Raw genomic sequence first — 272741 nt, 5'->3', positions numbered from 1 at the left:
ACGGTACCGCCTGACAGACTCCACTCACCCCCCCCCCGCCCCCTCTGAGTCAGCCTGGAGTTCCCCTGAGGAGCAGAGCTTGTGACCGGGGATTCCCACCCAGCCTGGCTGCCCAGAAGTGAGGTGTGGTGAGGAGAGCTCTCCTCGGAGAGATGCCCTAGCGTGTGTGCAGCTCAGACCCCAAGAAATGGCAGGTAATGCAGGCTCCCCGCTGCTGTGTGCACAGAGACTTCCCCTGCACCAGCACCAGCCCCAGCCCGTGGCAGCCACCTGCATCCTCCACTTTTGTTTGCCACCGCGAGGGAGGGCTGCAGGCATAAAAGTTTTTTCTAGGAACTGTTGGGGGGCAGGTCTCTGGGCTGTGCTATGCGGGGGACCCTTCTGGCCTGGGAAGTTATGAACTTATGAGGGCCGGCCCTGCCTCCAAAACCCGCCCCCAGCAGCTGCTCCCGGGCCAGGCAGTCATGGGATACTCACCCCCACCAGGGTGAGTCCTACATGACTTGTAACCTGACAAACCATCGGCACTGCGGGGAAGGTGTTAAATGAACTGTGCCTAAAATCTACAATTTGCCTGCTTCATAGAAAGCGGAGTGCCAGGATCTCCATTGCAACGTGACAGCCCCTGTCTGCATGCACCGTGCACTCTCATGTTACCAGGGATACCCCAGGCACCGCACAGACAAACCAACACCACCGCGGAGCATTGACCGCCTGAGCTGCTTGGTGCATTGAAATGAGACCAAGAGACTGGTGGAAAACTGAAGCAGCAGCGGCAGCACCAGCCCAACCTGCCATTAACTAGGGTGGTTCAGCTCCATGCGGGAGCCAGAGGCTTCTCCCTGTCCCCGGAACAGGCGTGGCAGGATGGCACGCCTCCCTTTGCTGCCCTACCCCATGCCTCTACACAGCTGCCATAGGAAAACTCTGCTGCTGCCCTCAGTCCCGAGAGCCCCCTGCTAGCCCGTCCCTGGGTTCTTCTGTCTTCCCCCAGGTCTTTGCCAAGCCCCTCACTCCCAACCCCTCTGGCAAGTTTGGGATTTTTTGTAACCAAAATACTCGTCTGTTCTCCGTTCTACTTAAAGAGAACAGTAGCTTTGCAGTTTGCTGCTCAGTTCTGTTTGGTAAAGCTCCGAGCCCCTGAGACAAGCCCTTTGATGGCCAGTGTTTAGAGGAGGCAGGCTGAGTGCTGTTAGACCGACACTCCAGTCTCAACCCCCATCCCCATCCCCCTGGAAAAAGAATAGAGGCTTTGTGTGTAGCTGGAGAGCACAAGCGATTGCTGCCCTCGCCACAGCGTCATCCCTGGGCCCAAAGTGCTAAAGCTCCTAAAACAACATTCAGAGATTGCGTCACCCCCCACCCCCATTTAGTTTGCTAGCAAAGCGGGGCCCAGCGAGGTCCCTGCAGCACCACAGCTGCTGGCCTGACCTGACAGAGGTCAGGAGTGGAGATGCTCAGGCTGCGGCCCGCTCAGTCTGCCTGCCCCTGCCTTGCACAGAATCACCCTACTGCCCAGGCCTAATCAGAAGCACTGCAGTGTTGACAGACAGACCCAGTTTGTCTCAGACTGTTCTTCTCCTCTGAGGTGGCACAGGCCCCACCCCAAAGATCTTGGAGGAGATCACCCTGTTACAGCCACGGGCAGCTTCCTGATACAGGGGCCCCTTACCCTTTGGCTGGTATCTGCACTACAGTGTTAAGTTGTCATCAGCATGTCACTGTGCTCAGTGTTGCATAAGACATGCACTACAGGGGGATCGCCTGCCTAAAGGAGCTTACAAGTAAGCCAGACGGACATGGAGTAGGTGGGAGGAAATGGGAAGCCCACGGGAGGAATGAGCAGGGTCATTTAGCATTAATATTGTTGCCCTAATTCCCTGGGGTTACTACAGAAAGAGGGAGATTGTGGGATTTGGCTTTTCCAGCTGGAAACATAGTCGCAAATTTCTAAATGCCTCTGCTGTGTTTTGTGCTCCAGAATGTTTCTGCAGAGTTTGGTTTTAAACCCTGTTCTGGCTGTTACGGTCAGTCTCGGGGTGCAGAGAGAGCTCCCAAGGCACGGGTAACCGAGGCTCTGAACACAGGCCCCACTCAGTCTGTTGGCAGAGGTCTAAAGCAGTTTAAAGTCTGGTGCAATGCTGTGTGTAGACAAGCCCTGAATCCCCACAGCCAGAAGAGCCTGGTTGCAGGATCAGGGTCAAAATGTGGGGAGCGAAAGGTACAGTGCAGATGATCCCTCCACCAAAAAGCTTCAGTTCCTTCTATCAGGCCCCTAGCAGCATAACCATGTCCCGAGCCGTGCCTGCTGTACACGGACTGGGAATAAACATTTGCAACCTCTGACTCGCTGCCCGCCCCCTGTGTGGGCAGAGCCAATGTTATTTCCAAGCTGGGAAGAATTAAAGGACTGGAAGGGACCTCGAGAGGTTGTCTAGTCCAGTCCCCTGCCCTCAGGGCAGGACTAAGTGTTGCTAGACCAGGGGTGGGCAAACCATGGCTTGCAAAGTGCAGCTCACAGAACCCCCCACGTTCCCCCTCTCCAGACTTGGGGGAAGTGGTAGCTCGGGACCTGTATCTTGCAGCGGGGGGTGGGGTGGGGGCTTCTTCCCCATAGGAGGTGGGATAGGGGTTTCAGCACCAACTTTTGGCCTTCAGAAGATTGTCAGTTGCGGCTCAGAGGGTCAGTAAGCTTGGCCACCCCCTGATCTAAACCATCCCTGGCTAGGGTTTATCTAACCTGCTCTTAAAAATCTCCAGTGATGGCAACTCTTGGGCAATTTATGCTAGTGCTTTACCAGCCTGGCAGGAAGTTTTTCCTAATGTCCAACCTAAACTGCCCTTGCTGCAATTTAAGCCCATTGCTTCTTGTCCTGAACTCAGGGATTAAGAAGAACAATTCTTCTCCTTCCTCCTTGTAACAACCTTTTTATGTACTTGAAAACTGTTCTCATGTCCCCTCTCAGGCTTCTCTTCTCCAGACTGAGACCCCATTTTTTCAGTCGTCCCTCATAGCTCATGTTTTCTAGACCTTTCATCATTTTTGTTTCTCTTCTCTGGATTCTGTCCAATTTGTCCACATTCTTCCTGAAGTGTGGCACTCAGAACTTGCCACAATACTCGAGTTCAGGCTGTATCAGCGCAGAGTAGAGTAGAAGAATTACTTCTCATGTCTTGCTTACAACACTCCTGCTAATACATCCCACTCTGACCAGGGCCAGCTCCAGGATTTTTGCGGCCCCAAGCAGCAAAAAGGGAAAAATAAAAGAAGCTGCGATCGTGATCTGCGGCACTACCGCCACTGGTTCAGTCTTCGGCAGCAATTTGGCAGCTGGTCCTTCACTCCCAGAAGGAGTGAGGGACCTGGCACCGAAGAGCCAGAGGTGCCACCCTTCTCCGTTGGCCGCCCCAAGCACCTGTTTGCTGGGCTGGTGCCTGGAGCCGGCCCAGACTCTTGACCCCCAGAGTGAATTCACCTTGATTATAAATGCATGCCTTGACTGTCAGGATTGATTCTGAATCTGGCACCACATTCCCCATGGAAAAACATTTGTGGGGTTCCAACTCTGAGCACCTGTGACTGCTTGTGGCTTTCAGTGTCTGAACAGGGGGTGTCACCAGACCCACCTAAGATGTCACAGCACAAGCCAAGGGAGTTTATAGAACAGGAGGGAGAGATGCAGATACCCAACTAGATGGAGTTTGTGTATCATGGCCACGAATCCCCAAGCTGCTTTTGGCTGTGTTCCCCAGGCAGCGCCGGGAGTGAAATAAGATGCAGATTCCTGCATGCTGTAAACAAATAGTGACAGGTTACACAACAAGCAATGCAGGTCACAGCCCTGTAAGGGGCAGCCAGCCCAGTGCTGAGCGATTGTGCTACGCTGCCCAGGGCTTGGTACAGCGCTGGCATGGAGTCGAAGTGAGAGCCCTGCCTTACAAAGGCAAAACTGCATATGACAGCAGCTGTGACACGTGAAAAGTCCGAAGCAATTCCCCGCGTCACCTGGCAGACTGCTGCCCAGTATGAACAGCTGTTGGAACGTGAACAAAGCCACCCCCCAGAAGCGTCACGGTAAAGCAGTTCTTTCAGCTGCCAACCGGGAATCAGTCTGCACAGGGCTTGGACAGCATGTGCTCCTGCACTGCACTTCTATTGCCACTTCCAGAGCTTGTCTACACTGGCAAACTACATCCTGCTAGAACTTATGTGAACCGGGCCATGACCCCATCTTCACCAGGAAATCAGCCGTGGTTTTCTTAACCTGTGTTAGCTGACACGTCTTTAACAGGTTGAAAAACTCTCCTGTGCAAGGGCAGTTTGTGTTGACACGTCAGCTGGCAGAAGTTAACCCCAAGGCTGTTAGCTAACAGGTAACCCCACTACTTCTCTCCCAGTGTAAACAGGGCCAGGGTGGAAATGTTCCAGGGCAGCGGGGCTGGCTATAGTTCCCCTGTCTGCACTTAGGGCTTCATCCTATTTAACATAGGTCCTAAGGCTGTGTCTTGTTCAGGGCACACACACACCCCGCCCCCCCGTGTGCCTGGCATGGACAGAGCCGGGGCAGCCGACAGGGCCCTGCCAAAGAGCCGCCTCCACCTGATCCTGAACCAGCCCCAGCTTCTGCTGCCCCAGCTCCTCTCAGGGCCCTGTTGTTGGGTCACTGTGATGCAGTAGGGACTGTCTGTGTGGGGAGTGGGAGAGCAGGGGAGGACTTTAGGAGATGGACGATGCCAGAGCCTGTAACCTGAGCTAGGTAAGGGAGGGGAAAGGTCAACACCTTTGCCCGGGAAGGGGACAAAGGAAGGGAGTGGCAGGAGGGAAGCAGTTTGAGTTTGGGCTTGGGGCTGGGTGGGCGGAATTCAGGGTATCCTAGCTAGGATCCAAGCACCCTGAAAGCCCAGAAGGACTCGGTGGAGGGGTCCTGACTGTGCCTGCAAGCTCTGCTGTAACCTGTGTTCCTGTTGTCCAATAAACCTTCTGTTTTACTGGCTGGCCGAGAGTCACTGTGGGTCCCAGGAAGAGGGGTGCAGGGCCGGACTCCCCCACACTCCGTGACAACTGGTGGCAGCGGTGGGATATACTGCACCCCGAAAACGGGGAAGGTACTCGACCTGAGGTGCAGGACCCTAACTCAGGGAGCGGGGAATGCCCAGGGGCACGGTGCAGAGAGGCTGCGGCCTCAGACCCAGCCAGCAAGAGAGAGCCGGTCCCCATTCCTGTCCCAGCTGCTGAGTTCCAGGCCGAGTTGCAGAAAGATCCCTCCTTGCGGAAGCACAGGGACCGGGCTGACCTTAGTGCGGTACAGACCATGAGGAGAGGTTGCAAGGAGAGGTTCCTGTGGGAGAAGGGGTTCCTGTACCGAGAATGGGCTCCCCCAGGGGAAGTAGAGTCATGGGGGATCAGGAGGCAGCTGGTGGTTCCCCAGAAGTTCCGTCACAAGCTGTTGTACCTGGCCCATGACATCCCTCTCGCAGGGCACCAGGGAATCCGGCGCACCAGGCAGAGGCTGCTACAGAACTTTTACTGGCCTGGGGTCTTTACCCATGTCCGACAGTACTGCCAATCCTGTGACCCCTGCCAGAGGGTGGGGAAGGCCCGGGACAAGGGGAAAGCGGCTTTGAGGCCTTTACCCATCATAGAAGAACCTTTCCAGAAGGTGGCCCTGGACATAGTGGGACCTCTCAGCAAGATGACCCGGTCAGGGAAGAAATACATCCTGGTGGTGGTGGATTTTGCCACTCGCTACCCCGAGGCGGTGGCCTTGTCCTCTATCGAAGCAGACACAGTGGCAGATGCGCTGCTGACAATTTTCAGCCGGGTGGGGTTCCCCAAGGAGGTCTTAACGGACCAGGGGTCCAACTTCATGTCGGCCCTGCTCCGGTCCTTATGGCAGAAATGTGGGGTCCAGCACAACTGGGCCTCAGCGTATCACCCCCAGTCCAACGGGCTGGTAGAAAGGTTCAACGGGACGCTGAAGATGATGCTAAAAACATTTATGAACCAGCATCCGCAAGATTGGGACAAGTACTTACCTCACCTGCTGTTTGCGTACAGGGAGGTACCCCAGGAATCTACCGGGTTTTCACCTTTCGAGCTGTTGTATGGAAGGCGGGTGAGGGGGCCCCTAGACCTGATGAGGGACGAATGGGAGGGGAAGGCCTCTCCCGAGGGAGAGTCAGTGGTGGAGTATGTCCTGACCTTCCGGGAAAGACTGGCCGAGCTCATGGGCCTGGCCAGGGAGAATCTGGCCCGAGCCCAGAGGAGGCAGAAGGTCTGGTATGACCGCACAGCACGAGCCCGTGCCTTCGCCACCGGGGATCAGGTGATGGTTCTTATCCCCGTGAGGAGAAACAAACTCCAGGCCGCCTGGGAAGGGCCCTTCAAGGTTATCAAGCAACTGAATGAGGTAAACTATGTGGTGGAGCTGTCAAACCGGGCACATCACCGTCGGGTGTACCATGTGAACATGATGAAACCATACTATGACAGGGGGAATGTGGTGTTGGCCGTGTGTGGACATTGGGAGGGGCAGGGAGATGACCCCTTAGTGGATCTATTCCCTGGGACAAAAGCTGGTTCCCCCCTGGAGGCGATTCCCCTCTCTGAGCAACTGACCCCGGGCCAGAACGCTGAGATCAGAGGGGTGCTGCATCTGTACCGACAGCTGTTTTCCAACCAGCCTGGACGCACTAATTTGACTGTCCACCGGGTGGAGACGGGGTCACACCCCCCTATAAGATGCTCCCCTTTTCGGGTCACTGGTAAAACTGCCCAGGATCTTGAAAGAGAGGTCAGGGACATGCTGGCTTTGGGGGTGATCCAGCCGTCTTCCAGCCCTTGGGCCTCGCCAGTAGTGCTGGTTCCCAAGAAGGATGGGTCAATCCGGTTCTGTGTGGACTATCGAAAGCTCAATGCCATCACCGTATCTGATGCCTACCCTATGCCCAGGCCTGACGAGCTCCTAGACAAGCTGGGAGGTGCTCGGTACCTCACCACTATGGATCTTACCAAAGGCTACTGGCAAGTGCCGCTGGACGCAGATGCCAGGCTGAAATCGGCCTTTATCACCCCTCTGGGGCTCTATGAGTTTTTGACCCTGCCCTTCGGCCTCAAGGGAGCGCCGGCCACCTTCCAGCGCCTGGTGGATCAGCTACTGAGGGGGATGGAGAGTTTTGCCGTGGCGTATATTGACGACATCTGCGTCTTCAGCCAGACCTGGGAGGACCACGTGTCCCAGGTTAAACAAGTCTTGGACCGACTCCGAAAGGCTGGGTTAACAGTAAAGGCTGAGAAGTGCAAGGTGGGGATGGCTGAAGTATCTTACCTGGGCCATCGGGTGGGGAGCGGCTGCCTGAAGCCAGAACCAGCCAAGGTGGAGGTGATCAGAGACTGGCCTGCTCCCCAAACCAAAAAGCAGGTCCAGGCCTTTATTGGGATGGTGGGGTACTATCGAAGGTTCGTGCCCCACTTCAGTGCCATAGCCGGCCCCATCACTGAACTGTGCAAAAAGGGGAAGCCAGACAAGGTGATCTGGACTGAGCAGTGCCAGGAGGCTTTCCGGGCGCTGAAGGAGGCTCTGGTTAGCGACCCAGTTCTGGCAAACCCAGATTTTGACAAACCCTTTATGGTGTTCACCGATGCCTCAGACACGGGACTGGGGGCGGTGTTAATGCAGGAGGATGAAAAGGGGGAGAGACACCCCATCGTGTACCTGAGTAAGAAGCTGCTACCCCGGGAACAAAGCTACGCGGCCATCGAGAAGGAATGCCTGGCCATGGTGTGGGCCCTTAAGAAGCTAGAGCCATATCTCTTTGGGCGACACTTCACCGTGTACACCGACCACTCTCCCCTGACCTGGCTGCACCAGATGAAAGGAGCCAACGCCAAGCTCCTGAGGTGGAGCCTGCTCCTGCAGGACTATGACATGGACGTGGTCCATGTGAAGGGAAGTGCCAACCTGACAGCGGATGCGTTGTCCCGGAGAGGGGACCCTGAACTTCCCCAGGTCACTGGGCAGAGTGACCCCGCTCAGTTCAGTCTCGAAGGGGGGAGAGATGTGATGCAGTAGGGACTGTCTGTGTGGGGAGTGGGAGAGCAGGGGAGGACTTTAGGAGATGGACGATGCCAGAGCCTGTAACCTGAGCTAGGTAAGGGAGGGGAAAGGTCAACACCTTTGCCCGGGAAGGGGACAAAGGAAGGGAGTGGCAGGAGGGAAGCAGTTTGAGTTTGGGCTTGGGGCTGGGTGGGCGGAATTCAGGGTATCCTAGCTAGGATCCAAGCACCCTGAAAGCCCAGAAGGACTCGGTGGAGGGGTCCTGACTGTGCCTGCAAGCTCTGCTGTAACCTGTGTTCCTGTTGTCCAATAAACCTTCTGTTTTACTGGCTGGCCGAGAGTCACTGTGGGTCCCAGGAAGAGGGGTGCAGGGCCGGACTCCCCCACACTCCGTGACAGTCACGTCCCACCCTTAGTTCACACCCAGAGGGTCCCATCCCCAGGGCTGGCAGCAGCGCCTGGCTCAGAGGCTCAGGGACGGGGGTGCAGGCAGCGCCCCGAGGGATCATGCTGCACATGTGGGCTTGGTTTGGCTCCCGGCCCTGGCCCACTCCAACCGACCCGGGCCAGCTGTGGCCTGCTGGCGCTGGGGCAGGTCCCAGCTTTTCATACTGCCCGTGGATCCCTGGCAGCAGCTGCTGGGAGATGGAGCCCAAGGGCTGGGCCCTTGTGGGGGCCCCCCGAGGGCCACTTTGTTCACCATGAGCCCTGCAGCAGGGACCCCGGCCCCCTCCTACTTCTGGCCATGGCAGCTGCTCCCGACGGCTCTGGGGCCAGCTCTGCCCCCTCCAGCCACCGCCTGCACCACCCCACAGCCCAGCGTAGCGCCCGTTGCGGGGACCCAAGCCCAGTACTGCCCTCCTCGGAGCCTCCCCAGACCCAGGGTCTGGGCAGCCCCCATTGGCTCTGCCCCGGGCCCTCATTAGCTTCGCTGACTATCTCCCTGGTTCCCCATCTCCTCCACTGCCCTTCCTCCTGCCCCTGGTGTCCCCCCAGCCACTCCCCGTGTCTCCTGCACTCTTCCTGCTCCCCTGCAGCCTCCTGTCACTTGCCCCCCCTCCCACTGCAAGCAAGGGGGCCCTTTAGGGTCAGTCGTACTGAGGGTTACAGGCCAGGAGCTCGACTGGGACCCTACCAAATTTGTTTCACCGATGGGGCATCCAAACTGCTGCCCTCAGGGCTGGGGGCATTGGGGCATAGAGGGGGGCTGGCACTACGCAGACAGCATCCCCCAAGCCTCATGCTCATGATGCCCCTAAAGCACATCCACCTGCCCCCTGAGCAGACGCACCTAAACGTGAGCTCAGGACAGGCTGGTCTCATCCCTGGGAATGTTTCATAACACACAGTGGCAACAAGGAGACAGAGGAACCTGGCCCTGAACAATCATCAGAGCCTGTAACCCCCACACCTCCCATTGCATATAAGGACCCATCTACACACGCAAGTCGCACTGGTGCAGGATTTATCAGCGGAAAAACCATTTCAGTGGAGTGTGTTAACAGTCACACTGTGCCACTTGGACCAGCACAGCCGCCATTCTATCCCTGCGGGGGCGTTGGGGTCCCTGGGTCCTCGCCCCACCTGCAGTTGGCGGCTCACTGCCTTGGGGCAAACCTTCTCCCTGCATTGTGGAACACCTGCTGGTGTCATGGGGAATTGTAGGAGCTGTGGGTGAAAGTGCCCGGAATCCTCTGCCCTATCCCAGAGTTCATTCGTTTGTGCCATGCCTGCCAGCTGCAAACATGGTTGAGGCCTGGAGGAGTGAATTCTGTCTGTTGTTTGGGCCGCAAGCTGGAGAAAAGGAGGAATCCCACTCACTGGGCTAGGTCTCATCTGCACATAAGTTGTACCAATTCATCCAACATCCATTTAATAACCAGTTTAGTGCAACTGGTGCAAACCATGTGTAGACACACTTGTATCAGCTTAGAACTAGTTATATTGGATTTAGCTTGGGCCAGTAAAGTTATTGACACAAGCCAAAATTTACTGTCACGAGATATACCTGGCTGAAGTTGAATTAGAGTGTCCACACAGGGATCTGGCACCGATATAGCCAGCTTGGTTTAAAAATCACACCTTTAGTTAAACTGGTGCAACCTGAGACTCCAAGCTGGATTGGCGACTGGAGGGGGCAGAGCCGGCCCCGGAGCCAAGTCGGGGGCAGCCACCACAGCCAGAGGTAGGAGGGGGCCGGGGTCCCTGCTGCGGGGCTCATGGCAAGCAAAGTGGCCCTCGGGGGGGCTCCCTCCAATCCCCTCCTGCAGCCTGTGGGGATTGTTTACACCAGCACAACCACTCTTGGAGTGTCGGTGGAGATCTTGGCATAATATCACACTCGTGGGGGGCGGGGTGACAACACAAAGTGCATCACTCTTAAGGAGAGAGGTGAGAGGTGTCCTGTCTCAACCAGGCTTCTGCATGCTACAAGTAGGTTCTTCATCCCAGTGGTACAAGTCCACAGCTGCAAACCCATGTGGCTTTGTTTTTAAATGTGACCCCAGAAAGAATTGCCCTCCCACAGCAAATGCATGAGGGTGGGGTGGGTTGGGTTTCCACAGGGTCTGAGCACCCATGACTGCACTGACATTAATGGGTGCACCGAGCCTTTGCAAATCAGGCCTTGCCCGTGTCTGTGGTGGGATTGGAGGAAGAGGCAGGGGAACAGACTGGTTGAGAAAGGAGAAAGATCTCTCTGTCAGCCTGACTCTAATCCCTAGCGTTATCACCTACTTCAGGTGATGCTTTGCTCAAATAACTTTTCCTACGATCACCCAGGGAAATAAGTCAGTGTGGCGATTATTTGGCAGACAGGAAAACAGAGACATACAGAGTTAAAATTACTTCTTCAGGGTCCCACAGCAGAGGAGTTGGGAATGGAACCCAAGAGTCGAGTCCCTGCTCCGCCAGCTAGCTCACTCTATGGCGAGTCTGCCATGCTCAGGCCTCACAAGAGGGGTATTGTGTATTTCTCTGTGCACACGGCCTGAGAATCAGCACAATGCGCTTGTTTGCTGTCTGTCTACTGGAGCTCCGTGCTTTGCCCTCCCTCCCTCCTTAATCCAGATACACTGGTTGTGTTGGAAAACTCAGTGCTGTTGACACAAGGTGTTTATTTTGGACAGATCCTTTTTTAAATGATCCAAGCTGATGCTGGGCTGAGGTATCACCCAGGCTAGGAAATTCATTTTCAGTTACTCCTCATACACTCGTGTTATTTTTGTTCCACTTAGTTTGATCTGAAGCTTTTTCTGTTGATCCTTCCTCTCTTACCAGTAGCAAACATCTGCTGGCTGACTACCCCCCTGCAGCATGCCGCACCTGGGGCTCACACTGCCAGCCTGATGCTGCAGAGAAATACCTCAGAAACCCTGGAACTTAAGAACTACCAGGCCCAATGAGTTCAACTTTCCATCTCTGACAATGGCCATCGCCAGATATTTCAGAGGAAGGTGGCAGATCCTGCAACAGCAGGTATGGGGTAATCTGACCTCCATATTAGGTCTAGACTTGATCTCTAATAGAGGTTGATTTAAACTTTGAAGCCTGATGTGACCTAGGGATCTCTTGGTACCACCTGGCTGAGAGAACAGGGGTACATGAAGGCGATAGGGATCCCCTGGGTCTGGTATCTGCCAGAGAGTGTCATGTAAGGTCTCTAATGAAAGCCTGTGTCAGACTGGCCATCAGGGTCACTGAGAGAGGGACATGTGGATAGTCTGTGAAGAACTATGACTATGTACTGACAATAAGTTCTCTAAGTGCTGTGTGTGTGGTGAGCAGAGTCATGATCCTGACTGAGTCCTGCACGCGGGGCTGTTCTGGTTCTTTCATGGAATCATATCAGGGTTGGAAGGGACCTCAGGAGATCATCTAGCCCAACCCCTGCTCAAAGCAGGACCAACCTCAGACAGATTTTTGCCCCAGACCCCTAAATAGCCCCCTTAAGGATTGAACTCACAAGCCTGGGTTTAGCAGGCCAATGCTCAACCCACTTGGGAGAGCTCTGTGTGCTGGGCGCTCCAGAGGGACGTTCTGAGGTTGGTGTGTGCCTACCGCTAATCTGTGCCTGGAGAGAGGCCTGCGGGGCCTGCCAGGCAGTGCTGGTGCTGCCAGGGGCTGGTGGGTTCCGGGAGCTGACCCCTGGCAGGCGCAGATGAGACTGTCTCACACTGAGGGCAGGTGATAGCCAGGTGCCTCACATCCCTGGGAATGCCTGGGGAGCATCACACATGAGGTTTAATATCCCTTCCAAAATGTTTGTTACCTTAGCTATTCTAGCCCTGGATATTCTCCTCATCCATCTAAATCAAAGGGACTGACTGCGTGTACAGTCTTGTCCACAGTCAGGTTTCAGCTATGCCAGTGTTGACATTCCCAGTGTAGACCAGGCCTAGGGCATGACTCCTCCACATGGGCACGGGTGGCAGAGCCTGGCTGTTGCTCAATTGCTCGGTGCTGAAAGGCCTTGTGACGCTGCGCACAAGCACCCTGACAGCAACTCCCTGGGTTCCTCCTGGCCTGGGATGCCGTGCCCCGTTCTCTGGTTTGTCAGGCCCCCTTTTCTACTTCCCCCCTCTTGTGTCACCTGCTGCTTTTCTGTTTTCAGTGACTGACACGGGCAGTGTGGGGAGGAGAGTTGCAAAGCCCCAGCTCCTGGAAGGGAGCGACGACCTACGTGAGTTTCTCGCCCTCGCGGGTGTAGAGGGAAAGCTGCCCGAGCGGCGAAGGCTCAGACACCAGAAAGCAAAATCAGAGACCCCCCCATTGATTCTCTCTTTTAAATCTCATGATTTTGGGGCCTGTTTCCTGGGAACCCTCAGGGCTGGCGAAGCTGTGAGTAGATGGAGCAGAATTTCTGTGGTGCTGTCTAACCTGCCTGGCTCTCTCTGAATGCCCCCCACTGAAGCCAGCCAGGCACAGATCCTGGCCCCTGGCTGCCCCTTTGACCAGCCGGGCTGGCCAGGGGGAGACTGGGCAAATGCACAGCAAGCTCCCGATGTCTGCTTTTGGCTAAGCCCCTCTGAGCCCCCAGGGAGCTTCCTGTCCCCAGCTGCTATGCTGCACCATCGCCCGTGCCAGCCGGCCCTCTGGCCCCGGGCGGGTGGGCCGCTGGCCGCTCTGGCCTGTGCCAATGAACCAGGGTGACCCGTGTTTACCAGCCCGGCTTGCGCAAGAGCCGGCCTCCCAGGGGAGAAAGGCAGCGGAGGGGTTGCCCTGGCAACCGCTGGCTCCAGTGGAAGGGGAACAGACACATCCGATGTGTTGATTGGTGGCAACACCTAGCGTTGTGCGTTCCCTGCCCAGGGTACAGGGTGACCCAGCCTGGGGAGCGGGAGCCCACGTTCATGACTTATCCCTCCTGACCTCCCCGCTATGGGGGGAGGGGGCCACATTTACCCCCAGGGCCGGCAGCTGGCACCCGACTCCAGAGAGAGGCCCCAGAGGCGCTAGGCACCTGCAGCTCCCTCTGATTTGGGTGAGACCAGAAATGAGGCCAGTTTTTTCAGGGCCAAAATATGGCTCCAGGTGGCTTCCTTTACGCATCAGCTTGTGTAGTTGCTACCTGCCATTGGTCTACGTTCTGCAGCTGTGTCAGGGAGTTTCCGTCTGGCTCCTTCCTAGAGCCGGAGGGGAAACATTTCAGTGTTTTGTTTGGGGCTGGATTTTTTGTCCTGCGAAAATGTCCAAACGTTTCCATTTTCATCGACCTCTTTTGACACAATGTTCAGGTTTTCATTGCAAAGCCAACCCCCTAGTTTTGTCTCCCGTTTTCAGCAACCAAAATTGAACACATTGTCAGCCGCCCAGCAGAACGTTTTCAGTAAAACCCAGCAGTGTTGCCCAGACAGCTGAAATGTTTCTGGTTTATTGCCTCCAAACACTTCAAATGTTCTCGTTTTCAGTTTTTCAGTAACTCCCACCCCCATCCACGCAGTGTGGCAATTCCCTTTTCAACAAATTAGCCGCTTTCCAGCTACATTTTTCTGACCAGCTCTATTCCTCACATCAGCACGTGGGCCAACTCTTTCCCTCAGCTCCGGGGTACCACTGCTGCCCATCTCCCATCCAGCTGTGCCCACTCTGCTCTGCCGTGGGGCCTGGGGCTGGTCTTGAGACTGGGGAGGGTTTGGAGCAGCCCTAGCGCAGTGGTGGGGTGAAGAATGCGCAGTGTGATGGGATTGGGGGCACCTGCCCTTGGTGAAACGGCTTTAGAATGTGATGAATCCAGCCAGACAGGTTAATTCCTGCAGGCCCAGGGCACTCCCTGTGCTCAAGGCTCTGAAGGCAATGCAAGGAGAGGGGCTCGGCACGGTGCAGGGGCTGAGGAGTTCAGGACCTAGGCTTGTGAGCCCTGGAGAGACCAGAGCCTTGAAGTACTTGCACTCCTTGTTTTCAGTCTGTGAAGGAAGCTGCCACCAGGGAAAACAAACAGGCTGTTGGAAACATCACTAATTTCTCTCTTCCTTGTCTTGAGGGGTGTATCCAACCTGTCTGTGCACAGGACCTGTAGTCTCCCAGGCTGGATGGCGTGCACAGCAATGGGGCATGGGTCTCGCTAAGGGTGTGAGCACCCAGTTGTTGGTGCGCAGTGTGCCACGCTCTCTGGAGTTTGCTCTTTTGTTTATAGATGACAGGACGCTATCACTCTGCAAACAGGAACTGTCAGGGAACACACAGCTCCTGGCACGGACCATGGGAGCCCCCTCACCCACTCAGCTGGGCCTCTGACCCGGAGGTCTAGCTAGTTCGCTTGCTGCCTGCTGCTGCCCTCGGGTTGAATTGGGACCTCCAAAGCTACAAGCGCGAGGGCTACAGCTTGTGCTAAAGATCCCTCCCTGGGGCGGTAACAGACGGAGGGGAACAATATCAGGCTGGGGATACAGCTCTGACCCCCAAACTCGCCCCAGCCTGTTCCCAGACGAAGCCTCCTCCTGGTTGGTTCAGCTCAGTGTGAGATTTATCTCCCCTCCTGAGTGAAGCATTTGAGAGGGAAATGAGAAAGGCAGCAGAAAGGGCGACAGAAACAGATCAGAGTGGCTGGAGCTCCAGCAATGCAGCAGGGCAGGTCTGACTCTCCCCCTCCCCGGGCACACAGCCCGCCAGGGAGAAGGCGCTGAGGCCTGCAGGACCAGTTTGGTTTGACCGGCTGATGAGCCTGCCCTCTCTGCATAATCCCCCCTGCTCTAGTAAAACAAGGACCTATTTTCGGTTGGAATTCACCCCTGCGCATGCCCTTTTCTCCCTCAGCTGTCAGTCTGTTTTCTATAGTCACCAGCTGCCCATGGCCTTGGTATCTTCAGCTTTCGACACGACTTTGGGAACAATCAGGCCGATTTCAGTTTCCCCTGAAGGAATATTTTGCCGCCAAATACATGGAATCTGGAAGCACCAGCTCATAGCTCCCCAACCTGACCTGGCACGTTCTTCACCCCACACGCCTGGGCATCTCCTTTCATTGGAGTGGATAGGAGCCAGGCACGCAGGCTCCCCACTGGTGCAGGCAGAGAGACTGCAAGTGCCCTAGCACCCCAGTAGTGCTCACAGAGTCGCCACTGGTGCACAGAGCACCTCTCTGCCCTTGTGCACAACAGCCTGGTAGTGCACACTGCTGAGACTGCTGTTCTGTGCCACATGGCTGTGCTATTGCAGTTTGTGCAGGGAGCCTGTCAGTGCTATGAAACTCCTACACCTGCCCCCAGTCATGCATGAGTGTTCCCCATGCTGCAGGCAGCATCTTGCTTGTGCACACAAGGCACAATCTGCACTGGGTCTTCGTGAACGTTGTTCAAAGGCGAGAAAACAACAAGGTGCAGAATCTGTTCCAATCTCAGCTAATCCATGGTATGGCAATGGGCCCAGAAAAGAGAAGAGTTCACTTCTGTGCGGCTGCTCCGAAGCCAGTCCACAGCAGGACTGAGGGCCCGTGTGAAATGAGTTTGAATTGGCCACCTCGCAAACACAGTACTACAGCCGCGGATAGTGACCCCCTGTCCCTGCCCATGGACAGCCAAGAGAACTCGGGGCACTTTGGATTCCCCAAAAAAGCAGGAGTACTTGTGGCACCTTTGAGACTAACAAATTTATTTGAGCATAATTATGCTTCTCAGAACTTTGTGAGGCTCCAGAAGAGGGAGTGCGTGACGATGGAGAAAATTGCCGACATGTTGAATGAGATGCATATGGTGCTGGGAAAAATCTTATAGCATTACTAAGTGGCTGCAGGAAATGAGGATCCATCTGTGTAGGCCTGAGACACTGAGAACAGTCCAGAGATTTGCCCTGTTGAAGCAACGGACAGACTTTGCAAAATGGAGCAAAGATCTGCAGTGCTAGGGCACAGGGAGTCAGGGCCCCAAGAGACGGTCTCTGAGTTCTGAGGACTCCTGGGGCAGGGGAGTATGGAAGAGGAGCGTGCTCGTGCCCCTGTGAAAGTGACCATGCAATTTTGCCAAGCAGGTGCTCTGAGGAGCCCCTCTGAGGATTCCAAACTGCAGCAGCAGCTCTGTGCTGTGCAGCCAATTTGCCTGCAGCTCTGGAGTGACCTGAGCACACTTGGACCCATCTCAGAAAGCAACTCGCAGTGACTGCAGAGTAGCTGAGCTAGAGCTGGGCTGGAATATTGAGTGTCTGCCCCTCGCTCTGCTGTGTTTCTGAGACAGGCTGAGTGGGAGCCTTTCTGACAACTTACAAACTGCCTGACAAGCAGCTCTGAAAGGTGAGAGATGCCGGAGGCCATGGGAAGACCTGGGTCGGGTTCTGGTTCAGTCCAAGGTTCAGATTTGCCTGTGGCATCACCTCACGAGCTGTTCTCCCAGCACTGCAGCCCATTCAGAACAGTGGGCGCTTTGTAAGGTCAATTGCTCTTGCTGGGTTTCCACTGCCTTGTCTCTTGCCAGGTTTCATTCGTATCTGGACCGAAACTGGAAGATAGACGCCTTTGGAGCTGGATCCATCCCAGTCTGCAACCCTTGTATAAAGCTGGGAATATCAAGCTGGAGTCAGGAGGCTCTCTTACCGCTGTGTTCAGCACTGGTGCCACCACTGCTGGAACCTTGTGTCCAGTTCTGGTGCCCACGATTCAAGAAGGATGTTGGTAAATAGAGGAGGGCTGAGAGGAACCTGCCTTATAGTGAGAGATTCCAGGAGCTGTCTATTTAGTTTAACAAAGTAAAGTTTAAAGGGTGACTTGATCACAATCTAAAACCCTACCTGGATGTGACCCAGGGACATTCTAGGTCAGACCAATGGTCCATCCAGCCCAGGGGCCTGTCTTCCAACAGGGGCAGGTACCAGATTCTTCAGAGGGAATGAACAGAAAAGGGCAATTTATCAGGTGATCCATCCCCTGTGGTCCAGCCCCAGCTTCTGGCAGTCAGAGGTTTAGGGACACCCGGAGCCTGGATTGCGTCCCTGACCATCTTGGTTAATAGCCATTGGATGAGCCATCAGCCATGAACTTATCTCAGTCTTTTATGAACCCAGTTATACTTTGTGCCGACTGGCAGAGGGTGCATCAGGGCTGCAGGGAGCCCCTGGGTGTGGGATCCACATACTAGTTTACCAGAGAGTGCCATGGCAGGTCTCCAATGAAAGCCTGTGTCAGACCAGTAATCAGAATCGCTGGGGGCTTGTCTACATCACAAAGTTGCAGCGCTGGTGAGGGGGTTACAGCGCTGCAACTTAGGAGGTGTACACATCTGCAGGGCATCACCAGCGCTGCAACTCCCTGTTTGCAGCGCTGGCCGTACTCCCGTTTTGTCTCGGGTGTAGAGGATCCAGCACTGGTGATCCAGCGCTGGTAATCAAGTGTAGACACTTACCAGCGCTTTTCTTGACCTCCGTGGAATAAGCAGGTATCCCAGCATACCTGAGGAAGCCTCTGGTAATCAAGCTGGTCTCCTTCCCCGGTTTGCTCTCACGTTCCCCGAACCCCGAGCAAGCAGGTCTCCTTCCCTGCGGTTTGCAGGGTGGTTCGGGGAACGCGAGAGCAAACCGCGGCGAAGCTGGTCTCCTTCTCCGGTTTGCTCTCGCGTTCCCCGAACCCCCGAGCAAGCAGGTCTCCTTCCCTGCGGTTTGCAGGGGGGTTCGGGGAACGCGATAGCAAACCGCGGCGAAGCTGGTCTCCTTCCCCAGTTTGCTCTCGCGTTCCCCGAACCCCCGAGCAAGCAGGTCTCCTTCCCTGTGGTTTGCAGGGTGGTTCGGGGAACGCGAGAGCAAACCGCGGCAAAGCTGGTCTCCTTCTCCGGTTTGCTCTCGCGTTCCCCGAACCCCCCAGCAAGCAGGTCTCCTTCCCTGCGGTTTGCAGGGGGGTTCGGGGAACGCGATAGCAAACCGCGGCGAAGCTGGTCTCCTTCCCCGGTTTGCTCTCGCGTTCCCCGAACCCCCGAGCAAGCAGGTCTCCTTCCCTGCGGTTTGCAGGGTGGTTCGGGGAACGCGAGAGCAAACCGCGGCGAAGCTGGTCTCCTTCCCCGGTTTGCTCTCGCGTTCCCCGAACCCCCCTGCAAACCGCAGGGAAGGAGACCTGCTTGCTCGGGGGTTCGGGGAACGCGAGAGCAAACCGCGGGCAAGCTGGTCTCCTTCCCCGGTTTGCTCTCGCGTTCCCTGAACCCCCCTTGAAGCCGCCCAACAGCGCTGCAGTGTGGCCACATCTAACACCACTTGCAGCGCTGGTTGCTGTAAGTGTGGCCACTCTGCAGCGCTGGCCCTATACAGCTGTACTAATACAGCTGTAACAACCAGCGCTGCAAAATTGTAGATGTAGACATACCCTAAGGCAGTACGTGTGGAGTTAGGGACAGGTGCTCAGCTCACTCTGGCTGCTATGTGCAAATTGAGTGTTGGATGGTTCACAATGGGTGGCCATTTACAGTCTGAGCAAAATGCTAATCAACAGATTGCAGGGGCTGCAGTTAACTGTGGGAACAATACCTGGGATGCAAATGAACCCTCAGGGGAGATGAGTTGTCAGCGGGCTGGGGCTCAGGAAAGGAGGGGCTCGCCAGCCTGGCTGAAAAGCACTATGATAAGGCCTTTGGGGGAGCAGGGCCTACAGTGTCAGTTAAGATGAGTCTCTAGGACGCATGCTGGGATGCTGATTGATCTGTAACGCTTGGTTTCCAGGGGTTCCGTTCACTAGTACTGAATGTCTGCCCTCTGTGAAATAATCTTATCCTCGCCTTCTCTAGGAACAAAGCTAAGCGCTGCATGCTCAGCGGGGTCCAGGCGGAACTAGCAACCTAGGGAGCAGCAGGCCTGGTCTGTCCCTCCCCCCGGCAATATGCTGTAAAAACTCCACAGCCCACCTGTGCCGCAACAACTGTTTTTCTGCCTAGAAAAGCCAGGGCCAGCGTTAGGGAGTAGCATTTTTTTTTCTATTACAAATGCAGGATTTTTTATTGCTTGTTATGATGAGTGAACCAAATAGATATAATGCTTGACTTTCAGTTTGCAGAGCTGGCATTGGTCAAAGCATCTCTGCACTTGCCAAATGAGTGAATTTGATTTGACAATCACTGAAAGACAATAGAACTCCATATTGTAATTATTTGGAGTATCACTTTTCTGACTACAGTACACTACAAAGGATCTCCTTACAGGAAATTCAACCCTGCAATTGTCAATCTTTCATGCACGGCAGTTGGCTGGGACCCCATGCCACAGGGGGCCCTGCAAAGCTTAGTTACTCAGGCTTCAGCTTCAGCCCTTGGTGGTGGCCGGGGGGCTCGGGGCCTGGGCTTCAGCCCTGCTTTGGCTTTCTGCCTTGGGCCCCAGCGAGTCTAATGCCAGCCCTGCTTGGCGGCCCCCCTGAAACCTGCTCATGGCCCCCCAGAGACCCCGGACCACTGGTTGGGAACTGCTGAATTAAAGGAAGATTTGTGGCCTGTGTTCTGCAGAAGATCAGAGCACTCTGGTCCCTTCTGGTCTAAGAGCCAAAACCAGAGATGTGGGTCTGGATTGGCAGGGTTCCAAGCAGAACCTCCCATCTCCTTCTTAAACCCAAACGGTTCTGAGCCAAAGAACCCAGCCTTGCGACAGCGACGGTGTGTGTGTTTGGTGCTGTGACCGCCGCAGATAGCCTGCCACGTCAGGAGCCACGGGCGCTCTCAGGAGAGAAGAGGCATGAGTGGTGCAGGGGATAGCAGCGGAGCTATGACTGGCTGCATGCACAGCATAGGGGGATGAGCGAGGAGGGGCAGCATTTACACCCCCTCATTTCCTCTGAAACTTCTGTCTCTCATCTCCTGTCTAAATAGGTGCTTCCAGCCCTGGAGGATAATTAAGACTCCCCAAATGCCCCATAATTAGAGGGGAAGGTTGCTGTGAAAGCCTCAAGATCGCGCGCCACATGCAGGAGCCAGAGAGACAATTTTCTAGGAAATCAATTACAAAGCCTGCGCTCCCTTCCCAGCTCAGACAAGCTGCACCATGGCAGGTCCTGGGAAGCTCAGCTGAGACAACACAGCGTGTGCCTGGGTCTGGACACTGCTCCAGCTGGCCATCGGTTACCCTCGTGGGCTCTTTTTGAGAATTCAGCAAATGCAAAGCTCCTCTATAGAGCAGCAAGGCTGCTGGCCCTGCCTTAGCCATGTCCGCGGGAGGAACCAAGCAATTTCCAGTTCTAGGCAGGATTCTGCAAAGGCTGCTTGGAAAAATCCACCTTTTCGAAGCTGCCATGCGGTGCCTTTGCTGTTTCAGAAATCTTTTCATGCCAACCTGTTCCCCAGCAATTAGCTCTCTGGGCCCCAGAACTAGAGTGTCCTGCTGCTAGGGACAAACCTGCATTCCATGAAAAATGGCATAATGCAAAGTGTAATTAAAAATTCTCAGTAGTGCGGTCCAGCAGCACTGTGATCCCAGCTGCTACTAAGAGGCATTCGTTCGCCTGGTGCTGCATTACAGGGGCTCACAGGCAGAGTGATGGGCAGTAGTAGATGAGGAAATCAGGGCAGATTCCACAGATTTCTGCTGAGTATTACCCCTCATTCTCCCTCCCCCAGAGTGAGCGTGATGCTCACACGCCGGCCAGCTGGCCGGCACCTCTCCCATCTGCAGCTGGCCTGGAGTTCTGTGGGGGCTGCTGGGGGACGCTGCAGAGCATAACAAGACGATGGATCTTCCCTAACTCAGCGTGGCAGGGCAGGGCACTCTGTAGGCACGGCACCCTGCGGCATGCCACCCACGCGCACGTGGCCCCGGTCCAGACGCTCATGCCCTTGTGGTGTTATCACAGGCGCTCCTCAGAGGAAATCGTGCTGCATGTACTGCACCTTTTACAGGGAAGGGAGTGTGTCTTGGGATGAGCCAAACTGCAATACCAGGACACAATGTACTAAGTGTAGACCAGTGACCCCCAACCTGTGGGGACTGCCCCTGTAGGGGGGCCCAGAGGAACACAGGGGGGCATGGTGAGGCCCAGGTAGCCCCCATGGGGGGCAGGGAGGGAGTGCCACCCAGCCCCACTCTGCCACCACCTCCACCCCAGCCGTGCCCCCAACCCCTGGTCCAGACCCCCAGCCTCGGCCACTGGCACCCAGCCCCGCTCTCAGTTGCAGCTCTATTCCTGCACCTGGCCCCCAACTCACAGCCCTGACCATGGGCCCATTTCTGGCCGCAGCCCTCAGCTCCTGGCCCCGACCACAGCCCCAGTTGCAGAGCCAGCTCCGCTCCCAACTGCAGCTCCTGACCTCAACCGCAACCCCACTCCCAGCCCTGGCTCCCAACCATGGCTCCCGTTTTAGTGTGGGGGTGGGGGCAGGAGGCACAGACCAGGTACCAGGGGGGTGACCTGGGGCCAGAAAAGTTCGGGGAGCACTGGTCTAGACAGAAGACATTAGTAACAAGAGTCTCCTCCAGAGAAGCTAGGAAGAATGCTGCAGTGGCATCTGATAACCTAAGTCAAGATACAGACAGGAGACACTCAAACTCCTGCTTGGGAAAATATTCAGAGAAGCTGGCAGGTGCAAAGAGACAGTGAGTGTGTGTCCCTGTGAATATACAGTTTGCTCAGCACAAATGCAAAGGGTTTAAGCCCAGCCGTACACCCTTTGACAGGCAAGACCTTTTAGGCTGGAGGATGGGAAATGCGTGTGTCGCAGCAGACCCTGAGCTGGGGAAAATCAGTGTCACTTCGCTGACTTCACCAGAGCTGTGCCAATTTTTGCCCAGTGAGGGGCTGGCCCAGGGTATAGAATCTCAGGGTATAGAAATGCTCTCCTCTCTGCTTCATCTCCTTCCACCCCAAACCCTCCACGACATGGTCATGTTTTGTTGCCAATGTTAGTAATGGAAAAATTTCGGTTTTCATTTGCATTTTCTGCATTTGGGTTTTTTCTCCCCATTTTTCCCACTAGAAACAAAGATGGAAAACCCACTCTTCACCCTTATTTACCATCTTCCAACTTTCCTCGGGGCTTGTATGTATCTGACTGCTATAAGAGAACTGGCATCCATCAACAGATTTCTCAGCCAGAGGAGTTTGGACATGTTTTGCTGCAGGGAAAGCCCCTGATTTGTAGATGTTAAAAGTGACCTTGGTTTTCTCAGCTAGATCAGTCGCTGACCAAACGGCACTGCTGACAGGTCATGTGGATTTTCTGTTGTGGAAGAGGTTTGTTTGCTTGGTGCAACTTGCTGTGTGTGTTTTCTTCAGAAATCTGGAGAGGGCGGTGAGCTGAATTCTCTTTTGAATTCCCCGTTCTAGTCCCTTTTTTTGGTGGAAACTGATGGAATTGGCATTTCTAGCAATTATTGTGAGCTGAGAATAACCCCAAAACCAAAGGAGAAGAGGTGGAAAGGCCCAAGGAATAGACTGTGGCATCCTGGACTCTTCAATGCAGCTTGCTGGGCTGCATAATCACAACTGGCCTGAGACTCCTTGGTGACTCCAGCACATGTATAAAATCTTCATTTCTCAAGGTTGTGCGTGGCTTTTCTGTGGGAGTTTATGGGCTGACCCTGCCCTTGGTGCCACCTACCATGTGATGCTCAGCAGCCCACCTTGCTGCTGCTGCTGCTTGCTCTTGGAAAAGGAAAATAAATCCAAATAAACCCTCCAAAGGGGGAGAGAATGTTTGGCACGTTGGCCGGTGCCACCACAAGCGGGGATGGAAATTGGACAGCGAAAGAGCTGGGCAGGCTTTCTGGGCCAGCCGACTGGTTCGTGCTGTAACTGGCTGACCCTGGGCTAAGGCCACTTCTGCTCTTCTCTCAGTACTGGCTGCTCTTGGCATCTTGTTAGGATGTGGAGAGTCAATAGAAAGATGTTGATGTTAATAGGGGTCGATAACACACGGGTCAAGGCGTTGTTATGGTGGGGGCAGGAATGGGTTTTGATTGCTGTTTGTCTAGATATTCCAAGTGGGGCTCCGTTCACCCCCACACTCACGTCTCAACCTGCCCCCAGTGCCTAGACACCGCAGTGAGGGGTGCTGTGGGAGGCACTTGAGAGATCCTTGCTTCTACTGAGGACTGGACAAAGATATCACCAGGCCACCAGCACCATTTCATTCCTGGCTGGGTAACAAGAAGCAGCTTTTCTCTGAAATGCCATTGCCCTGGTCTGCAAGGCATCAGGGCTGAGAATCAAAGCCAGGTCTGCCCCGTGGCACCAGCTCCGTCTGATCTCTCAGCCTGGCTGGCATTGGAGAGTCTTGTGAACGAGGGTGTGGCTGGGTGTTTACTCTGCAAAACCAGGTGTGTTCTTAACTGGGGTTAGCTAACCCAGGTTAACACAGCAGGGGAGGCACAGTACCTCGACTTCAACTCAGGTTAGCAGCTCCAGTTCCACCCCAGGGGTCCTATAGGGTTTGACTTGAGCTGTGGACCCCAGGTAAAAGCAGAGCTGCTGTGTCCTCACTGCTGTTTTAACCTGGGTTAGCTAACCCCAGTTAAGAGGACGCCTGGTTTTGCAGTGTAGATGTACTCTTAGGCATCGAAAGGCTTCTGGTGCTGGCTGGGAGCTGGAAAGGTCGTGTCACGAGTTCGCCAGACCCTGGTGTTAATTATCTGTAGGCTGCTCCAAGGATGTTACCAGGGCACCCAGAGGATTCAGGGCGTCTGGGGTCTTCGGCAGTGGGGGTCCTTCCACTCCAGGTCTTGGGGGCATTTCGGCGGCGGGTCCCAGAGCGAATGAGGGACCCGCCGCCGAACTGCCACCGAAGACCCGGAGCAGAAGGAGCACTTGCCACCGAATTGCTGGCTGATGAAGACCCAGAGCGGAAGAAGCTCCGGGTCTTCGGCAGCGGGTCTGGGTGTGTTCGGTGGCACTGAAGGACCTGCCGCCGAAGACCTGCCAAAAACTCTCATGGGGGCCCCTTTGGGGCCTGGGGCAAATTGCCCCACTTCCCCCCCCCCCGCCCCCGGGCAGCCGTGGACATAACACATGTTAGGTGGGCAGAAGGGCTGGGAGGCAAAGCAGTGGCTTGTGGCAGCACCTGGGAGCTGGTTTGCTGCACAGGGAGTGGCTCCCTCGAGGGCGCTGGCGCTGACTCTCCAGCACGGCTTTGAACCCAGGCAGCCAGTGAAAATAATTAATCAAGTCTGGTGTGTCAGTCTGGAGCTGCCGGTCTGGTTCTTAGTGCACAGGAGTCCAGGTGGCACCATGGTCCTAGAAACCAACCTCCTGGGGGCAGTGCAGCTGGGCAGCTCCATTCTCCTTCATTAGGGGCAGAGTGTGGGGCAGCACGCCCTGCTCTGTGCAGTGACAGAGCACATTGCCTGCAGGCCAGTGACTCTGCCTCTTGGTGCTAGCAGCATGGAGCGGGCCGAGAGTTCCAGTGCCGTAACTAGGGATTTTTGTGCCTGAGGCAAGGGACAGGAGTGGCACGTCCAGCTCTTTGGCGGTGGGTTCCTCTCGGAGGGAAGGACCCACCGCCGAATTTCCGCCGAAGAGCCGGATGTGCCGCCCCTCTCCCTTGCCGACAAGGCAGCAATTCGGCGACGGGTCCCTCAGTCCATCTTGGAGGGAAGGACTTGCTGCTGAATTGCCACTGAAGGAAAGACTCACCTTGCCCTCGTGACGGCACTGGAGAGTTCAGGGGGGCTGGGCGCCAGGTGCCTGATCCGTGAGCGCCCCTGGCCCAGGTTAGCCTCTTGCAGAAGGCAGGACAAAGTCCAGTGCTCAGGGGCAGGCTGGTGGCTACTGCTTCCACTCACGGAAAGGACAAAGGTGGTGAGAAAGGACAGGCTGCAGCCTCGTCTCCTGTTCCCAGAGCTTTGGGGCAGAGTGAGGGCAGCAGGCTGGGAAACTCCACTCGGCCCACCCGGCAATCATTCTCTGTTTGCGGAGGCCCCCGCAAGAGCCGGACCTGCCTGTTCACCGGCTATGGGGAGAGGGCCGGAAGGGGAGCCTGTGGCACCTCTTTGAGCCATTCCTAAAGCCGCCAGGCTGGGCCCTGTGGCATGGGAAGAGATGTTTGCAGAAGGTCAGGCTGTGGTTAAAAGCCCTGTGGGACACCAGATCCAGTGCTGGGGGGACAGGCGCTTCTGGGCTGCCATGTGTGACCCAGTCGCCCCACGTTGGCAACAGAAGGGGGTTGCTACACACACCCAGACAGGCCTGTTTCCTCAGTGGCCACCACCCTCATGTTATTTCACCAAAGGGGCTGGGGGGAGGCTCTGCTGAAAGCTGAGAACTTGGTGGTTGCCATGCCTGCTGTCGTTTAGAGGGTAATAACTGTCCTTTGTTGGGGAAAGGGAACCAACTGAGATGAGCTGCAGCTGTTACAGTTGCTGTTGGTGACGTCTGATCCTGTTTCCCAAGGAGAGGCGGGGGGTGTGTGTCATATCTTTTACTGGACCAACTTCTGTTGGTGGAAGAGACAAGCTTTCAAGCTTCACTGGGCTCTTTGAGTGTCCCAGCTCTATAGGGTGGCACAGATTGTTAAGCATAAGGGATTATTAACATGTTGCAAGAAACCACTTCAAGTGAAGTGGACAATTATCACTTCTGCAATCCTGGGACAAAGGAGGGTTAGTAGGTTACCCGTCGTTGTGCTGAGCCATAAAACCAGCATCTCAAGACGAGACCAGGGTGTGATTAGTATCTAGCAGAGTTCTGAATCTGAGTTCCCAGGCTTGTCTTTTGAAGGTGCTGTGCGGGTTTCCTTTGAGCACGGGGCCTGATAGGTCACATCTGGAGTGATCACTTCGTGAAGTGTGTTCGCCCACAGGTGATGGGGTGTTTTGTCTTGTATAATTTTCTTGGTGAGTTCATTCCAGAGCATAGCGATTGCCTGATTTCACTCACATAGTTCTTGCATTAGATACACTTACTGAGGTGCACCACATGTTGTGACAGGCACGTGTAGGACCCATGGATCTGGAAAGGTGCGTTGTGGGGCGTGTTGATCATCGTAGCTGTGGAGATATGTCTGGAGGATTTGAACCCTGGGGCTAGCTGGGGCCAGATGGCTTCCTGAGTGCAGCTTTTCTCTCTCTGTTAGGGCCAAGTGGTCTTCCTGACTTCAGTGGGGCCATTTGGGAAGGAAAGATCTGTTCCCTGTGAGCGTGGGTGTCTGCGGATGGCCCTTGGAAAGTTCTGTTCATCAGAGTTCACAGGCTGGTGCTGGTAGTGAAACTGAAAGCCCAGCAAATCCCATGTGGCCTGCGAGAGTGCTGAAGCTGAGTATTGCTTCCTGCAGCAGAACCCTGGCTACAGGAGTCCAGGAGATGCTGCCTCTGGGCCATTATCCTGTCTCCCTCAGCGACCTGCGCAGGAAGGCAAAAACCCCAGGCTCAGGATGTGCACAGGCAGCACTGGGCACAGACAGCTGCATCTAAAGCTGCCCTTGCCAGCACTGCAAGGGGACCCTGCACATTTGATGTCTCAGAGGTGCCTGTGGCCATGCGTTAGTAGCTGCTCTCCATCCCTCAGCCCCAGCTCTGTGGGGTACCTGCTACGGAGAAGCACCATACTTACATGGGAGGGAGGGGGCAGCAGTGCCCCCACCAAGCACGTTGTGACTGAGTTTGGCCCAGGGAGGAATTGGCAGCACCAGGGAGCTAGAAGAGCCAGAAATATTGCTGGCTTCTCTTTCCCTTCCGTTTTCAGGAGTGACAAACCAATTAGCCTGGGCCCCCAGTGACCCAAGGCCCACTTCACACAATAGGAAGTTCTGACCCCACTGCAGAGAAACCAAGCCACTGACAGTGACTCAGACTTACCGGAGTTACCGTGACCCGCCTTCGGGACATCCAGGCTTTATTATCGTAACTCTCTGCACTTAGGCATGAAACCACCAACCTCAGTGCTACAACTGGGTCAGAATCCAGCAGCCCATGTACTCAGAACACAGGCTGCTGCAAGGCCATCCTGCGGTACTCCATTTTGCCTTGGGTCTCGTACAGGCAGCTGTGCCCTGCAGTGGTAAGGAACAGGTACCAACAGGGGTATTAAACCTTGTGCAGCCAGGCTCACACCAATCTCTAACTACCAGAGACCAAGATGAGACTGCATGGGGCAGATTGTCCCCCAACTGTTTCCTAGGGAGCCCTCCCACCTCCCTGGGAAGTATGCGCTGTTGGAGGTGGGATACAGGACCTTTGGTCTGATCCAGTCTGGCAATTTCTACATTCCCAATCAATACCCTAACTATTGCAATTGGCGACGTGCCCCTTATTCACGTGTCTGATCTGCTGCAGGGAGCATACGATTGTGTGTTCAGCCTTGGCCTCACTGGAGCCACAAGCTAACCCCTTCTCCTGCCACCCACAGAGGGGAAGTCAAGCCAGCGAGAGCTGGAACCCCAGCTCCAGAGGGAAAGGCAGCTACCCTGTTTTGTGTGTGTGTGTGGTGGTGGGGGGATTGATCCCTGCCCCTGCCCCACAGAGGGGCAAAAGGAGGCACAAACCCCACTGCTATTCACTCTGCAAGTCACCTCTTCTGTTCTACCTGAAGGGAGGGGTAAAGAGGGCAGGGAGGAATGTGGTGCTAGGAGGGTTAATGAGGCTGTGGGGGCAGGTAATCAGGGGCGTTCACATGGGGAAGGGGACTGCAGTATGATGATCAGTGGGGTGTAGGGAAAAAAGAAAAGCGAGCTGCACAGGAGGGCAGGGATCTAGGGTGCGATAGAGTCAGTGGGATATGGGGGGAAGGGGTAGTGGGTACCTGAGGGGGAAGTACCGGGTTCTGGAGTCATGGGGGGATGGAGGGGGATGGTCCCAGGTGCTAGGCCCATGGGGGCTTGGAGGGGGGACGGTCCCGGTCCCATGCGGGGCTGGTGGGGGTGGTGCCAGGCTCGGGGGGGTGGTCCTAGGCCCATGGGGCGCTCGGGGGGGGCCAGTGCCGGATACCAGGCCCATGGGGGGGCTCGGAGGGGGGCGTGGCATGGCCCCTTGGGGGCTCAGGGGGGTTCGGAGGGGCAGTCCCGGGCCTATGGGGGCCTCGGGGGGGGCGGTTCCGGGCCATGAGAGGGCTCGGGGGGGTGGTGCCGGGCCCCTGGGAGGCTTAGGGAGGTTCGGAGGGGGGGGCAGTCCCGGTCCCATGGGGGGCTCGGGGGGGCGGTTCCAGGCCCATGGTGGGGCTTGGAGGGGGTTGGAGAGGGAAGTCCCAGGCCCATGGGGGGCTCGGAGGGGGGACGGTCCCAGTCCCATGCGGGGCTGGTGGGGGTGGTGCCAGGCTCGGGGGGGGGGTCCTAGGCCCATGGGGCACTCGGGGGGGGGCACTGCCGGATGCCGGGCCCATGCGGGGGCTCGGAGGGGGGCGTGGCAGGGCCCCTCGGGGGTTCAGGGGGGTTTGGAGGGGCAGTCCTGGACCTATGGGGGCCTCGGGGGGGGCGGTTCCAGGCCCATGGGGGGCTTGGAGGGGGGACGGTCCCAGTCCCATGCGGGGCTGGTGGGGGTGGTGCCAGGCTCGGGGGGGGGCTCCTAGGCCCATGGGGCACTCGGGGGGGGGGGCAGTGCCGGATGCCAGGCCCATGTGGGGGCTCGGAGGGGGGCGTGGCAGGGCCCCTCGGGGGTTCAGAGGGGTTTGGAGGGGCAGTCCTGGACCTATGGGGGCCTCGGGGGGGGCGGTTCCAGGCCCATGGGGGGCTCGGAGGGGGGACGGTCCCGGTCCCATGCGGGGCTGGTGGGGGTGGTGCCAGGCTCGGGGGGGTGGTCCTAGGCCCATGAGGTCCTGGGGGGGGGGGGGCAGTGCCGGATGCCGGGCCCATGGGGGGGCTCGGAGGGGGGCGTGGAAGGGCCCCTCGGGGGTTCAGGGGGGTTTGGAGGGGCAGACCCGGACCTATCGGGGCCTTGGGGGGGGCGGTTCCAGGCCCATGGGGGGCTCGGGAGGGGCGGTGGTACCGGGCCCGTGGGGGGCTCGGGGGAGGCGGTACCGGGCCCGTGGGGGGCTCAGGAGGGCTCGGAGGGGGGGCGGTGCCGGGCCCGTGGGGGGTTCGGGGCGGGCTCGGAGGGGGGGGCGGTGCCGGGCCCGTGGGGGGTTCGGGGCGGGCTCAGGGGGGGCAGTACCGGGCCCGTGGGGGGCTCGGGGGGGGGCGGTACCGGGCCCGTGGGGGGCTCGGGGGGGCCCGTGGGGGGCTCGGAGGGGGGGCGGTGCCGGGCCCGTGGGGGGGCTCGGGAGGGCTCGGAGGGGGGGCGGTCCCGGGCCCGTGGGGGGTTCGGGGCGGGCTCGGAGGGGGGGCGGTGCCGGGACCGTCGGGGGTTCGGGGGGGGCTCGGGGGGGCGGTACCGGGCCCGTGGGGGACTCGGGGGGGGCTCGGAGGGGGGGCGGTACCGGGCCCGTGGGGGGCTCGGGGCGGGCTCGGAGGGGGGGCGGTACCGGGCCCGTGGGGGGCTCGGGGGGGGCGGTACCGGGCCCGTGGGGGGCGCGGGGGGGGCGGTGCCGGGCCGCGGGGCGTTCGGGGGGGGCTCGGAGGGGGGGCGGTGCCGGGCCCGTGGGGGGTTCGGGGGGGGCTCGGAGGGGGGGGCGGTACCGGGCCCGTGGGGGGCTCGGGGCGGGCTCGGAGGGAGGGCGGTGCCGGGCCCGGGGGGGGGGTTCGGGGGGGGGCTCGGAGGGGGGGGCGGTCCCGGGCCCGTGGGGGGGCTCGGGAGGGCTCGGAGGGGGGGCGGTGCCGGGCCCGTGGGGGGCTCGGGGCGGGCTCGGAGGGGGGGCGGTGCCGGGCCGCGGGGCGTTCGGGGGGGGCTCGGAGGGGGGGCGGTGCCGGGCCCGTGGGGGGTTCGGGGGGGGGGCGGGGCCGGGCCCCTGGGGGGCTCGGGGGGGGCGGGGCCGGGCCGCGGGGCGGGGCCGGGGGGAGGGACCGGCGGGGGCAGAGCCGGCCCGGAGCCGAGTCGGGAGCAGCCGCCGCGGAGCGAAGCCGGAGCCGCCGGCGCGGCCGGAGGTAGGAGGGGGCCGGGCCGGGCCGGGCCGGGCCGGGGAGCGGGGCCTGCGGGCAGCGGGGTAAACAAGGGAAGGCGGCAGCGCGCGGCCTGGCCGGGCCCGCGGGGGCTGCGACACAGACACAGACACAGACACAGACACAGACTGACTGACACACACAGCCACTGACTGACACACAGAATGACTGACACTGACTGACACACACAGCCACTGACTGACTGACTGACACACAGACTGACTGACACACACAACCACTGACTGACCGACTGACTGACACACACAGACCGACTGACTGACTGACACACAGACTGACTGACACTGACTGACACACACAGCCACTGACTGACTGACTGACACACAGACTGACTGACACTGACTGACACACACAGCCACTGACTGACTGACTGACACACAGACTGACTGACACACACAGCCACTGACTGACACACAGAGTGACTGACACTGACTGACGCACACAGCCACTGACTGACTGACACACACAGAGACTGACTGACACACACAGCCACTGACTGACTGACACACACAGCCACTGACAGACAGACACTGACTGACACACACAGCCACTGACTGACACTGACTGACACACACAGCCACTGACTGACTGACACACAGACTGACTGACACACACAGCCACTGACTGACTGACACACAGACTGACTGACACACACAGCCACTGACTGACTGACACACAGACTGACTTGACACACACAGCCACTGACTGACACACACAGCCACTGACTGACACACACAGCCACTGACTGACTGACACACACAGCCACTGACTGACTGACACACAGCCACTGACTGACACACACAGACCGACTGACTGACTGACACACAGACTGACTGACACTGACTGACACACACAGCCACTGACTGACTGACTGACACACAGCCACTGACTGACTGACTGACACACAGACTGACTTGACACACACAGCCACTGACTGACACACACAGCCACTGACTGACTGACTGACACACACAGCCACTGACTGACACACACAACCACTGACTGACCGACTGACTGACACACACAGACCGACTGACTGACTGACACACAGACTGACTGACACTGACTGACACACACAGCCACTGACTGACTGACTGACACACACAGCCACTGACTGACTGACTGACACACAGACTGACTTGACACACACAGCCACTGACTGACACACACAGCCACTGACTGACACACAGAGTGACTGACACTGACTGACGCACACAGCCACTGACTGACTGACACACACAGCCACTGACAGACAGACACTGACTGACACACACAGACTGACTGACACACACAGCCACTGACTGACACTGACTGACTGACACACAGCCACTGACTGACTGACACACAGAGACTGACTGACACACACAGCCACTGACTGACTGACACACACAGCCACTGACTGACACTGACTGACAGACACACACAGCCACTGACAGACACTGACTGACACACACAGCCACTGACTGACTGGCACACAGACTGACTGACACTGACTGACACACACAGCCACTGACTGACTGACACACAGACTGACTGACACACACAGCCACTGACTGACTGACACACAGACTGACTTGACACACACAGACTGACTGACACACACAGCCACTGACTGACACACAGCCACTGACTGACTGACACACAGCCACTGACTGACACACACAGCCACTGACTGACTGACACACACAGCCACTGACTGACACACACAGACCGACTGACTGACTGACTGACACACAGACTGACTGACACTGACTGACACACACAGCCACTGACTGACACACAGCCACTGACTGACTGACTGACACACAGACTGACTTGACACACACAGCCACTGACTGACACACACAGCCACTGACTGACCGACTGACACACAGAGTGACTGACACTGACTGACGCACACAGCCACTGACTGACTGACACACACAGAGACTGACTGACACACACAGCCACTGACTGACTGACTGACACACACAGCCACTGACAGACAGACACTGACTGACACACACAGACTGACTGACACACACAGCCACTGACTGACACTGACTGACACACACAGCCACTGACTGACTGACACACAGACTGACTGACACTGACTGGCACACACAGCCACTGACTGACACACACAGCCACTGACTGACTGACACACACAGCCACTGACAGACAGCCACTGACTGACACACACAGACTGACTGACACACACAGCCACTGACTGACACACACACAGCCATTGACTGACTGACACACACAGCCACTGACTGACACACACACAGACTGACTGACACACACACAGCCACTGACTGACACACACACAGCCACTGACTGACACACACACAGCCACTGACTGACTGACACACACAGCCACTGACTGACTGACTGACACACAGACGGACTAACACTGACTGACACACACAGCCACTGACTGACTGACTGGCACACAGCCACTGACTGACACTGACTGACACACACACAGCCACTGACTGACTGACACACAGACGGACTGACACTGACTGACACACACAGCCACTGACTGACTGACTGACACACAGACTGACTGACACTGACTGACGCACACAGCCACTGAGTGACTGACTGACTGACACACAGCCACTGACTGACACTGACTGACACACACAGCCACTGATTGACAGACACTGACACACAGACACAGACTGACAGACGCTGACACACAGCCACTGACTGACTGACACACAGACACTGACTGACACACACAGACACTGACTGACAGACACAGACTGACTGACACTGACTGACACACACAGCCACTGACTGACTGACTGACACACAGACACTGACTGACACTGACTGACACACACAGCCACTGACTGACAGACACTGACACACAGACACAGACTGACTGACACACACAGACTGACTGACACACACAGACACAGATTGACAGACACAGACTGACTGACACTGACACACACACACAGATTGACTGACACACACTGACACTGACTGACAGCCACTGACTGACACACACTGACACTGACTGACACTGACAGCCACTGACTGACTGACACACACAGGCACTGACTGACTGACAGACACAGACTGACTGACACACACAGCCACTGACTGACAGCCACTGACTGACACACGCAGACACTGACTGACAGACACTAACACACACAGACACTGACTGACAGACACTGACTGACAGACACACACAGACACAGACTGACTGACAATGACTGACACACACAGCCACTGACTGACACACACAGCCACTGACTGACACACAGACACAGACAGACAGACTGCCGTTGACAGAGACAGACTGACAGAGAGAGACACCGACTGACACACACAGACAGACAGCTATAGACAGACTGCCATTGACAAAGACAGGCTGACACACACACACACACAGAGGCAGACAGATGCTGACAGACAGACGCAGACTGCCATAGACAGACAGACACTGACTGACACACACAGACAGACAGCCATAGACAGATTGCCATTGACAGGCTGATGCTGCCAGGCTGTCGGGTGAGACAGAGGCCCAGATAGACCATCACTGGTCTGGGTCATCCCGAGTGGCTGTGGGGAAAGCGAGGCAGGAGGAGTCCTGTGGGGCGCAGGTCCCTGTGGCAGGAGGTGGCAGGACCCCAATTCCCCCCCTCACCTGTGGCTGATGGTTCCCCACCTGCACCTTGAGCTGTGAACGCAGGAGGCAGGTTGCTTTGGCTCCCCAGTTCTTGGGGTGGGGTTGTGAACCCAGCGAGAGGAGTGGGACGTTTACTTCCCAGATGCAGGGTGAGGACATTCCCATGTGCTGCCCTCTCCCCTCCTAAGTCCTTGAAGGAACCTCACACTCCCTCCTTGCGGAAGAGACTGGTTTCACAGAGCCATCAGAAAAGCCGAAGTGGGTCACAGCAAAGGTTCACCTAGCCCAGGGTCCTGTCTTGTGACCGTGGCCAGTGCCAGGTGCCCAGAGGGAATGAACAGAACAGAGAATCAGCAAGTGATCCATCCCCTGCCGCCCATTCCCAGCTTCTGGCAAACAGAGGCTAGGGGACCATCCCTGCCCAGCCTGGCTAATAGCTATTGATCGACCTGTCCTCCAGGAATGTAAGGTTGTTGTTTTTTTTTTTTTTAACTCTGTTATAGCCTTGGCCTTCACAACATCCTCTGGCAAGGAGTTCCACAGGTTGACTGTGCATTTGTGAAAAAATACTTCCTTTTGTTTGTTTTAAACCTCCTGCCTATTAATTTCATTTGGTGACCCCTAGCTCTTGTGTTTTGACAAGGAGTAAATAACACTTCCTTATTTACTTTCTCCACAACATTCATGATTTTATAGACCTCTATCATATCCCCCTTAGTCATCTTTTTTCCAAGCCAAGAAGTCCCAATCTTATTAATTTCATCTAATACGGCAGCCGTTCCATACCCCTAATAATTTCTGTTGCTCTTTTCTGAACCTTTTCAAATTCCAATATATCTTTTTTGAGATGGGGTAACCACATCTTCACACAATATTCCAGATGTGGACATACCATGGAGTTATATAGAGGCCAGGGTTAGTGCATGATCCTTCTTGTCACTTGGGGGTGTGCCCGCTCTTAACTGGCACTGCCCTTGTTCCGCCTCTCTGTTGCCCAGTGAAGTTTTATCTCGTGCTGTAGTTCAAAGCGCTGCATGAAAGTCTGCTCGTGGTGATTGCGCTCGGGATAGTAGCTGATTTGGCTAGAGCCAGGGGTGTCTGGTGGAGGAAAGCCACTCCCACCAGCTGTGTCTCATTGAGCAGGTTGGAAACAAACCAGCTTCCAGTGTTTTGCTAGCTCCAGCAGTGGTGGTGGCGTTGCAGTGCACTGCTTTAACTACCTCAGTGCAGCTAAAGCTGTGTACCTGCCACCCTTCCTCCCCGCCCCCCGTGTGGCTGAGGTTTTGCCAGTATGACAGGGCTTTTACCAGTATAGCTTATTCCCATATGGGACGGACAATATGCTGTATTGGTACAAGGCACCTTTATGCTGGTATAACTGCATCCACAGCAGGGATTGTACTGGTACACCTATGTCAGTAACAAATCACCTGCCAGCCCACTTAGGTATGCTGGTACAAAACCTGTGGTTGGCCAGACATAAGAGAGGGCAAGAGTGTGTGTGACTGCAGTGTTGTACAACAGGGCACTGACCTTGTCAGGGCCTCTAGGCCTGACTGCAATATGCATAGTTAATAATAGTTTTGACCTGCTTGAAGCAAAGCTATGCAACATGGTAGGAAAAAGGCTTGTGCTTTCCCTGCACCAGAGCTAATGCCGTGGTAGGAGACCACCTGAAGGACCCTAGCGTAGGAAGACAAGGAGGGCAGGAGATCTTGCTGGATGGGTGAATCAGTGACAGGGCAGAGGAGATGCCAGCCACGGAGGACAATTTGAACAAGTAAAAAGAAATGGAATGTTTTGTGTTGTCAAAGCCCTGATCCTGTCATTGGACCCATACGGAGCCCTATAGGCTTCACCAGGACTACGTGCAGGTGCATGGGTCTGTCTGCTCAGGCCCAGTTGTAGGATTGGGGCCCAAGTGTTCACTTCTGAAATGCACAGTCCCCAGTTTGCATTGCCCAGAAACCAAAGTGAAACCAACATCTTGGGTTTAGAATTGTTTTGTACCTGCCCTTTGAAGAGGGGATTTCTTCAAACTCCTGCTTCACAGGAGCCAGGATGGGGTGGGGAGGAAGTGTTAAAGTCGACCAAGAGAGGTAACAGCTTTGTAAATATTTTGGTCATTGTGAAACTCAGTGTCACTAAACTCGACGTAAAAAACCCCAGCCCCTAGGTGCAGGCCGTAGGTAGTTTTTGCAGTGTCAGTACCAGGGCCTTAATGCCAGCAGTGTGTTTGTGTGGTGAGAGCAGAAACAAGATACTTAATTTAGTTCTCAAGCTGGTTGCATGGAATCTCACAGAGCCAGCATAACCTCTCTTCTTATCCTAGGCAAGGCCTATAGGGTGTGAAAGACCGGTCTCATGTGGCCCTCACGCAGTGTCCTTTCTGGAGTGACCTCCATACTGTGCTTGGGGTATAGGTCATCAGTCTGAAATGTTGGACTTCTTGCTCCTCCGCACAACGTTATCCGCTCCCCCAAGCTACTTCAGTGCAGACAAGGAATGATAGGCCAGTTAGGATTGGCTGGCATGGTAGAGTCCCTGGCCTGGAGGTTTCAGAGTAGCAGCTGTGTTAGTCTGTATCCGCAAAAAGAACAGGAGGACTTGTGGCACCTTAGAGACTAACACATTTATTGTAGCATAAGCTTTCGTGGGCTACAGCCCACTTCATCGGATGCATGGGTTGGAAAATACAGTAGGAAGATAGATAGCTAGATACACACACACAAACAGAGAAGATGAAACAATGGATGTTACCATACCTTGGAGGTGACTGTGAGGATGGAGGTGAGCGTTCAGCCTGCTGCCTCGCTCCAGCTACCGTCTGCATTCCATGTTGTACAGGTGAGAAAGTAGGTTTCGCCTCTGTAGCTTAAACCTCCAGGGCATGTTGCCGTAGTCTGTATTATTTGTATTAGCATAGCACCCAGGAGACCTATTCATGGACCGGCGCCTCACTGTGCCAAGCACTGTGCAAATGGTACAAACCAGATGGTAGCACGACACTACTTGGCACTTTCCCATATGTGTCTCTTTGTACATAGGCGTTTCGTTTCCTAGCCGTGTGTGTCATCCCAGGAACTGGGCTGAGGACAGTTGAAATGCTGAAATCCAAACAACTGAAGAAAGGGTCATTTTCATGTTTTTAATGAGGCAAAGGGACTTTTGGTAGTTTTTGTCGTCTTCTTTATTCAGTTTTTAACATTACCATTTTGTTTCAGATTCAGTAATGGGTGATAGAGTGACTCTGCAGAAAAACCTGCGGGGCTTAGGGACAGGGACTGTTTGTAAATGGCTTCTGGCTGTGGAAGGGAGATCTGATACTCAGTAGCACTTCACACCCTCCCGAGGTGGGGCAATCACAAACAAGGCCTGGTAGACACTCCCTGTTGCAGCAGTGCAGCTTACCCCCCCCCCCCGGTGCAGACAAGATTTGCACTGGTGCAATGTGACTTGCACCAGGGCAGCTTACTCCAGTTTCAGACTAGGATAGGCAGCAAGGTGCAAAGGGAGTTAGCAGTGGTGCAGATCCACCAGTGGTGGATGTCCCAGTGTAGACAAAGGCAGAGCATCACTAGCCACCTCCCAGCTCCATGATTATCCCCATGTTACTGAGGAGGAGGAGGCCTTGCCCGGGGTCACCAAGGGAATTATTGGCAGTCTGGGAGTACAATTTGGGAATTTTGGGGTGCTGGGTTTCTGCCCAGACCACTAGACATACTGCTTGGCACCCAGGGGGCGTGAGCAGCAGGGTGGATTACTTAGGTCTAGTCTGCAGGAACTAGTTGGTTGGTTGGTTGGTTCACAGTCTGGTAGCTCTCAGGATTGTGCAGGCTGAATCTAGACTCTGGCCCCTTTCGAGGCTGGGGTCTCGCTTAGCGCCAGGCCGGTGCTGTATCACGCTGTGAGTGGGACAGAGCTGTGCAGCACTGGCTGCCCCTTACCAGGCTTTGCCCCATGTTGCGTGTTGTGTAACGTGTTTAGAGCAGGCAAGGAATCTGCGGGATCTTATTTCATTCACCGCGCTGCCCTGGGAGCCGAGTTGGGGGCTGTTTGAGGGCTTGTGAGTAACAATACCCTTCAGCTCCAGCCTGTTGGGCCCATTGGCTAGACTGCACTGCCCCTACTGTATTATGAGCTCAGGTTCTGGTAATCAGCTGAAGGCCACAAAGTTAGGTTGTTGTTTCTTTGCAGTAGCACTTGCTGCACGCCAGCACCTTTCCAAACATGTAAGGATGGCCCCTGCTCCCAGGGACTCGCAGCTGAATGACAAAGGTCAGTGGAAGCGGGGCACAGACAGGCAGCTTACATACAGCTCATACACAGACCCAGGAGATTCACTATCGCAGCAGGGCAGAGGTGTCTTTAAGAGGGACTGAAATGTGGACAGGCTGGGGCCCAGCAGAGGAACTCAGGGTGGTTCAGTGTTGCCTGAGGGGGTGCACCTGGGTAGGGACTGGGAGAAGCTGGTGACGAAACTGGCTGCCTTAGCAGAGTGCATTGGCAAAGAGAAGCTGCTCTCTAGCTTAGAAGCAAAGTTTCAGAGACTTGTGGGGTTTTTTTTTGTTTTGCTGAAGCGTAGGTACAAACCCTTCCCTTTGGAAAAGGAAAACCCTGAGGAGACAGGCAGTGGTGGAGCTGCAGGTCTCAACTCCCTATGACAGCGGGAGACTGGCCTGTCTAATGTCCAGGCACTCAGATGTGAAGAGCAGGAGGCAGCTTGGCTGGGTGGGAATCAGCTCGATTCTAACATTCTTTTATGAAGCGAAGCTTTTCCCACTCGTTTGCCTCAGGGATGTTCAGTTCGTCTCTGGAAGAGTAAGAAGAATCTTGGCTTCCGGCAGCACTTTGAGCTGCTGTCCAAGCACAGGGCCGTTGAATGTGTTGGCACTCAGCATGTCTGATTGTGGGTGCTGAGCTCCTGGGAAAAGCAAACCCTGCGTGGCCTGGCGTTTCTGCCTGTGTCTGTGGGCTCGCTCCTGCGGGATCCCCCAGCGAGGCCTGGACACGTGATGAGTGTCTGGCTGGGTGGCTGCTGCTCCGATTCAGTCCCCTACTGTAACACAGCTGCAGGATATTCGCCTGGTGTGGTTTCAGTTCCCTTTTCATGGTGACATTGAGAAGAGGGCGGACCCCTTGTTCTGCCTTCCGCATCTCAATGTTGGGCTGACTCAGTGATGCAGGTCCTGTTTCAAATTTCATCACCACCTGTGAGGGACCTGACCCTGGATGGGTGTGGATGTGGATGGAGCCAGCCAGAGACACTTCTTCTCTCTGAGGCTGTTGGCACTAGGGAAGTGTGGGGCATGGGGACACTGACACGGTACCTTTCGTAGAGTTCATCGTATATACAGTTAACTCCGTGAGTGCTGGTGAGGCAGAGCACGAGTGTTCTAGGGCTTGTCTATGCATAGAAGTTGCTCCGGGATAGCTCATGCTTACTGGCTGGCCTGTGTTCATGCTGTGGCAAGCAAGCCGCATCGCTTTTGAAACTCTCTATCCACATGGTGCTGTGCTGCCCTGATTGCAGCCTGTCGCTGTGCAGGTTGGTATCCCAGGATAACTTGCGTGCCTCCAGGCCAGCAGCATCTAGGCTGTTTCTGGGGCGGCTTTGGGACGCTGTCTGGAGGCTGGAGCAATGTGCACTGGAGTCATGCTCTCAGGATGGACGAGGGAACAGCAGGGGCTGCAGGCAGAGGTGATGTGGAAGGAGGTGTCATGTGCCGGGGCGCTGAGATAGCCTGTATTGTCATAATGGACAAGTAAGACTGTCTCCTGCCGGAGCTTGTACTGCAACAGCCCTCTCCTCCAGCCCCTAGGGGCACCTCCTTAAAACCACCTTGCGTGCCACCCCTGGGTTTGGCATCAGACCTCCAGCCATGGCATGCAGGATCGGTACCTCTCTGACTCCAGTGTCAGAAATCAGCAGAAGCTCTCGAGTGTCAGCTGGGGATTACCGTGTTCCCTTTGGGAGCAGGTTTGCACCTGCAGGAGAGCAGATGCCCACAGTTTGAGCATAAAGAGTGATGGTAGAGTCTCTTGCCTTCCAATGCAAGTGACAGTCTCGTAGGAGAGGACAGGGTGGCAACAAGGCCATGGTAGTGGTGTCTGGGGCCCTGTGGGGAATGTTTGCTCTGCTGGTCTGGGGATGGAGCCCAGCAGCCACTAGGGTTCTCAGCGCTTGATTTGCTGCCATATCTCAATGGAGCTGCCTTGCCGAGAGCCGGGGAAGCTTTGACCCCAGATAAGCAGTGAAGTCTCTGCTCATGGGATTTCCCGGCTCGGTCTAGCTGATGCAAAATCCCTGCTCCCTGTGCTCACCACTGCAGAGGTGTGATGGAGCAGTTGATGGCTGTGCGCCGCAGAGTACAATGAAGAAGCCCCTTTGACTCAGGCCTTGGCTACACTCACACTTTACAGCGCTGCAACGGGGGTGTGAAAAAACACCCCCCTGAGCGCTGCAAGATACAGCGCTGTAAAGCGTCAGTGTAATCAGGGCAGCAGCTGTGGCCCCTAGCTTCCAAGAAGACTCCGGGAGGGAGCTGTGGCGCCCAGCATGCTTTAGGATCTCCAGGTGAAAAGATGGTTGTAGAAGTGCAATGTGTTACCCTCCGGTCTCTAGAAAGGCCCAGGTGGTGCTCAGAGCCCCGTGGCAGGAAATGTGAGTCAGACACTTGGGGGAATCCACTCAGCTGATTTTAAAAGCCGCTTTCTCAATGGGTTTGGCTTGAAGCCACAGGCAGCCAGGTGGGGGTGGGATCTGTTTGCAAGAGGGGGCAGGAGCAGGAAGTCCCAATCGGTGGGGCACCTGTTCCAGTTGAAGGAGGGCTCAGGCCTGTCCAGCCCCATGTCCCTGACCGGTTTCTGCTGCTTTCCCAGCACTCTGGTGTAGCAGGCTCAGAGGATGGGTGGGGGCTGGGCTGGTGGCTAGGTAGAGAGCATTGGGGGCCCCTCGGGCAGGGCTGGCTCCAGGCACCAGCCCAGCAAGCAGCTGCTTGGGGTGGCCAACGGAGAGAGGCAGCATGTCTGGGTCTTTGGCGGCAATTCGGCAGCGGGTCCCTCATTCCCTCTCGGAGCGAAGGACCAGCTGCCAAATTGCCGCCTAAGTCTGAAGCGGCGGCGGTAGAGCTGCACATCGTGATCGCGGCTTTTTCTTTTCTTTTCTTTTCTTTTTGCTTCTTGGGGTGGCAAAAACCCTGGAGCCAGCCCTGCCCTCGGGCATACAGCTCCTTGCCTTCAAAGGGCAACACTGGCCCTGCTGAACCAGAGCCGCCTGCAGTGCCCCACCCCAGCCACAGGCTGGTGTCCCCCAGCTTCAGCCTTTCCTCCCCTAAGCCAGGCCTTGGTGGTGTCATTGCTGAGACTGGGCATCATCTGGGGATCTGGGAAGGAGCCTGAGCATCAGGAGGGTTATCTGAATGGAGAAAAGTCACTGGAAGGAATCCTAAGTCGTCAGAGACCTGAGTCCCCTTCCCTGGTCCCGGCGGTTCAGACCTTTGCTCGTGCGGGATGCTCAGGGAGCCCAGCAGCTTCTATCACCTCATGGGGGTTCGGTTTATAAAACTCCTCAGGGGTGTGGAGAGAGAGAGGGGCCGTCACTGCCAGGGTGAGGAGAGGCTGCTCACTTCGAGGTGGTGCTGCTGGTTAAACGTAAGCCTGGCCCTCCCCATTCTCTTCCTGGGGGACTTCCCTGATACCTCGCTCATCACCCTCCTGCTTCCCTGATAGGGCGACCAGACAGCAAATGGGAAAAATTGGGACGGGGCTGGGGGGTAATAGGAGCCTAAGTAAAAGACCCAAAAATCGGGACTGTTCCTATAAAATCAGGAGATCTGGTCACCAGGGCCGGCTCTAGCCATTTCGCCGCCCCAAGCACGGCGGCACGCCGCGGGGGGCGCTCTGCCACTCGCTGGTCCTGTGGTCTGGTGGACCTCCCGCAGACGTGGCTGCGGAGGGTCCACTGGTCCTGCGGCTCGGGTGGACCTCCCACAGGCGTGCCTGCGGATGCTCCACCGGAGCCACGGGACCAGCGGACCCTCTGCAGGGACGCCTGCGGGAGGTCCATCGGAGCCGCGGGACCAGCGGACCCTCTGCAGGGATGCCTGCGGGAGGTCCATCGGAGCCGCGGGACCAGCGGACCCTCTGCAGGGACGCCTGCGGATGCTCCACCGGAGCCGCGGGACCAGCGGACCCTCTGCAGGGACGCCTGCGGGAGGTCCATCGGAGCCGCGGGACCAGCGGACCCTCTGCAGGGACGCCTGCGGGAGGTCCACCGGAGCCGCGGGACCAGCGGACCCTCTGCAGGGACGCCTGCGGGAGGTCCATCGGAGCCGCCTCCGGGCGACTGGCAGAGCGCCCCCCACGGCATGCCGCCCCAAGCACGCGCTGGGGCCTGGAGCCGGCCCTGCTGGTCGCTCTATTCCCTGAGCTCCGTCTCCGCTGTAAGCTGAATGCTTCCCTGAGCCAGAGGAGGTAGCTGGATCCGGGGGGACCCTTTGCTCGGCTGAGCCAGGCTCTCGGCTCGGCTCCGTGTCTAGACAAAGCAGCCTGGGCAGCTCTTTTGTTTTCTGATGTGCCTTTCTGGGGTGGGGGGGTGTTTACAAACCCAGGGGCTTTGTTCCTGCAGCCTGTTCACCCAGGGGCAGCAGGTGTGTTGGGAGGGTCTGAGCCCCTCTGCCTGCCTGATGGCACAGGGAGAGGTTTAGCCTCTGCCGCTTGAGAGAAGCTGCTTTGCCGTCAGCTGCTTCTCCCTGCGGCGTTGGGAAACGTCAGGGGGAGGCGCGTATGTGTACACAGCTTCCTGGATGATAGGGGGGAGCTGAGCGCTGATAAAGCGGAATCCGCCCATCTAGCTGCACCAGAGAGGGGACGGGAGTGCTTGCTGCTGCTTGCAAAACAAAATACGGTCGTTGGGGCACGTTTCCTCTGCTGCAGACGCTCACGGTCGGCTTAGCTGGGGATCCAGGTTTTACCTTGGAGCAGCAGGCTGGATTCCCACCCGGGCTGTACGGCTTCCTGGACGGGAATGTTATAGTCCAGCCGTAACATGCTCACGGCTTGTTCTTTATTTCAACAGTTGGTAAGTTTTGCAATCTCTGCTTTGGCCCTGGCTTCTGGCCTCCTTGCTGTTGTGACATGGAGATTTTGGTTTGCGACACGGCTGTGTGTGTGCTCGGGGGGATTGCGTGCTCCATTGTCGATGTGAAAGCTGAGCGCGGTGTGCACATTCCTGTGTGTGTCCCCAGCACAAACACTGGCTGCTCAGCTTTGCGGGGGGAAGGGGCAGGACTCTTGCCTGTTGTGTGTCATAACCCTTCCCAGGCTGAGGACGGGTGTCCGGGGCTTGCGAGTCTCCCCCATTTGTTGTTGTTTTCTGAAACGCAGCCGTGGCATTTCTGGTGTGCGACGTGTGTGCTGGGCTTGGCTTCTGCAGCCTGACGGGCCTCTCTCCGGCCTGCTGAGCCCATTAGTCACCTGGGCCCTTCAGGAGTGCTTCGAGTGGGAGTGCTGCTTTCCCAGGGCAAGGGGCTGGGTGCCACCACGTTCCCGGGTTCCCTGGAGTCCTGAGCGGAAGAGAGAGCAGGTTTCTGGGAGCTCAGATGGCAGTGGGGAGGAGGGGGAGGTTGTCACCGTATGGGAGCAGGCCCCCCTTCCCCAGGGTCTGCGCTGTGCCTGCCTCCCAAAGGGCAGTGTGGGCCCAGCTCCGCTCCCCCCAACCTCTCTGGCTCCCTTCTGTATGGAGCCAGGAATGAGATCCCACCGCGTGCCGGCCAGCTCATCACCCCACTTCTGGCTTTGAACCTCTTGTTTTTCCAGGCTCCTCTGTTAGTCCTATGTCTAATTTTAGTCAAGTCCCTTTTCCAAATCTGCTCTCCAGGGACTTTTGTTATACACCTCTGCCTTTAACTCCCGGCAGCAGCTGTTGGTTCAGCACAGTTGTTTGGTGTGCTCAGAAACGCTCCCTTTATTTCCCAGCAGGTTTCCAAGGATCCGTTGATTTTCTGTTTCCACTGAGCTTCCTTCGTTCTCGGTCCATGGTTCACACTAGCCCACTCTTCCTCCCGTTTAATGGGTCTTGTGAACCATTCCTCTCGCTTTGTTTGCCCTGTGGCTTGGTCAGGACAGACAGGGGAGGGCTATGGAGTGTCGATTTCTGGAGTTAGTCTATAAGGTGCCACAGGATTCTTTGCTGATTTCTGGAGTGCTAGCCAGAGATGTTTATGGGTGGGGGCTGCAGGCTCTAGGGTGGCCCGGGTGGGTTCAAACTATTCTTGCGGGACATTCTGGTCACTGAACCTTGGCCCAGGCAATTTCTGTTGTGCAGTTGCTGTTGGGGTGCGAGAGGCTGGGGGAGCCCAGGCTCATAGGGAAGACATGCAGAAATGAACACGTCACATTTTTGATCAGATGAGAGAAAGCTTCATCAAAGCGCAAGCTTGTGAGTGTGATGCCAAATCCCAGAAGCTTTACAGACAGAGATGCCTTCACAGCTCCTGGGCCATCCAGTGTGCCAGTTCCCAGCCCCTGCAGGGCCCCAGGGACATGCCAGAGCTGGTGTGGAGTGCAGCCAGCAGTACTGAGAGGGGTGTGTGAAACTGTTCATTGCAATGTGTGTCAGCAACGAAAGAGTGAATTGCAGCTCGCCTTTAACCTGGAGTGGGCTAGGTGCCTGCAGTCAGAGCCGGTTTCCAGGGGTTTATTGGCAAAGGAGGGTCAGCGGGGCTGTGATGGGCAGGTTCAGGCAAGGTGCAGATGTGCTGGTCATTAGTCTGGAGTTGGCACATGAGTGCCCACATGGCTTGGGGGTGCTGGTCCATTCAGTGCAAAGGGTTTGTCGCCGTTGGTGTTGGCATCCCAGAAGAGGCTGTGCCTGTCCTTACCTCTGAAGGGTTTGATTGAGAGTGGCCCCAGACTCCTTGCAGACAAGGCCTGCTTGGTTTGAGACGTAAGTGTGTCTTTGCAATGCCCTGGGCTTGGCTGAGACCTGGAAAAAAATGAGGTGGCTGCTTCCCAGGTCGGACACAGACCCTTCCCTGTTTCCCTTTGTTCCTTCCCCGGTCGGGTCCTGTCTCCCTTTATTCCTCCCCAGGTCAGACACGTACCCTTCCCCGTCTCCCTTTGTTCCTCCCTCAGCTGGGTCCCCTCTCCCTTTATTCCTCCCCAGATCAGACATGGACCCTTCCCTGTCTCCCCTTTTAGTCTCTAATTGAAGCAGAAGGCAAAGCTAGCTCTGTTTGTCAGGCTGTGCATCTGTGCCATGCAGAGCGGCCCTGCCAAGGCCCAGTTACTGGCAGTGGTATCGGGCTGCATTAGGGTTAGTTGCTGATATGCTGATATACCCGATTCCCCTCCCCAGGGTGTGGTCATTGCCACTGCAGGCGCAAGTCACGTTCTTGCGCTAAGGCAAGTGCCGGTTTTGCACTTGCTCTGAGGTGCTGGGAGTATGTCAGATACGTGGGGACGGCTTAGTGCTCCACAGACTCAAACGGCCAGTGGGTTTTTATTTCATTATTTTGGGGGCGGCTTCTCCATAATGCAACCTATAAAGCTGGGGGCAGCTTTACACAGAAGTTTTCCATTGAAAAATGCAGGTTTGTCGAAATCAAAACGTTTTGTGGGAATGTTTCAATGTCAATTAAAATGTTGATGGAAAAAGTCCAAATTAAACATTGTGATTTTTATATTAAAGTAGTAATATTAATACAATGTTTATATAATACTCAATTTTAGGAACATATTACATTGTATTTCATATTTAAATACAATGTAAAAGTCAAAATGATAAAGTGGAAACAAAACATTTCAGCGGTCCCAAATTGAAGCAATTGTTCTATTTCGTTTTGCAGGAAATTTTAAGATTTCAGCTTTTTCTTTTCAATCCAGAATGGTTTTATCCCAAAATGTCAGAATTTCCTCCAGAATAGAAATCCCAGCTCCTGAACCCCTAATCTCAGCCCAGAGGAGAGTCTGTTTTCCTTCCCTACCCTGTCTGATCTGACCAGGTTTCTAGATAGCTTCTCTCCCCAAGCAGTTGGGGGATCCCGTGGGGTGAGGTCGAAGTCTCCTGCAGTGCACTCAGGGCCCAGAAGAGCAGCCAACGTCAAAAAATCCCAGTGGAGCTGGGCTCTGCCCATTTGTATGAGGCCTTTCTCCAGGTCTCTTGATTCATTTCACTGGGCTGCTCGGTTGCTTCTCCGGAGCTTGGCACTGGCATGCCAGAGCCTGGCTTGCCCACGCCGCTGCTCAGTGCCAGAGCTCAGCTAGCCCGTGCAGCTGCACAGAGTGTAGTGCCCGGTGCTGGAGAACGGAGGCTATTGCTGTCCCAAGGCCCTGGGAGTCAGGTACCTTTCTCCTAACTGGATACACACCGACCACAAATCTGCATTCGAGAGAAGCCTTATTGGTCTGTGTTTCTCCTTCGGGAGTCTCTCTGAAAAGCCCAGCTGCTTTGCTCGTTGGCTGGAAAGGCAGAGCTGCTGTGGCCATGCCAGTGGAGGAGAGCCCAAAAGCCCTAGTTAGGGACCCACAAAGGTTCAGAGAGCAGCATGTGGGCTGGTTCACCCCCCTAGCAGGCTGATCAGCACCGTAGCAGCTGTCGCTCTTCCGAGGGCATGGAACACAGGATAGGTTCACTCCTGACCTTCAGAGTGGGGAAGGGGGCTGCCCTGCCCAGCAACTGGCTGACTGCAGCAAAAAATATTAATGGGCAAACTTAGGTGCTGATAGTCTGAGCCTCTGCATTGCTTGCCCATCTTGTGTGCCTGTAAGTGTAGCCTTGTGCAGGAGGCGTTCTGGGAAGTGGATCTGCAGCACAGACCTCTTACTTTCTGAATGCCAAGATGGCTTTGATCCTGGCTGTGTGGTCAGTACGTCTGTAACAGACGGCTTGGAAAAAGGGAATCCTGTGTAAGGATAGGCTCTGAATAGAGCATCAGATCTCAGGTGTGGCATTTACTGAAAGGATGGGTGCGGAACAGTAACTAACGTCTTAGGGACGGCAGGGCCGAGCTGGCCTGGGAGTCAGGAGGGCTGGGTTGATTACTGGCCCGTTGTGCGATGCTGGGGGAGTCTCTGCACCCCCGTTAACCCATCGGTGGAATCACTAGTCTCTGTGAGGTGCTTGGAGATCCCTGGGTGCAGAGCATGGTCAGGGTTGTGTGGCAGTGTGATCTGGAGAAATGTCGGTGCTGGAGTTATGAGCTGATGGGCTTGTGTTGCTGTGTGCTAGCCAGTGTGAGGCAGATGCACACGTGTGGAAACGTGTTGTGTAGCTGATCTCACTTCTCAGCTCCTCCCTAAAACTATTTGATCTAGGGTTGGCAAGTGATTACAAAAATTAATTGTGCTGTTAAACAATAATAGAATACCATTTATTTAAATATTTTGGATGTTTTCTACATTTTCAAATATATTGATTTCAATTACAACACAGAATACAAAGTGTACAGTGCTCACTTTATATTTATTTTTGATTACAAGTACTTGCACTGTAAAAAAACAGTAGAAATAGCATATTTCAATTCACCTGATACAAGTACTGTAGTGCAATCTCTTTATCATGAAAGTCGAACTTACAAATGTAGAATTATGTACAAAAATAACTGCATTCAAAAATAAAACAGTGTAAAACTTTAGAGCCTACAAGTCCACTCGGTCCTATTTCAGTCAATCAAGTTTGTTTACATTTGCAGGAGATAATACTGCCCCCTTCTTGTTTACAACATCACCTGAAAATGGGAACAGGCATTCACCTGGCTCTGTTGTAACTGACATCTCAAGATATTTACTTGCCAGATGTGCTAAAGATTCATATGTCCCTTCGTGCTTCAACCATCATTCCAGAGGACATGTGTCCATGCCGATGACAGGTTCTGCTCGATAACGATCCAAAACACTGTGGACTGATGCATGTTCATTTTCATCATCTCTGAGTCAGATGCCACCAGCAGAAGGTTGATTTTCTTTTTTGGTGGTTCGGATTCTGTAATTTCCTCATCAGAGTATTGCTCTTTTAAGACTTTTGAAAGCATGCTCCACACCTTGTCCCTCTCAGATTTTGGAAGGCACTTCAGATTCTTAAACCTTGGTCCAGTGCTGTAGCTATTTTTAGAACTCTCACATTGGTACCTTCTTTGTGCTTTGTTAAATCTGCAGTGACAGTGTTCATAAATCAAATAACGTGCTGGGTCATCATCTGATACTGTTTAAAACATGAAATATGGCAGAATATGGGCAAAAAGGGAGCAAGTGACATACAATTCTCCCCCAAGGAATTCAGTCACAAATGTAAGTAATGCACTAGTTCATTTAATAAGCTTCATCAGCATGGAAGCATGTCCTTTGGAATGGTGGCCAATGCATGAAGGGGAATATGAATGTTTAGCATATCTGGCACATAAATACCTTGCAATGCCAGCTACAAAAGTGCCATGTGAATGCCTGTTCTCACTTTCTGGTAACATTGTAAATGAAGCAGGCAGCATTATCTCCCGTAAATGTAAACAAACTTGTTTGTTTTAGCAATTGGCTGAACAAGAAGTAGGGCTGAGTGGACTTGTAGGCTCTGAAGTTTTTTTTTGAGTGCAGGTATGTAACAAAAAATCTACATTTGTAAATTGCACTTTCACGAAAAAGAGATTACACTACAGTACTTGTCTGAGGTGAATTGAAAAATACTGTTTCTTTTATTTATTATTTTCACAGTGCAAATATTTGTAATAGAAAGTGAACAGTGTACACTTTGTATTCTGTGTTGTAATAGAAATAAATATATTAAAAAATTTAGAAAAACATTCAAAATACTTAACAAATTTCAATTGGTATTCTGTTGTTTAACAGTGTGATTAATCATTATTAATTATTTTAATCACAGTTAATTTTTTTGAGTTAATCATGTGAGTTAACTGTGGTTAATTGACAGCCCTCATTTGATCTCTAACTTCATAAGGCCCCTAATGGAACGGGGCTGCAGTGTCCACGAGACGTATTAGCCTAGGCTTCCAGGAGCGGATTTCCTTTGGCAAAAGTCACTTAGGCTGTGTCTAGACACCCAGCTTCCACTGATTTAACTGAAATGGATTACAGCCTGTTTTAGTGAGATGGGTGCAACACCCTAATTCTGGCTCTGACTCTCATTAATTCAGCTTAAGAAAGCATCTGCTTAAGCTAACTCAGTGTCAGGCACGCTGAAATCAATGTACAAGTGTTCATAAAAGGGGGTTGGTCACACCAGTTTCCACACTGATTCAGTTAAATAGTGCAACAGGACAAGGGTTTCATCTTTATCCCATCACAAGTAGAAACTTTGCTTTAAAATGTGTCTTTACGAATTGTGTTTCCTAGAGGGTGAAGGAAAATTACAGTTTGTTCTCTGACAGAGGCTGGAGCATTGTGAAAAGATGAGAAATCTCTCCTGAGACGGAGCACTGTTTGCTTTTAGTGAGGCTAATATTGGTAAGGCTCTAGCATCACTCGGCCTTATCAATCCTGATCTGTTTCACAGCAGCAGCCAGAGGCCCGCTGTCTGGTTGCTGCACAAACAGGCTGTAAGGAGCTGGCACTTCTCAAGGGGGGTTTGGTCACAACAGACATTTTAAAACCAGTGTTTAATAGTCATTCCTCTGTGTCCCTAAAGCATGAGTAGTGACGGATTGGTGCCTGGATTGAGGGTGTCCGTCCGGCTGGCTGGCTGTGCTGCTCCCGGCTGGCAAGGATGAGCCCTGCCTTGTGTGTGTAAGTTTTTGCAGGTTAAAATGAGTGACTAATAGAACCAGCTGTCATGTAGGCAGGAATCCTGAATACTCCCTGCGCATCTGCTGGTGCCCCTCAATCCTGACCCACAGCCCCCCAATGCTCTTCTAGGCCTGGGTCGCTCCCTTCTTGCTAGCCTGGGCCCGTCGTGGGTCTGTCGATGGACCTCGGTCCTGTCCCCCCCTCACCCTCCTCAGCTGGCTCTCGAGTGGGCTTCCAGTCATGGCTGTTCCTGGATGTGGACAGTCCCTGAAATACTTCAGTTGTGCTTTCCTGCTCCCACGGTGAGCCCTTGTTTTCCCCTTCAGGCCAGGACTCCAGAAGGGAAGAGAGAGGGCGCTTGCTGTATAGCCCAGCTCCCTGCCAATCAGTGTGAATGCAGGTCCTGGCCGCTCACCCCATTTCCCGTGGCAGAGGTGTGGACTGGTTGTGAAAGGTGAAGGCAACCCTTGCTGGCTCCTTCCTCGTCTGTGACACCAGGATTCCCTGGCCTTGTGAAGGCTGGGAGTGCCTGTGACCCTGCTGCAGTGTTCCCAGGGACCAGGGGGCGCGTGCTGCTGCTGGCGAGATGAGCTGGCATTTGCTATCAGTGTCCCCAGCCCCATTGCTGTGTCCTGCGGTTACACTCCATGCTGCGGCTCTCAAACGCTCCTTAGCCAAGCCGAGGCACTGAGAATCTCTCAACTCCCGTTGGTGCCCCTGGGCATCGAGGGCGCTCGGCACCTCCCCAGATCCAGCCTCGAGTGACTCCATGTCCCTTGTGTGGGTCACAAGAAGGACAAGGATTTTGGGAGCCTGACCCTGTTGTGCCTCCTCCCTGTGGGAATAGAATGGGCTGCTGACCCTTGCCACAGCAGCGTGGACCGTCACCCAGCCTGTGCCAGCAGCCGTGGCGTTGTTTGGAGAGAGGGAGGCGGTGAGATGAATGTACAAGAGGGAGGGTGGGGGAGAAGTCGGTGGACGGTGTTTCCACGTGCGTTGGACCTAAAGGAAGGAGTTTGTAAATGTTAAGATACAGCCCCCACCCTGCCTGGATGGTGTGGATTGCAGCTTCTGAGCATAGTCTCTGAGGCCCCTGCATAGTGCCAGGGTGGCACCAGCAGGGCATTGGCGAGGAGGTGAACATGCCAGCTGCTGTGATCAGCAGCCTGGGATGTCAGAGTCCATCCTGCTCAAGGCGAGGGAGGCTGGCCAAGATACAGGGTCCTGCTGCTGCCCCTGAAAATGGCGCAAGGAGCTGACTTGAACAACTCAGCCGGAGAACGGCACCAGCTTTTTTCCCACCTTGTTCTAGGCAACCTCAGCCAGCCAGGCTCCAGGCTGGCCTGTGGCTCAGACTCGTGACTTAACCTGTTGTGACGAACTGGGAAAGTTCTTAATGTTTTCTCTGAATACTGTGTTGGTGCCTCAGTGTCCCCATGGCAGTTCTTAAGTATCTGGCAGAGCAAAGGCCCAGTGCACCTAAATGCCTGATGCTCTGTCTCCTAGCAACTGATGGCCTGGGCCCCTCCTCTGCAAAGGTGCCAGCTGAAGGTGTTGGAGACAAAGGGATCAGGTGACCTCCTGGCCTGGGAAAGGAGCTGAGCAGAGAGGAGGGGCTGGGGGGGGTTGTTAGTCTGGAGCTGGCTGGGGTCAAGGGTGGAGGGCAGACCTGGGGGTCTGGCTCGCTGCCCCCCAGAATGGACCCAGCCGAGGGGTCCGGTTCGCTGTATCTACAAGCTCTGTTTTAGACCCTGTTCCTGTCATCGAATAAACCTCTGTTTTACTGGCTGGCTGAGAGTCATGTCTGACTGCAAAGTGGGGGTGCAGAACCCGGTGGCTTCCCCAGGACCCCGCTGGGGCGGGCTCACTGTGGGAAGCGCACGGAGGGGCAGAGGATGCTGAATGCTCCAAGGAGAGACCCAGGAGGTGAAGCTGTGTGAGCTTCTTGCCCTGAACAAGTCTGCTCCAAGGGAGAGGAGGCTCCCCAAAGTCCTGCCTGGCTTGGTGGGGAGCAGTTCCAGAGCATCGCCCGGTGACTCCGTGACACCTGTGTCCAAGCCACTGGCGCCAGCCACAAGGGACCACGTTCCCAGAACCCCCTCACTCCCCATGAGTATGCACAGAAAATGGCCTGAGATGCTGAAAGCTACTGGGGCCCCCCTAGGGCCGTCTGGGCCTAGTTTGGCAGCTAATTGGATTTGTCTATTGTATGTGCTTGCCTGAGCCTAACAGATCCAATGAAATTGTGTCTCCAGGCCCATTCCCCGCTCAGTCATGCGTAATCCTTCACTCCCTTTGCCCAGCCCAGCGCGCCCATGCCCATGCTGTGGCTGGAGACAACTTAGCAGCCCTGCCTAGGCACCAGCTCATGGCTGGCCTGCCAGAGGATGTTAAAGGGCTGGCAGCCAGTTTGCTCTGGCAGGGCCTTGCCCAGCTCTGGCAGGGCACAGGCTACCAAGCCCTGACCTCCCCTAGAAATGAATCAGACGTGGTGTCATGGAGTGGGGGCAGTCAGGGCCCTGCACCCCTCTTCCTGTGATTCACCGGGACTCTCAGCCAGCCAGTAACACAGCAGGTTTATTAGACGACAGGGACACAGTCCCAAGCAGGGCTTGTAGGTACAACCAGGGCTCCTCAGTCAAGTCCTTCTGGCGGGGGTTAGGGAGCTTAGATCTCAGCTTTGGGGTTTCCTGTGTTTCACCACCCAGCCCAGAACTGAAAGCAAAGCCCCCTCTAGCCATCTCTTTCCTGCTTCCCCCAGCTCCTCCCCTGCTTTTGTCCAGTTTCCCAGGCAAAGGTGTCACCTGGCACCTCCCCACTCCTGGCTTAGGTTACAAGCTCAGGTAACTCTCCAGTAAAATCATCCCCTGCTCTCCCATCCCCAATGCAGACAGCCCCAGTAAAACTAGCCGACATTCCCAGGTCAATCCTCCCCACTCCTTACTGCGTCACACGTGGCAAAGGCAGAGTTGAGCTGGGAGTCTCTGTGGAGCGTGGGATGCTCAGCAGAGCTCGCTCTCTGCTGGATTCCCTGTCCTGGCTGTGCCTGTCCAGGGTAGAGTCCTGACCCCTTTTGGGGGATTGACTGGGGCAACGGAAGGATTAGCTGGAAGTGGCCAGAAGGTATCTCTGGAGCCATGGATGCTTTCCTTCACCGTCCAGGCCTGGCATTGTGAGCCACATCCTTCTGGCTGTGCGCAAGGTTGGGGTTCCCCTTCGGGGAGCCCTCTGGTCAGCACCGCATGCTGTGTCCACCGGAGGTTCGTGCTACTCTGATGCTGGCAGCAGGCTGGGAGTCTGTCCCCGGAGTGGCTCTGGGGCGCATCCGGCAGGAGTGGCAGTCAGCGTGTTTTGTACAACAGGGTTGGGCTTTGCAATGGGGCCCTGCCGAGCCTCTGTCTGTATCTGGGAGGGATTTGTTCAGCCAGCGATTGCATTATGTAGATTGAGGGCAGGCCTGTTCCAGATTGAGATCTCAATGACATGGCTCATCGTGTAGGGAAAATACCTTGTTTGATCCAGTGTGTCAGGTTAGGAACTCAGCTGTCCAGCAGCCTTGGCCTCTGCCATCCCTCCCGCACCCCTTTGAAATGCACCACAGCACGTCTGCAGCGCAGCCCTTGCCCTGCGCTCCCTGCCCACTCGGGAAAGGTGGGTAGAGCTAATCCCATAGCCCATGAGCCAGCAAAGGTGGGGAGACAGCTGCAGAGCGCCCAGACCCTGGCCACTGTAAACACTTGAAATAATCTCTTGTTTCTAAATGTGTCGTTTTATCTACACTCTTCTGTGCTGGGATGGGCAGCAGCCCTGCTCTGGAGTCTGCTCCTCTATTTCGGTAGGGCTGATGGTGGCGGGGTGGGGCTCCGGATTACGGCTTGTTAAGCCCTGTTTGTTTTAGCAGGAGGGCACAGCGTGCAGCGAGGGTCCAGCATGGGGCTCTAGGAATAGAATTTGAAAGGGACTGTGCTTTGGGGAGAAGGCGGGGCCTGCACATTAGGTCACGAGCTTTCCATGCTGACTGCACAGCTGAATCCTCCACCAAGCCAAGGATGTGTTATCCTAGCTGTGCTAGTCATTCTAAATGGGCCTGGGCGAAGCCTGGATGAGCGCAGACCTGCCAGGGAACCCACTGGATCTGCAGCCCGAAGCGCAGACCTGCCTGGGGTGCTGCGGAACCCACTGGATCTGCAGCCTCGGAGCGCAGACCTGCCTGGGGTGCTGGGGAACCCACTGGATCTGCAGCCCCGGAGCGCAGACCTGCCTGGGGTGCTGGGGAACCCACTGGATCTACAGCTCAAATCACCCAGGGGCTGCCACTTGTAACGACACCCAGGCTTGATCACCTGCAGGCTCAGGTCTGGTATAGACGCTGGAGCCTTTCCTGCAGGCAGAGTTTAGATGTGAGTCGGGGTGGCCCAGCCAGAGCATTGCAGCACAGAACTGGGGGCACCCAGGTGGCGATTCCGCTGCGTGTCCCAGCCAGATGAAGTGGGAAGGAGCAGCTCCCGTGGGAGGCCGGGCAGGGCTGGCTGCACTCAGGCCAGCAGACCCCGGGTTCCTGGGCCCCTTACTGCAGGGGGGACGCTTCGATTTAACCCTTGATTGTCCCAGTGTGCTAGCCGCTGCCTTGCTCTGCTGTAGTGGAGGGAAGAGGGGGAAATAGTGCAGGCCTCAGCCCTTCCCTGGCTGCAAGGAGAGGCACCAGGGCACTGGGCTTGCTGGGCCCCTCGGGAGAAGGGAAGTGGCTGGATGGGATGGAGCTGGCTGAGCCGAGGCGGCACCCGGCTCTGAGTTCCTGCCCTGGGGAGTCCCATCTGGGCAGGGAAAGCCCCTGGACTGTGGCAGGTGGTGGGTCCCTGCTTTGTGCCTCGCTGGCTCCAGCTGGTCAAGCCCCTGTCGCCCCGCCCAGAGCGAGAGGAATTGGGCCGCGTGGCCACAGGGGCTATTATTAAAATGCCACCAAGGCCTGTCTAATCCGTGTCTGGGTTTATCCACGAGGGGGGCGCTGGCGTTAATAGCAGAGATTAGGCTTCGCTGGGCTTGCTAAGCCGTCCAGTCGCGTCCTCCCAGTCAGATTACTGTCTGCAGAGCTGCTCTTGCACGGGGGCTCTAGGCACGGCCATGATAGCTCCTGCCCCCACAGCCGAGCCCCCGGCGGCTGTGCTCCCTTGGAAGGGCTGCGAGTTGTTATCCTCAGCCAGGAATGAGATTCTGCACTGCGTTCCTTCTCCTGGAAAGGCCTAGTGCTGGGGTGATGGGCAGAATCGCTTCTGGGGGGGCCGTTCCTTGGGGCCTGGCCCCCAGTGCCCAAGGGAGCTGAGTGCTGCTGCTGCACTGCTCTTGGCAGGCAGGGAAAGGGCAGGGGGAGCCTGGCTCGTCTGTAGCTGCCCCTGGGTCCCAGCCCCATGGAGCTTTCGGAGCCCAGCGCCGTCGGTTCATTGTGTTCAGAGGGGAATAATCCTGCAGCGCCTCCCGCTGCCAGGCAGTAGCTCTGCGTCTGGTCTGGGGCCTGGGCCTGGCCTTCCTGCATACAGCTGCTGGGCTGGGTGCTTGGCCTGCGGAGAGCCCAGCCTTCCCCCAGCCCCCTCCCCCAAACTGCTGTGCTGAAATGCCTGTGCCAGGGTGTGATGCAGTAGGGACTGTCTGTGTGGGGAGCGGGAGAGCAGGGGAGGACTTTAGGGGATGGACGATGCCAGGGCCTGTAACCTGAGCTAGGTAAGGGAGGGGAAAGGTCAACACCTTTGCCCGGGAAGGGGACAAAGGAAGGGAGTGGCAGGAGTGAAGCAGTTTGAGTTTGGGCTTGAGGCTGTGTGGGCGGAATTCAGGGTATCCTAGCTAGGATCCAAGCACCCTGAAAGCCCAGAAGGACTCGGTGGAGGGGTCCTGACTGTGCCTGCAAGCTCTGCTGTAACCTGTGTTCCTGTTGTCCAATAAACCTTCTGTTTTACTGGCTGGCTAAGAGTCACTGTGGGTCCCAGGAAGAGGGGTGCAGGGCCGGACTCCCCCACACTCCGTGACAACTGGTGGCAGCGGCGGGAGATACTGCACCCCGTGGACGGCGCTTCCTGCAGTAAGTGGCTGGGGAGCAGTAAAACGAAGGGGTGATTAGCCCCTGGGAGTGTGTGCCCAGTGAGAAGGACTTTGCAGTAACAGGGTCCCCCGGGGGATTGCAGCGAGCGGTCCCAGGGGCGGAGGAGTCTGCAGCTCGACCCTGGCAGAGAGGTGGTGACCTCAAGAAGGGCTGGTGCACTAGGGGTCCCCCTGGAAACCGTGGGGAGCGGCGAACACCCCTGCCTGTGAGTGCCCAGCAGGAAGATGTATGCCAAGCGGCGCAAGTGTGACCTGGTGGAACTGTGTAAGCAGAGGGGGCTGCACCCAGGGAGGCTCAGCAAGGACCAGCTGATTGCCCAGCTGGAGCGGGGAGACCGCATGAATGAACGGAGCCCTGTCTCTGAGGGAAGCAGCCGGGCAGATGCAGCGCAGGCACCAGTGTCTGTCCCCGCTGGGAGTGGTCAGGCGGCGGACGAGGGCTTCCCGAGACCCCCCCTTCCTAGGCGTAGAGGAAGGGCAGGGAGGAGCCCAGTGTATACCGAGGGCACCGTGACACCCCCGGCCAGCAGGGGATCCTCCCGGCAACGCTCGGCATCCGTGGAGCGGACGCGGCTGGAATATGAAAGGGAGAAGCTCGAGTTAAAGAGGCAAAAGCTGGAGGAGAAGGTGAAACAGCGTGAACATGAGCGGGAGGAGAAGGAGAAACAGCGTAAACATGAGCGGGAGGAGAAGGAGAAACAGCGTAAACATGAGCTGGACCTGGCCCAGCTGACGAGCAGTGGGGCCCCGGCTGCGGTGAGTGAGGGGGGACCCAAGCCTACAAAGAGCTTTGATAAGCACTTGCTGCCCCGGCGTAAGGAGGGGGAGGACATAGATACCTTCCTGACGGCCTTTGAGAATGCCTGCGAGCTGCACAGGGTTGACCCTGCAGACAGGATCGCAGTTCTCACCCCCTTACTGGACTCCACAGCCGTGGAGGTGTACAGCCGACTGAAAGGGGCGGAGGCAGGGGACTACGAACTGTTCAAACAGGCCCTGCTCCGCGAGTTTGGGCTGACTCCTGAGATGTACCGGAAAAAGTTCCGGAGCCAGCGTAAAACCCGTGAGGTCACATACCTACAACTGGTCAACCGGGCGCAGGGGTATGCCCGCAAGTGGACAGCTGGGGCCCAAACTAAAGAGGACCTGCTTGACCTATTCATACTGGAGCACCTGTACGAGCAGTGCCCGTCCGACTTGAGGCTGTGGTTGATGGACCAGAAGCCGGAGAACCCACAGCACGCTGAGATCAGAGAGGTGCTGCATCTATACCAACAGCTGTTTTCCAACCAGCCTGGACGCACTAATTTGACTGTCCACCGGGTGGAGACCGGGTCACATCCCCCTATAAGATGCTCCCCTTTTCGGGTCACTGGTAAAACTGCCCAGGATCTTGAAAGAGAGGTCAGGGACATGCTGGCTTTGGGGGTGATCCAGCCGTCTTCCAGCCCTTGGGCCTCGCCAGTAGTGCTGGTTCCCAAGAAGGATGGGTCAATCCGGTTCTGTGTGGACTATCGAAAGCTCAATGCCATCACCGTATCTGATGCCTACCCTATGCCCAGGCCTGACGAGCTCCTAGACAAGCTGGGAGGTGCTCGGTACCTCACCACTATGGATCTTACCAAAGGCTACTGGCAAGTGCCGCTGGACGCAGATGCCAGGCTGAAATCGGCCTTTATCACCCCTCTGGGGCTCTATGAGTTTTTGACCCTGCCCTTCGGCCTCAAGGGAGCGCCGGCCACCTTCCAGCGCCTGGTGGATCAGCTACTGAGGGGGATGGAGAGTTTTGCCGTGGCGTATATTGACGACATCTGCGTCTTCAGCCAGACCTGGGAGGACCACGTGTCCCAGGTTAAACAAGTCCTGGACCGACTCCGAAAGGCTGGGTTAACAGTAAAGGCTGAGAAGTGCAAGGTGGGGATGGCTGAAGTATCTTACCTGGGCCATCGGGTGGGGAGCGGCTGCCTGAAGCCGGAACCAGCCAAGGTGGAGGTGATCAGAGACTGGCCTGCTCCCCAAACCAAAAAGCAGGTCCAGGCCTTTATTGGGATGGCGGGGTACTATCGAAGGTTTGTGCCCCACTTCAGTGCCATAGCCGGCCCCATCACTGAACTGTGCAAAAAGGGGAAGCCAGACAAGGTGATCTGGACTGAGCAGTGCCAGGAGGCTTTCCGGGCGCTGAAGGAGGCTCTGGTTAGCGACCCAGTTCTGGCAAACCCAGATTTTGACAAACCCTTTATGGTGTTCACCGATGCCTCAGACACGGGACTGGGGGCGGTGTTAATGCAGGAGGATGAAAAGGGGGAGAGACACCCCATCGTGTACCTGAGTAAGAAGCTGCTACCCCGGGAACAAAGCTACGCGGCCATCGAGAAGGAATGCCTGGCCATGGTGTGGGCCCTTAAGAAGCTAGAGCCATATCTCTTTGGGCGACACTTCACCGTGTACACCGACCACTCTCCCCTGACCTGGCTGCACCAGATGAAAGGAGCCAATGCCAAGCTCCTGAGGTGGAGCCTGCTCCTGCAGGACTATGACATGGACGTGGTCCATGTGAAGGGAAGTGCCAACCTGACAGCGGATGCGTTGTCCCGGAGAGGGGACCCTGAACTTCCCCAGGTCACTGGGCAGAGTGACCCCGCTCAGTTCAGTCTCGAAGGGGGGAGAGATGTGATGCAGTAGGGACTGTCTGTGTGGGGAGCGGGAGAGCAGGGGAGGACTTTAGGGGATGGACGATGCCAGGGCCTGTAACCTGAGCTAGGTAAGGGAGGGGAAAGGTCAACACCTTTCCCCGGGAAGGGGACAAAGGAAGGGAGTGGCAGGAGTGAAGCAGTTTGAGTTTGGGCTTGAGGCTGTGTGGGCGGAATTCAGGGTATCCTAGCTAGGATCCAAGCACCCTGAAAGCCCAGAAGGACTCGGTGGAGGGGTCCTGACTGTGCCTGCAAGCTCTGCTGTAACCTGTGTTCCTGTTGTCCAATAAACCTTCTGTTTTACTGGCTGGCTAAGAGTCACTGTGGGTCCCAGGAAGAGGGGTGCAGGGCCGGACTCCCCCACACTCCGTGACACAGGGTTTGGGGCAGCCCCCTAGGGCACTGCTCAGCGCCACCCAAAGGGGTGAACCCAGTGCCCGCCCGTGTGGGTGTGCAGGCTCCCTGGCAGTGCAGCCAGTGCGGCACCTCTACACTCAGGTGGGGTGTGGGCTGTGCAGGGCGGACTGGCATGGGTGGCCTGGGACTTTGCTGTTCTGTGGACTCCCCCCTCCCCGTGGCTCTGCAAAGCACCAGTGAAAGTGACTCTGCAGAGCGGCTCTCAGCCTGGGACTGAGAATCCTGCTGCCCAAGGACCCTGGCTGCTTGGGCCCGATCCCTGCCTCTCTGGTGTACGTCCAAGTGGGGCAATTCTGGAGAGTGGCGCCAGAGTAAACTCAACAAGGGAGGGAAATCGGGCCCTGGCTGTACAGCACTCGTGTCTGCTCCGGCTCCAGCTAGGCCCTCCTTTCCCATCCCATCTGCAATTCCTAAACACGCCCTGCTCCAGAGTGAGGGCTGGCTGTTCTTTCAGGCACATCTGGCTCCCCATAGGATCTGGCAAGTTCAACTCCATCTCCTGCATTTCCTGTCTCCTGGTAGCCAAGTTTCAGTGCCCCTGAGGTTAGGTCTGGCTTGGGGTCTCTAGCTGCTTAGTGCCAGCGTACCAGCAGGCAGTGTGCGGTGCCTGGGGAGGTGAAGGGGACAGCTCCTGGCTCCGACCTGCAAAGGGGGCTCTGGGTGCTGCAGTGGAGCAGCGATGGAGCCACGCAGCGCCCAGCTCTGGGGGAAAGCTGGTGTGGCCAGCGTGTTGAGCTGCGTGTGTTGTTCCCGTGGGGCCGGAACGATGGTGCATGTGGAGCCTCCTTCCTTGAGCCCAGGTTGCCAAGAGAATTGGTGCAGAGGGCTGGGAAGAGCCGCGGATCCCAGGCACTCCCTGGGTTGGGCTCTGCAGTGTTCACTCTGAAACACTCACTGGTCTTCTCTCTGCGAAAGCGTAACTGCCGTCCACTTGGGGCAGCCTCCCTGGGCTTTGCGGCGAGTTTCTGCAGCTCTGCATTCCACATGCTCTGGGATAACTTCCAAACTCTGAGCCAGCCAGGGAGCAAACAGGCAGAAAAGCTGCGCTGTGAGTGTGTATGTACTGCGACACCTCGGCAGGCTCAGCCTCTGCTGAGTGGGGGTGCTGCCTGCTGGGGAGTGGGCGCCTGGATGGATTGGCAAAGCTTAGGGGTATTTCTGCAGAGAGCTTCGAAAATACACACAGTCACTGTGCTGCAGCAACCGGAGGATGGCCTGGCCTCAGATTAGCATGTTTGAATCCTGCCCTGGGATGAATGCATCCTTTGTCCTTATGCCATGGAAAAGCATGTGCTCTAATGGACTGAGTGCCAGGCTGGGACCCAGGACTCGTGGGTTCTGTTCTCAGCCCTACTAGCAAGCTCCCCATGTGCCCTTGGGCATGTCTCCATCCCTCTCTCTTTGTGCCCCATTTTCCCACATGGAGTAGTTTAGACAGCCTGGTGGTTAAGGCATACGGGGCCACTGTGAACTAGCCACTCGTGGAGCTGCTGGGATGGGCAGTTTGGAGGGAAATGCTGGTGCAGACGAGGCTACAAAGTACCCAGATGCCATCTGCGGGAAATCTCTCATTCGCTTTCATTCAACTTCAGGTTTCGTTTGTGAGGAGGTTACTCAGGGTGGCCAACTCCTGCGATTGTATCACATGTCTTGCAGTACTTGGTGTTTTTCTCAAAGCCCCAGCTGCTGAAGTCACATGATTCCACAAGATTCTTCCCTTTTAGTCCTTTGTTGTGATTGTACCTTTCTAGCCCTAGTGGTTGCAGAGAGAAGCGTGAAAACCCTCGAGTGGGACCCAATGGCAAAGCAAAGGACTATAGCGTTGATTTGTGAATTTTTGAGTTAATCTCAGTATTTTGGCCTGACTCCTGCTTTCCAAGTACATGACACTGGCAAATCTGATCACTGCCTCTTGCATTCCAGAGGGAATGAACAGAACAGGGAATCATCAAGTGATCCATCCCCTGTCGCCCATTCCCAGCTTCTGATGAACAGAGGCCAGGACACCATCCCTGCCCAGCCTGGCCAATAGCCATTGTTAGACCTGTCCTCCAGGAACTTAGCTAGTTCTTTATTGAACCCTGTTATAGTCTTGGCTTTCACAACATCCTCTGACAAGGAGTTCCACAGACTGACTGCGTTGTGTGAAAAAATACTTCCTTTTGTTTGTTTTTAAACCTACTGCCTGTTCATTTCATTGGGTGACCCCTAGTTCTTGTGTTATGAGAAGGACTAAATAACACTTCCTTATTTACTTTCTCCACACTAGTCATGCTGGCCCTGCAGAGGATAAAGAATTGCCCCATCAGAAGCTCTTTGCGAGGATTCACAGCTTATTCTCCTCTTCTTTCTCCTGCCATTTGGATTCTCTCCATGGGCTTTTCTGAGGGCTCGTCTACATGGAGTGTTATTCCGCAAGAGCTTGTCCTGATTAACTCCACTTTAAACTAGTGGATTACGCTAATTTGGAATAACAGCCACCACGCATGGAGCTAATCAGTAACAGCTGAACCACTTTTACTGCACACCGTGCCTGACTCCAGATGGACTTTCATGTGCAGACCAGCCCTGAGTGAGATGTCTGTGTTTGGGCAGTGTCGTTATGTGCCGGCAAAGAATGTAAAGGTCCGGGTTGGTTCAGGGTCTTGCCTCTGAACTTTCAATTCATACGTGGCTCTTCAGAAATTTCAGGCAGGGAGCCAGTCCCCTCTCCGGCGTGTGTCTGCTCCTGTGTGTTTCTGGCCAATACACTATTGGGGAGGACAAGTGTATGTCGAGTGTGAGCTCTGAGATCCAGCCAATCTTTATTCCACTGCTTGGTCCCTGAGTGGCAGGTGGCTGAGTAGGACATGGGGTTACATATCACCAATGTGATTACTGTGTGACTAGATCTGGAGCCTGAACTATTGTGTTTTCATGGCAACTTTCATCCTGAAAGATCCCCAAGCACATCGCAGAGTGTACGGAATGACCAGTCTCCTCTTAGATGCAGCCAGCTCTGGGGCAGAGCCCAGCAGCATTTTAACAGCACAAAGCAAGAGTGTCGAGACCGGAAGCGAGGAGCTTGGGTGCAGTGATAGTGGGAAGCAGAGCATGGATGATGGGAGTTGGAAGGGCACCTGCGTTAACAGTGAAATGTATGGTGAGTGCTCAGAACATGGCTTTGCCACCTCCAGCGTCTCTCCCACTCCACTCCTCTAGGTGCCACCTTTGCACCTCAAGTGACTGAGAGGAGAGCGCCTCCTGCTGGAGCATTCATGTGACAGCACCAGGTTTCTCTTGGGCTCTATCCAGCCACTCTGCTGTGCTGGTGACCCCGCCCAAGTGTCGAGCGCATGGGGGCACGTGCAGAGCTGCTGGCTCTCGACCATTGAGTTTCAAAGGCTTTGCCTGTAGCTGGGCCCTGCACCTTCGCTTTCAAGAGGAAATATTTTATTTCCACAACTGATACTGTCTCTCTTCTGTGAGTGCAGAGCAGGCCTTGACGTTCCCTTCCCTCGCTCGCCTGGCACAGATCGTTCCACTGTGGGCTGTCGGGGAGCACGAGCTGGCCTGCGTGCAGCAGCTAGTTCTTTGTCTCCAGCTGCAGCAAAAGACTGGCAGGGTGAACGCTGTGCTCTTTTGCAAGAGAAGAACAAAAACCTGTTGATGCACCGAACCTTTAGAGCAGCCTGTCTCTCCAACACAGCTGGTGCCAGCTCCGCCTGAAACAAATGCACTGGAAACCACAGGCAGACATGAAGCGACCCAACCACAGTCGGTTCCAAAGCGAAGGGCTTGCAGGCAGCATGGAGAAGAGGCGAGGAGTTCACATCTCCATCTCCCCTGCCTGCAATGTCCCTGGGCCTGGCGGGTTTCGCCGGCTCTTCTGGCGAGCTCCCTAAAGCTCCAGCCTCTGGAATCCTGAGATTGTGTGAGAATCTGTCTGAAGGGAAAGGGAGTTTGTAGCCTGGTGGTTGCAGAGAAAAGCTCAGGACGTGGCGTGTGATGGCTTTATCCACAGAAGGCAAAGAAAGGAACCCAAGATCTGTGTAGAGCCTGCCTCGAGATTTGTGAATGCTTGGGTTGGCCATGCTGCTTAGAGAGCAGTCGCCTGGCCAGTGGGCTCTGGCCTCTCATCCCTCCTCTCCCATGGGCCCTGCCCCTTTATGGGCTGGAGGGGCCCCTGCTGAGCGCCTGAGGCACCGTGGTGAGCCCAGCCTCCCAGAACTTCGCTCCAGCTGCTGCTTCCAAAGCATGCCTAGCCCGTCGGCCCTGGCTGTCCCACTGGGCTGCACAGAGGCTGCTGGGACCGGGCTAGTGGCTGAATGGTACCAAGAAGCGAGTGCACAAATGATATTCAAATGGAGGTGAAGGCGCAGCAGCCAGCGCCTGCTCGCAGGCTCAGCCTGCCAGCTGCTGGGTAAACTCTGAGGCTGCTTCCTTGCCTGACCCTGTGCAAAGAGCAGGGAGCTTGGGGCAGGGAGCCCAGGCACCAGCACTGGCCGTGCAATGGTCACTGAGAAGCAGGAGAGGCCAGGCGTGCCATGCATGGCCTGTGGACAGGGGCGGCTCTAGGCATTTTGCCACCGCAAGCACGGCAGGCAGGCTGCCTTCTGCGGCTTGCCGGCGGAGGGTCCACTGGTCCCGCGGCTTCGGTGGACCTCCCGCAGGCATGCCTGCAGGAGGTCCTCTGAAGCCATGGGACCAGCGGACCCTCCGCAGGCATGCCTGCAGGAGGTCCTCCCAAGCTGCGGGATCAGCGGACCCTCCACAGGCAAGCCACCGAAGGCAGCCTGCCTGCTGCCCTCGCGGTGCCGGCAGAGGGCCCCCCGCGGCTTGCCACCCCAAGCACGTGCTTGGCGTGCTGGGGCCTGGAGCCCCCCCTGCCTGTGAAGCACTGCAAAGTACAGGATGGCCCTGCTGGAAAAGGGACATTTCACATGGCCTGATGGCAGGAAACATGCTTCCAGGGTAGGCGTCACCCATCCCCTCCTTGGAGCTGCTTCCTGAGCACAGCAAAGGGTGCTGCGTGTTCTGTACCTTTCGTGAAATACCTCCCCTTGTCCCGTGCTGTCTCCCTACTCCACCATGGCAGGCTTGGGGCCCTGGTGTTTCAGCTCCTTGGGCAGGTGTGACGAAGTGGGACTGTTCTTAATGTTTCCTCTGAATACTATGTGGGTGCCTCAGTTTCCCCTGTGCATTTCTTAAGTCTCCAGTGTGAATAAATGGCCGACACTCTGTCTCCTGGCAACGAATGGCTGGGGCCCTTCCCCCCTGTAAGGGAATAGCTAAAGGTGAACAAAGAGATCAGGTGACCTCCTGGCCCAGGAAAGAGACAAAGGCCAGAAAGGAGGAGCTGGAGGGGGTCAACTGGGAGCTGGCTGGGGACGAGGAGTGAGGGCAGACGTGGGTGTCTGGCTCATTGCCCCCCAGAATGGACCCGGCTGAGGGGTCCTGTTCTCTGTACCTACAAGCTCTGTTTTAGACCGTGTTCCTGTCAGCTAATTAACTTCTGTTTTTCTGGCTGGCTGAGAGTTACATCTGACTGTGAAGTGGGGGTGCAGGACTCTGTGGCTTCCCCAGGACCCCGCTGGGGTGGACTCGCTGGGGGAAGCGCACGGAGGGGCAGAGGATGCTGAATGCTCCAAGGAGAGACCCAGGAGGTGAAGCCGTGTGAGCTTCTTGCCCTGCAGACAGTCTGCTCCAAGGGAGAGGAGGCTCCCCAAAGTCCTGCCCGGCTTTGTGGGGAGCAGTTCCAGAGCATCGCCCAGTGACTCCGTGACAGCAGGTCTCTCTTTCCTGGCATTGCCAGGTGTCCAGGGCACTTCCGGGCCCTGTAATACCAAGGCAGCAGTGAGTGCTGGGTGATGGTGGAGGTCACAGCTCGTGTAATAGCCCACTGAGTACGTGATCTGTCAGGCCTGAGGTCAGCCTCCTTCCCTTTCTTCTGTGCCCTGCTGAAGAGCAGGAGCAGCCAGGCACGGAGACCCCCAGATGCAAACACCCGCCTGAGGCCTTGCAGTGGGTAGCTGCCCTGTGGGTTTGATGACCTGTCTTCAGCTGAGTGAGACACTTGTGCTGCTGCCGGCCCCACGCGGCCTCGCGCTGGCGCTCCCAGTGAGCGTGGCTGGATCTGCGCACGGCCGCGCGCTCGCTGCAGTGGCGGGGAGGAAGCTGCCAGGAGCCTAGCGCTTGCTGTTTGGTCTGCGAGAGGCAGCTGACATTTTGGAAGGAAATAGCTGCTGTTCGCTCCTTCCTGTAGCAGGGCAGCCTGTGGAGCAGCAGCGCTGGGCTGTCCCTGCGGGCGCAAACCCTTTGCCAAGAGGCAGGATCCCCCTCGGTGCCCAGGGTCGGGGTGCCCAGGTGGCTGGCAAGGCACTGCCAGGGCAGTGCATGGGTCAGGGCAGAGCTAGAGGAATACCTGTTCCTGCCGTGAGTATCCCCTGCACTCGGGGAAGGGACCAGCAGCTTCTGACCTGGCGCCAGCGCCACTGCTCCGTGCTGCAAGGAGTGAGTTTGCTGCTGGCCCCCAGGCTCTCCAGCAAAAGCTTCCTGGGGTATTGGTGAGATGCCAGCATGGGAGGGTTCTGGGTCGTCTGGCACGCAGCTCTGCACAGAACCTTTCCTGCCCCCTCCCCCTATGCTCGCAGCCCCCACTGCTTAGCAGGAGCTCGGGAGTCGCCAAACGTGGTGTGAGGCTCAGAGCTGCCTCGTTGGGGTGTGCGGGGAAGTGCTGTGCCCGGGGGCCTCAGAACAGCTCAGGCTGAGATAGAGTTCGGCTGGGGTGCAAGGGCTCATAGCCCTCCCTGTTCACAACGTTCTTCAATATTTGTTCCCCTCCTAGGTACTTACACCCTTGAGCCATCTTTGTGTTAAGCTAAATAGACTGAGATCTCTGAGTCTGTCAGTGTAAGGCAGGTTTCTAAACCTTTCATCTTTCTCGGGCCTCTTCTCTGACCCTTCTCCAATTTACCAACATCCTGCTGGCACCAGAACCAAGCACAGGATTCCAGCCTGGCCAAACACAGAGGTAAAATAACCTCTCTGCTCCTGCTCAAGATTCCCTGTTTCCACAGCCCGGGATCACATCAGCTTTTTTGGCCTCAGCATCAGGCTGGGCACTCATGTTCAGCTGAGTCCCTGCTTCCCAGGGGAGAGTATGGCCTACCTGGAAATGGGGTGCGGGAGATTGGGGCCAGGGGAGACGGGGCCTGAGGGTTGGGAACTGGGAACCAGGGAAGGAAATAATGGGGTGACTGGTTCAGCAAGGAGTCTGGACTGAGAACTAGTGAGGAGGCAAGGGAGACAGATCTAAGGAACCTGGATATGGGTGGAGAACTGGGACTGGCTGGGCAAAGAGTCTGGGAAGGCACCAATATTGGACAAAGAGATCAGGGATGGGAACCAGTGGGCTTGGGGATCCTGGGGGAAGGCAGGAGGAGGCCAGGGTGGAAGGGGAGAGGCAGACTGGACTCTGAGCTGGCAGGGAGTGGGAGGGAGATGGGGGCTGATGGAGGAGAGCATTGGAAGTGAGTGGAGACGTGGAGAGGAACTCCAGATGGGCGGCTAGGACTGCCTAGGTAAGGAAACTGGGACTGATGAGAAACTGTGGAAACAGGGACTGGTTGGGTGAGGAGAATAGGAGGGGGAGCCAGGGTGTGGAAGAGCCAGGCCTGGGACAGAGCAGAAAAGGCCAAGCGTTGGGGGAAAGGGCAGGTGGGGTGGGACCACGAGAGCACACTCCTGTCCAGAGCCTGGAACCCATGTGGGGCTTCTAGGCGCAGTGTTCCTCTGCTGTCGGGAATGAGGTGAAACCACCGGCTAAGGGCTCATCTGCCTCTAGCTTTGTTCCATGTACAGAATGAGGACCTACTGCTGCTGTTGGTTAACGCTTAGCTCATATGGCCGAGGTCTGTGTGGTGGATGTGAAGGTCCAACCCTGCTGATGACTCCTGGGGATTGATGTGAAGTCACATGATGGAGTTCATATCGGGGGGGTTTGGTGGATTCTTCCCCAGTTCATTTGGTTTCCTTAAAACCTAGGAAATTGCAGAGAGAAAACTGTTTTAAACTAACGTTAGTAAGGGTGCAAAGTCCAACACACAGCAGTTAGGAAGTGCCAAACGAAGGTTGCCCAGGCATTAATTGTGGCACTTCCTAACTTTTCAGTGCTTGATTTGAACCCTGAGTCATGTTCTGTAAGGTTGTTTGTGCTTGTGGTATTTATACCAGCACTCTAGGCTGGCGCTGCTCACCCCAGCCCATAGCGCCTCATTGCATCACCTGTAAAAACTCTCTGATGGACGAGTTGTTTTTCCAAGACCTGTCAAGCTTGACAGGGAAGCTCTTGCTTTTTATAGGTGCTGGCTCGCTGTCTGGCCATTTTATATTTGCCTCCGGGGATTGCATGTGTTGCCGTGTGTGCTCACGCCACGAGCCTAAACCCCCAGAATAAAGTGCAGGGCAGGAGCGTGGCTGCGCGGCACAGGCTCGGCCCGGAATAGAAGCTGGCACCGCTCCCCTAGTGTTTGGAGAGTCTGACTGGCCTGAAATAGCTCCAAGAGTCTGATTTCAGAACCGACTGCACCCGCACTCATTTGATTTCTCCAGAGTGTTTGTGTACAGTTGAGAGCAGGCGTGCGCTGAGCGTGCTCCCGAACCTGGGCCCCCTGGTCTGTGTGCTGCAAGGACCTCGCGGGAGGCACGTAAGACCCCATCCCTGGGCTGGCTGCTGTGCTGTGGCAGATGGGCTGTCCTGGATGAAGGGCCCTGAATGCTTGGTCATTTCACAGTCCCATGGCAGGTTAACAGAACAGGGGCAGTTCTGTAGCAGAGCTGGGCATCTCTGCCCCGAGGAACTGGACTGCATGGGCTGTGCTGGGCGAACCCCCAAGAAACTGTGCCAGGTGCATGTGTGAGATTCCCAAATGGGTGCTGGCCCGTTCCGTCACACCCTCGGCCAGCTCCTCCCATCAGCCGCTCAGGGAAGGTGGTGTGGGGCTGGGGAAGGCAGGCGAGGGGCCGGGGAAGGTGGGTGGGCACTGGGGGGGTCAGAGAGGGAAGCCGGGGAAGGTGGGCAAGGGGCTGGGGAAGATGGCCGGGCGCCAGGGCGGACATTTCCTCTGCACTGGTCAGTTCCCCCTTTCCCCTTTTCACGGTGGGTGACTTTGCTTGGCCGCACCGAGGCTGAGCTCTCTGGGCGCGTGCTAAGGGAGATGGTTGTTGCGTTGCATGCGAATACAAGGGACTGGACATCACTGGAGTCTCCAGGGGCCCTCCCTGGGAGACAGAGGGGGAGTCGGATCCTGGGTCCCCAGAAGCGTTTCCCAGCAGCGCACTGTGATGTCAGAACCAGAAAGTCTCTCTCCAGCATTAGACTAGAGTCTGCCCCGGGCAGCCATTGTCTGACACTGCTCTGGGCTGGGGGCACAGAGGGTCCTTGCTCTGATGGTGTCTCCTTCCCCCCAGGTTCTGAACAATGGCCGTGTGGATCCAGGCCCAGCAGCTGCAGGGGGAGGCCCTGCGCCAGATGCAGGCGCTGTACGGCCAGCACTTCCCCATCGAGGTGCGGCATTACCTGTCGCAGTGGATCGAGAGCCAGGCATGGTAGGTGAGCCCGCCCCGTGGCTGCCGGACACGCTCCAGCCGGTCCTTCGGGCCTTGGCTGCCAGGTGCTCTGACAAACCTGTGTCTAAGGGGCTAGAATTGGGGCTGTGGGCCTGGCCCCACCGACCCGCTGGCTCCCCTCAGTGTGTCTAGGGGGGGATCCCTGCCGAGTGCTACACTCCAGCTGAACAGCCACCTCTCGCCTGTCTCCAGGCAGGGCCGAGGAACGGTGGAGGGGACACGGGACGAGACTCAGAGCTGGAAGGAGGCAGAAGGTTAAGGCTTCGTGGGGTCCCCTGGGCTGTGGGCAGTCCTGGGATCTAACAGCCCCACAGCTAGCGGTTAGAGCTGAGCCTGCAGACTCTTGGGTCCAGCCCTCCTCCTCCCTGTCCTGCCATCTTTCTCTGGGGCCTTGGCCAGTCGCTACTATGCTCTGGGCCTCACTTTCCCCTTACCCACCCCAACGAAAGGCAGGGCCCTCCCTGTCTGCAACCCACACATCTGGCCTGGGGGCATGGCTGCAATGAGGGGCTGGCACTGTGCTGGGTGGCAGGCTAAGGGCCTGGGGGGAAGGTGCAGGGCCGGGGGGCAGCCTCGGGGCTGGGCTTTGCTCCCACTCGCTCTGTGCTTTGTGTGGCGGGTTGGCTGGATCGTCCCAGTTTGCTGAGGGATGAGGCTCCTCCCTAGCCCAGTTCTCCCAGCTGGGCCCCCAGGAACACGTGTCCCGCGAGAGGACGCTGCAGCAGAAGAAGGCGTCGCTGGAGGCCTGTTCCCCCGGCAGATGCAGTCCCTGCACCGAGCTAGGGTGGGCAGGCCGGGCCCCAGCTGAGCCCTCCCCACCATCTCTCTCTGTGCCAGGGACTCCATCGACCTCGATAACCCCCAGGAGAACCTCAAAGCCACCCAGCTGCTGGAGGGGCTGATCCAGGAGCTGCAGAAGAAGGCCGATCACCAAGTGGGCGAGGACGGGTTCTTGCTGAAGATCAAGCTGGGGCATTATGCCACTCAGCTGCAGGTCGGTGCCCGGAGCCGCAATGGGGCAGCCTTTCCCTTCGTGTCCTGCCAGGGGCCGGCCACGCCCACCGGGTGCTCCCCCGTGGGCCGGCCAAGCCGGGCGCATAGCAGGGGGCTGGAACGGCAGCAGAGTGCGTGATGGCAGGTGCCGTCTCTCCCCTCTCCTCACCGCGTGGGACCAGCGCATCCCTGAGCCCCCTCCGCTGCTGCCCTGAGCTCCATCCCGTCATGTCACAGCCCCCCCAGCCGCTTCCGTCCCCCGCCGGCTCCTTGTCCTGCCATGGGCCGTCTGGGTGACCCCCATCCTCATCCACATGCCCTGGGAGCGGGGATGCCAGCAGGGTAGGTTAGGGCAGGAGCAGCCCCCTGTCCAGTGCCCATGGCACCCCCTTTTTCCCCAGCTGAGGGCGGTGAGAGCCCCTGATTAACTCCACTCTGTGCATAGCTCAGGACCTTTGCTACCCCTCCTGCAGAACACGTATGACCGCTGCCCCATGGAGCTGGTGCGCTGCATCCGCCACATCCTGTACCACGAGCAGCGGCTGGTTCGAGAGGCCACTAACGTGAGTAGCCAGGCAGGGGGGCCCTGCCTCGCTCCCCCGTCTCTCTAGGGCCCCGGGGACACTGCCCCAGCCCAGCTCAGCCATGGGCACTGACTCTGCTGGGACCATCCTGGGGCCCCTCACCCCACCCTGTGCCCGTGGCTCCAGCCACTGCCCCACAGCGTGAGCCTCGGCCTCCGTGCTCCGGGGCCCGTTGCTGCCCCCCATGGCAGCCCCTGCAGCCCTGCCTCTCCCTTCCCCAGGCGTGGGGGTCACAGCACTGACCTGATGCCCCCCCTCTGCAGAGCCCCTCCCCAGCCAGCAGCCTGGCTGACGCCATGTCCCAGAAGCACCTGCAGATCAACCAGACCTTTGAGGAGCTGCGTCTCGTCACCCAGGACACGGAGAACGAGCTGAAGAAGCTGCAGCAGACGCAGGAGTATTTCATCATCCAGTACCAGGAGAACATGCGCCTGCAAGGTGGGGGTTTGGGGGCTCTAGACGTGGGGATGGACTGATGGGGGCAGAGACCGTCAGGGCAGAGGCAGCTTCGCCCTGAGATCCCGTCCTCGGGGAGACACTGGCCCGTGCCAGCAAACGTCCGGAACCTCTTGCCCCATCCCAGCTGCTGAGAGGGCGCCAGGCCCTGGGCTGCAGCTGGTGCTGAATGCTGCCTGTGTAGCTCTGTGCCTCGCAACCACTGCTGGCCACTCCGCCCTGGGACCAGGGGTGTCGGGGGGGGTGTCACCCCCCTCGATGCGGGGGAGACGCTGGGATAGCATCTGGGGGGTGGGGTGTCATCTCACCCACTCTCCACGCCCCTGTGAGGAGGCCGCAGGTGTCTGAGCACTCATGGGATGGTTCCCCTCCCTCCAGAGTCCCACGGGAGTCCCCAGCTCAGCACCGTCCCACCAGCTCCGTGGGGCCTGGGGAGCGAGTCCTTCCCCCACCCCCACCCAGGGGCAGACCTGGTGCAGGGGTTCTGGGGGTGCAGCTGAGAGTCGGGGAGCCCCCAGGGCAGGCGGGGCTCAGGCTGACGCTCTTGGACTCGTCCCCAGCCCAGTTCTCCCAGCTCTCCCAGCTGGGCCCCCAGGAGCGCATGTCCCGCGAGACGACGCTGCAGCAGAAGAAGGTGTCGCTGGAGGCCTGGCTGCATCGGGAGGCCCAGACACTACAGCAGTACCGCGTGGTGAGCGCCAGCCCCGGGGGGACCCCACTCCCCTCCCGTCCCCTCCCTGGTGTCAGCACCACCCTGTCCCACACTAACACCCCATCCCCTGCAGGAGCTGGCGGAGAAGCACCAGAAAACCCTGCAGCTGCTGCGCAAGCAACAGACGACCATCCTGGATGACGAGCTGATTCAGTGGAAGCGGCGGCAGCAGTTGGCGGGGAATGGCGGCCCCCCCGAGGGCCCCCTGGACGTGCTGCAGTCCTGGTGCGTCCGCTGCTCCCTGCGCTGCCGGGGAAACGGGGCTGGGCACCCGGGAGCTGCCGCTTGGCCCCTGGGTGGTTGGCTGGGAAACCAGCGGACGGGGCTGCCAGCAGCAGGGAATCCAGGGGAGCAGCCCTGGGTCCCAAGAGGCAGCCCGAGGGGTGACCCTGGCAGGTGACGCTGCCCCCGCTGGGGTTGTTAGTCCAGGGCACGAGGGGTCACCTGCCCCCATTGCAAGGGACGTGGGACTGGATTCCTGGGGCGGCTGAGCTCCTCACAGGCCTAGGCTAAGGCCAGACTGCGCCAGCCTGGGGGGACCCAAGGGGGGGACACAGACAGGGAGCCCCGTGATGAGCAGACACGGGACACCCAGGCCTGGGGCTTCGTGATGTCCCTGGACCTTGCCAGAGCACTGACCTGGCCCGGGGGCCCCTCGCCCCAGGTGTGAGAAGCTGGCCGAGATCATCTGGCAGAACCGGCAGCAGATCCGTCTGGCCGAGCACCTGTGCCAGCAGCTGCCCATCCCAGGGCCCGTGGAGAAGATGCTGGCTGAGCTCAACGGCACCATCACAGACATCATCTCTGCCCTGGTGACCAGGTACCGCTGGGGGCAGAGCCAGGCTGGACCGGGCTTGTCTGCCCCATGTGAGCTGGGCTGGGCCCGTCTGCCCCACACGGTCTGGGGGGCCGAGGCTGAGCTCGGGGCACGGTTAGGCCGAGGCTCAGGCTATGACCTGGGCAGGCAAGAACTGGGTTGCAAGGGGTCGGCTGGATCGGGGGCGGGTGGGGATGCTGCTGGCACTGCAGGGCAGGTGGCAAGAGAAAGGGGCTCGTGGGGCAAGTGCTTTGGGCGGGAGGGGACCTGGCCTGGGGGCTGGGAAGGGGGATCTGGGCGCAGGGGCTGTGAGCCGGGGTGGGGATGTGCTAGTGTCCGTCCCTGTCCCCCCCCCACCCCCACCCCCACACCTGGCGGTCACAGCTACAGCCCGCAGCCCCATCTCACAGCCGTAGGCCCGTGACGCTGGCTCCTCCCCCCAGCACCTTCATCATCGAGAAGCAGCCCCCCCAGGTGCTGAAGACACAGACCAAGTTCGCGGCCACGGTGCGGCTGCTGGTGGGGGGGAAGCTGAATGTGCACATGAACCCGCCCCAGGTGAAGGCCACCATCATCAGCGAGCAGCAAGCCAAGGCCCTGCTGAAGAATGAAAGCACTCGCAAGTAATGCCCCCCGCCCCCGCCGCGCCCAGGGCAGGTCCTGGGAGATGCCCAGCTGGCCCCGCGGGTCCTGGGGAGACTAGGGGGCTCTGGCAGGGTCCTGGGGGGCTGGTTCCTTGTTCTCTCTGCGTCCCTGGATCCCCCGGAGAGTCCAGCCCAGCGTGTGGCTGGAGCTGCCCCCTCTCACCCCCGGGGTATCGCTGAGCGGAGGGAGGGTCAACCACACACCAGTGGGGTCCCATCCCCAGGAGACCCCCTGCCCGTCCTGGTTGGCTCATGGGGCCCCATGTCCCCCTGGGCTGCTGCCCGTTCTCTGAGCCCGTAGCTGAACTCCAGGCCCGTGAGTGGGTTCCCTGGGCCCAGAGGGAGCTGCCTCCCATGGTGACTGTCGGCACTGCCCTGCCAACCCCACCCCCAGTGCCCCATGGCAGTCGGCACTGGCCGGTGCCTGCCCCCCTTGACCTGCCTTTCCCATTGCAGCGAGAGCAGTGGGGAGATCCTGAACAACTGCTGCGTGATGGAGTACCACCAGGCCACGGGCACCCTGAGTGCTCACTTCAGGAACATGGTGAGAGCTGGGCTGCAGCGCTGCCCCCCCCTGTGCCTCCCCGCCCCCCCGCCACCTCTCACGCTCTCCTCTGCCTCCCGCAGTCCCTGAAGCGCATCAAGCGATCAGATCGGCGCGGCGCCGAGTCGGTGACCGAGGAGAAGTTCACCATCCTCTTTGAGTCGCAGTTCAGTGTCGGCGGCAACGAGCTGGTCTTCCAGGTCAAGGTAAAGCTGGTGCCGCGCTGGCACCGCTGCCTGGGCCTCCCCGGCTCTGGGCCCTGCGCTGGCACCGCTGCCTGGGCCTCCCCGGCTCTGGGCCCTGCGCTGGCACCGCTGCCTGGGCCTGCCCGGCTCTGGGCCCTGCGCTGGCACCGCTGCCTGGGCCTGCCCGGCTCTGGGCCCTGCGCTGGCACCGCTGCCTGGGCCTGCCCGGCTCTGGGCCCTGCGCTGGCACCGCTGCCTGGGCCTGCCCGGCTCTGGGCCCTGCGCTGGCACCGCTGCCCTGGGCCCTGCCCGGCTCTGGGCCCTGCGCTGGCACCGCTGCCTGGGCCTGCCCGGCTCTGGGCCCTGCGCTGGCACCGCTGCCCTGGGCCCTGCCCGGCTCTGGGCCCTGCGCTGGCACCGCTGCCCTGGGCCTGCCTGGCTCTGGGCCCTGTGTCACGGAGTCCCCGGGTGATGCTCTGGAACTGCTCCCCACCAAGCCAGGCAGGACTTTGGGGAGCCTCCTCTCCCTTGGAGCAGACTTGTTCAGGGCAAGAAGCTCCCACGGCTTCACCTCCTGGGTCTCTCCTTGGAGCATTCAGCATCCTCTGCCCCTCCGTGCGCTTCCCACAGCGAGTCCACCCCAGCGGGGTCCTGGGGAAGCCACCGGGTTCTGCACCCCCACTTTGCAGTCAGACGTGACTCTCAGCCAGCCAGAAAAACAGAGGTTTATTCGATGACAGGAACAGGGTCTAAAACAGAGCTTGTAGATACAGCGAACCAGACCCCTTGGCCAGGTCCATTCTGGGGGGCAGTGAGCCAGACCCCCCACGTCTGCCTTCACTCCTCATCTCCAGCCAGCTCCAGACTAACACCCCCCTCCAGCCCCTCCTCTCTGCTGAGCTCCTTTCCTGGGCCAGGAGGTCACCTGATCCCTTTGTCTCCAACACCTTCAGTTGGCACCTTTGCAGAGGAGGGGCCCAGGCCATCAGTTGCTAGGAGACAGAGTGCCAGGCATTTAGGTGCACTGGCCCTTTGCTCTACAGCAATCACACACCTTTATTCCACCACCTAGATATTAAGAACTGCCATGGGGACACTGAGGCACCAACATAGTATTCAGAGCAAACATTAAGAACATTCCCAGTTCGTCACACCCTGCGCTAGCACTGCTGCCTGGCTCTGGGCCCTGCGCTGGGACCTCTGCCCTAGGAGCCCCCGTGGGGCTGATATCAGGCTTGGCCGTGTTGGCGTCTCTGGGTTGAGGGAGGGACACAGGAATTCCTGAGCCTCAGTCACTAGCTGGGGGAGCCCTGGGGTGCGCGGGGTCCGTGGGGTGGGCATGGGGGCGCGGAGCACAGGGGGTCTTGGTGTGATGGAGACTCGCCCAGCGGCCGTGGAGGAAGGGTAGGAACCGGAGCTGGGTCCAGCCCCACCTCGGCCCCACACTCAGCCTGGCCCTGCCGGTTCCCACAGACGCTGTCCCTGCCCGTGGTGGTGATCGTGCATGGGAGCCAAGACAACAACGCCACGGCCACCGTGCTCTGGGATAACGCCTTCGCCGAGCCGGTGAGCAGCCAGCGTCGCTGGGGAGGAGATCCCCACACCTGGGGGGCCTGCCCCCCTTCTGCAGTGCCCTTGGCCCCCCCACATCAGCAGGTCCCCTTCACCTGCTCCTTCCTGCAGCCCTCTGTGTTTTCGCCTGGGCAGTCTCCCATTCCTGCCCCAGCCAGCCTCTGTGCAGGGAGCGCTGAGGGATGGGGACAGGAGTTCTGGGGGGGAGGAGGGGAGCTCTGGGAGTGGGGGGTGATGGGGTAGGCAGAGGGGGGTCCTAGGGGGTGAGGGGCAAGGGGAGGGAAGTGGAGGGGGACACTGGAGGGGGCGCTGGGGGTGGCTGAGGAGGATGCTGGACGGGGCCCTGGAGCTGAGGGGTAGGGGTAGGGGGTGCTGGGGGAGGGAGGCAGAGGGGGATGCTGGAGGGGGCGTTGGGGGGTGAGTGCCAGGAGAGGCAGACGCTCGGGGGGGGGGCGATGCTCCCAGGGCCGGGGCCCCCCCCCCCGCTGGGTTCCTTGCCCAGGTGCAGCTGGCACCCCCTGAGCCCGGGCGCTGCTCCGGGGGCCGGAGCCGCCCCTGCTGGGTTCCCTGCCTGGGTGCAGCTGGCACCCCCTGAGCCCGGGCGCTGCTCTGGGGGCTGGAGCCCCCCCCGCTGGGTTCCCTGCCTGGGTGCAGCTGGCACCCCCTGAGCCCGGGCGCTGCCCCCTCCTGCAGGGCCGGGTGCCGTTCGCCGTGCCCGAGAAGGTGCTGTGGCCCCAGCTGTGCGAGGCGCTCAACATGAAGTTCAAGGCCGAGGTGCAGAGCAGCCGGGGGCTGACGAAGGAGAACTTGCTCTTCTTGGCCCAGAAGCTTTTCAACAGCAGCAGTGCCCAGCTGGAGGAGTACAGCGCCATGTCCGTCTCCTGGTCCCAGTTCAACAGGGTGAGCCGCGCCACCCTGCCAGCGGGGCCCGGGCCGGGAGGGCAGCGGGGCGGGGGAAGGGATCTTGTAGTAGCTGAGTGGCATCACTTGTGGGTACTGGTGAGATGCCGCAGCAGCGCGCATCCCCTCGGGCTTCTGGCCAGGGCAGCCTGGCCTGGAGACTTGCTGTCCCATCGGGGCTGCCAGCCAGGAATCCCTTTGGCACAGGCTGGCAGGCGCATCTCACTGCAGAACAGCACGCGCAGGTGGGAAGGAGCAAGAAGCAAATGGTGCTGAGAGACGGTGAGGGACGAGAGCCCGGGACCCTCCTGCCAGGCACTGGACTCAGCTCCGCTAGCGCTGGAATGGCCTTCCTCTCCCAAGGAAGCAGGCAGGGATGGTGGCAACCCGTAACCCTCTGGCTTAGGGGCCTGGCCCACTTCCACTGTGCCACTGTGCTGCCTGCCTGTCTCCCTCCCTCTGGCTCGCACAGGAGATGCCAGGCTTGCCTGCCCTGGCAGGACTGTGCCCACAGCTGCTCCTAGGAGCAGAGCCTACTTATGGGGTGCCTGGCGCTGAAGGGGGGGAAACGCGGTATCAGTGCCTGTCCCGCAGCCAGCGTTCAGAGTGATGCCCTGGTGCCAAGCCAGTTCTCCCTGTGGCCAGAGTGGGGCTGGGGGACAGGAGCGGCTGTCGTAGGGCATGCTGGGCTCAAAGACGCTCAGGGTCTTTTTTTATTACCCAGGAAAACTTGCCAGGGAGGAATTACACCTTCTGGCAGTGGTTCGACGGGGTCATGGAGGTGCTGAAGAAGCATCTTAAGCCTCACTGGAATGACGGGTGAGAACCTCCTTCCCGGAACGGCCTGCACAGCACAGCCCTCCCCCCTCCCAACCACCAGCCCCTCACCCCCTTCTCTGTGCTCCAGGGCCATCCTGGGCTTCGTCAACAAGCAGCAAGCGCACGACCTGCTGATCAACAAGCCGGATGGGACCTTCCTGCTGCGGTTCAGTGACTCTGAGATCGGGGGCATCACCATCGCCTGGAAGTTCGACTCACGTGAGTCAGGGTGGGCCAGGGGCAGCATGGAACCAGATCCGTGCCTGGGGCTGAAATGGGGCCAGCTCAGTCCTTGCGTGTGAGTCAGTTGATGGCCTGTGAGCTGTGTGTGGTGCAGAGCAAACCCAGTCATCGTGCTGGGGCAGTTCCTGCCTCCGGCTCGTCCTGCTTGGAAGGCCAGCTGTGTTCCTGGAGGCTGCGCTGTGCTGATCTGTTACCCATTTCAGGAGGCCAGATAAAGGTGCCTCATGCCAGGAGAGCTTAGCCCCCTTCCTATGCAGGACCAGACAGTGCTGGTGCAAGCCCTGTCCTGCTGTCTCACCTCAGCCACTGTTAACTATACCAGCACGACTGGCTAGGGGACGCAGGCCTCTGCTGCCCGGCTGGGAGCTCTGGATAGCCATTTGAAAGGGCAGCTTTGGCTTTTCTCTTTTTAGCTCAGAACACGAGACCTAGGTTGCTCCAGGCTGCCACAAAGATTCTTTTCCCATTTCTGAAATCCAGGGCAGTCCATTGTGCAGCGGGTCTGTGCTGAGCAGTATGGTAAATCTTCCCAATGGTGTTTTGTCACAAGAGCTGTGTTTAGAGAGACCTACCTGAAAATACAGCCAGAGCAGAGGCCTTCTCTGTGTGTCTCCCAACGAATTAGACTCCATGTTAAATTTGAAATAACATCAGGGCTCTGCTCTGCCTCTGGCTCTCAGCTCAGCCTGGCCCATCGCAGAGGAGTTTTCCTTTCACTTTTGTTTCTAGTTAGTTTCACTTTCTGGCTCTCCCTGGAGCTGTTGTGTCAGAAGACGTGTTGCAGGGGTGTCAGTGAGCACGAAGAAAAGCTGTTTTCATTAACTTGAGATTTTAAACAAATACGCTGGTGAAACGTGTCAGAGGAGTTTGCGCGCCCTGAATGCAGTGGCAGCCCTGGCGCTCCGCACGAGCCAGTGGGGAAACTCACGGGACTTGAATTGCAAGTCTGGTGATACTTTGAGGTTTTTTCTTAAAGCCCCAGGTCCTGGGCTCAGGCGATTCCATGAGAATCTCACCTTGTAACGGAGCAGGGAGCAGGGCAGATTTGACCTGGGAATGTTGCCCGGGAGTTACATTGGGGATGAGAAGGAATCTATCTGAGCTGTAACCTGAGCCAGGAGCGGGGTGGGGAGAAATCACACCTTCTGCCTGGGAGACTGAACAAAGGAGAGGAGTAGCAGAGGGGAGGGAGGAAAAAGCAAAGAGAGGAATTGCTTAGTTTCAGTTTGGGCTGGGTGGTGCAACGCAGGGAACCCCAGGCTGGGGTCTAAGCTCCCAGAACCCTCAGAAGGACTTGACTGAGGGGTCCTGGTTGTGCCTACAAGCTCTCCTGTAGACTACATTCCTACTGTCCAATAAACCTTCTGTTTTGCTGGCTGGCTGAGAGACACCGTGAATCTCAGGAAGAGGGGTGCAGGGCCCTGACTCCCCGACACTCTGTGACAAACCTTTCGTGTACACAAACAGTCTGTTTCCAGCCCTGGGGGAAGCAGGGAGGGAATCCTAAAGCTCAAAGCCAGAAGGTGGAGAAAAGAACCCGATGTTGATTCTTATTGGAGGTCTCATGATTTTGAAGCCAGTCTGGCGATTCCTGAGTCCTAGGGGCCAGGTGTACCGCACAAGGGCCTGACTTGAGCAGCGTTGTTCTAAGGCCCCTCTGTGGCACCGGGGAGCCCCACGGCGCCGGACTCTGTCTCACAGTCGTCTCTCTGCTGTTGCGTTTCTAGCTGAGAGGATGTTTTGGAACCTCATGCCCTTCACGACCAGAGACTTCTCCATCCGCTCGCTGGCCGACCGCCTGGGTGACCTCAATTACCTCATCTACGTGTTCCCCGACCGGCCCAAGGATGAGGTCTTCTCCAAGTACTACACGCCGGTTCTCTGTGAGTCGCTCTCAGCGCTGGGCTCTGCACTGGCCTGGGCCCCGCTCACCCTGCCCCGCACACACGCTCAGGCTCTGTGGCCGTGGAAGCTGGCACCAGCTCGTACCCCTGAGGGCCTGGCCCATTAGCAGTGATCGGTTCCTCTCAGTGGTGTCTGGCCTTGTGGCACAGAGACCCCAACCCGACAGCGCTGACAGGCTGTCTCGCTCATTGGAGCCCTTGTGCCGACCGGGTCAGTGCCTGGAATGTCCCCTGGCCTTTCCGTGCCTTAGCGCTGTGTCCTCTCTCTCGCCCTGTCTGTAGCTAAAGCCGTGGATGGATACGTGAAGCCACAGATCAAACAAGTAGTGCCAGAGTAAGTCCATCTGGGCGTGCATCTGTCTGTCCGTCTGGGCATACACGTCTGTCTGTGTGCTGTCCTCAGCCCGTGTCTCCCTCTGCCCCTCCGTTATCACCCCTTGCTGAGGAAATGTCGGATTCTGAACCAGTGTCCCAGCCTCGAGTCTGTTCCGCAGCTTTGTGCCTTACAAGGGGATGGGGCACCGGGTGGGAGGGGAGCTGCTTGCCCTGTTGCTCACACAGGGGCAGAGCAGATGGTCAGGGGAGGAGCGCTCCACGCTGGCAGCCCAGCAGCTGGCCCCACAGGCTGCAGGAGGAAGGGATTGGTGTTGGAATCCTGTGACAGGGCTGGAGCCTGGCTCTGGTGCCGGGTGTGTGCCACAGAGGGCGGATTTAAAACACCCCTGAGAAGCAAACTGGCCAAGGGGGTGTTTTCTGGGCAGTTGGGAGGGGCTGGCGTGTGCCGAGCAGGATCTGCACAGACGAGGCTGGTTCTGATTGTGGCCATCCCCACTGGCATGGCTTCCCCTGGACCGCATGGGAGGGTGGAAAGCACCATCGGCACAGCTGTGGGCATGGCCTCCTTCCCCCTATCCCCACCCCCACCCCCGGCCCTGGCGGAGCTGAGCGCAGCATCGATCCAGGAACTGGACCCATGGGAAATCCCTCGGCCCCCTCAGTTACAGTCAGTAGCCAGAGGCCAAAGCGCCGAGCTGGGGGATGGGGCCAGCAGGATAGAATCTGCCATTGCAGCCAGGGAGAGGAACCAGCAGGCTGAGGCAGAGCTGCAGCCTGCCCTGCAGTGCAATGCCTCCTCGCCCCACCCTCCCCATGGCCCGGCTGACGCGCCGGCCCCTCGTCTGTTCCAGGTTTGCCAGCGCCTCCGGGGATTCTACCGCCGGAACGGTCACCTACATGGATCAGGCGCCGTCACCGGCTGTGTGCTCCCAGCCGCATTACAACGTCTATCCACAGAAGTAGGTGCTGCTCCTTCCCCGGCCCTGAGCTGCATTCTGGGGGCGAGGGGCTCCCCCGTGCTGGGGGGAGGCGTTTAGCTCGAGCACACTGCTCCCGGCCCCCCGGCGTGGCTATTCTGCGATGCCTCCCCCAGGCTCACCCTGTCTCTATCTCTCAGCCCCGACTCTGTGCTGGATCCCGAGGGTGAGTTCGACCTGGACGACACGATGGACGTTGCGCGACACGTGGAGGAGCTTCTCCGGCGGCCCATGGACACTCAGTGGATCCCCCACAGCCAGTCGTGACCCTGCACCGTGGTACAGCCCGGCCCGGCAGCCGTGACCCTGGGAGCTGATCCGGGGAGCGTGCCCCGTGGAGAACAGCCCTGTGTTCGTGTCTCTGTGCATGGGCCCATGGGGGGGATGCTCAGCCGGGGGCTTTGCTGCGCCAGCTGCAGTGTCCATGGCTGCGCTTGGCTGTTTGGTGTTTATCCCCGTGTACTAAAGGCAGTGGGCTTGTTGTATGGTTTCCCTGTCTGTTACTCAGGCCTGCCGTCAGCTTCCCGCTTCTGCAGCGCTGTTCTTCCCCATGCAGCAGATCCCTGGAGCCCCGTGCGTTCCCAGCACCCACTGGACTCGGATCCCTGCCCTTGGGCCCGGGGCCTCTCAGCGGGGGGGGCGGGCCTGGGAGTCTGTTTGCAGTAATTGTCACATCTAGGACTTTCGTGTTCAAATTCTTTCCTTTTGTTACTAGCTCCCCCATCCCAGGGGGCATGTGTGTGTGCGTTGGGTCCTGTTTGTGTGCACAGAGACCTGGGGGCAAAGACTCTTTCTTCTCAGCCCAGGCAGCAGCATCTGCGCCTTAGGAGTGGCTTGCTGGGAAGGCATCCCACCAGGGCCCTTTTCTCCTCCTGGTTCCTGCCTGGCCCGTGTCCGCTCAGCCGGTGGGAAGCTGCCTTTCCCCCATGCCTGGTGGGGGGTGTTTAACAAACCCTGAGAGGAAGGACACGACTGCTTGGTGTGCAGGAGGAATGGGGCTCCCGGCTGGGGTCAGGGCAAGGCGCGGCTCAGACTGGGGGTGAGAGGCTGCTGGTCCCCCCTCAGACGCCCTCCCTCCCCTTCTACATTATTTTTCTATGGCTGAGTAAATAAAGCACAGAATATTTTTTTAACACAAAGCTCTGGATTCCGCGTGTCTCTGTGGGAGCATCAGCTCTGGGCTCAGCAGACCGCTGACGTCCTGGGGAAGGGTCAGACAGAGCCCCTGGGGTTGGGACTGTCCGTGGGCCAGGCAGCAGGTGTTTGAGCCCAGGGCTGAGCCGCACCCTGTGCGGACGAGCTGCTCTGGGGAAAACGCTGCATTTGCCAGCTGGGTTCAGTGGTCAGACTCAGTGGGGCAGCCAGGCGGGAGGACGGGGAAGTTGTGACATTCCTCCCCTCACTTTCTAAAGGACTTGCAGCAGCCCCCAGACAATCGACTGGCTGGGCTGGCCCCACATGGCTGGAGGCAGCAGGCGCTGAACCTGGCTACAGGCTTGTAGGGGCTCCAGCCAGGCCCTCGCCCCTCTGCTGCTTCCCTGTGTTCAGAGTGCCCTTAGCTGCATGAGGGGAGCCGTGCCGCTGGGTCAACCTTCATTTATGTCAGTTCCCAGCACCCAGTGAGCCTGGACCCAGAGGCACCTGGCAGGATCTTGGTCCTTCCAGCTTTGCAAAGGACACTCCACAGAGCATTCTGGGCCAAGGCAGTGCTAGGGCCAGGTGGGTCCCAGCACGGACACCATTTGCACCAGTGCTGTCTGTCCTGGTTTGAACTTGGGACAAGCTGCCCTGGTGCAAAGCGTGTCTGCCCCAGGCATTGCACTAGTCACTGAAATCCCAGAACCCTGGATGCAGGCAGGGCATGTGGGGGGACGCTGGGGAGCACTGTCCCAATGGTCTGTCCCTAACCTGTTTCAGTGCTGCAGTCAGCGGGGGCAGCGGGTGTGCGTGTGCTTGGCTTAGCTGCAAGTCCTGCACGTGGCCTTTCATGTGAGTAACTCCACAACCACCTGCTTTGCCAGGCTGCACGTCCGCAGGGCGAGGGTTGGGGGCTAGCCCCTGGCCCTGCAGATAGTGCTGAGATCGTCCTGAGAACAAACAAAATCCCATTCTTTTTTTAAAAAGAAAAATTCTCTTGCCAAAGGCCCGGCCAGGTGGGGATGAGTTCTCGTCTTTTGGAATTACAAGTGAATTTCAAAGAGAAGCAGGAAAAGCTTTGGTGTGAGGTTAGATCACGACTTTTGTAGAAAGGAAAAATATATATAATTTAAAAAACAACCATGGTGAAACTTTTTATAATTTTATTAAAAAAAAAAAAAACAGAAAACCTTGTATGTGGAAACTGAATGATTTCAACTGCCTATTTTTAGTGTTGCAGTCTGCTCCTGACTTGCATATGGCACTAATAAAGTATTGTCAACTCTTCCAGGGGCTGCAAAATTGTATTTTTTTGTGTTTATGGTACAGGCCCCATCTGTCCTGACCACTGCCTCCGGGCCCCCAGGCGTCTGACCCCCGCAGCCCACAGTGTCTGGCCCCCACTGGTCCTGTATGCCCCATGCCACCTGACGCGGACAGGAACTCCTTCGGTGCGATTTCTTAGCCTCCAAACACAGTGTGCAATAGCCTGGGGGACTCCCTGCCAGAAGAGCAGGCTGCAGGAAGAGAACTGGATCTTTACAGGGAGAACGTGAACACACGGCACAGCTCTGACGCCAGCCATCGTCCCACTGGCAGGGGCAGGAAGAAACTCCTTTGGGGGGCAGGTTCTCCCTGGGCTGCAGATTTTCTTGCACCTTCCACTGAACTAGCTGGGCTTGGCCTCAAGTTGGAGCCAGGAGCTGAGGGCTGGGAGCCCTGGGCCATGCCAGGCGGGCAGCGCTTGCGTTGCTGTGCTGGGGACGGCAGCTGCTCCCGGGCAAGGGGCCCTGGGAGACGTTGGGGGTGTCATGGAGGCAGGGGAGGAGCAGAGTCAAGGGGCTCATTGACCTGCCGTCTGGCAGCTGGGGTTGGGCTTCTGTCCAGAGCCGTAGCCTACTGCCCATCACCCTGGTGTCTGGGCCCCCACCCCTTAACATGGATAGCAACAGCCAAGTCCCTGGGGGCTCCTGAGGGCCCCGGCTCTGCTCCCATTGGGAGGTGAAAGCTCTGCTGTTAGTCTCTGGTTCGCTGTTTGGGATGTCGGGGCCGGGGGGGTGGGACAGAAAGGCTGGTTCCAGGGGGAAGGTTTGGTGGCGTCTCCTGCCTCTGGCCTCGCCCAGCTCCCAGGGGGTGGTGCCCGGAGCCCTTGGCCCCAGGATGCTGCTAGTAGCTCTGCCAGTGCCCCCTCACTCCCGGCCCTGCCGCCCCCAGCTCTATCAGTGCACCCCACTCCTGCCCCCCCCAGCTCTGCTGATGCCCCCTGCTCCTGACCCCCGACCCTGCCGCCACCTAGCCCTGCCGGTGCCCCTCACTCCCGGCCCTGCCGCCCCCAGCTCTGTCAGTGCACCCCACTCCTGCCCCCCCCAGCTCTGCCGATGCCCCCTGCTCCGGACCTCTGACCCTGCCGCCACCTAGCCCTGCCGGTGCCCCTCACTCCCGGCCCTGCCGCCCCCAGCTCTGTCAGTGCACCCCACTCCTGCCCCCCCCAGCTCTGCCGATGCCCCGTGCTCCTGACCCCCGACCCTGCCGCCACCTAGCCCTGCCGGTGCCCCTCACTCCCGGCCCTGCCGCCCCCAGCTCTGTCAGTGCACCCCACTCCTGCCCCCCCCAGCTCTGCCGATGCCCCGTGCTCCTGACCCCCGACCCTGCCGCCACCTAGCCCTGCCGGTGCCCCTCACTCCCGGCCCTGCCACCCCCAGCTCTGCTGGTGCCCCTCACTCCTGCCCCCCCAGCTCTGCTGATGCCCCCCCACTCCTGACCCCTGGCCTTGCCCCTCCCCCCGCTCTGCCAGTGCCCCTCACTCCCAGCCCTAGCCTCCCCACCAGTGCCCCCCACTCCTGACCCCCAGCCCTGCCCCCCTAGCTCTGCTGGTGCCCCTCCCGGCCCTGCCACCCACAGCTCTGCCGGTGCCCCTCACTCCTGGCCCTGCCCCCCCAGCTCTGCCGATGCCCCCCACTCCTGACCCCCGGCCTTGCCCCTCACCCCGCTCTGCCAGTGCCCCTCACTCCTGCCCCCCCAGCTCTGCCGATGCCCCTCACTCCTGTCCCCCCAGCTCTGCCGATGTCCCCCACTCCTGACCCCTGGCCTTGCCCCCCCAGCTCTGCTGGTGCCCCCCACTCCTGACCCCCGGCCCTGCCCCCCCCAGCTCTGCCGGTGCCCCTCACTCCCAACCCTGTCCCACCCCAGCTCTGCCGTTACCCCTCACTCCTGCCCCCCGGCCCTGCCCCCCCAAGCTCTGCCGGTGCCCCTCACTCCCAACCCTGTCCCACCCCAGCTCTGCCGGTGCCCCGCACTCCTGCCCCCCCAGCTCTGCCATTACCCCCCACTCTTGACCCCCGGCCCTGCCCCCCCCCCCAGCTCTCCCATTACCCCCACTCCTGATCTCCCCAGCTCTGCCGGTGCCCCTCAGTCCTGACCCCCGGCCCTGCCAGCCCAGCCCTGGGTGCCCCCTGCCCCGGGGCCGTAGGGCGGGACCCCCGTTCCGGGGGGGGGGGGGGCAATCGGTATCTGGCCCTTTAAGAGCTGAGGCTGCTCCCGTCCCTTTAATTCTCCGTCAGTTCAGCGGGAGGCGGGATATCCGGGGGGGGGGCACGGGGGGGGCTGGTAGGAGACGCGGCTCCCGGCGGAGAAGGGGGGGATGTGGGGGCCCCGGGGGGATTGTGGGGGGCACTGGGGCCAGTGAGATGTGGGGGGCCCGGGGGGATTGTGGGGGGCACTGGGGCCAGTGAGATGTGGGGGGCCCGGGGGGATTGTGGGGGGCACTGGGGCCAGTGAGATGTGGGGGGCCCGGGGGGTTGTGGGGGGCACTGGGGTCATTGAGATGTGGGGGGCCGAGGGGTTGTAGGGGCACTGGGACCCTTGAGATGGGGGCGGGGGGGTTGTGGGGGGCACTGGGGCCAGTGAGATGTGGGGGGCCCGGGGGGGGTTGTGGGGGGCACTGGGGCCAGTGAGATGTGGGGGGCCCGGGGGGGCTGTGGGGGGCACTGGGGTCATTGAGATGTGGGGGGCCGAGGGGTTGTAGGGGCACTGGGACCCTTGAGATGGGGGCGGGGGGTTGTGGGGGGCACTGGGGGTCCGTGTCTCTCTGCTGACACCCCCCCTCCCCGCAGTGCTGCGATGCTGCTGGCCGGGCTGGCCGTGGCGCTGGCCCTGCTGCTCTGGGCCTGGCACCGCCGCCCGGGGGGCGCAGGATCCTGGGGGCTCGTTCTCCGGCACTGGCTGGCACTGCGGGTGCTGGGCTGGGCCGCGGGCTGGCAGCGCTGGCACCTGGAGCAGGCGTCCCAGGACGTGCGGCAGAGCCAGGAGCGCCTCCTGCTGCGGCTGCTGGGGGGAGCCAGGGCTGCGGAGCCAGGTACCGGGGCAGGCGGTGCCCGGCGCTGGGCGAGGGTGCCAGCCCCTGGGCCCCCAGCCCCTTGTGGGCAGCCCAGAGCCCAGCGTGGGGGGCTGGGCCTGCCCCCTCCCAGCACGGCGTGGGGGGCTCAGCCTGACCCCGGTGTGTTCTCCCTGCAGGCTCGGCCGCGTTCCGGGCGCGTTGCCCCCTGGCAGAGCGCGGCTCCAACGGGGGCAAGACCCCTGCCCACCCGGCACTGCCGACGGGGCCCTGGGCTCTGCTTCGGAGCAGCTGCACCGCGGACTCCCCCCTGCAGGTATTTGGGGGCAGCTGGGCAGGTCCTGCAGACCAGGGCTTCCCCCTCCCCTCTGGGTCTAGGGGGGCCTCATCAGGGTGCCCGGCCCCCACCCATGTGCACACAGCCCTGCTGCACCAACCTGGGGCTGAGCCAGAGGGGGCTGGGGGAGGCTGCCCCCAGTCGGGGGAGTGAGAGCTGAGTGGGAGAAAGCTACAAGGGAGAGAGGTGCCCTAGGCTGGGCTGTTCCCCCCAGGCGGGCGGGGGGGGGAATTTCACAGGCTGTCCCCCCCCCCCAGGGGTGGGGAGGGAGGTGTCCTAGGCTGGTACCTGGGGGCGGGATTTCACAGGCTGTTCCCCCGGGTGTGGGGAGGGAGGTGTTCTAGACTGGTACCTGGGGGTGGGATTTCACAGGCTGTTCCCCCGGGTGTGGGGAGGGAGGTGTCCTAGGCTGGTACCTGGGGGTGGGATTTCACAGGCTGTTCCCCCGGGTGTGGGGAGGGAGGTGTTCTAGACTGGTACCTGGGGGCGGGGGGATACAGTGACTCTGTCTGGCTGCCTTGGCTCTGTCTCTATCTCGCTCTGTCCCCACCCAGGGGCCCGTGTTGTACCTGGACGTCCTGAGCAGAGTCTTCCCGGAGGCCCTGAGCCCGCGGGGCACTGCCCGCTTCTCCTGGGCCGGGGGCTGCTCCCAGCCTGCCGCAGCCTGGGCACTGCCCATCCTGTACAGCACTCCAGAGGAGGCAGGCACGGTGCCCTCGCACACTGCAGCCCTGTACGTGCAGCTGCTGTTTGCCCTGCGGGAGCGGGCGCTGCGGGCGCTGGAGGCCGGGCTGGTCTCGGAGCTGTATGATGCCCTGGGTGTGCTGCGCGCCGGCTGGGAGGGCCTGGCGCAGGACCTGGCCTCGGGGAGGCTGAGTCCCCACCTGGAGCTGCCTGAGGGGACCCGGCGCCGGCTGGAGCAGCTGCTGGCTCCGGACGCAGCGCGGGCGGCGGAGCTGAGGGCAGAGTGCACCAGGGGCTGGGACGGCGTCGCCCGGCGCCTGTGGCCGCGGCTCCAGGTGGTGGTGGTGGCAGAGCCCAGCAGTGAGCAGCTCTATGGGGAGGCCCTGCGGGAGCTGGAGTGCCAGGGCCTCCCCTTCTACTGCCCCTTCTACAGCGCCGCAGGAGGTAAAGGGGCATCGGCTGAGCCAGGCAGGGTCAGGTCAGTGCCGTGTGCAGGCAGAGCCCGGGGGGGTGCGGTGAGCCCCCCCGACCCTGAGGCAGCAGCAGCTGTATACTGCGCAAGGGGGCTGCTATGGGTCTGTCTGCAGGGGCTGGGTGCCGTGTGCTCTCCCTGCTGACCCACAGTGTCCCCCACCAGCTCTGCTCGGGGTGAACCTGTGGCCGGAGCAGCCCGACTCCCGCTACCTGCTGTGCCCAGGCTGGGCTTTCTGCGAGTTCCTGCCGGCGGGGCCGGGCGCTGAGGGGCCCCCGGAGACCGTGCTGCTGGCGGACGTGCAGGAGGGCCAGGAGTATGAGCTGGTGCTGACGGACCAGGCTGGATTGTCCAGGTGCCCCCTTTCCTGCCACCCCCATACGCCCTGTGCCCCGCACCAGTCCCCTATGCTCCACCCCCCCATATGCCTCGTGCCCCCTGCCAGCCTGGTATGCCCCACACCTCTCAGCATCTGCCCCCCACCCCAGTATGCCCCGTGCCATCTGGCCCTGCTGTCCGTAGGAGGCCGCGATGGAATGGGGCCGGTTGCGGGGGGATACAGCCGTGGCTCGTGTTCTCTCTCCCCCTTTGTCTGTTAGGTGCCGCGTCGGGGAGGTGCTGAAGGTGGCGGAATTCCACAACCAGTGCCCCGTGGTGCGGCCCGTGCGCAGGTGGGGAGAGTCAGCCCCTCCACACACCTTGCCGGCTCCCCGCTCACACGGCTGCTGCCTGGGGAACACTGGGGACCAGACCTGCAGGGCGGTTTGCGGGGAGGCGGAAGAGGGGTGAGGGATGGGGGCTCCTCTCACCGGTGCTGTGAGGGCGGGGGTGGGGTGGTTTTGGCCAGAGTCTGAGGTCATGGCACTGCCCGCTGCTGTCAGAGGTGGAGTCCCCCAATTCCCACACTCACCCCCTGCCCTTGGTTCCCCAGGCTGAGCCAGACCCTGAGCGTGCGTGGGGAAGGCGTCCCTGAGGAGCGCTTCTACCGGAGCCTGTGCCGTGCTGTGGCCATGTGGCCAGGAGCCCGGCTGGTCGACTACGTCTGCGCAGAGAGCAGCCTTCTGGGTAAGTGTCGCTCCCGGTACCCAGCCCCATGCTGGCAAGGCCGGGCCAGTCCTGGCCAAGGGCCCTGTACATGTCCTAGGACTCCTGGCTTGAGACGGGCTGGCCCTTCTCTGCCCCACTGGCTCCACCTCTTTCAGACCCTGACTGTGCTCAGGCCCGGCTGGCTGTGCCCCCAGCCTGGCTCAGCTGTGCCTGGTGAGACGGCTGGGCAGGAGGGGGCCGAGCTGCCCAGGACTGCTGCTGGCACTAGCCCTGGTGGTGTGGAGTGGCCTGGCTAGCCTGGGTGAAACCCACTGGATCCCCACACGCCGTCCAGATCCCGCTGAGAGGAGGGAGCTGCTTGATGGCAAGACGCCGCCTCCTGGGAACGGCTCTGTGCCTGTCTGGAGCGAGGTGCTGCCCCCGGCCAGCTGCCCCAGGGTGGTCTGGGTCCCTGCCCCGCCACAGAGGTTTTCCACCCCCATCTCTCAGCTCCCAGCGTGGGATGTCTCTCCTGCCCTTCCAGCTGGGTGGGTTAATGTGAGTCCGTGCTGCCCCCCAGGTGCCTCCTCCGGGGTCTGCGCTCCCCATTACCAGGTGTTCGTGGAGCTGCGGGGCCTGCGTGATCTGTCGGAGGCGCAGCGCTATAAGGTGAGCGGCTTGGGAAAGCAGTGGCATGGGGCAGGGCTGAGCGGGGGCAGTTGGTGCCATGAGCAAGTTGGTGTCTTCCTGCCCCTGCCCCTGGAAGGCTTTGGGAGGTGGAGCCCTTCCCCCTCCAGCCTGCAGGAGGGAGCGATCCTGCCGGCTCGGGACTGCTCCCAGCACGGGGCTCTGGCCCCAAAAGCGCCGCACAGGTGCCCCCACCTGGCCTGGGGTTTTCCCCCAGGGAGGTCAGTGCTGCCATGGCTAGGTTTGGCCACTAGGTGGCAGCACTCTCTGACCAGGTGCCCAGGTCGGCTGGCTGCAGAGCCGGACATGGACATGGACATGGAGCGGCTCCAGCTGCGCTGCTGAGCCCAGGGACAGGGCCTCGGCTCCTGGGCTGTGCCCTGCAGGGTGCCCCATCTTCGGGGGCGGTGCACACAGCAATGTCTGGGGCAGAGTGGCACCGTCACCCTCACGACACGGGGGCACTCGGTACAGCAGAAGAGCGAGACACTCGGCCAGTGGAACTCCTCACCACAAGGTCTGACCAAGGCTGGAGCAGAGCAGGATTCCAAAGGGACCTGGATGTTGCCAGGGGTAATGAGACCCTCCAGATGCAAATGAAAGGCGAAAACATGGATGGGGGAGAGCCCCTCCTGCTAACAGCACTCAGGGCAGGTTGTTCTGGCACTGCAGGGTATCTGATACCTTTCCCTTGCCGCAGCTGGGACCAGCCACTGTGGACAGAGGGGCCTGGGCTTGCCTGGCCCAGCCGGGCCAGGCTGGCGACCTGTGGGGGTAGAACGAGCTTTGGGGCACGTGTGAGATGGAGGGTCTGACGCGAACCTCGGCTCCCGGGGCCTGAAGTCAGCCTGCGTGTGGCCCCCATTGAGTGTCCACCCTTCCCTCTTCCTGCAGCTCGATCAGTGTCTCCAGGAGGATTTTCCTGTCTACAAAACCTTCCGCTTTAAGGGCAGCATTGGGTCGGTGCGGCTGCACCTGGTGGCGGCTGGGGCCTTCAGGGAGCTACGGGATGCTGCGGGCTCCCCAGGCCCCATGGCCAGAGTCCTGAGGGAGAAGCGCCTGCTGCACTTCATCCAGAGCAGAGTCGTCTCATGAGGCCGGCCAGCCTTGCGGTGCCGTTGGCCCAGCGTGCCCTCGCTCGGGCTCTGTGCTTGTGCTGCTGCTTGCAGGGGGGTCCCTGGTGTGGGGGCTGTGGGGCAGGAGGCTGAGGAGGTCCCGTGGCTAGGGTGGGGGCGGCTCCCTGTTGGGCAGAGGCTGCGCACAGAGCTGGTGGGAGGCATGCACAGCGTTTCATGGTGCTACCGCAGGCTGGGGTGCCCTGTTGGTGCGCTGCATCCTACGTGGCCTCCCCGCCACAGAGCCTGCTGAGGGGAGCAGCGGGCCCCCGCCTGCAGCCCAAGGGCATGGGGCAGAGTGGAGAAGTTGCCTGACCCCTCCCCTGAGGCCTGCCAGCTCCCTGCGTTCGGGGCCAGACCTGCTGGCCAAGCTGCCCCAAGCATGGCCCTGTCGGGAGCCGCTTGTCCACCAGATGGCGCCAGCCTCAAGTTCACCTGCCAACGTGGTGCCAGGTGCTGGCTGGTTGGAGACCCAGCCCCCGGCGTGGGGAGGAGCAGAGCTGGTGCCCAGGTGGGGAAGGAGGTTTGCCCGGGGCAGGGGGTTGAAGAGAATGAGGCGGCTAGTGAGATCAGGGCTGATCGCTAAAGGGAAGCACCTGCCCCATCCCCACAGCCCCACAGGGCAGGGCTGGTCTCCCCGTGGCACAGCTTGGGGGCTGTGGGGCAGAGCCAGGAATCGAACTCCGGATAAGGCTCTGAGCATTGCACCCTACTTCCTCCATCAGCAGAGTTTGCTCCTGCCGTCTCCTCCCTGGCAGCATGAGGGCTGGCTGGCTGGCTGCAGAGGGAGCTGCCCCCTGGCTGGAATTTCTCCTCTCCCTTGGCTTCGTGACTGTGATCCTCCCTGACACATTTATCTCCAGGCGCTCTGCTTGTGCCGTTTGCCCCAGGCTCTGCCTCTGCAGCACCCCTGGAATGCAGCCACCTCTGGGGTGGAAGGTGGCGGCTGCAGAAGGGAGGCCAAAGACATGGGGCAATCTCTGATCTTCTACGGGGAACCACCCCTGGATCCTGGGGCTTGCACAGCACTCACAAGCCCTTGGTTTGCAGGGCTGGGAACCAAATCACTCTGCTCCATGGAGCTGAGCTGGGCCTGGTGGGAGCTGCAGGGCAGGTATGGATGTCTCACCTGGTGCTTACTAACCTGGCCCCTGGCTTGAAGCTCCGAGCTATGGTGTCCCAGCACCTGGGTCACGCAGTGTCGGATCTGCTCGCAAACAGCAAATCCTGCGCTTGTGCGGCCCTGCAAGGCAGGGGCTGGGGCTGGCACTTGGGAAGCTGAGATTTCCGGCAGCCCGTAAGCTGCTCTGCAGCATGTGCCCTCTGGTTTATGAAACAATGAGCTGGGGGTTGGGGGGGCTGCTTTTAATGTTTCAAAAAGCAAAATAAAGACGGATAATCTCTGAACACAACCACCGGGCCGTGCACTGTGATTGGGGCTTTAATCCCCATTAAGAGATTTCTAGCTCAAAGGCCGACTCTGGGCTGGATTAAAGAGTTCCCCTTGTATTTGTTTTGAAGGCAGCCGCCCCATGACTGTTTCACCAATTCGGCATCTGTCGAGGGGGCCCTGAGCTCGTCTGGCTGCCTTCGAGATCCAAGCACAGCAGGCACAGGAGCCAGCTCTTCCCAACAGCTTGTTAAGGTTTTATTCTGAAGGCAACTGAGCTGTGATGCGTAGGAGGCCTGCTGGGCGGACAGCTGGGCCTGGGGTCAGGGAAAGCAAAGGCCCTGGCAGGAAGTCTTGCCTTAGGAAGACACAAAAAGCAGCCCTCAGCGTGGGACTGAAATTGCTCATCAGCCATAGAAAATATGCTGGCAAAAGGCCCTTGGCCAGGCTTGCCCCCCGCCCCGTCCAGGCTGGGCGAAAAGTTTCAACCAACATTCTGGTTGAAAGTGGAGAAAAAATGTCCGTGGGCTGGGACAGGGAGAGGGGCCTGGAGCTCTGCTGGGAGCTGGCCTGCCTGGCCTCGCAGCAGGGTCTCCTGCTCTGCAAAGCGCACGGTGCATGTGGCTGGTGAAAGCCCCCTGGCTGGATTTGGGGGGGCAGCTGGAGGAAGGCTCCATACAGCACCCGTCAGGGCCTGCTGCATGCAGAGAACAGGCTCCTATTACCCCCCCCCCACCCCCGTCCTGATTTTTCACACTTCTTGTCTGGTCGCCCTACTGGACCCAGCCTTGCCGGTGGCCCACGGCGCTGTGCCCCAGCCTGTCCTTGTCCCAATGCCCTGTGCTGGGGAGCGTCCTGCGGCAATGCCGGCCCTGGGGCCCACCTCTGTGTTCTCTAAGCTGGAGCCCGCATGCCGCTCGCCTCGTTTTCTTTTCCTAGCTGCCGCCTGCTGAAGTGCCAGCGTGGAAGCCGGGTTATTCACCTGCTATCGAATGGGAACGGCTGTTTGTCTGAGCGGCCGGGGCCAGTGCAGCCCGGGGTATTGCATACACAGGGTCAGGGACCTTTCCTGCCGCAGTTTGGGGGCCCCTCACGTCCTGCACTGCAGGGAAGTGCCTGGGGCTTCGTCCCTCACAAGGGCCCACAGCCGCGCACGGATTCATTTCCTCCCCTTAGCGCACCCCTGTGTGCGGCGAAGCCCAGCCCGTTAGCTCTGCAGGCTCCTGGGGCTGGGCTGCCAGGTGCAGTGAGGCTTTGCATGGAGTTTATGATCTCCTTAAGCTCCCTGCCGTTCAGAATCGCGGATTGCAGCAGGCCCAGTGCTGGGGCAGCTCCAAGCGCTCACGTGGGGGGGTGATTAGCTGCTGCTGCTAGGAACACCTCATCCTGCTGGCCCGAAATTACCATTGGCTGTTTTGAAAACCTCAACGAGTTGGGTTATTTGTGTTATAGTCGCCCCAGAGAGCCCAGCCGAGTTCGGGGCCCTGCCGTGCTGGGCACCGCCCAGACCCCAGCCCAGATCAGGGCGCTGGGAGCCGCCCAGACCCCGGCTCAGATTGGGGCCTCATCACGCCAGGTGCTGCCCAGACCCCGGCCGAGATCGGGGCCCCGTCATGCCGGGAGCCACCCAGATCCCAGCCCAGATTGGGGCCCCGTCACGCCGTGTGCCGCCCAGACCCCGGCCCAGATCGGGGCCCTGTCACGCCGGGAGCCGCCCAGATCGGGGCCCTGTCACGCCGGGAGCCGCCCAGACCCCGGCCCAGATCGGGGCTCCGTTGGGCTGGGCACTGCCCAGACCCCGGCTGAGATTGGGGCCCCATTGTGCCGGTTGCTGCCCAGACTCCAACTGAGATAAAAGAAGTAGATAAGTTCCTGGAGGACTGGTCCATCAGTGGCTGTTAGCCAGGCTGGGCAGGGAGGGTGTCCCTGGCCTCTGTTTGCCAGAAGCTGGGAATGGGTGACAGGGGAGGGATCACTGACGATTCCCTGGTCTGTTCATTCCCTCCAGGGCACCTGGCACTGGTCAGGGTCAGCAGGCAGGACACGGGGCTGGCTGGACCCTGGGTCTGACCAGGCCTGGCCGCTCTGATGCTCAGGGCCCCCACTGGGCGGGTGCCACACAGACCTGACAGCGCAGGGCCCCGTGGGCTGGGTTTGGCCCAGAGCTCACAATGGACATCAAACAACGACCACATCAAGGGTTCAGAACTAGGTGGGGCAGGGGCAGTAGGATCCATTCTCACTATTTAGAGAGGAAAGTTATGGGCTACCAAGCCCCCCTCCCCCCCACTGACTGACTCTGTGTGGGGAAGGGGAGTCCAGTGGGGGGGGGGGCTGAAAAGGTGGGTAGTGGGGGATCCTGCTGGAGTGAGTGCTGAGGGCAGGGAAGGTGTTTGGGGGGGCTGATAGAGTTGTGTTGGTGGGTAGTCTGGAGTGGGGGGAGCAGTTTGTGCTGGTGAGGGGTGGGGGCTGTATTGGGGTGTGGTGGGTGTGCAGATGTGGTGTGGGGTGGGTAGTTGGGTAGGGTGTGGAGGGGTCCAGTGTGGAGAACGCAGAAAGTGGGGGTGTGTAGATGGAGTGTGGTGTTTGGAGTGTAGAGGGCAGGGGTGTTTGGGGGAAGGGGTAGTTTTGGGGTGCAGAGGGCAGGAGGGTTGTGGGGTTGGTGTGGGGGGTGCAGAGGGCAGGGCTGTGTGGGCTGGGCAGATAGGGCAGGGGTGTTTGGGGCACAGAGGGGACGGGTACAGGGGATGCAAAAGATGGGGGAATGAATGGGGTGGGGGTGTTTGGGGGTTCAGAGGGCAGGGATGGGAGTGTTTGGGAAGGTGGGGATGGAGAGGATGGGGGTGTTTGGGGCACGGGTGTGTGTGGAGGGGTGGGGGGATGCAGAGGATGGAAGTGTTTGGGGCACGGGGCATGGAGAGGGGAGAGTGGGGGGGTTGGGGTGCAGGAGATGCAGAGGATGGAGATATTGGGGTGCAGGGGGGCGCAGAGGGGAGGGCGATGCAGAGGATGGAGCTGGAGGGGGGTGTTTGGGGTGCAGAAGGGAGGGGAGGAGTGGGGGGATGCAGAGAATGGGGATGAGTGGGGTGTTTGGGGTGCAGGGGGATGGGAGGATGCAGAGGATGGGGTGTAGGGGTGTTTGGGGTGTAGGGGGTGCAGAGGATGGAGGTGGAGGGGGTGTTTGGGGTGCAGAGGGGATGGGAGGAGTGGAGGATGCAGAGGGCAGAGGTGGAGGGGGGGTGTTTGGGGTGCAGAGGGCAGGGGTGGAGGGGGGGTGTTTGGGGTGCAGGGGGTGAGGGGATGCAGAGGATGGGGGTGGAGGGAGTGTCGGAGGTGGAGGGGGGTGTTTGGGATGCAGAGGGGATGGGAGGAGTGGAGGGATGCAGAGGGCGGAGGTGGAGGGGGCTTGTGGGGTGCAGAGGGGAGAGGAGGTGGGGTGCACGGGGGTGCAGAGGATGGAGGTGGAGGGGGGTGTTTGGTGTGCAGAGGGCAGGGGTGGAGGGGGGTGTTTGGGGTGCAGAGGGGAGGGGAGGAGTGGGGGGATGCAGAGAATGGGGATGAGTGGGGTGTTTGGGGTGCAGGGGGATGGGAGGATGCAGAGGATGGGGTGTAGGGGTGTTTGGGGTGTAGGGGGTGCAGAGGATGGAGGTGGAGGGGGTGTTTGGGGTGCAGAGGGGATGGGAGGAGTGGAGGATGCAGAGGGCAGAGGTGGAGGGGGGTGTTTGGGGTGCAGAGGGGATGGGAGGAGTGGAGGATGCAGAGGGCGGAGGTGGAGGGGGGTGTTTGGTGTGCAGAGGGCAGGGGTGGAGGGGGGGGTGTTTGGGGTGCAGGGGGTGAGGGGATGCAGAGGATGGGGGTGGAGGGAGTGTCGGAGGTGGAGGGGGGTGTTTGGGGTGCAGAGGGGATGGGAGGAGTGGAGGGATGCAGAGGGCGGAGGTGGAGGGGGCATGTGGGGTGCAGAGGGGAGAGGAGGTGGGGTGCACGGGGGTGCAGAGGATGGAGGTGGAGGGGGGTGTGTGGAGTGCAGAGGATGGGGTGGAGAGGGTGTTTGGGGCACAGGGGGTGGGAGGATGCAGAGGGCGGAGGTGGAGGGGTGTTTGGGGTGCAGGGGGTGGGGGGATGCAGAGGGTGTTTGGGGCACGGGATGCAGAGGGTGGAATTGGTGGGGGGTGTTTGAGGTGTAGAAGGGAGGGGAGTTGGGGCGCAAAGGGCAGGGGTGGAGGGGGTGTTTGGGGTGCAGGGAGGTGGGGGGGATGCAGAGGATGGGGTGTAGGGGGTGTCTGGGGTGCAGAGGGGTGGGGGGGTGCAGAGGATGGAGGTGGAGGGGGGTGTGGAGTGCAGAGGATGGGGGTGGAGGGGATGCAGAGGGCGGAGGTGGAGGGGGTGTTTGGGGTGCAGGGGATGCAGAGGATGGGGGTGGAGGGAGCAGAGGATGGAGGTGGAGGGGGGGTGTGGAGTGCAGAGGATGGGGGTGGAGGGGATGCAGAGGGCGGAGGTGGAGGCGGGTGTTTGGGGTGCAGGGGATGCAGAGGATGGGGGTGGAGGGGGGTGTTTGGGGTGCAGGGGGTGGGGGGATGCAGAGGATGGGGGTGGAGGGGGGTGTTTGGGGTGCAGGGGGTGGGGGGATGCAGAGGATGGGGGTGGAGGGGGGTGTTTGGGGTGCAGGGGGTGTGGGGATGCAGAGGATGGGGGTGGAGGGGGTGTTTGGGGTGCAGAGGGGTGGGGGGGTGCAGAGGATGGAGGTGGAGGGGGGTGTGGAGTGCAGGGGATGCAGAGGGCGGAGGCGGAGGGGTGTTTGGGGTGCAGAGAGGTGGGGGGGTGCAGAGGATGGGGTGTAGGGGGTGTCTGGGGTGCAGAGGAGAGGGGACTTGGGGTGCAGAGGATGGAGGTGGAGGGGGTGTCGGGTGCAGAGGGGTGAGGGGGTGCAGAGGATGGAGGTGGAGGGGGGTGTGGAGTGCAGAGGATGGGGGTGGAGGGGATGCAGAGGGCGGAGGCGGAGGGGTGTTTGGGGTGCAGAGGATGGGGGCGGAGGGGGGTGTTTGGGGTGCAGGGGGTGGGGGTGCAGAGGATGGGGGCGGAGGGGGGTGTTTGGGGTGCAGAGCGGAGGGGAGTTGGGGTGCAAAGGGCAGGGGTGGAGGGGGTGTTTGGGGTGCAGAGAGGTGGGGGGGTGCAGAGGATGGAGGTGGAGGGGGTGTCTGGGGTGCAGAGGGGAGGGGAGTTGGGGTGCAGAGGATGGAGGTGGAGGGGGTGTTTGGGGTGCGGAGAGGTGGGGGGGTGCAGAGGATGGGGGTGGAGGGGGTGTTTGGGGTGCAGAGGGGTGGGGGGGTGCAGAGGATGGGGGCGGAGGGGGGTGTTTGGGGTGCAGAGAGGTGGGGGGGTGCAGAGGATGGGGGTGGAGGGGGTGTCTGGGGTGCAGAGAGGTGGGGGGGTGCAGAGGATGGGGGTAGAAGGGGTGTTTGGGGTGCAGAGGGGTGGGGGGGGTGCAGAGGATGGGGGCGGAGGGGGGTGTTTGGGGTGCAGAGAGGTGGGGGGGTGCAGAGGATGGGGTGTAGGGGGTGTCTGGGGTGCAGAGGGGAGGGGAGTTGGGGTGCAGAGGATGGAGGTGGAGGGGGGTGTTTGGGGTGCAGAGAGGTGGGGGGTGCAGAGGATGGGGTGTAGGGGGTGTCTGGGGTGCAGAGGATGGGGGTGGAGGGGATGCAGAGGGCGGAGGTGGAGGGGGTGTTTGGGGTGCAGAGAGGTGGGGGGGTGCAGAGGATGGGGTGTAGGAGGTGTCTGGGGTGCAGAGGATGGGGGTGGAGGGGATGCAGAGGGCGGAGGTGGAGGGGGTGTTTGGGGCGCAGGGGATGCAGAGGATGGGGGTGGAGGGAGTGTTTGGGGTGCAGAGGGGTGGGGGGTGCAGAGGATGGAGGTGCAGGGGGGGTGTGGAGTGCAGAGGGGAGGGGAGTTGGGGTGCAAAGGGCAGGGGTGGAGGGGGTGTTTGGGGTGCAGAGGATGAAGGTGGAGGGGGTGTTTGGGGTGCAGAGGATGGGGGTGGAGGGGATGCAGAGGGCGGAGGTGGAGGGGGTGTTTGGGGTGCAGAGAGGTGGGGGGGTGCAGAGGATGGGGGTGGAGGGGGTGTTTGGGGTGCAGAGAGGTGGGGGGGGTGCAGAGGATGGGGTGGAGAGGGTGTTTGGGGTGCAGAGAGGTGGGGGGGTGCAGAAGATGGGGTGTAGGGGGTGTCTGGGGTGCAGAGGGGAGGGGAGTTGGGGTGCAGAGGATGGAGGTGGAGGGGGTGTCTGGGGTGCAGAGGGGTGGGGGGTGCAGAGGATGGAGGTGTAGGGGGTGTTTGGGGTGCAGAGGGGAGGGGAGTCGGGGCGCAGGGGGGCGGGGTCGCCCAGGGGCTCAGGCTCGGAGCTCGGGGCGGGCTCGGCCGGCCCCTCCCCCGGCCCCTCCCCGTCTCCCGGCAGAGCCGCGCGGGGCTGCGGGGCGCTCGGGGCGGCGGAGCCCCGAGCCGGGGATGGCGGACGGGCCCCGGGGCGGGGGGAGCCCGAGCTCCGGCTCCGGCAGCAGCCGCGAGAACTCGGCGGAGCGGAGCCCGGTGCCCGCCGCGCCCCGCGCCAGCATCATGAAGGTGAGAGCGGGACCGCGGCCCCCCGCCCCCTCCTGCACCCCCCGATCCCCCTCCCGCTTCCCCTGCACCCCCCGCATCACCAGCCCCCCCTGCACCCCCCGCACCCCCTGCACCCCCCGATCCCCCTCCCGCTTCCCCTGCACCCCCCGCATCACCAGCCCCCCCGCACCCCCTGCACCCCCCGATCCCCCTCCCGCTTCCCCTGCACCCCCCGCATCACCAGTCCCCCCCGCACCCTCTGCACCCCCTGCACCCCCCGATCCCCCTCCCGCATCCCCCTCCCCCCGCATCACCAGCCCCCCCCGCATCCCCCTGCACCCCCCGATCCCCCTCCCGCTTCCCCTGCACCCCCCGCATCACCAGCCCCCCCCGCACCCCCTGCACCCCCCGATCCCCCTCCCGCATCCCCTGCACCCCCCGCATCACCAGCCCCCCCCGCATCCCCCTGCACCCCCCGATCCCCCTCCCGCATCCCCCTCCCCCCGCATCACCAGCCCCCCCCGCATCCCCCTGCACCCCCCGATCCCCCTCCCGCATCCCCCTCCCCCCGCATCACCAGCCCCCCCCCGCATCCCCCTGCACCCCCCCGATCCCCCTCCCGCATCCCCATCCCCCACAGCTAATCAGCCCCCCAGCCACCCCCCCCGCAATTCCCCCTCTGCACCCCCCTGCTTGCACCCTCCCGCATCCCCCTCCTCCCCGCATTTTCCCCCGCCCCCTCCCCCCGCCTCACAAAAGCCCCCCCCGGCGCTCACCCCCCCTCCGCAACCCCCCACACCCCTGCCACCCCCCGATCCCCCTCCCCGCATCCCCCTGCACCCCCCGATCCCCCTTCCCGCAATCCCCCCTCCCCCCGCATCACCAGCCCCCCCGCATCCCCCCTGCACCCCCCCGATCCCCCTCCCGCTTCCCCTGCACCCCCCGCATCACCAGCCCCCCCCCCGCAACCCCTGCACCCCCCGATTCCCCCCTCCCGCATCCCCTGCTCCCCCGCATCCCCAGCCCCCCCCGCATCACCCTGCACCCCCCGATCCCCCTCCCGCATCCCCAGCCCCCCCGCCTCCTCCTGCACCCCCCGATCCCCCTCCCGCATCCCCCTCCCCCCGCATCACCAGCACCCCCTGCACCCCCCGCACCCCCTGCACCCCCCGATCCCCCTCCCGCATCCCCCTGCACCCCCCGATCCCCCTCCCGCATCCCCTTCCCCCCGCATCACCAGCCCCCCCCGCATCCCCCTGCACCCCCCGATCCCCCTCCCGCTTCCCCTGCACCCCCCGCATCACCAGCCCCCCCGCACCCCCTGCACCCCCCGATCCCCCTCCCGCATCCCCTGCACCCCCCGCATCCCCAGCCCCCCCCGCATCCCCCTGCACCCCCCGATCCCCCTCCTGCATCCCCAGCCCCCCCCCGCCTCCTCCTGCACCCCCCGATCCCCCTCCCGCATCCCCCTCCCCCCGCATCACCAGCCCCCCCCGCATCCCCCTGCACCCCCCGATCCCCCTCCCGCTTCCCCTGCACCCCCCGCATCACCATCCCCCCCGCCTCCTCCTGCAGCCCCCGATCCCCCTCCCGCATCCCCCTCCCCCCCGCATCACCAGCCGTCCCCGCATCCTCCTTTCTCCCCGGCCCCCCGCCCCCCATTGCGGCCTCCCGCCTCCTCCTGCACCCCCCGATACCCCTCCCGGATCCCCCTCCCCCCCGCATTCCCAGCCCCCCCTGCACCCCCCGATCCCCCTCCCGCTTCCCCTGCACCCCCCGCATCACCAGTCCCCCCTGCATCCTCCTTCCCCCCGGGCCCCCCGCCCCCCATTGCGGCCCGCCCCCCTCCCCCTGCACCTCCGGCCCCCCCGCATCACCAGCCCCTTCTGCTCAGTCCCCCCGCCCGCCCTGCCACCCGGGACACTAGGGCCCCGCTTCCCCCAGTTCTCCTTGACCAGGACTTGCATCAGCTGCCCCCCCCCCATGCCCCACATCCCCTCCAGACCCGCATCCCCCCTCCCCCACCGGGTTGGGACCTACATCCCACCCCCCGGCTGGGACCTTGGGGCCTCCATCACCCACCTTCCCCTGGCCAGGACACTCCCCCACAACCCCTGGACCCAGACGGGATCCTCATCATGCCCCCCAGCATCTTCCCTGCTCACCGGACACCGCTGCCCACTATCCCCGCCCCCTGCCCGCCCCCCCGTCCTGCCCACCTGCGTCCTCCCTGCCTGGATGCGACCAGGGACCCCCCCACCCAGAGCCCCTGGCTGGGATTGCACCTGCCCCAGCTCCTGTTTCCCTCTGGTCCTTCACTGCTTCCCCCCCAACTTCCCCAAGGCTAACCCCCCCAGCCCCCACCCCTGAGCTCACTGACAGCCTCCAGATCCCCCTCCCCCACCCAGCGGGGGTGATCCTGCCCCAGCCTCCACCCCTTGGTAAAGGGCTGCACCATTGAGGCTGACTGGGGCGGAAAGCGATGGGGGGGAGCTGGCTGGTGGGCGCCCCCACGCGCCCCGGGGAGGCAGGTGGGGCGAGGGGGCGTGGGAGAGCGGTTGGGGGTAGGGGGCCTGGTTCAGAGGGGCTGTTCACTCGTTCCCATCCAGGAGGGGCTCCCCTGGCGGGGGACCGGTACCAGGTTCAGCGGACAGGGGCTAGGGGACAGGGGCTGGGGGGTCTTGCAGCCTGGTCTCTAGGTGATGCTTTGCACTGTGGGTCTTCATCCAGTTCCCAGGGGTCCCTGCTCTGGGTGTCCGTGTTTATCTTGTGCGCAGGGGTAGGGGGGCAGCTCCAGATCTCAGGGCACCTGGCAGATTGGGTTGTCTCGGCGCTTGCCGAGGCTGGCAGCGACCTGTCTGGTGAGGCGCACAAAGCCTGGCATGGGCCGACCCGTGGGGCTCAGGCTAGGGGCTGGCCCCTGACGCTCTGGGCTCGGAGTTCAGCCAGGTGCACACAGCACAATTGCTGGGTTGTACACTCCTTGGGCCAGGGCCTGTCTCAGTGACACCCCCCAGCTTGCCATGCACAGGCCGTCTGGCAGCCCCCAATCGCCTGGCGTCCTGAGGCCCCAGGGCTGTGCATGGGGAGGGGATGTTGCTTCTGCGTTGTGGGGACTTCACCACTTTTTCTTGGGGGGTTTGGGGGTCCCCGTGGAAGGAGGAACTTTCGCGTGGCTCCCTGCCTGACCTCTGGGCACTTGCTCGCAGGGGAAGTCTCTGGCTGGAAGGTCGAGGGAGGGTCTGATGCGCCGGAGCTGGGGGGTAGAGAGTCACACGTGTATTTCTAAATCTGTCCCTCAGTTGTGCCTGCGTCACCATTGCTGGGCCGTGCAATAGGTCGCCTTTGTCCAGAGCCCGCCTCCTCTCTTCTCACAGCCTATTTTAAGACGAAATTGCTGCTGCACTATTAATACCTGGCGTGTGGGCTGCTCCCCAGGCTGCTGGCCCCTGCCCACGCCTCCTTTGTCGAGCCGCGTTGTCTTGGCAAAGGGAGCGTTCGCGAGCTTCGTAATGTGCGTATAGGGCAATTACAGTGCGATTGTTCCCTGTTCTCCAGGCAGTTGAGCAGCCTCGTTGTGTTCCCGAGGCCCTTCCGGGACGGTTGTGAGTGCGCTGTGGGTGGGAAGGCAGGGCCCGTGAAATGGACCGGGAGTGGGTCCCCAAACGCCGCAGCTCAGGCTGCGCTGGCCGAGGTTCCCCAGCAGTGCCCGCAGCACGAACGCAGCCGGAACCGTTCGCAGCTCTGCCCTCGTTTTCCACCCTGCCAGCTGCTTGCCGAGCTGATTGTCCCGAGTCTGGGAGACGTAGCAGGGTTCTGCAGGGCCTGGAACGACCCCATGGTCCAGCTCATGGACTGTAAGGCCAGAAAGGACCCTGTGATCATCTTGTCTGACCTCCTGCCTGTCGCAGGCCACACAACCTTCCCCCCGCCCGCAATAGGCCCCTCACCTCTGGCTGAGTCACTGATGTCCTCAGATCAGAGATTCCACCACTGATGCCCGTGGAAACCTACCAGGGACCCGCACCCGTTAGCCTGCAGCCAAAGACTTTGGAGAGCAAAAATGCCCCCAGAGTATCTTACTGGTGGCCCAAGAGTCTCCGCTGGCGAGGCCCTTGGCCATAGGGGCAGTGGGGGGCATATCTATATGGGGTGGTGCCGTCTGCAGCCAGCGATCATCTCTGTGGCTGGGCGTACAGAGACTGCGTCTCGGAGCTAGCGGCAGTGCAGGAACTGGCTGGATCTACGGGAGGGTCTTACGGACAGGAGGCAGGAATTGTTGCCTGCACCCCGACAGTCACACTGAGGATTGTAACTGTCCCCTCTGGCCTTCACGTAGGCGTCTCTGAACCAAATCCCTTCTCTGAGTCCCACTGAATGACTGGGCACCCTGGTCCCCTTGCCTTGACGATCTCCTGCAGCTGTGAGTTCCACGGGTTAGTTCCATGCTGGGTTTGTCTCTGCCCTGATCCCAAGTGCGCTCTCCTCCAGATGGTGCGATGGGGCGAAGAGGAGTCCAGTCGCTATGTGACACGGCTCGTCGCCGCTTGCTCTTCGGGGGCTGGGGTCACGAGGCAGAAGCTCTGCTCAATGCAACTGCCCCAGACATCCGCCGCCCCTGTCTGGCTCGTGCTTTTCCTGCTAGTGCCCGTTCGGAGACGGTTGCTGTTCCCAGCTTCCCAGAATTCCTTGCCCTCCCCCAAGAGCCACTGCAGCTCAGGCCTTGGCATGAGGGACGGCTGCATCCCGCTCCCGGACTCCCGCCCCAACCCTGCCCTAGACCTGAGCGCCCCTCCCCGGGGGCTGTGGGGGCGGGTATCTCACAGGCTGGGCACATGCCAGCCCCTCGCTGCGGGCGGCAGCTGGTGCTTCTTGGCAGGCAACAAGCTCCTCTAGGAAGCCCTGGCTGAGCCCAGCCGCCTGGAGGGGGGCACTGCCTGCCTGGGCTTCCCGTGGTGTGGGAGGATGAGGGTTTCCTGGCTGGGGTCAAGGGGCAGCCACCTGCTTTCGAGTAGCGTGGTATTGTCCCCTGTCATGGACTCACACCCCCCTTCGAGGCCCCCACTGCCCTGGAGCTGAACTCAGCACAGGGCCTTGGCGGAGTCCAGTGGGGCAGGGCAGTGTGGGGCAGTGGGGAGGGCACTGGATGGCACCTGAACACCTGGTTTCTGTTCCCAGCTCTGCCTGTCTGCTTGCGTTGCCTCCTCTGTGAGCATATTAGCCGCGCTCCCCGGGGCGACTGGCTGCCGGGCTGCAGCGCGGAACCGACTCCGTTCTGTGCCAGCTGCTGAGGGTTGGCAGAAGGGCAGCGGGGTGAGGGTCTGGCCGTGGGGGGCCCTGCTGCGGTGGCTCTTCGTGCTAGAACGTTATCCCCAAGGGGGGATCTTGCGAATTTCCCTCAGGGACTCTCCCGCTCCATGGGGTGTCTGGGGGGCCAGGCGGGGGGCACATCTTGCCGTGAGCCAGGGGCCCAAGTGGTGGTGAAGGAGCCTCTCTGCTACGCATGTGTCTCCCCAGCAGCACGGCCTGCAGAACCAGCCCTGCCCCCAGCCTCCCATGGCTGAAACTCGGCTGCTTTCACTTCCCCTGTTCTCATGCTGACCAGCAGCCAAACCCAATGGGGTGTAAACAGGAGCAGGAGCCACCAGATCAGCTGCTTAAGGGAACGTCCCAAAAGGGCCCTGCATGCGGGAGGTCCCTGGCCTTGGAGCCGTGGCAGGTGCGGCAGGAGCACGGAGAGCGGGGAGCTGGTGTTTTGGAAGGGGTTTGGCACGGCCCCTAGTGCCCGAGGGCGACCCGGAGGGGACGTCCCGGGTTGTTCTAGCCCATGTGATTGGCTGAGCTCAGTCCCAGGGTGGGTAGTGTTGGCTTCTCCTGCGAAAGCGTCTGTCTTGTGGCTGGCCTGGCAGGTGTGACTGGGCGTGCCACTCGCCCTGTGCTGCTGTGGTGCATTCACTGCCCCCGACCGCGGGGGCACGTGGTGAGAGCCACGCTGGGCGCCTGTGCCTCAGGGGTGCATGGGGCCATGGGCCCTGTACTGCACCTGGCTGCTGGGGATTCTCTTTCCTCTGCAGTATGGACAGCTGCAGTGTCCAGGCCTGGCCCCTTTTCATCTCAGCAGGAGCCCCGGATTCCCCAAGCCACCTCCGAGAGCTTCCCTGGGCTGCACTGGGCTGCGCGTCGCTCAGGTTACTGGCTTCCTCTTCCTGCCCTCGAGCAAGCCTCATGTAACCGCCGGCAGGAGCCAGGCAGCGTGCGGTTACCTCCATCCTGTACCGGGAAGCGAGTCTCTGTACCGTCCGCAGAGCGCTTGGCGGTGCTGGGGCGGAGCCTGCCGCTGCGTGCGCCGAGGCAGGGGGTCTGGCATGGGGAGGCCGAGTCTGGCTATCCTGGGGCCGGGAGCAGGGCTGCCCTGGCAGCACGGACCAGCTGCCGCCTGAGCTCAGAGCAAAGCCAGCCTAGGACGTCTCCGCCGGCGGGGGTCACCCCCCCAGTGCAGCGTGGAGGCCAGAGTGCGTGATGCGGTGGGAACCCGCGGGCTGCCTCTCCCCGTGCGTCCAGCCGCCACTGCCCATCAGCACGCGGTGACCACGTTCCCTGAGCGTGAGGGGCAGGTGGGCCATCGACCAGCCCCGCACAGTGAAATCATCACCCCATCCCCAGCTTGTGCCCCAGCTAGGTTGGGGGGTCCTGCGGACTGTACTGGGTCTTGTGGGGGTGTCGGCCTGACAGGACCCCCGCGGCCGAGTCTCTGTCCAATTGTGTGGACTCGGGGCCTGTTTCTCTCTGGCAGGCGAGGCCAGGCCTGCGAGGTCACAGCTGGCATGGAAGCCCGGCAGCCGTTTGATCAAAGCAGCTCCCCGCCCGGCGCTTCCTTTCCGGGTAGATTTCCTGTTTTCTGTTCTGGGCCAGGGCAGGGCTGTGCTGGGTGTGGGGCGAGCAGGGCGGTGCCTCTGAGGCCGGGTGGAGGCTGGGCCGTGACCTCTGTGTGCATCCGACCCCGCTGGGAACACAGCCAGCACCCCTGGGCAGGGGGGCGCGGGAGGGGCAGAGAGCTCCCTGCCTTGGACGGGAGCTGCAGGCTCGGAGCTTCTCCCCTGTGCTGAGCTGCTTGGGGGGCGGTGACGGCCGAACCGGTCTGCTCCATGGGACCCATTCTCCCCTCCCTCATGCACGGGGCTCCCTTGGGTGCTCTGCGCAGGAGCAACGGGTACAGGACGGCTGGGAGGGGGTTGGAGCATGGGGCCTGCTCAGGGAGAGGGGGAAGCACCCTCTGATTGCCAGCCAGAACCCCCAAACTGGAGTCAGGATGAGAGTGGGGAACCCCCCAAACGCTGCCTGGCTCTTCCCTCAGCTGCGGAGGGAGCCAGTTCCCCCCCGCCCCGGCTGGGCTCGCCACTCCCCCCATGGGAGCAGGGGGGTCTCCCTGCTTTTTGTCTCAGGTTCCCGTGGCTGCGCCTGGCTCTGGTGGGTGGCACCCAGGCACAGTAACCGAATGATGCCACGTTCTGTACCTCTCCGACCTGACTCACCCCTCTGAGATCACCCCCTGCCCCGTGACTCATTCACACACCCTGCGAAGGGCTGCTGGAGTGGGGGCAGCCGGACGGTCCCCGGGACGTCTCTGCCTCTCGGTCACCTTTGGAACCTGCTCCTGGCCTGGGTTTCTGCCCACGGCTGGGTGCAAGGTGCCAGCAAGCCAGGTGGGTGTTGGGCGCAGTGTGATTGGTGCCAGCTCCCATCCCCTGGGCACGGGGAATCCCTGGACAGGACGTGCCAGGAAGCCCTGAACCAATGTCCCGCTGGGAGCCCTCCTGGCACCCTGTGGGCAAGACCCATTCCGGCCAGTCTGCCACCGCCCCGCATGGCCTATTGCCCAGCCTAGTCCAGGCTCCTGTGGTGGGGGCGGAAGGGGGTGGGGCTGCAGCGCGCAGCCCAACAGGGCCCCGATCCTGGCAGGGGCCGCTAGGTGCCACCAGAATGGTGTCTGCCCTAGCTCCACGCCTGCTGCCCCCACTAGGTCCTCGCAGTCCAGCTGAGGTCCTTTGCCGCTGGCTCTGGGTGCTCTGCCCGCTCTCTGATGCCTTTAAATCCCGTGGCCTCTGCCCTTCAGGCCCTGCGGCCTCCCAGACTGGAGCCTCGGCAGGTGGCAGGAGGCGCTGTGGGGCCCTGGGGCCCAGCCCCATAAGTAAAGTAGTTTTGGCTGAACCAACAGCAGGTGTTTGTCTGGGGGCAGACGCGATGGCCGGGGGGCCGGTTAGTTCTGGCCTGGTGGGAGCCGGGAGACAGAGGCTGCTCACGCTGGCTCTGTGGCCGAGTCCGGTGCAGCTTGGCAGTGACCCCTCCTGTGGCTGGTTGAGGGCCCCGCGGTGGGTTCAGCTTGTTTCCCAGCAGGGCCGGCGCCCACATCAGACAGCGGCACCGACCGGCTCCCTGCCCACCTGCAGCCCCACAGGACCCAGCTCTGGCTCCTGGCATGACCGGCCGATCTCCCTGGCGGAGGCTGCTGGCGCCGGGCTGGCTCTCCAGAGCAATCTGGCAGCAAGGGAGGACCGGACGCGAGGGGATGCAAGTGGATTCTGAAGCTACTAACGGCAGGGGTGCCCACCGGCTGTTTTCATGTCCCGCCTTACCCTGGTCGGTATGTCGCTGGGCTCTGGTTTGGCGTGTCCCTGGGGTCTGTGCAGCCCCCTCATGGGCCCCTGCAGGCTGTGCCGCCAGCCGGGGAAGCCTGGCCCGCTGCTCTGCCATCAATAAAGGGACGATGCACCCTAATTAAATCAGCATGGCAGCTGTGCAGCCAGCGGTTTGGCCACGTCTGTGCCGTGTCACCCCCCCCCCGGGCTGTGAGTGTCAGCACAGGGAGGGACCCGTCTCCTGCCAGAGCTGGGGACATGGAGAGTGGGGGGTTTGTGTCCTGGAGTGTTTGTACCTTTAACAGAAAATGTCTGCCTGAGCCCCACTCCCGACCCGCAGCCCCTGCTAGCCCAGCCCTGGGCTCCCTCTGCCTGGTGGATTCGGCTGGAGCCCCGACCCTTCCCCCTCCCTCCGGAACTCAGCCCCCCAACCTGGAGATTTCGTTCTTCCCAGGGAGTTTCTATCCCTGTGAGAGCCACGTGTGAGGCTTCCAGCCCTGAGCGCCAGGGCCAATACACAGTATAGGGACTGCCTGTGTGGCCCGGCTGGTTCGGGAAGGGAGGGGCTGATGGCCTGACCTGGGCCAGGGACGGGGCAGCATGTCTGGGAGGTGCCAGCCACAGGGACGGGGCAGCCCGCTACTTTGCCTGAGGTTTTGGTCACTGCCACTCTGGGTTGCCCCAGGCCTGGCTCCGGAGAGCAGCCCTCTGGGGCAGGGACGAGCAGGGCCCTCTGAGGGCAGCCGTGTGTGTCCCTGGGGGTCACAGGGCAGCCCCGTAAGGGCAGCGACTCCCTGGGGTCGCTCTGCTCCGACACAGCCCTGCCTGGGGCGGGGGCCAGGTCTGTCCCTCCAGGGCCCGGTGCTGGGCTCTGCTGCCAGGCCAGGCTGAGATGCACCTTCAGCAGGGCCTTGGGGTGGAAGGTGGCGTGGCCTGGGCCACAGCCCCCCTCCCCCAGGGCTGGCTTTGCGGGATACCGTGACAAATGGCCCCCGTGGGGGGGCAGGGGCCTCTCTGGGTAGCAAGCTGGGCAGGCAGGGGGTGTCTGTGCCGTTTTCTTTTCCCTTTGCGGGTGCCTGTCGGGCATGGGGTACCTGGGGGTCTGGCATGGCATGGGGGGGGGGCAGTCCCGTCGCTGGGCAGGACTGAATTGTAGCACCAGGGTTGTTAGCGCTGATGGGCTAAGGGGGCTGCGGGCACGTCCATTCCGGGGGGGAGACGAGGGCAGGGGCCTGGACACGCCGGGAGCGACTCATGGGGCAGCCCAGAATTGCCTGCGTCAGAGCTGGGGTCTGGGGCTGAGCTGCTCTGACCCCAGGTCTGGTGGGGCAGCTACGATGGGCTGGGCTGGGCCGCCCCGAGTGGCCAGGCCGCTGGGGGAGGGTGAGCAGCTGGCAGGATCCTGGCTCCCGGCCTTGAGAGGAAGGAAGGAAGGAAGGAAAACGGAGCTAAAAGGATCTGGCTCTGCCGAGCAGGAACCTCTCCCCACTGGGCCATGTGTGTGGGGCTGGTAGAGCCGGGGGCTCCCCTGGGGGCGGCATGGGGGGGCTGCTGCTCAGTGCCCAGCCCAGGGAGCCCTGACCCTGGTGACTGCTGGCTGAATGAGCCACGTGCTGCTGGCTCCGGGTCTCTCAGCCAGGAGGGATGTGGCGGGGTGTGTGCGCGTGTGTGTGTGGGTGCGTGTGGGTGTGTGGGTGAGCGTGAGAGGGGTGTGTGTGGGTGTGTGCACGAGAGAGTGAGTGTGTTGGTGTGGGTGTGTGTGTGGGGGGGGGGGTCCCTTGCTCGATGGTGACAGCGATGCCTGGGTACCTGGCAGGGGCGGGGGGGAAGGTCAGTGGGGCTGCGCCAGCTGCTCGATTGGAAAATCCTCTGGATTAAAAGGGCAGCAAGTCCTGCTGCGGGGGGGGGGGGATGCTCAGCAGTGGACCCACGTGGGGGAGACATTGGCTCGGTGCATTTCTGCTTGACAGAGCGAGGATGGGGCAGGGGGATTGGTGAGGCCCAGGGCTGGGACAGGAGGGGGCTGCGGATCAGGAGTGAGGGGCACCGATGATTCCTGTCAGCTCCTTTGTTTCTTTGCATTGTCCCGTTGCTGCTCATTGGCGAAGGCCAGGCAGGGTCCGGCCCCTGAGCTGGGACCTGCCCTAGCAGTGGGACCCCCACCACAGCGCCTGGCTGTGGAATTCCAGCCGAGGCTGCTGTGTCCTTGGGCTCCCCCCTGTTCACTGTTGTTGGGCAGCAGGCCCCGAGCCTGGGCCCTGATGGGCCTCACAAAATGCCCCCCCCCAAAATGCCCCCCCTTGTGGGCTGAGGGGTCTGGTTTGCTGAGACCTGGCTACTCCCCCGAACCCCCAGAGGCTTCCCTTTGAGAAACCCCAGGCAGGATCTGCTTATCCCAGCCCCATCCTCAGGCCTCCTCCAGCTGCTCTCTGCCCCCAGGAGGCACCTGCTCAGTGGGGCTGGGCAGGGTCAGACTGAGGGAGCCCCCCGCTAGGGGGGGGCTGGGTAGGGACAGGCTGGAGGAGCCCCCTACTTGGTGGGGGCAGGGCAGGGGCAGGCTGGGGGAGCCCATCACTCGATGGGGGCAGGGGCAGGCTGGCGGAGTCCCCCGTTCAGTGGGGGCAGGGCAGGGGCAGGCTGGGAGAGCCCCCTGCTTGGGGGGGCGGGGTTGGCATGAGGCTGCCTGCGGATGCCAGGGGCTCCCCAGCTGGTCCAGGAGCGTTCCAGGGCCAGGGGGCTATTTTGTCTCTCCAAGGCCTGAGCCGGGGAATCACCTTGAGACAGAGCCCTGTGGGGGAGGGGAGCTGGAGCCGGGATCTGCCCCCGCCCCACCCCCCCAGCTGCTCAGTGTGGGAGCCTGATCATCTATGGGATGGTCGGTTTCTTCACCTCCAGTTCCTGCTTGCTGGAATCTGGATCCTGGTGCCCATTTGGGTATTCATTCTGGGCTGCGGGTCAGGAATGCGGGGCACCGGCAGAGCTGTCGGGGGGAGCCCTGGCCTGGGACAGCAGGGGCTGCAGGTCGGAAGTGAGGAGCACCAGCAGAGCTGGAGGGGGGGAACCCTGCGTAGGGATAGCAGGGGCTGCGGGTCGGGAGTGAGGGGCACTGGCAGAGCTGGGGGGCGGGGGAGCCCTGCGTAGGGATAGCAGGGGCTGCGGGTTGGGAGTGAGGGGCACCGGCAGAGCGGGAGGGGGGGAACCCTGCGTAGGGATAGCAGGGGCTGCGGGTCGGGAGTGAGGGGCACTGGCAGAGCTGGGGGGCGGGGGAGCCCTGCGTAGGGATAGCAGGGGCTGCGGGTTGGGAGTGAGGGGCACCGGCAGAGCTGGAGGGGGGGAACCCTGCGTAGGGATAGCAGGGGCTGCGGGTCAGGAGTGAGGGGCACTGGCAGAGCTGGGGGGCGGGGGAGCCCTGCGTAGGGATAGCAGGGGCTGCGGGTTGGGAGTGAGGGGCACCGGCAGAGCTGGTGGGGTGGAACCCTGCGTAGGGATAGCAGGGGCTGCAGGTCAGGAGTGAGGGGCACCGGCAGAGCTGGCGGGGGGGAGCCCTGGGCTGGGCTAGCAGGGGCTGCAGCTCAGAGGAGAAGCAAATCTCAGGGCATGGGGTCTGTGTGTGGTGTCATGGGGAGCACATGGCGCCCATGGGGAATCGGGAAGGGCCCTTGGGAAGGTGCCTCCTGCCCCCAGATCCCGACAGGAAGAGCTCAGCAGCCGGCTGGGGGCGAGGGTCCCTGTGTGGCGGCCGAAGGCCACGGGAGGATGTGCGCTAGATTTAGCTCGAAAGGGCTTATCAGGCCCCTGCACCTTGCCGGGGCGGAAGGAGGGACAGAGGCTTGGAGGCGCCCACTGTCGAGCCCCCGTCTGGCGGCTGGCTGTCGGGGTCACTGCCGGGGCCCTGCAGGGAGGGGCCTGTCTGGCCACGTCGCAGGAGATGGACCCGCTGCTCCAAACAGAGTTTTCCCTCCGGAGCAAAACTGACTGGCTTAACGCAGGAAAGAAGGCTGTGCCGTCTCCGTGTGCTGGGCAGGCTCCCTGAGGGGTGTCAAGGTGCCTGAGTTTGCACCCCAGCCATTTAGCTGCTGGGAGCGCAGAGTTTGTGCTGCCCCGCGGTAGAGGGAGACGAAGGGATGTGCCCAGGGTCACCCAGCAGGGCTGTGCCGGAGCTGGGGTTTCCTCTCAGCGCCCTGGCTCGAGCCCGAATGTCTGTGCTCTGCTTCGAAGGAGCCTCCCCGCTGCCGGGCTCTGCCCTGGGCAGTCGGTGCCGGGGCTGGGCTGGCAGAGGGTCCTGGCTGCGTTACTTCTCCATGTCAGCAGGGGCAGGAGCCCCACGCCTGGGTCTTGTGAGCAGACGGCGCTCGCCCCACTCCCTGTGCGGGCGTCGCCCCTTGCCCCTCCGGTCTCCTCTGTGCAGCCCGGCCTGTGGCCCGGCCTGTCGGTCTCTGTGCCGGACCTGACTGCTGCGTTCTCCCCCCGCAGGACGGGTCTCGCCCCACTCCCTGTGTGGGCGTTGCCCCTTGCCCCTCCGCTCTCCTCTGTGCAGCCCGGCCCATGGCCCGGCCTGTCGGTCTCTGCACCGTGCCTGACCGCTGTGTTCTCCCCCCGCAGGACGGGTCTCACCCCACTCCCTGTGTGGGCATTGCCCCTTGCCCCTCCGGTCTCCTCTGTGCAGCCTGGCCCATGGCCCGGCCTGTCGGTCTCTGCACCGTGCCTGACCGCTGCGTTCTCCCCCCACAGGACGGGTCTCGCCCCACTCCCTGTGTGGGCACTGCCCCTTGCCCCTCCGCTCTCCTCTGTGCAGCCCGGCCCGTGGCCTGGCCTGTCAGTCTCTGCACCGTGCCTGACCGCTGTGTTCTCCCCCCGCAGGACGGGTCTCGCCCCACTCCCTGTGTGGGCATTGCCCCTTGCCCCTCTGCTCTCCTCTGTGCAGCCCGGCCCGTGGCCCGGCCTGTCGGTCTCTGTGCCGGGCCTGACCGCTGCGTTCTCCCCCCACAGGACGGGTCTCACCCCACTACCTGTGTGGGCATTGCCCCTTGCCCCTCCGCTCTCCTCTGTGCAGCCCGGCCCGTGGCCCGGCCTGTCGGTCTCTGCACCGTGCCTGACCGCTGTGTTCTCCCCCCGCAGGACGGGTCTCGCCCCACTCCCTGTGCGGGCGTCGCCCCTTGCCCCTCCGGTCTCCTCTGTGCAGCCCGGCCCGTGGCCTGGCCTGTCGGTCTCTGCGCCGGGCCTGACCGCTGTGTTCTCCCCCCGCAGGACGGGTCTTGCCAGAGGCCGGTTCAGAAGAAGACCGTGTCCTTCAGCACCATGCCCCACGACCGGAAGATCAACAGCGCGGCGGCCTGCATCTCCTTCATGCTGCAGGGCTGCGAGATGAAGAAAGTTCGCTCCAACTCCCGCATGTACAGCCGCTTCTTCATGCTGGCCCCTGACATGCGCTGCCTGCGGTGGGAGCCCTCCAAGAAGGACTCGGAGAAGGCCAAGATTGAGATCGAGCTGGTCAAGGAGGTGCGGGTGGGAAAGAAAACGCCCGTGCTGCGCAGCAATGGCCTCTCCGACCAGTTCCCGGATGAGTGCGCCTTCTCCATCATCCATGGCGGCAACTACGAATCCCTGGACCTGGTGGCCAGCTCGGCCGATGTGGTGAACGCCTGGGTGATGGGCCTGAGGTACCTGGTGTCCTACGGGAAGCACACCCCACAGGCGCCCGAGGCCGGCCATCCCAGCCTCCGGACCTCCTGGATCTCCTCGGTCTTCGAGGTGGCGGACCTGGAGAAAGTGGGCCGGATCCCCATGGCCCGGGCCGTGCAGCTCGTCAAGGCGCTGAACCCGGGCATGAAGGGCTCCACCATCGAGCTGAAGTTCAAGGAGCTGCAGAAGGCCGGCGAGCGGCCAGGGAGCGACGTGGCCTGCAACCTGTTTGTGGAGGCCTATGTCGACCTCTGCACCAGGCCCGAGATCTTTTTCCTCCTGGTCCAGTTCTCCAGCGACAAGGAGTCGCTGGGACTGAAGGACCTACTGACGTTCTTGGAGGTGGAGCAGGGCATGGAGGGGGTGACCGAGGAGACGTGCCTGGAGATCGTTAGCAAATACGAGCCCTCCAGCGAGGGCCGGGAGAAGGGCTACCTGGCCATCGACGGCTTCACCCGCTACCTACTCTCCCCCGACTGCTCCATCTTCGACCCGCAGCACCGCCGGGTGTGCCAGGACATGACACAGCCCCTGTCCCACTACTACATCAGCTCGGCCCACAGCGCCTGCCTGCGGGAGGACAGCTCCTGGGCCAGCGCGGGACTCGGCGGCTACGTCACGGCCCTGCGCATGGGCTGCCGCAGCCTGGAGCTGGTGGTGTGGGACGGCCCGGACGGCGAGCCCCTGGTCTCCGGGGGCCGCTCGGCCGCCTCCCGCGTGGCCTGTCGCAGCGTGGTGGGCGTGATCGACCGGTACGCCTTTGAGGCCTCCGAATACCCCCTCATCCTGTGCCTGGCCGTGCGCTGCTCGCCCGCCCAGCAGCGCCTGATGGCGCAGTGCCTGAGGAAAACCCTGGGTGCCAAGCTGTACCTGGACCCCCCCGCCCCCGAGGAGGCCTATCTGCCCTCCCCGGAGACACTCAAGGGCAGGGTCCTCATCGAGGGCAGGAAGCTGCCGCCCAGCTGCCACGAGAGCGAGGGGGAGGTGACGGACGAGGAGGAGGGCCCGGAGCCGTGGCAGCGCCCGGGCACGGCCGACGGGCAGCCACCCGCGGGGGGCGGGCGGCGCAGGCTGCGGCTGAGCAGGGAGCTGTCGGAGCTCGTCAGCCTGTGCCAGGCGGTGCCCTTCCAGGACTTTGAGGCCTCGCGGCGCGGGCAGCGCTACTGGGAGGTCTGCTCCTTCAGTGAGGTGGAGGCCGGGCGCTTCGCCAGCGAGTGCCCCGCCGAGCTGGTGAGCTACAACAAGCGGTTCCTGTCCCGGGTCTACCCCAGCCCCCTGCGCATCGACGCCAGCAACATGCACCCGCAGGACTTCTGGAAGTGCGGCTGCCAGATGGTGGCCATGAACTTCCAGACACCAGGGCTCATGATGGACCTGAACGCAGGCTGGTTCTGCCAGAACGGGGCCTGCGGGTACGTGCTGCGCCCCGCCATCATGCGGGAGGAGGTCTCCTACTTCAGTGCCAACGCCAAGGACTCGCTGCCCGGCGTGCCAGCCCAGCTGCTGCACCTCCGGGTGATCAGCGGGCAGAACCTGCCCAAACCCCGAGGCTCGGGCGCCAAGGGTGACGTGGTGGAGCCCTACGTCTGCGCCGAGATTCACGGCATCCCGGCCGACTGCGCTGAGCGGCGCACCAAGACGGCACTGCAGAGCGGGGATAACCCGGTCTTCGAGGAGAGCCTGGAGTTCCAGGTGAACCTGCCCGAGCTGGCCCTGCTGCGCCTGGTCGTGCTGGACGACGACTACATCGGGGACGAGTTCATCGCCCAGTACACCATCCCCTTCGAGTGCCTGCAGAGCGGCTACCGCCACGTACCCCTGCGGTCCCTGGCCGGAGACCTGCTGCCCCACGCCACCCTCTTCTTGCATGTGGCCATTGCCAACCGGCCCGGCGGGGGCAAGGGGCCGCGGCGGGGGCGTGCCGGGCGCAGGGGCCGGCGGCTGCGGGAATATGCCTCCGCCAAGACCACCGGCATCAAGGCCATCGACGAGGTGTTCCGCACGGCCAGCCAGCCGCTGCGCGAGGCCACTGACCTGCGGGAGAACATGCAGGTACCATGCCGGGCTGGGGGCAGGACGCCTGGGTTCTCCCCTGCTCGGGGAGGGGAGTGGGGTCTAGTGGGTTGGAGTGTCTGGGGGAGGGGCTGGGGGCAGGATGCCTGGGTTCTCTCCCACTTGGGGAGGGGAGTGGGGTCTAGTGCGCTGGAGTGTCTGGGGGAGGGCCTGGGGGCAGGACGCGTGGGTTCTCCCCCGCTCGGGGAGGGGAGTGGGGTCTAGTGGGTTGGAGTGTCTGGGGGAGGGGCTGGGGGCAGAACGCCTGGGTTCTCTCCTGCTCGGGGAGAGGAGTGGGGTCTAGTGAGTTGGAGGGGCTGGGGGCAGGACACCTGGGTTCTCTCCCCCTCAGGGAGGGGAGTGGGGTCTAGTAGGTTGGAGGGGCTGGGGGAGGGGCTGGGATCAGGACTCCTGGGTTCCATTTGGGAGGCCCCCAGTATGAGGCCTGTGTTTGTGTCAGCGCCCCAGGCCAGGCTGCACAGGGCTCCTCGCTGGGGGCTGTGGCCCTGCCCCCCCGCGCAGTGGGGTATCCAGCTCACTTGTTTCTCCGTCTCCAGAACGCCCTGGTCTCCTTCAAGGAGCTGTGCGGCCTGACGCCGGCGGCCACCATGAAGCAGTGCATCCTGACGGTGGCTGCGTGGCTGCTGCGCAGCGAGAGCACCCCCAGCGTGACGCTGAACCTGGACGAGCAGTACCCCCCCATGGAGGCCCAGGGGCCCGTCCCGGAGCTGCTCCGCAAAGTGCTCACTGCCTACGAGACCGTAAGCACCCGCCCCCCCTCACCGGGCAGCCAGCCCCACCCCGGCTGAGCCGGCTCCCTCCTCGGGCGCTCGTCACCTGGCCTGGTCCCGGCAGCAGGCAGCGGCACGCTCGGGGTCGGGTGGGCCGGGAAGTGCCAGCCCCACCCTGGGACGGAAGAGCGAGGTCCCAGCATGGCCTGGTCCTGCCACCTGCCGCGCGGGCAGCCGGCCAGAGGCGAGTCGCTTCCGCAGCCGAGACCCTGCGGTCCCCTCAGGGGCCATTAGCCAGCGCAGCCCCTGGTGCCTCGCGGGGTCAGATGGGATCCCAGCAGGCGGCCGGAGCCGCTTCCTTTGTGTTCCCAGGAGCTGGCACCTGGCCCGGGCATTGCAGAGAGCGGGGAGGCCTGGCCTGGGGAGCGTCTCCTCCCTTCCCCCTGCTCTCCAAACCTGGAGCTGGGGGGAACCTGTGTGGGCCCGTGCGGGAAGGGGTCACCGGGGTGCTGGGCCGGTGCTCATCCTGCTCCCTCCCTCCCCCGTCTCTGCTCCCATAGACGATCCAGACCAGCCGGACCCTGATCGAATTGGCCGACGCGGTGCACAGCAAGCTGATGCAAGCCCAGCAGGCAGGTATGTGCCGCTGAGGCAGGTGCCGCTGGGCCCGGCTGCAGAGCGTGGTGGGTTGGGGCCCCGACTGCTCCCCCCAGGGTGCTGGGGGGCTAAGGGCACCTGGAGCCACAGGGGCGGCCTTTGTGTTGGCACCAGTGGCACCTCCTGGCAGGACGAGGCGCAGCGCTAATGGGGCCTCTGGGCACCCTCGGCTGGTGGTTACCTGGGGCTGGATGGAGCCGGACCCCTGGAGGGGAGAGACCCTGGGCCAGGCCGATGGAGCTGGTGGCCGGCTGGGGCAGTGACCTCTCCATGCCCAGCCCCATGGGAGTCTGCTGGGCTGCTCCAGCCCCTCCCGGCCGGTCTCCCGTTTCCCAGGCAGCTGAGTGGCTGCAGCTGTGGGCAGGGAATGGGGCTGTGGGCGTGTTGGGAGCAGGTGTATTTGGCTCGACACAGGACATGGCTCTGTCCCCCTCCTGGCTGTTCCCAGCTGAGACACCTGATCTGTGGTGCTAGTGCCTGGGCCCCAGGCTGCTCGAACCCTGTGGGGGGCTGGGGCACGAGGTGGAGACGCTTCCGAGCGGGCACCAGCGCGCGGCACTGAGAGGTGGGCAGCGGGGCCGCAGAGGGGCCGGTGCTGGGGGAGCAGAGCCATACAGGGGAGGCTGACAAGGAAGCAGAGAGGAATCGTTAACTGCCAAACCCAGGAATATAATTAGCATCAGAAATAACAGACTAGGGCTGACGGCGTAAGTGGCGACGAGTGTTGTGGCATAAAAGACACGTGGCTGAACCCACACAGGCAGGTGTTGCTGTCAGGCTGTGCCAGTGCACCTCCCTCCGGCCCCCCATGCCTGCTCGCCTGGCCTGGGCTCCCCCCTGCTCTGCCAGTGCCCCTCACTCCCAGCCCACAGCCCCTGCTAGCCCAGCCCTGGGCTCCCCCAGCTCTGCCAGGGCCCCTCGCTCCCGACCCGCAGCCCCTGCTAGCCAGCCCTGGGCTCCCCCCTGTTCTGCCAGGGCCCCTCACTCCCGACCCACAGCCCCTGCTACCCAGCCCTGGGCTCCCCCTGCTCTGCCAGGGCCCCTCACTCCCGACCCGCAGCCCCTGCTAGCCCAGCCCTGGGCTCCCCCCTGCTCTGCCAGGGCCCCTCACTCCCGACCCGCAGCCCCTGCTACCCAGCCCTGGGCTCCCCCCTGCTCTGCCAGTGCCCCTCACTCCCGGCCCGCAGCCCCTGCTACCCAGCCCTGGGCTCCCCCTGCTCTGCCAGGGCCCCTCACTCCCGACCCGCAGCCCCTGCTACCCAGCCCTGGGCTCCCCCCTGCTCTGCCAGGGCCCCTCACTCCCAACCCGCAGCCCCTGCTACCCAGCCCTGGGCTCCCCCTGCTCTGCCAGGGCCCCTCACTCCCGACCCGCAGCCCCTGCTACCCAGCCCTGGGCTCCCCCCTGCTCTGCCAGTGCCCCTCACTCCCGGCCCACAGCCCCTGCTAGCCCAGCCCTGGGCTCCCCCCTGCTCTGCCAGGGCCCCTCACTCCCGACCCGCAGCCCCTGCTACCCAGCCCTGGGCTCCCCCCTGCTCTGCCAGTGCCCCTCACTCCCGGCCCACAGCCCCTGCTAGCCCAGCCCTGGGCTCCCCCCTGCTCTGCCAGGGCCCCTCACTCCCGACCCGCAGCCCCTGCTACCCAGCTCTGGGCTCCCTGCTGCTCTGCTGGCGCCCCTCACTCCCAACTTGCCGCCCCCTTCTACCCAGTCCTGCCCCCCCCCTCACCCCCTGGCTCAGTGCCCCACAACCTGCCCTGCCTCCAGCGTGGACCCTGACGCACACTGCGGGGGCCGGGCCCTGCCCAGATCCCCCCGGTGTTAATAACCCAAGGGTGGGGGGATGATTGACGGAGGTGGGCGAGCTGCAGCGCGTGGCCTGGAGCCGGCATCGCGTCGGGGAGGGGAGTAATGCACTCGGGGCAGGGTGCCCGCTTAACCCCTCGCAGGCCAGCCCCAATGGGAGCAGGCGGGTCCAGCTCAGCACCGTGCCCACGGCGGGTGGGGAAGGGGTTGCTGCAGGGGATGGGGGCTGCAGTATTGGTGGGGGGGTCATGGTATCAGTGGGGGGTCACTGTGGGGGATGGGGGCTGTGGTGTGGGGTCCTGGGAGGTGGTATCGGTGGGGGGTGTCTGGGAGGATGGGGGCCATGGTGTGGGGTCTCGGGGGGGTGGTATTGATGGGGGGAGGGGGGCTGTGGTGTGGGGTCCTGGGGGGTGGTATTGATGGGGGCTGTGGTGTAGGATCTTGGGGGGTGGTATCGGTGGGGGCTGTTGGGGGGATGGGGGCCATGGTGTGGGGTCTGGGGGATGTGGTATCAGTGGAGGGGTCACTGTGGGGGATGGGGGCTGTGGTGTGGGGTCCTGGGGGAGTGGTATTGGTGGGAGGTGTCTGGGAGGATGGGGGCCATGATGTGCGGTCTCAGGGGGGTGGTATTGATGGGGGGATGGGAGCTGTGGTGTAGGGTCTCGGGAGGTGGTATCGGTGGGGGCTGTCGGGGGGATGGGGGCTGTGGTGTGGGGTCCTGGGGGGGTGGTATCGGTGGGAGGTGTCTGGGAGGATGGGGGCCATGATGTGCGGTCTCAGGGGGGTGGTATTGATGGGGGGATGGGGGCTGTGGTGTGGGGTCCTGGGAGAGTGGTATTGGTGGGGGGTGTCTGGGAGGATGGGGGCCATGATGTGTGGTCTCAGGGGGGTCGTATTGATGGGGGGATGGGGGCTGTGGTGCAGGGTCTCGGGAGTGGTATCGGTGGGGGCTGTCGGGGGATGGGGGCCATGGTGTGGGGTCTGGGGAATGTGGTATCGATAAGGGCTGTCTGGGAGGATGGGGGCCATAGTGTGGGGTCGAGGGGTGTGTGGTATCAATGGGGGGTGTCGGGGGGAGCTGCCTGTGCTGGGTAGCCCCTGTAGCGCTCTTGGCTGCAGACGCTGAGCGGCTTGGCAGGTGGCCAGGGAGAGGTACCCTGTGCCCCACGGCCCCCCATGCCCCACGGCCCCTGAGCAGTCTCCCTCCGCTGCCTGGAGGGGGGGGGCACTACATGGCCATGCATGGTGCTGGCTGCCCCTCCAATCCCAGGGCCCGTTGCGCCAGGCAATTGCTGGGGCTCCCAGCCCTGCCACCCTCCCTCCCCCCGGAGGCTGGCGCAGTCGTTTCCCATCAGCGTCAGCAGAGATAACGAGCCGGAGCCTTGCGCTAATGAAGGGGGAGCCATGGGGGGGGGACAGGCAGGGCCCTGCATGAGCTCCCACAGGGAGCGGGGGGTCTTTGGGGGTCACCGAGCTCCCCCTTCATTAGCGCATTGGTGCCCTCAGGCTGTGGGATCCCCTCCCCCTCAGGCAGCTTCACGGCTGTGCCAGTACCCGGGGGGGGGCGGTTCTGCAGGCGACTCCCAGGCTCCTCGCTCAGCACAGGGCTGGGGGCGGGGGGCGGGGGGCGGCGGGCGGCCTTGACTGCTCCCTCCCCCACCGGTGCTCGAGGCCGTTCCCCTCTCCCCGGCACGGAAGGCGCCAGGAAGCAGCCGGAAGCTGCTGGCTCGGGCCCGGGAGGCCAGCGAGTCCGCGAGAAAGGCTCCTGTTGGGGGCGCTGCACCTTGTCCCCCCCCCACGCAGGGCCCCCCCGGCAGCACGGCCAGGGCAGACCCCACTGGGCCAGTGGCACCATCTGCCCAGCCAAGGGCTCAGATCAGGCACGGTGCCACCCCTGGGGCGACTCCTCGCTACACGGCTCAGCCCTGGAGCTTGCCCACCCGCCTGCTCCCTGGGGCACAGGCCCCCCAGCCACCATCCCATGGTGCTGCCATTGCAGTTCCAGGCACTCAGAGCCCAGGTCTCCCACGTACACCCCACTCTGCCTGCAGGGTGCTGCCCACCCCATGCCCACAAGAACCTGCCGCTGCTCCCCGCAGGGGTGGTGACAGCTGCCACCTGGGCCCTGCCCTGCCGCCGGCTGGGATCACACCTGTCCCAGCCTTTGGACCCACTGAGCCAGGCGTCGGACATCCTTGGGCTCTGGGGTTGCTCCGACTAGCACCGTGGCTGCCCCGGTGCCCTAGGGGTGCGTTACTGGGGCCCCCCTTTGTGACAGGGAATTCCCTTGTTTCCAGCTCCTTAGAGCTGCGTGAGTGAGGTGCAGTGCTGGATCTCTCCTGACCCCAGCCCCCTGCCAGCAGAGCTCGCTGGTCTGGCATGGGCTGTCTGCCCCTCTACCCTGCCCACCCACGGGCTGTGCACGGGGCGCTGTTCTGGGGCAACGACCCCACAGGGGGGCTCCTTGTGCCGCCGGGGCGCCAGCGAGCAGCGCAGGGCGCTCACCATATGGAGCCAGCCCTGGGCACCCTGCCGCTGGCTTTGCTGTGTTCCCCCACCCAGCTCGGCGTGACGGCTCCCCTCTGCTCCGCTCCCCAGGGATGGATTTCCACAAGGAGCTGCACTGCCTGGAGGCCAAGGAGGGGCTGAAGGGCAGAAAGCTGCAGAAGACCCTGGAGAGCTTTGCCTGGAACATCACGGTGCTGAAGGTAACGCCAGGGCCTGGCTGCTGGGGTTGGGCGACTCCCTCTAGATTTTCTCCCGCAGTGGTTTCCCCTTGACTCAGTTTCCCTCGTGTTAAAGGAGCCCTGGAGCCTGAGGACCAGTGGGACCGAGAGCTGGGATCACTGGTCCCAGCTCTGCCACCGGACTCCCTGGGACCCATCTCCTCCTGGGTCTGTTTCCCCACCTGTACCTGGGACGGGCGAGGGCTGAGGCTGGCCTGATGGGGTGACGCTCTGGGGGCGGTGGGACGCCAGACTGCACCACGCGACGCTGTTTCCTCTGCTGCTCGGAGTGCTGGGCCGTAACACCCAGGAAAGCGATGCCCATGCTGAGCATTCACGTCGCCTCTGCACGTAGCAAACCGGCCAGATTCATGTGCCCACAAGGAGGGCGTTATCCCTGCTCTCCTAGGGGGAAACTGAGGCATGGGGCAGGAAATTCCTTAAAGCCACACAGAGTCAGTGGCGGATCCAGGAATGGAACCCAGGACTGCCACTCCCCTCTTGTGGTGCCAGCGCTGGCAGCTGCCCCTGTGCATCCTGCTGGGATGGTCCCAGTTGCCTGCAGTGCCCCCCGCGTCCCTGTTGATCTTGGGACCCGGGACAGATTGTCAGCCTGCCCCTGGCTCCCAGCCTAGCCTGGCCCTGGGCCCTGCTTGGTGCTGGTTCACGTGGCAGAGCTGAGACTGCCGGGGAGCCAGGCTGCAGACAAAGGGGCATTGTTGGTGGCCAGGGCCTGTCGGCTCCGTTCCCCCAGCCCACCCCAGCGCCTGGGTCACCTGGCCCCCACGAGGCTCAACGGCTTCAGCTCCCTGAGAGCCATTCCCAGCCGCTCCAGCGCCCGCAGAGCTGTCTCCTGGTTAGTAGGCACAGCTGGGCCCGGTGGTGGCCGAGGACATCAGGCGGATCCCAACCCCTGTGTGGGGAGTGGGTGCAGAAATCCCCCGGAGCAGGCTCCAGCCACGGCCAGCGTAGTGGGACCCTGCGGCCATCACCAGCCCCCTCGGCCAGCTTTCTTCGCCCTTTGCTAGGACAGAGCCTGCTTCAGTGAGCCCTGCAGGGCTTGCATGCCGGCTGCCATGGAAGAGCTAAATCGACAAGGGCCGCGAGTGTGCACAGGTGTGTGCGTGTGGAGGGCTGTAGGGCTGTGGGCGTGCACAGGTGTGTGGTGTGTGTGGTGGGCTGTAGGACCGCAGGCGTGCACAGGTGTGTGGTGTGTGTGGTGGGCTGTAGGGCCGCAGGCGTGCACAGGTGTGTGTGTGTGTGTGTAGGGCTGTGGGCGTGCACAGGTGTGTGGTGTGTGCGGTGGGCTGTAGGGCCGTGGGCGTCCACAGGTGTGGTGTGTGTAGCGGGCTGTAGGGCACACACAGGTGACAGCTCTGTGCCCCCTGGACTGGGCTCTGCGCTGCCTGGGTCTGGACTGGGGCCCCATTGTTCTGGGTGTAGGGTGGGCCCTGGGGAGACGCAGGCCCTGCTCCTGTGGGACCCCTCAGAGCTGGGACCGTGGTGCGGTGATCCCGTGCTGCCATCTAGGGGCTGTGTGGGGCAGAGGCCATCTTGGGGAGTGAGCGTCCCTCGGAGCTGGGCGATGGCTAAGGGGGCCTTGTGGTGCTGAGCCGGGGAGAGTATGGGGCAGTGCCACGGGGGCTGCGGCTGGAACTGGGGGAGCTGCCGCGCCCCTGGCTTGATGGGGTTTCCATCATGTACAGGGTTTAGTTTGGTTCTATGGCTCTCGCCCACCCCCGGTACAAATTGTGGGACGCTGGATGGGCAGGTCTGCGGCGAGTGTGGTGCCCGTGGCTGCCCGCAGAGGGAAGAACAGCCTGCTGCTGCCGCCAGCGAAGGGAGCTGCTCCTTGAGCTCAGGGGTGTGTGAGGGAGTTCCCAGCACCGTGCCGATGGCCGGGCTCTGCGTTCGGGCTGGTTCTCGGTGCTCTGCCTGGACAGGGGCCCTGTGGAGTCAGCACCACACCGCGACACCCCACCCGCTGGGCGTGGAAACGCTGCCTCCTGCTGGACGCTGCCTGCCCAGGGAACCAGCTGGGGCTTGGACGGGGAGGCACAGAGCTGCAGTACCCAGAGTGGACTCCTGGTGGCACCAGAGCTGTAGCCCAAAGGGGCTAGTGAGCGGCCAAAGGGGCCGGGTGGGGCTGGGGCCCTGTATGTGCCGGGCTGGGCAGGTGACCCCCAGCCCCAGGCTCTGCTGGCGCCTCATAGCAGAGCCCCCCGTGGCCCACAGGTCATGTACGCGAGGGGGGAGGGACACGGCGTCGTGTGATCCTTTCAGGCCCATGTCCTGCCAGGCGTTGGGTGTCTCAGCTCCGCTCAGGGTCCATAGAGACCGAGCGTGCTGGACTCGCAGCAGGGAGGCTCCCTGGCCCACTCTCCGCAGGGAGGCCCATTCAGATCTCAGCTTTTATCGCCAGCTCTCAGCTCTTGGTGCCACTTGTCCCACCGGGGGGCTGGGCTGAGATCCCCCTGCCCCCCGTTCACCCCACAGAGGCCACGGGTGGGTGGGATTCCAGTCTGTGCTGACCTGAATGCCTGGGGGTGGGGGGAGCTGACTGTGACGCGAGTGTGAAAGGGGGATTCGCCGCCGCATGACTGACCCGTGATCCGAGGAGTCAGGGGCTCAGCTGGAGGCGAGGGGTCTCTTGCAGGAGTGAGGGGACGAGGGTCGGTGCAGGAGGTCAGACGAGAGGATCACGCTGCTCCCTTCTGGCCCCCAGGCAGGGCTGGGACGGGGGGAGGCTGCTCGTCTCATGGGGTGAGGTTTGTGCTTTAGGGGGCCACTCCTGAGCAGTGACTCTGCCTGGGGAAGGGAGACAGCTCGGCTGGATTAGGGTCTCTGCGTGTCACAACCTGGGCCCCTCTCCCCACAGCCCAGGGGCCAGTTCCCGCTGGTGGGGGGAGCCCCTGCCCCTCGTTTTCCAGCCACTGCAGGAGAAGGGTGCCTCTGGGTCCAGGCTGCTCCCCCAGAGCACAGAGACCTCGAAGGCGGCAGCCCCCACGCCTCTGCTGGCTCCAGCTCTGAGGGTGGGGGTGGCCATTGGGTGCTGATGGGGTCCCCCTGCCCCACACACCCCTGACCTTTGGCCTTTCCCCGCTGCAGGGCCAGGCAGATCTCCTGAAGCAGGCCAAGGCGGAAGCTCTGGACAACCTGTGGCAGATCCACAACGCGGGGCAGTCGTGTGGCATCGGAAGGAACGGCTCTGCCTCCCCCGACCTCGGCCGGGCCCGGACCCCGCTGGAGCCCATCTCTGAGACAGAAGGAGGCAGCGACACCGGGTCCTGCTGACCGCAGGGCAGGGCATGGGGGCCAGGACTGAGCCTGCAGCTCCTCCATCACCCGGGGCCCCCAGCGCCCCTGCCATGCACCCAGGATTGTACGGGCCCCGGCCCTGCCCCAGGCTCCAGAAGGTCCTGCTGACCGCGGGGCAGGGCATGGGGGCCAGGACTGAGCCTGCAGCTCCTCCATCACCTGGGGCCCCCAGCGCCCCTGCCACGCACCCAGGATTTTACGGGCCCCGGCCCCGCCCCAGGCTCCAGAACTCCCGGGCCTTTGGCCATGCGTGTGGAAGACAGGAGCCCGGCGGGGGGTGGGGGGCTGCACGGGCCGTCCCGGGGCAATCTAGACGGGTGATTCGGGTGGGGGCGGGGTTATCATTGCCTGGCCCTGGGCTGCGCCCTCGGGCTGGGCTGGGGGGGTCGTTTCAGGCAGGGATTGGGCTTGGGAATTTGTGTAGTGGGACCTGCAGGAACCTACTGTGGGACGAGGCGCTGGGAGCGAGAGAGGGGCCAGGTTGGCTCCAGCCTGTCTCTCAGCGTCACACTGGTGCTCTGAGCCCCCAGAGCCTCCCCCCAGCCCGGGTCCTGCTCGGACTGCGCTCGCTGAAGGAGTGTCTCTGTCCTGCTGCATGTGGCTGGGCCGGGGTGTGTGTGTGTGTTGTGTATTCGGGGGGGCTGGTGTACTCTGAGAGGTTAGGTTGACATAGCTGCAGTGCTCAGCTGTGAAAAATCCCCCACCCCCCAGGGCTGCAGCTGTCCCCCTCCCCCCCGCAGTGCAGGTGCAGTGGGGTGGTATCATCGTGTGGGGAGTTGGTGTCGTCCCGCGATGGTACCCCTGGCGGAGGGCATCGGCTGCATCTGCCCTGCGAGGTTAGGCCAGCGCGTTACAGAGCGTCGCAGGGCCCCCTGAACGTTCCTGGATGGGGCTCCGGGGCCAGGAAGCCAGCAACTGTGCCCTGGCTCGTGGGCTGCCTCCCCGGCCCCACCTGGGGGTCAGGGCCCAGGGCCGAGCTGGTGAGTGCAGCCTGGAGCAGGGGCCTGGCCGTGGGGCTGGGCAGGGGGTCAGGCGTAGTCACAAGGGTCCTGCTGGCAGGGTGGAGTCACAGGGCAATAGGGGGCTGCCCGGCCCAGCGAGAGCCCCAGAAACCAGCACTGGGCTGGGTGGGGTTTCTGCACAGGCAGCAGGAGCTGGGAGCAGCCCCCCTGCCCACCACTGTGTGGTCAGAGCAGAGTGGAAGCTGCTGCGTTATAAAGAGCAAACCCCAAGCTGGTGCAGCGGCTGCTGTTTGTCTGTGGGGCTCTGAGTGGGGCAGGGTGGGGGCTGGCTGCACGCCCGAGATGGGCAGCTGGGTCTGGGGGAGCTCAGCTCCATGGGGTCACGGGGCAAACCTGGCCCTTCGGCTCCCGGAGCCAGGCTGGGCCCGGCATGGGGCAGCCTTGGGGCACAGGCTGTACCTGCCCCCTCCCCGTGGGGGGAGGACACACGCTGCTCACCTGGTGACCGTGTGATGTCCCTGAATGGGCCCAGGAAGGAGGCCGCGGTCAGGACATCAGGCCCAGGGAAGGAGCAGCTGGAAGTACAGCCATTCGCGGCTGGGACTCGGCCCCGCCTGGTCTCCCGGCCCCGCTCTCCGGCCCGCTCAGAGTAGCCGGCGTTCCAGGTGCCCTCCCCCAGCACCACCCGCGGATGGGACTCCTGCCAACTGGGCTGCTTTGCTGGCAAAACCCTGGCCCGTGGCCTTGGCGATTTACCCACTGTCATCTGCCCTGGGATGGAGGACCGCCCCCCACCCCAGTTGCCGCAAGAGTCATTGACCCTCAGGGGATGTCTGCAGAGCGTGGTCTGCCAGGGCTCATTTCTCGCAACACCAGAATCAAGCCAGGTCCCCTAGTCCCAGCAGCCTGCAGGCTGCACGGACAGCCCTGCTCCCCCACACACACACCACCACTGCGACGGCCCCGGGTCAGCCAGACGCCCCCAGCCAAAGCGCCCTGCAGCCCCACCTGCGGGGCCAGCTCAGGGCTAGTGGACGCAGGTGCGTCCCGCGCTGATCTTCCTGCCGTTAGCTGGGGCCGGGCCAGGGGAGAGCTTGGCCTCCAGGGAGGGCCAGGCCCCACCAAGGAAATTGCTTCCGCCGGCGCTGGGTGGCTCCTATGGGCCCATGTGGCCTGGGACGCTGTCAGTAGCTGGGGGCTGGGCCAGCACCCTGGGGACGGTGCCTAGTGCCACATGAAAATGGCATGTTTCACCCCTGAGCTGTGACCTCAGCCACAACTGAGCAGTGGCCTATGGCCAGGCAGGGCTGGGGGAGCTGTGCAGAGGGGGCCTTGTGTCCCACTGGTGACCCATCCTGGCTGAGGCAGGAGCTGTGGGGAGCCCCCACACTGCCATGGCCCATCTGGATGCAGCGAGGAGGCCTGGAGAGGGGGGAAAAAGGGTTTGCCCCATGCCATGGGACTGAGCAGCCTGTCCCCAGGAGCACCCCCTCCACCGCTCCCCAAGTGCCATCCAGCTTGCAGCAAGGTGCCCATGGCTGGGCACAGATGCTGGCCTGGGGGTGACAGTGGAGATTCTTGGCCTGAGCTATGGCTGCCTCTCCCAGGCCTTGAGGCCTGACCCACAGGCAGGGTGAGGACTGACAGGGCCCCAGGGCTGAGCAGGGGCCTCGTTTGGGGCTGGAAATGGGGGGTGGGCAGTGGTGCTGTCCCTGGCTTGGAGAAATAACAACCCAAATCTGGGGTTTCCATCACCAGTGCCCCCCATAAAACATGTTCCAGCATCCCTGGGGGGCAGACTCTCCCCCCGTGGTCTCCGCCTGCAGCGCCTGGCTCTCCGGGGGCTTGATGGTGCACCGTGCCGCGGCCACGTGCGGCCACACCAGCGCCTCTGACGCACCAGGGACAGATGCGGCTCAGCTGCCGGGCATCCTTTGTTGGGACCAGGTAATTAGCCTAATGGGGCCCGGTCTCTCCATCCCCCCCGCTGCTGACCTTCCAGCAGCTTTGTGCTGTGTGGGCTGGCGGATTCCTTCGGAAGTTACAGGCTCATTAGCGCCCGGCTACGCGGCCCGTCTCCATCCCGCACGACCACCAGCCGCTTGGCTCCGGCCACCGCATAATGGGGAGCCACAAATGAGGGAACGGGCCTTGCCTGTCTCCAGGCAACGAGGAACAATGGGTGCGTGTCTCCCGGAGCCTGGCCCGTCCTGCAGCCCCAGCCCCACTGGGAATGAGCTTCGGGGCAGCCTGGCCCTATAAAAGCCTGGGCTGCCAGGGAGAGCAGCTCAGGGCGTCGCTGCTCCTCACTGGGTCATGCCAAAGCTTCGCTCAGGTCCCCGCAGACACCTTGGACCCATGGAGGTGCCCAACGCCAAGGTACGGTGCCAGGGCCTGGCTGCCAGGGCTGGGCTGGGCAGAAGGGAGGCCGCAGTGCAGGGAGGTCTCACATCAGCAAGGGCACAGTTGGGGAGGGGGCAAGTGTGCAGCATGAGGGGGAGCAGAGCACAGTGATGGGGCAACACGATGGTGGCCTTGAACCCCAGGCTGTGTGTCTCCCCGCCCTATGCACCCCCGTGGTGAGCAGCTCTGGGGAGGAGCCCAGCGCAGCCCGTCCTGCCCTCAGGTAACTCAGGCCGGGGAGCAAATGGTGTCTGCTTTGTCCCTTCCCGGTGTCTCTCCTGATCCCAGTGGGGTCCCAGAACCCACCGAGACGCCCCCTCCCTTGCCACACAAGCCCTGGAGCCGGCCTGCTGGGCCGTGTAGGACACTGGGGAGGCCAAGACCTGCTTGGGCAAGCTGTGAGGTGAAACCACCTCCTAGGGCTGCACGCTGGGCCTGGCTCTGCACGGCCTGGCACCTGTGGCCCTGCGTCCGCTGCGTCAACTGTTCCCCGCTCAGCACCGTGGTGCGTTGCACGGGGTCACTAGGCTGGCTCAGCACCAGGTGTTGCAGAACCGAGTCCCGCTCAGTGTTAAAGGGAGACCCAGCAGCTGTTACATTTGACCCCGCCGGCCACGCACAAACCAGGGTGAGCGTCCCACCTGCACCAGTCCCGCCTCACCCTGGAGGGCTCCCTGGGGGCAGCTTGGTCTCCATGACGCACCCTCTGCCAGCCAGGGGGCCAATTAGCGCTAATTGCAGCCTGGCTGTTTCTCCTGCATGGAAAGGGGCGGGGGCTGCAGTGTTGCCATGGGGTGAGGAGCAGGGGACAGTGTGTGTCTGCTCCCTTTGTCTTGGATTTTGGAGCAGGTTGCCAGGGTCTGTGCATAGGGCGTGTGCCAGGCAGGACTCCTGGGTGCTAGGCCTGGCTCTGGGAGGGCGGTGGGGGCAAAGCGTTAGGACTCCTGGATTCTAGTGCTGCCATGGGAGGGTCATGCAGCCCAGCTAGTGCCGAGGGGTGTGGTGAGGTGTGATTAGCTACTGCTGGGAAGCCGGCTGGGGGGTGGCTATGGGAGACTGGGGCGTGCGGGGTCTTTTAGGGGAAGCGTTTGCTGAGGGTTCACGGTGGGGCAGGGCAGTGAGGTGGCGCTCACGTGGGGTTTGCTGGGAGAGGGTGGGGCTGGGCCTGCGAGGTGGTGCTGGGGGGCTTGTTGCCCCCCTCCCCGGCTGGGATGGGCTGGTTGCTGGGCACCAGCTGACCTGTCACTAGTGGGGTCAGGGCAGGGCTCCTGGAGCCGGGCAGCTCAGCACTGCAGGGCGTCTTGCAGGGGCTGTCAGAGCCAGGACGCCAAGCTAGATGGGCCCCTGGACTGAGCCCGCCTGGCAGCTCCTTTGGGGGGGAGACAGCTTCTTTGCAGCTTGGCTCTGAGATCCGCAGCCTGGGGCAGAGGGGGGCTGGGGTGTCTCGGGCTTAACCCCGTCAGTGCCAGCCTGTCCCTGCACTAATGCCTGCCTCTTGCGCCCGCAGCTCCACAGGGCCTCCTGCCTCCTGCTCCTGGCACTGCTCTGCTCCCTGGCTGCGGCCCGGCACAGTGTGCCCATGTGCTGCCGCCAGAAGACCTGCCCCTGCCGTGTCTATGACCTGCTGCATGGCTTTGGCAACCACGCCGCAGGCATCCTCACGCTGGGTAAGAGGAAGAGCGGCTCACGGGCCTTCCAGAGCCAGCTCTACCGCCTGCTGCAAGGCTCGGGCAAGCACGCCGCCGGCATCCTCACCATGGGCAAGCGGGCAGAGCTGGCGCCAGAGCAGCCAGCCTCAGCCTGCCAGGCCGTCTCCCCCAGCACGGACGCCCTGCTGCCTCCAGCCACGTGTGCCGCCAACACTGAGCCCACCAGCACCAGGGAGTGCCGGGGCCAGCTGGACAAGGACTCTGCCAAGGGCTGGAGCCGGGGGGCTGCAAAGAGCTTTTCCTGAAGTGGCCAGGGAGGGGCAGGGAGGAACCATGGGGACTCTCAATGACTGCGGGCACCACGGGTCGTTTACAAATAAACCCTGGCCTGAGGCTCACAGCTGTCTGCTTGGCATGTTGTCTCCCAGGAACGCTGTGGCTGTGGGGGAGAGCTGGGGTGCCCGGGGGGCTGGCCAGCAGCTCCAGCAGCCAGCTGCTGTCATGTAGGTGTGAGGGGCCTGGTGGCCCAGGTTTGAGCCCCGCTGCCTGGGCTGGGGCAGAAGGGAGGTGCTGGACCACCCTGAGTGGGGCAAGCTCAGCACATGGCAGCTCCCCCGGCGGGGAGGGGGGACTGCTGCTGGAGCCCATGGCTAAGGGGAGGGTCTCTCGAGAAAGAGACCGAAGGAGCCTGGGAGCCAGTTTGCCAATGAGCTGCACTCACTGGGAATCGCGCCCCCTTGGCCGGCAGGCCGAACGCTCTGCAAGGCCAGGCCGGCCTGGGAGCGGGTGAGTTGGCTGCACGGGCCTGGCTGGGATGGCTCCAGCCTGAGCCAGGAGCACCCCGCGTTCCCACTGCAGGCACCCGGGGGGCTGTTCTCCCACCAGCCGGCAGCAGGGCCGTGGCCGGGGTTCCCGGGCCGGTGGTCTGCGGCTCGCAGCATCCGATTTATGCAGCAGATGCTCCGGTCTATTGCTCGGTGTCTGAACAGCTCCCACCCCTCAGCACTGGCAGCTAGAGGGCAGTGGCGAAAAAAAACCTGGCCCCGCTGTGCTGGGTTGCTGCTGCACACAGACTCACAGCCAGGGGTCAGCCCCAAGTCTGCCCTGGGCCTGGCGGGGGGGGGACAAGAGCAGCCCCCAGCTCTTGAGCCTGGAGAAGCAACCCCCCCCCCTTACAGTTAGAGAGACCCTGGTTCCCCACCCCTGCCCTGCCTGCTCCATGCGCTGCAGCAGGGCCGATGTAACCCCAGGTGAACTAGGCGGCCGCCCAGGGCACCAAGATTTGGGGGTTCCAAAAAGCTGTGCCCCCCCATTTTTTTTACTCTATTGCTCCCAGCAGGGGAACTAGCTGCTCGCAACCGCGTTAGCACCTACCTCTGCAGGTGTCCTCTGCAACTCCAGACCCCACCACCTCCCTCCACCGCGCCCCACATCACTGCCCGCCTGCGCCCCCCCACCGCCAGCCCGGAGCCGCCTCCTTCCGGGGCTGCCACATTGCTCCCTAGCCCCCTCCCTCCGGCTCTGGCAGGCCCGGATCCACTGCCCGCTGCAGATCAGAGAGGTGACATCAGCCCGCCTGCAGCTGGCCCTACTGACAGCATTGCAGCGGCAGGGGGTGGAGGGGAAAGGAAGAGAAAACCGTGGCCACAGGTCCACCTGCAGGGGTGGTTCATGGCCCTGCCAGAGGATACAGGGTTAAAGAGCTGCAAAAGTGTAACCGTCCTCAGCATGTACCACCTTCCAAGGTTTCATCCCCATCCATCCCTGCAGCCCTGTGGAGCAGGTAAAGAGAGCCCCATTTTGGGGGGAAACTGAGGCAGAGAACAGGGATGTGACTTGCCCAAGGTCACCCGGGGAGTCATTGTCAGAGTCCTGCTTTGAACACAGGAGATCGAGGCTCCTAGTTCTGTGCTGGCTCAGACCATTAGACCAGAGGCCTTCAAGCCCTGAGCTCTGCACCTGCCCACACACGGTATTAATCTGGGATTCAGGGGCAGCACACTGCAAGTTTTCAGTGAAGCAACACGGCTGTCTCGAGCCTTTATGTCTACGAGGAAAATCTTCCAAAGGTGATGGGTGTCTAGCCGACACAGTTCTGTCTGCCTGAGTCTGCAGCCAGCCTGGGACAACAGAGCTAGGAAATGCAGCGGTAACTCTTAAGTCTAATTACAACACCCACTGTCAGAACCAGCTTATGATGTAACATGGGTGACCAATTGCCCGGTGCACAACCACTGCAGGTGTGTGAGCAACTCAGGTTAAGTGCAGCTGAACCCTGGGCAGGCTGCAGCACCCAAGAGATCTGAATCACGGCAGAGGCACCAGTAACTTTACTAGGTAGAAGTTTAGTGACCACATTAGGGCCACATCCGCCCCACTCCCAGCATTGGGCCAACCACCCTCATCCTTCTCCTCATCGCTTGTATTGTTACTGATGTGAGATCTGCTGTGGACTGGGGGATGTGTACGGACCTGCCTTTGCTGGCTCAGTCCTGGCCCAGCATTCGAAATAAATTGCCCTGAGTTTCAGAAATACTGAGAACCCTGGAGGTCCCACAGACAAGGGGGGAACCACAGGTGCTCAGCAGCTCTGAAAATCAGGCCCAGAATGACACTGGTATCTCAGTCCTGGGCCAGAGCTCTCTGAGTAAGGGGCGTCAGCAGAGACTGGCATGGGGCAGAGTAAAGCAACCAGGAGGGTCATGACGGAGGCTGGAACTCTGTCCTCGCCTTCAGCCACCCCCTCCCGCCTGCATTGCACGGGCCAGCCCAGGAGCAACGAACCATTTCACACCTCAGCGAGAGTTGGGGGGAGCTGAAGCCCAGAACAGGGAAGTAACTTGCCTGCACTCATCCAGTCAGTTGGTGCCAGGCTGGAGAACAGACACCAGATCCCGACTCCCAGCTCTGTGCGCTGATCCCCAACACAGCCCTTTCCAGATCCATGGGGGGGGGGCAGGAGGGACTCAGCCCTTTCCAGATCCATGGGGGGGGGCAGGAGGGACTCAGCCCTTTCTAGATCCGTGGGGGGGGCAGGAGGGACTCAGCCCTTTCTAGATCCATGGGGGGGCAGGAGGGACTCAGCCCTTTCCAGATCCATGGGGGGGGGCAGGAGGGACTCAGCCCTTTCCAGATCCATGGGGGGGGGCAGGAGGGACTCTAGCCCCATGCAGGAGACCCAAGGCCCATTTATTTGCATTAAATATGTAGACTAACTAATGAAATAAATAGATATTCAAGCTGAATGTGTGTTAATTCTAATGACCAAGGCCACATGAAGCAGTTTTCATTTTTGAAAGTTGATAATAAGCGATGCTCTGCGGGGAGGGGAGGGAGCAAGGTGGAGGTTTCGCCTAGGGCACAAAATATCCGTGCACCAGCCCTGCCCTGCAGCGCCCCCATGCAGGGCAGGACTCAGGCTCCCTGGCACCACTGGGAGCTGAGGAACAGGGCCCTGATGTGACTGGTCCCAGTACCCACGGGAGTGTGGCAGAGCAAGGACTTGACCCTGGGTCTCCTGTGCTGCCCATGGGGCCAGCCTTCCTCTAGGACGTCCCACTGCAGCCAGACTCTTCTCTCACACCCGCCCCAGCACCCTCTGCTGTGGTCCCTTCCTGGGCCCCGGTGCTGCTAGGCTCAAGGTTTGACGGGAAACCCTACAGCCTCCCCTGGATCCTCTGTGACCCCCTTTATTGCTCCTCCTGGAACTCCCCGTGGAGACGCCAGGCCAGGGCAGGAGGCCAGGGACTTCTCCAAGGCCCAGGCTCTGCACCCAGCCACCTGCTCCACCTAAGGCCGGCGGGGGGGGGGCCCAGTCTCTGCTTGGCAGGCCAGGCTGAGCCGCCCTGAGCGTCCCCCCGGGGCTGTGCTTCTTGAAGCAGTTTCCGAAACCCTGGGCCTGCCCGCCCTGGCCGTGGCACCCGGTGCTGGCAGGGAGCCCTGGCACGGAGCTGAGATTTCAGTGCTACCAGCCAACGTGCTGCAGCTTCAGCCTGGGGGGGAAACGTACCCGGGGCAGGGCGCTCAGCTCCATGCTGATGTCAGCTCAGCCAGGGCAGTGGGAAGGAAAACCCGCTTCAGGCTGGGGCAGGGACCCCAGAGCCTCCCCCCGACATGGTCACTGGGTGAAGAGCCCTCCCCCCCTCGCACTGTCAGGGTCCCCCCTCCCACCTGCACAGTCCCTGGGTTCAGAGCCATCCCTCCTCAGCTCTCTCCCTGGGTGCAGGCTCCCCCCTCTTGCAATGTCCCTGGGCGCAGGGTCCCCCCCCACAATGTCCCTGGGTGCAGGGTCCCCCCCCCCCGGGAATGTCCCTAGCAGCAGGGTTCCGCCCCACACACTGTCTCTGGGTCAGCCCCCCCCCCCCCACCGGCACATCCCTGGGCTCAGGTTTCCTTCCCCGACCCGCCCCCCCCCCCCGGCTGTCGCCCGCAGGGTCCCCCGGGGCGGGGCAGCGCCGAGCAGCCCGGCCGGGATTAGCGGGGGGTGGAGCGGGCGGCGCACGGGCTGCACCTGGCGCCGGAGCCCTGCCCGAGCTGGCAGCCCGCGGGCCGGGCGAGCGGGCGGCGGGGCTATGCCGGTGATGAAGGGGTTGCTGGCCCCGCAGAACACGTTCCTGGACACCATCGCCAGGCGCTTCGATGGCAGCCGTGAGTCTCCGCCGCGCAGCCGGGGGGCCCGGGCCGGGCAGACGTGGGGGGACCCGCCTGCGCCCCGGGGGCAGGCAGAGCTGGGGGGGCTGCACCCCGGGACCGGATAGAGATGGGGGGGTGGCTGCGCCCCCGGGGGCAGGCAGAGCTGGGGGGGGCTGCACCCCGGGGCCGGGCAGAGGTGGGGGGACCCGTCTGCGCCCCGGGGGCAGGCAGAGCTGGGGGGGGCTGCACCCCGGGGCAGGGCAACGGTGGGAGGACCCGCCTGCGCCCCGAGGGCAGGCAGAGCTGGGGGGGCTGCACCCCGGGGCCGGGCAGAGATGGGGGTGGGTGGCTGCGCCCCCGGGGCAGGCAGAGGTGGGGGGACCCGCCTGCGCCCCGGGGGCAGGCAGAGCTGGGGGGGGCTGCACCCCGGGGCCAGGCAGGGATGGGAGTGGGTGGCTGCGCCCCCGGGCCAGGCAGGGATGGTGGGGGGTGGCTGCATCCAAGGGCCAGGCAGAGCTGGGGGGGACCCCGCCTGCGCCCCCGGGCCAGGCGGGGGGGTTCCTACTGGACAATAGGGTTGGACTCTCCGGGCCGGACTTAGAGGGACCCCTCTCCTGGGGCCAGGTTGCCTCCAGAGGAAGCTGCCCCCTCCCCTAGCCTCTGGGTAGTAGCAAAACTGCGTCTGGGGCTTGTCTGGGGGGGGGGAGGTATCGATACCAGGGATCCGTGACCTCAGTCCCAGGCCAGCTGCCCTGCGTGACCCCCTTCTGCAGCTGGGGGGTAGGGTCAGTAGCAGGGATTCCTGGCCACACAGAGCCCCCCACAACCCTGGGGCTGGGGATTGATCTTCTATTGTTGAGCCAAGTGCAATGACCCCCTCCCCCGCCCCTGGCCCTGCTAAGGGGGGGGCCTGTATGTGCCTGCGCTGGGTCCCCGCAGACTGGGGTGGGTGGGGAGGGGGTATCTGCATCAGTGCCCCAGGATCCAGGGAGCTGCCAGGCATGTCCCCTTCCTGCTGCTTCTGGGAGACTGCTCAAGGATCCCCAGCCCATGGGGGCTGCCCCCCTGCCCAGCCAGGCCCCCCACGCTGACCCCCAGCCCATCCCGGCATCCCCTGTGCCCCCACTATAAAGATGACTGGTAATTTCTAAATAAGGCTGCTCCGCTCTGCCGCCGTGGGGGATGGGCTGTGTCCAAGTGGCACCTGGGGGTGTGAGAAGGTTTGGTGTATCTGGCTAACGCTGAGGCTATTTTGTGTCACCCCACAGCACCTCCGGGGAGCAGTGATGGCGGCCAGGTCGCTCTCCCTGGGCAGGATGGGCCCATAAGGCTCCAATTTTGGCATGAGTATTTTTATGAAAAGTCACGGATGGGGCGCAGGCAATAAACAAGAAATCACGGGTTTATTTTTGCCCAAGCTCCGTCGCCAGGGACTGAAACCCGAGCCCCACATCTGGGGCTGAATTATTGGACTTTTCGAGGGGTCATGGCGGTCTCATAAAATCACGGCCTCTGTGACAGATTCGTCGCCCAAGGTCTAAGGCGGGGACACTGGCATAACAGCCCCCAGTGAAGGCGGGGGCCAGGATCTCTCTCTGGGCACACTGCTCACTCCTACCCACGTTGTGCACAATCTGTGTGCGACCCGGAGAAGGGAAAAGTGTCTTTATATCTTCCTGCTGACCTGTCAGTTGGTGGAAAGTGTCAAAAAACCCGCAGACCTCATCTGCCCTTGTCCTGAGAGAGCTTGGCCTGTTCGGAGCCCTCGGCTCGGGTGAACCCCCCCACTGGAATTCACAATACAGCCTGTTCAAAGTGCTGACCCCCAGGGGGAAGGTGTAGTAAGCATGGCTTTTTGAAAATAAAATGCCATATTGCAGATGCGGGGATTTTCCCCGTAAGAGGATTGTGATTTAAATACTTCCAGAAAGATCAATGAAAACTAATTTAGCATTTCCTGGGGCCCCCTGACAGCTTTTGCTAATGAAACCGCCCTAACCCCTTAGGCCGCTGCAGGGAGCGAGACACTGGCCTCTCCCTGAAAGACTGTCCCAGGAGGGAACCAGAGCCACTGGGGAGATAACTGGGGAGGCTGGAGCACTGATCCCCCCACTGCGGAGCCAGAGCAGTGTCCGGAATTATATAAGTATGGATTACGCTGAATATCGTTTGTGTCGGGGCAGAGGGGAGCACGGCCTGGATTTCGGGTCTTTTGTTGTCTTGATGGACTGGAGGGATTTTGTGCCTCTCTCTGCGTTGCCAGGTTGTCCCAGACTCAGCACCAGAGACAGTTACCATTGGCCTCCCTGGCCTGGCCCACATGGGGCAGGGAATGGGGCTTTGTCAAGGGTCCATTTGGAACAAAGCCAAGCCCAGCCCGGGGCTGCATTTTCTCCCAGGCCACCGCAGCTCACCCCAGGCAGAGCACAGACACTGGACGCCCAGCTGACTTGGGGCTTGCTAGCGGTGTAGATGGTGGGGCAGGCACTGCTCAGGTGAGCAGAGTAGCCTAAGGTTTATCCCAGAGGGTCTCTGGGTGTAGTTTCCCGATAGCCACAGGTGGCTTGTTAGCCCATCTTGGCCTGGCGGCTGGGCTAGGGGGCTGTCTGGTTTGGCTTGTGCTGTGGTTTGCGTTAGCACGTCCCAGGCCAGCCACAGAGGGAGGAAGTACCAGGGAGCAGCTGGGAGGGGAGCAAACGGCCCAGGGCTGCTTACGGGGCTGGTGTGCTTGGGAAAGGGCAGGTGCAGAGTGCACCCATTGGTCCCAGCTGCTCACGTGCGGGGTGGCTCTCGCTCACCCCAGAGCCCCAGGGAGCAGCTGCTGGCAAACTGCTGAATTCTCCCCAGCAGAAAATTGAGTTGAACACAGGTGGGGTTTTTGTTTTTTGTGGAAATTTTGTTTTTTTATCAAAAGAACCCCCTGAAATTTTCTAGTTGCCAAAAGCTGAGACTTCTTCAAGGTTCAGATTTTCATTTTTTTAAACAAATCTGCCCAATTTTTTTTAAGTGGATTTTTTTTGGTGACAATTCCCATTTTGTCAAAGATCCCTTTTCTGCTGAAGAGCCTGGGGACTTTTCTGCTGGCTGTGCAAGGCTGGGCTCCTCCGCCAGTCGCTCGTCTGGGCACCAGCTGCTGAATGCGCAGGCCAGATGATGGCAGATCTGCCTGAAGGAGCCCCCCTCAACCTGCTCTGATCCCAGCCCCAGCACTTGGGGAACCCCTTGCTCATGTGGGGAGATGATGTACGTTTGGGATGGAGCCATCCCTGGTTGGTGCCGCAGTTAATAACCTAAGACAGGCCCAGCCATGGCAGATCCGAGCCTCTTGGACTCTGCGGGGGCTGGGTCCCAATGTGCAGCTGGGGCTCTCTGAAGATAATGCCGCATGGCACTGGAGGGACCCTCCTGTCCAGCCTGACCCCCAGTCTGGGAGCTCCTGACACAGTGTGTGGCAGTGGCAGACGGCCGCTCCCTGCGTACCCAGCGCCATGCTGATCAGGCCCTAGCTCCAGTGGGAGAGCTGTGCTGGCGAGGACGGGCTGCGCCTGGGTGAGGGGTGGGCACTGGGGCATGGCTTGGGCCCTGGGAGCTGGCTGGCTGGCAGCCAAGAGCAAGAGTCACTGCAGCTGTGCCCAGTGGGCAGAGACAATACAGATAAAGGCACATGCAATTACTGCCCGGCTGGGCGATCGGCTCCCCTGCAGCCGTCAGTCCCCGCAGCCCAGATGTTTCAGACAATGACACGGCTCCTGCCCACCCCCAGTGATTATATTTTCAAAGCCCATCCCCCACTTGACTCCCAGCGCGCAAGCACAGGGCTTTGTTCCCCCACACGCACCAGACATTTGCATAACGACCTGAGCTCCCGGGAGGAGGCTGCAACTGGGGTTAGGAGAAAGGAGCCAGGGCTCCTGGGCTCTGTTCCTGGCTCCGGAGGGGGCTGGAGCCAGGACTCCTGGACTCTGTTCCTGGCTCCGGAGGGGGCTGGAGCCAGGGCTCCTGGGCTCTGTTCCTGGCTCCGGAGGGGGCTGGAGCCAGGGCTCCTGGGCTCTGTTCCTGGCTCCGGAGGGGGCTGGAGCCAGGGCTCCTGGGCTCTGTTCCTGGCTCCAGAGGGGGCTGGAGCCAGGACTCCTGGGCTCTGTTCCTGACTCCGGAGGGGGCTGGAGCCAGGGCTCCTGGGCTCTGTTCTAGGGAGTGGAGTTGCGTGCAGGGTCCAGGAAAGGGTTAACCCTCTCTGGAGAGGAAGCAGATTTGCCACTAAGGGCTGCCAGGGCTGGGAAGTGCTGACAGGTTCTGCTCCTTGAGTCCTGGCAGAGGGTCTGGGACCCCTTCAGCCGGCTGAGGGCAGGGCCAGCCCTGGCTTGTGTCCCTGCCAGACGGGTGGCACATCGTCCGCTCACCCGTCACTGCACTCCCTGCCACTGATGGGGTGTTGGCACTTGGTTTTCTGGGGGCATCTTGCTGGGCTCAGACATTGGAAACCACCAGAGCCTGAGTCCTGAGGGGCTGTAGTGTTACTGGTGTCACCCCGGCAGCATCTCCCCTGCTGTACACACACAGCTCTGTGCACTGTCCCGGGCCGTGGTATCGGGGTAACCGCCGGGAGGATGCCTGTGCTGTCACTGTGCATGGGTCGGTTGGCAGGAGGTGGCACCAAGAAGGGAGGGGCAGTGGGAACGGAGACACACATGAGGCACGAGTGTGGGGCCATTGCCCCCAGAGCGACAGCAGAGCTGGCCTGCACCAGGGTGAGGAGCAGGGAGCCGCAGGCCCATGTGGGGAGAGGCTCCCCGGGACGCTGTGTTTGTGTTTCCAGGATGATGTGCTGCTGGCAAGGCTCTTTGAAAGACTCTCGGCTTCAGGCATCAGTGTGTCTTTGATGGGTTTAATGAGACCTGAAAGGGGGCTTGTCCCAGCGATGCCTGGTGCTAAATGAACCCCGGCTCGCCCATGCAGCAGGCCCAGGCCTCTGCGTGATGCCACCCCCCTCGGGGCACCCTTTGGTGCCTGGGCAGCACAGGCGGGGGCAGCAGGCCATGGGGTAGGAGCCCGGGCTATGCTGTGGTGGGGACCCTGCATTGCCGAGAGCGGAGCCTCTATAATTCCCCGCCCCGGCCAAGCCAGCAACTCCAGCTCCAGAAGCCAAGAATTTAGCCATGGCCCTTGGGTTTTGATTCCCCAGTGCCTCCGGCTCTGAGCTGCAGCAGTGAGGCCCCGGGGCCTCCCCTGGCAGGGGCAGGCGGCTCAGGAGCTGGGGCTTTTTTCCGGCCATGGCCTCAGCCGTCCTTGCTCCTGCCCTCGGGCCGCAGGTGCCATCGCTGCCTGTTGTCATGGCAACGAGTGCCGAATGCTGCCGGTGGTGGGCTTACAGCCCCTGGGGTGCAGGGCTACAGCCAAGGCACGGCTGGGCTGGCATCAGCCTGTGAGCCACGTGCACACTGGCCGAGGGCACCGCTCTGCCCTTGGTGGGTGGAAACCAGCCCACTGACCCCGCTGGCTGCACAGGCTCCTGTGCACTCAAAGCCATCTGTCTGCGCTGGCGGGGAGCCCGCCAGCACGGTGCTGGGCAGCGCTCCCACCCAGTCACCAGCAGCCTGGCACCTTGGACCGACTGGCAGCAGCGAGGCCAGGGGCTTGGCCAGGCTGGTTCATGCCCCCTTGGGCCCCGGAGCAAGGCTCTGCCGGCCTAGCTCTAGTTAGGCATTGCACGGGCTTCTTCTCGGTGGGGCGGGGAAAACGCTAATGATCCAACTTGCCACCCTCTAGCAGCCTCTGGGACCATGCAGGGCCTGCTGCTGACCTGCACCCTGCCTTTAGGATGCTGGAGTCTCCTCACGCTCACCCTGCTGTGGGCAGACGCCCAGCGTGGCAGGGACAGGCCCTCAGAGCTGGGCTCATCTCCCCGCACCTTGCCCTGTGCCCATGGCAAGCCCCCGGCTGCCGTGCCTGCGGGGAGCCCTGGCACAGCCCCCGGCTGGGTTAGTTGTTGTTGCTGTTAAGCTGCCTTAGCCGTACCGGGGGGGTGGAGGCACCAGCTGGCGCGGGGGAGGTGCGGCTCGCTTGGCACCACAGCTCTGTGAAGATGGAAGCCAGGAGCTATATCTGGGCTCCCGCGCTCGCCTTCTCGCTGAATGGCGAGGGGCAGGGTGTAGTCAGCTCACCCAGCCAGGAGGAGGGGCTGCAGCCTGCCTTGGCCACCGTCACGGGTGCGAGGGGTGGGCAAAGCAAGGAGGGACCCTCAGGAATAGCAGCAGGACGTGGCTGCACAGGGTACTTTCTGTGGGGTCACCCCGGGGTTGGCGATGTGGCTCTGCTTGGCATGGAGGGTTCCGGAGGCTGGAGGGGAGCAGGGCCAGTGCTGGTAATGTACAACAGATCCCTAGCCCTGGCCCTTCCTCGCCCCAATTGCCCCCCTCATCCTAGGTTCATAGATTCCAAGGCCGGAAGGTACCGTTGTGACCCAGGCCAGGGACCTGCCCCACGCTTACCCTGCTGTGGGCAGACGCCCTAATCCTAGAACAGAGCAACAGCCAGCCTTGGTTTCTAAACGATCCACCATGACCCCTGGTGAATTGTTCCAAGCGTTAATTGCTCTCACCGTTAAAAACTTACCCCTTCTTCCAGTCTGAATTTGTCTAGCTTCTACTTCCAGCACTGGATCCTTTAGACCTTTCTCTGCTAGACTGAGGATCCCATGATTAAATGTTTGTTCTCCATGAAGGTACTTGCAGGCTGTGACCAGATCACCCCTTAACCTGCTCATTGGTAAGAGAAATAGCTCCAGCTCCTTCAGTCTCACTGTCAGGCAGGTTTTCTAACATTTGAATCATTTTCATGGCTCTTCTCTGACCTCTCTTCGATTTATCAACCTCCTTCCTGAACTGTGGGTACCAGAACTGGATGCAGGGTTCCAGCAGCGGTCGTGTTAGCTCTTTTGCCCCAGCGTCACACTGGGAACTCATGTTCAGCTGATTATCACCCCCCGCCCAAATCTTGAGTCTCTGCTTCCCAAGGTAGAGTCCCCATCCTGTGTGTGTGGCCTGCATTCTTTGTTCCTAGTTGGCTTTGTTGACATTTGGCTGTATTAGTGTTTGCTAGCACCCAGTTTACCAAGTGATCTATCACTCTGTATCAGTGACCTGTCCTCTTAGCTATTTACCACTCCCCAATTTTTGTGTCATCTGCAACCTTTATCAGTGATGATTTTATGTTTTCTTCCAGGACACTGATAAAAATGTTAAATAGTGTAGGGCCAAGAACAGGTACCTGTCGGGCTCCAGTGGAAGCAAGCTTCTCAGCCAGCTCTTTTAAAACTCTTGGGTGCAAGTTATCTGGAACTGCTGTTTTAAAAATGTCTGACTTTATTAGCTGCTGTTTAACATCCTCCTGAGATGCTAGTGAAATGGAAAGAGAGTTATCTTATGACACGACTACATCATAGTTTTTTCCCAAAATACAGAACAGAAATATTTATTTAATGCTTCTGCCTATGATGCTGCTGCCTGGGGGAGCCAGCTGAGGTCATTCAATTAGGGTGAACTGCAAACAGAACGGAGCAGCCAAACCCCAAAAGCTGGTGGATGTTACAATACTTAGATTTACGAAGCCAGCACAAAACAGCTTCTGTATTACCATACAGATTACTCAGAAGTCCAAACAATGCAGTTCCCTTAAAGTACCCAGCCTCAGGCCTCCATCCAGACACACATGTCAGATATGATGATGATTCCTGAAAATCTTATCTCATCATATAAAAGAAAAGGTTCTTCCAATCCCAAAGGATCAGCCACACACCCAGGTCCTATTATAACTTAGATCTTACACAAAATTCACGCTATAGCCAATTCTTGTTAACTAAGCTAAAATTTATTAAAAACAAAAAGAGAGAGAGTGTTCCCTGAAAGATCTATATACAGACAGACTTGAATTCAATTACTGAGGTTCAGATGTATAGCAGAGGTGAGCTTGTAGTTGCCAAAAGTCCTTTTAGAAATAGTCCATAGGTTATAATCCAATGCCCACATTCAGGATGACTCCAGTCAGTGACTGGGGATCTCAATCCTTGTGGCTTAAGGTTTCCCCTTTTGAAACCTAAGGCAATCTGAGATGAAGCAGGATCGTGTCCCAGGGTTTTTATACATTTCCTGCAGCCTTTTGGCCTGAGAAAACAGGAGGCTTAACTTTCCTTCTCCTAAACAGCCTGGCAATTAGCACAGGATAATTTATCCATTAAACAGTTCAGATACAGGTTACCACAACCTTCAAAGAGACATAGACAATATAACTATTTCACTCAAGTGTCTTCCTAAATGTTAATATTCTTTTTTGATCTTTGAATCAAAACTATAGCAATAGACAAGACTTGTTTGCTTACATCACAAGACCTGAGCAAACATCTACCCTTCTACTTCTAACAATGCCGGCTGCATTTCAAAGCTCTGTTCATTTACAGATCTTCCGAACCAGTTCTGGGTAGGTCAGTCTGTGAGTTGATTAACTCTTTCTGGCCCTGTCATCTTTCAGTGAGATATTATATCACTCAGAACGTCACACTTTGCTGCATTATTACTGAGAATTCTACCATTTCCATTTAGTAATGGATCAGTGCTATTGTTAGGATTCTCGTTGTTCCTAATATACTTACAAACTCCTCCTATTTCTGGCTCAGCAAGGATAGGGGTGTCTCTATTTGTTAGAGCAGGAAGGGAAGAGCTGGGAGCTGAAATTTCTGGGTTCCAGCCCAAGCTCTGAGAAGGAAGGAAGGGGGGTCTAGTGGTTAGAGCAGAAGGGCCTGGGAGTCAGGACTCCTGGGTTCTATTCCCAGCCCTGGGAGGGGAGTGGGGTCTAGCAGGTTTGCACGAGGTGGTTGGAGCCAGGACTCAGGCAGCGGTCCCTCTGATTTTTCCCAGGCATGTGCGGAATGAATTTTGTTATGTGCACCACTGTGGAGGTGATGTGCAGCAGGGGTGGGGCCGAGGGGTTTGGAGTGTGGGAAGGGGCTCAGGGTTGGGGTGCTGGGGGGAGGTGCAGGCTGTGGGGTGGGGCCAGGGATGAGGGTTTTGGGGTGTGGGAGGGGGCTCAGGGCTGGGACAGAGGGTTGGGGTGCAGGCTCCTGGGTTCTATCCCTGGCTCTGGAAGGGGAGTGGGGACCAGTGGGTTTAAGTGGGGCGGGGCTGGGAGCCAGGACTCCTGGGTTCTATCCTTGGCTCTGGGAGGGGAGTGGGGACTAGTGGGTTTGAGTGGGGGCGGGGCTGGGAGTCAGGACTCCTGGGTTCTATCCTTGGCTCTGGGAGGGGAGTGGGGACTAGTGGGTTTGAGTGGGGGTGGGGCTGGGAGTCAGGACTCCTGGGTTCTGTCCTTGGCTCTGGGAGGGGAGTGGGGACTAGTGGGTTTGAGTAGGGGCGGGGCTGGGAGTCAGGACTCCGGGTTCTATCCCTGGCTCTGGGAGGGGAGTGGGGACCAGTGGGTTTGAGTGGAGGTGGGGCTGGGAGCCAGGACTCCTGGGTTCTATCCCTCGCCCTGGGAGGGGAGGCTCAGAATGGAAATGCTTCCCAGGACCCCTTCGGGGCACTAACCTGGCCCTCGGGGGGGTTGGGGCCTATTTACTTCTTTCCAGACAGCAACTTCATCCTGGCCAACGCTCAGGTTCACCGCGGCTTCCCTATCGTCTACTGCTCTGACGGCTTCTGCGAGCTCACCGGCTTCGCCCGCACCGAGGTCATGCAGAAAAACTGCAACTGTTGCTTCCTGCATGGGGCCGAGACCAGCGAGTCCGTCCTTCAGTGCATCGAGAAGGTGCTGGATGGGAGGCAGGAGTACCAGACTGAGGTCTGCTTCTACAAGAAGGGCGGTGAGTGGGGCGGCGGGTGCGTGACTTGCTGCACTCATGGGGCCCAGCCCCGGCCTGTACACTACATGGGTCCCGCAAGGAGAGGAGCCAGCTCCAGGCCCTTAGCCAACAGCATGGCTGATCCTGCACAGGAAGCTGCTCCTAGCACGTCAGGCCTTCCACGTAACCCATGGGTTCAGTGTGTGTCCTGTGGCCCTCTCTAGTGACTGGCTGATGTGGGGATAACAGCCTACTACTGCTACCAGGTCCTAGAGTTACTCCCATAACTCACTTCTTAGAGCCTCCTGCTTTTGGGGCTGAAGGTGCAGAGTTGGGTCCATGCTGGCTGTGGGGTTGGGGGGCTTCCGTGCCAACCTGGTCTCGTAACGGGAGCGGTGCTGACTAGCCCTACCCGGCGGTGGTGGGGGGCACTGGCCTTGGGGGTGTTTCCCGGCTCAGCTCCTTCCCCTCCTCCCCCCAGGAGCCGCCTTCTGGTGCCTGCTGGACATTGTGCCCATCAAGAACGAGAAGGGGGAGGTGGTTCTCTTCCTCGTCTCCTTCAAGGACATCACGGAGAGCCGGGGCAAGAGCCACCCGAGCGACAGGCGAGATGGTGCGCCCTGGCCGGGGGCAGGAAGCAAGTGGGGCTGGGGGGAGAATGCCAGGGGGTGGAGTTGGGGCCTGAAGCAGAATGGGGGAGGGGACAAGCCAGTGTGGTCCTGGTGGCATCTGCTCGGGGCCAGGCTGGGTCCCCATGGCACTGGCCCCCGAAGGCCGGGCCCTTTCCCGAGGGACCCACCAGCCCAGATGCTCCCTGGATAGTCTTCGCTTGCTCAGGTGGTGAGGAGTGTGAATGAGAAGGGGGAGGGGGCCTTCCTAGGGGCATGCAGGGGGGCAGCTGAGACGGGGCCCAGTCCCAGCACAGCCGGCGCCTGCCCCCTGCCCCAGCTCTGAGCACTGCCTGAGCCGCTTTCCACCTCTTTCAGAGAAGCACCAGAACAAGAAGGCAGGGAGCTCCCACCTGCGGGCGGCACGCAGGCAGGGCCGGACGGTGCTGCACCAGCTCACCCGCCAGTTCACTGGCAAGGAGCGGGGCGAGATGAAGATCAACAGCGTAAGAACCCACCTCCTGTGCCCATGGCCTCCGTCCGGCTTCGAACCACCCCAGTCTGTGCCTCCAGCAGGGCACCGTCCCTGTCTCTGTGCTGGGCTCCTTGGGCACCCGCGTGACTGCAGTGAGCTAGGTTCTGCTTCCCGCTACCTGTCCACAGTCCCCCTGTGGGTGTCCGGGGGCAGGGGGCAGTGACGGCCCAGGAGCTGCAGGGACCCCCTACCCAAGGAGCCCCCCAAGCCCTGCGGGCCAGCTGCTGCCAGGCAGAGGGAGGCATTTACCCAGCGTTATTCTCTGGTGCTTTGTGCATTAGCTCCTGGGACGGGGAGGCGAGAGAGGCACCAGAGCGCAGCCCTGTTCCCAGGGCCGTAGCCTCATCGGGGGCTGGATTAGCTGCCCCACGGTAGGTAGAGCTGTTAGCCAGGCGTTGTGCAAGTGGACAGCAGCGCTGGCCACGCCCTTGACTGCCAGAGCCATGGAAATTTGCACCTTTAACTGTTTTGGGCAACAGCAGGCGGCACAGGTGGATTATTGTTAATAGCATTAGTGTGAAATGAATTTAGAGGCTGTAAATGGGTGTTCTGCACCTGGCACATCATAATGCCGCTGCCAGGGTCACCGTACGTAGCTGCAGCTCGCAGACGTGCCAGCCCTGCATGGCAGCGTCTGGGCCTGGGTCCCCCTGCAGCGTTGGGCAATGGGAGCACTGATTCCTGCACGGAGTCCTGGTGGGGCCTCTCAGCAATCGCCCGTCCCGTTCCTCCTCCGCTCGCTGCTCTGAGTGAGCAGCCCCAACCCAATCCCCAGCCAGCCGGGCCTTCCTCTGCTCGCTCGTCTCAGGAGGGCTGCTCGGGTGCCAGCACGCTGGTTTGTTATTGTAGGGTTGCTGGGGGAGGGCTGAGTCCCAGCACGCTGGTTTGTTATTGTAGGGTTGCTGGGGGAGGGCTGAGTCCCAGCACGCTGGTTTGTTATTGTAGGGTTGCTGGGGGAGGGCTGAGTCCCAGCACGCTGGTTTGTTATTGTAGGGTTGCTGGGGGAGGGCTGAGTCCCAGCACGCTGGTTTGTTATTGTAGGGTTGCTGGGGGAGGGCTGAGTCCCAGCACGCTGGTTTGTTGTTGTAGGGTTGCTGGGGGAGGGCTGAGTCCCAGCACGCTGGTTTGTTGTTGTAGGGTTGCTGGGGGAGGGCTGAGTCCCAGCACGCTGGTTTGTTATTGTAGGGTTGCTGCGGGAGGGCTGAGTCCCAGCACGCTGGTTTGTTATTGTAGGGTTGCTGGGGGAGGGCTGAGTCCCAGCACGCTGGTTTGTTATTGTAGGGTTGCTGGGGGAGGGCTGAGTCCCAGCACGCTGGTTTGTTGTTGTAGGGTTGCTGGGGGAGGGCTGAGTCCCAGCACGCTGGTTTGTTATTGTAGGGTTGCTGCGGGAGGGCTGAGTCCCAGCACGCTGGTTTGTTGTTGTAGGGTTGCTAGGGGAGGGCTGAGTCCCAGCACGCTGGTTTGTTATTGTAGGGTTGCTCAGGGAGGGCTGGGGGACAGCACGCTGATTTTCTTTCCCCCCCTCTTCCCCTGGCCTGCCCCATTTCCCACCCGATCCAGCCCGTGCCAGGACCCCTAGACCTGGCTGCCTCCAGAGAGGGTTCGGAGCAGGGGCTGACTTGAGCAGATGCTGCTCCAAGCAAATGGCACTACATGTCGGGGGTGGGGTGGGGTGGGGACGGGGGAGGATGGCGCTCCTGAGGGGTGGGGGGGTTGTGCTGGGCTCAGAACGGGCGAGGAGGTTGGTGGGTGTCAGGGCGTCTCTGTGTCCCTGTCCAGGGATGCCTGTCCCGTTTGTCAGAGCAGCTCTCCGGGGCACAGGCCTGGTGCTATTTGTAGCAATCTCTGCTGCAGGCCCCTCACCCTGGTACTGGGCCTTGTGCATCGTGCTAATAGCCATGGGGGACTGTCCCGCCCCTCCCCTCTGTGCCTGACCCCCACTGGACGTGAGTCTGCTCCCACCCCCTGCAGAGGGCACCCGTGCTGGCTTCACAGGTCCTCGGCTGGATCCCAGCTAGTGCCAGCCTCTGTGCCGTCTTCCTTCCGCAGAGCGTGTTTGGGAGCAAGCCGTCCCTTCCCGAGTACAAAGTGGCCTCGGTGCAGAAATCCCCCTTCATCTTGCTGCACTACAGCGTCTTCAAGGCCCTGTGGGACTGGCTCATCCTGCTAGCCACCTTCTACGTGGCTGTCACCGTCCCCTATAACGTCTGCTTCACCGGCACCGAGGACAGTCTGACTGCCGCCCGCAGCACCATCGTCAGCGACATCGCTGTGGAGATGCTTTTCATCCTGGGTAGGGCTGACGCGGGGCCGGGCTAGCCTGTGTGGGCCTGGCACAGGGGAGTTCACTCAGCGCCTGGCAGTGGGACTGCAAGTAGCTGAGATGACCTTGAGGCTAGAGCTCAGCTCTGCCAGGGGCGCGTATCCGCGGGTGCTCAGAGTGCTTGTTGCAGCTCTCCCACATCCCCGCCCCCATCCCCGCTCTGGGCTGGGTCTGAGCCCCCAGGTTCCAGGCTGGCGTCTGCCCTGGGGAGCAGGGCCCTGCAGCGCGGGGTGCGGTGGGGGCCAAGGCCGGCGGCTGTGATCAGGGTCCTGGCTGCTCCTGCTGGCGGCCGTGCGGGGCAGTGACCGGGTTGACCCTTCTCTGCAGACATCGTCCTGAACTTCCGCACCACCTACGTCAGCCAGTCGGGGCAGGTGGTGTACGACCCCCGGTCTATCTGCATCCACTACGTGGCCACCTGGTTCTTCGTGGACCTGATCGCAGCCCTGCCCTTCGACCTCCTCTACGCGTTCAATGTTACCGTGGTGAGTGCAAACCCGGGGGGAGGGGGGGAGAAGTGGGGCTGGGGTCTCCTCTGTCCAATCTCCGGAGGAGCCATCGGGGTGAGGGGAGAGCAGCAATCACAGTGACAGCGGGAAGCCACCCACCCAGCCCAGTGGAACCCGAGAGAGCCACAGACCGTCCGCAGCGTGAAATCTCTGCTTGCTTGGTGCTGGCTTTGCGGGCTGGACATGCGCGTGCATGGACACACGCATGTAAACACACCTATGCACGTGCAAACAGGCACAGCAAGGCCTCCGTGCTCCGAGAGAGAGACACGTGCAAATGCATTCTCCTGCACACCCAGCTTCGTTTGCACCTGCAGAGATGTGTGTAAAATTACAGAGACACGTGTGGCCACGTGAACACATGGTGTTCCGATAATGCCAAGAGACAGACAGCAGCTCGGGATGGGCAGGGAGGGCTCGGGCCCCAGCCCCTCCGCAGAGGCCCTGGGCAGGAGCGACGGATGCATTAGGAGCTCTATATTCACCCCAGGCATCAGCCTGCAGGAGCAGGGGTGTCAGCCCGGGACAGGAGGAGGGCCTGTGCCTTGCATGATGCTGTGGCTGATCCTCCCCGGGCCCCGCGTGCTGTGGGAATGGATCCAAGCCAGCAGCAGCGCGGGACCAAGGGGAGCATCCTGCCAACAAGCTGCTGAGCCCGAGGACGCAGCCCCCGTGTGGTGTCGAGCCCCTTCCCAGTGTGAGACCTCGGGCTGCAGCGGGACGTCAGCCAGTCAGGGGAGGGCAGTGGTGCTGAAGCCTGTGGGGCACTGGGGGCGGGGCAAAACCCCCTGCTGGGCTGAATTTCCCCAGGACTAGTTCTTTGTGCTGTTTCCCATCCGGCCCTGGGCAGAGGCTGCCCTGGTGCCCGCGGTCAGTGACGACTGCCTCTGCTTCTCTCCCCCCGGCCAACCCAGACCTCGCTGGTGCACCTGCTGAAGACCGTGCGTCTGCTGAGGCTGCTGCGCCTGCTGCAGAAGTTGGATCGCTACTCCCAGTACAGCGCCATGGTGCTCACCCTGCTGATGTCCATGTTCGCCCTGCTCGCCCATTGGCTGGCCTGCATCTGGTACGTCATCGGCCGGAAGGAGATGGAAAGTAACGACCCTCTGACCTGGGACATCGGTGAGTCAGGTGGGGTGCATGGATCTGAGCCGGGCAGATCCAAGTGGGTGGGCACAGGACTCCTGGGTTCTGTTGCTAGCTCTGGGAGGGGAGTGGGATCTAGTGGTTAGAGCAGGTGGGGCTGGGAGTCAGGATGCCTGGGTTCTATTCTACCTTTCCCATGGACTGCTTGTGTGATCTAGGCAAGTTACTGCCTTGCCCTGTGCCTCAGTTTCCCCACCTGTACAAAGCAGATACTGAAGCTGACCCACCCCCCAGGGCGCCATGCTGAGGGTCCAGGAATGGATTTGGCTGGTGGGTGGCTATTGACGAGCAATGCATCCTTCCCACTGCCGCCACTCAGCAGGAGCCTGCTGTAACGATGCTGGTTCTGGTGGGACACTGCTTTGAGCAGGAGGTGGGATGACTCCTGAGGTCCCTTCCAACCCTGATATTTTATGAGTCTATGGTTCTGAGAGTGCCAATTCAGGACAAATTGCTTCAAGCAGGGCAGTTACAGCCCAAAGCTGGATTCCTTTACTATTAAGGCAAACCAAACCAGCCAGCCAGAGAGGTCTTCAGTCTCACCCCACTGGCTAACCACAAGTCACACAAGCAATTCCTTTAGACACTCCGGTCTCCCAGTATCACCACCAGTGCCACTCGTTATGGGGACGAATGGTTATGAAAACTAACATCCCAGTAAAAGAAAAACGGTTCTCCTGATCCCAAAGGACCAAGCCCCAGACCCAGGTCAATATACAAATCAGATCTTACCCACAAATCACGCTGTTGCCAGTCCTTTAGAATCTAAAATCTAAAGGTTTATTCATAAAGGAAAAAAGGTAGAGATGAGAGCTAGAACTGATTAAATGGAATCAGTTACATACAGTAATGGCAAAGTTCTTAGTTCAGGCTTGTAGCAGTGATGGAGTAAACTGCAGATTCACATCAAGTCTCTGGAACATCCCCTGCTGGGATGAGTCATCAGTCCTTTGTTCAGAGCTTCAGTTCGTAGCAAAGTCCCTCCAGAGGTCAGAAGCAGGATTGAAGACAAGATGGAGATGAGGCATCAGCCTTTTATAGGTTTTTTCCAGGTGTAAGAACCTCTTTGTTCTTACTGTGGAAAATTACAGCAAAATGGAGTCTGGCGTCACATGGGCAAGTCACATGTCCATGCGTGAATGTTCTTTACAGGCAGCAGCCATTGCTCACATGCCATCTTGAACGGCCTCAGGTAGACTCCTTATGTGGATTGGAGTCTTCCAAGGTCCATTGTCTGTTAAGTGTTTCTTGATTGGGCACTTAATTTGCAAATTCCTTTCTCAAGAAGCTGACCAAATGCTTTACTACGTAGGCTTCTTAGAATCAAAACACATTGAGGGGATACAAGTACCTGGCCAATACTCATAACTTTAACCACACCAATAGTACACATATACAGACAGCACCATCATAACTAGCAAACGAGAACCTTTCCACAGACACCTCACACGACAACCTTCGTACAATATCTGCTGCAAATATAGAACAGTGGTTGCACCAATGATCTGTTCGGTCGCAGGTGATGTTGGAGGTGGACGCCGGGTCTGGCGAGGGCCAGCGGGGCTGGGCACTAGACTGTTCTGTGCTGCCTGAGGGATGTGCGCAAAGGCCCAGCACAAGACGGGGGACGTCCCCAGGCCTCATGCTGGCTCCATGCACAGGACTCAAGTCCTGGGAAGGCAGGATGGGTGGCGGAGGGCAGCCTGTCCCCTCTGCAGGGGGAGTCCAGCCGCCTGCAGCCGCTGGGGTGAGCCAGGCCTCCCCGCTGCAGGCAGGGAGAGCTCTCTGAGCAGGGGGGGTTGCCTGGCAGTCGTGGGGCCCAGGGGCAGTGGTGAGAGAAGCCCCTGGCTGCATTGGGCAGGCCAGGATGGGCAGGGGAAGGGAGGGCCCTGGGGGAGTTGTTGGCCAAGCAGGGATCCCATCCACTCTTGCTCTCAGAGCCGTTGGGTGGGAGCTCCCTGGTCTGGCAGAGTGACAGGGCAGCCAGGCAGGCAGAGCCGGAGGCTCACAAAAGCGCATCTCCTCGCCGTGGCAGACACCATGCCAGGCTGCGCGGACCCCACCCCGTTGCGCGTCCCTGCCTTAGTCAGGGGATCGAGTCCTGAGCACCTGTGCCGGTGGCGAGGGCTCTAGCGCCTGGCACGCCCAAGCACTCGGCCCTGGTGATGCGGAGGGAGGGAGCCGAAGCCTGGGGCCACAGAGCGGGCTCTGGCTGCGGAGCTGAAGGCTCTGGGACTAGCTTGCCCGAGTGAGACAGGAATGACCCAGCCAGGCTGGCCCCGCTCCCAGGGCAAGTCGAGGTGACAGTGTGTGGCACTGACCCTGGCCAGGCCAATGCTCCTGGGTGCCACGCTGGAGCCGAGGGGCAGCGATACCCAGCAGGGGGCTGCTCTGGGCTCCCCCATGAGCTGGCTGCCAGGGCGCTGGACCAGCCCCCCACGCCGAGCGCCAGCTGACTGTAACCCCTCGCTGTGCTTGGCAGGCTGGCTCCACGAGCTGGGCAAGAGGCTGGAGGTGCCCTACATCAACAGCTCCATGGGGGGCCCATCCGTCCGCAGCACCTACATTGCTTCCCTCTACTTCACCCTCAGCAGCCTCACCAGCGTGGGCTTTGGCAACGTCTGCGCCAACACCGACGCGGAGAAGATCTTCTCCATCTGCACCATGCTGATTGGGGGTGAGCCGGGCGGAGCCAGGCAAGGGGGCATGCGCCCTGTGCTGGAGGGGGGACGGGCGGGGCCTGGCAAGGGGAAATGCGCCCTGTGCTGGGGGGGAGCCGGGCGGGGCCTGGCAAGGGGACATTTGCCCTGTGCTGGGGGCGGGGGTGAGCCGGGCGGGGCCAGGCAAGGGGACATGCGCCCTGTGCTGGGGAGGAGCCGGAAAGGGCCAGGCAAGGGGACATGCGCCCTGTGCTGGGGGGGAGCCAGGCGGGGCAAGGCAAAGGAACATGTGCCCTGTGCTGTGGGGGAGCCGGGAAGGGCCAGGCAGGGAGACATGTGCCCTGTTCTTGGGAGGAGGGGGAGCAGGGTAGGGCCTGACAAGGGGAAACGCACCCTGTGCTGGGGGGAACTGCATAGGGACTGACAAGGGGACATGCCCCCTGTGCTGGGGGGGAACTGCATAGGGACTGGCAAGGGAACATGCGCCCTGTGCTGAGGGGGACCCGGGTAGGGTCGGGGCAAGGTGACACGCTCTGCACTTCCAGTGCGGGGGGAATAGGGTGCACGCCCTGGGGGTGAGTGGGGGATGGCAGATCACATACTCCCTAGCGTGCCAACTCCCCAAGTGTCTGGCTGCTGAAGTGGGAAGGTTAACAGGAGCCCCATGTCCAAGGGAGGGTGTTAGAGGTGAACATGACCCCTCCGTGCCCAAGCTGATCTTGAGCTGCCGGGGCTGGCAGAAAAGGCCCCTTGCGGGTAGGTTCTCCCAGCGCTGCAGGGCACCTGGCAGAGAGGAGGCTCAGCCCTGGGCCGATGCAGCCTGGGGTCCGGGCTCCCTGCTCCCGTGGCGCTGACACAGCACCGGGCTCTCTCTGCAGCCCTGATGCACGCCGTGGTGTTCGGCAACGTCACGGCCATCATCCAGCGCATGTACTCCCGCCGTTCCCTCTACCACACCCGCATGAAGGATCTCAAGGACTTCATCCGCGTGCACCGCCTCCCGCAGCAGCTCAAGCAGAGAATGCTGGAGTACTTCCAGACCACCTGGTCGGTGAACAACGGCATCGACGCCAACGAGGTAGGAGGTGCCCCCGCACCCATGCCAGGCACTGGATCTCTGCCCTTGGGGCTGCCCACGGCACACACAGCGTGGAGGGACGGAGCCAGGGGAGCTGGCTCTCTGACTGGGGCGCGTGCTCGCTGCATCTGCAGAGGGTCAGAGCTCTGAGCCGGGAGCAGGGGCTTGTGTGTCTGGAGCCAAGGAGTCCAGGTCCCATTGCTGCTGCTGAGTGCCCGATGCCGGGACGGTAACGCTGGGGTGCCCAGGCGGGCAGGGCTGTGAGCATGCAGGGGACAGTACATCCATGTCTCCAACAGCCTTGGCATCTCCTGCAGGAGGGCGGGTGCACTGCTGTTCCCCTCCAGTGACTTGGGGAGCCAGGTGCCAGGTGAACCTCCGCACCCCGCCAGTGCCCCTGACTCCCTCCCGCTGCCCCCGCAGCTGCTGCGCGACTTCCCCGACGAGCTGCGGGCCGACATCGCCATGCACCTCAACAAAGACATCCTGCAGCTGCCGCTCTTCGAGACGGCCAGCCAGGGCTGCCTGCGTGCCCTCTCCCTGCACATCAAGACCTCCTTCTGCGCCCCTGGCGAGTACCTGCTGCGCCAGGGCGACGCCCTGCACGCCCACTACTTTGTCTGCTCCGGCTCCCTCGAGGTCCTGAAGGACAACATGGTGCTGGCCATCCTGGGTAAGGGAGTGCCCAGCGTGCGCCAGCCCCTCCCCTGGTCTCACGGGAAGCAGGGGGCACCAGGCCTTGGCGAAGGGCCGACAGCCAAAGGGGGGCCAGTGGGGCTCCCCCCAGTAACGGCCAAGGCAGGGTTCCCTGGGGACGGGGGGCAGCTGCCAGGGGCAGAGCCTGTGGCTGGCCTGTCAAGCCCTGTGGCTGTCTGTCCGTCCACCTGTCCTGCTGCTTCCTGGGTGTGTTGGGGGATTTCCTCCTCCTCCAGCAGCAAGTTTCTGAGGTGTGGGGCCTCGCCGGGCAGTGAGTGGCGGTTTCTCCAAGGCGCCCATCTCCCCCCGTCCCCACTTGGCGGAGGGACAGGCTGAGAGCAGGGCCTGGTTCCCTGGTCACATGGCCGGGTCGAGATGGGCTCTCCCCTGAGAGCCTAGACAGTGCCCCGCCCTCGGGTTCAGGGTCTCAGATACACCCTATGGCTGATCCAGATCACTGCTGGGCTGGGGGCAACCCCCAGCATAGACACAAGCTTCTCTTGGGGCCAGTCCAGCTTGTCGTGTCTCCAAAAGGGCGCTCCCTGGCCAGCAAGGTGCCCAGCTCCGCTGTGAGATGAATTGCAGGTCTTTGGGGCCCCCAGCGGGGCCGGAGCAGCGGAAGCTGGGTCTCCTCCCTGGGAAGAGGCTAAGGAAGGGGACTGGAGTCAGGACTCCTGGGTTCCATTCTTGGCTAGAAGGCCCTTCCACCAGCTCTGTGCCTCAGGTTCCCATCCCTACAATGGGCCTGCCAGGAGGCACGTGAACCCTCTGAGGCCTGGGTGGGCTATATCGGGGCCTGGCCAGGGAACCCCTCGTCCTGCTCACGCCCCTTCCTGACGCCCACAGGCAAAGGGGACCTGATCGGGGCTGACCTGCCCAGCAAGGACCAGGTGATCAAAACCAATGCGGACGTTAAGGCGCTGACCTACTGCGACCTGCAGTACATCACCCTGCGTGGCCTGGTGGAGGTGCTGGAGCTGTACCCCGAGTACTCCAGCAAGTTCATGGCCGACATCCACCAGGACCTCACCTTCAACCTGCGGGAAGGCAGCGAGATCGAGGTGGGTGCGCGCCTGTCCCAGAGCCGCCTCCGCCGCCCCTGCCCCATGCCAAGCCCCGGCACCAGGGGATGCTGGCTGACCCCGCAGGGCCGTCGGGTCTCCTCAGCCCCAAGTGGTGAGTTGGATGAGGGAGATTAAGCAAGACAGGGCTCCCTGAGCCGCTCCTGCAGTCGGGAGGCCAGAGGAGACCTAGCACAGGCTGTCCGGTCCCGCCACGGGCGGAAACTCTGGTGACTGCTCTGCACAAGTGCGAACACCAGCAGGGCTCGTGCGCGGGGCTGGAGAGCATGAAACACTCATGGAGATACACATGGACGCCCCACTGCCCCATCTCACCTCCTTGCCACACTGCTCGAAGACAAGCTCCAGGCCCTGGCTAGGGCTCCTGGAGGGTTTCTATACTGGAAGTGGAGCCTGCTCCATGCCTGCAGGCCCGTGGCCTGACCCGGGGGTTTCCCTCTTTCTGCTGAGTGTGCCCCACCTCCAGGAAAGGCCCTGAGTCGCTGCATTACCCCCTCCCCCTGCCGTTGCCCAAGTCTGAATGTAAACACGCTCTGCTTTAACTGGAACCACGGACACCAGGGCTGGCTGTAGCCCAGAGGTGAGCAAATCTGCCGTAGTGTGACGTGTCAGTACCATGGAGTGTTGCCCCGTGCGTGCTAGCGAGGTCAGTGAAAGAACAGGGCATTGCAGGCACATTCACCTGCCCAGGAGGGCTGTGGGGATACATGGCAGCACATCGGGTGTGTGATGCTCAGGAGCACAAGCACCAGCCTCAGGGCAGCTTGGTAGGAAGCAGGGCACCAGCGCCAGATTGGCTGAGCTCCATGCTTAGGTCTCACCAGCCTGTTACCCAGCGTGAGCTCCTCTGGCACCATAACAGCCTTACCAGGGAGTCACAGACAGGCCCTGGGGCACATTCCTCACTGGCCAAGGCGCTAACAATGCCAGGCAAGAGGCTTCGCATTACCCGCCAGATGAATCCTCCTTGTGGAAGGCTGAGGCAACAGAAAATTGATGAGTCTGCATGTTTTTGTTGGAGGGCGGGGGGAGCCATTTGTTGGTGCCAAACTGTGAGATCAAAGCATGGAACTCAGCCAGTCCAGGAACTCAGCCCTTCCTGCCAGAGACACCCCAAGATTGAATTGTGCCTGGGTGAGCATCTCGCTGCAGCCTGGCCCAGAGCCTGGGGGCCGGGCTGGCAGGTTTAGTCATTCTGCTGACTCCCACAATCAGGCGGGAACGTTCTGCTTCAGAAATAGCAGCTCATTGCTCACCCGCCCTGGAATAGAAGCCTACTTTGTATCAGCTGAAATAAAGAAGAGCTCGGGATTTTTTGCAGCTGTGTCTCCATGTAGGTCCCCGATGTGCCCTGCAGAGAATACCCAGCAGACCCTGAAGAGAACCTGGTGGGAAATTTCCCTCTGGGTTCTAAATAGCTGTTAAAATATCCACCACCAAGTCATTTATAAATTAATGGCCCATGTTTGTGCAGGACCTACAAAAACAATGTTGTGTGCGCTCTCTGCTGGTTAGCTGGCCAACCTCAGTCTCAGACCTGTGCTGACCTTCCCTTGATAACTGCAGCACCTCAAACAAAGACATTAATATGCAAAGATGGGTCAAGGAGACAATGGTCGGGTCTGGAGGACGTTTAGTTGAGAGTCCAGTTTGGGGCCTGCCAGGGTTTGTTCAGGTTCGGCAGCACTGACCCCTCCGGGCTGCTGCTGTAGAGGGTTCAGCCTGAAGTGGCAGATATCTGCAAGATCAGATGTTTCCATGAGGTTTTGGCTAACCAGGACCAGAAAATAGCTTCCTTCCTGCTTTGGACCTGACCCAGAAGCAGGTTTTGCTCTGGAGCACTCGGGTATGAAGTTCTGATTTTGGTCCATAATAAAAATAGGGAGAAAATAGGAACTCAGGGGTAGCTGTGTCTGTGTCTTCAAACCTTTTAGGAAGTAAGATTGACAAACAATTCCCATGAGGGACCCGTCGCTCTGAGGCCCCTCCCATGGCTGCTCCACTTGGTGAGGCCACAGTCCGGCACTTATGACATCATCACCTCTGTGGTGATGCCTTGTGATGTCACTTGCTCTGGATTGTGACATCAGCAAATCGGAAAATGGATGCACCGATCCTCCCCGGGCAGCATCTTCCAAGCCAGCTGGACTCAGCGGCAGGTGCCGTGTGCAGGGGCAGCTTTGCTGATTGGCTGAAAGGTGCTGACTCAACCCCGCTGACCAGGGAGAGGCTGGGCAGCGCTGGTACCTACTGTCTCCGGCTGCTCCCTGCCAAGGCTCTCCATCTCTGCTCTGCCGGCTGCGGGGCAGTGCCAATTGTGATGGGTGATTTCTGTCCACTAGGACCAGGAGCGAGACCAGCCTGTAATTTCGCATAGGCCACTGAACAGCCGGCGCATGGTAACGTGCTTCGGTCACTACCGACCCAGGCTGCATTCGAAGCAGTGACCTCGAGGTGAAAGGCCGTGTGTCCCGTTCCCAACCCCTGAGCTGTCCCTCCACCCATCCGGCCGCTGTGGTCCTTTGAGTGTGAATGGTTCCCCCTTCCCTGCAGCCCCTGCTCCCCGCTCGCCCCCCCTACTCTTCACATAGGTTTAGTCAAGAACCACCCCAAAATCTCTGTGTTTCCAGAGTCCTCGCCAAACCACCCCTCTGTGGCATGAGGTGCTGATCCAGCCCACACACAGCGGGACCCCGCAGGGCTAGCCAGGGAGGGGTGGGGAGAGCCTGGAGACAGGCCCAGAAAACCAAGGTGGTAAAGGCACCCGCTGGGCATCGTTCATCCTGACGCAAAGCCAGCGCCAGGCCAAGGCACCGCTTCGGGCTGAAGCAGGACTTGAGCGGCGTCGGGCCTTGTGGGACTGGAGTGAGGGATAAGCGGTACCTGGCCCTTGTGCTGGACCCCCTGCGTGGGGCGGCTTCCCCCCCAAGTGACCTATTTCTGCTCTTAAGTGCAGGCTGTGAGATCTGCCCCCCCCCCGGCTTTCACTCCCGCCCCTTGCTCCATCCACCCTCCAGCCCCCTCGTGGCCCCATGGAACCTGGCCTCAAGGAGCTGGTAAAATATACCCTGGCGGTAAATCCACGAGCCTGAGGTCTCAGCTGGGGCAGGGCTCTGTCTCTTCCACCCTCACCCTGCTGCTTCCAGCCTCCAGCCAACTTCAAGCAGGGGGCATCTTTTGGGCAATGCTGCCCTCTCAGCAGGCACTGGTTTGGACGCTGGCTCAAGCCCCCGATGCCCTGGGAAGTGGAGGGCCATTCCCAATCTGGGCTGAAGACACAGGAAACGGGGCAGCCATTCTCTGTGGTGGGAGCAGAGCAGCCTTAGCTCTGAAGCCCAGGCGGCGGGAGTGGAAGATTTTCTCTGGACACCAAGTGGGATGGTTGGAGATGACCTGCTGTCCCGGTCATATTAACGAGGGACCCGTCCTTGGCAGCACCCGAGTGCTGGGAGACTGGGAGCTGTGGGGCACGAGAAGAGAACCTTCCCCAATTGCCACGGCCCTGGCCCAAGGCTGAGCATCAGGAGGTCGCTGGTCCCTACATCTGCTTTGAATCACGGAGATCCCCTCGTCACATCCTTGGAAAAGCCACGTGCCATCAGGCCAGGGCTCTCTCTCCTCAGGCTCTGCCAGTGACCCAGGCCACATGCTGTTTGCTGTTGTGCCCACCACGTGCCAGCTGCCTTCCAGACCCTTAGGGACTGTCCCTGCTGACAGCAGCCGGGGCAGGGGATCCCAGGCGCAGAGTATGTGCAGGTCAGACCCAAAGCAGCAGCCGGGGCAGGGGATCCCAGGCACAGAGTATGTGCAGGTCAGACCCAAAGCAGCAGCCGGGGCAGGGGATCCCAGGCACAGAGTATGTGCAGGTCAGACCCAAAGCAGCAGCCAGGGCAGGGGATCCCAGGCGCAGAGTATGTGCAGGTCAGACCCAGAGCAGCAGCCGGGGCAGGGGATCCCAGGCACAGAGTATGTGCAGGTCAGACCCAGAGCAGCAGCCAGGGCAGGGGATCCCAGGCGCAGAGTATGTGCAGGTCAGACCCAAAGCAGCAGCCGGGGCAGGGGATCCCAGGCGCAGAGTACATGCAGGTCAGACCCAGAGCAGGGGCCAGGCAGAGCTGGGCATTGAGACAGAGACACAGCATCCGGAGGGCTGGGTTACGCTATCCCAGTACTGGTGGGGAAGCCTCTTCCTGCCTCTCCTGTGCGTGTCCAGAGCCAGGAGGATCCCTAGTGTTTCCTCAGGGTCCTTCTTTGCTAACCCAGCGGCGGGCGGCCACTCGGAGGTGGCCATGGCTGGCCGGTACCAGTGGGTGTTGGTCTGAATGGAGTTTGCTGGGTGGCACTAACAAGCTGTTCTCTGCTTTGTTTCCAGGGGCTCCTGCGATTTCCCAGATCCCCTCGGTTATCCCAGGTAGGCTGGGTTTGTGCCAGGCTGGGTTGGCAGCTGCTCGTACCCCTCTGAGTTTGCTGTTAGTGCCAGGGGCTCATTTGAAGCCAAACGCAACAGGCAGGCGAAGTGGCCGCTCACCAGAGTGCTTCCCCCTCTCTCGGGCCTTTCCGAGCAGGACACTCCCATGCCCCTGGGCTGGGCAGTGGTGGGGACAAGATGTGGCAGCTCCTCCTGGCTCAGCCTGCAGGCGGATGGAGCCAAGCCGACTTCGGGAGCTGAGTGCAGAGGGACTGGCTGCGGTCACAGCATGGCGCCAAGTCCCTGAGGGGCCTCGGAGCAGGGAAGCCGCTTTTTGCTCTCCCTGCCCCGCTGGCCTGACTGGGTGATGCCAGGAGGGCATTTCCCCGGGGCACCGTCCTGCCCTTCGAGCCAGCGGCCAGCACCAGATGCAGTAGCCCTGGGGCGAGTCTCCTCGCCTCGTCACCCAGTGCCCTCCCTCTGCCCGCAGCCTCGCCCCGACTGCAGCGCCAGCCCCGAGAAGCCCCTCCACTCCATCCTGGAGGACAAGGAGGAGCCCGATGACGTCTTCCACCCTTCGCCTGCCAGCCTGACCCACCACAAGCTGCTGCTGCCCACCCTGCACAGCCCTGTGCAGCGTGGCTCCCTCAGCAGCCTGCTGGGCGACGAGCTGCGCCAGTTCTCAGCTCTGCGCCGCACCTGTCGCTCCCCTGCCCGCTGCAGCAAGGGCAGGAGCCCCTCTCCACGGTGTCTGAGAGACGGCGAGAGCAGCAACGGCCGCAAGCCAGCCAAGCTTCTGATCCCCTCCCTGCATACCTCCGGCCCCCCGGACCTAAGCCCCAGGTAAGGACAGGCAACGCCATGTTCTCAGCACCCCGCAGCTGTGTGGCAAGCCACCAAACCAGCGTGTGAAGGTTTGCACGCATGCCTTGGCTGCACACATCTGAGAGCATCGCCATGTGCTCGCACGCCTGCGCACGTTGGCAGAGGTGAACTCATTAGCATGCATGTGTGGACATGTTGGAAAGACAGCCGCGCTCTGCGTGCCCGGAGCATGCGTGGCCACATTCACATGCCTGCACGGCTCTCACCAGCTCTTCTCCAGGTAACTGCCCATCTGTAGCGCTGGCTGGCCCCAGTGTGTGTGTCACACTCACAGTGGGTTCAGGTGCGTTTTGCCTGTGTGATGTAGGCCCTGGTGTTTGAAAACGTGCATCTCCAACCCCAGTGGCTTAGGGGGATTCCAGCTCCTCAGGCTGGAAGCTCCTGGCATGAGAGCCCAGGAGGCTGAATACTCCAGTTATCGCCCACAGCCGCGAGGCAAACATCCCACATGCCTGCCTGGCCATGCCATGCGCCCACACCCCTCCCCTGGAGCCGGCTCCGCCTGCCCTAGATGTGAGTGGCTCAGTCTCCCCTCCCCACCCAGCCCTGGCCTCTCTGCTGGTGCTGCCAGCATGGGGGGTGGGCGGTTAATGCCACGGGGTGGGGATGGGATTGGCCCATGGAGTCATCTGCCTGGATCAGGGCTGAGACCCACTCGCTCATTTCACCTCAGGCACCTGGTGGCAACAGCTGCCATCCTCTGCTCAGCTGACCACGCTGAAATCATTGGGAGTTGCACCATATGGGCCAGCGAGCCCGAGCCTCAGTCCCCCCAAGCTGCCCAGACCCCATTCCCCAGTCAGGTTCTGCCTGCCAGTGCTTGAATTTCCACCCGTGCCCCAGAGGCTTTAGGGAGGCAAAGAGGCCGGTTAGCGATGCCCAGCGGTGCTGCACCAGCCGATCATGTCGGTAGGATTAACACACATACACACCCCTCTTAGGGTCGTTGACGGGATTGAGGATGATGGCGGGACGTCGGAGATGCAAACCTTCCATTTCAACGTGGAGCCGCCTCGGCAGAGTTTGGTTGTAGACTCGCCGACGTCCGGTAACCGCCCGGTGCCGCCTCAGCTCCGGGCCAGACGGCGCTGGGGATCGGAGGCGCGGTCTGGCCCGGGGAGAACGGCTTGACATGAATAAGCGACTGTTTCCTCTGGGCCTGGGGAGTGCTTGTCCCAGGGTTTGGAGGGGAGGGGGTTTGCAGGGGGTCAGGACGCCTGGGTCCTATGCCTAGCCGTGACTCACCCTTGGGCACGTTCCTCATGCTGGCCGGCCCTTGGGAGGGATGGGGCAGGCAAAGTCATTCATGCTGGTTCAGTCCCTGGAGGCAGAGGCAAGCGCACAAGGTTGGGATGAGCAGCGGCTAGTTCAGATGCTGGCGGAAAAGCTCCACTCCTGCCAGCATGGCCTGAACAGCTGGAGGGGGCAGCTGGTGGCCCCCCACTCCGCCCAGCCAGAAGCTCCCCCGTCTCCGAACGTTCGGGGCTTGGTCCCGGAATGAGGCCTGGCAAGGGAGGGGTTGTATGTGAAGGGGTCAGCCGGGCTAGGTGAATGGATGCGGGGCTTGCTCGGGGGGCCTTTGCCCCGGCCTGTTGTCCTGGCATGGCCGCGAGTCACGGGGGGCTGGGATCAAAGGCCCATGGGGGTGCTCGGCCTTCCCCTGAGATCGGTCTGGGTTCCTTGCAGGGACGGATGAGGCCAGCCCAGCCTTAGGCGCAGAAGCAGAGGAGACGAAGCAGAACGTCAGCAGACTGAACCAAGAGGTAGAGCCTGGCGCCCCTGCGCCCGGGGCGGGGGGTGGGGGGAGAAGAGGTGGGTGCTGCAGGGCTGGCTCCCCCGTGGTTCGCATCCACCTGGCCCCCCTGGCACCAACCAACCCGATTTGCTCCCTGTGACGAACTGGGAATGTTCTTAATGTTTTCTCTGAATACTGTGTTGGTGCCTCAGTGTCCCCATGGCAGTTCTTAATATCTAGGTGGTGGGATAAGGGTGTGTGATTGCTGCAGAGGAAGGGGCCAGTGCACCTAAATGCCTGGCACTCTGTCTCCTGGCAACTGATGGCCTGGGCCCCCCCTCTGCAAAGGTGCCAGCTGAAGGTGTTGGAGACAAAGAGGTCAGATGACCTCCTGGCTCGGGAAAGGGGCTGAGCAGAGAGGAGGGGCTGGGGGGGTGGTTAGTCTGGAGCTGGCTGGGGTCAAGGAGTGAAGTGCAGATGTGGGGGTCTGGCTCACTGCCCCCCAGAATGGACCCGGCCGAGGGGTCTGGTTCGCTGTATCTACAAGCTCTGTTTTAGACCCTGTTCCTGTCATCGAATAAACCTCTGTTTTACTGGCTGGCTGAGAGTCACGTCTGACTGCAAAGTGGGGGTGCAGGACCCGGTGGCTTCCCCAGGACCCCGCTGGGGCAGGCTCACTGTGGGAAGCGCACGGAGGGGCAGAGGATGCTGAATGCTCCAAGGAGAGACCCAGGAGGTGAAGACGTGGGAGCTTCTTGCCCTGAACAAGTCTGCTCCAAGGGAGAGGAGGCTCCCCAGAGTCCTGCCTGGCTTTGTGGGGAGCAGTTCCAGCATCGCCCAGGGACTCGGTGACACTCCCTCCTGAGGGGCTCATTGCACACTGGGGCGTTCTGCAGGAGGTGACATGACCCCAGCTGGCAGCAGCTCCCGCCTCCAGCGCTGAGCCCGCTCCGGATCGGGCAGCTCGGCGTCTCCGCCCTGGCTCAGGCGATTAAAAGGAGCACAGGCTGTTTGTAACGATTTCATAGCAGCAAACACAGCTCCAGGAGCAGCCCCTCCTCCTCCGTGCCGCGCTCCCACCTCCCCGGGGCTGCATGCTTGAGGGCAGTGTCTCTGTAGCCTGGGGGCAGCTCCTGAGTGGGGCAGCTTGCTCAGTGCAGCCCGGGGGAGCAGCGTGCTGGTTTTGCCCTGTCCAGGTTCCAGGCTGCTGCAGGGACAGAAATGTTTCCTGGCGAAAGCTAGAGCAGCCTCAGGTTGGCTTAATGTCAGGGCTGTGCTGGGTCTCTAGACTGTCCGTACCCAGCCATGATCTTGGCATCAGATCTTGTGCTCTGCATCCTCGAGGGAGGTCTTTGCATTATGTCTCCCATGGACTGTGGCCACGTGTGGAAGCTCACAGACTAGCCCAGTAAAACCAGCGGGGCCAGGCTGCCAGAGAGCGCCTCCCCTCTGACTGATTCGGGCTCATCAGCGTGCTGGGGCTGTTGGGTCCTGGCCCTCTGGGCTTCCCTCTCCTTTGCAGCCAGTGCTCATGGTAAACAGAGCCAGGGGGCAGGGAGTGCGGACACAGGGGCACTATCCCCTCGCTCAGCATGGTTTGTGTCTCTTTCCAGATCAATAACCTCAACCAGGAAGTTTCCCACCTCAGCCGGGAGCTGCAGCGCATGATGCACCTGCTCCAGAGCCAGCTGCCGTGCACCCCAGCCTTGGCCTGCCCCTACGGCCTCCCCGTGCTCTCCTCCCTGCCCCCGAAACCCAGCAGCAGGAGCGAGCAGCCGCCCAGACTGCCCCTGGCAGCAGTGCCGCCTCTTACGCCTTCGGCTCACGCCTCCATCTCGGTGCCGCCGTCATCACCGCTGGGGGATGCTGGAGTCTCTCCTGGCACCACCTCTGCTGAGGTCCCTGGCTCCCGGAGCTCGCCGCCAGCCAGCCCCCAGGAGCCGGAGGGGCTCCATGCTCCCAGAGACTCACCCCATTGCCGCCTGCCCTGGGCAGATATGCGTGGGGCCCACCTCCGATGGACACAAGCTGCCCCACTCTGTGGTCAGACTCCCAGTCTTCCCTACTCGCTCGCAGGCTCCCCGGTCCTGTGCCCTCTGCCCTCGCCCCCTGCCGGCCCTGGCCCGGCCTTCCCCAACTGCGCCGCTCAGAGCCACCCCACACCACACTTCCGTTGCACATCAGACTGGGAAAGCTTCCATTGACGCCCCCCTGCCTTCTGCCCATAACCCTCTGCCGTGCCCCCACCTCTCGTACTGCTCGCCTGGGCGCTGCAGCCAGCCAAGTGGATGGAGTGCGCTGGGGGTGTCTCGCCAGCAGTTCCCGGTGATGTCGCTGGGATGAGGCCTCCCTTCTGCCAGCGTCGATTTTCCTTCTCTCGTCAGGTGTAATTGCAAGAGTTGGGGGCCAGGCAGGGGGGGTGGACAAGAGCCCCCCTGCGGCTCTTCCAGGGCACTTCCCACTCCAGCTGTGACCCCACCTGCTCACAGCGCAGTGGAGCTGGTGCATTTTCTACAAAATGACAGTTTTTGTTTGTGATGAGGAATTTATTCTGAAAGCCTTAGAACTCCTCAGAGGACTGTAAGCACAAGCCTGTCCTCTGCCCCCCGGACCAGCCCCATGGGCGCCCTGCAGGCCTGGAGCACCCCACCAAGCCAGGTACCTTTCTGCTCTCCCGGTAGGGGTTCGCTACGCCGCTCCCATCTTCAGTATGTTTTCGCCTGAACTGAACAGGGTCCGGTCCCGCGGAGCAAGTGGGGGCTGCGCCAGTGGCTCAGCGGGGTCGGGCTGGGACGGGTCAGGTGTAATTTTCGGAGCGAACGGCTGGCGTGAGACGCACAATGCTGGAAACCAGCCCCGGCAAGCCCAGGCCAGCTCTGGCTGACCCCACCCGACTCTATGGAAGTCCCCAGGGCAGTAGTTTGCAGGCCTGGACTGTGCAACCCCTGGGCCAGTCCTGTAATCTCTTCCCCCTGGGCCAATTCAGGGCCGCTTTGTGTTCGGCAACTTAGGGCTCGGTTTCGAGGCGTTGCAGGGTTGTGTATGGGACTTGCCTTATGGCTGTAGCTGGGGGAGGGGCAGGCTCTGCCCATTTGGGGAGTGTGACAGCAACTCCCCTTGTGCTGGGGGTCACATCTCCACCTGCTACACAACCCTCTGCCTCCGCTGCCCAAGCTGTGGCTCCCCAAAACTGCATGTCCCAGCGTGCAAGGGTAGCCCATGGCTCAGCGCGTGCGAGGTTCCGCTGCCCCCACATGCTGGATTTGTCACCCCGCTGTGGGGGTGGAAGGGGACGTGCACATGATCCATCAGCGTCAGCTGTGTGAGATCTGTTCCCACACAGCCCTGCCTGACTACCCTGGCGTTCTCTGCACTGGCTGGGGGCTCTCGTCCGGGCACGTGCATCCCCCACCCTGCCTCTGGAGCCTGCAGGCGCGCGGGGCCATGGCTGGCTCTGAGATGGATTTCAATTCCTCTGTTGCCACGAAGTGCCCGTGCTCGGGAGCCTGCATGATGGCATTTCCCGGCCTGCTCCCCCATCATGGGACCTCAGCTGCACCTGCCACAAGCTGCCAGGGTCTCCTGCTCCTCTGTGTGGAGGAGTGGGGGGCAGGGGGAGGCCGGAGGAACCCAGCTCCAGGGAGCCTTAGTGCTCAGGTTTAGGGTAGCAGGGGAAGCCCCTTTGCCCAGGTGGAAATTCCCCATAAAACTGCCTGTTCCCACTGCCCCGGGCACAAGGGCAGGCCCCGGCCTGGCGGGGTCACTTTGCGGCCAGCAGCCCCAGCTCTGCAAACCAGCGTATGGGGTGGGGGGGGGAGGATTTAAAGCCTTTTGATACTTTTTTTCCCAAAGGTTTTTTAATATTTTTTATTTCCTGGTGGGATTTTTCTCCCCCACCCCCGATGACAGGGATGGGCAGCTCTGGGCCAGCACAGGGGGCGGGAGCTGGCCCCTGCTCCGGGCAGGCAGGCAGGGCTGGTGCTGCTGTCTCTATGGCTGGGGACAGGCAGTGACTCGGCCTGTGCATTGAGTTTGGGGGGCTCAGGCCTGTTCTCAGTCGGCCAAGGTAGTCACGCACTCAAGCCCCAGCACGCCTGGCACTCCCTGACCCCCTTGTCAGCAGGCTCTGAGAGGGGCAGCCGAGACAGAGCCCTCAGCTCAGCCCTGTCCTAGGCTGGGAGCGCCGGCTCCACACTGCCGGGCTCAGCACCGGCCCTCGCTCTGAAAAGCAAAGGAGCCCGCAGGACGGGCCTGGCTGGGCGGGGGGAGCTAACAGCTCGGGACGCCGGGGTCCTCATTCCCGGTGACACCTGCTCAGCCTCTGGCGGCTGGGAGGTTTCCCGAATGGCCTTTGGGGACTCCCCCCGCCCCCGGCTGTCCGAGGCCCATTCCCCATGGAGCACTCAGCTGGGGGCCGGCCTGTCAGCAGTCGGGGGTCAGCTGAGCCTCCAGGACAATGGGCAGAGCTGGGGGGTGGGCGCAGGGCACACTCTGGGTGCGCCAGCACTGAGCCCCCCACTCCCACCCCAGTGCTGCCTCTGATTCCCCATAACATGTCCGTGGAACCCCTGGCCTGCCCCATGGGCTCATGGGTAACCCCCGCCCCCGATACAGCATGACAGTCGTCCCTGCGACTGTTGGCCACTGTCCTGGGAACAGGCAGAGCCCTCCCTGCGCCGAGCTCTGGCTGCTTGTCCCAGGAGTGCTGCACCGGGCCGGCTATTCGGGGTGAGCAGGTACTCAGCCACGGGGGCACTGCCGAAGGAGACACCTCTGTTGGCGTCCTTCCCCTCCCCCCACTGTGCCCCCCATCCCTCTCCTCCCTGGGCCAGAGGCGCACTGACCCCAGCCTTGGCCCCTCTGCTGCTGCAGCACTCGGCTCCCACAGGGAAGTTTTGTGCTTCCCTAGAATTTTGTTTCATTTTATTTTTAATACCCCCCCACACCTTGTCTGCCACCAGCATGCGCCACCACTGCTACCCACTGCCCAGCCACCACCTCCAGGTGCTGCAGAGACACAACCTGTAATAAAAGCTCTATTTTTACAGCCCTGGCTCTGGGTGGTAGTGTCCCTGCTGCTTGGGGCAGGAGGCAGGGTTGTGCCCCGGGGCAGGGTTGTGCCCCTGCTGCCTAGGAAGTGGGGTGGACTAGATACCTCCTGAGGTCCCTTCCAACCCTGAGAGTCTCTGATTCTAAATGGCACAGTCCACGGCCGGAGCAGAAGGGGTTGGAGAGAAATGGGGATGAGGGAGGGCTCCATGGCTATTTGGTTCCCAAAATACCTGGCACCCCAGAGTCCCTCGCTGCAAGGCCCCTGTATGTTCCAGCTCCCAGACTCCTGAGAGCCCATGTCCCCATTCGCAGCTCCCACCCTGGCTGACGGGGAGGGGAACCTTTGCATCTGCATCAATGCCAGCTGGCTCCATCTGCTGAGCGCTCCAATGGCGCTAGCTGGGATCCCCCGTGACCAGTTCAGGGCTTGCCACCTCCACACCCATTAGCCATCACAGCCACCTGGGCGGGGCTGCTGGAAGTGGGGTCCCAGCCTTGCCCCAGACCCCTCGAGCTGCAGCCCCATGGGCAGACATTAGCATTTGAAGGTTTAATTGAGCTGTTTTGCATCTGCAAAGTGCTCTCACATGGAGAGCTGTTTCTGTAAGCTGCCTTCCTCCACACACCTCCCCCCAGCACCAGCTGCCCACGAAGAATATTTAATCTGCATTATTTAGCATTCATTTTGAAAGGAAACAATGAAGTGGCAAAGGCTTCACGCTGTGGCTGCTAGGGGAGCACGTGGGCGCGGTGCCCCCGGGCACAGCTAGCAGCTTCTCCAGCCAGATGTGGGGGAGGCTATATTGTGTGGGAGCCGGTTGCTCCGAAGTAGGAGAGGGGCCAAGGTTGTTCTGGGGCTGGGGAACTGGCTTTTCTCCTCCACATCCCACGTGGCTCGGATTCAGAGGGAGCTGTGCAGTGGCCTCCTGGTCCCCCATCCACAATCCCCGCTGGCGTTTTGTCTGCCAGGACCCTGACGGGCCAGCTGAACTCTCCCCTATCTGTGCTGCTGTCTCTCTCTCCTCTTTCTCTGTGTGCACGTGCGCGCACAAACAGGTGGGAGGGGTTCTTGCACAACTGCTGCCTGTATTGCCCTGCTTCAGGCTCCAGGGCCCCGTCTGCCTGAATCCCACCCTCACCTGCTTGCCTGAGCACCAGGACTGACCAAAACCCCTGTGTTTAGTGGGGCTGTGCCCGCCTGCTGCCCAGGCTAGCCAGGCAGGGGGACAGTTAACTGTTGGCTCCTTTTCATGGCAGGCCAGCCCAGCTCTTGGGCACCAGGATCCACCTGTCCTTGCCCGCAGGGCTGCTGGCACTCAGCATCCATAGATTGGCCAGCCCGTTTACTGGCACTCTGCTCTCTAGTACCGCATGGGGGCAGCGGTTTTAATGCTGATGTGCAGCACCTCCTGCAGGTCTCCACGTGCTCCGTGGCACTCGCCCAGCCCTACTCAGTGACTGGGGACCCCGTACTGAGTTCCCTGGCACTGCCTTGGCTCTGGCAGCTCGGTTCATCGCGGGTTCTCTGCCCGCCCTGCCCCAGCCAGACTCTCGGGCCCCAGAGAGGAGGGCAGGGATGTGCAAATCTCCCCTAGGCCCAGGGCTGGCGCCAGCAGGTCCCAGGTCTCTGCTAGCAACAAACAACACACAGAGCATCACTGCTGGCAACGCGGCCTCTTCTCTAACGAGCCCTCTGGGTGGGTTGCATCACCTGCCCTCCGGTCAGCAGGGGCTGGTAGAGGAGCTGCCATGTGGCTGCAGGCTGCTTGGCCAAGCCAAAGGGAGGGAGCAGGTCGCTGATCCAGTCCTCCAAGCCAGCCAGTCCCTGTGGCCCACTATGCCCCTGCATCCATTGATCCTTGTGCTTAACGAGCTGCGGGCTGGACCCTGCACTGCGCTGAGTCACAGCAATGCCACAGCAGCTCCCCAGAGCCCCCCAGCATAACCGAGCCCAGGACCCATCTCCCAGCCCTGAGCACCCACACAGATCCTGCAGCCAGCTCCTACCTCTGCCTGTTAAATTCTCTCTTCCTGTCAGGCCAGGCCCATGCCCTAGCAACCTGTCAGGCCCTGGGTACCTCCAGCTGCTGGTTCCCTGGGAGGCATTTTGAGCCCCAGAGCCCTCATCTCGAGGGCGCTGCACAAGGCTGCACTCTGCTCTCCTGGCCAGGAGGCACTGCTGCAGAAGATATGGTGGCTGCTCTCCGTGATGGCGCCCCCACTCCAGGGGCGGCGGGGAGTTCCCCTCCTCCAGGGATGTCCACCTCACCTATGTCCAGCACCTTTCTCTCCAATGTTCATTGGCTGCTCTCTGCACAAAGGATCCCCTTCACCCACCATGAAAATGCAGCCACCTCCGGGGGGCTGCATAACGTGCCCTGTATGCAGCAGCAGCAGCGTCTGAACCCAGAACCTTCAGCAGCACTGCACAGCCCTCTCGTACTGGAAGTAGCTGGTGCCAGCCTCCAGAGGGAGGCACAGCCCAGCCAGCACCCAGCCAGGGTGGACGGGGCAGAAGTGTCTCCTAAGCATGGAGCAGCAGCCTGGGTTTGCAGGGCTGGGTCCTCCCAGCACCCTGGGGCTGAATCACCTGTAGCTGGGTCCCCCGGCACAGCCTGGGATGGCGGTTGGACTTGGGCAGAGTTTGCCTCCTTCTGTGGGGGGTAAGAGGGGAGATGGGGACACCAGGGCTGTCTGGAAACAACATCCCCGTCCAGCTACCCTCGTGGCCAGCTCCAGCCTTGGGCACAGGGCTGACTGTGTGGGTGCAGCATGGCACACCCGTCTCCAATGCCCCCACCTCCTTGCCGAGCTAACGCTGCCCTTCCACACACCCAGCCCCAGCCCGCAGGCTTTGCTGGCCCAGAACCCCTCCCCATCACAGCCTGAGTGCTTTCAAAGCAGCTAAGGCGGATCCAGGCAGTTCAAGGGATCCCCCTTCTGCCACCAGGGCAAATGACAGCCCTGCTTGGCTGCCGGCCCCTGCCCCAGGCTCCTCTCCCCCTCCCTCAGCCTCCCCTGCCCCAGGCTCCTCTCCCCTTTCCCTCCCCCCGCCCTGGACTCCTCTCTCCCCTCTCTCAGCCCCCCCCGCCCCACCCTCCTCTCCCCCTCCCCTGCCCCAGGCTCCTCTCCCCCTCCCTCAGCCCCCCCTGCCCCAGGCTCCTCTCCCCTTTCCCTCCCCCTGCCCCAGGCTCCTCTCCCCCCTCTCAGCCCCCCCCCCGGCCCCACGCTCCTCTCCCCCTCCCCTCCTCTCAGGCTCCTCTCCCCCCTCTCAGCCCCCCCCCGCCCCACCCTCCCCTCCCCTTCCCCAGGCTCCTCTCTCCCCTCTCTCAGCCCCCCCCGCCCCACCCTCCCCTCCCCTTCCCCAGGCTCCTCTCTCCCCTCTCTCAGCCCCCCCCCCGCCCCACCCTCCTCTCCCCCTCCCCAGGCTCCTCTCTCCCCTCTCTCAGCCCCCCCCCGCCCCACCCTCCTCTCCCCCCTCCCCTCCCCCCTCCCTCAGCCCCCCCCAGCATCAAGCCCCCCCCAGGCTCCTCCCCTCCCCGCCCCAGGGGCAGCGACTCAATCTCGGGTTTTTCCCACGCCGCTTTCCCAGCCCCCTGTGGACTACAACTCCCATCGGTCCCCGCGAGTGCGTCACGTGCCTCCGCCCAGCCACCCTGCGCCTCACGTCCGGCAGCGCGGAGAGGGGCGGGCCTCAGGGTGGGCAGGGCTTCGATGATTGGCGTCGGCCGCTGCCTTTCACCCCGCCCGGCCGGAGCGGAAGGGGTGGGCGGATCCGGAAACGGAGCAGCTGAAAGGCGGAAGTGGAGGCCGCAGTCTGAGACCCAGCTGGGGCGGGGGCGAGAGGAGACCCCGGAGCGGTGAGTGGGGCCGGGAGGGGCTCTGGGCTGGGCACCGGCCCTTCCTGCGGGGGAGGGGGGCTCGGAGCCGGGGGTCCCGTTCCCTGGCGCCGGGGGGGAGGGAGGCCCGGGGGGGTGGGGGGCCCTGAGCTGGGCACCGGCCCTTCCTGTGGGGGAGGGGGGCTTGGAGCTGGGGGTCCTGCCCTCTGGAGCCAGGGGGTGGGGGGTCCTGGGATGGGGGCCTGGGGGGTGGGGGGCTCTGAGCTGGGCACTGGCCCTTCCTGCGGGGGAGGGGGGCTCAGAGCCAGGGGGGAGGGGGCCCTGAGGGTGGGGGGTTCTGAGCCGGGGGGGAGGGGGGCCCTGGGGGCGAGGGGCTCTGAGCTGGGGGTCCTGCCTCCTGGTGCTGAGGGGGAGGGGGGCTCTGAGCTGGGGGTCCTGCCCCCTGGAGCTGGGGGGCTTTGGGGGTGGGGAGCTCTGAGCAGGTGGTCCTGTCCCCTGGCACCAGGGGGGGTAGGGGGTCCCGCTCCCTGTGAGCTGGGCTGGGGGCTTTGGAGGAGGGGGGCTCTGAGCTGGGGGTGAGGGTGTGATCTGACAAGCAGGGACTGGGCTGGGGTAGGGGTGCTCTGAGCTCAGGAGACCCTGTCTCTCACGTTGTCCTTTTTATTCTCTGCCCCACATGTAAGGTTGTACCCATGGGGTGTGATTGCAGGGAGCTTTGGCCAACCCTCCCTGTCAGGGGTCACCAGAGATTAGCTCAGGCCCAAGGGGTACTGGGGAGTTATTCCCTCTGTAACTTGACTGGGTTCCTAGCTAGCTGGTGTGAGTGTGGAAATGGGGCTGGGGAGCAGCTGAGAGCCTGGCCCGCTTACACAGGTCACCTCTGCTTCCCTGGTCACCTGAGACCAGCTTAGGTGGATGTGGGGAGAAATGGGGTTAGAGCAGTAGGTTAGTTTGGATGAGGCTTACTTCATAATCTTGGGCCTTCTCTCACCCCACCCCCGCACCCTGTACCCAGGACAGCAGCTGCTGGTAACTGACTTATTACCTGAGGGGGAAAGAGAAGCAAACTGAAGTCCGCCCCCTGCCCCATTCATTCTAATGCCTCTCTGGCTATGAACAGTCAGTAACTTCCCCTTGGTCAATGTGTTCCGACTCATGATTCTCTTTGCCCCTGCAAACAGAGCTCTGTGGCCTACCCACCACTAGGGATCTCCCAGATAACTGGATTGGTTAACTGGGTCATGCCATAATCTCTCTCGCTTTCTGGGTACTGGACACGGGTCTGGTCTGACATAGTGTTTCTGAGCGCTAGACTTTCTAGTGTCACATGTATGTGGAGAAGTTGACTGTCATACTATAGGGTTATGGCAGTTGGTGCTGATTTACTATTGGGCAGAAACTTCAAGGCAGGAAATTCTGTCAAAACCGGGGCTTTGAGGAGCCACTTGATCTGGAACAAACACTGGCTTGTGAGGTGGGGTGACTTTCACTTCCAGTCCTGACTTGGACATAAACTTGTAATGTGGCCTTGGAGGAAGGTTGTGTCTTATTCTCTGATGTGGACATGATACTTGGCTCAAAAGACTGGGGGGTGAATCACAGAGAGTGCAAGGAATAAAGGGTCTAACCAAAGAAAACATGGTGTCCTAAAGTAGATTCCTCTAGCTAAAGCTCTTTTATTTAAAGTGTAAATTCCCCATACTGGGATTTCACTTATGTTTTACACCAGCATGTGTCCGACTAACCTTCACAGACCCTTCTTGGTAGGGGCTCATGTGTTGTAGCACACTTCCTGTGGGAGTGTGCTACAAGATATTTTTCTATAGGACAGAATGCAGGTGCTGTCCCTGAGTATCATATCTTGGTTAGATAATAGTGCAATAATCTTAAGAGCAGCCTACTTGCAAGCTGACTGTTAATGTCCCAGTTAGTGTGTGGCAATATGGCGCTTTCTTCAGACTTGACTCTAACCATAGGTGCTGCTTGAGTTACTAGTTACTAGGCTTTTCACATGGGGGGTGGGGATGGGAAGTGCATACGGTGCTGTGACAGGCTTACAGAATGACAACCACCATATCAGCTGTAACTGTTCTGGTTATTTATGAGCAAGTGTTACTGTACTGCATAGTTCTCTACATCTCCTCTACACTGGTGCTTTTGTATGGACATTCTCTAATAGAAATGAGGAGAAATCAATGACTTGTAGCAAAGGTTATTGCACTTCTACTTTCTGAGAGCTTGTATTTCTTAGAAAATTGTCTTGTGTGGGAGACCAAAAAAAAACTGCCCTGGAATTTCAAAAATGGGAGCCTAATGTTAAGTACCAAAAAAGGCACAAAAATGTCAGGTCCCTTATTTCAAGTGTTCAGGACCCAGCAGCTGCTAATGGATTTAGGACCCTAATGTCAGTCTTCTATTTCAGAAAGTCTTGCCCGCTGTGTGTGTTAAGTGAAGGAAGTAGCTGGCATTGGAATTCACAGTTGAATAGTTACCAAGTTGAAGGTGACTTAACACCTTTAGAGGAAAGGTAATACTGCATTTAAACTGCGTGACAGTAGGATCAGACAGACCTCACTAATACACTGAACTGGAACAGAAAACAAAGATGAACGGAGTAAAAATGTGATATTACTAACACTTAAAGGGTACAGGAGCAGTGTTCCTGAGCACTCTTCTGGGCATTAGTGATATGAACTGTCACTGAGGGGACAGGACTCTGAATTCCTGTCTTGTGGCTGTTTCACTTACCTACCTAACTTTTCATTTACAAGTTATGAAAAGTTTGGAAATCAGCGTGTGTGTTGGCAGTGTCTGGTTTGGGATCTTGCAGCATTCATGTATTTTGATTTACCTTTAGGGTGACCAGACAGCAAACGTGAAAAATCAGGACACAAGGTAGGGGGTTATAGAAGCCTATATAAGAGAGACCCCAAAACCAGGACTGTCCCTATCAAATTGAGACATCTGGTCACCCTATTTACCTTTCACCCTATTTACCTTTCACATCTTGTGCCTCTGTAAATGGCTGTTTACAGCTTTGACCTTGATTTAAGTCTTAATGTATAAGGAAAGGGTAGGAAGAGATCACACTGGGACAGTTCGGTTTTAACCTATGCTTCTGTTTCTGGCTTTCTGTTTACAGAAGAGCTCAAAATAATTGAGATGTACTGCTTGTACTAGATCAAATTGGCAGAAGAGACAATGTATCTGAACCTTGGTGCCAAGCTAATAGATCACTTGTGAGCTATTCCTGCTTGAGGTAATTGTATTCCAAACTATTAATCTGCAAGGCCAGGAGTGCTGAGGGGCCTGTTAGTCTGGAATACAGTAGGCCAGGCCCTAACAGGGATTGCTTGAGTTAGTGTGCTCGTGTCTTTGGAACTTCCTGACGATGTACTTGGTTGCTTCTCCTCTGACCATACTCTGGATTGTTCTTTTCAACTTGCAGCTGATAACCAGTGCTTTGGGTGGCCAGACATGGAAGCAGCTATGATTGTTGTGACCTGAATGTGGAATTCTGAGAGCAGTGCATGTAGTCAGCCACCCTGCACCAGGGATCTACTGCACATAGCAACTGAGTGTCCCAGAACTGCAATGTTGAGAAATAACTTGACATTTCTGGGTCACTGAGTAGTTTGACTGGCTGAAATAATCCTGTTTTGGAATCTTGCCGTACATCTTCAGCTACTATTATCTGCCAGAGCCATAAGTCCAAGTGTCTAAATGTTTTTCATCTCTGTTTAAGTCACCCTTCTAGAGAGTGAGCCAATGGCCTACACACTTTTATAGGCTACTCCAAGTTTCCATCCGTGTGCTCCAGAAAATGAGCCAGATATAACCTGTGAGTTTCTGTAGGCATTCTGGGTGGCCTTCAGACAAAGCAAAACTTAAGCAATTTAAAATAAGACACTTGAGTACTTTAAATTGCTAAATTCCAGAGCAATAAAAGGGACAGTCAACTTGGTGTAGGCCTGTAACTTTTTGTGTGGAGGTGCAGGGTGAAGGCTTCCTAATCTCCCCTGTGCGGGGCAAGGCTAATTGAGAAATAAAGCAAAGCTGTCTGGAAATGAAAGTACAATCCAAGTATCTCACAGCAGAGGAGTAACCCTATTCTAAGAATTGCTTCACTTCTAGTAAGAGAAGCTAGAGATGGAAAAGAGCCATCTCCTGTCAGTACATAACTGTTCCCTCTGGATTTAGGCACCAACTTCAGTTCTAGTCAATTACAGTTCAGGTGGGCTTCAGTCTGGGCCAGTCCCCTGACAAATCATCTTGTGGTCTTACAACCTCCTTCATATTAACCATCTTTCTCCCTGCTGCTGTGCTGAAGACCCCAGACAAGTTAAAATGATGATCTAATGAATTATAAAGGAGAGGAGGACAGGTTAAAAAAACAAAAAAAACCACAATGAAGTCCTTTCACATGCAGAGATTAAAACTAGCCACTTTTTTCCTATAATATTGGGTATTAACTTGTAATGATAGAAGCTTACAAAATCCTTTAAGACAAATGACTCCCCATATTTCTAAGAATTATTCTAATGTGTTTCTGCTATCTCCTTGCTCAGTGTGTTAGAAAACAGTGTAGTTGGGCAGTCGTAATGTCAGTTTCTTGTTCATGCCCCTGAGGGGTGGCAGCTTTAGTCACTCTTAGGCAAGCAAGGCCTGTTTGTGGTTTTCAGAGCAACTCCATAAAAATTCCTGGCTACTGCTTGGAAAGTTCATATTGTCTTTGGCTACTACCAGCAATGTCTCTGGGAGCAATTTGGTTTATTTTAAACTCTAAAATAGGTGCCATTTCCTGTTAATGAGCTGGAATGACTGCATGAATCCATAAAAGAATCTGATTGGTGTCTCTGGTGTCTCATCCTTGTTTTACGTTGTAGCGCTCCATGCAGCGAGTTGTTGAGGGTGTGAAGATGTCTTCCCAACACACCTTTTCAAGAATGTGTCTATAGGACACTAACACTTGAGCATGCTGCTACCTTGCTGTGCTGCTCAGCATCACTCATGTAACCCCTCCACTAACAAAGGAGTGGGGAGCTCTCCAGTCCTGGTTCAGAAGTAGGCAGAGTGATCCTTTGCATGGAAGAGTTCCTGTTAGAAGTGGACTGGTCTCCTCTGTTACTGAGCTAAGCATTTTCTTTCCCCACCACCTCTTATGTTCTCATGTTCGCTGCCAATGTACAGACACCGTGAGAGCAGCAAGCTGAAGGTCCTTGTGGGGAAGGCACTGGCCTTGGGTGTGGACTCCTGGATTCAAGTGCTAGCTGATGCAGACTCTGTTCATCTCAAGTAAGCCACTTCATCTAGCTGAGCCTCCCTTCCCTTCTGTAGAATGGCGCTAATGCTGCCCTACATCACAGATGTCTAAGGAGACGGTCACAATATATGTGGGGTGAACAAAGATTAGAGATGGCAGATCATAGTAGACTGAGTGATTCTGCCTTCAGGAGCTTACACTGTGAGAAACTCTCATCCTTAGCAAGAGCTCTCTGTGCTCCCAGAACCACGCTATGTGCTCTATGTATGTTTGGAAAGAGATCCTTTCCCAGAGGGTTTTACCCTCTACCCAGATAACAGAAGAGGGAAGAAGACACTGCACAATCCTTTCTTTGGCTTGTGACACTACTTTTTACCATATTCTTATAGCACTTAATGGGGAAGTGCCATCCCCTTACACTTGAGATCTTGTTAGTGAGGGTGTTAGCAAAAGTGGTTTGAATGGAATCCGAGCGTTGTCCCTGGGGGTGACAGATGAGCCAAGTACAGGGCTTAGCCAAAGCAATATTACAAAACTTGCTTCTCTAGCTGCCTTCCATCACTTTGATCTAGTCTGTCATCCCAGTTTGCATTGCTGTAGTAGTGTAAGCAAAAATGCTGTGCTTGGGTGCCATTAGTGAGACTGCAGTGTCTAATAATATCCTTGTCACCTTCCTTATGTGCTAGTAACGCGCACAGACACGGTACCTCAGCCTGTTCTAATTGTATGTTTCTCAGTTCAGCCATGGTGATCTGCTAGGGCAGTATCAGCTGTTTCTAAAGCATTAGTCAGACTGTTCAGCTAAATTAAAGCCCCAACCAGAGCAGCTATTAACTTCCTGTGAATCTTATAGAGCTGGTATGACCCCGTCTTGGTCACTTTCATGGTCGGATTAAAATCTTACTTAACTGCTGTGCTTTGTCAGAAGTAAGCTGATGCGTTTAACAGTACTTGATCCTAGCAGGTACTAGCATCCTATAACTTTTCAATTTCCTTCTCCCTTTCTTATGTTAAGTCTGCTTATTATGGGGGGGTGGCTGATTGAACCCTGCAAGCCTTAGGTGTGGTCTAATAAGATAAGAATTTTTCCTTTCATGGATCAGCAAGGAATTCATGTGCATAGTTCTTCGTACTTCATTTTCACCATATTGCTCCCAATCCATGGGAGCTTTACAAGCACCCTTCTTGCCATGGTGAGGGGAGTGTTTTCCTCAACTAGACTGAATTTTAAGGGGGAAGGACTGAGGTTAAATGATGTACCCAGCACCACACACAGCCAGTGGAGCAGAAATTGTCCAGCTGACTGCAGACTGATAGCACTGCATCAGTTACACCTGGTTCACATTTTAAAGATCTGTTTTCACAACCATGAGTGCAATGAGGGCTCTAATCTGTGGTAGTGGTTGGATTCCATAGCTACAGAACGCAGCATCTTGTCTTAAACATGCCCCATTGGCTGTCACCACTATAACACCACAATCTCTAGGTACCTCTGAACATAACAAATAGTGATCTTTTCTACTTGGCTTTTTAGTGTGCTTACCACACCCATGAGCCCCATTAAAGAACATGCCTCCGGTTACTGAAACTGGTAGATGTTACTTTGCTTTTACCTGGGGAGATTTAACCTTAATAGCAGTGAGCCAACTAACAGAGTAAAAAATAGCCAACTAGTTCAAATCCTTGTTTAAGGACTTTCCCCATTCTCTCTTCTTGAGACCTAGATAAAGATCAGAAGTGATGATTGCAATGTAACTAAATTGCCAGATACTATAATCCTGTCATGGATCTTGGGTATGTGGCAGGGTTTGAGTTGATCGGATTGAATATCCTGAGTTCCCCTGTCTTACTGCAGACTTAACTTGTGTAATTACCTTCCAAAGTATCAACATAGGGGTAGTGGAGGTGCTGGACTCTTCACCTTCTGTTTGTTGGGTTTAAAAACTTTGTGTTTAATCTGTGTGAAGACACTAACATAACACCCCACCACTGACAATTCCAAACAGATACACATTGTCTTGGAGCCCTGGTTACAAAACCTAGCACCATCGGAGTTAAGTTTCTGTGAATTGTTTAAGCTGAAGTGAATACTACAGCTTCCATCTTCATGTCAAAAAGTCAATGCTAAGAGTGTTTAAATCCATTCTCTACACAAGGTGTTGATACAAATGACTCAAACACCCACCTTCCTTGTTGGATGAGAAACTTGTGTTGTAGCATCAGTGGCTTGATTCTCCTCCTTCCCCCCCGGAACAGTTGAACTAAAGAACAGAAATGCTTTTCTACATGAGCTGTTCTTGGAAACAGTAGAATAGGCAGAAGTGGCTTTAGTGACTGCTCTATGAAATGACAACTCTGAAAACATTAGATCAGCTTTAATTTCTCAGGTGCGAATACACTGATTAGGGAGGATACTTCATACTGCGTGCTCAGGATGTCTAACTGGTTCCCAAATGCCAGCTGCAGACTGCTCAGCAGATGTGCTCCAATCAGCTGTAACAATCGGAGTGGCCTGCAGACAACTCACAATTTGAGTTAAACTGTTTTGATAAAGTGCAGAGTTCTTAAATCCACTACTGGGGGAAGGGAGCTCTCTTCTCCCCGTATAAGTGTCTTTTTGGCCAGGAAAAAGACTCCCTACATACAAAGGGAATGTCAGTGTCAAACGTTAGGTATTCCTTGTAACACTAGTAAGCAGGACACTTTTAAACAGCGAGTCCGTTCCTGGTGTCCCTTGATCAGTCCCTGATGCCTTGTTCTAGCTCTACAGAGTCTTTCCAGAAACTCTCCAAGGGAGTCAGACAACCCAGAGTCTCTCTGGACAGGATTTATACCCACTTTGCGGAAGTGAAGTGACTCATCCAGGACAATTCAGTGACTGGCGGAGCTGGGAACAGAACCTCTTGCCATAGGGTTGGAAGAAAATCCAGCAGAAGGCTCAGCCTTAGCCAGAACTGTGGCTGTACAAGTCCTCAGGGCACAGTCGCTCTGGTCACTGCTTGTTGCTGATTAAAGTCTTGTGCATGTTTTTTACTTGACTTCAGTTGTGCAAGTTCTGATAATTCCCTTGCCATGTACGGATATCACTGAGCTAAACTGGCACACTCAGACTGGTACTAGACAGGAAATACCTGACACTTTCCTGAGCCCTGTTATAATGTTCTGACTTAGGCCCTGCCTCCCAGCTTTGCCAGCTGGTGGTAAAGCAGGAAGATACCTTGGTTAGCAGATGAGTTTGTGCTTTACTGGGCAGTCAATGGCTAGCTTGAGAATATCAGTCAAGGAAAAACAAGAGTTGTCACTGTAGTCAGTGCATTCTGGATCTTGGGAAGCTGTAACACCGTAACTTTCCCTTCCTATACTATCTGTCTGACATAGTTAGTTATTCTTAAGAAACTGAGTTTTAGGCTCTCTGTAGCCTTGTCTCACTAGCATTGCCTGTTCAGATATTAGCAGCTCAGTTCTCGACTGACTTTCCTCTTTGTGGGTTTGCCTTGCAGTGAGAAGATTGTGTTAATGAAGCTGAATGACTTCAGGAGACAGCAGCTCCATTAGCTTGAATGCTGCTTAAATTGTTTGCCTCAATTGAATCACTTAGTAAAGCTTCTGCTGGGAGACGCTCCCAGGAGCCTGGCTAGAATTCTTATTCTGCTCCGCACAAACTCTTCTCTTGGCAGAACAGATCAGCTTGATACATGTGTGAATGTGCCATGTGCAAACTGGGAGACAGATGGTATGTTCTGCGTTGGTGCTCAGCAAAAGCTGCATATCCTGCAGGTTATTCACAGAACTTCAGAAGTGACAGATCTAGACTTTCTCAGTGGCCTTTCAAAGGCAAACTTGTTTCCCTTCTCTTGAGAGAACAGCCAGGTGTTGTTCTGGGGTAGCCATGCCTCTAACTGTATTTCTGTTGAAAGACTACCTCTTCCTTTTCAGAATGGAAGCACTTTTAAAATCCAGTTGGCAGTTCCAGTTCTCCTGGGTAAGGTAGATGTACTTTGAAACTCTAGCATGACTTGTGCCAGCACAGTAGCAATGTGCTACTCCTTGACTTGTGATTTGAGCCCCTGGATTAGAACCCTGACAGGGCACTAGTTCAGTGGACACGAGGCCTCCTCATTGGCTACAGCCCTCCCCAGGCGTGTTCCTTCCCTTAGCTTGCAGAGGGAAGTGCAGGTTGTGGCTGTAGAAATTGTGACGACTTGTGCAAAGCTGTTCAGGAGCTGCTGTGGGCTCGGGATAGGATATCTGGGAGAGGAAAGTCCTAAGCGTGTCCATATGGTGCACATCATGCTGTTAGCTGGATCAAATCTCGTATGGTAAGATGACAGTTATGGCTTTCCTCTTGCAAGACTAGCTTCTCAAGTAGCTCATCGGGTTTTTGGCTGGGGGAGTGTTCAATCAAAGGGCTCTGTGCCTCCAAGTCAGGTAGCTAAGCATGTGTCCTACTGCATGAAGTGTGTACTTCAATGCCATGGTAACCAAGCCCCTCGGAGTCTGGAGAAAAGCGTGGGCAGGGGGTAGGTCAGAACACATCTAACCAGTGGTCTTTAAACAACCTTTAGACAGAAATCTGCTTTTGTACCAAGGCTTTAGCCTTGCCCTTCCCCAGCAGACTGCTCCTCGAGGGCCTGCTTGTGAATGCTGACACCTTGATTAGGGGAAGAAAATAGTTGTTAAATGCCTAATACACAGGCTTTGCAAAGGCAAAGGAGTTTGCTGGGGTGGGGGTGGGGGTACACTGTACTCACCTTGGGAGAGAACGAGTGTGCCTCTATTGGGCTTAGGTGAAGCAAAACTTACTTGTCACTAACTCCAAGGGGTCCCTGCCAAGGAATTCAGGCAGCATCTCCAGTAGTTGACAGTCTGCGTAGGTCTTTGGGGCTTTTCCTTGAGTGGTTGTCACCTGAGCAGAGTGTGGCTATTTGCATCACTTGCTGCAGATGCAGTCCTCTGTCTTTGTGCACAGGCTCCGCTGTTCAGTATAGCCCTCTCCAGTGATGGGTGGTGGGCCCGCTGCCGCAAAGAGGTCAATGCACTGAGGGTTTGGCTACACTCGAAACTCCAGAGTGCTGCCATGGGAGCGCTCCCGCAGCAGCGTTTTGAAGTGTGAGTGTGGTCGCAGTGCCAGCGCTGGGAGAGAGCTCTCCCAGCGCTGCAAGTACTCCACCTCCCTGTGGGGATTAGCTTGTAGTGCTGGGAGCCGCGCTCCCAGCGCTGGGGCAGTGTTTACACTGAGGCTTTGCAGCGCTGTAACTTGCTGTGCTCGGGGGGGGGGGGGGTGTTTTTTTCACACCCCTGAGCGAGAAAGTTGCAGTGCTGTAAAGCGCCAGTGTAGCCAAGGCCTCGGTGGATCATGCAGAGCTGTTCTGCCAAGCTATTCCTCAGAGTAAATTAATGCAAGCAGAAACTGAGCCACTAACTTGGTTGTCAAAGGGGTCCATAAAGCCTTAGGATTCATATGAGCTTGCATGGGAGCCTGGCTATAGTAGGTTATGTCTACATGGCAGTTAAACTCATTCCTGGGCTGTGACAGCTGACTCGGGCTCATGGGTCTCAGGTGAAGAGGCTGTTTAATTGGAGTGCAGACATCCAGGCTCAGGCTAAAGCCTGGGTTCTAGGATCCTGTGGGATGGGAGGATCCCAGAGCTTGGGCTGCAGCCCAGGTCAGATGTCGACACGACTGTTAATTGCAGTGTAGCTGGAATTGGAGCCAGCTGGAACAGGCAAGACACAGGTGTCTGTCTGCAGTGTAGACATGCCTGTAGTGTACATCTGCCTGTGCTTTGAGCTGCAATCAGATGTCATGTATTAAGGCTGGTGGGCTTGAGTGTAGCAGAAGTGGCTTGCTCACCCTGATATAGGAAGTAAGGCCTGCTGAGTAATTTAGGCTATCAGCAAATCACTTCACCCTCTTCCCGGATGTGAAATTGGGAACCCTTCTCAGGGAGGGGTGTCCCTGGTGCTCTGATCTGTGCTGTCTGCTGTGGGTTACTGGTTAATTTTTAAGGTGCTGTTAGACACTTAAAGCTCTCCATGGCCTCTGTTCTGCCTGTTTGAGACCACCTCTTCCCATTCCATACATCCACAGCTCAGGTTACAGCAGGTGCTCAGATCTGGAGTTTCCCAGATCCAGACCTGGCTCGGTGGGAAGGGCTGTTGGCTTTGGAACTTCTCCCTTGGTCTGCATGAGCCCAGTGTGTCAACTTTCAGAGCAAGTTGCAAGGCTCCACTTGATGGGGAAAGCGGCTTACCATGGAGGCTGCTACTGGCTGTGCTTTTAAACAATTGTCAGCGTGCCTAGGTACTAGGATAGTAACTTATTTGCCAGATCTCTAAAATCAGTATAACCTGCCTTGTGCTGCTGCAGTTCGGCAGTATTTTTCTTCTAAACTGAAATGCCCCAAGAGCTCAGGTACCGTAAATAGGGCAGAATAAAGAAACGCTGCAGCCCAGTGTCCTGTTGAGATGCTCCCAGCAGAAATCTAGCCTGGTTACCCAACACTGACACCCAGAATCCCTGAACTTCTCCTTGCTTCACGTTTTATGCCCTACATTGTTCACCTCATCTCAAAGGAGCAGTGAAGGAAACAGCAGAATTGTCCAAAGCTGAGTGTTCTGAGCTGGCAAACGTTGTACAAATCTTTGGCAAACACCAGATAGAACAACTAGAGCTTCTTAGACTAGAGCTTCCATAGTGAATTATAATCAGTTTCTCAGACACTCCATTGGTCACGTCTAATTTCATGGCCATTGAAACTTTGTTGTCCAGCAATACCCTTCTAGGGCTTGCAGCATGCGGCTAACAATTGGGCTAATGCATTGGGCCCCTAACAAGCCCTTCATAGCAAATGTAAAGCCGAAAGCTTATTTACAGTGCTCCTCTGCTTATTTCTTCCTCTGTATCGGTCCAGCTCCCTGTGCTGAGCCTACCCAGCGACAGTGACACTGAAGGGTAGGAGGGGCAGGAGGTCGAGAGAGCGACGTGAAGTCATCTCTAAGGCATTGTCCGACTAGCCAGCTAAGACGTTGGTTTAAATTACAATTCCTGCTATAAATTGTTGCAATAATTAATGTCTGCAAAACCATTTTGAATAAGATAGTGATCTTGTAAATGAAACTCCACTCTGAAGGCTGAGTGGCAAGATGCTGTCTGAAGCTCTTCGTTACTAGTCTCTCTAACGAAGAGTGGCAGACAGCAGCTGTGGCAGGCAAGGCTGAGGACTGAACAGAGCTGGATGCTATAGCAGCATCAGTGATGGGCTGAATCATTATAAACTGCTAGGCAGGGTCTCTGGTAATAAACCTCTATCCCTTGCCTCAAAGCCAACAGGGCTGCTGGAAGGGGTTTCTGTATCACAGCCTGTAGTTATGTAAGAGCTGTGAGTCATCCAGCAGGAGCGCACACCTTGCCCAATGGGGAGCTCTACAGCAGCGCAAGGAACACAAAGGTACAAGATTGTGCCTGAACCTCATGTGACCTCCAACTTCTGGGTTCTCTAACTCTGAACTCTAGTTTCCAGCACCTGTATGGTATGAACCTAACTGCATATTCATCAGTCCTGAGTGCTTGACCAATTGATTTAGGGTAGTTGCAGTCGGATGCTATTCCTGCTCTGCCGAAGTCCCAAACTGCAGCACTTGGCTTTCACCGGAGAGTCCAGTTTTCCTCTACCCCCAAACAAAACTAGTCTTAAATCAGCAAGAAGTGTCTGAAGATGGCCTGGTGCTCCCTGCAGCTCTTGGTAGAAGTCTGCTAAATATCTTTGCCTCAGGCTTGATTCTTGGAACTTCTGTTTTAGGGTTCAGTCCTTGAATCTTTTGGCAAAACTTACTGGAGGCTGCTGTCACCACAAACTTTGGGCAGGTACATGGACAACATGTTCTCTCTTGGCTTCACTTCAGTCTGTCCCCTTACTGAAAAGGGATTCACTTCTGTGCATTCAGATTTGATGTGTAAAAATAACTTGCTTGTATCAGGTCCTAAAGTGTTGCTCCCCTGTATTCCGAACCCCACCTTCCCATAGTATCAGTTTCTAGTTGTCTGTTCCAGTGTGGCACAACAGGCACAGACTGCCTCGGCTCACCCCCTTACGCTTCCCTGGCTTGCCTCTGCCCACTGGCAGGCTTGGCAGTCTGCAGCTCAGCTTGTACTTCCCTTTCATTCGTGTCCCAGCTACACTGTTAGCGTCTGTGGCCTGCCTCTCCTAGCTGATACACCCCTGGTAGTGAGACATATGTTGTTAAACCAAAAAGTACCATTGCAACAATTTTGGCTTGTGGTAAAATGGAGACCAGAAAATAGCTATTAACACTAATAGAACAAATGACAAATGATAATGACTTGTAATGCAAGTTGCTATCTGGTAGATATCCCTGGCTAGGCAGTCTCATTTTCCCTTAAAGTGTGTGTGGTTTGTTTTGCCCCGTTAGTCTGTATTCTGAAATCTCACTAGTTGGAATAGGTCCTGACCAAGATTGCAGAGGTTTTCCTCTGAACTTCTCCTGGGCCAGCCTTTCTCTGATCAGCTGAATAGCAAGCTGTTACTTCTGTGCAAGGGAGGGGATTACTGACAGTGAGAAGCTAAAGATCCAGAAATCCTCTGGAAGTGGTAACTTGAGGCAAGGGGTGGGATTCCTCTTCTTAACCAGTCTCTGCGGTTCCCTTATGGAAGGAGGCATCTGCATGCAGACTGGATGGTAGGAGTCTGAACCAGGCACTGACATGCAGGTCTTAGTTCAAACTCTATAATGAGAAAAACAGACTTCAGAAATAAACTCCTGTTCCAGCAAGTGTAACTGAGGACTCCAATCTAATTGTATGGGGGCATGAGTCCATCAGCCCTCAAGAATGCCTGCTTGACTGGCTGGGGACTCGAACTTCCACACTAGCTGGAGTAGGGACCACTCACTATGTGTGGTATGAACATACCCTAAAGCTGAGATGAGAATTGGCAGCCTGTCTGTCATGCCACCCCATGTCCCAGCACACCTACTTAGTTTAAAGTTATCCGTCTTTCAGCTGAGAACTATTGACCCAAAGCACCACTGTCCATTCACTTGCAGATGTTCGTGCAAAAGGTTTGTAAAATAAAGATGCTTTTGTGACTGGCAGGAGCTGATCTGAAGCAGGGCATAGTGTGGACGTAGCTGCTGAGCTTCCATACGCTTACTGATGTTAGACCATGCGTCACAGCACATCTTGTGAGAGCAGAACTGCACCCATATTTGGCACATGCACAAACTGAACACTGCTATTTTTATTGTGACTAATTATATAAACTGTCTTCTGTCTGTAATCCGTTAGCTGCTTGTTCTGCTTTAAGCCTTTGCCAACTGTTTAATTCCAAATGTTTTTATACCTAGTTGTAGGCCGGAAGACATCGAATAGACTTAAAGCCAAGCAAGAAACAGCAAATACTTGCTGTACCTTCCCTGCCGCATGACATCTCTCATTGATTGCATCCAGAAGCATGGATATAAGACAGAGTGCTTTTCCAATTGTCAGATCGCACTGTAGCTGTCAGGGAAGGCTTGAGAAAGGTCCAAGTTACAGTTACAAGAAACTGCTTACAGCTGGCATCAGGAAGTTGGGGAATTTCTCTCTAAATGAAGTGTTGGGCGTGATCCCTTCTGTACTGGTTTGGTGTGTGCTCGCTTTGGGACCGAAACACAGCAGTGCACTGCTGAATTATGTCAAGGACCTAAAGAGAGCTTGTGTGGAATGCCTAGCAAAATATAGCTTTGGTGCCTGATTTGAGCTACTGTGGTTCAAATGTTCTTCTGGAGCAGAGAATAGAATACATACGGTCGTCATCCTTTAACCAGCTCCAGCACTGGTAAAAGGTGCTGCATTTACAACCCTGAACACGAGTTCTCGTGCCCTGTGGAACACCTACAGAAGCAGTGCCAGGTTCCTCCTGGCCCTTACATCCCCCAAACATGTGGAGGGGCCACCGTTATGGAGGCACAAGGTATTGCATCTTTGGCCAGTAGTCTAGTCCCAGGAGTAAGATGCTTCAAACCCTGGACCATGCAGTCTGCTTATAAACTTTTCTTTGGGAGTGGGTGACTTGGCGCCTGCTGACAACAGTCGTACAAGCTGTACTTCTTCTGGTGATTCTGCTCTAGCTTATGTCATGTTTCCTGATTGCAGAATCCTGGGTCTTTGCTTTACTTGTGAGGTAGTGAAATAGGAATATGGGTCACACTAAGACTTGATGTTGCCAGCAAACTTGTTTCCTTCTGTTGCCTGCTCTGGGAATCTCCCAATCTCATTTCAGAGGTCATTGTTTGGTTGAGGAATAACTTGCATGATATTCAATGTGCAGAATGTGACCGAACTGAAATAGCAACTTAGTGTTTGTATGTTGCTGATAGAAGCTGCCCTCTTAAACCAAGACAAGGTTAAACAAGCAAAAGCTGTTCCACCACCAGGAGGGCTACATGATTAGGGGAGAAATTCTGAGGGGTGAAGGAGGGGCCAAGTGCCTCTGCCTGGTACGGAGGCAGAGCCTTTCACATACACGTCACTGATCTGGATGGGAACCAAATTGGCTGTGGAAAGAAGTAATGAACATCCATCTCGTCAGTCTTGCAAGACTTTCTGGTGAAGTGACGTCTCAGTGTCTCCAGAACCATCCCAGGTGGCATCCTTGCTAGCATTCTCAGAAGACATGGGGGGGCTGACCCATAACATCTTACAACTAGAAGTGCCTTTCCAGAACAGGATTGAGGAATGCTGGGAAGCTCTGTTCTTCTCAACATCCATTGGGATAAGACAAACCAAGGGCTTACAGGTGCAGCTCACGCATAGTGCCCAGACATAGCATTTCTTGGCAGGACTGTCTAGCTAGTGTGACCAAGGGTTAGTGCTTCGGGACCCTGAATTCACTGCATTATCCAGCTGTGAATGTTGGTGACATGAGTAGTCATCAAATTCTAGGGGTGTTCGCTCCTTGTTCTGCATCAGGAACAGTGCACTTTCCTTTGTTCCTAACGAATGAATTCCCATATGCTTAATGTCATCTGCTATAAAAGGATCATACCTGAGCATTGACATTTAACAGAAAAACAGGATAATAAGCAACTGTTAGCTAAAGCAAATCAATTGCTCTTTCCCCAGCAGTGTCTTGTACAGATGGGCTTCTGTTGAAAGATGGTCCTTCCAAAGGAAATCGTGTGAAAGGTTTGTCATGGCTTTCTGCCTTGTTCTACAGGTAGAGAGAACTGTGGCAGGAATTCCTAGCTTTCTCGTCACTCATTACATGGACAGTTTTATAATGCACATTCAAATGAGCATCCCTGGGTGGAGAGAACCTTGCATCCAGTCTTGTTTGCCTGTAATAACTTGGTTATCGGTAGTGTCATGAGAAATTTTAGCATTGTTGCAAAACTTTAGCATTGTTGCAGGAATCATTCTAGATAAACTGTTGCTGGAAGAATGGTTTTGCTGGAATTTGTTGACAAGATGGACTGTGGGGATCCAGTGCTGCTTCCCTTACCTATGAACATGACATCATAGACTAGAGCATGCTGAACTCCAAACCCTGGGCTTTGCTAAGTAATTGCACTAGTGAAAGTGTGTGACAAGGTGCTGAGCAGGAAGAGTGCAGAATCAGCCCCTTACCATGCCATCCCCAGTGAAATGAATAAAGTGGAGCTGGCTAGAAAGAACCTCCCCTAACTGGGGATTGAGAGCCAGCTGCCAGCCCAGGACTATACAAGAAGCTGGGAAGAAGGAAGCAAAGGTGGGACAACAGGTGAGTGAGGGGATGCAGGCAAGGAGAAAGCTCTTCTCTCCTGGGTTCAGACATAAGGAACTCAAAGCTGTACACACTGTATGGTGAGAAGATTATGGGAGCACAAACGTGTAAATAAAAGCACCAGTGGTTTCAGAATCCAAGGGTCTGAGTGACTTTATCTCAGCCTGGCAGGAGCCAAGAGGACCCTGCTGTGAACTCTTACTGTAAGAAATGACAGGTATATCTTCATGTTCTATGATCGGCAGCTGAAATCTTCATCAATGTAACTGTTTCTATACATGCACATTCCCAAATCCTGTCCTGAGTTGGTGTGGGAGTGGCTTTCCATATCTGCCTTCATAAACCAGTGATTACTGATCAGGGGTTCTTTACATGTCTTGGCAATGTGACATTTGATGGATGATCACTGAAGTAGTGCTTGTATTGTGGTACTACTCAGATATTCTTTCCTCCCTGCTCCCCAGATCAGGGCTCCATTCTGTTTAGGGACACAGCCACTCGGAAGCTGCTCCTGCTCCAAAGAGATTAGTCTCAAGTGGTTTGTCCTGCAGGAAGTCTCCTAGCTAGCTCAACCTGAAAGCAAGATTAGTCCTGCTTGAAGTTCTGAAGTCTCTCTTCCAAACTCCCTTGCTACCCCCAGAGTTTCTTCAGGGTCAGAAAGCTCAGGGTTCTATTCTCTAACTCCTCAGTGTCTCTACAGCACAGTTAAGTACAATCCTGAACAGAGAGCTTCCAAAGCAAGCCATTTTCCTGTAGGCCATCTCTGGCAGCCCAAGCTGGACTGCTCCTTACAGCATGTCCAGTGACACCTAAGTAATCTGGAGCAGTTGGGAATCCTAATGACCAAGTCAAAGATGTGGCTGAGAAGTGATTCTATCTAAGTAGATCTTTGTAAATGAAGATATTGTCGTCCAAGCTCTGTGACCTGGGGTCCTGGAAGTCTATTGCTTGAAGACTTGGGCTAGAGCTTCTTTTCAGGAAACTACTGAAAGGGTGTCCTGCTGGACATGCTTGAGACTCCAACCCTGGCTGTTCAAAGCTTCTCCTAGGCTGCTTTTTGTCAAACCAGAAGCCCATTCACTTGTGAAGCTGAAGTGCTGATAAGGAAATAACTATTTTTATATCTGATTGTGCTAAAAATTCTTCACTGTGGCCAAAATGATAAAATAGATATTAAAGAAATAAAGGAAAAGAGCCATTAATAGCTGCAAGCCAAAGTAATTATCCTTCCCCTACAGTGAATAGTGCTACATGGCTGGAGGAGGCACAGTTGTGGGGCTTTGTCTATTTTGTGATACAACAACTTGCCTGTCGCTTTTACTTGTACCTTAAGGATTATCTGTATAAATCTGAAGTGCTGGGTTACTATTGCACCTCCTACTGTCAGAGGAACAGAGCTGTGATAAGTATAAATATAGCAGTGCACTCAGGTAAAACAATCTGGATGATAACGTGTGTACACAGGGCCGGCGCTTCCATTTAGGTGGCCTAGGCAATCTCCTAGGGCACCAGGATTATTGGCGAGGGGGGCAGCCTTTTGCCAACAGGCAGCTCTGGTGGACCTGCCACAGTTGTGCCTTTTGGAGGGTCCCCTGGTCCCATGGCTCCGGTGGAGCTCTCACCGGTGTTCCTGCGGACGGTCCGCTGCTCCAGTGGACATCCCGCAGGCACGGCTGCGGCAGCTCCACCAGAGCCGTGGACCAGCGGACCGTCCGCAGGAACGCCTGCAGGAGCTCTACCGGAGCCGCGGACCAGTGCACGGGGCGGCGAAATAGCTGTGCGCCTAGGGCGCTAAAAACACTAGCGCTGAGGGGTGTGTGTATATAGTATAAAGATGCATGCATGTATTGGAATGGTGAAGAGCATGAGTAGCAGCTTTGGCATAGGCTGGAATGAAGTGACAGACTGGACAGTGATTGAAAGCATATAGTAGAACCTCAGTTACTAACCCTGAGATACAAACTGATTTATCAACCACACACCTCATTTGGAACCGGAATTATACAATCAGGTAGCAGCAGAGACAAAAGTTAACATACTGTTAAAGGTAAACTACCAAAAAACAAAGAATTGGCAAGATGAGCAAGCTGTTTCTGTGCTTGTTTCATTTAAATTAAGATGGTTAAAAGCATTTTCTTCTGTATGGTAAAGTTTCAAAGCTGTAATAAGTCAGTGTTCAGTTGAAAACTTTTGAAAGAAACATAATGTTTGTTCAAGGTTATGAACACCTCAGGAATGGAGGATTTGCATAAAACTTGGAGGCTCTACTATATAACCCTTGCCAAAATTGATAACTGGTCCCTTTTTTTGTCATTGTTCCCGCTTCTCCATACTAGTGGTATTAGAAATCAACAGGAGCTCTAGTGATTGCTACTGTGTATGAGACTGGTCACTTCATAGCCTCTGGTGCATTGTCTACTACAGTGAGGGGGCAAAATTTGTAGGTAGTCCTAAATCCAAAGCAGGGATTTCACAAAACTGGGTGACTGGGTAACAGAATGACAGACGAAACTCACTATTGATAAATGCAAACTAATGCACATTGGAAAACATAATCTTAATTGTACATACAAAATCATGGGATCTACATTAGTTACCAGTCAGATTTTGGCATCCTCATGAATGTTCTGTGAAAACATCTACTCAGTGTGCAGCAGCAGCAATCAAAGCTAACAACGTGAGAAACCATGAGGAAAGGGATAGATAAGAAGACAGAAAATTATCCTAATGCCATATGTAAATCATGGTAAGCCCACACCTTGTATGCTGCTTGCAATTCTGGTTAACCGTCTCAAAAGAGATGTATTAGAGTTGGAAAAGGTACTGAGAAGGGCAGCAAGAATGATTGAAGGTATGGAACAGCTTCTATATGAGGAGAAATTAAAAAGATGGGGGACTCGTCATCTTGGAAAAGAGATGACTGGGGGGAGATACGAGAATTGTAAAAGCATGACTGGTGTGGAGAAAGTAAATGAGGTGGTGGTGGTGGTGGTGGTGGTATGTGGTATGTGTTTGTTTTTGTTTACCTCTTCACATAAAACACAAATCCAGGATCAGCCAATGAAGCTAATAGGCAGCAGGTTTAAAAGAAACTTCATCCAATGCCCAGTCCATCAGTGGAACTCTTTGAACAGGGGATGTTGTGAAAGCCAAATGGATAGCTGGGTTCACAAAAGCATGAGAAGTTGATGGAGGGTAGGTCCAGCAATGACTAGTAGCAAAGTTGCTCAGGGGCACAACCCCATGCTCTGGGTGTCCTAAACCTCTGACCCCCAGTAGCTGGGGGTGGATGTTAGGGGCTGGATCGCTTGATAAATTGCCCAGTTCTGTTCATTCTGTCTGAAGCGTCTGGCATGGGCCACCGTCAGAAGACCGGCTATAGGGCAAGATGGACCATTGGTCTGACAGTCTGGCTGTTCTTGTGTTTAGCTGGGAGTGTCTCTTCCCATCCAAACAGAATAAATGTTTTTGACTTCCTTAGTGGTGTGATTCTAATACGATGATTCTTAATGTGTCATCATACAGACTACTTTGTAAGATCCTCTGCCCTTAATACCCCAACTCCCCATGACCTCCTGTGTTCCAAGCTCTGGACCCACCCAGTGCTTCAAGAACCCCTGGTTTAACCGACTGCATTTGGCTTAGCTACCCAGGCTCTTACAGCTCTATGCATTCATGAGCTCAGACCGCGTTTTCACTTTATGGGGGTGGCTTGATACTCAATTTGCTCATAAAGGAGGAAAGGGGCTCTGTTGTACCATACATGCCAAGGCACTGAAGATGGGTTAATCCCACTCCATGTGTAGCTAGCGTGACTTACCCTAGTGTGTGTATTGGGTCTAATGACTTCTGCCATAGCCCAGTTTCACAAAGGGGCTGGGTGTGGGGGAGAGGAGGCTCATGCAACTTGGCTGATCTGTGGCCTGTATGAAACTAGTCTGTTCGTGATCCAGTTTTCGGTAGGCAAGTATCCAAACACTTGGCAGGAATTGCTCTAGGGTTCTCCGCTACCTGTCTTAGCAGCGACGAGAGCATGGTGCATGGCTAGTGTCCCTGATGGCAGGCTCCAGAATCTGGGGCTCACTTCAAACAAAGTACTCAGTGAGATCACTGGTGAGGGCAAGCTGAGGGGGGCGGGTCTTGAGCATTAACAAATACCGATCCTTCCTCCAAGGATGGACCGATAATGCGCCCTGTTTACTTGGAGATTTGATTGAGTGGGAGGGGATTCCTTCCTGCTCTTACAGGAGATGAGCTTGCTTCTGGAATTCATGATCAGACCAAAATCCTTCTTCAGGGGTTGCTAATGCACAATCTAATGTCTTCCTCTTCCAGTTGGAAACCCACCTTCCCTGAGTGCATCGGAGTCCACAGCCAGCATAATCCTCTTGCCCTTGAAGTCTGTGCTCTTGGCACTGCCGCACTGTAACGGACCATGGCGGGTCGAGGTGGAGCTGCTCGACCGAATGGACCAGCTGCTGGAAACAAAATTTGCCAATTTAAACTTGTCCTCTTGGGGGAGTCGGCAGTGGGGAAATCCAGCCTCGTCCTGCGGTTTGTCAAGGGCCAGTTTCACGAGTACCAAGAAAGCACAATTGGAGGTGAGTGCTCAGGGCCATGATGGGGAAGTCACAAGGGTCCTGGTCCATGAGCTAGAGGGTTGGTTTCAAAGGAGCAGGCTAGTGGCTAATGCAGAGGTTAGGCTAGAACTCAGAACTCCCTAGTTGGGCCACTGATGCTCACCTTGGGCGAGTCCCTTCCTGTGCTGGAGTTCTTGATTTGTAGAACAAGTGTAATTCTTGCCTGGCTCAGCAGTTCAGGATCTGCCTTAAGTTCATTAAAACCCTCTGCAGTTTTGGGATAAAAGGACCTCTCCGTTAAAGGCTGACTTGGATCCCAGTGTTAGGTGTGGGGTAGGTAGACTCATCCTGTCGTCTTTCCAAAGCCAGTGAAGGGAGTTCTGGAATCCTCACGCTTTCATAGGCTGACAACATTGCTCCAGTGTCCCCTCGTATTGCAATGGGTGAAGTTGTCACAGGCACATTACGTTATTGCTATGTGGAAAAGTTAACTGAGACCCAACATACTTCATGCTGAGATTAATGTGTTTTCAACGGGGAACCAGGAGAGTCTACTCAGCACAAACCAGCACCCTGCCAGCTGGGAACCCCTGCCCTGAGGGAAGGAGATCTTGAAATGACTTTCTTAGAATGCTGCTGTGCATGGCAAGCATGGGGTTTCCCCAGTGTCCTCGACTCACTTTCCCTTCCCACACAGCTGGCTGCCACTCTCCAGTCCACAGTCAGCTGTTGCGGAGATGCCGTGCTCAGACGCTGCTGTGCTTGAAAACATCTGAAATGAACCTGGCAGCCTGAGCTCGTTTGACTTAGCAATCGTGCTTCCTGCTGCTGGGTGGGAAGCTCAGGCTGGCAGGAATTCATAAGACTGGGCTAATCGAATATGGCCAATGGTCCATCTACCAATATTAGGATGCTGACTTCTTACAGTGGCTGGTGCCAGACGCTTCAGAGAGTGAACAGAACAGGGCATGAGATCCAGTCCCAGCTTCTGGAAGTCAGAGGTTTAGTGACACCGCATGGGGTTGTACCCTGACCGTCTTTGCTAGCCATTGCTGGACCTTCCCACCATGAACTTGACTGATTTCAATTTTGAACCCAGTTATACACAACATCCCCTGGCAATGAGTCCCACAGTAGACTCTGCATTGCGTGAAAGTTCTTCCTTATGTTTGTGTTTAAACCTGCTGCCTGTTGATTCCATTGGGTGACCCCTGGTTCTCATGTTATACAAAGAGGTAAATAACTCCTCCCTTTCTCCACAGCAGGCATGATATTCTAGACATCTATCAACTCCCATTTCCCCCTTAGTTGTCTCTTCCAAGCTGAACTGTCCTGGTCTCTGCTCTCTCCTCATATGGAAGCTGTTCCAGACCCCTAATTATTTTTGTTGCCCTTCTCTGTACCTTTTCCAGTTCTAATGGCTTTTCCCTGTCAGCAGGAAGGCTGTAGTGACTGAGACCCATTTTACTTAACTGCTGTCAATTCTCCACTGCTCCCCAGAGTAACCCAATGTAGAAAATAACTTCATAGTTGGCCTCTGTCTGGCATTAAGTCAGAATGTCTGGTCTAGGAATTCTCTAGTACAGAAATGCAATTCTTCACAAATATTCTCTGGAATCGGTGGGACTGGTGAACCTTGATTGATTTCCGTGCATTCATCTGAGCTGAAGAAAGCATGTTCCATTAGTCAAGCAGGACCTTTAGACCTGTCCTACGAACGGCCTCTTCCATTTGAAGCAGGTGAACCACTGGCAGTGATCTTGCTTCTCCAGCCCGGTGTTGTGCCATTGCTCGCTTTGAGCACTGCACAGTTTACCTCAGACATTCAATGGCATGTCTGTGTCTGACTAAGGGTGTCGGTCCTAGGAAACAGAGCTAACTTAACACCCATCCTACTTGATTTGATGGTTGTCAAATCTCAGCCTTGTATTGATTTTAAATGACCAGAAAGCAAACTGGCCTTTGCCATTTGTAAAGGAAAACTGGAGGCTGAATATCATGAAGGGCTGCTGAATAGAGCTCCCAGGGGCGTTTGGAGGAACGTTAACGAGACGGAAAGGTTGTTCTGGAACTCTAGAAATGACTCTGCTCTCTGATGCCGTCTGTGTCAGAGTAAATGGGCCACTGGCAAAGAGCTTTTTTTTTGCTGCAGTTACCTGGCTGAAGAGACTTACTGGCTGGCCAATGGTAGAGTGTACTAAAGTGTTCCCGCTGTTGAGACGCTTCCAGGGCCCCTTCGAAAGGTTAAGACAAAAGGCACTTCCTGTGCAGAGTAATCTTTTGAAAAGGGGAGCAGCGGCGGGCTGCATACAAACCCCTTTGCAGGCTTCATGAAAAAAGCAACCTCCACTTGGCTTCGAGCATCACTTGTAAGTGTTGGCAGACTGGCTTGTCTTACACACGCTGCTGGGAAGTAACTTTACATGCATTGCGGAGGTGAAATGGAAGGCTTTAGCCTTCCTCCTAGTAGGGCATAACTAGAGCCACAGTAGCTAAGAGGAAGCTGTTGAACGTCTGAGCCCCTCTCAGCACTGACTGGCCTGCCTGATAGAGAACTCCTGGCGTGTCCACAAACCTCAGGAAGGTCTAAACCCCAGCTCTCCACCAGCATGTGCTAGTTTGCCTGTGATCGCAGCTCTCCCCTTACAGCCCCTGGGTGCAGGGGCCATGGGAACACGCTCTCCCAATGCAGGGATGTGCACGACAGGCCTGGGCCCTCCATCAAGAACGGCAGAAAGGGAAGTGACGCAGTTAGAGCGTGGCCCTCTGGCTAGAAGGGCAGAGTTACCTTTCACTTTCACTTCGTGGAGGGGAACTTTTCCAAGCATGTAAAAACAGGAAGACAACAGCCTGGTGCCTTGATGTGTGGTCAGTGACTTGGGTGAGACATGCAGGACTAGACACTCACATGCACTAGTCACGCCAGCTGAATGACATGGATGTGCTAGCAAATCTATTCAGGATCTTTACTGCTTCAGTGAAGCCACATGAGTGTGCTTGGATCAGCTGTTCTGCCTGGAAAGCCACTTCCAGACACCCATCTCTGACCCATGTCTCTCGGGAGTGGAGCACGGTCCCAGCATGTTCTACTGGATCAGCAGCCTGGGCATTGACACCCTCTTGGCCCAGAATACCCTTTGCCTGCTTGCGTAGCACTTAATTCTTCATCTCCATCTCGTCTCCGCCAGTTGCTGAGGAGAGAGGGGCTTCATTGTCCACCCATTCGTGACCTCTCAGCCTGGCAGGGGACTAGCTGTGATGTGGAGAACTAGGAAGGAATTTGTCAGTGTGGCTAGACAGCTTTTGGGGACAACCACTGCTGTCCAATGACTTGGGCTGGATTTGAGCCTGTGACAGACCCCTCTCAGCATATGTACAATGTGCCCAGCCATTTAACTGCATCAGCTGGGTGAGGAGCTCCTAGCCCACCATTGAAGGCAGTCAGCAGGCGCCCCTTGAGGATCTGCAGCAGTCTGTAGCGGGCCTCAGCTATGTTGTGGGGGTTGGAGGTACCCCATTTGAAGAGTGGCTACGCAATTGCCCTGTCCTTGAAACCACTTCAGGAATGACCACCAGCACCTGGGCAGTCAGAACCTGGTGGGCCAATGGCTGGGTCGATGCTAGTCATTAAGGGTCATCGCTGACCACTCACTACACCAAGCAGATTCCACCCTCCTGTCCTGTGGGGGCATACGTGGCTGTAACGACACACAGGAGAGGCTCTTAGGCCATTCCAGTCCCTTGGTCTGTGGTAACTTGATTTTCAAAGCACACTGCAGAGCAGGCAAACCGTATTGAAGTGACCCTGGCCCAGGGGCTACCTGGCCTTCAGTGACCTGCTTCTCTGACAGCTGGCTGGGGCTGAACGGCACCGTCCCCTAGAGGGACCCTGGGCAGCTTCATGTGTAACGAATGGCTTCGGCTTTCTTTGTAGCACCTTCTGGTTGTCCCGGTTACTGGCTGAGGATGTCGCTGGCTCCCTCAGTGCAGCATCGTGGTCAGAAACGGGATTCACAGTAAGGAGGCATAAGAGCAAGTGGTTCAAACCTGACCACTGACCAAGGAGCCAGGATGGCTCTGCTACACTGATCTCCTTGCTCAGGAACCCACCCCACACCTCCCTGGTAACACGGAGGTGGGCTCGGAAATGCTCCGAGATCTCCAGAGGTGCTAGGGACACAACATCCTCCTGTCCCAGGGCTGTCGATGTGAGTGCTAGAAGACGCATGCTGAGATCCCGCTCTGGGCCTTAGCAACCATGTGAAAAGAGCCTCTGAGCAAGCCTAACTGTGTGACAAGCAAGTCCTCTCCCAGTGTGCTGCAGGGGCCAGGCTGTGCTCGGATGCACCATGGGGCAGACTGGTTCTGCTGTGTCAAGGGGTTCTTTGGCTGCTAGAACTATGGTTTGGTTCCTGTCTCTAGCTCATGATTGTTGTAGCATCAAGATGCCCTAGCTGTAGCCACGGGCAGCGTTCCTGACTGCTGGGTCGTGTAGCCCTAACTGGGGCTTCCCTCATTTCTTAACTGTGACATTCCCCAGGGTGTAACCTGGGCTGCTGTGTCCCCATAACCCTGTAGCCCGGGGTGCCTCTTGCACTGCTGGGCTGTCCAAACAGCCACTCCTGGCCTGCCCTCGCCTTCGGCCTGCAGGATCCCACCCAGCTGAGTATGCACATGCTCTCCAGCCCTCCATGAATTACCTAAGGGCAGCACCTGCATAGTCCCAGCCTTGATGCTCAGAAATACTGTTCTCAGCATCCTCCTGGACAGGATAAGCTCAGAGATGGTCCATCGTTCCCCACTGGGAGGGATCATGCACCAGCCGTTATCCCCAGGAGAGGTTTCTCAAACACACAGGTTTAGCTAAATCATGTTTTTATTAACTAGAGATCTCAGGTGGTAAGGCATAAAAGTCAAAGAGGTTACAAAAGAAATAAAAGGAGAAAAACGACAAGCTAATTCCAAAGCTTTACCAAGACTAATTGGTTTAAAAGCAGAAAAGATTTCTCACCGATATCTTCTGGCAGTCTGGAGTGGCTGGAAAACCTCCAGTTCAATGTTTGTTTCTGTCTTTCAAGTACTGTAGGGAAGAGGCAGTAGTGCTGGAAGCTCCCTAGAAGTGGAGGGGGAGGTGGGGGATACTAGCACCTGAGCCAAGGCCCACACCTCTCCGCCCCTCCCCTGAGGCCTTGCCCCCTGCTCGCTTCTCTCTGCTCCTTCCCCTGGTCACGCGCCGTTAAGGCAGGTAAAAAATGGTGGGGGCTGTAGCCCGCTGGTCCCCCTGTTCCAGTGCCCTTGGGAAGAGAATGTTAGGGACACTCCATCCCTTTCTGCTGGAAAACCCCTGGCTGGGTCAGGAGGGCAGGCAGCTCCCTTGTGTACTGGAGCTCCAAACTGTCCTTCAGATGAACTGTAAATGTCCTGTTCACAGCTCCCCTCTGCTGGCAAATGCCCCATGCAGCAGGTAATGGCTCTTGGCTGGCGTGCTAGGGGTCTGTCTCTGAGCAGTGGGTTTGTGAGCATTTCCCAGAACGACAACACCTTACAGTGACAACTGTAGAGCCAAGTCTCCTTCTTTGACATGCAGTGATGTCACACGCACTTCAATGGGATAATATGCAGTGGATTAGGAGTTTCCAGAGGGCACTTCCTGAGGCATCCTGGGTACAAATCGAGCCATATAAAGGCAGTGAACGTGGGGTGGGGAGGTGGGGTGGCTGTCTCACTAGAGCAAAGAGAACCAGGTTCTCAAAGGCCAGCTGGCTTAACTCAGGGCAGTCCGACTCCCTTAACTGACCAGCTGCTTCTCCCGCAGCTGCCTTCCTAACGCAGACAGTCTGTCTGGATGACACAACGGTGAAGTTTGAGATCTGGGATACAGCAGGACAAGAGAGATACCACAGCTTGGCCCCAATGTATTACAGGGGGGCCCAGGCAGCCATTGTCGTCTACGACATCACCAACACAGTGAGTACTGGCCACAGACCGGCTTGCTGGAGGGGAGAAGGGCCAGTGTCTGGGTATCCTGCTCCTTGGGGCGCTGCAGGGATGATGTCAGCTCAGGACTGGGGGCCAGCAGTGGGGGGGGGGACAGGTGTCTAGTCCCTCCTCTGACACTCCCCAGTATCACTTCCCCTTGGCTCTGTAGTGACCAGCCACTGAGCATTGGCTCACGGTGCTTGGAGACAAACCGTTCTTGCTGACTAGAATCTCACTCTCAGGGTTGGAAGGGACCTCAGGAGGTATCTAGTCCAACCCCCTGCTCAAAGTGGGACCAATTCCTAACTAAATCATCTCAGCCAGGGCTTTGTCGAGCCTGGCCTTAAAAACCTCTAAGGAAGGAGATTCACCACCTCCCTAGGGAACCCATTCCAGTGTTTCACCACCCTCCTACTGAAAGTTTCCTAATATCCAACTAAACCTCCCCCACTGCAACTTGAGACCATTGCTCCTTGTTCTGTGATTTTTGGTAGCACTGAACAGTCCAGATCCATCCTCTTTGGAACCCCCTTTCAGGTAGTTGAAAGCAGCTATCAAATCCCCCTCATTCTTCTCTTCTGCAGACTAAACAATCCCAGTTCCCTCAGCCTCTCCTCAGAAGTCATGTGCCCCACCCCCCTAATCACTTTTGTTGCCCTCCGCTGGACTCTTTCCAATTTTTCCACATCCTTCTTGTAGCGTGGGGCTCAAAACTGGACACAGTACTCCAGATGAGGCCTCACCAATGCCGAGTAGAGGGGAATGATCAAGTCCCTTGATCTGCTGGCAATGTCCCTACTTATAAAGCCCAAAATGCCGTTAGCTTTCTTGGCAACAAGGGCACATGGTAGACTTGTATCCAGCTTCTCGTCCGCTGTAACCCCAGGTCCTTTTCTGCACAACTGCTTTCTAGCCACTCGGTCCCTAGTCTGTAATAGTGCCTCGGTTTCTTCCATCCTAAGTGCAGGACTCTGCACTTGTCCCTGTTGAACCTCCTCAGATTTCTTTTGGCCCAATCCTCCAATTTGTCTAGGTCCTGCTGTATCCGGTATCTACCACTCTTCCCAGTTTAGTGTCACCTGAGAACTTGCTGAGGGTGCAGTCCATGCCATCCTCCTGATCAGTAATGAAGATATCGAGCAAACTGGCCCCGAGACTGACCCTTGGGGCACTCCGCTGATACCAGCTGCCAGTGACATGGAGTCATTGATCACTTCCCTCTCTAGCCTCTGTTCTGGGCAGGAAGGGGGAGGGGCTGCCCTCCCTCACCCTACCTCCTGCCTCCTTCTAGGACACCTTTGTACGGGCCAAGAACTGGGTGAAGGAGCTGCAGAGGCAGGCCAGCCCCAACATCGTAATTGCATTAGCAGGCAACAAGGCCGACCTTGCCAGCAAGAGAGCCGTGGACTTCCAGGTAACAGGAATCGGCACAGAGGCTGCCCTAATTCAGAATTTTCCCTTCCTCGATCTCCAGTGTCAGGCTGAAACCTATCCAAGTGGCTGCATTAGAGCCCTGGGGAAAGCTGTGTTCCAGGTGGCTGCAACATGGTAACCCCCAACTCCTGCTTGAAGGGAAGTAGAGCCCACCTGTGTCCATCCACTCCTTTCACAGCCCTTGTCTCCTCCGTGGGGCAGCCTCATCTCAGAGGTGGGGACTGGAACAGGCTGACCCCCTAAAGCGTCACCGCTGGTGTGCTCTGCCCACGCTCGCTATGATACCACCCTTCAGCCAGCTGCCTCCTTCCCCAAGGCAGATGAGCCACATCCCACAGCAGCCAGATATCTGAGTGTCTTTCCAAGGCAGCTCTTTAAACAGATTCCCTGCCAGCTCCCACCTCACTGAGGGAGCTTGGTTAATGCTGAGCTTGTGTCCCATCGCTTCCCATCACGCTGCTGTTCTGTGTGCAGCACTGAAATGCAGGCTGGCGTGCTACCATAGCAGCCTGGCCCGTGTGCCTCCCGGCTAGCGGCCGTAGCACAGAACCCTGGTGAGCAGCGCCCCAGACGAGTCTGCCTCGTGCGCCTCGGTGGGGCAGCTGGCTCATGCTGGTGGGAGACCTTGGGGGTGCTGTCAGATGGGCAGAATGCCAGCACTGTCACGTACAGCAGCACAAGTCCTCTGGGGCACGAGGGGACTTGTCAGAAGAAGGCAAAGCAGCAGAACCTAGTGGGATAGGGCCTCCGGAGGAGCCCAGGCTGCTGTCTGTCCTTAGCCTGCCTTCCAGGCACACTTCCCCCCTCCCCCTTTCCCCAGTGAAGGGGGAATTCTGGGCCTTCCCCATGCCCCTTGTGAGCATAGGGCCAGCCTTACACTCTGTGACTGCCTCCAGGAAGCCCAGACATATGCGGATGACAACAGCTTGCTGTTCATGGAGACCTCGGCGAAGACGGCGATGAATGTGAATGAAATCTTCATGGCAATAGGTACGTGGGGTAGCCACAGTGCCCTTAGCGATGTCTGTCTGTCTGTGCACCATGGCAAACCTGCCCACCCATCTAGCAGCAGCAATTCCCTGACTCAACGCCCCAGGGCAGCGAGACTCTGCCCAGCAAGCCGTCCAGTCGCCCGGCTGGACACGGCCACCCCTGCTGGTTAAAGGGCCTCTCCCCACCTTCCCCCAGCAGAGAGAATTGAGCCTGCCCACTATGGGTTAGTGCTGAGCACACCTGGAATTGGCACTTACCTTTCCAGTCCCAAGCCCAGCAGGAGGGAGAGACCTGCCTGGCGTGGCACGAAGGCTACCTCCCTGGGGAGCACGAGCTCCGTGCTGACATCAGTCACCAGCTCCTCTGCATATGAGCTGCATTGACCCGTTCCTCTCCCTCCAGCCAAGAAGCTGCCGAAAAACGAACCCCAAAACGCTGCCGGCGCTCAGGGCAGGAATCGGGGCGTGGACCTGCAAGAGACCAGCCAGTCCAGCAGGAGCCAGTGCTGCAGCAACTGAGCCGCTGTTCCCACCTGACCAGAGCCCTTCCAATGACCTGACTGGAATCCACTCGACCCAATCGCACTTATGGTAGAGCAGCTGGCAATTGCCGCTGCTGTGATTTCTCCATCTCCTTCTGATCATAGGCTGGAGGGAGCTAGTCCACCTGCACCTTTCTGTACAAATACTAATTCCATTTTAAGTCTTAAGTCACTTTTTTAATATGAACTGCTCATCCCTCTTCGTGGTGGTGGATACGTGGGCTGGCCTCTTCCTCGCCTTTGCTAGGTGAGGGCTAGAGCCGAGCAGCTCTCAAAGCTTCCCGTTCACTTTTGGAAACAAGGGTCCTTCATCCCTTAGGTGGGAATTTGTTTGTTATCCACGTGAACAAGCCACAGCTAGTTCAGTGCCTAGAATAACCACTAAAGAAAACCGTAGCGTAATGCCATTCAGCTCTGGCATCCGAGCTCGGTCTTGACCAAATCACAATGAGTATTTTGGGGTGGGGGTGAGGAGGGGCAGAGGGGAGCAAAACTGGTTTCTTCTGTATTTTGTATTGTACGTTTCTCAACATGTAACCAATCAGTATCTTGTCAATATAGTACGTACCAACTAGCCTTCTGTCGTCCTCCTTTGGTGTTGGACTTTAGCATGCCAGCTCTTTTCTAGCTCTTCAGTTCCAGTGTAATGCACTAATAATCCTCTTGCAATTTTTTGCAAAAAAATCTTGTATAAAAAGCAAAAGAAAATTGTCCTTTTTTGATGGTGATGTGATGCCACTAATGTTAATAACCTTGCTCTGTGCAAACTGCTCTGGTTTACTGATGTACAGAAATGGGGGTGGAGGAGACTGGGAGCAATTTGTCTGTGGAAACCATCTGTATTAAACTTGTAATTCCACAAAATAAAACCTGGAGGGAGGTATTAAAATTGCTTCTGTTGCTGGAGTCTAACTCACGTTGGCTGCTGCCTAGTACCTGATGCAATGTTATACAGACTGGTATTTAAAGAGGAACTGTCAACCTAGTCTTCATCACAAACTTATGGTGTATGATTAAACAATTTTTTTATAAATCTAATGTGACCAGAAATGTTTGAGTTTTATTAAAGCCATGTAAAGGAAAGGTGGGTTCCGCTGTGCCCCACACATCACGCTAGTACCTGAAAGCTAAACTGGCCAGTGTAGTTTCATTATGAATTAGTTCTGCTAGTGCACAACACAAGATCTCAATAGGCCAGTATTGTTCCTGCCACTCTACATGTGGGGGAATGGAGGCACAAGCACCTTCCCCACATCCTCCAGCAGGCCAGTGGCAGATCAGGGCTAGAACCCAGGTCTCCTGAATCCATCACTGTTCTTCTCACTACTCCTTGTAGATTACGGTGGCAGTGTCTAGATTCCCCGTTGTGCTAGGTGCAGCTCCCTAAGGTGTGTGGAAATGCAGATGGTAAATGGCTGGCGTGGTGGAGAAAACAGAATGGATTGTCTTGAGAACACAGGGACTCTTTAGGCCTGGTTCTGTGCCTTTTAGAGAGTGGCAAGATGCAGGGAAAACAAGCCTCCCATGAAATGAAAGTGGCCTATCTGGCTACAGATGACAGCCTGGAGGAAAAAGTCTAGATCCCAAAGCCCCCCATGCCCATCACCTGTCTGAGGGCTTGAAGAATTTAGTAACCATTCCCACATTGAGCACTAGCAACGAGCAGAGGAAGCTGGAGAGCAATCCTGAACTTCAGAAATCCACAGATGAGACAGGTTGTAATTTGCCAGGTGGAAAACAATGACAGCACTGTTAACTGAACTTTTTCCAAATCTGAACAGGGCAAAGGTAGAAGCAACAACCAGCCCAGCTGTCTTAATCAGTAACCACATCTCAGCCCCCATATTCATACAGACAGGGGAATTGCTCTACCTAGTAGCAAGTTGCATTAGCCAATGGCTGGTGTGGGTGTTGTGAGGTGTCCCTCAGCGTGAGGAGTGCATTGTTGAAAGGGCCACCCTCATGCCTGCCATCTGTACCTTAACTTCAGGCTACAGTAGAAGCTAGTTGGCAGGGTGCTGCTGCAGTCAGAGGCACCTTGTTCCTGCCAATAGCAGGGTCCCTTATCCCAGGGAAGGTAACATCAGCCTCTTCCTGAGCTGGTCCTGCGTCTACAAGGGGAGCATTTCAGGAAAGATGTGGGCAAACTGGAGAAAGTCCAGAGAAGAGCCACAAAAATGATGAAAGATCTAGAAAACATGACTTGTGGGGGAAGATTGGAGAAAAAGGGGGGTTGGTTAGTCGGAGAAGAGAAGCCTGAGAGGGGGTGTGAGAACAGTTTTCAAGTACATAAAAGGTTGTTACAAGGAGGAGGGAGAAGAATTGTTCTTAACGTGTGAGGACAGGACAAGAAGCAATGGGCTTAAATTACAGCAAGGGTGGTTTAGGTTGGACATTAGGAAAAACTTCCTGTCAGACTGGTTAAGCACTGGAATAAATTGCCCAGGGAGGTTGTGGAATCTCCATCATTGGAGACTTTTAGGGGTGGGTTGGACAAACCCCTGTCAGGGATGGTCTCGATAATACTCAGTCCTGCTCTGAGTGCAGGGGACTGGATTACATGACCTCTCGAGGCCCCTTCCAGTGCTACAGTTAAAAGCAAAGTGCGACCTGCTGCTCTTTGCGCTGTGTATGGTAGAACCAAGCTGAGTAGGGAGGATCCCAGCCCCATGTCAGCAGTTCCATGATTGTAAAGGTGTTGAACAGGCATGTACAGTATGAAGATCAGCCCACTTCATAAATCCCCTGCACACTCCTTTCCTGTGCCACGGGAAAGCCACTCTGCCTAGCACCCATGCCCTATACCAGTCCCCTTAGCTGAGGACAGACACAGCATCGGGGCAGGGTTAAGTGTGTGGGCTCTGTGGTGTATTTTCCTCACACAATTGCTCCTGCTTGGCTTGTTCCTTTGTTCTGGGTAAAACTGGCCTCTCCCATTTTCCAACTGGAATCTTGGTGGCAGCTGCTCTCAAGATTAACAGGAGACGCGGGAAGCACCCACTGGCTTCCCACAAACCATCTCCCGCTTCTGGAAGGTTTCTAGTGAGAGCGGTAGCGGGGAGCTGTTTCTACCAACACTGCAAGGTGAAGAGCTGGCTTGCGCGATGGCTGGAGGCGTCTAAACTCCGCAGTGCATTGGCAGAGACAGGCTGAGGCCAGTGGGAACATCCGGATTTCGCCTACCTGAAAGGATAAAATGCCACCACCTAGTGCCTGTTCTGCTTAGCCAGCAGCTCCCGAGTCTGGTGACTTCAAATGCTCCTGTCTCCTTCCTCCTGCAGCCTCCTGCCCTGAGTTCCCAAGGGGCTGTGGGGCGGCTGCTCCTGTGGTCCGAGCCCAGTGCCTTCGTAGCAATGAAATAGGGCAGCGAGTTACGTGCTGCTGGGCAGGGTGGCTAATGCCGTGCTCCAGGCGTTCTGCAGCTTGAAGCACCCCCTATCCCTGGATTGCCTGGGTCAGTCTCATGAGAAGCTTCTACCTGATCACAAAGGGTTTAGGAGCCAGCCTCTTCCCACCTTTGTGCTGATGGGGAGCTTGGAGCCAGGGAGTGACTTGCCCACCACCTGTGTAGGACGAGTGCCATAGTATCAAGCTGCTTGTCCCTACAAGGATCTGTGACTAATTAACAGTGAAGGGGGTGAGCCTGGGACTAGAACCCAGGTGGCCGAGGCTGCCAGCTCTCCTCTCTATCCAGTAGATAGCCAGCCCCCCGCCCCAGGAACTTGAGCTGAATGTCCTGTAACCTCCCCACCTTCTCTTGCAGCTGGGCCTGGTGCTGGTACCTGCACAGGATGATGCAAAGGCCCTGGCGGTGCTGGGAGGGAGCCCTGCTTGCCCCTTCCCTCCCTGTGGGGGGGACCCCCTAGGCTCTTCCCTTGGAGCGGGGCTCCCCCTGGCAGCAGGGTGGGCTGAGACCCCTTCCCCCCCCCCGCCTTCCTGCAGGTTCTGCTGAGTTCAGGGAGATGCTCAAGGGTGGTCTTGGAAGCACCAAGGCTGCAGAGCCAGGGGTGCGTGCGGAGTAGCCGTACCCGGGGCTGCTTCTCCTGCTGCTCTGTCCTGCCCCATGGGACCTAATTCTTGTACATCAGCAGCCAAGACTGACCCACACCAACGTGCCTGGGAATTGACTCAACCACCAGGCGCTGACTTCTACTGAGAGAAATGTATTTGATACAAAAACTATTTGGAAACTTTTGCTCTGATCATAGTGACAAAAACTGATGCTAGTTTTGAAGCCACTTGTTTTAGGCTCCAGAAATCTAGTCTTGGCTGCTCTGCCGGGGCCGCTGCCAGCTCAGGCTGTTACCCCCGGGCTCTGCCGTCGGCCCCGTCCTCTGAGCCCGGCTCAGCTGGAGCCACCGAGCCGCCCGCAGGGCTGAGCTGGATGGGCACGTTCCTCGCGGGGAGGGCTGGGGGGGCCAGGCACGGGGCTTCGATGCACAGCTGTCCCTCCCTGGAGATGGAGCAGGTCAGGCGGTCGGTGTCCACGGCCTCGGGCACGTCCCACTCCCTCTTGAACACCTCGTACTTGTAGGAGAAGGAGCCTTTGCCGTCCTCGCTCTGCGTCTCCTTCCTGCCCGTCAGCAGCACCTTCCTGCCCACCAGCTTCACCGCCAGCTGCTCGGGCGCAAAGCCCCGGACGTCCTGCCGCATGGCGAAGGTCTCGGCCGTCCCCTGGGCCAGGGCCACGCTGGAGCTCTGGCTTGGCTCCCCCCTGGGGCATCCGCTCCCTCCGCCAGCCAGGAGCCGCCCCATGCTGCTGGCAAACTCCCTGGCAGACTCCAGCTCCCACAGCAGCTCCTGCTCCAGCTCAGCGCAGAGGGCACCCGGGGCCGGCCACAGAGTGCGCACGGGGCCCAGCCGGGCAGCCAGGGGGCCGTGCGGGGGCGGCAGAAGGTGCAGGCGGCACAACATTGCTGCTTCTTGGGCTGCTGCTGGCTCCGGGCTGAGTCCTCTCCGGCGGGGCTGGGGGCTGATCTGCTTGGTGCCGGAGGCCGGCAGCTTTTATCCCCTCCCGTGGGGGCCAGGCCCCTTCCAGAACCCTCTGGCCCTGCCGCCTCTGGCTGAATGGGACAGCTCATTCGAATTACTCAGCCCCCAGAACAGGCAGCTCCCAGCCGCATGCCTGGGTCACAGCTCTGCCTTCCTGCCAGCTTATAATTAGCATCCTTGTCTCAGCCTCTAAATAGAAACTCCTGGCAGCTCTGCGACCCCTCTGCCAATGGCCTGTGACTGTCCTTCCTTTGCCAGGTGGAGCGGAGCCCCAGCATGGGTCCTGCCAGGCTCCCCTTGGCCCAGCCCTGCCGCAGGCCTCCCGTGCTGGTCTCTCCCCTGTGGTGCCAGGTCCTCCCCGCCAGGCCGCACACCGGGCAGCGGGGACTGACTGCCCTTAGCTGAATGCCCAGGGCCACCTGCCCGGATCAGAAGACCCTGTCCCACAGAACTTATGCACGTCCTCAATTCAATGCAGCCAGCAGGGAGGCAGTGGGGTGGGTGGGCCCACGGGCTGGGACTTGGGGGACCCAGTATCTATTCCCAGCTCTGCCGGTGACCTTGGGCATGTCACATCCCCTGTTCTGTGCCTCAGTTTCTCCTCCCCGCACCTTGACTAGCTTGTGAATGCTTGAGGCTGAGAATTCCTCCCTGTGTGTGCCAGGCGCAGCACACGGGCTCTCCCAGCTCATGGTGCTACTGACATACAAGTGATAACTCATCACGCGATGGGCTAACGAGGGGACTCAAGCCCCACCCAAGGGCGGTTGTTGATTTCCCAGCTAGGCCTGGCCTGGACGAGCCGTAGTGCTGGGGGGTCCGTTTCCGGGGGTCTGGAGGTGGCAGCTCTGGGCCATGCGCCCCTCAGCCTGCCTCGCTGGGGAGTGCACTGGACAGCTGGCTGGCCTCTAGAACAGCCAGGCGCTAAAGAACTGCCCCCTTCCCCCAGAGCCAGCCTCTCGGTGCCAGGCGCGGGGCTGAAAGACGCTCCTGGCCTTGTGCTGCTTGGCCGTGAGCCCCTCAGCCCCAGGGTTTTCCTGCCCCACTGCTCCCCAGGCCGGATGGGACGGTTGTGCTCACCCCTGAGCCCCTGCTCCAGGCTAATCCCCACAGCAGGTAAAAGCAGGCACCAAGGTGTTTCCTCTCCCAGGCCCCGGCTGCCGGGCGAGTGGGTGGGGGGAGCATTTGCTGTAACCCGAGCGTGGCTGTGTGTCCCGCTGCTCTATTTGGAGAGGGGGAAGCCAGGCCAGGGATGCAGTCACTGTTATTTTGCCCCATGAGTAATCCCGAGCCATCAGCCTTGTAAAAATAGGCAATGGTGCCTGGCGGGGACAGCAGGGCCAGAGGGTTCTGGAAGGGGCCTGGCCCCCACGGGAGGGGATAAAAGCTGCCGGCCTCCGGCACCAAGCAGATCAGCCCCCAGCCCCACCGGAGAGGACTCAGCCCGGAGCCAGCAGCAGCCCAAGAAGCAGCAATGTTGTGCCGCCTGCACCTCCTGCCACCCCCCCACGGCCCCCTGGCTGCCCGGCTGGGCCCCGTGCGCACTCTGTGGCCGGCCCCGGGTGCCCTCTGCGCTGAGCTGGAGCAGGAGCTGCTGTGGGAGCTGGAGTCTGCCAGGGAGTTTGCCAGCAGCATGGGGCGGCTCCTGGCTGGCGGAGGGAGCGGAAGCCCCGGGGGGGAGCCAGGCCAGAGCTCCAGCGTGGCCCTGGCCCAGGGGACGGCCGAGACCTTCGTCGTGCGGCAGGACGTCCGGGGCTTTGCGCCCGAGCAGCTGGCGGTGAAGCTGGTGGGCAGGAAGGTGCTGCTGACGGGCAGGAAGGAGACGCAGAGCGAGGACGGCAAAGGCTCCTTCTCCTACAAGTACGAGGTGTTCAAGAGGGAGTGGGACGTGCCCGAGGCAGTGGACACCGACCGCCTGACCTGCTCCATCTCCAGGGAGGGACAGCTGTGCATCGAAGCCCCGTGCCTGGCCCCCCCAGCCCTCCCCGCGAGGAACGTGCCCATCCAGCTCAGCCCTGCGGGCGGCTCGGTGGCTCCGGCTGAGCCGGGCTCAGAGGACGGGGCCGACGGCAGAGCCCGGGGGTAACAGCCTGAGCTGGCAGCGGCCGCGGCAGAGCTGGGCGGAGAAGGGGGAGCAGAGTCCAGAGGCTGGGGCAGATACTTGACTTTTTTTTTTGCTTCGGCAGCGCTCCAGACCTGCCCCCCCACGTGTCCCATAATCTGGGCACTCTAGCTGAGCCCTGGGTACCTGGCTGGCTGCAGGCCAGATTCACCGCGTGTAATGTGTTTTTATATGAAATAAATGTTCCTGATTTTCCCCTGTGCTGGTGCTGCCTTCGCCAGGACCGGCTGGTGCCAGCACTCACTGTGGGCACCTCCTTGGGCCACGTCTACGTTACCCTGGCACAGGCTGGCCCCGCGTGGCTGGCCCCTTCTGGGGAGGTGGGACTTCATCCCATGACAGGTCCAGCTTGCCTGCCTTGGGCGGAACGTTGAGAGGGGCCCAGGCAGGCTCCTGGGTTCTACTGGAGGCTGGGGGTGAGGCACAGGCTGAGCCGGAGGAGCTCAGCTGGCACAAAGCCCCGAGGGGCAGCGCCGTGCAAACGCAGAGCCTTGTGCTGGGTGAAAGGATCTGGGGTTCAGGGCTGGCCTTGGGTACATAAATCAGACACACACACCCCGAGGGGAGTGGGAGGGATATTATTGAAAAGATTATTTCCAGGGCCCTGGGAGGGAAACTGAGGAAAGGTGCTTGCTGGGCCAGGGGAGGTGGGGACCCTGGTACAGAGACCTGCCACATCCATAGCATCGCATAACTCAGGCCGGGGATGATGAGCGTGGCTCCTCCATGCAGCCGCCTCTCACCTGCACAGAGCCCTGGAGCTTTACTGCCGGGGCCAGCCCCTTCGGTCCCTGCTGGTCAGCTTGCTTCCTACCAGCCCAGGGAGCTGGTCCAGCGCCAAGCCCAGTCGTTCCCCTAGCGCCTGCGTGGCCAGAGAATGGGCTCCCCTCGGCTCCGCTCAGCGCGCCAGCATGTGCCAAGCCAGGATCCGTCCAGCTGCCCAGGGCTCTGGGTGAGCGGCAGTGACCAAGGGCAGCACTAGCCCCATCAGCTCCAGCCACATGCTCCGGGGAGCACCTGGCCCTGCCCAGAGTCTCATACAGGAACGGCGAGTTTGCAGTATGGCCAGTCTCGGCTGCAGGGCCCTGCTGTGCCAAGCAGGCCTGTGTGCATGGGAGCCCGGGCAGGGGGCGGGCATGTGCCAGCCGGCGGCTGTTTGTCCAGGGCCAGCGTGCTCCTCACCCGGAACCCTGCTCCATCAGTACCTCATTAGGGCCCCATCCCCCAAGCCCCATGCAGAGCGGCAGCCACGCAGCCAATGGGCTCGCTGTGGCCAGTGGGACCCGCATGACTGGGCCTGGCCGCTCTGCCAGGCTCGCACATTAACTAGGACCGTGCACAAACCTCTAGCAGAAAGCAGGGCCCCGACGGCCCAGCCAGCGCATGGGGTGGCCACATGTGGGGGACGGGGCTCAGGCTCCAGCCTGCCCTGGTCGGTGGGAAGTCGGAGTAAAAACCATTTCTACAAAGTCCACTGACAACGGGAACATGGGGAAAACAGGTTTATTCCAGCGGTGACACAAACAAGAGACACCCAGAGAGAATCGTCACCTGGCAACACAGCCGGGGGGGAACAGGGAGATGGTGACACTTGCACATTCATTACAGGTACCAGAATCCTGCCGGGAGCCTCCGGCAGATCTAACCCGCCCCAGAGACAGGGCAGTTCCCCAGGCTCTGCTCCGGAAGAGGCGTGTGGGGGGCATAGAAACCTGCGAGCATGCAGGGCCGGAGCAGGCAGCGCTGGCAGCCCGGCCATGGCTGCGGTCCCTGGGGCGAGGGGCGCTGGCACCCCTGGTGGGTCAGGACGCCCTCGTTACCTCGCTCCCTCCTGCAGGTCCCCTGCCCAGCCCCTTGCTGCTTTGCGGCACCTTCCCCGTCCCGGCCTCCTGCGCCTGCTGGATGCTGATGGGAAGGGTTCTCCCCTCCACGGGTGGCGGGGCCGGGCGCAGAGCCTGGATGCAGAGCTGTCCGTCCCGGGACAGGCAGCAGGTCACGGCCTGGAGATCCATGTCCTCTGGCAGCTCAGCCTGGGTGCGCAGCTCCCTGTATTCCTGCCTGCGGCCCCCCTCTTCCCACGTGCTTTGCTTTGCATGCTTCCCGGTCACCGTCACGCTCCTCCCCTCCATCCTCACCGTCAGCCCCTCCGGGGAGAAGCCGGCCACGTCCACAGAGACCCTTTCCCAGAGCCTTGGTGCTGGCCCACGTTATTGACTGGGTGTCAGCTCTCGCCGGGTGCACAAACCCGGGTGTTTTCCGGAGAGGCTCAGCACCCGTGGGACAGAAGCCCCTTGGAATCTCAGCGGTTATTCAGGGTTCTCTTTCTAGCCCTTATGGTTAGCAAGACAAGCTGGACCCTGCCCCCTGAAGCTGCCCAGGCTGGAGGCCCATGAGAAGACCTGCGCTCCCTCCCCCGCCCCTTTGAGTCCTGCCTGCTGGTGTGTGCACCTTTGGGTGGGGGATGCTGCACCCTGGGGTGGGGCTGGGGTTGGGGTTCTGGCCGCGCTGTGCTGCTCTGGGCCGAGCAGCTGTGGGGCAGAGCTGGGAGTTCGGGCTCCCTAGACCTGCGGGGAAGTCTGCACCCCCGGGTGAGAATCCCCCAGCCCCCACACGCATGGGGGTTAGGTGAAAGTCAGGGGGTATTTACCCCACACTGGGGTGCTGTGTGGGGGCTGACCCGCATAAAGGGGGCTCTGGCTGGCTCCGCCCCGAGCAGGCTAAGCCCCGCCCCCGGCTCGGGGACTACATCTCCCAGCAGCCCCCGGGCCCGCGCAGGCGCAGTGCCGGCCTGGCGCACGCCGCGGTCCCGGCATGGCGGAGCTGGAGGCCTCGCAGCCCGGCCGGACTCCGCCGCCCCCCCCGGCCGCTCCCGGCTCCGGGCCGGGCCCCGCGGGGGGCTCCAGTGACCCGGCCCGGCCCGGCCTGAGCCAGCAGCAGCGCGCGAGCCAGCGCAAGGCCCAGGTGCGGGGCTTCCCGCGCGCCAAGAAGCTGGAGAAGCTGGGGGTGTTCTCGGGCTGCAAGGTGCGGGGGGGGCACCGGGGGGGCACCCGGGGGGGTGTTCTCGGGCTGCAAGGTGCGGGGGGGGCACCCTGGGGGGGTGTTCTCGGGCTGCAAGGTGCGGGGGGGGCACCCTGGGGGGGGTGTTCTCGGGCTGCAAGGTGCGGGGGGGGGCACCCTGGGGGGGGGTGTTCTCGGGCTGCAAGGTGCGGGGGGGGGGCCCCCTGGGGGGGGGTGTTCTCGGGCTGCAAGGTGCGGGGGGGGCACCGGGGGGGCACCCGGGGGGGTGTTCTCGGGCTGCAAGGTGCGGGGGGGGGCACCCTGGGGGGGTGTTCTCGGGCTGCAAGGTGCGGGGGGGGCACCGGGGGGGCACCCGGGGGGGTGTTCTCGGGCTGCAAGGTGCGGGGGGGGGGCACCCGGGGGGGGTGTTCTCGGGTTGCAAGGTGCGGGGGGGGGGCACCCTGGGGGGGGTGTTCTCGGGTTGCAAGGTGCGGGGGGGGGCACCCTGGGGGGGTGTTCTCGGGCTGCAAGGTGCGGGGGGGGGCACCCGGGGGGGGTGTTCTCGGGCTGCAAGGTGCGGGGGGGGGGCACCCGGGGGGGGTGTTCTCGGGCTGCAAGGTGCGGGGGGGGCACCCTGGGGGGGTGTTCTCGGGCTGCAAGGTGCGGGGGGGGCACCCTGGGGGGGTGTTCTCGGGCTGCAAGGTGCGGGGGGGGGCACCCTGGGGGGGTGTTCTCGGGCTGCAAGGTGCGGGGGGGGCACCGGGGGGGCACCCTGGGGGGGTGTTCTCGGGCTGCAAGGTGCGGGGAGGGCACCCTGGGGGGGTGTTCTCGGGCTGCAAGGTGCGGGGGGGGCACCCTGGGGGGGTGTTCTCGGGCTGCAAGGTGCGGGGGGGGGCACCCTGGGGGGGGTGTTCTCGGGCTGCAAGGTGCGGGGGGGGGCACCCTGGGGGGGTGTTCTCGGGCTGCAAGGTGCGGGGGGGGGCACCCTGGGGGGGTGTTCTCGGGCTGCAAGGTGCGGGGGGGGGCACCCTGGGGGGGTGTTCTCGGGCTGCAAGGTGCGGGGGGGGGCACCCTGGGGGGGTGTTCTCGGGCTGCAAGGTGCGGGGGGGGGCACCCTGGGGGGGTGTTCTCGGGCTGCAAGGTGCGGGGGGGGCACCCCCGGGGGGGTGTTCTCGGGCTGCAAGGTGCGGGGGGGGGCACCCCCGGGGGGTGTTCTCGGGCTGCAAGGTGCGGGGGGGGCACCCCCGGGGGGTGTTCTCGGGCTGCAAGGTGCGGGGGGGGGCACCCCCGGGGGGGTGTTCTCGGGCTGCAAGGTGCGGGGGGGGGCACCCCGGGGGGGTGTTCTCGGGCTGCAAGGTGCGGGGGGGGGCACACCCGGGGGGGTGTTCTCGGGCTGCAAGGTGCGGGGGGGGCACACCCGGGGGGGTGTTCTCGGGCTGCAAGGTGCGGGGGGGGGGCACCCCCGGGGGGGTGTTCTCGGGCTGCAAGGTGCGGGGGGGGGCACCCCCGGGGGGGTGTTCTCGGGCTGCAAGGTGCGGGGGGGGGCACCCCCGGGGGGGTGTTCTCGGGCTGCAAGGTGCGGGGGGGGGCACCCCCGGGGGGGTGTTCTCGGGCTGCAAGGTGCGGGGGGGGGCACCCCCGGGGGGGTGTTCTCGGGCTGCAAGGTGCGGGGGGGGGCACCCCCGGGGGGGTGTTCTCGGGCTGCAAGGTGCGGGGGGGGGCACCCCCGGGGGGGTGTTCTCGGGCTGCAAGGTGCGGGGGGGGGCACCCCCGGGGGGGTGTTCTCGGGCTGCAAGGTGCGGGGGGGGGGGTGTTCTCGGGCTGCAAGGTGCGGGGGGGGCACCCCACGGGGGGGTTGTTCTCGGGCTGCAAGTGCGGGGGGCGAACTCCTCCGGGGGGTGTTCTGGGCTGCAAGGTGCGGGGGGCACCCACGGGGGGGTGTTCTCGGGCTGCAAGGTGCGGGGGGGGCACCCCCGGGGGGGTGTTCTCGGGCTGCAAGGTGCGGAGGGGGGCACCCCCGGGGGGGTGTTCTCGGGCTGCAAGGTGCGGAGGCGGGGCACCCCAGGGGGGGTGTTCTCGGGCTGCAAGGTGCGGGGGGGGCACCGGGGGGGGGTGTTCTCGGGCTGCAAGGTGCGGGGGTGGGCACCCGGGGGGGGGTGTTCTCGGGCTGCAAGGTGCGGGGGGGGGCACCTGGGGGGGGTGTTCTCGGGCTGCAAGGTGCGGGGGGGGCACCCTGGGGGGGGGTGTTCTCGGGCTGCAAGGTGCGGGGGGGGCACCCTGGGGGGGGTGTTCTCGGGCTGCAAGGTGCGGGGGGGGGCACCCTGGGGGGGGGTGTTCTCGGGCTGCAAGGTGCGGGGGGGGGCACCCTGGGGGGGGGTGTTCTCGGGCTGCAAGGTGCGGGGGGGGCACCCTGGGGGGGGGTGTTCTCGGGCTGCAAGGTGCGGGGGGGGGCACCCGGGGGGGGGGTGTTCTCGGGCTGCAAGGTGCGGGGGGGGCACCCGGGGGGGGTGTTCTCGGGCTGCAAGGTGCGGGGGGGGGCACCCGGGGGGGGGTGTTCTCGGGCTGCAAGGTGCGGGGGGGGGCACCCGGGGGGGGTGTTCTCGGGCTGCAAGGTGCGGGGGGGGGCACCCGGGGGGGGTGTTCTCGGGCTGCAAGGTGCGGGGGGGGGCACCCGGGGGGGTGTTCTCGGGCTGCAAGGCGCGAGGGGGGCACACCCGGGGGGGTGTTCTCGGGCTGCACGGTGCGGGGGGCACCTTCCCTGGCTGTTCCACCCCTGGGGGGTCACACGTAATTGGGAAGGGAGAGGGCAGGGCTGCCCCAGGACCCCGCTCCGATCGCCTGGTCTGTCCCTGGCGTAGGCCAACGATGCCTGCAAGTGCAACGGCTGGAAGAACCCCAACCCGCCCACTGCCCCCCGCATGGACCTGCAGCAGCCTGTGACCAACCTGAGCGAGCTGTGCCGGAGCTGCGGACACGCCCTTGGTAAGGCCTGGCAGCACCTTCCCCTGGCACGGGGTCACGGGCTGGGAGAGCGTCAGGCTCTGCTCTGGTGGGGCTGGCAGAATGGGCTGGAGCTGCGTCTAGTGGTGTGCATGCCTTCACGGCTCCCTGGCAATGCACCTGCTGGGCAATGCCCTGTGGTCGGTGCCAGGTGTCACCAGCTAAACCTCTCCGTCGTCTTCGCTGCTCCCCTGTCCAGCTGACCACGTGTCCCACCTGGAGAACGTCTCGGAAGAGGAGATCAACCGGCTGCTGGGGATGGTGGTGGACGTGGAAAATCTCTTTATGTCGGTCCACAAAGAGGAGGACACGGACACCAAGCAAGTGTACTTCTACCTATTCAAGGTACGTGGGGGAGCAGTGGCTTCACTCTGCCTTTGAGCCGCAAGCCTCCTCAGTGTGGCCCTTAGGACATCACGATACACAGCGAAGGCGTCCAGTTTCCAGCCGAAAATCTGGCACATCTCTGTCTTCCTCTGGTCTGGTTGCTGTTCCGTGCAGTTACTTTCCAGGGCACATTTGGTTGAAGTCAGCTCTGACACAGGGATTCTGCTCTGTTCCATGGGCGCCCCTCTTCGTTCTTGCCCCATGCCCAGAAGTGTTCAGTCCTTCTCGGGGCAGCCTGGTGCCACTGTCACTCAAGGCAGGCCTCCCCTCGGCCTCAGGGCTGTGCCTTTCTGAAGCGAGTGCTCGTTACTCCACCTTCGATAAATGGAGTTTGTTCCCTTCCTGGGGAAACAGTCTGCACGTGTAAAACAGCATGTGTTGTGCGCCAAGAATGCATCTGAGTTGTGTAGGACCTAGAGTAACTATCCTGTTTGTTTGTATCCTGCCTGGCAAGGGATGGAACTCTGAAGTCCTGACCCCTTCATGGCTATGTGTTCTGGGGGGCTCAGAAGCCCCCGGTACTCCTCTTCTTGAACGAGGTATGCTAGTTCATTGTCGTAGAAGACTGAAAGAGCCACTCCTCTCCTAACCTGCGTCTTGCCTAAAATTCCTGGAGCCACAGCTGACCTCTGCTCCTTTATCGGTGCTGGGGACTGGTCACCAGGCCCGAGGTGCGGCTGGCGGGCCGTGGGAAGGAGCAGCGGATGGATTACATGAGATGTGGGGGAGGGTCTGTGTGTGATCTCCGTTAGGCCTGGGAATAACGAGCCCATGTAGGGATCTGAGCCCAGTGAGCTGCTGATTTGTTACAGTGGTTCTCAACCAGGGGTACATACCCCAGGGGCACGCAGAGATCTGCCAGGGGTCCGTCAGCTTACCTAGATATTGCCTAGTTTACAACAGCCTGTACAGAAAGCACTAGCGAGGTCAGCACAAAGTAACACGTCGTACGGTGACTGGTTTATGCTGCTCTAGATGCTGTATGCTGACAGGTAGGCACAATATTTGTATTGCAATTGCTTTAGTTTATAATTATCTGGTAAAATGAGAAAATAAGCCATTGGACAGTAGTAGTGCTCTGTGACGCTTGTGCGATTTTGTGTCTGATTTTGTAAGCGAGTAGTTGGTAAGTGAAGTGTAACTTGGGGTACACAAGCCTCCTGAAAGGGGTACCGTTGTCTGGACAGGCCGAGCGCCGGTGATTCATTGTATGTCTGGCAACCCGCCTCAGGCAGCCCAACTGCAAGACTGGCTTAAAAGCAGAGGCTTTGCCGGAAACCAGGTGTTGTCCCTGCCACGCCTGTCCCGAGCTGAACCCCTGGGAGATGCACTGCCAGGGAAGGAGTGGGCTGATTCCCAGGCGGTGTAAATCGACACCGCCCGTTAAAGGTACCAGCTGGGGATCTGGCCGGCTGCTCCTGGCCCGTCGCAGCTTTCGGTGGCGGCTGTAAGCCTGGCCGCTCTCCAGTCTCCGGTGTGTGACGTCCCCCTTGCCTCCCCAGCTGCTGAGGAAATGCATCCTGCAGATGAGCCGTCCTGTTGTAGAAGGGTCCCTCGGCAGCCCCCCCTTCGAGAAGCCGAACATCGAGCAGGTAACGCCAGCACTCCGTAGCGGCCGTCCGTTGTCACGGTGACCCCAACACCCGGGACACCCAGGCAAACACGCAGCCGGCCCCGAGCTAACGTGTTTGCCTGGACGCCCCCGGCGGGGGGAGAGCTGCTGGTGGGTTCCCATGACCCTCTTCTAACCCTGATCCTGTGGCTTTTAGCTTCCTGGCGTCTCTTCCCCCTGCCCCAATAATCCTTGTATAACTAGGAGACATTCCCTGCAGCTGGCTGACTTGTTACCCACCCAGGGTCTGGCACAGACATGTCACTACGTCCGGGTGCCTCGGTAGCAAACCAAGTCGCGTGTTCACACTGGTCCCAGGAAGTCTGTCCCCAGGGGCCAGTGCTTGGTGCGGTTGTTTCCCGTGGTGGTGACTGCTCTCCCGCCCTCACCCGGGAAGTGGTGGATCTTCGTGGGTCCAGGGTGGGCTCTGGTGAAGCTTGAGGGACGGGGCAGGAATTGCCAGGCGGGGTCAGTCCCGGCCCCGTCTTGTCCAGTGTCGTGTCTCCAGGCTTGGGCCGCTGCATCTCCAAGCCACAGCGCTCCGCTGCTCTGGTCCGGACCCTCATGTTCCGGTCTGGGCTCCCTGCCGCCCCCCCTCGGTCCCAGCACTGGGTCTCGCTGATAGAAGCTACCAGCTTGACCAAAGCGGTCAGTGGGGATCTCGTCGTGTTGATAAATCACCTGAGAATACTTGTCCCGCTGCACCTGATCCATAACTGAACGCGGGTCTCGGCTGCTCCATTCCACGCCTCCTGCAACTCCTCGGCTGCGTGAACCTCGTGTCGTGCAGCCCCCCTGCCTTGTGTTCGTGCGCAGAGCCAGCCCCGCGTCGGCTGCTGTGTGACAAAGCCCCCCGCAGCTGGGGCCTGCCTTTGCCTCCCCTGACGCCTGCCGGCACCCTGCCCCACAGGGAGTCCTCAACTTCGTCCAGTACAAGTTCAGCCACCTGCCCCCCAAGGAGCGGCAGACCATGTACGAGCTCTCCAAGATGTTCCTGCTCTGCCTCAACTACTGGAAGCTGGAGACACCCTCCCAGTTCCGGCAGCGCTCGCAGAACGACGACGTGGCCACCTACAAAGTCAACTACACCCGGTGAGTGCTGGGCAGAGGGGTGGGTGCAGACCCCATCCCAGCTCAGTGCTCGCCAGCCGTTCGTTGCATGCTTAGCTTGTGCTCTGGGGGAGCTCTGACCGTGGCTCCCCTCACTTCACCTCCCCAGTGGGGGGGTCTGGGCTCTCCCTCCTCTCCTGAGCGGGTCCTGATCTCCCCCACCGCACTCCCTGCTATATTCCCAGCAACGAGCCCTGCAGCCCTGGAGATCCTGAGCGGGTCCTGATCTCCCCCACCGCACTCCCTGCTGTATTCCCAGCAACGAGCCCTGGAGATCCTGAGCCTGCCGCTCTTCAGCACAGCACCTGCTGCATCCCCAGAGTGCTGCCCACAGCTGGCTCTGCCCCCTTTCGGCTCAGTATGGTGCACAGCTTGCCCCTGGGCCAGCCTGGCGTGTGGGGTTGTGGGTACTCGTGGTGGTTCAGCGCCATGAGGCCAGCGTGCCTTGCCCCGGCCGGCTTGGAGAGACGGTGTCTGTGTGCTCCACACTCCGCTGGGAGAGGTCCCCTGTCTCGACTTCCCCAGCCGCTGCCTCTCTGCCCCCATTGCCCCTCCATTCCCGACAAGATGCAGCTGCTGCGCTTTGCATCTCAGCCCGTGACTGCCACCCCAGTCATAACACCAGCCCCTTGGGGGCGCTGGTACCAGCGTCCAGGTCCCTGGGAGTGTGCCCCCTTTCACCCTCAGCTGGCTGTGTTACTGCCACGTGCCCCAGAGCTGCGACAGCCTCCCCCGCTACGAGACCACCCACTGTCTTCGGGCGGAGCCTGCTGAAGTCCATTTTCACCGTCACCCGCCGGCAGCTGCTGGAGAAGTTCCGGGTGGAGAAGGACAAGCTGGTGCCGGAGAAGCGGACGCTCATCCTCACCCATTTCCCCAAGTAGGTGGGGCTGGCTGCCAGGGCGTGGGGCTGGCAGGGGTTAGCTGAGTTCTCGCTGGCCCTGGCGAACCCAGAGGTGGCTGTGATGGGTGGGTCACGTCTGGTCTCTGCGTGCCAGGTCCCTGGGCCCTGCTTGCTGGGTGAGGCTCCTCCCCATGGGGTACCTGCCCATTAATCTGGGTTGCCACATGTGGCCCCACACTCCCCCCCCCCCCCCCAGCTGCTCAGGGTTGGCAGCTCTAATAATTGGAGATGTACCTATCTCATAGAGCTGGAAAGGTCATCGAGTCCAGCCCCCTGCCTTCACTAGCAGGGCCAAATACTGATTTTTGCCCCAGATCCCTAAGTGGCCCCCTCAAGGACTGACCTCACAACCCTGGGTTTAGCAGGCCAATGCTCAAACCACTGAGCTATCCCTCCCCCCACTGCGGCCGTGCCACTAGCCTGCCAGCTGCTGGCTCACCTGCCCCATCGCCCACCCTGTCCAGGTTTCTGTCGATGCTGGAAGAGGAGATCTACGGGGAGAACTCGCCCATCTGGGAATCTGACTTCACCATGCCGGCCGCGGAAGGCACCCAGCTGGTCCCGCGCCCAGGTACTTGGCTGGGAAAATGCCCGAGCGCCCTGGGAGCGATTGAGCTCGTGCCATGCAAGCTCCATTGCAAGCGGGTGGTCTGCTTGACATGGCCCGGTGGTCTGGGCTGCAGAGGGCCAGTGCAAACACGTCTTGTCCAGGGCCATGTGGGCACTGCCCCCGGGGCAGGAGGCTGTGGGTTCGGCTAGTGAAAGGCTCTGTTCTCGTGCCCAGCAGCCGTCAGCACCGTCGCCGTGCCCAGCACCCCCATGTTCAGCAAGAAGCTCGGCAGCTCCTTGTCCTCCATGAGTCTGGATGCCAGCACGGCCGAGCCAGTGCCAGGTAATGCCAGCCCAGCTGTGGGTGTGCGGAGGGGCTGAGGCTGCCCCGGGGCCCTGCTGGGCAGTACAAACCTTTATGGCCCCAGCGCCTCTGGGACTGGCTGGGGGCTAGTGCCCAAGGACACAGCACCCTGGGAGGGGTCAGCCTCTGGCCAGCACCACCTCCCCTGGAGCAAAAGGGCCAAAGCGCTGCCAGACCAGGGTGATCTGCAGTTAACCCTTGAGAGTCCATGGGGTTGCTCGGGTCTCAAGTGTGGGCTGGGGGAGGGATCTTGGGGGAAAGGTCTGTGGGGGGCGGGAGGGGGGCGCTGCAGTGAGCAGACAGGTTCTGCCCTCGCAATACGTGTGGACGGCGGATGCCCTAGTGGATTGTTGCCAGCCAGCTTGGGAACAGCCTGCGCCCGCCGTTCCCTGTAACCCTGACACCCCTCGGTCACAAGCCGTTCAGCTCAAAGGGGGAAATGAACGAACAAACTTGAGACCCCTCGTCTGTCACCCGTCCCCCGAGCATAGACTGCCTGGGACGGGGCGGGGACACCGTGCCCACTTCCTTGGCAGGCAGCGCCATGCAGGAAGCCGTGGAGCACCCGGTCGGCCCGGCCCCTTTGGGGCCAGAGAGGGGAAGCCCCCTGTGGGCTGACACGCCCCAGCAGCACCGGTTCCCGTGGTCCCCAGCCCTGCTAAGGGCTGGCTGCTGCTGCATGGTCCGGGTGCGGTGGCTGCCGTCTCTCTTGCTGTGCGGCTCGTAGGAGCCACGTGGAGTGGGAGATGCAGGGACTTGAGTGGCCCGTGGCCTTGCCGGCGTGACCATCCTCTGCTGCCCGAGCAGGCGAGAAGCGGAAACTGCCCGAGGGCCTGACGCTGGAGGACGCCAAGCGGATCCGGGTCATGGGCGACATCCCCATGGAGCTGGTCAACGAGGTGATGCTGACCATCACGGACCCAGCCGCCATGCTGGGCCCGGAGGTATGGGGCAGGGAGCTGCGGGGATGGCTTCCATCAGCATTCAGTGGCTCCAGCACTGGGCGCGGACCCTGTAGTGCTGGGCCAGGGTTGCTGGCAACAGTAGGAGCTGCCAGCCCTTTGGAGTGGCTGTGCCAGACCTTGGCTGGCACCTGATCAGACCCCATGCCGGGGCCTAGTGTGACTGTTGGGTGCGGGGGTTGGGTAAGTGGGTGGGGCTTTGTCCCTTATGCCCCCCGCTCCGCCCCCAGACCAGCCTGCTGTCGGCCAACGCGGCGCGGGACGAGACGGCGCGGCTGGAGGAGAGACGCGGCATCATTGAGTTCCACGTCATCGGCAACGCGCTTTCACAGAAATCCAACAAGCGGATCCTGATGTGGCTGGTGGGGCTGCAGAATGTCTTCTCCCACCAGCTGCCCCGCATGCCCAAGGAGTACATCACCCGCCTCGTCTTCGACCCGTACGTGGGGCAGGTGGGCGGGCTGCCCTAGGGGGCCGGACTCAGGCTCTGTCGTGATCCCGGCTCACGCAGGAAATAGACGGCCCTGGTTCGGTCCTGTGTCCTGGCTGCTCCAGAGGCTCAGGCCCAGTGCGACCCCAGCAGCTGTGGGGGGCGGGGGAACGGGCTGGGCCCCAGCCCCCTCCCCAGCCCCATAATATTAACTCAGATGGGGCTGTTCCTGCCTGAGCAGCAAACTCCTCCCCCTCTCCCACTGCTGCTGGATGAGGGGCAGGACAGTGCATTGAGTGGGGCCCCCAAATGACTCTGGCTCTGCCTTTCCCGGCAGCAAACACAAGACCCTGGCTCTGATCAAGGACGGCCGGGTGATCGGGGGCATCTGCTTTCGGATGTTCCCCACCCAGGGCTTCACAGAGATCGTCTTCTGCGCTGTCACCTCCAACGAGCAAGTGAAGGTGAAGGCGAAACCGCAGCTCACCTGGGGGGGGGGGCATGAGAGAGAGCAGCAGGGAGCTGCGGGACCAGATTGGGGAGCCCAGGGCTGGGTGGCAGGGGCTGCGGGTCGGGAGTGAGGGGCCCTGGCAGAGCAGTGGGGAGCCCAGGGCTGGGTAGCAGGGGCTGCGGGTCGGGAGTGAGGGGCCCTGGCAGAGCAGTGGGGAGCCCAGGGCTGGGTAGCAGGGGCTGCGGGTTGGGAGTGAGGGGCCCTGGCAGAGCAGTGGGGAGCCCAGGGCTGGGTAGCAGGGGCTGTGGGTCGGGAATGAGGGGCCTTGGCAGAGCAGGGGGGAGCCCAGGGCTGGGTAGCAGGGGCTGCGGGTTGGGAGTGAGGGGCCCTGGCAGAGCACGGGGGAGCCCAGGGCTGGGTAGCAGGGGCTGTGGGTTGGGATTGTGGGGTGCTGGCAGAGAGGTTTGGGTGGGGAGCCCAGGCCTAGGTAGCAGGGGGAGGCCGCAGGCCATGGCTCTGAGGCCGCGCTAGCTGCGAGGGAGGCAGGAGCTGATGCTTTTCCCCAGCCGTGGTGAGCGCAGCCTCATGGACAGTGGGACTTGCCCCGAGGCTGGGCCGGGGACCATGTTTAACGCTGGCTGTTCCTGCGGCCAAGCAGTCGCTCTGCTGGGATCTGTTCCCCAAACAAGTCTTGGGGCAGGGCCAGCCTGGGGCATCTCCCCACAACCCCTCCCTGAGAGGCTGAGCCCCGCCTGCTCCGGGGCGTCTGCCTGACGGGTGCCTGTCTGCCTGCCTGCCAGGGGTACGGGACACACCTGATGAACCACCTGAAGGAGTATCACATCAAGCACAACATCCTCTACTTCCTGACCTACGCCGACGAGTACGCCATCGGCTACTTCAAGAAGCAGGTCCGGTGCCACCTGCCCCCGCCCACTGGGGGGGGTGTCCTAATCCCCCACCCCAATGGTGTCGCTCTCTCTCACAACACCCCTTCCTTTCCAGGGCTTCTCCAAGGACATCAAGGTGCCCAAGGGCCGCTACCTGGGCTACATCAAGGACTATGAAGGGGCGACGCTGATGGAGTGTGAGCTCAACCCCCGCATCCCCTACACCGAGCTCTCGCACATCATCAAGAAGCAGAAGGAGGTATCCTGGGCATAGGGGGGGCTCCGCTCGGCCTGGCTCCTCACGCCAGCCACGCCCGTGCTGCCGTAACACCTTGGTGCTAGTGCAGGGAAAGGGGCAACGCTGCTGGCCCAGGAGGCTGCTTTCTTGCGAGCGCCCCTCTTGGGCAGTGTCTCCATGGCCCACGCGGCTCCCAGCATGGCTTTGCCGTGTGTGTTAGTCACAGTCCAGCGCCCGCCTCCGTCAGACCCAGAGCTGCTGCCTGGCTCCGGCTTGCCCTGGGCAAGCCCTGCTTCCCTGCCCCGGGCACAAGGCAGCCTTCAGGGCACTGGCTGCCCCATCCCATGGGCACGGCCCTGCGCCCGGCTCCCATGCAAAGGCCTGAGGGTGAGGGGAGCAGACGTGGACCAGCCAGACCCTGCCCCCTGCTCACTTCTAGCCTGTGCCGCTCCCACCGCAGATCATCAAGAAGCTGATCGAGAGGAAGCAGGCGCAGATCCGCAAGGTCTACCCAGGCCTGACCTGCTTCAAGGAGGGCGTGCGGCAGATCCCGGTCGAGAGCATCCCTGGAATCCGTACGTTTGGGCCACAAACATCTGCAGCCCTGGCTTTGCCTGCCGCCCTGACCGGCTCCAGGACTCTGACTACTCCCCACCACCACCATGGCCAGAGCCTGTCACTGCGACTGTAGCTACCCACCTAGCGCCTGTGCGCTCGCCTGTACCTTGCAAATAGTCTCAGCTGCAGGCCGTGCTGCCGCCACCCTGTGGCCAGGCTGTGCCAGTGCACTCTCCTCTCTGGTGCGCAGCATCCGGATGATCCGGGTCGGGGCTGAGTCATTCAGGGAGTGGTGGCCCCTGCGCTGGGGGGTGAGGCTAGGCAGCGGCTGGCTCTGCCCTTAATGCAGTAACACAAGCAGGTGCATCAGGAAAGAGCAGAGAAGTCGACTGGCTCTGCAGCCCGCCACCTGGCAGTGGCTCTGATCTGTGCACTGGGAGAGGAGCAGAGCTGGCATCCCAGCCTGGCTCTGTGCACTAGTACAGCTCCTGGCTCAGCTCCGTGGAGCAGTGCATTCCGGGGGCAGCAGAGGGGTGGTTGTGGCCCTCGCAGCCAGCTTGCAGGGCTGAGTCGGGCAGCTCGGGAGTCACGGAGGCAGAGTGCTGCCCAGGGACTGCGTTTGGGGAGGGGATTGGGACTCGGTTGATGGCGAGTGAGCCAGTGCCTCTTCCTGCCTTCCAGGAGACACGGGGTGGCGGCCGCTGGGGAAGGAGAAAGGGTAAGTGCGGTTCTCAGCCCTGCGTCCATCGCGGGGAGCTCACCGGAGGGGCGGGGGTAGCAGTGGCACAGGTGTGATATCCCCCCTCCCCACCCCCATCAGCAGGCCAGGTCAAAGGGGGCGATTGCCTTGGGGCTTTGGTGCTGCTCCCTGGCCTGGCAGACAGTGCAGGCATGGCCCGAGGCTGCAATCCATTCTCAGCATCCTGGCAGGGTTCCGCAGACCCTCAGACCTCGAGGCAGCAGCATCCTTGGGGCGTCTGGGCCGTAGCTGTGTGGGAGCAGTTGGGGGACACGTGGGCTAAGGCCGGTCACGCTGCCCTGGGTGTCCCTGGCAGGCTGCTGCCCTCAGCACGGAGGCAGCGTGTCCTGAGTGCCCTAGAGCAGGCTGCCCAGGAGGGAGGGCACAAGCCTTCCCCCGAAGTGGAGGGTCCAGGGCTCGCCTAGCTGGTGCCCACTCGCCCAAGGGTACTGGGAGGGGACAAATGCGATGGATGCTGAACTCATCTACCCCCTTCTCCTGCAGGAAGGAGCACAAGGACCCAGACCAGCTGTACAACACCCTGAAAAACCTCCTGGCCCAGATCAAGGTGACAGAGGGTGGCTCCCCTGGGGTCGCACTCTGGGTATCGAGAGCTTCTATGGGTCCGTTAGAGCCTCCCCCCAGGCACAAGCTAGTTGCCAACCAGGGGCTCCGAGCAGGTTCTCCCAGCTCTGGGGGGGTGTCTGGGGCCAGCAGCCGGGGCACAGGCGCCTGGGCCAGTTCTGATCCGTGGTCCCTGAGCCCAGGTCATCTCACTCTGTCTGAGCTCCCCGTGCTCAGGGTGGGGCCAGGAGCCATGCACCTCCCGGGCCTGGTTCTGGAGGTGGAGGGGCGCCCAAGCTGCCCCCCATGCGTGAGGCTCTGACTGTCTCTTGCCCCCCACAGACGCACCCCAGTGCCTGGCCCTTCATGGAGCCCGTGAAGAAGTTGGAGGCCCCCGATTACTACGAGATCATTCGCTTCCCCATTGGTAGGTGGCCCATCTGCCCAAGGCCCACACGCACCGGGGTAGGGGGTGGGGCCAGTGTGGGGTATACATTGGCAGTGGAAGACAGGACTCCTGGGTCCTATTTCGCCTCTGAGAGGGAAGTGAAATCTAGTGGCTGGAGGGGGGCTGGGTTCTGCCCTCTCCTGTGGCAGGGGTACGTGGGGTTCTAGTGGCCAAGGCGGATGTGGGGAGCCCGGACTCCTGGGTTCTGTTCCTGGGGGCCAGTGAGTCAGTGACGGAGCCGTTTCCCCTCTGCGCTGCGGAGGGTGCTGGGACCCAAGCGGTGGAGTGGGGGAACCCAGCCTGCCGCGCGCTGATCGCTGCCCCTCGCAGACCTGAAGACCATGACCGAGCGCCTGAAGAATCGCTACTACGTCACCAAGAAGCTCTTCATCGCCGACCTGCAGCGCATCATCACCAACTGCCGGGAGTACAATCCCCCCGACAGCGACTACTGCAAGTGCGCCAACACCCTCGAGAAGTTCTTCTACTTCAAGCTCAAGGAGGCCGGGCTCATAGACAAGTAGGGGCTCGGGGGGGCCCTGGCCTCACGCTCCCCTTGTGCCCGCAGCCCCGGGCCGAGGCAGCGCTTCCTGCCGAACTCTCCCAGGAGGGGCTCGGGGGCTTCTCTGAGCCCGGCTCAGCTGCTGACACGTGGAGCAGGCCAAGGAGCACGTGTAGCTGCTGAACGGCCAGAGTGTGGGGCCAGCTCCCCTCCTGCTGCTGGAGGAGGCCCCTGGGACTCGCTGGCTCACCCCTGGCCTCTCCCCTGGGCGCCACCAGGAGAGGAGCGACCCGGGGCCCCTCTGCACCAGGCCAGGCAGCACTCAGCCTGTGGGTGTGTCTGCACTCTCGGTGCCTCACCCTGGAGGCAGGAGCCCGGCCCGCATGGCAGCAGGTGCTCTTGGCTCTGCAGTGGGTTCAGCCGGGGCATGGACCTGCTGGGCTGGAAATTCCAGCAGGGCAGCCCAGGCTCCAGTGCTGAGCAGCCCTACCCCAGGCAAGCTGCACCGTCTCTCTCTGGCCTGGGGGTCTTGGCGTGCTTGGGCCAAGGCTGGTCCATACCCCTGGCCTCCGCGCGCAGCATGTCTCTGCTTTATGGGGCTGAGGCCTAGCCCCCGCTTCCCCTGGAGCCCAGCTGCCTGCTCCAGCCCGTGCCTCCTGCCGCAGCATGGTGTGTTCCCTTCGGCTCCTCGTCCTGCCCACCCCCTTGCTCCACGTGGAGCACCCGGCCCTGCCACTCACTGCGTGCATGTAGAATGGGGGAGAGAGTTCTCCTCTGCTGGCTGTGGGGACGGGAGCTGCCCCCCTCGAGCCGTGCCTGGGTTCACGGTCTCAGCTCCAGGCTGTGCTAACGGGAGGTGATCTGAGGGGTCTGTATCAGCTCTCAGCTGTTCCTCCCCCCATAGCTTGGCCTGGGGCCCATCTCCTGCCCCCGGCACTGCCTGGTCCTCCCAGGCTGGGCCCTGGGCTGTCAATCCTGCCCCAGCCCTGCCCCCCTGTGCTGAGCCATTTGGCTAGTGTTAACCCCTGCACTGTCCCTCCTGCTGGGGCCCCCTGAGCTGTACCAGGTTCTGACCCCATCCCCTTTGCTCTGTGCTCCAGGGGTCCTCCCAGCTCCAGCGCACTGAGAGCTGCAATCCTGAGGCCTGGGTGGGGAATGCTGTCCCATGGGGCGGTGCCCAGGCATTTCAGTGCTGCAGGGCCTAGGTCAGGACCAGGACATTTCAAAGGGGGGTGCAATGGGGTGACAGCTGAGGGGAATTGGGTCCCAGGCTGTAGCCACCTGTTGTGCCAGGGTGAACATGGGTTAGTGGCTAAACCAGACCCGCACCCTGCTCCTTCCTCAGGGTCCTGAATGGAGTGCCCTGAGCACGGAGATTATGGGCCATGGGGCTGCTTCTCACAGCCGAGTTACTGGCCTGTCCTACGACCCCTCGGGGAACAGGAGCCTCCTGCCTGGCCTCCCTGTCAGGGGACCCTGAGTCCTGGCAGAGCGACAGGCCCCCGTGAAGTAAAAAGCTGTTGCCCTCTGGCTCAGCGGCCACCTCCCTGTGGCACCAGGCCCCTGCAGCTCCTGGCCCAGGGTGGGCTCCGGCTCCTGGCTGAGCCGCAGGCAGTGAAGATTTCTCCCCGCAGGGGAACAGGAGGAGCAGCAGCCAGGCCGCGGAAGCTTTTCGCTGTCATGTTCCCCCCACCCTGTCCCCAGACTGGTCACTGTTGCCTTATTCTCCCCTGCACTGGCCTGTCCCTTGTGCGCTGCCAAGGGGCCGTCCCATCATCCCATTTCACTTTGATTTTCCTTTATTTTTTTTTTTAAATAAATGTACATGGCCCCCAGGAAGCACCTGTCTGTCTCCTGGTGTCCTGGGGTCCCAGCAGCAAGGCATTGGGGGTGGGTAGTCCCCCCGCCCCGGGTCCCTCCTGAGATGAGCATGGTGCTGCTGTGTGCCAGCCTGTCACCCCTTCCTCTGACAGCAGTGCCACCGCCACTGCCCAGCTGCAGCAGAAGCAGTGAGTGCCAGCCCTGGAGATGGTCAAACAGCCTGCCAGGTGCTCCCTTCTCGCACCCCAAGCTGGGGGCAGCTCCCCCTCGGCCCTGACTCAGCTGGGAGCCCAGGGCAGGGAGCGAACCCTCCCCCCGTGCTCCACGGTGCCCGCTGCCCTGGGCTGATCCCTGTTTCACTCAGTTCATCGCAGTGCGGCTTGGTGCTGGGCTGCTAGGGCGCAGGCCTGGGCGCATGGGTAACATGGCTGCGCTCTGGCTGGGGTTAATGCCTGCCATATGGAAGTCCTGGCTGGCTGCTCCCCCAAGGGCTGAGGGTTCACCACCGCTCTGCCCTGCTCTCCCTGGCACACCTGCACGCAAGGTAGTGTCACCTGCCAGCCATGGGCCCTTCTGCTGTGCCATGGGGCTGCTGAGCTCAGGGCCCTGTTGTGCCAGGTGCTGCCGTGAGCCAGCACGAGGCTGCCCCAGTGCTCCCGGGCTCCAGCAGAGCTGGGGGGACGGGACTTGCCCAACGTCACACGTGAGGGCTGTAGCAGAGCTGGGAATTGAGCTCTGCCCACTGCATCCCACTGCCTCTGCCCATTGTGAGCAGCTAAGTGCAGCAGCATAAAGGTGAAGGTGGTGGCCAGTGACTGCACAGAGAAATCTGCTGCAGGTGCCGCTAAACAGCAGCTGGGTCAGTATGGCTGGGCCAAGGGATCCTTCATTCAGGCTACGTAGGAGGAGCAATTAAATACCCCAACATGTAGTGATAGCTGGAAACAACAGGAGACCACCACCCATGTCACTGGGCCACAGGCTGGAGCTAAGTGGCGGGATCTGAGGTTTCCCCAGGCCTGATTGCAGAGGCAGGTGGTTAGGGATGGTTGGTTGCAGCTGTGTGCAAGAGAGAGCAGAATGCCAGGAGAAGGGTGGGAGAAGCAGGGGAGAGCGAGGCCCTGTGTGGGAGCCAGGACAGCTGCTTGCTGTACAGGGCTGGCTGGGAAATGGGGAGGCAGGAGCCAAACTGCTGCTATTTGTTTCCTTACAATTCAGAGACGTACTGGGTCAGATCAAGGGGCCATCAGCCCAGTGTCCTGTCTGCTGACAGCGGCCAATGCCAGGTGCCCCAGAGGGAGTGAACCTGACAGGCAATGATCAAGTGATCTGCCATCCATCTCCATCCTCTGACAAACAGGCTAGGACACCCTCCCTGCCCAGCCTGGCTAATAGCCATTGGCGGACCTGTCCTCCAGGAACTCCTCTCGTTCCTTTTTGAACCCAGTTTATAGTCTTGGCCTTCACAACACCCTGGGGCGAGGAGTTCCGCAGATTGTCTGTGTTACGTGAAGAAATACGTCCTTGTGTTTGTTTTAAACCTGATGCCTAGTAATTTCATGGGGTGACCCCTTGTCACGGAGTCACCGGGCGATGCTCTGGAACTGCTCCCCACCAAGCCAGGCAGGACTTTGGGGAGCCTCCTCTCCCTTGGAGCAGACTTGTTCAGGGCAAGAAGCTCCCACGGCTTCACCTCCTGGGTCTCTCCTTGGAGCATTCAGCATCCTCTGCCCCTCCGTGCGCTTCCCACAGCGAGTCCACCCCAGCGGGGTCCCGGGGAAGCCACAGGGTCCTGCACCCCCACTTTGCAGTCAGACATGACTCTCAGCCAGCCAGTAAAACAGAGGTTTATTCGATGACAGGAACAGGGTCTAAAACAGAGCTTGTAGGTACAGAGAACCGGACCCCTCGGCTGGGTCCATTCTGGGGGGCAGTGAGCCAGACCCCCAGGTCTGCCCTCCACCCTTGACCCCAGCCAGCTCCAGACTAACAACCCCCCCCCCCCCTTCTTTCTGCTCAGCCCCTTTCCCGGGCCAGGAGGTCACCTGATCCCTTTGTCTCCAACACCTTCAGCTGGCACCTTTGCAGAGGAGGGACCAAGGCCATCAGTTGCTAGGAGACAGAGTGTCCGGCATTTAGGTGCACTGGCCCTTTGCTCTGCCAGATACTTAAGAACTGCCATGGGGACACTGAGGCACCAACACAGTATTCAGAGGAAACATTAAGAACATTCCTAGTTCGTCACATCCCTGTATTCTGAGAAGGCGTAAATAACACTTCCCTGGTAACCATCTCCACAGCAGCCAGGATTTTACAGACCCCCTCACTCGTCTCTCTCCCGAGCTGAACAGTCCCACGCTCATTAACCTCCCCTCAGACGGCAGCTGTCCCACGTTCTTAATTATTTTTGCTGCCCTTCTCTGAACCTTTTCCAATCCCAAGCGATGGTTTTCTGAGCTGGGGCGACCACGTCTGCACCCACTAGCCGAGGTGTGAGCGAGCCCTGGATCTACACAGCGGCAACACGCTATTTTCTGGCTTATCCCGGCTCCTGTTGCTCAGGAGGCCCAGCGTTCACTGGGCTGTTTTAATGCCGGGCGCCGAGGAGTTGCTGCTCCCGGGGCTGGCTGGGGTGGGCCGGAGGGTGCTGCCCTCCCCAGGATCTGGGCGCTGGATTCAGTTTCGATTTCTGCCTGTGACAGCTGGGCTGGGGGCTCCCCGAGGGGGGCTCCAGCTGGCACGGCGGCTGGCCAGCCGGCGGATTCACTGCGGTGTAGCCGAGCCCCGCGCTTGCTTTGTGACTCGGTTCGTGGATCCAGGTCGGTGTAATTCGGGTTACATGTGCCCGGCGCAGGGGGGCTGGAATAACATGTATGGAGGGGGAGGGGTGCTAAGAGCCATTGAACCAAACTAAACCCTGGGTATAATAGAAACCACTTCAAGCCGGGGGGAGGGTGCTGCAGCCCCTCCCAGCCCCCCGAGTTCCAGCACCCCTGGCCCTGGCCCAGACTCACCTGGCAAGAGGCGGGTGCCAGGCTCCAGGCTCCAGGGAGCGGAGCTGCTGAGACCCCCCTGGCTGGGGCCCCTGGAAAGGTTTTGCTTTCAGGCTCGGAGGGTGTCTGGTGGGGCGGGCAGAGCCCCTGGCAGAGGCAGCAGCTGCCAGGCCTGTGGGGAGCAGGCGACTCGCCTGGGTCCATTTGCAAGCGGGGTGATTCTGGGTGGAGAGGGGTGCTGCTTGGCAAGAAGTGCCTGCCTGCTCCTGCCGCCCAGCCCTGCCCTCGCCCTCCGCCTGGGGGTGCCTGAGGGGCCGCTGGCTGGCACAGGCGTCCTGCCCAGGCTCACGGGCGCTGGGGGGTCAGACGAGCTGCCCTTGTGGTACCTTCTAACCCTGTGGGTCCATGGTGGGGGGCTGGGGGCAGCGGTGGGTGACTCAGTGGCCCAGGCTCCTGTCTGACCTGACCGGTCTCTGCCTGCTGCCAGGCGGGGTGAAGGGGGGATGGAAGGATTGGGGGCTGGGCAGGGGGTGGGGAGGGGTTGGAGGGCAGGGTGGGGGGCTAGTCACCCTTGCTTTGTCCATGCTGACACTAGCTTTGCCCCCTTCACACTGGCTCTGTGCTTCCTGCAGGCGCCTAGTGCCTGCCCACATGGAGCTGCGTGACTACCAGTGGGAAGTGATCCTGCCCGCCCTGGAGGGCGAGAACATCATCATCTGGCTGCCCACGGGTGCAGGGAAGACCCGGGCAGCTGCCTACGTGTGCAAGAGGCACCTGGAGACCCGGGAGCGGGCCAAAGTGGCTGTGCTGGTGAACAGGGTGAGACTGGAGTTGCACTGCCTGGGGTGTGGGGCTGGGCAATGCTCATACCGGGATGGGGCTGATTCTCCCAATCTGGCCTGCAAGGAGCACCCTTCGGCCTGTCTGTGGGCAGACATGAGGGGTAGGCGGGACATGCTGGGGCTGCAGCCGGAGGCAGAACCAGCCAGATTGAGGAGCCGCCCCCACCCCAGGTCTTTGCAAACAGACATGCTACGGAGGAACTGTGTGGGCCAAGTCCCCACGTTCGCTGGATGGTTGCTGGATGGACGGGGGCAGCGGGCATTGGGGCTAATCACCTGCATCAGGCTGGCCTCCCGGTCTCAAGGGGGTGGACTTGGTGCCAGGTGGGGGAGCTATGTTCACGCAGGGGGTGGGAAAGCAAGCGGGCAAAAGATGCCCACCTCCCCCTCTGCCCAGGCAGCTGAGAGCTGGCTCAGTCCCAGCATGCCCAGCTGCCAGGCCTTGTGGCCACCCATCCTCCCCCATGGCACCCCAGCACTGTGTGCTGTGCTCGCTGCATAGCTGGTCCATGTGAAGATAACCGCCTACTACTGCTGCTAGCTAAGGGCATTACCCTGTTAGCTCCAGAGATAGAGAGGGCTGTGCTGAAGGTCCTGTGTTCAAAAGCTGCCGATGCCCCATGCGAAGGAGGGAGGGTCCCCGAATGCCAGCTCTACGCTTGAGCCCCCTAGACAGGCAGGGTGTGGCAGGCTCGGGTTGGGCAGGGGCAGCGCTGCCTTGCCTCTGTTGTCCATGGGAAGTTGCTCAGCTCAGCAGCCAGGGCTCTCCGCAGGCCCTGCTCTCCACCCCACACTTAGCTCGGGGGAGCTTCTGAGTGGCTGCTGTTCAGCACACAAGCCTTACAGGGCGTCTCCTGCGTGTTGGGTCGCCAGGTGCACCTGGTGGAGCAGCACTACACGCAGGAATTCCTCGTGCTGCAGGATCGCTTCCGGGTCACGGCCATCAGCAGCGACAGCGACCAGAAATTCTTCTTCTCCAAGGAGGTGAAGCTGAATGACGTGGTGATCTGCACGGCAAAGATCCTGCAGAACGCCCTGACCAGCCAGGACAAGGACATGCATGTGGAGCTGACAGGTAGGAGCCCGGTGAGATGGGACCTGGCCCATGTGGGGCTGGGATCTCGGGGCCGGATCCCCAGCTTGTGTGCCCATGTCGCTCAGCTGGTGTTAACCAGAATCATCTGGCCTTTCGTTACTGCTGACCGTGCACAGGCCAGCAAGAAAACCCAGCTTGACTCTCAGCTCCTGGGAACTGGAGATGGTGGGAGTGAGGGAAAAGGGCTGGTCCCTGGACAGGGGAGCCCTGGGTGGCCGATTCATTCCCTGTTGATACAGTGGGGGCAGCAGGGAGGCTGCCTTGCCTTGGAGATGGAGAGGCCGAAGGGCTAGTGCCGGTGTTTTGTAAAACTGCACACATTTGATCTGGAGTCCGTGGGAGGCAGAAAAGACAGTGTCATTCCCCCTGCCCTTGGCAGTTCCTGGTCACCTCGCAGAGCAGACCCCCGCTCTGTCCACCTGCCCATATGGTCCCCTCGCCGAAGCATGTGAGCCTCAAAATCCTCCCAGTCCTGTTATCACATGCTCAGGGTTTAGCTGATCACCATATTTGGGGTTGGGAAGGAATTTTCCTCCAGGGCAGATTGGCAGAGGCCCTGGAGGTTTTTCGCCTTCCTCTGCAGCGTGGGGCATGGGTCACTTGCTGGAGGATTCTCTGCAGTTCGAGGTCTTCAAACCACAATTTGAGGACTTCAATAACTCAGACACAGGTTAGGGGTTTGTTATAGAAGTGGATGGGTGAGATTCTGTGGCCTGCTTTGTGCAGGGGGCCAGACTAGATGATCATATTGGTCCCTTCTGACCCTAAAGTCTATGAGTCTATCTCTATTTGGCAGCCAGGGATTGCAGCCGACAGAGGCTAAGTGATGTGCCCAAGGCACACCAGGGAGTCTGTGGCAAATCTGGGAACTGACCCCGGGTCCCCAGCAAGCACCCTAGTCACTTCCCCTCCTTCCAAAGCCTCCCCCCCAGTTAGCCTCGCTCCGGTCAGCTTGGCTCAGCCCCATCTCCCCGGGCAGATTTCTCCCTGCTGGTGATTGACGAATGCCACCACACCCACAAGGACGGCGTCTACAACCAGATCATGGAGGATTACCTGGAGCGCAAGCTGAGAGGCCAGCGGAAGCTGCCACAGATCCTGGGCCTCACTGCCTCACCCGGCACCGGGGGGGCCACCAGCGTCCAGGGGGCCAGGCAGCACATCCTGCAGGTGAGTGGAGCGTTCCTCACCCCTCCGTCCCAGCTAAGTCGGGGACATGGCTGGCTGCCACCCCGGTGGCCCAGGAACTGGGGAACCCCCCTGAGATTGCACCAGGCTTGTCTTTTGGCTGCTGGAAAAGGCCCTTGGAGCAGGAATTGGGGCCGCGCAAACTGTCCCGCCAAGGGAGCCCATCTCCTTGGCTTCTGGTCGCCTGGGACCTGAGATTCTAGCCACAGCAGCCACATGGGTCACAGAGCTGCAGTGTTGTTCCCTCCGGCGTCTGTCGGGGGACGTCCCTAGGGTGTGGGGTGGTGAGTGGCTGCTGGTGCCAGATGTGCCCATGCTGATGGTACCCACCCCCCTCCATTGACTGGGACCCATTGACCCAGCTCAGTGCATCCACGGCATGTGGGTCATACGGCTCTCGGGATGGGGGGGTGTTTAACCCTTTTAGATCTGCGCCAACCTGGACACCGCCAAAATCATGTCATCCCAGAAGCACCGTGTCCACCTGGAGGCTGAAGTCCCTCAGCCCAGGAAGCAGTACGACGTGTCCCAGGAGAGGCCGCAGGTAAAGGGCTCTCAGGGCTGCACATGGGCACAGACCCCAGGGGAAAAGGGAGAGATCTCACTGCAGGGGAGACCAGCGACAGCCCTTGGGAGTTTAAACCCCTCAGTCAGCTCTGCTAAGGTCAGGGTCTGGGAGGGGTGGCCGAGCCCATCCCGTAATCAGCGGGGTCCCTGGTGCTCCCAGCCTGCGACCCAGCTTGCACTGTGCCCTCGGGGCATGCCATGGGCAGCAGCCTTCCCCTCTGAGCTCCCTGCCACGCTCTGCTCCCCAGGATCCCTTGGGCAGGAAGCTGAAGGAGACCATGGCCCACATCCACCAGTACCTGGACATTCGTGACCTGCCACAGGACTTCGGCACGCAGAGCTACGAGCAGTGCGTTGTCGAGCTGGGGAAGGAAGGTGAGGGGCTGTGTGCCAGTGCAGGGGAGGGGTTAACGGGTTGAGAGGAGCCATAGAAGTCGAGAGCTAATTAGCGGGAGGAAGGTTGAGTTTGTGGCTCAGGCATTGGATTGGGACTCGGGAGCTCTGGATTCAGTTCCCAGCTCCGCCTGGCATTGGGCAAGTCAGTTCATTGTGCTGTGCCTCAGTTTCCCCACCTGTAACATGGCGATAACGATCCTCCCTTTGCGTTGCCTCTTCCAACTGAGTGCTCTTAGGGGCAGGTCTGGTCTCTTCTAACATGTCCACGCAATGCCCAGCACAACGAGATCCCTCCAGGCGTTGCTGTATCTACACACGAATGGCCTAGATAAACCACCTGAGCTCCAGAACGGGCACCCACGCAGATCCCAATGACAGCGCTTGCGAGAGGGCAGAATGCTGCCTGCAGCATGTCCCTTAGCTGTGGGACTCCCTGCTGCAGGGTGGGAGGGAAGTTAATAGCCCTGTAGGGTTTTTGCGTGGAATGGTGCCTGCAGGGACCCAAGCCATGAACCTGATCCCAAGGATTGTGCAGCCCCATGCGCTGAGGTCCAAAGTGACCCCAGGGAAGGAATTACCCTGCCCCTCCCGTGGGATAGCCTGGGGCTTCTGATCCCGCACCCTGGCTGCTGCGGGGGACTGAGCCAGGTTACTGAGCCATTGTGGCATTTTCTGTTGTTGCCTTTTCCTCCTCATTGTGTAATGGGCCTTTGACACATGCTTTCTTCCCAGAGCCGGAACAGAACCCAGGCATCCTGGCTCCCAGCCCGCCCCCCCCCGCTCTAACACCAGATACACCCCTCCCAGAGCCGGGAATAGAACCCAGGCGTCCTGGCTCCCAGCCCGCCCCCCCCGCTCTAACACCAGATACACCCCTCCCAGAGCCGGGAATAGAACCCAGGCGTCCTGGCTCCCAGCCCCCCGCCCCCGCTCTAACACTAGATACACCCCTCCCAGAGCTGGGAATAGAACCCAGGAGTCCTGGCTCCCAGCCCCCCGCTCTAACACCAGATACACCCCTCCCAGAGCCGGGAATAGAACCCAGGAGTCCTGGCTCCCAGCCCCCTCCACCCCCCCGCTCTAACACTAGATACGCCCCTCCCAGAGCCAGGAATAGAACCCAGGCGTCCTGGCTCCCAGCCCCCCCCCCTGCTCTAACACTAGATACACCCCTCCTAGAGCCAGGAATAGAACCCAGGAGTCCTGAGCCCGATCCCCACACTGGCCCCGCTCTCAGTGACTGCCCAAGGCACTGGGATTGGCTCTCAGCCATTGCTACAGTGGTTTTGTTCCAGGAGCCCAGTCGTTCTGCCGTAAGAAGCGCACGTGCGCCATGCACCTGCGGAAGTACAACGACGCGCTGCTGATCAATGACACGGTGCGCATGATCGATGCCTTCAGTGCCCTGGACGAGTTCTACCAGCTGGAAAAGGCCACCAAGCTTCTGCAGGACCCCACGGAGCGCTTCCTCGTCAGCACCTTCGAGGGTAAGGGCTAGAGGCAGGATATGGTGTGGGGCGGAGGGGTCAGCAAGGCCCAATGTGCTCATCTAGGCCGGGCTCCTGCATAGGGCAGGTCAGAGAACCCTCCCCAGGTACCTGCCAGGCAGGCCGGTGGCAGAACTGGGACTAGAACCTATGTGTCCTGACTCCCAGGCCAGTGCCCTGACTGCTAGGCCACGCTGCCCCTCGCAGTGCTGGGTGCATGGGATCTATCTCCGGGAGGACTCACTGCCAGCTGTACATTACATGTGACGAGCCCCTTGAGAAACGTTAGGATTAATGTAACCCATGGGGCGGAGGCTGGTCCCCAGGAGTGGACAAGAGCCTACAGCTGAGCTAATAGAGTCGCTCCTTTCACTTCAGCAGTAGAAGTCTGTGTTCTTAGCGCTGCAGGCCCTGGTTTGACTCCTGGGCCAGGGTGCGTGTGCCCTGGGGCTCGCTGGCTCAGAGCTGCAGCTCTCACCTGCCTGCACGCTCTGCTCCGCTGCAGAGATCAAGGCAGCCCTGCTGGCTCTGGCCAGCGACCCGCGCTACGAGAACCCCAAGTTGAGCAAGCTGAAGGAGATCCTCCAGGAGCAGTTCCAGACCCTGGGCCACTCCCGCGGCATCATCTTCACCAGGACGCGCCAGAGCGCCCACGCCCTGCACAAGTGGGTCCAGGAGAACGCGAAGCTGGCGAGACTGGGCATTAAGGCAGCTGTCCTGACTGGAGCCGGCTACAGCAACCAGACCAAGCACATGACCCAGGTGGGTGGCTGGGAGGGAGGGGGCAGACGGTGCTGAAGGCAACTGTGCCCTGCACGGCTCTTCTCAGCCCAGGAGCTCCACGTGCTTTGCACACACACACACCCCTCTTGAGGGAGGCCACGGGAAAGAGTGAGAAACGGAGGCACAAAGAAGGAAGTGCCGTGCTTCCCAGGCTGATGACAGAGCTGGAAAGAGAACCCAGGTGTCCTGACCCCCAAGCTCTACCCCACTGGAACCCAGTCTCCTCTCGCAGCTGGGAGAAGAGAACTCTGGAGTCCCCTCACCTCCAAGAGTGGGGAAAAGAACCCAGGAGTCCTGACTCCCGCCCCCTCCTGTGTTCTAACCACTAGGTCCTGCCCCACCCACCCCACTGGGTGAGCAGAAGGAAGCGTGGGGGACCTGTCCCCTCACACTTGGGAGGGAAGGGACAAGTCAGTAGCTTTAATCCTTGTGATTCTCGCCCTGTCGTGGCTGGGGGGGTCCTGGAGCTGTGTCCTGGGGAGTCCCCATGCAGAGCTGCAGCTTCAGACTGTGTCCCAGGTCCCATCTTTCCAAGATTCCCTGTTGTCCTTTAGCCTGGCGGTTGGGCAATTGCTTAGGGGCCTGCCTGGCATCGCTGCGGGCCTGGGTTCCCTGCGGCGCCAGAGCCTGGCCCACGGTGGGCAGAAACAGCTCCGTCCCTTCTCTCTTCCCAGAACGAGCAGCAAGACGTGATCAAGTTGTTCCGCAAGGGAGACCTCAACCTGCTCTTCTCCACGAGCGTGGCCGAGGAGGGCCTGGACATCCCAGAATGCAACATCGTGGTTCGCTATGGGCTGATGACCAACGAGATCGCCATGGTGCAGGTAGCCGGCTGCTCCCCGGGCCTTGTTCCCCGGATCCTTCCCTCCTGGCTCCGAGGGACTGAGCACTAGGCTGGGCTGCGTGGGCTGCAGGGGGAAGCCGCCTGTCCCAGGCCCACCCGTCTGGGTCTGTCTGACACACACCCGGCCCCCGGCTCCCTGGAGTCCTGCTGAGTGCCGTTCGCAGCTGGGTCCCTCTCACTGGAGCCCAAGCGGTGCTCAGCTGTGTGCTGAGGCCAGGACAACATGGGGCACGGAGACCAGACCCCCCACTCCTCTCTAGGGGTGCTCCCTGCAGGCCAGGGTCAAGGCACGCTCGGGGGGGGGCTGCACCCATGAGGCCTTCCATCCCCAGTGCTATCTGCCAGCAGCACCAGGGGATGGCGGATCCGCCCGCACCTACTGGGCTCAGCGTTCACCCAACCCCCTCGCTGGGGGGTGTTGCAGACCTCCCATCCCCCCACTCCTGGGCGGGGTGCGGGGAGGGGCACTGCCAGCGCTTTCCCCGGGGCTCTGTCCTGAGCTGACCCCAAGTGTGACCCCACTGCGCGTCCCTGTTTACACAGGCCAGGGGCCGCGCCCGCGCCGAGAACAGTCTGTACTCTGTCCTCGCCAAGGCCAACAGCAAGGAGGTGTCGCGGGAGCGGCTGAACGAGACCTTGGAGGAGCTCATGCAAAGAGTCATCGAAGAGGTGCAGGCCATGCCGGAGAAGGAGTACCGGGACACGGTGAGGGGCTGGCATTCGGCACAGCCCTGGGGGCCAGCAGCTCCTGACCCGTGTCCATGCTCCTGGTGCAGACTGGGGTTCCCTGTGCACTGAGCCAGCTGGGGCCTGAGGCCCCGTTCTCCACCCCAGCCACGGTGCTCAGACAGCCTGTGTTTTTGTGCTAAGGCCCCAAGTGCCCGCCCCGTGGGGTGGTGGGTGGCAGCAGGTCCCAGGCCGGAGATGGAGGCAGCGATGGGGAGGGGACGGAGTGGAGCTGAGGGGGCTGGTGGTGCCTCTTGCTGCGTGTCTGTGGGTGTCTCGCTCGCGTTGTGTTCCTGTCGCACCTCCGCTGAGCTGCCCCTCCCCTCTGCCAGATCACAGACCTGCAGCGAAGCGCCATCATTAGCCGGAAGGTGAAGAAGGCTGAAGGCAACCAGAAGCGGCAGCTGCACGACCCGGACGCCGTCCGCCTCCACTGCATAAACTGCAACATGGCCGTGTGCCACGGCAGCGACCTGCGCACCGTGGAGAAGATGCACCATGTCAACGTCAACCCGGACTTCAAGTGAGGGCGGGACTGGGGGGATGGGGACTGGGGAGGGGAGCCCTGCCCATGTCCTCCGGGGCACCCGGCCGTTCACTGTGTGGAGCTGGGCAGCAACCTCCAGCCCCCACTGGGGACAGTCGCTAGCACAGGCATGTTTGATGCTGCAGTAGAAGTTCCCCGAGCCCCTGCCCTCAGCCCTCTCTCTCGCTCTGCGCTGAGGCCCCCGGCCTGGCAGCCCCGCTGGCCCCTCACTCAGCCCTGGGACTCCCTGCGGGGTCAGCTTTGCAGCCTCTCCCAGCAAGATCCTGGAGAGACCCGTCTGTCGGCCCCATCAGGCCGGGGTCCTTCCCGTCCGCTCTAGGGACAGATCCAGGGAGCAGCTTGGCCGTACTTGGGTCTGGGATTGTCCCTCTCCGGGGCAGAGGGCGGGGAGCTCCCCTCCCCAGGTGGCTGTGTGCTGGCTCCGCTTGGGAACTCTGCACCCTTGGCTCACAGGCACCCTCTGCGTAGCTCCTTATGGCAACGGCTCTTGTTGTATTTCCCGCAGGATTTACTACAACACCACGTCCAACAACGTGGAGATTCCCCGCAACTTCAAGGACTGGAAACCGGGGGGCAGCATCAGCTGTGCGAGCTGCGGCCAGGTGGGTATGTGGCTGAGACACACGCTGGGGCTGGGCAGGGCTGTTAGCTGCTTTCACAGGTGACTCTCACCTGCTGCGTAAGCAGGCACTGGGGTCGAACTGGAAATGCGTCCAGTCTGCATGTACAGAGCCCATGTGACGGAGAATCCACACATCCCTTGGGGATCCCAGGCTGCCAGCCCCAAATGTTCAAAAACCATGAGGTTTTTAAAAGGGGGTTTCTGAGCCTTTAGGGGTCACAGCTCCCCTCCCCCCAGCTTTTCTGCACAGCCATGACGGCTAGAAACTTCCTTTTTATTTTAAGGGGAAGGTGAGATTCCCCCCGATATCGCATGACTCCAAGAGCTGGGGCTTTAAGGAAAGCATCAAATATTAAATCCCGGGAATTGGCAATAGTGGGGTCTGTTCCGATGGCTAATTATCCACATTTCAGAATGGGCGATGTATTTCCAGTGTGAGTTTTTCCGCATTAAACTTACACCCAAGCGCCAATGGCTGGATGTGGGAGTGAGTGTCTGTGTGCACGTGTCAGTCTGTTTGTGACTGGGCGGGTGGGGATAAGGTGTATATATACTCCCCTGGATATAAGTAGGAGCTGTTTGTACAGTTCAGCCCTGGGGTTAGATTCTAAACCCTGTCGCCCAGACGTGCGACTGTTTGCTCCCGGCGATTTGCGGTGGATCCTGACTCTCTGTCTGAGTGATGTGTCTCCCGTCTGTCCATGCAGGCCTGGGGCATGGAGATGATCTACCGCAGCGTGACGCTGCCCATCCTCTCCATCAAAAACTTTGTGGTGGCGACGCCAGACGGGAACAAACAGCCCAAGCAATGGAGCCGGGTGACTTTCACCATCGAGGAGTTTGACTACGTGGAGTACTGCAGCAGGAACCTGGGCATGTAGCACCAGGCGAACTCAGGAGACTGGCCGAGCCCCAAGCACCCTCCCGTGGCGATAGGGACCCTGAGCCCAGCCCTGGGCATGGTAGGCCGCAGCACCCCTGCCAGAGATCAGCACTGGGCATAGTGGAAGCATTTAACCCTGCTTTGCCCAGGTGTGGCTCTGTCCTTCCTCCATATGCTCCACAGCGCCTGGGTACTGGGCAGCAATAGACCAATGGAGGAGGAAGGTCGCCCTGGAGATGGGCCCCCCTGCGCTCCAGCCCCTCTCCGCTCTGCTGAGCCCCTCTGGGCCCACACAGAATCAGGTGCAGGATTGGGACCTAAGGGGGCTGCCTCGCCCAGAGACCAAGCTCTGGGCTGGTAGATGGTCTAGTGATGGGACTGAAGTGTCCCGGCCAAACAGGGCAAGGGACCATAGAACCACAGGGTTAGAAGGGACTGTGGGAGTCATGTTGTCTGAACCCCTGCCGAGGTCTGTACTGTTCACCCAAGATTGACCATAAAACCCCTTCTGCCCTCCCCAGGCGTCTAACACACTCCCCCATCCACCCTCCTCTGCCCCTCAGCGCTCACTGCTAAGGAGCAGAGTATTGTGACCAAATCTCAGCCCTGGGATGCAAGACTCCTGGGCCCTATTCCCAGCTCTGCCGCTAACTCACTGGCTGATCTCACACAAGTCTCGTCCTGCCTCTGTGCCTAAGTTTCCCTACCCATCAGAAAAGGATAATGGTGTGCCCCTTCTAGGGGGAGTCTGCAGGTACATTTCTTTATGGTTCTGTGAAGGACAGGACACATCTTTCCCACCCTACCCCTGTCCGGGGAACCCCCCCCGATATCAGTCACAGCTTGCAGTGATTCTGCGCAATGCGCAGAAGCCACTCTTTTTTCCTGCTCGGCTGCACGAAGCCGAATGCATGTCGATTGCACCAGCGCGTGATTGGTTTGCAGAACTGCCACCAGCCCCTCTGCCGCCCGAACCACGAGCCAGTGCAGCGGCTCGTGCTTAGCCAGAGCGGAGGAGCCACTACGAAAACAGGCAAGTTCTCATGAAAGGAATAATAATATAGCCGATAGGGGGCCTGCTCGAGCCTCTCAAGGCCCTGCGCAGTTGCTCAGTCTTCTGATGCCTGGCCCCGGCCCGGCTCTGGCTAGGTAGGAAATACAAGCCCCACGGAGTCCCTAGACACCATGCAATGCGTTCGGGAGTGGCCACGCTGATCTCCAAGCAGCCTGCTGCCACTTGGGGGTTTAAGGCTGTGACACTGGCAGGCCAGGTGCCAGCTCATGCCGCGGTCCCCAGGCCTCCACTGAACACTGCCAGATACATGGCGGGCACCAGCCTGTCTCCCCGAGGGCTAGTGCTGTTAAAATAGGTAGCAGAACTATCAGCATGTGCTTTGTGTTTAGACTGGATTGAATCGCTGTGAGTTGCTCCGTGCGTTGATCGCAGTCAGACTGTCCCACACTGTAAGGTAATCGCTGAGCGTTTGCGCTGTCAGCCTCAGTCACTGTGTAAGGACCGGACGGGAGAGCGCGATTAGTGTGAAATGCTGGTTCCCGCCAGCAGGTGTTACCGCCAGCCCACAAGGAAGGCCCAGTCACACCAGACAGACTAGAGCGGAACCTTAACATGGACAAAAGACTTGGTGGTTTACGCTCCCCACCTTGTTAGGATGAGTCTCGACTGTGAATTCCTCCCATCAGCTGAGTTTCAACTCCAAGTAGAAGCGGGGAAGGGAATAAAACCCCTAACAAGGAGGAACTGGATCTTTAAGCTGCTTTGCATGGGACAAGGATCGCTGGGCATAGGCAAAAGGGGCCCAGCTGCTCAGCCTGGCCTAGCCATGTGGGCCATACAGAGCTTGCGTAGCACAGAAGCTTCTGTTACTTTTTGACACTGAAGGCTGGCCCCCGTTTGTGTGCGTATGTCTGCCTGCTTTACCTGTATGAGTAACTCGGATTTGCTTTTCTACAGAATAAATCTTTAGACAGGTTAGTGTAGGACTGGCTACGCGTGTCATCTTTGGGGTGTGATCTGAGGTGCACTTAGCCTGGGGAAAGGGACGGTCCTTTGGGACTGGGAGTAACCTGAATATTGCTGTGACTCTTGGTGTAAGGGACCATCTCTCACAAAGGCAGGCCCACCTGGGTGGCAAGACAGATCAGAGTGCCCCAGGGGACTGCCTGTGAGGCCATGGCTAGGTCCTTACGGTGCCTGAGGAGTTCACACGTGATAATTGACGGGCGAGATCCAAGCATGGCACTCACAGCCCAGCAGGGGTTGGTGCCCTGCTTACTAACAGGCTGCCATTCATGCTCCTGAGCCACTGCAGGACAGCTTGGTAGAGGCACGTGGTCTCAGACCGTGTCTGTATTTGCTGAGTTTCTCTTAGACGGAAGAGCGCAGGCTGGAGGAAAGGCAGAGTCCATGAGCCATCTGACATATCCCCCCGCCAGCCCGCTCAATGCGCTCATGTCCCATGAAACATGGCTCCAGCATTCACAGCCCCTCAGAACAGCTGATCTCCCCTCCATGTGAGTGGCACATACTGCACACCACGGGCACGGAGCAGCCACAGCCCGTGAGTCTCTGCCCACAAACCCTGAGCAGAACGAACAGCCTGATTAAGACCTGGTCTGAGGAACCCACCTGAGCTCAGTTTGTCCACCTGACAGGGAGGAAGCTGCCCGGCTGGGATCTGAAGCTGCCCTGGAGGGCATTTCAGAGCTGCTGCTCAGACCCCTCTGGCAGGAGATTAAAGGATCAAAGTGGGAGCTGCAGCAAGGCAGGTCTGAGAACCAGCCAAAGTGGCAGCCTGCAAATATTCAGCAAGGTTGTCTAGCGTCGCTAGGGCGAAGGGAGACGTGCTCCTGGCATGTCGGGACAGCCCCTGGCAGCAGCTCCTGGCGTGCTCCTGGCGTGTCGGGACAGCCCCCACCAGCAGCTCCTGGCATGCGGGACAGCCCCCAGCAGCGGCGCTAGGGAAAGGGAGATGTGCTCCCGGCATGTCGGGACAGCCCCTGGCAGCAGCGCTAGGGCTTTTTTGCATCTCATGTTTTGCTTTTTAGTTAATTCGCCATGTTGCATTTTTAACACTTGAGCAAAGTGGCCAGTGACTCCAATCTGGCTGGAACAGCTGAGCCCTGTGCTGCTGGGAGCGTGGCTGCACCAAGGAGCCGAGGGCTAGAGTAAGGCGCGTGCCCCCGCTCCATGGCCCAGCCAGCCAGGAGAGACTGCAGCAGCCATCAGCACCGGGGAAGAGTTGTCTTAGTTAATGGGATTGGTTTGCCTCTTCACTGGGAACTCAGCTGAGACCCCACCAAACTCATGGCACATGTCCAGGTATTTGCTTTAAACAAACAGCTGTGCAAGCCCTCTCCTCCACAGTGCGTCAGCCTCTGCCATGCGGGCCAGTCCCACCCGCAGTGTCACTCTGCATGAATTTAATTTGAAAAATCAAACTGATCACAAACCACAGGCTTGGGACTCGAATGGCTACCTGAGAAAAACGTATTCAGGCTGAGTTTGAGGTGGGTTAGCGATGCACGAAGACCCAAAAGTGCTAATCAAAAGCCAACGCAAACGATAAAGGCCAGGCAATAAATGGACACAAAGTTAACATACTCACAACTTCATGGAGCAATGAAAACAGAGACAGGCAGTGGAGGGTACCATAAATCGCCTTTGTCATTCTGATGCACCACTGGTAAATATCCCTACATCAGTTTTCATGCCCTTTTGTTTACATATTAACATCCCTGGCCATATGTAATTAAATCTCCTCCTCTTGTCCATATGGGCCTTCTAGGTAACCATAACTGGTGTTCTGATTAGTGATAGAGCTATTTGTGTCAACACATTCGTTAACATTGTCAGTACACTTAGAGCAAGGTACATTACTTAACCCCACCCCACCCCCAAAAAATGCCGTTCACATTCACGATTTGTGGTCACTTGCTTATGCCACAGCTCTTAGTGCTCCACCTCCTCACCCAGGTCACTTACTCCTGCCTCTGATGCTGGCAAACTTTTAACTCCCAGGCTTAAGCCGATTGCCAAGCCTAGCTTAACGTTAACCCTCAGCTTGTACATTCTCCTACTTGGGTTTCAGCTAGAAGGGACTGGGCTAGATGACCTCCCAAGGTCCCTTCCGCTCCTACCGCTCTATGTTGGCATCACTCCGCCAATTGCACGGCCTCTGTATAAAGTAAGCTTGTTTTACAACCTCTGCAGGCTCAGGTTAGGGGACACAGACCCACACTCAGCCTGCAGCAATAGCAGAGACACGGTGGCTGGCAGGCTCAGATGTGTCCTGGGGGGAGGGATGTCTGATTCCACCCCGCTACCTCCAGGTATGCCCCGCCCAGACTGGCACCCACAGCAGGGGCTATGTGTGTGGTAGCTTGTACTAGAGACCCTCGTTAGCAAAACGTAGCCCCTGGCTCAAAGGGCACAGCCGCTGTGGGGGGTTTAAAGCTAACATGCTGCAGGCTGTGAGGGGTAGTGGCTTAACAGGGGCTTCTGGGCTTTTTGTGGGACCTGCTGGAATCCAAGTTGTTTAGCTGGAAATGACTGTGCCTGGGCATCCTGGCCTGCGTCAGGCTGATCTTGGAGCAGGCTCTGCCTCTTCCTTCAGGTCTGTAATACGCTGTGCGAGGAAAGGTGCTGTCCTGATGCAGTGATCTCTGGAGGGCTGACGCGTCAGGCCTGGCTCTAGGGGGGATCTTTGCGTGCGTGCACTGCAGTTCCCTGCTGTGGGTGCACTAACAGGCGTAAAACAGGCTTTATGTTGGCTTGGCTACAAAGGGAGTTATTTCAGTTTAACTGTTCCCTGTGTGAATGCTCTTACGCTGCAGTAAAAGTGTTGTTCCAAAAATTAATCCACTTCAGAAGTGGATTAAGCTAATTTGAAATAACTGTTTGTCTGCATAGGGAAATTAATTTGGAATACGATAGGGTGTGAATGTAAAGTGGCTTAATTACCCCGATTAACTCCCTATGTGGATGCTTTTATTCTGGAATAAAAGTGCCTTGTTCTGAATTAGTGGTTTAAATGAATAGTGGATTAAGTTAATCTGGAATAAGACGCTCTTATTCCTGAACAAAAATGTCCATGTGGCATTAACCAGGAACAGTTAGTCCACTTTACATCCGCACCCTGCTTTATTCTGGATTAAGGTTCATGTGTAGACGAGCCCTCAAGTAAATCGTGCCAGTCTGGCCTAGCTACACAGGAAGTTGGCCTGGTGCACAAACCCCTTGGGTAGGCAGGCCCTGGCAGCCTGGCCCTGCATTTCCTCACAGAGTCACTAGAGGGAAGCCCAGGCCAGGGCTCTGAGCTGGCCTGGGGGCGCTGGGCTGTCGGGTGGGGGGGGGGGTCTGTCCCTTGGGGGGCCTGTGAAGGGAAAGGCCAGTTACCGCTGGGCCCTAAGACCTGAGAGCGGCTCTGAGGCAAGCGGCTACCCGAATGAACAGAAGCTGCCTTGTGGGGCTCTGGTCCCAGCTCGGCCAGGGATGGAGCAGACGAGGCCCCGCTTAATCCAGTGTCTGCTGTGTAAACGTCCCCCTGGAGCTGCTCCAGCTTCCCTCAGCCCTGGGCCTGGCCACCCACCTCCTCACAGCCCCCGGCTGCCCTCCCGGGCTCTCTCAGGGCCGGGCAGCTCCCTCACGTGGGCCCTGGGGCCTGCCCCCAGCTCCGGCTGGCAGGAGGCTTTGGAGCTTGCCATGGATCCCAATGGCAAAGCAGTGGCCCCCTTGGCCGCTGTGCCGGGAGCCGGGACCAAGCGGGGACCTCCAGGGCCAAAAGAAGAAGCTCTGAGGTAAACGCCTTGGCCCTCTGGGGCTGTGACTGCCCCGTATCGGCGGGGGGTCGGGAACAGCCGTGAGGGCTGCGTTTGGGGGGGGCTTTCGGCTGGGCCCCTTGCAAACACTGACTTGTGGGGAGTATTGGGGGCCCAGCTCCCAGAGTCCCTTGTGATTTCCTCTGTTGTCGCCAGCCCTGTTCCAGCCCCTGGGGCCCGGGCCTCGCCCGGGGGGCGTTTCTAGACTCTGCCTTGCTCCCAGGGCTGGTGAGCAGCATGGGGCCCTTTGAGCCCAGCCCCGAGTGCTAGGGGAGCCACAGAGGCTGCAGGAGCCTGTTCCCGCTGGTGAGTGATTTACGCTCTAGTTCCCGCCCCACGCGCCCCTCCTCGCCTCGCTCTCTGCATCCCAGGGATCTCCCCATTTGGGAGCTTCTGCCCCCCAAGCCCAGCGGGCTGCCCTGCCACCTCCCGAGCGCTGCTGGTGGAGTCTCCAGCTCTGTGGCCATGGCCCCTGTGCAGCTCAGGAATGTGGCCTCCGTGGCCGTTCTCCTGGCACTGGTATCGAGCAAGGCCCATTAATGGACGGAGGCAGCGTGGCCTAATGGCTCAGGAGCCCAGGGGTCTAGTTCCTGGCTCTGCCACTGGCCTGCTGACCTCAAAGCGCTTTGAGTTCGGTGGGGGAGAAGTGCTGGCTGAGAGCTCTTTGTTTCTGGCACCATGGAGCAGACGTTTGCACTGGTTGCTTTCTAGGCAGCCAAAGCACAACCCGGAGGGTGAGGAGAACGAGCTCTTCCCCCTCCCCAGCTGCCATCCTGCTGCATGTACCTGCAGGTCTCTTGCTCTCTGACACAGCTCCTCACCTGCCTTGCAGAGCCTGTCGGGCTCCCAGGACCCCAAATACTGGGGTGCGGGGGCCTCTTGGCTAGCAGCGTCATGAGCTCGTGGCCATAAACGACTAGTGACTTGCCAGGAACACACAACGCCAGGGCACAGCTTGGATGCCCTGTTGTAAAATCTACTGGCCTCTGGGGCAAAGCTCTGGTTTACAGCTAGGCTGCAGGGAGGCCTAGTGAACAGGGAGTGGGCCTGGGAGTCAGGACTCCTGAGTTCCAGTCCTGGTTCTGCTGCTGACTCTCCAGGTGACTGTAGGGCAGGGGTCAGCAACCTTTCAGAAGTGCTGTGCTGAGTCTTCATTTATTCACTCTAATTTAAGGTTTCGCGGGCACGTAATACATGTTAATGTTTTTAGAAGGTCTCTTTCTATAAGTCTATAATATATAACTAAACTATTGTTGTCTGTAAAGTAAATAAAGTTTTTAAAATGTTTAAGAAGCTTCATTTAAAATTTAAATTAAAATGCAGAGCCCCCCAGACCGGTGTCCAGGATCCAGGCACTGTGAGTGCCACTGAAAATCAGCTCGCATGCCACCTTCGGCACACGTGCCATAGGTTGCCTACCCCTGCCGTAGGGAATGTGGCCTGGGAAGGAATTTGCCCATCTGTAAAATGGGCAACCCAGCCCATCCCTGCCCATCTCTCTATAACGCTTGCAGAGACCGAAAGCTAAAGCAGGAGCTAAGTGTTAAGATGGTCCCTAAAGCCGCTGCCCTGGCTGGCAGTGCAGGGTCCGGGGCTGAGCAGACAAGCAAGCCAGTTACGCCCTGGCTGGAGAGAGAACCTCCTAATTGCAGCAGCTCCTGGCAGATGGAGCGAGAGCGCCCTGGCCACCTCCCAGCTGATACCCTTGTCTTTGTTCCCCTGCAGCATCTGGCTGGTGGAAGGTCCTGTCCGTGCCTCCCATGCGGTCAGCAGGGGCCTAGTAAGAGGACGGGACAGACCCTATGGGAGCAGAGATGACGGTAGGGTAGGTGAGAATGTCTGTCTGGTACAGCGCCCGTATGATCAGGTACGTGGATAGACAATTGCTCTTGCCCTTGACCAGTAGACACCCCTCCCCGCCCACCAGGCTGAGTGGTGCGGTTGATGACCGGGTGGTTGAGCGGCAGGAGGACGTGGGTTAAGGAGGAACCTGGGAACCCAATGAATGCGGCCTCGGCTGGCTGGCCCGGCAGAGAGCCCGTCCTGCAGTGGCAAGTTCAGTGCCTGTGCTGTGACTTAGCACTGCAGAGCGAACAGCCCATGCAAGCCGCTGGCTTTGGTGATCTCTGAGAAGCTGGTATTTGGGCGCAGAAGTAGGAGATGACTTTTTGCCAGGATCAGATTGGTTTCCAAGGGCCTCCCCGTGGCACAGGCCCCTCCTGGTGTGGAGCTCTGCAGTCGGGCCACGCAAGGTGGGGCAGAAGGATTTCATGATGCACCCACAGCAGGCACCCGCTCACAGGGTCTTGGTTGGGAGTTGTATGCCAAACTGCAGTCTGTGACTGTGAAGCCCTTCCCCCCACTGGCCGCGGAGCGTGAAATCTGACTGTGGCCGGTGTGGGTCATGGCACCTCATGCCTGTGTTAGACTCATCCTTAGCGCCCACACCCGGCTTTGGTAACATGCATCGCAGGGGGATGGGAGGGGCTCCAGGCAGGTGCTGAGCAGGGAGTACAAATATCTCTTGTTCTCGGGTACGTCGGTGTCCCTTCCTCCCACCGCCACCACTCGCTGCCAACGCTCCCCAGTGCCTTCTGCTATTTTAAGTGGCAGCTGAGCCTAGTTCAAACCCTGTCACCCCTTCAACGCATTAGGAGGCAGGCAGATGACATCTGTCTCTTTCCTCAGTGCCGCCTTCCCCAGGCTCATCCTCTGAACCTGATCCAAACCCATCAAACGTCCTCCTGAGCTGGCTTGGCCCAGGCCTGGACACGAGGCTCATTCCATTCCCCTGTTCCCCTCCATCTCTGGGCCGGGCAGGGAGGAACCTGGCTAATTAGCCCAGTAGGAAGGGAGCGGTTGTCAGTGATTGGAGGGATACAGCTGTGATTGATGCCGGCTGAGAAGAGCTGGCTGGGGCAGTGTCTAAGCACCACGTCTGTAAAGCAGGCCTCCTGGGCACTTGCTGCTAGAGATCGCTGGGCCCTATACGGAGCTTTGTTCTTAGCACAGTACACGGAGCCTTCTCCTGCTCTCTGGGAGAAAGGCGGCTCAGGTGATGGGCAGAAGCTTTGCTTGGGAGGGATACTGTACCTTTGGAAGTAGCTGGCTTGTGGGGTGAGGATTTTGAGTGGCTGCTCATCAGGTCAGATGGTGGCACCTGATCTAGCTCAGATGCCCTAACTGGGGAATCGTGGCAGGTTTTCTGCTTTGTCCGTTGCGGGAGGGGAACAGTAAATATTTGGGACGATGCATGAACTGGCCTGTGCAAATGGAACGAGCTGGGTTAGCCTTGCTGAGTGCTATTGGTTTGGGGAGCATCACGAGTATACGTGGCATTTGAAAAGCCCAAGGTCCCTGCCCCAAGGAGTCTAGCACAGTGGAGACAAGTAAGGTGGTGCATCCGACGCCAATGGGTGAAGGGAGGCGGCGAGGAGAGGGGGATAGGAGGGGAGGGTGCTGGGTGCCTGGGAAGAGGGAACCCATTCTAGGTGAAGTGGGAATGACGGCCCAAAGGGGTGAGTGAGAGGAGATGGAGGGGGAGCTGACACAGACAGAGGTAGGAGTGGGAGCAGGGATGGGGTGATGGACTCACAGCATTGCATGCAAGTGGCCTGCGTAATGAAAGCTAGAGAGGCCAAGGACAGGTGACTCCGAACCGTGACCATGGTACAGAGCAGCGATTCCCGTCTCCCGCGGAGCAGCCGCTCTGATCAGCTATTCAGCTCATTCCTGTATCGATCCCATCTGTGGCACTGTTGATAAGATGATCTCGAGTGGCGTCTCGACTGCAGCCCTTCAAAGAGCTGTGTGACCGAGAAGCAGGGGGGACTGTTGCTCACGTCTCTAACCCAGCCGCTTGTGTGGGGCAGTGAGAGGCACTGACTCAAAGGCAAGAAGGACGGAGCATTTAACAACCAAGTAACATCGCGTCTGGCTAACGGGGACCGTGTGTGAAATGCTGACTAACAGCCTAAAACCTACCACTAGGTCATGCTGCCCCTCCGTGGCGCTTGCTGGAAGGACCTGAAAGCTCCTTTGCTTTTCTCCAGAATGCAGACCTGACTTTTGCACCTGGCTCTCGTCTCTCCCGAGACAGACCCACCTCCAGTTGGAGTCCTGCACCTCAGCCCTCCCTCCAGCAGGTAAACTAGCGCGGGGCTTTCTCCTGGCCCCACTGGACTCTCTCATGTAGGTAGCAGAGCCAGCGGGGCAGCAAATTGGCTGATGCCAGCTCCTGTGTCTCAGCAGGCTGCGGATCCTTTCACTTGCCCCCTGGCTGGCGGTGACATCCTATCTCAAGTTACTAGCACGATCTTCCTAAATCCCAAAGCTGCTTAGGTCCTTAATCTGTGCGGAAGCCATTAACCCTTCCCAAGATCTTGCAAACCAGCTTTCCCCATGGGTTCTGGCGAGAGAGATTTTAAAAAACGCTTTGGGGTGGAGGACAGTCCTCCAGCCTGCGGCATTTCTCACCGCTGACGGGCAGCAGTTCCAGTCAGGGCATCAGCGCCTGGGTGGCTCGCTCTGGCTTCGTCCCTAATCCGTCAGGGATCCGTCACGCCTGCCTTGCTTCGCCATCCCCATCCCTTTGTCTCTGAAGGAGCTGAATCCTTTGGCTCAGTTCGTGACTGGGAAGCACCAGCCCCCGAGTCGTGATAGTGAAGAGGAAGAATCCATTTGTTCTCCCAGAGCACAGAACCTTTCATGAACGGGGCTCCCCACTGTTAACCTACCACCTTCAGCTGCAGTAAGACGGCTAGAACGTTCCTCTCCGGGTACATGAGGGGAAACTGAGGAATGGGGTCTTGCCCAAATTCTAACTGGAATGTAGTGGCAGGTCCAGGAAGTGCACTCAGGACTCCAGTGTTGCAGTCCTGCCTTCTAACCTCACTGCCGAAAGGGGTCCCCTCCACCTCACCCCATGTCTAGGCGAGTGCACTACATGCATGATGTCCACATGCATTCTGGCCCTGCCACCGCCTACACGTTGAGTGCTTTTGTGTGTCTGTCTAGGCGTTCATCTCCCCACTTCACTGATGGCTTGAGGACAGTGCAGAGGTAATAAATCCACTTGCTGGGGTGGCATGGGAATGGAAAGTCCTGAGATTCCAGAAATAGCTGGAATGTCCCGGGGTCGGTGATCAGTGTGTGAGCCATGGCATGTGGGCACCTCTGCGCACTGGCTACCTCTTCCCAAGGGTGTGAACGGGCGCATGCTTCTGTAACAAGGCGTACCCTGGCCTAGCAAAAACCTGGGCTTGCTGGATGTGATGTTATTGATATAATCTGGGACCATATAGAACACGGATGCAACCAAGGTCCTGTAGTGGCACCAAATTGTATGTAAAGGGGGTTATATAAGGTGTCTAAGACCAGGTTATGGGTTGCTGGTTATGATTATGCTGTCTGGATGTATGTATCATTTTGTAGTTGAAGTTATGAGTATTGGCTCTATACTGTCTGTATTTCAAATTGGTGCTGTAGTTCTGGGAAACATCCCAGACAAGTGGGTGTTAGCTCTGCCTAACCTGCTTGATGGCCCATTAAGGACCATCGGCTACACAACTGACCCATTGAGAGGCGGCAGATATGCCTTGTAACTCAGCAGGGTGTGCAGGGACTTGCCCATGTGACTCCAGACTCCATTTTGCTGTAATTTTCCACAGTAAGAACAAAGAGGTTCTTACACCTGGAAAAAACCTATAAAAGGCTGATGCCTCATCTCCATCTTGTCTTCAGTCCTGCTTCTTACCTCTGGAGGAACTTTGCTACGAACTGAAGCTCTGAACAAAGGACTGATTGACCCATCCTAGCGGGGGATGTACTCCAGAGACTTGATTTGAACCTGCAGTTTATTCCATCACTGCTACAAGCCTGAACTAAGAACTTTGCCATTACTGTATGTAATTGATTCCAGTTATCCAATTCTAACTCTCATCTCTACCTTTTTCCTTTTATGAATAAACCTTTAGATTTTAGATTCTAAAGGATTGGCAACAGCGTGATTTGTGGGTAAGATTTGATGTGTATATTGACCTGGATCTGGGGCTTGTTTCTTTGGAATCAAGAGAAACTTTTTCTTTTACTGGGATGTTGGTTTTCATAACCATTCATCCCCAGGACGAGTGGCACTCGTGGTGATACTGGGAAACTGGAATGTCTAACGAAATTGCTTGTGTGACTTGTGGTTGGCCAGTGGGGTGAAACTAAAGTCATCTTTGGCTGGCTGGTTTGGTTTGCCTTAGAGATGGAGAAACCCCAGCCTAGGGCTGTAACCGCCTTGTTTAAGCAATTGGTCCTGAATTGGCACTCTCAGTTGGGTCCCGCCAGAACCGCATCGTCACACTGGAGCAGCCTCGTTGTTCTCCAAAGCACAACCCCTTCCTTGGGCTGGTGTGTACTTGCCTCTGCTGCGAGTGGGCGGTAGCCAGAGCGGCTGACACGCAGGGCCCTGCACTCTGACAATGGTGTGAAAAGCAACCGGGAACATCCTAACCCTTCTCCGCCCAACAGTCCCTCCATGCTCCCCAACTGCGGCACGTCTAATGAATCTCTAGGGAGCATTAATCCCGAGTGTGAGCATAGCAAATTGCCATGGATTGAACAAGGGGGTTTGCGTCCAACAATTCCCCTGCCGCTCCCCAAGGGAAGTAGGAAATATAATTGGCACGGGCTGGCCTGATCAGGTGGGACGAACATCAGCATATGGACGTAGACGTGGACACCATGTGAACTGAACAGCCAGCTGTGTCACAGTGCGCAGAGTCTGCCCAGCGCTGTCCGTGCTGCACGGGGGCACATGTCTGGCCTGTCTGCCCTGCAGCAGTCACCGCGGTCACTCTTTAATGCACTCACAAAGGACCCAGCCATCCCATCGGGGAGGTTCAGTGAGTCGTCGCTGGCACGTTCCATGTGTTTAACTGCTGGGGTGCAAACCCGTTCCCTGGCGAGCTACGCTGCAAAGGCAGGAAGTGCTGGATCAGCTTTCAGGCCTGAAAGCACAACTGGGCAGGTGGTTGTAGGGAAATAATCGCCCTTGTAATGGACCAGCTTCCCAAACAAACTGTCGTCCATCCTCTCTAAGTGATTGAACACCTGCCACTTCTATTTTCCCTGGCCCAGCTGCTCCTCTTCAAAGTGCTGGCCCTCCTGGAGCAGCCTCCCTCTGTCAAGCAGTCGTGGAGCAGATGCAGTGGTGACTGGGCCTTTTTAGAGGATGAAAGACTCCGAAAAGGAAGCGCCTGTTAGTTTTTGCTAACAGGGGCTTTGCTGTTCGCAGCAGAGGCAGCAGCGAGTGTAAACTGCTTACAGGCGTGCAAAGGAATCTGTATTCCCAGGAGCACTGAGGTCTCCAAGGCAGAAGGGACCATTATGTGGATTTAGTCTGACCTCCCTCGGGCCTCAGTGTCAACCCTCCTGCTTTTATCTCGTGTCTCATGGCAGCTGGTCAAGGCAGGATGAAATCTCGACTTCCATTCAAAAAGCGTTTCTAATACTGGCGATTGCCGAAGCAACGTGAAATGAACACAGCCAGAAGGCTCAGAAAGCAAAGACATGAACTCCGAACTCTTCTTATTGTTAAGCCGATCTCCTGATTTCCAGGGGGCCAGGATCCTGTTTTCTGAATGCTTGTGGGGTGGGGCCAGGCCAGAGATTCCGGCACTGAGCCCTGGAGCCCCGGCTTGAACGAGAGCAGCTCTTCTAGAGAGGCAGCAGTGGCTGGAATTCAGAAATGCTAGCTCCGAGGGTGCTGGTGCTGAGGGCTCGTGCTCCCCTCTCCGTGCATTGGGGTAATGACCGTCTTGGCCCTTGGGAATCACACGCTTACTTACTCCACTGGTCTTCAAAAACAACGTCGCTGCTGGTGGCCTGCCCATGGCAATGGAAGAGGCCTAATGCAGCTGCTGTCGGCTCCAGCCTCATCTACGCTGTCTTGCACCTCTGGGCGGAGAAGCACAGTAGACAGAGCCCGGCAAGAAGGGCCAAGTTCTTCCCTTCCTCCCTCTGAGGGAAGGAAGAAAACTTCACGGGGTTTCCCGCTAGCCTTTCTCCAGCCTCCCTCGACTCTCAGCCACGAGCAGAGTGACTGCCCCTGCTCCGGTGCCTTCCTGGCGGTGGTTTGGGGAGGGGTGACTCTTCATGCAACACACTGTCAACCTGTGGAACTCCTTGCCAGAGGATGTTGTGAACCCTATAACAGGGTTCAATAAAGAAGTAGATAAGTTCCTGGAGGACAGGTCTGTCAGTGGCTATTAGCCAGGCTGGGCAGAGATGGTGTCCCTGGCTGCTGTTTGCCAGAAGCTGGGAATGGGCGGCAGGGGGTGGATCACTTGATGATTCCCTGTTCTGTTCATTCCCTCCGGGGCACCTGGCATTGGCTGCTTTCGGTGGACAGGACACTGGGCCAGATGGACCTTTTGGTCTGATCCAGCTATGTACACGTTCCTACATCCGGGCCAAACAGCTGCTTTCGTTGTCAGCTGATCCTTCTGACTGTGGTGCCTGGCTTGGTGAGAGAGAGAGGCTGAGGGGGGCTGATCCAGGGTGTGACCAGGGCTGCCTGCAATTGAAACAAGCCTGCTCAGCATGCTGCTCGGTGTCTGAATGGAGCGGGGGTCTCCTTCCCCAGCAGCAGGAATCTCAGTGTTTGGGTCTCATTGCAGGCTCCAGCCTAAAATGTTGGGATCTGGCTGCTGAGAATCACAGAAGTAGCCCAGAGTTGGCCGGGCCCTTGTTTGGCAATTTTCTGGCAGAGGCTGGTCTGGAACTGTCTCTCAGCCGGCGTGGTACGTGTCACGGAGTCCCCGGGCGATGCTCCGGAACTGCTCCCCACCAAGCCAGTCAGGACTTTGGGGAGCCTCCTCTCCCTTGGAGCAGACTTGTTCAGGGCAAGAAGCTCACACGGCTTCACCTCCTGGGTCTCTCCTTGGAGCATTCAGCATCCTCTGCCCCTCCGTGCGCTTCCCACAGCGAGTCCACCCCAGCGGGGTCCTGGGGAAGCCACTGGGTTCTGCACCCCCACTTTGCAGTCACGTGACTCTCCGCCAGCCAGTAAAACAGAGGTTTATTCGATGACAGGAACAGGGTCTAAAACAGAGCTTGTAGATACAGCGAACCGGACCCCTCGGCTGGGTCCATTCTGGGGGGCAGTGAGCCAGACTCCCAGGTCTGCCCTCCACCCTTGACCCCAGCCAGCTCCAGACTAACAACCCCTCCCAGCCCCTCCTCTCTGCTCAGCTCCTTTCCCGGGCCAGGAGGTCACCTGATCCCTTTGTCTCCAACACCTTTAGCTGGCACCTTTGCAGAGGAGGGGCCCAGGCCATCAGTTGCTAGGAGACAGAGTGTCAGGCATTTAGGTGCACTGGCCCTTGGCTCTGCCAGATACTTAAGAACTGCCATGGGGACACTGAGGCACCAATACAGTATTCAGAGAAAACATTAAGAACTTTCCCAGTTCGTCACATCTCTTTCCCCTTTGAGACCGAACTGAGCGAGGTCACTCCAGCCAGTGACCTGGGGAAGTTCGAACTCACCAAGGTTCCCATGGATGCCCCAGCATCTCTCCCATCCCTTGGTCTGAGTTACACCAGGACAGTCCAGTCTTACGCCCTCCCTTAGGTCGGGTGTGCTTGATGGCACTTGCAGGCCGCATGTGGGAACGTTTATGCAGCCCACACCCTTTGCCACCCCAGTACCCCTGGGCTTCAAGCTGGGATTGGGTCTTTTCCCAGCACTCTGGTCTGTGATTCGGGCTCCCTTGGTTAAGAGCCCCCATCTTGGCCTTTGCCAGCTCTGGGCTTGGGCAGCCGCTTCCCACTTTGTGGCCCAGACACAACACCTCTGCCGTCCCCCCTTGCACTTTCCAGCTTTTACCGTCAGTCCCACCTCCTTGAGGCAGCCCAGCCCCCTCTTCACCTGGGACACCTGTTCCTCCCAGGTCTGGCTAAAGATGCACATGTTATCAGTGTCTGCCAGGGCCAAGTTCTCCATCCCTCTCAGCTTGTCTAGAATCTCCCCAGGCCTAGGCATGGGGTCGGCATCGGACACTGTGATGGCTTTAAGCTTCTGATAGCCCCCATAAAACCAGATCATCCTGTCTCGCTTGGGGATCAGCCCCACGGGTGAGGCCCATGGGCTGTAAAATGGCTGGATCCCATCTAAAGCCAGCATATCCCTGACCTCTCTCTCCAGGTTCAGGGGTCCCCTCACTCTCCTCCCATCCAGCAGCTCGAAAGGGAAGAACCCTGTGGATTCCTGGGGCACCACCAGCTGTCTCCCGATTCCCCCCAGTTCTACTTCCCCTTGGGGAGCCCATTCCCGGGACAGGAATCCCTTCTCCTGCAGGACTCTGTCCCTGCAGCCTTCCCCAAGGGGATTTGCAGCGCTGTGGCCAGCAAGTTCCCTCAGCTTCTCCAAGGAGGGATCCCTCTGCAGCTCGGTCTGGGATTCAGCAGCTGGGGCAGGGAGTGGGACCTGCTCCCTCTCGCTGGCTGGGCCTGGGGTCACAGCCCCCCTGAGCCCTGTCCCTGGTAGCTCCCTTCCTGCTGTGTAATCACTTCCCAGCAGCACGTCTGGACCAGGCAAACCTGTTTGGCAGCCGACCTGCCCTGCCCGGGTGTCCCCCCACTCAGCTGGGGTCTCAGCTCCCCCCGTGCTCAGCGCTGCCCTTGCTGTCCCAGTGGGGGCAGGCAGCGAGCTCTCTGCTCTGGTCACAGCATCAGAGCCAGCGTGAGCCCCCTCTCCGGTGTGCAGGGGGGCGGGGAGCATCTCTCCCTCCCTCTCAGCCCCAGGGGCTGGTTACAGGTAGGCAGGTATCCTGAGCCCAGCAGCCCCTCCCCCCTGCCAGCCAGGTTATTTGCATTTTCACTGACCATTTCAATCCTAGCCAATTGGTTCCCTGGATTTGAATTCAAACCCTCGGCCGTTACAGGAGCGGGGCCTGGATCCTGTCCCATGGGAAGACAGTCACCCCCCAACAGGGCCTCCCAGCCGATATCCTGGAGAACCCCAACTACCAGCCAGCCCGACCCCTTCTGGGTCTGCACAGGGATCTGGGCCATAGGCAGGCCGAGGGGCCTCACCCCAGGGAACTTCACCCAGGTCCCACAGTCCCTCAGCATCTGGGGCTGCACCACCACAGTTCTCTCTGTCCCAGGGTCTCGCCCCCGCAGGCATGTTTCCCCACTGACCCCTGGGCAGCCCCCTATGTCTCTCTGCTCCACCATCACCAGTCCACGCTACTGCTGCTTCTTCTGCAGCTTTTCCTCGGGCTCTTCCTTTCTCTCATGGTCCTCTTGCTCTCTCGGGCTCTGCTCCCATCCCATCCGTCTCCAATCTCCTGATGGGGAACCCAATCGTGAAGACCCTCGTCTGATTGGGGACCAGACTCCCGGGGATGCCTGGCTGATGCTCCAGCTGCTCTCAGATCCTCTTGTAGCCCCATCTGGGCCAGGAATCTGCTCCTCAGAGCGGTGCTTCTCCTTCAACTGCACGATTAACTGTGCCTTGGTGAATTTCCCCATGCGTAACCCTCTCTTTGTGCACAGGATCACAATGTCCTTCTCAAGGAGATGGTGATAGGCCATCACTTCACCGTTCCCAAGTGGCTCTGGACTCACAGGCCTGTGTGCTCTTGGCTCCCCCACGGTTTCCAGGAAGAACCCCTGGTGTGCCAGCCCTTCTCGTGATCACCACCTCTTTGCCAGGGTCGAGCTGCAGACTCCTCCGCCCCTGGGACTGCTCCTGCAATCCCCCGGGGAACCCTGCTACTGCAAAAATCCTTCTCTCTCCCAGGGTCGAGCGGCAAGCTCCTCCACCCCTGAGACTGCTCGCTGCAGTCCTCAGGGGGACCCCGTTACTCCAACAGTCCTTCTCGCTGGTCACACACTCCCAGAGGTTAACTGCCCCCTGAAACCATCCCACTCTGAGCCTTCAGCACGCCTGGTCCTCATTATCCCTCCTTTGTTTTACTGCTCCCCAGTCACTTACTGCAAGCAGCGCCATTCACGGGGTGCAGTACGTCCCGCTGCTGCCACCAGTTGTCACGGAGTCCCCGGGTGATGCTCTGGAACTGCTCCCCACCAAGCCAGTCAGGACTTTGGGGAGCCTCCTCTCCCTTGGAGCAGACTTGTTCAGGGCAAGAAGCTCACACGTCTTCACCTCCTGGGTCTCTCCTTGGAGAATTCAGCATCCTCTGCTCCTCCGTGCGCTTCCCACAGCGAGTCCACCCCAGCGGGGTCCTGGGGAAGCCACAGGGTCCTGCACCCCCACTTTGCAGTCAGACGTGACTCTCAGCCAGCCAGTAACACAGAGGTTTATTCGATGACAGGAACAGGGTCTAAAACAGAGCTTGTAGATACAGCGAACCAGACCCCTCGGCTGGGTCCATTCTGGGGGGCAGTGAGCCAGACCCCCAGGTCTGCCCTCCACCCTTGACCCCAGCCAGCTCCAGACTAACAACCCCTCCCAGCCCCTTTCCCGGGCCAGGAGGTCACCTGATCCCTTTGTCTCCAACACCTTCAGCTGGCACCTTTGCAGAGGAGGGGCCCAGGCCATCAGTTGCTAGGAGACAGAGTGTCAGGCATTTAGGTGCACTGGCCCTTTGCTCTGCCAGATACTTAAGAACTGCCATGGGGACACTGAGGCACCAACACAGTACTCAGAGAAAACATTAAGAACTTTCCCAGTTCGTCACAGTACGTGCTCTGTCCTGGCTCTGATGGAGGGGTCGGATTAGCAGCGTTCAGAGCTTGCAGGGATTTCGGGCCCGTCTGCCGAGCTAGACCCCACAGCAGTGCTTTGCCATGAGCATGTCCCTGCCACGCTGGCGTAAGTCAACACACACACACACACACACACACACACACACACTCCCTGCTGCAGGGGCAGGGGGTTGAGCCCTTTGCAGATTTTCCTGTGTTTTTTGGAGCAGTCGCTGACGGCTGCCTAAGGGAGCGAGCGGGGCCCGGATCCTGCAGAACCTCTGAGATTAACAAGTCTTAGCGCGCCGCTTGGTCCCGTCCGGCCTACGAACCTTCCTCCTTTAGCCAAGCCCTGCAACCTCTGCTCCCTTGCGGCCGAATGACAGGGCTGGGTTTAAATAGCCGGGGGTGATTCACAGGGTATTTAATGTGGGCAGTAGCGCTCGCTGGATATTCTAGATGCCCCCTGACCACACGGAGCGGGTGGCAGTGGGTTCGTGTCACTAATCGCCCACCCAGCTCAGAGGGGAGAAGAAATGTGCCAAGAAGGCTGCTGGTGCGATTGCTGCCCAAGTGTGAGTCTCTGCTCCATGTCTCGCCGCTGTCAATATTTCGTGACCTACTTAGCTCCGCCGGGCTGAGCTGTGCGCCGTGACGTGCGCCATGTGTGTTGCTATGGTGCCAAGTGTCTGGGGAGGGGGAGCTCAAGGACCAGCCCAAAAGGTCTGTCTGCACAGCAGAGCTAATTCCAGCTCTTACCCAGGTGTCGTCTCCACCCTCCCACACAAACCCACTGACTCAGGTGTGATGCTCTCAGCCCGTCCCAGGAACAGGTGCTTCTCTCCTTCGGGCTGGGCTGGGCCCCCCGCCCGCATTGCTGTGAGTGCTGATGCTCCTCTATTGCTGTTCCTTCCCCGCGTGTCCAGGACAGACGCGCTCTCCTGCTATTCCCAGGGCGGCTCAGCTCAGTGCAGCTCAAAGCCTGGCCGACGCAGCTCCAGGGGGAAGGGGGAGGGTGGTGCTGCTGGCTGGGTGTACAGTCTGGTTAATTGCCATGGCCTTAAGCCCAGGCTCTGCCTGGCTGCTCCAGTGCTGAGCGCTGGGATGAACCTAGGCACACGTTACCGTTGATATTACAGTGCCAGCAGCGACTGGGGCCCCACTGCGCTTGGTGCCACACAAACACCCCCGGAGACCTGACAATCTAAATAGACAAGGGGTTGGAGGGGAAATTGAGGCACAGACACAGGAATGGACTTGCCCAAGGTCACACAGCAGGTCAGTGGCAGGAGACCGGGGTTCTGTTGAAGGCTCTGAGTCCCAGCTCCGTGCACTGTCCACGTCTGCTGCACTCAGGCTGTTTCTGAATTCCCCACCCCCTGGTTAATCCTGGTTTAGCTCCGTCCACACTAGTGATGGCAGGAGCCCTAGCCGAGGCGGACTGCCGTCGCTCTTTGCAGCACCACAGCCGACCGTCTTGTGCCCACTGGCTGGGGTGATGCAAGGCCAAACGTTGGATCTGTGGTTCATTTCCATGGGGGCTGCCCATGCTGCGAGGGTCAGTGGAGATGGAGCAGCATTGGCAAGGGTGGAGATTCCCGTGGTCGGGACCAGTGCACAGAAATCCACCCTGGTGCTCAGAGCTGAGTGGGAATCACAGCAGTCTTGCATCCCAGGAGCGAAGCATAAACCAGCGCAGCCTGCAGACGTCTCTGCAAGGAGGTCCCTGTCACTATTGGGAGGTGCCCTGATGTTAGAGACAGTGGGGGTATAAAACCCCGAGACAGACTGACAGACTCCCCTGCAGAGTGGTACAAACTGCCCCTTCCCTTTGTGGGATGTGATGACCCCTGGACACTCCTCCCAGCGGGGGCTCTCATAAGAGAAGCAGTAACACGGCATCCAGGGACCTCGTGGGAGGCTTTAGGCCTCGTTCACCCCAATCCTTTGCACAGGAGAAGCTCCTGCTTTCAACTGGCTAACATGTGGTATCTTTGTCTCACCTGTCTCCTGCCCGACTGCCAGGCCGGCTCTGCGCTGTTTGCAGAACTAATGTTGTTAGAACAGCCAGAAACCAGGGCTCAGGGTGAAGTTTGACTCCAAGAAATAAAAAAGTACATTTGTCTCCCCTGCTCAGATGACGGCTGTGTCTGCATCTCTTCCACGAGGAGTTCTGTGCAACGGAAAGGCCGAGCTAGCTGTGCACAGGAACAGAGCAGGCCAGATCCTTGGCTTCTGGAAGTGACTGTGAGGGACAATTACAGCAGAGGCTTCTGGGCCCCCACCAAGATCAGGGCCCCACTGCACCTAGGAGGAGACCGTCCCTCCCCCCAACAAGACAAAGAGCGGTAGGGCTATCGTTCCTGTTTCCCAGCTGGTGGGCTGAAACACGGAGAGGTGAAGTTATATAGGGAGGCTGCATCTCATAACTTCCTGGCAGCTTGAAGCTCGGATTTGGACAGCATACAGGACTGGGACATGGGAGCCCTGGGTTCTGTGTCCCGCTCTGTCGCTGACCTGCGGGATGACTTTGGGCAAATCGCTTCCCCTCTCTGCACCTCAGTTTCCCCACCTGCAAAATGGGGATAACAATACTGACCTCCTTCGTAAAGCATTTGGGGAGCGATAGCTGCTGGTTTTTAGCTTTTCACCCCACTCTGTTCTATGTGCATCCCAGTTTAGTATTGTAGGGTTGATCAGCTGGGTTGCCAATGCCAAATTGTAGGATTATTCTTGCGTGGCAGGGGTAGGGTTATCGTGGCAGTCCTTGAACAGAGGTGATCACAAACAGCATGCAGGCAAGTGTCTCTCTTTTTGAAATCTGAGCCCAGCAGTGTCCAGGTCCAGGGAAGCAGCTCTGCCTTGTGGCCTGACTCCAGTTCGAGAGAGCCAGCCCTCCTGCTGCTTGCTACAGCTCCCCCCAGAAGAGATGCATTGCACAAGTAACAAGAATGCACTGTGTTTTCAAAGTCTGTATGCTGCTCGCTAAGAAAACCCCTGTATATAGATAACAGTGCCATCGTGGCCAAGCTGCTCAGGAGAGCTGGGCTGCAACACACGCGATACATATTTACTGGAAAGAGAGCCCAGGGCTTCTGCAGCAACCCCATGGCAATTCATGGAGCTAGGGTGAAATTCACCCCGGCCAGCAGGAGCCCTAGGCACCACTTCTAGCCCAAGTGATACTAAAGCCTTGAGCTGCCAGCGCTGCAAGAAGAGGTGTTAATCCCCCGCCCCCGGCTTACAGAGAGCAGCCTGGAGCCCCCTGGTTGTTAAATAGATGTGTGGGGGGGTTCTACCTTTATTTCTGCCTCCCCCCAAGTAGTGCAACTTTAAAAAAAAAAAATGAGAAACAAAATTTCATGCACTAAATATCAGGGCCTGGGATTCTGCAGAGATCTGGCTTTATAATTGGATCTGTCAAAAACCCGTCACACTTAATGCGCAGCTGTCAACAAGACGTGTTGTTACTTGCTGCACTTCAAGGATGCTGTGCTTCCCCCCCTCTTCCCGATGACACACCAGCGTGGAGTCCAGCACGGATTGCCCCTATGCTGGGTGCCCCTAGCCAGTCCCTCCCATCCCGGAGAGACACATCCATCAAATTAACTCCCTGAAAACTGGGCTTGAAAACAGTAAGTCCGTCCTTCCCCCACGGAAACGTCTCTTGTTTTCGCCTTAGGAATCACCTGCAATCGGAGTGTTTGGCTAATGGGCCAGATCCTCCGCTGGTGGGAATCAGCAGTGGTTTCAATGGCGCTATCGCAGTTTAGACAGCTCAGGATCTGGCCTGTGATTTTAGAATTGCATATAAGGGGCATGTTTGGGTAATGAGCCAGCTCCTCTGCTGGTGTAAATGGCTGGCGCTCCACTGAAGTCCAAGCCTGTTGACACCAGGTGGGGATCTGGCCCAATATTTCCACTCTCCAGTGTGCTACTAATAGGGTGACCAGATAGCAAGTGTGAAAAATCAGGCCGGGGTGGGGGGTAATAGGAGCCTATATAAGAAAAAGCCCCAAATATTGGGACTGTCCCTATAAAATCGGGACATCTGGTCACCCTAGCTACTAATTTTTCATTTTCCTCCTGATGCCTGATTACTTAGCCAGGGTTTTGCAAGTACGCCGGGCTGCCCTGAAGGGATGGGTTACCATAATGCTGTCTTATTGATCCTTTGTATAAGGGGGGAAATCTAATTTCCGAAACCAGCCACAGGCCTGGATCTTTCCCCAACCAGCCACTGGAGGAAAAAAAATGTCCTCGGCTGTTGTAAATCAGTGTGACTCTGTCTACATTAGTGCGTGTGAGCTCCATTGACTTCAACGGTGTGACAGTGATCTGCACATCTGGTCCAACCCAGCTGTGGAGATGTGACTCTCTCCTCTGCACAGCTCTGAGCTTCTCCCTCTGGCCTCTATCCTACAAAAATGCATCTCAACTTTAAGCACCTGTGATTTCAGCAGGGCGACTGGTTCTCCATGTTAAGCATGTGTACTCATCTGACGAAGTGAGTATTCACCCACGAAAGCTGCTCCCAATGCATCTGTTAGTCTTTAAGGTGCCACAAGACTCTTTGTGACTGGGGAGTGTGTTACTCGTTCCTGCCCAGGCCCAGCTACGGACCGCAGGAGTTGGTACGGCCCCAGCTACAGCGCTTGGTTCTTTAGCTTACTCTGTAGCCGCTTGTCCCTGGTCGCTCCCCAAGTTGGCCACGGGGGGACTGGCCCATGTGCATGGAAGTGTTTGCAGGATCGGGCCCACACCCAGAGTGCAGACCCAGGACCCTGTTGTCCCCTACCCTGCAAGTTGTGTTGGCTTTTGCAGCCGGGAGTGTGAAATGCACCTGTATGAGGCGGTGGAGGAGTTCTAGAGTGGGGTGATTCCCTGAGGCCTTCCAGTCTGACTCATCCTTCCAAACCTCAGTGAAATGCCATGTCCCAATTGCTTTCCAGCTCCGGAACCTCGGCTCTTGTTGCCAAAAGAATTCCAACCTCTGAGCGTGTTCGGAGTGCGAATACTCTCGCCTGGCGTTGTCCCTCGAGCAAGAAAAGACTCCAGCATGAGCTGTGTTACCCATTCATATCACCTCGCTACATGATCCCTTCCTCCATGCTCCCAGGCCGCCTGTGACTGACGCTATCTCTCCCAGTTTGTTGTGTTTTACGTATCTTTTAAGCACAACAGGGTAGGAATGTCACCTCTTAGCTCACACACAACTATTTCAAATTTGATGACAATATATATCTCCAGATCAGTGGCACCACTATGGGCACCCGCATGGCCCCACAATATGCCAATATTTTTATGGCCGACCTGGAACAACGCTTCCTCAGCTCTCGTCCACTCATGCCCCTTCTCTACCTACGCAACATTGATGACATCTTCATCATCTGGACCCATGGGAAGGAGTCTCTGGAAAAATTCCACCACGATTTCAACAGCTTCCACCCCACCATCAACCTCAGCCTGGACCAGTCTACACAGGAGGTCCACTTCCTAGACACCACAGTGCAAATAAGTGATGGTCACATTACCACCACCCTATACCGTAAACCTACCGACCGCTATGCCTACCTTCATGCCTCCAGCTTCCATCCCGGGCACATCACACGATCCATTGTCTACAGCCAAGCACTGAGGTACAACTGCATCTGCTCTAACCCCTCAGACAGAGACCAACACCTACAAAATCTCCACCAAGCATTCTCAAAACTACAATACCCGCATGAGGAAATAAGGAAACAGATCAACAGAGCCAGACGTGTACCCAGAAGCCTCCTACTGCAAGACAAACCCAAGAAAGAAACCAACAGGACTCCACTGGCCATCACATACAGTCCCCAGCTAAAACCTCTCCAACGCATCATCAGGGATCTACAACCCATCCTGGACAATGATCCCACACTTTCACAGGCCTTGGGTGGCAGGCCAGTCCTTGCCCACAGACAACCTGCCAACCTGAAACATATTCTTACCAGCAACTGCACACTGCACCATAGTAACTCTAGCTCAGGAACCAATCCATGCAACAAACCTCGATGCCAACTCTGCCCACATATCTACACCAGCGACACCATCACAGGACCTAACCAGATCAGCCACACCATCACTGGTTCATTCACCTGCACATCCACCAATGTAATATACGCCATCCTATGCCAGCAATGCCCCTCTGCTATGTACATCGGCCAAACTGGACAGTCTCTACGGAAAAGGATAAATGGACACAAATCAGATATTAGGAATGGCAATATACAAAAACCTGTAGGAGAGCACTTCAACCTCCCTGGCCCCACTATAGCAGACCTTAAGGTGGCTGTCCTGCAGCAAAAAAACTTCAGGACCAGACTTCAAAGAGAAACTGCTGAGCTTCAGTTCATCTGCAAATTTGACACCATCAGCTCAGGATTAAACAAAGACTGTGAATGGCTTGTCAATTACAAAACCAGTTTCTCCTCCCTTGGTTTTCACACCTCAACTGCTAGAACAGGGCCTCATCCTCCCTGATTGAACTACCTCATTATCTCTAGCTTGCCTGCATATATATATTCCTGCCCCTGGAAATTTCCACTACATGCATCTGACGAAGTGGGTATTCACCCACAAAAGCTCATGCTCCAAAACGTCTGTTAGTCTATAAGGTGCCACAGGACTCTTTGCTACCTCTTAGCTGTGTGTAGCAGGCCGTGCGCACCCATGGCGCTGTGTCTGTGCGGCTGGGAGCTGATTAATGCACACAGATGTGCCCATGGCCTGCGCAGTGTGACAGGTTTAGGACTCTGGGACGGGCATGATATTGCACTAAAAACTGATGCTCTGCCTCTCACGGCGCAGCTCCTTGCCAGCTGGGCTAAAGGACGCAGGCAGGAGGGCCCCAGAGCTGTTAATCTGCTCCTCAGGACTGTCATAGAGCTGGGACCAAATCAGCAACACCAGGTCAGCAGAGTTGTAGCATGTATAAGTGCTCCCTGTCACGGCACTGTTCAGTCTCTTGGTTCGGCCCAACCGAGGTCAGGGCCATGGTACGGGGCACCGAGCATGCAGCTGGTGAGGGACAGTCCCTGCTTGAACAACTTACAGTTGAAACAGATAAGACAAAGGGTGGGTGGGAAAACTGAGGCAGGGAGAGGGGAAGTGATTTGCCCAAGGTCTCCCAGCAGGTCAGTAGCAGAGCTGGGGACAGAACCCAGATCTCCCCCTCACCAGGGACCTACCCACTGGGCAAGGCTGCCTCTCCAGATCTTTAGTGGAGTTGGTTCAAAGCTCATGGTGGAGCTTACACATGGTTTTGCAGAGGCCAGGCTATTTTGGGACCCCCTCAGGTTTTTTCCTGCCATGGGAGTGTTGTTACAAACCCAGTTTTGCCTGGGGCTCTGCACCTTCAAACATTGCTGCGCCTGTTCTCGTGTCATCACTCAGACAGGTTGTGCCAGCCCCGAGGCCCCACGAAGTGAAAAGGAGGCTAAAACAATAACCCCGTGAAGGAGAGGAAATGAGATCAGAGAGAGGTGTGGCCGGAGCCTTCCTGTCAGGAGTGCTTCTCCTAGGGTGACCAGATAGGGGTGGGGGGAATAGGCACCTATATGAGATAAAGCCCCAAATATCGGGACTGTCCCTATAAAAGCGGGACGTCTGGTCACCCTCATTTCTCCGTGCCAGGTCCCCTTCTGATATGCTTGGGACCATCCTATCTCCCCCATGCAGCAGCTCCAGCAGGATTCCTGCATGGGGGATCTGAGAGGCGCACACCGTGAAGCGTGCATCGCGTCTGGCCACAGCTTGCTCAGCCCACTCATCTCGTCTGTTTCTATCGCGTAAAGGGTTGCGTCGTTTCCCTGATCTCGGCCTCGGAAAGAGTGACCGGTTCAAACATGCATTGACAATGTTTGTGCCATCCTAAGGGATTGAACCGCTCCCGAGGTCTGGCTTTGTCCGGGTGAGGCTGGGAGCCATAAAAGTACTGTTGTGTTTTAAACAGGGTCGCGGTAATGGTTGAACATGGGACCCTCAGCACGTAGCCCTTCTGCTCACATGGTAGAGAGAGTTCTCTTTAGCTGCTGGTAGTAGCAAGTTGTTATCCTCTCAGGACACCCATGTTGGTTCACTGCATGTGTGTCCTTGGGCAAATCACTCATCTCTCCCCGTGCCTCAGTTTTTCCAGTTGTGTAATGGGGCTAATGAGACCTGGCTACGCTGCAGGGGTGTTGGCTGAATGCGCATACAGCACTGAGGGGTGATTATAGGGAGAGGGAGAATTACATTACAGCATGATGGGCCGGTGTCTCAGGCCCTAGCCTCTGGCTTTGCAGGCTGAAATTACATGTAGGTCCCTGGTTTGTCATTTCAGTCGGGCGCAGCTATGGGTGTGACATAAATCTCCCCCGCCAAATTGCACCCACAATTATTTTTTGCCTGCCTGAATGGCAGCCTGCTGGAAAGCATGTTATCCTGCAGCTGCCATGCTCTCCAGCTGGCTAGCCACCTACACCTGCCACGGGGGTCTCCTCAGCCCACTTGGTGCTGCACCAGACACATCCCTGCCCTGGACAGCTTGCAGTTGTAGCTGCAGAAGGACTGGGAAGACACAGCGAAAGGGAGTCACAAAAATCCAGTAATCTACAATCCTAGTCATAGTCTTTTGTGTGCTGGGCAGGAAGGGGCCGTGCCTCCTGACTGGCTGTGTGCGTAGAGATGCTAGCGGGCTTTGGGGCATGGTATTGGTGATAATCTGCCACCTTCAGGGAACCAGAACAGAACGGTGGGTCGTCTAGACCAGCATTCCTTTTCCTACTACGCTATGGAGCTCTGGGGCAATAGTTCTCCTCCTGCTCTCGGTCCCTCTAGGCTGGTACCCAGCTTCCTGCCCTCCTGGAGAAGAGTGCTCGTATGTCCTGTCTGCCAAAGCATCAACAGTAGCACCTTGAGAGGTGGGCAAAGCCCCTCTGCGTAAGACCATCGGACCAGTGCAATTCCATCTGCACCCCCTGCAGACTGACACCCCCAAGCCTGTGGATTGGACGGATCTCCCCAGCATTCTGAGCTCTCTTCCTGTCACCGCTCACCCCACAACCGTTACAGCGAGGCATGCTAGTCCTGCAGCGAAAGCATCAGCAGTCCTCATCCCGGGTGCCCCATGTGATGTGTCATGACCAGCTGACCTCTGATGTGACAGGACTACAGTGGGGACACGCTTAAGGCTCTTCTTGATGTAGCTTCAAATACATAACAGAATTCAGCAATGCAACGGTTCTTAGCAGAAAAGGGAGCCCAAGAGATTATCCCGGAGCTGGGGAACAGCTTGACCACTCCATGGAGGTGGCAGGTGTAGTGTTTTACTTTGCAGGTGCTATTCACTGCTTGTGGGTCCAAGCTGATGTAGACTTTTCTGTTCAAAGGACCTTGCTGTCCCTTCCTACCAGCCTGGGTTGACCTTCCGGGGTGATTCATTGACAGGTGCTACTAATTAATCAAATACTTCCACCGTGGTGTGAGACGTGAGGACAGTTCCCCAGCAGGGGGCCTTCTCAGATTCCTCTCTTGCTATTTTTTATTTTAAAGAAACGATTCTTTCTGCAGATCAGTTTGGTTCCCTGTCTTTCCCCTGTGTTCTGGGTGAAGGAAGGGGAAGGCCTGTACATAGCGCATGCACACACACACGTGTGCCCTCCCAAGAGTGTTCACCAGCACCACTTCTGTCTCTGCCATTAGGGTCTCTACACCATTCCCAGCCTGGGGGACAAGAAATCTGCCTGGGGACTGAAACCCTCATAGTTTTAAATCCAGGGTCACAGGCTCGAGTTCAATGTGAAATTCCACTTGCATATGTCACAGCTCTTCACAGATCCTGTCTTAAACTCCCATTTCCAGGAGGAAGGCAGGCCTGAGCTTCCAGAGCTCTGGGTTCTGTTCCTGACTCTGCCAAAGACCCCCGGGGTCACTTTGAGCAAGTCACTTCATTTCCCTGGGCCTCGGTTCTCCCTCTGTAATGAGGAGGGGAGAGTTCTCTCTTCCCTGTCCCTTTGGACTGGAAGCTGTTTGGGGCAGGGACTTTCCCTCACTATGCATCTGTGCAGTACCTGGCACACTGGGGCCCATTGTCAGTACTGTAATATAATGGCATCTGTCTCATCACCACTGCGCTGTCCCCGTGATGTCTTAGCTAAGTGCATGCAATTTCTCCACAGTGCTGCCCCATGCTGTGTCAGGGCTCCTACTGTCTGCACCAACTGGTGATTTTAGCAAATAGTATTAACATTCCTAATGGCCCTTTTCATGCTTTAGACAAGAGGACAAAATTCTGGGCATGTCAGTGGTTTTTGCTAGTAAAGATGGAGCGTGTAACACAGAGACATCTAAGTGCCGATTATGCATGTGGACAGATCCAACTTGTACTTTCTAGCTCTGGAGCCTTGAGTGCTTAGCAGATTTTTTTGGTGTATGTGGGAGGGCAGAACGTTTTTAATGTGTTCCTGGAAATTCTTTGAATTCCTTTACTTTCCACAGCCTCTATGCAAAGCCTGGCTGTGCAGGGGGACTTGTAGCTATGGTGCTGCTGGGTGGGTTTTGTGGTTTTTTTCCCCATGAGATATGGAATGTTGCTGGATATTTGGCTAATCTGAAATTCAGGGATGGGTCTGCCAGGATTCCATCTCCTCCACTGCGTGCTCCACATGGGAACCAGACAGGGAGCAGGGAATGGGGTCCAGTGAGTCAGAGCTAGGGAGCGGGAGCTATATTTTCAAAAGTGGCAAGTGGGCTTGGGTGCCACGTTGGGCCTTGATTTTCAGAAAGGGCTCAGCAACTGCCTTCTGAGAACCTGACCCCTTAAGGTGTCTTTGAACAGAGCAGCAACAGTTGAGATGCCCCAAATCGCTAGCCATTCTGAAAAACTTGAATTCCCTCTTTCCTAATTTCCCCTAACTTGTGCCAGGGCTCTGGGCTATTCCTCGCTCTGGGGTCTAGAGTAGTGGGCTGGGAATCAGGATTCAAGGTTCTCTGGAAAGAGAGTAGGGTCTACTGGTTAGAGTCTGGGCTCCTTGGTTCTGTTCCAGCTCTGGCAAGGGAGTGCAGTCCAGAGGAGTGAGGAGTCACCTCTGCTTGCTTCTACTCCTAGCTTTGTCACCGATTCACTGTGTGGCTTTGGGCAAGTCGTTTCCCCTCTTTGTGCCTCAGTTTCCCCATCTCCCAGTTGGGAAGTGGAGACTTCACAAGGGGGATGTATCAGACTACGACCGTAAAGCAGATCCATTGCTGAGTGGGGTGGCAGCCAAGCTAGGTGCTGCAGTGAAGCATGGACGTGTGGTTCCGTTTGTCACCCCAGCAATGAAAACCTTGTTGCCTGTGTTTGATTAAAGGCCACAACACGTGTTACCTTTTGATTCCTTCTCTTTATTTATTTTTTTCCCTTCATTTGTCCCTGGGAGATGAGCGTTGGTCTGGAGCTTATTAGTCACAAAGCCCTAACCTCTCGCGCATTCTTGCTATCTGAGAAATGAATTATTAATGGTGCATTAAACAGAGCCTGGAAAGGGGCCCCGGGACACTGATAATCAGGAGCTAATTGAGGAAGAAATGAGATACTGCTCCCATCGCAGAGTGAGGAGCGTGCCGCACTGTGATACCAAAGGTGACCCTGCTGCAGCGGCAGGGCTGCCAGCACCGGGCGAGTTGCTCACAAACTATCGCTGATGGGCCAAGGGCATGGGGGGCGGGGGAGACATTCTCTTCCTGGCTCTGGGCTTGCATTCAGGCCTCCTCTTCCCTGCTTTAATCATTAGCCCGTGCTCCCGGCCCAGAGCTGGGCTAGAACTCAAGAAACTCGAGGTGAAACGTAAGCTGGCTCTGGGGGAAACGCTGCCTGCCAGTGAGATTTCATCCCATGGTGAAATCCTTCCCACAGGAGGGGCGAGGAACCCCACCTCTGGAGACATTTTACCCCAATGCGCTCTGGGGTACAGTCCTGCCCCAGATGTGAGGAAAGAGGCTGGGACTTTCCTGCCTCTCTAATGCTGGTGTCCCAGATCCTCGGCTGGTGTAAACCAGCAGAGCTCCCATGGTGTCGGTGGAATGACACCAGTTCACACCAGCCGAGCCGGGGAGCTGGATAGACAGCACCTGCCCTACCAGGATTCCCAGGCCCAGAATGTGTTGCTCAGCGAAGGCCAGAAAGAAATATACGCAAAGCTGGTGCCTGCCTTCCTACACGACAGTACCTTGAAACAGTTTGGGTGCAGACGGAGAGTTGGTTTTAATCACTCCGCACACATACACATGCTCCACCCCACCCATGAAATGAAATCCACAAGCTCAGCAGGGTTTCAGTCCCTGCCCTCCAGACCCTCCCTTAACAATGTGCAGTACAGACCACAGCGAGCAGCAGGGAATGTCGGCTGCTAGGTTGAGGGGTGGGAGGCGTGCAAGGGGGAAGGCATGGAGCCCCCCCACACTGTGTTTAAAGCCTCAAGCAGCCCCCTTCCTGCTGCAGAGGGCAGGCCAGAGCAGAGATCCTTCACCAGGAACTGCAGGAGGGTGCTGCCCAAAGCTCTCCCCTACCAGCCTGGTCGTGAGGGTGCCTGAGTGGCAAGAGACTTCTGCCACTTCTGAAGAGATGACGATCGTCGTGTGTGGGTGTCATAGCACAGCAGTGAGCAGCCCCTCCCCCCCCCCCCGCCCCGGCACACATGCACACGCTTGCCAAAGAAGTTCATGAGCGGGATCCTGCAGCAATGGAAACCCACCTGCCCCTGAGCCGTTCTGGTCTGAATTCCACCCTCTGGGAGGGTAACCCCCATAGCCAGCCCTCCCGGCTCACCAGCCCCAGCCGACCTCTTCTTGCTCCCGAGGGAGGACGGAGGCAGCGCTTCGGAGTCTCCATCCCTGAAGCCATTCTCACCCCTGACCTCCGTAGGCTGCAGCCGAATGTGCCTGTCTCTGCTCTGGGCAAGGCCTGGGCTTTGTGTCCCCGAGCTTCCATCTCTGCCAGCCGGTCACTGGGCCTATATTTGCTGAGACTTGACCTGGGAGGCTGTGTCTGGCAAGGGAGAACGCCAGGGAAGAGCGGGGCCCCGGTGGCATCCGGAGAAGCCGGCCTCTAGGAAGTTGTCAGGAGTATCGCCTGCCAGCCGAGCTCTATATGTAGATTAGCCTTTTGCATTATTCATGTGGGGGATGCATTCTAATAGGCAGTGGAATGATGAAAGCAGGAGGGTAATTGGGGCCAGAGAACGCTCTCTCTACATCTCCGGGAAAGACACACAGCTTTACGGTGAGAGTAAGAGTGACACTGGGATCCAACGTGCCTATGAGACAGACAGACCGACCCACCCCGGCTGAAGCCAGCTAACCAGCAGGCAAGTTATTTCTGAGGCCCAGTTGACTGCAAACTTTTTGCTGTCACTCCCTGATCACTGGAGACAGAGTGAGCCGCCGGCCCTATTCTCGTCCTGTGCAGGACAGGGCTCAGCGGGTGCATGCTCCCATCTCTCCCAGAGGCATGTGCTAGTGCCAGTGTTGCACTGACGCAGCTAACCCCTTGCAGGGCACAGGTGGAAATATCAGTGATTAAACCAAACTGCAGCATGAGGTGTCACCACACTGGGGCGCAGTGATCCCTGCCTGGCTGACCTGCGGAGTCAGGATGCCTTGGGCTGCATCGTAAGGGGAAGATGCTGAGCTTCTGACCAGATACAGAGGGGATAGGCACAGAAGAGGGAACCCTCTGGCCAGTCCGGTGCCTGCGCAGCACATACGAACTGCTGGGAGTGGACAATGTGTCCGGCCCCACGAGGAAAGGGAGCTCGGCTGCAAAGGAAGGACTAAAACTGATGCGTGTCAGAGACTGTGTTGTTCTGGAGGGGATCACTGGAGCTCATGATCTGTTGCAGGGGGCCTCAGGCTGCCCCAGTGGCTCGGGGCAGTGCCCTGCCATGCTCCAGCACCCTGCATTCTGAAATGCAGCTACTCGGGCAGGAGCAGGAGGATGTAGGTGGGTGCTCAGCACCCAAATCAGGGGCCTGATTTTCATCGGGCCCAAGCGCCCCAGCTCTCTTTGGAGCCAACGGGAGGGCCGTGCGCTCAGCACTTCTGCCAATCAGGCCTTTTCTGTAGGTGCCCGCTTGTGGCTGTTGTATTCAGAGGAGGCTATGACGGGGGAGCACCTGCAGGCTGGAGCATTGCATGCTGGGATCAGTAGTCGCCTCTGTATCAAAGGGGGGGGGCTGTCATCTATAATTTAGAACTTCAGGGTCCCTCTTGTCTGTCTGATTCCTACTTATTCGCTCACGTCCTCCCTCCGTCTCACTTCAGTCACCTCTCAAAATACCCTGAGGTTCAGCATCTGCGGGTTCCCGTGCCAATCAGTTCACAGGGCAGCATGCCTCCCTCGCCCGACGTCTGGCCAATACTGCTACCTGTCCATCCACACTGACACTTTAAACCAACCCAGGCCCTCTGTGAGGGTGCTAAAGCAATGTCAGAGCTCAATGGCAGTGGGGGTCTGTGGGGAGGGGAAGCAGGTATTGTATACATCATGCATTTACTGCTCCCCTGCAGAATGTCCTCCTTGCATGCTGTGCTGGCCTGGGCAGCAGGAGCCACCAAGCAGCAGCGTTCAGGGAGTTGTCTCTTCCGGGAAGCTTGGAGAACTAGCTTGAATTTTGCCCAAGAAAATAGGTTCTAAGTCATTTATCTTTTGCCCCTCTCCAGCTAGTCTTTCGTATGTTTGGATTTTTACAGAAATATTGTCCTGTCTTTTCAATTCACCTGCATTCCCTTCACATAACCCAAGTTTGGAAAGGAACAGTTCTGGCCAAATCCTGCTGTTCTCACTCAAGCAAAACTCACCATAGATGCCAAGCTGTGTCTTTGGGTGACCTGTGACTGATTGTTTAAAGAGCTGGGCCCTTCCCCGCCATCAGCCCTGTGGTTAGATATTCAGCTGCATGTGTGTGTTCTCCCTGTGTGCTGCCCCAGCCCTGCACAGACAGCCGGCACAGCAGACCTCGAGTGAACCACCTAATTACCTTAAGATCTGTTAAGGTACGAAGGCACCGGGCCAGGTCTACTGTCAACAAAGCAGGATAATAGCCTCTGGCAGACTCTGCGAGGAGACTAAGACCTGTATGCCTGCGACAGTGGACGCTGCTCGGTGAATGGCCGGATTTTCCATTCCCGTCTTGGCTGGACAGAGATACTCCCTCTGAGATACATCTTTATACCTGGATACAAGCAAGTTAATACTGCCTCTGATGGTTAGTTACTGCCTCCTGATGTGGCTAGTTATTACCCATCACCTTGTACATGTTGGTTCGATCAAAACATCTCTGTTATGTACTGTCATCCTGACCTTATCT

General features: G+C 59.1%; 11 protein-coding genes and 1 long non-coding RNA gene across 19 annotated transcripts; 9 read left to right on the top strand and 3 right to left on the bottom strand.

Annotated features, from left to right (window-relative positions):
* Positions 1-42925: 42925 nt before the first annotated feature.
* Positions 42926-82700, top strand: LOC127040439 (signal transducer and activator of transcription 5B). The gene is made up of 19 exons (XM_050934585.1): positions 42926-43131; positions 68432-68569; positions 69428-69584; positions 70057-70146; positions 70431-70605; positions 71184-71314; positions 71409-71560; positions 72000-72155; positions 72596-72775; positions 73253-73340; positions 73424-73546; positions 74999-75091; positions 75791-75997; positions 76722-76816; positions 76905-77035; positions 78787-78942; positions 79246-79297; positions 80151-80258; positions 80417-82700. Exons 2-19 carry the CDS (start codon positions 68442-68444, stop codon positions 80541-80543), a joined length of 2349 nt encoding a protein of 782 aa, XP_050790542.1. The 5' UTR covers positions 42926-43131; positions 68432-68441; the 3' UTR covers positions 80544-82700.
* Positions 82701-85481: 2781 nt separating this feature from the next.
* GHDC (GH3 domain containing) lies at positions 85482-91479 on the top strand. Of its 2 annotated transcripts, XM_050934621.1 has the most exons (8): positions 85483-85767; positions 85926-86062; positions 86638-87211; positions 87405-87594; positions 87839-87910; positions 88171-88304; positions 88846-88934; positions 89847-91479. In XM_050934621.1, the coding sequence occupies exons 1-8, from the start codon at positions 85533-85535 to the stop codon at positions 90045-90047; spliced, it is 1632 nt and encodes a 543-aa protein (XP_050790578.1). In that variant the 5' UTR covers positions 85483-85532; the 3' UTR covers positions 90048-91479. The 2 variants fall into 2 exon arrangements, with proteins under 2 accessions (XP_050790579.1, XP_050790578.1); XM_050934622.1 differs by lacking the exon at positions 87839-87910 and having other exon boundaries at positions 85482-85767.
* A 6474-nt stretch (positions 91480-97953) lies between these two features.
* LOC127040434 (inactive phospholipase C-like protein 2) lies at positions 97954-123838 on the top strand. Of its 3 annotated transcripts, XM_050934566.1 has the most exons (7): positions 97996-98067; positions 111930-114416; positions 114974-115177; positions 115708-115783; positions 120204-120313; positions 123440-123615; positions 123748-123838. In XM_050934566.1, the coding sequence occupies exons 1-7, from the start codon at positions 98062-98064 to the stop codon at positions 123755-123757; spliced, it is 3069 nt and encodes a 1022-aa protein (XP_050790523.1). In that variant the 5' UTR covers positions 97996-98061; the 3' UTR covers positions 123758-123838. The 3 variants fall into 3 exon arrangements, with proteins under 3 accessions (XP_050790522.1, XP_050790523.1, XP_050790524.1); XM_050934565.1 differs by lacking the exon at positions 123748-123838 and having other exon boundaries at positions 97954-98067; positions 123440-123631; XM_050934567.1 differs by lacking the exons at positions 97996-98067; positions 123748-123838 and adding an exon at positions 104530-104558 and having other exon boundaries at positions 123440-123631.
* Positions 123839-126701: 2863 nt separating this feature from the next.
* On the top strand, positions 126702-129023 carry HCRT (hypocretin neuropeptide precursor). The gene is made up of 2 exons (XM_050934681.1): positions 126702-126990; positions 128522-129023. The coding sequence occupies exons 1-2, from the start codon at positions 126928-126930 to the stop codon at positions 128966-128968; spliced, it is 510 nt and encodes a 169-aa protein (XP_050790638.1). The 5' UTR covers positions 126702-126927; the 3' UTR covers positions 128969-129023.
* A 4211-nt stretch (positions 129024-133234) lies between these two features.
* Positions 133235-191142, top strand: KCNH4 (potassium voltage-gated channel subfamily H member 4). 2 transcript variants are annotated; one of them, XM_050934563.1, is made up of 20 exons: positions 133235-133310; positions 142912-143145; positions 143606-143737; positions 144111-144238; positions 146317-146560; positions 146918-147075; positions 148014-148221; positions 150728-150922; positions 151784-151983; positions 152407-152656; positions 153526-153740; positions 158134-158172; positions 158660-159012; positions 159996-160102; positions 160741-160817; positions 162403-163447; positions 172103-172207; positions 172828-172939; positions 174871-174975; positions 191044-191142. In XM_050934563.1, exons 1-16 carry the CDS (start codon positions 133235-133237, stop codon positions 162991-162993), a joined length of 3207 nt encoding a protein of 1068 aa, XP_050790520.1. In that variant the 3' UTR covers positions 162994-163447; positions 172103-172207; positions 172828-172939; positions 174871-174975; positions 191044-191142. The 2 variants fall into 2 exon arrangements, with proteins under 2 accessions (XP_050790520.1, XP_050790521.1); XM_050934564.1 differs by lacking the exons at positions 172103-172207; positions 172828-172939; positions 174871-174975 and having other exon boundaries at positions 191044-191132.
* RAB5C (RAB5C, member RAS oncogene family) lies at positions 191141-201273 on the top strand. The gene is made up of 5 exons (XM_050934668.1): positions 191141-191309; positions 197104-197255; positions 198559-198681; positions 199598-199691; positions 200097-201273. The coding sequence occupies exons 1-5, from the start codon at positions 191144-191146 to the stop codon at positions 200210-200212; spliced, it is 651 nt and encodes a 216-aa protein (XP_050790625.1). The 5' UTR covers positions 191141-191143; the 3' UTR covers positions 200213-201273.
* Positions 201274-204063: 2790 nt separating this feature from the next.
* Positions 204064-205149, bottom strand: LOC127040473 (heat shock protein 30C-like). Its single transcript, XM_050934670.1, has one exon. The coding sequence runs from the start codon at positions 205147-205149 to the stop codon at positions 204538-204540; it is 612 nt and encodes a 203-aa protein (XP_050790627.1). The 3' UTR covers positions 204064-204537.
* A 1319-nt stretch (positions 205150-206468) lies between these two features.
* Positions 206469-207530, top strand: LOC127040472 (heat shock protein 30C-like). Its single transcript, XM_050934669.1, has one exon. It carries the CDS (start codon positions 206702-206704, stop codon positions 207311-207313), a length of 612 nt encoding a protein of 203 aa, XP_050790626.1. The 5' UTR covers positions 206469-206701; the 3' UTR covers positions 207314-207530.
* A 1621-nt stretch (positions 207531-209151) lies between these two features.
* Positions 209152-210162, bottom strand: LOC127040789 (heat shock protein 30C-like). The gene is made up of 2 exons (XM_050935375.1): positions 210096-210162; positions 209152-209546 (listed from the first exon to the last, which is right to left on the bottom strand). Exons 1-2 carry the CDS (start codon positions 210160-210162, stop codon positions 209152-209154), a joined length of 462 nt encoding a protein of 153 aa, XP_050791332.1.
* KAT2A (lysine acetyltransferase 2A) lies at positions 210161-225893 on the top strand. The gene is given in 19 exon segments (XM_050934580.1): positions 210161-210370; positions 213205-213328; positions 213546-213691; positions 215236-215325; positions 216256-216437; positions 217143-217206; positions 217208-217335; positions 217824-217930; positions 218144-218251; positions 219080-219216; positions 219465-219673; positions 220002-220128; positions 220916-221026; positions 221121-221264; positions 221704-221818; positions 222483-222519; positions 223045-223108; positions 223447-223531; positions 223883-225893. Coding segments are annotated over 19 exon segments (2382 nt in total). The 3' UTR covers positions 224077-225893.
* On the bottom strand, positions 224403-254175 carry LOC127040482 (uncharacterized). The gene is made up of 3 exons (XR_007771446.1): positions 253988-254175; positions 227445-227955; positions 224403-224495 (listed from the first exon to the last, which is right to left on the bottom strand). It is a non-coding gene; the product is annotated as an uncharacterized LOC127040482 (long non-coding RNA).
* Positions 228677-240847, top strand: DHX58 (DExH-box helicase 58). Of its 4 annotated transcripts, none has more exons than XM_050934594.1 (13): positions 228677-228694; positions 229501-229687; positions 230584-230785; positions 231786-231976; positions 232422-232538; positions 232810-232936; positions 234253-234444; positions 234950-235206; positions 235902-236051; positions 236615-236776; positions 237130-237320; positions 237850-237946; positions 238674-240847. In XM_050934594.1, exons 2-13 carry the CDS (start codon positions 229520-229522, stop codon positions 238845-238847), a joined length of 2028 nt encoding a protein of 675 aa, XP_050790551.1. In that variant the 5' UTR covers positions 228677-228694; positions 229501-229519; the 3' UTR covers positions 238848-240847. The 4 variants fall into 4 exon arrangements, with proteins under 4 accessions (XP_050790551.1, XP_050790549.1, XP_050790550.1 ...); XM_050934592.1 differs by lacking the exon at positions 228677-228694 and adding an exon at positions 228991-229250; XM_050934593.1 differs by lacking the exon at positions 228677-228694 and adding an exon at positions 229005-229083.
* Positions 254176-272741: the final 18566 nt, after the last annotated feature.

Source organism: Gopherus flavomarginatus, chromosome 25 (genome assembly GCF_025201925.1).
Source record: "Gopherus flavomarginatus isolate rGopFla2 chromosome 25, rGopFla2.mat.asm, whole genome shotgun sequence".
NCBI classification, from domain to species: Eukaryota; Metazoa; Chordata; order Testudines; family Testudinidae; genus Gopherus; species Gopherus flavomarginatus.
This window is presented reverse-complemented; position numbering and strand designations above follow the sequence as displayed.

What these genes read in the sequence shown, in the direction of transcription:
- LOC127040439 (XM_050934585.1), top strand. Translation starts at nt 68,442, where the DNA reads ATGGCCGTGTGGATCCAGGCCCAGCAGCTGCAGGGGGAGGCCCTGCGC. An exon ending in AAGAATGAAAGCACTCGCAA is followed by an intron (nt 72,776 to 73,252) that starts GTAATGCCCCCC and finishes TTCCCATTGCAG; the next exon opens with CGAGAGCAGTGGGGAGATCC. An exon ending in AGCTGGTCTTCCAGGTCAAG is followed by an intron (nt 73,547 to 74,998) that starts GTAAAGCTGGTG and finishes CGGTTCCCACAG; the next exon opens with ACGCTGTCCCTGCCCGTGGT.
- GHDC (XM_050934621.1), top strand. Translation starts at nt 85,533, where the DNA reads ATGCTGCTGGCCGGGCTGGCCGTGGCGCTGGCCCTGCTGCTCTGGGCC. An exon ending in CCGCGGACTCCCCCCTGCAG is followed by an intron (nt 86,063 to 86,637) that starts GTATTTGGGGGC and finishes GTCCCCACCCAG; the next exon opens with GGGCCCGTGTTGTACCTGGA. An exon ending in CTTCTACAGCGCCGCAGGAG is followed by an intron (nt 87,212 to 87,404) that starts GTAAAGGGGCAT and finishes GTCCCCCACCAG; the next exon opens with CTCTGCTCGGGGTGAACCTG.
- LOC127040434 (XM_050934565.1), top strand. Translation starts at nt 97,954, where the DNA reads ATGGCGGACGGGCCCCGGGGCGGGGGGAGCCCGAGCTCCGGCTCCGGC. An exon ending in ACCTGCGGGAGAACATGCAG is followed by an intron (nt 114,417 to 114,973) that starts GTACCATGCCGG and finishes CTCCGTCTCCAG; the next exon opens with AACGCCCTGGTCTCCTTCAA. An exon ending in GATGCAAGCCCAGCAGGCAG is followed by an intron (nt 115,784 to 120,203) that starts GTATGTGCCGCT and finishes TCCGCTCCCCAG; the next exon opens with GGATGGATTTCCACAAGGAG.
- HCRT (XM_050934681.1), top strand. Translation starts at nt 126,928, where the DNA reads ATGCCAAAGCTTCGCTCAGGTCCCCGCAGACACCTTGGACCCATGGAG. An exon ending in TGGAGGTGCCCAACGCCAAG is followed by an intron (nt 126,991 to 128,521) that starts GTACGGTGCCAG and finishes TTGCGCCCGCAG; the next exon opens with CTCCACAGGGCCTCCTGCCT.
- KCNH4 (XM_050934563.1), top strand. Translation starts at nt 133,235, where the DNA reads ATGCCGGTGATGAAGGGGTTGCTGGCCCCGCAGAACACGTTCCTGGAC. An exon ending in CTGCTTCTACAAGAAGGGCG is followed by an intron (nt 143,146 to 143,605) that starts GTGAGTGGGGCG and finishes TCCTCCCCCCAG; the next exon opens with GAGCCGCCTTCTGGTGCCTG. An exon ending in TCAGCAGACTGAACCAAGAG is followed by an intron (nt 160,818 to 162,402) that starts GTAGAGCCTGGC and finishes GTCTCTTTCCAG; the next exon opens with ATCAATAACCTCAACCAGGA.
- RAB5C (XM_050934668.1), top strand. Translation starts at nt 191,144, where the DNA reads ATGGCGGGTCGAGGTGGAGCTGCTCGACCGAATGGACCAGCTGCTGGA. An exon ending in CCAAGAAAGCACAATTGGAG is followed by an intron (nt 191,310 to 197,103) that starts GTGAGTGCTCAG and finishes CTTCTCCCGCAG; the next exon opens with CTGCCTTCCTAACGCAGACA. An exon ending in TGAAATCTTCATGGCAATAG is followed by an intron (nt 199,692 to 200,096) that starts GTACGTGGGGTA and finishes CTCTCCCTCCAG; the next exon opens with CCAAGAAGCTGCCGAAAAAC.
- LOC127040473 (XM_050934670.1), bottom strand. Translation starts at nt 205,149, where the DNA reads ATGTTGTGCCGCCTGCACCTTCTGCCGCCCCCGCACGGCCCCCTGGCT.
- LOC127040472 (XM_050934669.1), top strand. Translation starts at nt 206,702, where the DNA reads ATGTTGTGCCGCCTGCACCTCCTGCCACCCCCCCACGGCCCCCTGGCT.
- LOC127040789 (XM_050935375.1), bottom strand. Translation starts at nt 210,162, where the DNA reads ATGCCGGGACCGCGGCGTGCGCCAGGCCGGCACTGCGCCTGCGCGGGC. An exon ending in CCCGGGGGCTGCTGGGAGAT is followed by an intron (nt 209,547 to 210,095) that starts GTAGTCCCCGAG and finishes AACGTGGGCCAG; the next exon opens with CACCAAGGCTCTGGGAAAGG.
- DHX58 (XM_050934590.1), top strand. Translation starts at nt 229,451, where the DNA reads ATGCTGACACTAGCTTTGCCCCCTTCACACTGGCTCTGTGCTTCCTGC. An exon ending in TGTCGAGCTGGGGAAGGAAG is followed by an intron (nt 232,937 to 234,252) that starts GTGAGGGGCTGT and finishes GTTTTGTTCCAG; the next exon opens with GAGCCCAGTCGTTCTGCCGT. An exon ending in AGACCAAGCACATGACCCAG is followed by an intron (nt 235,207 to 235,901) that starts GTGGGTGGCTGG and finishes CTCTCTTCCCAG; the next exon opens with AACGAGCAGCAAGACGTGAT.